General features: G+C 42.4%; 6 protein-coding genes across 8 annotated transcripts in view; 4 read left to right on the plus strand and 2 right to left on the minus strand.

Annotated features, from left to right (window-relative positions):
- The first annotated feature begins 26,194 nt into the window (after positions 1–26,194).
- SVEP1 (sushi, von Willebrand factor type A, EGF and pentraxin domain containing 1) lies at positions 26,195–146,663 on the plus strand. Its single transcript, XM_032205963.1, has 50 exons — positions 26,195–26,695; positions 45,310–45,565; positions 46,647–46,823; positions 69,229–69,387; positions 69,631–69,810; positions 73,827–74,006; positions 78,651–78,848; positions 81,276–81,394; positions 82,824–82,953; positions 83,636–83,743; positions 83,965–84,096; positions 85,836–86,030; positions 87,191–87,312; positions 89,500–89,608; positions 91,489–91,680; positions 91,955–92,188; positions 92,721–92,882; positions 93,601–93,762; positions 94,558–94,719; positions 95,294–95,388; positions 96,593–96,689; positions 97,412–97,525; positions 98,358–98,471; positions 99,333–99,534; positions 101,111–101,268; positions 102,418–102,619; positions 103,260–103,435; positions 104,556–104,680; positions 108,367–108,490; positions 109,025–109,195; positions 111,104–111,277; positions 113,696–113,815; positions 114,452–114,628; positions 115,395–115,479; positions 115,799–115,990; positions 116,936–117,103; positions 118,818–119,490; positions 120,595–123,374; positions 124,588–124,813; positions 125,625–125,780; positions 127,400–127,463; positions 128,541–128,714; positions 129,694–129,867; positions 131,197–131,370; positions 132,884–133,060; positions 134,578–134,748; positions 139,575–139,670; positions 141,846–141,941; positions 144,416–144,509; positions 146,529–146,663. The coding sequence occupies exons 1-50, from the start codon at positions 26,195–26,197 to the stop codon at positions 146,557–146,559; spliced, it is 11,058 nt and encodes a 3,685-aa protein (XP_032061854.1). The 3' UTR covers positions 146,560–146,663.
- A 13,881-nt stretch (positions 146,664–160,544) lies between these two features.
- On the plus strand, positions 160,545–167,821 carry LOC116501196 (thioredoxin). Its single transcript, XM_032206682.1, has 5 exons — positions 160,545–160,693; positions 164,588–164,692; positions 165,330–165,389; positions 166,133–166,198; positions 167,605–167,821. The coding sequence occupies exons 1-5, from the start codon at positions 160,670–160,672 to the stop codon at positions 167,665–167,667; spliced, it is 318 nt and encodes a 105-aa protein (XP_032062573.1). The 5' UTR covers positions 160,545–160,669; the 3' UTR covers positions 167,668–167,821.
- A 4,610-nt stretch (positions 167,822–172,431) lies between these two features.
- PTGR1 (prostaglandin reductase 1) lies at positions 172,432–182,848 on the minus strand. 2 transcript variants are annotated; one of them, XM_032205803.1, is made up of 10 exons: positions 182,762–182,848; positions 181,971–182,077; positions 179,709–179,754; positions 179,099–179,158; positions 177,749–177,916; positions 176,458–176,575; positions 176,154–176,309; positions 175,191–175,296; positions 174,017–174,135; positions 172,432–173,024 (listed from the first exon to the last, which is right to left on the minus strand). In XM_032205803.1, the coding sequence occupies exons 2-10, from the start codon at positions 182,074–182,076 to the stop codon at positions 172,914–172,916; spliced, it is 990 nt and encodes a 329-aa protein (XP_032061694.1). In that variant the 5' UTR covers position 182,077; positions 182,762–182,848; the 3' UTR covers positions 172,432–172,913. The 2 variants fall into 2 exon arrangements, with proteins under 2 accessions (XP_032061694.1, XP_032061695.1); XM_032205804.1 differs by lacking the exon at positions 182,762–182,848 and adding an exon at positions 182,488–182,507.
- A 10,107-nt stretch (positions 182,849–192,955) lies between these two features.
- Positions 192,956–218,828, plus strand: SMC2 (structural maintenance of chromosomes 2). The gene is made up of 25 exons (XM_032206449.1): positions 192,956–193,010; positions 193,207–193,441; positions 194,096–194,245; positions 194,925–195,047; positions 197,873–197,911; positions 198,098–198,208; positions 198,380–198,424; positions 198,945–199,178; positions 199,812–199,961; positions 200,619–200,852; positions 204,850–205,009; positions 205,572–205,689; positions 206,440–206,578; positions 206,834–206,953; positions 207,267–207,474; positions 208,017–208,152; positions 209,209–209,333; positions 210,087–210,280; positions 210,597–210,740; positions 211,018–211,212; positions 211,770–211,970; positions 212,825–212,941; positions 214,475–214,635; positions 217,176–217,323; positions 218,228–218,828. The coding sequence occupies exons 2-25, from the start codon at positions 193,274–193,276 to the stop codon at positions 218,375–218,377; spliced, it is 3,570 nt and encodes a 1,189-aa protein (XP_032062340.1). The 5' UTR covers positions 192,956–193,010; positions 193,207–193,273; the 3' UTR covers positions 218,378–218,828.
- A 2,765-nt stretch (positions 218,829–221,593) lies between these two features.
- Positions 221,594–281,030, minus strand: ECPAS (Ecm29 proteasome adaptor and scaffold). Of its 2 annotated transcripts, none has more exons than XM_032205495.1 (49): positions 280,998–281,030; positions 273,920–274,050; positions 268,589–268,705; positions 266,363–266,481; positions 265,562–265,714; positions 261,788–261,956; positions 261,100–261,239; positions 258,878–258,959; positions 258,502–258,621; positions 258,282–258,367; positions 257,921–257,999; positions 256,740–256,789; positions 256,115–256,181; positions 255,882–256,004; positions 254,572–254,675; positions 253,308–253,431; positions 251,233–251,313; positions 250,258–250,486; positions 249,627–249,718; positions 247,681–247,815; positions 246,193–246,358; positions 245,602–245,774; positions 244,985–245,086; positions 243,427–243,550; positions 242,310–242,455; positions 241,127–241,181; positions 240,238–240,352; positions 239,220–239,285; positions 238,863–238,980; positions 237,703–237,870; positions 236,784–236,863; positions 235,927–236,032; positions 234,813–234,860; positions 233,691–233,812; positions 232,616–232,766; positions 231,658–231,723; positions 229,838–229,927; positions 229,274–229,340; positions 229,049–229,140; positions 228,871–228,937; positions 228,143–228,334; positions 226,981–227,189; positions 226,360–226,403; positions 225,572–225,764; positions 225,093–225,237; positions 224,612–224,717; positions 224,347–224,435; positions 223,145–223,216; positions 221,594–222,576 (listed from the first exon to the last, which is right to left on the minus strand). In XM_032205495.1, the coding sequence occupies exons 1-49, from the start codon at positions 281,017–281,019 to the stop codon at positions 222,437–222,439; spliced, it is 5,535 nt and encodes a 1,844-aa protein (XP_032061386.1). In that variant the 5' UTR covers positions 281,020–281,030; the 3' UTR covers positions 221,594–222,436. The 2 variants fall into 2 exon arrangements, with proteins under 2 accessions (XP_032061386.1, XP_032061385.1); XM_032205494.1 differs by lacking the exon at positions 280,998–281,030 and adding an exon at positions 280,642–280,724.
- A 917-nt stretch (positions 281,031–281,947) lies between these two features.
- DNAJC25 (DnaJ heat shock protein family (Hsp40) member C25) overlaps positions 281,948–288,358 on the plus strand; it is a 7,282-nt gene continuing 871 nt past the window's right edge. Inside the window, exons 1-4 of the mRNA XM_032206337.1 lie at positions 281,948–282,244; positions 283,150–283,302; positions 285,116–285,586; positions 288,272–288,358. The exon at positions 288,272–288,358 is cut by the window's right edge and continues 871 nt beyond it. Of these exons, the coding sequence (XP_032062228.1) occupies positions 281,948–282,244; positions 283,150–283,302; positions 285,116–285,586; positions 288,272–288,358 (1,008 nt within the window). The remainder of the gene's footprint in view (positions 282,245–283,149; positions 283,303–285,115; positions 285,587–288,271) is intronic.

Below are 288,358 nucleotides of genomic sequence, written 5' to 3' on the forward strand. Positions count from 1 at the left end.
GCTGTCACCCACCTCCTGACCTGACCACCATCCTCGTGGCAAGCACGCGCAGGAGGGATTTCACCAGCGATGCTTTTGGTGGCTGCGAAGCTGAAGGAGTGACACCCTGCTTGCCACATGCCCCAGAGCTGAGCACGCTGCCCATGGAGACGATGCTGCTCAGCTGGGAATTGCTCCTCCATGTCGTCTCCACAGCAAAACCACCCCTGGGGGAGGCACAGCCCGTGCAGCTGAAGACACCGCTGCAGGGAAGCTTGAAGCAGAGACTCCTCTTTCCAGCTGGACAGTGACCATCTGGGCTCCTGGGGAGTGTCCACTCACTCCAGGAGCTCTGAGCTCTGCAAAAATTGCTATAGATATTGCAATTTTTATTCTATTCTTTCTATATTGTTTCTTATTTATTGTAATATATATTGTTGATTTGAACAAAAGCTTTGTCTGTGAGTGTCTGTACCACACTGGGTCAGGAAATGCCACAGCCCCGGGGAGCATTTAGCTGAGGAGTTCAGGAGATATCCCTGATGACTGGAAGGGGCCAATGTCACACTCATCTACAAATACAGGCAAAAAAAAAAAAAAATAAAAAAATAAAAAATAAAAAAAATAAAAAAAAGGACACAGGAAACTCTAGGCTCATTCATCTTATTTCAGTCCCTGAGAAAGTAATGGGCCAAGTACTAGAAACAACTACAAACCAAATGAGGCAGGTGACTGGAAGAAGGCAGCACAGATTTACCAAAGGTAAATCCTGACTGACTACCCATATCGCCTTCGATAACAAAGGACTATTTTCTATGAACATGAGGAGAGCAGTGGATAATGCTTAGCTGGACTTGAGCAAAGTGTTTGACACTTTTCCACAGCCATCTCCTGAACAGACTGACGTAATTCAGATTGGGTGGGTGGGTATTATGTGAGATGGGTAGGAGATTGGGTAATCGGCCACACTCAGAGGGTAGTGATCTATGTTGTTTTTTTTTCTCAGACTGGCAGCTTGTCACATTTGGGGTCCCTCAGAGATTGATACTGGGCTCCATGCTGTTCAACGTCTTTATAATTTATCTAGATGATGGGATTTAAGACACCCTGAACAAGTCTGCTGATGACACTAAGTCGGGTCATCACTAAGTGAGGTGGACACATCAGAAGAGAGAGTCACCTTACACAGAGACCTTGACAAGCTGGAAAAGTGGGCAAGCAAGAACTGCATGAGGTTTAACAGCCAAAGGCAAGGGTCTGCACCTGGGACAACATAACCAGAGAGCCAAGTACTGGCTAGGATCTAAGTGGCTGGGGAGCAACCTCACTGACAGGGACCTGGGGGTCCTTGTGGACAACAAGCTGAACATGAGTCAACAGCGTGCTCTGGACCTGAGAAGAAAATCAAAGGGTTGAAAAATCTGCCCTGTGAGGAAAGAGTGCACAAGGTAGGACTTCTCACCTTGGAGAAGAGAAGGCTTGGGGGGGGACCTCATCACAGTATTCCAATACCTAAAGGGTGGCTACAAAGAGAATGGAGGCTCTCCCTTTAGAAGGAGGCACATGCAGAAGACAGGGGAAGTGGGTAAAAGCTGCAAGGCAAGGGGTTTCATTTTGATAGACGAAATGTATTTTTTACAGTGAGAAGAACCCATTACCCAAACAACCTCTGCAGGAACATGGTTGAATCCCCATTACTGGAGGTTTTCAAGATGCTTTTGGACAGCATGCTAAATAATCTCAGCCATGCCTCCTTTTCCCACAAAAGGTTGGACCTGATGGTCTTTTGAGGTCCCTTCCAACCCAGGCGATTCTGTGGTTCTGTTGTTTTATGATCCTATTACAAGAGTTGGTGTGTTTGGACATTTGATATGCCTGTGTGACTGAACTGCAGTGCCTAGCCAAGTCCAAGCCCAGGAGCCTGCAGCTACTCACCATGGGGCACAGTGCAGCCATCACAGGTTGCAGCACTGCACAGACCTGGCCAGCCTCCATCACTGGCACCCCAGAAAAATGATATTTGAAACACATAATGCCAAAAAGTGCTCATCTAGGAACAGGCAGATATTTCTGAATCCTCTCTCTGCTTGAGACAGGAGGAAGCTAACTGTTGGTACTGATACTACTTAACTATGCTAGGGAGCTGGTCCAGGAGACACTGCAGTGCCTATATTTTAAAAATGCAATATGAAAATGCTTTTCTTTTCTTTGTCTGCAATACATTTTGAGCCCCCTGTGAACAACATGTTGGTTATCAGCTCAAAACTAGTATTGAACGGTGTATTCATTCCTGTTCATCCAAACGTACAGTAATTCCTTGTCTAAAGCCAAGCTACCCTTTGTGGATAGTTACAGAGGAGGACAGATTTGAGACTCAGGCTGTAATTTTCATCCAGGTCCCTGCCTTTTATGACACAGCTTATATTACCAATTTAGCAGACGTGGTGCAGGGACAAACAGCATGAACCCAAGTGGTTGTTCAGTGTGGTGTGACAGGGGAAGAGTTGTTGCTTGCACTTCAGTTTCCTGGAAATGCAATAAAAAAATAAATAAAAATAAAATAAATATCCAACCAACAACAAAAAAAATAACTTTTAATGGTCAGAAAGTAAAATATGCTTATTCAAGAGGAAAAGTCTGGAGAATGTACTTCTGGTCTTTCCTGATAATGTGTAGTGTGTATTTCTCTGTACACCAGCCTTTCCAAAGCTGTAAGGTGTGTTTTGCTCCAAGGAAGACCCATGCTGTAGACCTCAGAGACATCCGTGCGATGCCACGGATCACACCAGCCCTGCTGAATTTTAAGTATTTTGTGTTGGGTTTTCATCAGAGCACAAGAACTCTCAGGCTTGGAGAGAAGATGTGAGCAGCCCTGTGAGCAGCCCTCAGAGGACAGGGAGGTTTCTGTCAAAAACGTGTGAGACTTCGTTGTTTACAATCTGCATTTATAACGTGTCATAAAATCCACCTCAGCCCCTCCTCCTGGCCTTCCTCCATGTCTGGCTGAACGTTAATGGCATCCACACAGGAGAGGCCCTGGCAGGACATGCGGCCACCCACAGCAAAGGTGGCCATGTGTGGGCTACTTTGATCTGTATGACAGGCAGGTTTAGTGACAGAGGGAGCAAAAAAATGTCGAGCTTTTAGCTCTTGCCAGAAAGAAACCTTGTGGGCATCTGGTACTTTGCTGGGTGAGGAGGCTGACCTGCAAGTTTTGCTTCCCTCAAGTCTCTCAGGTGTTCTCCTCACCTCTGTAGTGTACCCTGCTGTCCTTCCCTAAGTGACCTCAAAGGCCTGTGAGGGAAGGGATCAAAATAAAAATGTGGTAAATTGTTGTTTCAACTTGTAAGGCCCTGACCTGACAAGGGGAAAATAAGAGCAGAAAATAGAAGATGCACACAGTTAGGACTGGGAGAAGTTCTCATCTACCTCAACCAGATTTTGCATCAGCCCTTCATAACTAGATTTTGTCCTCATGATTTTCAACATGTCTCTCTGTCCTTTCACCCAAAATGTTGTGACGCCAGCATTTCTGATCAGTGTCCCTGCCCGAGCATCTACCAGGGCCCCGACTGCAGGGCCACGTCCTGAGCTGTGGCCCTCATGGCTCAGTTGTGACAGAAATGATCACAGACACTGGAACCAGACAGACAGAAAGGAAAATGGAAAAAGAGATGGATGAAATATTGTGTTCCTGCCTTCTCAGATGACAAACTGGTTTTCCTGACATCCTGAGGCAGAGAGGAAAAGAGCTTCTGAAAAACAGTAATATTTGGTTGAAACAGAAACAAGATCTCAATGATCTGTAAACAGAAGCGTGTATTTATGGAGTCAGAGTCCGTGCAGATAAACATAAAGTATTTGAATAGAACAGTTTGAAATGTCTAATATCAGGCATTTCCAAGAAAGTTGCTCTAAGCCATCTATTTCCTTGTTGCAGTCTCAAAATAGACTATTCTTTCTAAAAAAGACTTCATCAAAAAACTGCCACTTCTCATTGCCTACTCATCAGCGCAGGGCTTTTCCTACGTCCCAAATGATAGCAAGAACTGAGACTATGCTTGCAGGCAGAAGTGACTGGCTGCTTGACTTATTGACTTCCCTCTTTTGTGTGTGTGTGTGCATTGCTTATTCCAAATAAATTCTGGGTAAAATGCACATTCTTTGAACACCTCCAGAACTTGTAGCTACTCAGTTTCTGATCGGTGTCTTCGGGCACTAGAGCATTTTCAAATGTAAGCACACCTAGAGTATGCAAATATTTGTAGTCTGCATAATTTTATCGCTGACTTTCTTTGATCCCCCTCCACACCTTGACTCCTGGATATGCAGAAAGATCAAACAACGTGTACAAAAGTTTGGAAAGTGCCCTTTTTTGCAGGTATATTGCAAGGCTCTGACTTACTCCTTAACCAATCTTCAGCACTAGTTTTATGCATGTTCAGTCGAGCCAGATGACTGCTGGCAATCACATAAGTTGGTCTTTCTTAGTCTGTGATCGTGTTTTGAGAGCCGCTGTATTTGTGACTCTCTCAGCTGCTTGTGAGCTGCATGCAGTTTCATCAGAGGATCACCAGAGGGTAGCAGGAAGCTTTTTGCAGTTGGTGCTCCTGGAGGTTGCAGCAGCTTTCATATAGATTGTCTTGCCCTGCATTTGATCCACAAGGGATATTAATTATCTGTCCTTATTCTTTTTTCTTTTGAAAGACAACGTGAGACTTAAAACCTGATCAGAAGACCATTAGAGCTTTCTCTTGTGTAGGAGCTGTGCAGCACAGCTCAGATTTAGATTTGGCAGGAAGACTGGACTCACTCTTCTCATCTAGCAATAGCAGTTACTGGCCTCCGATATTCCAGCTTCAAGAGCAAATCTGCTGAAATAGGAACCTGTCTTCTACACATTTCATTCTTGCTTTCATGGAAAGCAGTTACTGAAATGTTAATTTCCAGGATGCAGTTTGCCACTGCTTTGTATAGTTGCTGCTTGGACATGACTTCAATCAGGCCCCAAAGTGCATGCTTCTACGCATCAGTACAGACTTGTTTTCTTCTAGGCACTGATGATCTCTGGGGGCTTCCCCAAAGTACTTCTATGCAAGAGAGTAAGTAAGTGAGCAAAAGAGAGTCATATATGTCCCCCAGGTGCACTGAAAACACTTTCCACTCATTGGCACACTAATAAAGAATAGCAATGTTCATAGGTGCAGTGGCATGGGTTTCTTTGCTGCTGCCTTTGTGGGCTTAATTTGGGGGCGTTCTGGGAGCATCCTACAGAGAATCCCCTCTGTGTGAAAAGAAAGGGCTGTCCTGGGTTGAGATACACAGCTGGTTTAGCAGCTACTGCACTGGGCTGTGTCCAGCTTCTTAGTCCTGCTGTTCTTCCTCGGTAACCTTTGCTCGTGGGGGAAAAGGAGACGATAGTTTGTGCCCCATATAAAAATCAGTATGGATGTGAACTGGTGTTTGGCAGCTGGTTCACAGAACCATGAGATGAGTGTTTTTGGTAAATTTCCACTAGATGATGCTGTAACCATTTCAAGGAATAGAAGCTGTAGCTCTTACAAGGGGGAAAAATACTTCCTTAGTTTTAACTGCATATTTAACTGAAGCATTGTTTCTGGTCATCAATTCACACCCTAGCCCTACTGTTCAATCTTGTACTCAAGGTACTCTAAACAAGGTATTTTTCCATGTATGATCAGCCGAGATGGCCACCCAGCTACTTAATGCTGAGGGTAATTAAGCCTGGGTGGTAGCAGACTTCCAGAGCTAGTCTGTATTTCCAGCTCTCTTCTGTCTGTTTCCTCCTTTCTTCTGCAAGGGACATTATCTCGGGTATCCTAAGATCAGACCTTGGTGGTCTATTTCCAACACATGTCCGCAGCAGCCAAGCAGGGCAGGTGTCCAAAAACCCTGCTTCATTTAGCTGGAAGCAGAAATGACTTTTCTGGTAAATCTGTGATGTGATAGCAATGAGGATCGTAATTTTAGGAAAACAAACCCAAATTGTGACCATTTATTTTGCGGTGGTTCAGGAAAAAAAAAAAAAAAAAAAAAAAAAAAGAGAGAGAGAGAGAGAGAGAAAAGGGTGTGCACATCCTCTGTGGAGTGAATTTCTTAATGACACTGTAATTAAGAGTGGCTTCTGCCAAATGCTGTTTACTTTCTGCTGTCAGATCTGACTGAATTAATCAGAAGCAACTCAGCTTAGAAGTGAGACTTGTTCTCCTCTGCTTGCTGAGTGACACACAGACCAAGTGCAAGAAACAGCCTGCCAATGCCTCCATCAGGCAGCCCGCTTCAGTACAACTTCTGAAGACTAAACGGTACCTTGCCAAGACTCCATCTTATCCCATGATCTCTCCTACTGCCCTCCCATCGATTCAGTAACATGGCCGTGGCATGGAGAAAGTTTTGCTCTATAGACTTCCCATCTGTGGAGCAGATCTTGTGCTGGCAGCATGTTCAAGAGAGAAATAAGGCAAAAATCTTACTTCAGTCCACAATGGCCACACACCATTTAGGACTGAGGGAAATCGAGCCTGGATGGCAGTAGATATGAATATGTGGGGGACACATGAACCTAGACAGTATATTGATGGACTGGAAAAATATGAAGGAATGGTACACCAGATGAAATTAAATGTGCTCACTTCCGGCATCATGAAATGTGTTAGATTTTAATGCAGAGTGTTTATGGGCTAGCTGGGCTCTTGGAAAAGCAGTCCTTAGTCTCTCGACTTGTGATAACCTCCTTTTTATACAGCAATCTGATCAGTGTGTATTGGTAGTATTTTTTCTGTCTTGATTCACAGATGAATTAAGGAATACATGTAAATGATAACACACATACTTCACAAAATACAATTACCCTCTGAAAAACAGGCTTTTTTTTTTTTTTTTTTTTTTTTTTTTTTTTCTCAAGGCATCTGATATTAAGTGAGGATGTCTGATTTGTTCTTAGCCTCCCAGGGACTTCAGACGGAGCAGTCAGATCCATATTTGACCAAGTCTCATGTTCAGCACTGTAACCTTGAGGGGGGTGGTTGTTGAAGCAGTAGTGGTTACAACAGTGAATACTTTAGCTCATCATCCTTGGTAAAGTACAAACTCCTTCTGACTGTGACCAAAATAGGAGAATTCTTCATACTCCATTTCACACAGACGCAAAAATTGAAGAACTCAAGTGAAAGTGAAGTATCTTATTTGACCTAACCATTCCGGGATAAACTGTTGACAAATAGGAAGGAGAAATACTATTTTTAAACTGTAGATATAACAGGAAAAGTTTAGCATTGTTTAGGTGATCTCAGATGCCTCTGTGTGAGCAGCCAACGTGATGCACAGGAGGCCCTTGGCCTCCCCAGTAGGTTATGTATGCCCCAGACAACCACCATCCATTAGTTCACCCCATGCACTTTCTGGCAGACAGACGACTTTGGCTGGATGAATGACAGGAAACAAAAGTTTTGTTCCAACCTTTCTGCACTTGACCCCACAGGGAGAAACTACTGTCCATGTTCTGATGCTTCCCTGCCAGTCTGACTCCTTTCTCTAAGAGAAAGGAGCAAGGAAACTTCATAAACCAACATATCACAGGAGAAAAACCCCATGCCCTCTAGGAATTCCTACTAGTTAGAGCAAGCAGAAGGTAAATATCTACATGCATCTGTATGGAGTGAATTAAATCACACCCTTCGTGGCATTGCTTTTACATACTGGTGACCTGTGGCTCTGCTTAGCAGTACTGCCACAGTGCATATAATGAGCTGCTTCATGAGCCAAAGAACTACCACCCCATGCTCTGTAACTCCTGGAGGGATTCACCAGCACCCGAGAAATGCCCACTCCCAACACCATGTGCATTCAGCTGCTGAGGGTTCTTACTGTGCAATTTGGCTTCTCTGATGTCTCGTGAAGGGTAAGCTTGTAAATGCATCTTTTCTCATTAAGGTGTCTTTTCTCCCAGTGTCTGCTTGTTCCCAGGAAGCTTACAGTAACTCACTGTCTGCTAGTGCCATTGAGATTCTCTAAAGCTCAGGCATGAAGGGCTGAAGTTGTTCCTAAGGTTCAAAGTCTCCGTGGGATGCACACGTTGTGCATCCACCCGCACCTAGTTTCCTTATGCTGAAAAGGTGATAAACACAGTGCTAGAATTAATTATTGACCTGCTTATAACCAGAGTGCTCGCAGTTCAATTAGGCTCCAAAAGCCATTAAATGCTTTGTTTTATATGCATTACATGAAAACAACAAGCTGATCTGACTTCAAACCTGCTTCTGATAACACAAGCTTAGTCAGGAGAGCTGGCTGTAGCTATTGTAGCCTGAGGTGGGACATGGTAGCTACACAGGTACATGTGGAAAATGGAAATCACCTGAGTATTGGTGAATTTCTTTAACATAAGGCCCTGGTTTTAAGTTGGCACACCCACTACAACTGAAATTTCACCGTCTGAAGTTGATAAAAATATGTGTGATTCATGGAGAGGTTCACAACAGACTCTAGGTTGTTTTTACAGCCGAAGAAAGCAACAGGCCCATCAGCTGCCTCGCCTGGGTTGCAAATGAAGGGGGATGAACACACTGCAGCGTGGTAGCCCTTGGTTCTCATCTTGGGTATTAACTGTAACATGGCCTTAGAAATCTACAGGATTTTGCACAGCCGTCCTCTGCCTTAGCGCTGCTAATGCTTTCTCTGCAAAATCCTTGTCAGTTTGACAGAAAGAGCTAAATCTATGCAAAGATACTTTATGATTTAACTGACACTAGCATGGTGAAAATCTGTTTGTTCTCTGGCACCTCAAAATCTCTAAGTCGGGTCTCATGGCTGTGATCCAGCCAAGCATTTAGTATTAATGTGCACTCTAAGCATGTGCATTGTCTTATCAGATGCAAGCATTTGCATAATGAAGAGCTATCATAGCAGAAATAGTCTGCATTGCATATATAAGAATTCATCTCTTCAGAAAGGATGTTGAACATCCTCTTTGCATGTACTTTTCATTGTTGCTCATCTTTAATAGAAAGCTTCTCTAGGAATTTTTTTTCAAATCAATGACCTGGGAGCAAAGATCAAGAAATGCCCCTGCAAATACAAACAATGCCAGTTTCAGGTTACTGTGAACTTGTATACATGCTGCACAAACCTTTCATAAGTTTGCATAGTGGTGTTTGTTCTGCGTTATTTTTGGAAGCTGGGTGGGGTTCCTCTTCTGCCAGACATTTCCAAATTTCTTTTCCACTCTGTGCAGGGCTCTCAGGCTATCCCATCTCTTGGGTGGTATCTCTAGGCCTGTCTGCTGTTCCAAGGCTCTGACCTAACAATTGTTATGTTTAGACAACGCCTCTGGGAGTGAGTTTTCCTTCTCTGTCCATCTTTAAGATGGGTGGGAAGCAGACTTGCGGCTCTCAGATATGCACAGCGCTCTGTTCTTGCTGACTCTGTCCAGGTTAGCCTGATGCACAAACACACTCAAGAACACAACTCCCACAGTGACAAGCTAGATAGGGCTCACAGCAGAACATGTCCCGCTGAATTAGCAAGTGCCCTGTTCTTTGATAAACTGCAAAGCTGCTCTATCTCATGTTTGTAGTAGTTTGAGGCACCTGAAGGAAGCAAGATTTTCCATCCTGGCACTGCTGAACAGCCATTGTAAAAGTATTGACCTGCTGACAAGTGGGGGAAACATTCCAGTTATGTAAACAGATGGGAAATATTTTCTTTCTCCAGCATTCCTAGAATAAGCTGGCTTTAACTTAGTCCATAACTTAACTTCTGTGTGTGGTGTTCCCATTACTGCCTCCAAACACGCAAACTGATTCCTTTACAGTCACCAGCTGTCAGCCACTGTACCGGGGGGTTTCACTGCATTCTTGTAAAAGCCATCAAAATGCTTTGAGAAGACTTCCCATGACCAGTTTGAAAATGCATTTCAAAGGATGTAAAACTACCATGCTGGGTGCGGCCAAACACTGCTTTGAGCAGCAGCTCATTCCCAACACTGGCCACTACTGACAGCTTCAGAAAATGGTGCCGCTGGACAAGTTAAAATATCCTGTAAAATGTCTCAGCTTCCAGCATCCAACAGCACAAGAACTTTTTGTCATAGCCACTACTGAAATTTAACCTGAAGTACTGAGCTTAACAGGCTTTAATAGCCATACATAGCTCTCTCCGCTGGATCTGCTGAACCTATTTTAACCATTTATATATTGTCCTCTAAAATATCCCATGCTAGGTGAGTTCTGAAGTTTAACTTCTGCAGCGTGTGTAGTGAAGAAGATGTCAAAAAAGAAGAAAGAGCTTATTTCTTTTGGTTTAATCTGGCTGCCTAACATTTCATGCCTGGTGCCTTTAGCACTTGAAGTATTAACAACAGTAAATTCTCCATGCCCTGCACTCACGCTTTGTACAGTTGCATTCTAAGCCATCACTTTCCCTGAAGCAAGAGTCACTTCGCATATTTAATGATTTTTCTGTTCTTTTGTTTCGTTTGACTTTGAAATGAGACAGGAGGATGGACATCTGATAATAATGTTGTGGATACATGACAGGTTTACACAGGGAAATAATGCTTTTTATTCTGTTCTCTAAGAGGAAGCTGAAAGGATTTTAGTACTAGATTAAAGATTAGACTAGATGATCTTATGGGTATTTGCCAACCTGAATGATTCCATGAGTCCTTTTTAGTGATTTTTTTTTTTTCCAACATATGCAGGGACTTAAAATTCAAGAAGTGTAAGATAGCATGTAGTGTGCTCTGATATCTCTTCATTTAGACTGGATCTTCACCTGGACCACAACAGTGGAAGACAGGTGGAAATTACACTTGATATCAAGACACAGATTTGGTAGTTGCCTGGATTTTCATTTCTTGTACAGCTCAGGCTCAGTTCTTCACTCACCCATCCAGGAATGCTGCCTGCAATATAAGCTGCAACCAGTCCAAATCTAAACCCTACTAAACTGACTGCACCCTGCTAGCAAAGCTGTCACAGATTTGCTGGCTCATTAGCTTTTGAAACTCAGCTTTAATGAGTAACTGCTGGACCTCTGACCTGGATTGCACCTGCTTCACCTAGTCTTGGTTCTTTCAGATGCATTTCAGACAAAAGAGAGCAGAACAGACAACTTGATTCACCTATTTGCTAACTGGCATCAGCATGGTCCTTAAAGTAAGGCTGCTCCAGCATGCCAGAGATAGCGAAAGCCCCACATACATAAACAAACACCTCGGAGTAATAAACTGATCCACAGGATTTCCTGCATTGTCCCTTTGGAGTCAGTTGGCTCATGAGGCTCCTAAGTAAGCAGGAAAAAGACAACCATCTCAGAGAAAACCAGAGGTACTGCCATAAAACACACTCTGCAAGACCTACGTCAGCTGCAGTGGGTGTTACTTCACCTTTTCAACCTGTGATGAAAATTGAGAATACCAGAAAAAAACAGTGGTCCAGGAAGCTTGATGTATGTGGGTGTCAGACCGTACTCAGAAGTAGCAGTTCTACTTTGGCTCCAGTATTGGCATTTCTACTGTAAATAAATTGCAGGCAATATATTATGAAAATTTGCTTTTTTTGGTGTGCACCAGAGTTGCATTTGGCATGAACACACAGAAGCAAGGGCCATGCTCTCTGATGTTGGACTCTGTACTCTTTCTACTGCAGGCACAGAAAGCTGCACTGATGGGTGTATTCCTGTCCAAAATGTACACATCTTTTGAAGCTTATCTGAGTAGCACATAGCGTTATATATACAACTGTCTGCAGTAATTATTGAAAAATTAATTGATTTGTGGAATGGCAATGAGATGCTACCTCTGTTATGCCTCTTTTATTCCTGTTGGATTTTCTTTTCAAAACAGTAACATTGCAAAAAATGATGATCCCTTTCCTAATTTGGAGCTGAAATCTGATGGCTTTTTAAATCCATAGTAAACACTCACTTACTACAGTGGGTTTGGCATTTGACAGTAAACCTGATTCTCAGCCTGAGGTTGTCTTAAGGGATTCTGGACATCCACATGAAGCTGCATTTTCACAAAGAGAAGTTTATAAACAAGCTCAGAAGAGCAGCATGAAGGCAATAGTGCCGTAAGCTCCTTGATCCTGTTTCTATCAACAGATACACTAGATAAGTGTTTGCTGAACTACTAAGAATAGTTCTTGGTCCATTTAAAGCCTCCAGTAATACTTGGATGGAGTAGCTGGCCATGTGAGAGGTACAGGTTTTCATTTGGATTTGCATGGGCATGTGCACCTATGGAACCAAGCCAGCACACCTTATTCACGACACTGCTCCGCACTCAGTGAGAGCTGTTGTGTCTAAAGGGTCAACAGAGCCGTGTTATTTCCTAGCCACAGAGCTTTTGCAACCTGAACAGATCCCTCAAGCTTTTCAAGCACTCTTAAATATAGGATTAAGGTAGCAGACACAGACTGCATATTTCCCATGACTCCCTGGAAAAATGGTGTGCTAGACACAATATAAATTTAAAAATACTTGGAAGGCAAAAGTAGAGAAGCTTGCCAGAGGATGACTGTTTCACAACAGCCCTCAAGGTTTCAAAACTTGTTTTCGATGTGTGCTAGAGGAAAAGCAAAGCTCTTCCAATGCTTTCAGGAAGTGGAATCATGACCAAATGGCCCTCCCCAGACACAGAAGCCCAGGGTGGGCACTCCCCACCTCTCAGCAGAAAATTTGTCATATTTGGTTCTAGAATCCTCTTGAATTTTGTGAAAGACTTAATCAAAAAGTTATGTTTTCTTAAATGAGGATGGAATTTTTCTTTCTTTGAAAGCCCTTGGGTAAACCTCTCAGCTCTAATCCCAGTGTCAGCTTGCTGAACCACAGCAAGGTGGGGAATGCGCCATCACACAAGCCCTGACCCGAAGTCCAGGATGGCAATAACAACACTCATTATTAATTAAAGAAATATTTCCTTACGTTAAATGTCTAGCCGTACATTTATAGCCTGAATACAATTCTCCCTGCTCTCCTTGCCTGCCCAAAACAAACAAACAAACAAATCCTGTGCTGAGTACAGCATGTAGAAAACTCATGTCAGAAGAGCAGAGCCATAAACTTTACAGAAAGACACATGCTGTTTGTGCTGCCCTTATCTGTTGTTGAAGTGCAGGAGCGCAGTGCATTTTGCATGTTCTGCATGTTCATATGTTCTGTGCCAGAACCTCTGCTGGTGAAAATAAGTGCCTTGCCATTTAACCTTTTGCCACAACTATGCAGACTATTTAACAACCCAGGCCCAGGAAGTTGAATTTTCTAGGCATGTTTTTGCAGTGATTTTAGCATTTTTATGTGTAAGTGGTCAAATCCGTCCACGTTCAAAGCCCGGGAAAATAAATGCGCTTTCCCATTATGTTTTGTGTGACTGTTTAAGATTGTTTCATGAAACAATAACCAATATGATTTTCCAAGGTCATGTGCATGTTAGTGACAGAATTCAAATATAAAATGTCAGTGTACTCTTAATTAGGTCAAGATGTCTGAGCAAAATTCCTTCTGTCCAAAGCATCCTCTTTTTCCTGTGTAGGGTAATTAAAATAAATGATGCCCATGAGAAAAGCCATGCTCTATCACCAAAATACCATTTATCTAGATAAGCTTCAAATCCCTCCATCCCTTCTTGTTTTGTTCAGATAAAGTTCATCTGTCTTTATTTGCAATTGATCTGGCTTTGCTTAAGCATAGTGTAGTGCTTGCTTTTTTTTTTCTTTTTTTTTTTCCACCTCTGTAGCCTCCACAATTAGGTTTACATGGTTGAAAAAAAAGAATCCTTAGCCCTTTCTGTTTCCCAGCTCTCTTCAAGCTCTATCTTAACTGCTGTTGCTAAGCTTGGTGGCCTCATTAAGATCTGAAATCCAACGAGAAACCAACAGGTCCTTCTTCACACCAGATCAATAAGATGTATCAGTGGTTAGATGACAGGGAAACACCACACTTTTCTCCTATGTACAGCAGTGGACAGCACGTTTCACTCCAGTTGTGCAGGTGGAGTTGTGCCAAAGAGACAGGAAGAGGATGAACGTGATTTGAAATGCACCAGTATTTGTTTTTGTAACAGATACTTCAGTTCATTTTCTTCCTTCCCTGTATTTACATTAGAAAGTACCTCCTGCTGCTTTTTATAGGATGGTTCATGAGCAGTATTCATTATTTATATCTACACATAATTGTATATTCAACACCAAAGAGGACGGTTGACCCTAGCCTTTAAAACAAGAAAAGCAGCCTCCCTTCTTTCCTATCATCATGAGTAAACAAAACTAGCCTCTACCCTTACAGGGAGCTGTTTTCTTTACCTCTTCACAGCTTTCCAGGAGTTCATCGTCCTTGTTCTACTCTGTGTTGTTTTTTTCTGAGCTGCTCAATTTGGGGTTTTCACCCAAAATGTTATAACTCCAGAACCTTTATTGTAAATGTGTAAATGTGCTTGCAGGAGAAAGAAGAACAAATAAATAATAAAAGGGAAGGGATGGGTGAAAGAAGAAATTACATTTTCTTCTTTCTATTTAATGGAGAAAGAAAAGAACACTAATTCTAAATATGGACATTAACTACATTTGTTATTTTGAAAGCTCTTGCTTGCTGGTCTGTGACATATGCAGCTGGTAATAAATCCATAAATATTAGTATTTGAAATGAGAAAGTTTTATACCTCAAACTACTATTTTTGTGGAAAGGAACACTTTCGTAATCCTTCACCCTTTCATGAAGGACAAAAAGCAGTTTCCATCATTATCTCCCCTCTAGTTCTGCAAACTTTACTTACGGAGTTGGAACTTTCCACTCTTTTTCTAAATCCAACCTTTTATTGGCTTCAGTGAGAATTTGAGCTGTCACTGAACTTGGCTTTCATTCAAAAGAGCTTTTTTGTCATGCATGTCTTTCCTGACCAGGGTTACATATCTGAACTGGAGCGTTAAATGACTGTATGCATATCAATTCCTTCATTACTTTTGTCGGCATGTTGGCAGCTCCTTCAGCTGCCAACTCAAGATTGCATAGGACAGAACAAAGGAAAGAAGACAAACGGATAAATTTGGTATTCACAGATCTACAGAAGTTGAAGAAACATGTGCAGTACCATAACTCAATCATTTTTAAGGACATCACAGTAGTAAAATGCGCTTTTAGAGCTCATGGAGCAGTAGAATTTTCCTCTTCCCTCCTGTCTATATTTTTTTTTCTTCAGTATTTTAGAAGCTCAGACAATACTTTAAAAAGCATGAGAATGTACTTTGCACTTCTGTTTTTAACATTAAAAATTTCTCAAGCTGTAATAAACAATGTATATTTGTGATACACTGTATTCCCTTTTCTTGTATTTATCTAAACACAAGAGTGGTATACAGCTAATCTGGTTACATCTGCAAGTGGAACAGGAAAACCTGCAAAATTTCCTAGTCATGTAAATGGGAAAACTCCTAGAGGGAACAAAAGGTTTTGACTCTTTCTAGTTTTTGAAGGGCTTAACACCTCATGAGAAGGAATCTCTAGGGAAAGAAAGATTTTTTTTTTCTAGGACTGTGTAAGAGATCTGGAAATAGTTTGGCACTTAATTGTCATTTTCTTTGTTCCTGTCGTTTTAAGTAACTGGGATCTGTTCTGATTTTTTTGATCCACATCCCCATGTCTCATTCATCCTCATCAACAATATGGAAAGAAGGAAAGGAAGAGAGAGGGAAGGTAAACTGCTGCTAGCATGGCTCTGTCCCAGGGAAGCTGAGAAAAAAAGTGGATTTATCCTCAGCAAAAAGCACCATATTGTGGCTAAATCCTAGTGAACCTGGTGTGCTCAAAGGTAATTGGTTTACATACATGGCTAGGTGCTATGCATACAAAGTCAGTCAATTAGCTGTAAAGAGTTTACATATCCCATGTTGATTTGGAAGGGCAGGGACTGTCACTGATGGATATCTGCCCATTCTTGAAGGTAAAGACATTGAAAACTGTATATACCCATAGACTAAGGATTAAGTAATAGAATTGTTATTTCTGAAAATACTACTCTTTCCTGTTGAAACATTAGGATGTGATACACACTGTAAACACCTTAACCAGCTGTGTTGATCAAGAGTGGCTCATGGGCTTATGCACAAACAAAACAATGTAGGAAAAAAAAAATTAAAAAAGAAGCAATTCTTGGCCTTCTGGACTAGAGAATGTATCTCTCATGGAATAATTTTGAAATTACTTGCAATTAATTGTATAAAAATAGGCAAAGAGTGTAAGCAAGAAGTTTTTTGGTGTAAAAGATCAATTAAGTTGGGGTGAAAGGAGCTGCTCTTTTTGTTCATGAAGAGAGGTTACAAACCAATTATGTTCTCTTCTGACACTTCTGCTGATGTTGACGAAGATGTTTTAGGGACTGTATCTAACTAGGAATCCTACTATTACTTTGTTGTCTCCTTCTGTGAATCCTGGTGTATTAAAGAGATATCCAGAAAGTGTTCCCAGTTGTTTGGTGTAAATACAAGTGTAGCTTCGGGCCAATATGGGTAGAGACCTGTAGAGATGCCTCCTGGTGTCTGGGGATCTCAAAGAGTTCTTTGAAAGTACTGACTGAAATCTGGTTATTGAGTACTGATATCAGGGTATTACGCTGATACACTTAACAGGAAGGGCAAAATTAAGAGCATATGTTTTATGTGTACATACAAATGATGAGGATGGAAAATATAAACATTACATTGGGAAGGGAAATTGAAACCACAAACTAGTGGGAAAGAAAATAGCAAAAGAGAGCCAAAGTACCTCTTTCTACACAGTGCATGATCCAGGCCTTCTGTCCCTACCTCATGACTACTAATCAGCCCTGGCATTTCTCCCCCACAGTGTTTGAATGGGTATTTACAAACTATATTTATATCTTGCTGGATATAAAAAGCCTCTCCACACTGCACTGAGTGATTCCATCACATGTTTCTAGTAAAAGCAGGTGCTTAAACCTTCACTCTTATGATATTAAAGGGCTTGATCTCAGGTGACTTGAATCTGATAGGTTCTTTTAGAAGCCAGTGGGACTTTTATCAGGACCCACCATAAGTCATCTAGAAACTGGGGCTGAAACTGATGATGAAGATAACAAAGCTGCAAGCAGCAGTAGGTTCTCGCTTGGTCATGCAGCAGTATTTAGCACATAGACACCATAAAAGTTCAGTAATCTGGTATGGACAAGAATAAAAGACTGTTGAAGCAGAATGAAGGCTTTCTCTACTGGCTGCCGTCACCCAAAGCTCTTCCCTTTTCAAGCCTCTTTCCTTCTCCACAGTGCTTGGTACAGAGGCAACCTTTGTCTTCACAAATGACCACATCACAAGAAGAGTGGAAAACCGTACATGAAATCTATCCCAAAGCCTGGTGTCTAATGCAAAGCATAGCAGGGTCTGAAGTCACATAAATTTCAGTGAACAGAGGACTGAAGGCCACAATGAAATCACAATTTCTTAAAACCACAGTTTCAGTTCTCCAACAAGAACAGAACACCACATACACATAAGTAGAACACCTTTACAAAATGGAAGAGTACGAGCATTGAGTTGGTAGACATGACTCTCCAACATGACTTAATAGTTGCATGCCTTAAGTAATTTAAGGAAAATAATAATAATAATAATAATAATAATAATAATAATAATAATAATAATAATAATAATAATAATAATAATAATAATAATAATAATAATAATAATAATAATAAAGCTGATCTACTCCCAACAATAACAAAAACAGGTTTTATATAGGATACAATAGAGTATACCCACCATATTTATTTGATGACTTTTTCCCCAAGATTTGTCAATGAATATTTGTCAATAGCACTGTAATTACATTTTTTTCAAAGTAGTACCTCAGCTTTTAGTGCAAGTGGTCTATTGGCCAATGTTGCAATGCTTATCTTGTACCATATACTCTGTAAAAATGTACTTAACTGTTTGCTTTTTCCAGTCGTAATTAACCTAATTTCATTCCCTATAGCAAGAAAAGGTAAAGTCTAGGTTTTGGATTAGGAAAAGTTGGAGTCATGTAGAAAAAGAACACCTGGATGTCCCTTTATGAAAATTATGAGTAATGGAGGAGGCCTTTCCTTTTATCTATTTTTTTATGAAACTGTAAAAGTGGAACTCTTATTACAAATTAATTTCCAAATTATACAAGAGTTAAAGGAAAAGCAGTTGGTAATAAAATGTAAAGTATACATGGATTTTCAATAGAATAAAAACATACAAAAAAAAAAAAAAAAAAAAAGATCAGTTTCTTTGTCAGCTTTAGCTGAGGATCTTGCTTTTCCTCTTGAGAAAGTTCATCCAATAGCAAAAATCTAAAACAAAAGCAATGATAGCATGCATAAACTGAACTAGGTCTACCCAACTTCTGCCTCCTTTGTGGTCACACAATACTGATTTGCTCACAGAAGCTCAAGCAAATCTTTTTGACAAGTAGACAAAATACAAGACCACAGAAAAGGTAAACAGCAAGATATAGAGGGAGACATGATTACTTACAGAATCCAGACAAAGAGCGAGGCAGCATGCAAAGCATATGGTTAGTCATGGTGCAGATGCATCTTCATGCACCTTAGGGCCATCACATACATGGGCATGTCTGTGTGAGGACAGAAAGACAATTATTCACTCTACACAACAGAAAACAGCTGTGACATTTAGATGATTTCATTCAGATTCATATTTGAAATTCTGAAATGGTGTCAGCTGCCATGGTTTCGTTGGTTTCACTGATTTCACTGATTTCCAGAATAAATTCAAATTTGGGGGGTCTCTCTTTCTTACTTAGCGCTTACTCTGGCAAAATTCCCATCAGTAATGGATGGGAATTATGCCTGAATATGCATGGAAGGATTAAGTCCAGAACAATCAACCTCCGTTTGAATTTCCTGATGTTTGTTTCTTTTTTGCTGAAATTTTAATATTATTTAGCTTTTGTTAATCATACAGGAAAGGAGACAGACACTTTGGATGGTTAAAGTTAGAGGACATACGCTAAATGTCACTTCAACCAGAAACAAATTCACATGAGTCAAATGGGTCAGACTGCTAAAAGAAGTACTAAGCTTACTTCAAACACCTTTCTGGTTTAACTGCTGCAAATATCTTTAGTGTGATTTCAAGTGGGTGAGGGAGCCAAACCCAAAACACAGTGTGTCCTCCTTTCTGTTTGTCTGTGCTCCTGACAGGCTGCTGAAGTGGACGTGGCAGGGTTGTGTGTGTAAGTCCAAGAAAAGGTTTGCAGGCTCTGGAGGCACTGAGTACCTGCTGTCAGGACAGAAAGGATGCACCAGATATCATGAAGAGGAAGAGAAGGGAGCCTGATGCTCTCCCAGCTGTCCCAGTGTTGTGACATGACCGCTGGCTGGGATGTCCCAGTCCTGTCCCCAGTACCACAGAAAGGAAGACGTAGCTGGACCTTCTCACTGCTCTTGCCCTCACTTCAGTTCTTTCCTGTTCCCCTTCCAGCACACTGTGCTCAGTGTTGACTACTCCTGCTGTCCCTGAAGTCATGCGTTTTCCTGTAGGCACACGCTCTCTCTCCAGCCTTGTTTATTTTCCTCCCCTTGGTGCTGTGGTTTTGAGGGCTCTTTGTCCTAGATGTGTATCACAGTAATTCTGAAAATATTTCTACTTCTCATGTCTTCAGTCCTGGTCTGGCTTCATTTCAGAATAATATTTTGAGTAACATGCACACAAGCTCTCAGACTGAGGGAGAGTGATGTATGAACTCAATATGAGCCATGCCAGACTAGACTAAGGCTCTGTCTACATTTGAACCCTCTCTCCATCTGACACATTTTAGGGAACAGTTAAAATACAGACACGTTAATACTCTCTTAAAATCTGGGATATGTAACTCCAAGTTTTCAGAGGTGGAAGTTGATGCTTTTTCACATTTTTTAAGCTTTGGATTTATTTTTATTCCATGCATAAAATTTCAATTGCTTGAAAATGTATACCTTGAATTATTTCAATTGTATTTTTAAATAAATTAGATATATTTATTACTGTTTTTTCTACAACTAAAAATATGGTATCCATCGCATTATGTGAGTTGGACTTCAACGGCTTAGGTACACACTGTGGTGCAAAGCATCTCCTTCTAAAACACATCCTCAACCTGTTCACGTAATTCCTCTTAATCTTTGCACTGGAAGCAACAGTGGAGTCACTCCCTATTCATCACCTCTGTTTTTCTCAGGAGTTACTACCATCTGTCAAATTCTTTAGCCTATCAAATCTCTTTTCAGCTATCTCTTTTCCAGGCTAAAGATCTTTTCTTGTCTGAGAGGGGAATTTTCATGATTATCACAGTACCATAAACACATGTCTAACGTATTTGATCTTCATGGGTGATGATAAATATTGTGTGAATTTTAATTAGGAAGCTATAGCCCTGAAGACTGGACCTCTTTCTTATCCACACAAATTTATACTTCTCTGCTATTGAGCTTCAGTTTTGGTAGGGAAGACCTGCTCCACACACCCCAAATCTTTTCTCCTTGAATCTTTGGCACCTCTGGAAATGACAGAGCTTTAATCCCCCCTTCAGAAAACCACTTTCCAAACATGGACCATTTTCAAGACCATTTCTGAAGCTCTTTGGGCCCTTTTTGATAAAGCGAAGAAAGTTTGGAAATTTACTCTGATCCTTTTAGAGCAAAGTCTTGTTTTGTGGGGTTAGTGCAGAATACCCTGTGAGGTAGCTGAGCCAAAACTGCACACTGTAAGTAAGCAGAGTTAAAGACTGCCAGTGATTTTGTGTTTCAAGGTTATAATACACAGCAAGTTTTGAAATAATAACCTTTAAAAGTCTATCTACCAAAACTATTTTTAACAGTATTAAACTATTTAGGAAAAAAAAAAAAAAAAAGTCCTAAGCAACCATTGCCCTACAGACTTTACTTGTATCTTCTGTCCTTCCACACTAGAACTTTCAAAGACTCCAGTTTCCCTCTATTTGAACCTGCCTTTTATGATCAAAGAAGTCTTTCACAAGTTCCTTACATTTAATATCTGCCTAGACCTTTAGAAAAATCATGCACATATTTTGGGGTATAGAATATGCTAAAATTCAGTCACTTCAGACAAAGCATGTTTCACGAACTCCCGTGAGATTAGCTTAGAAGTGTACTCAACATCTGCTGCACAGACGAAGACCAGCAGATGTTTTGATTTTGCCTACCTTTTTTTTAAAAAAAAAAAAAAATCTTGGAAGCTCGCCATATGATATTCTTAGTGTGCACTGGGCTTGTCCACAAGTGAATATGAGATTCCTATGACTAAACTTTGTCGTTGTCTGAATACTGCAAAGCAATATGAATCTTGTTTTTCTTTTTTTGTAGCTTGAACTCATAACCCATAGCTTGGATCATTCAAACGCTTGTTTGCTCTGCTGAAGACTAAAACACCCATCTCCTTTACAGACCTCTGCCTGAAAGTAGAAACTTTTGGCAGACTGACTCTTCTCCTCCTACGTAATAATCTTTTTCCGAAGTCATGTGGACAGACACTTTGCCCTCATTTAAGGGCCATGTACTCTCTTCAGTCTGTGTCAGAACTCCCAGAGGTGTCAATGGGATTTGCATGCATAAATCAAAACTGACTACCCTCAATTTGTGTGTGTTTAAACAATTTATGTGGGAAGTCTGAACTCCAAGTTTCTAGTCCTGAACAATGTATCCTAAAATAATTTAAGCCAATGAATTTTTGCTGAAAGAATTCCAAAGTATCTATCCTAGCTTTTTAATGATAAGACAAGAGATAATTTAAAAGATGAATCTCTTTCCTCCTTTTACTTTTTTGAGGGCACTATTATTTTCACAGAAAATCGTTCATTTTCTCCATGCGTGTTTATTCATATTCTGTTTGAGCCAAAGACTGAGGCCTAAAATGTCAAAAAAATCACTCAGTTGTTATTTCCTAGCTTTCTTTTCAATACTGAATGTAAAATACATCCTGATCTCTCCTCCACACTCCCTTTAAGCACTACCACTAAAAAAATATCCGATGGTCAGGAAGTGCTGAGGCAGCATGTGCCAGCAACACATCCTACTGGAGGGAGCTAAAGGGCAGGCTCTGCTCTGCAAGACCACATTCCTGCCTGCTCTTTGTCATAGTTTGGGGACAGCAAATGAAAACCATAACTAGGGCTGTAGGTAGTAAGCCACTGGCAGCAGTGGTTCTGGGAGGGGAAGGTTTCAGGGGTGAGGAGAGAATTCACTTCTCTGCACTCAGGAGCTGGACCTGACCTCTCTTCCCTTCCTCCCAAAGGTACAAGAGGAAGGAGAAAGAAGCAACTTCCCAAGGCTCCTTCTTCCTCTTCCTCCACCTTTCCCAGAACAGCTCTGCTGCTCTCATCCACACCAGAAAGATGCTGGAGACCACCTACCAGCGACTGCCCACAGGGCACTTCTGTTACTGAGTTAACGGTGCCCCGGGAGGCAGATTTCAGAGGACATTTTCTAAGAACGCGAGTATTTCCCATTCTATAAGCACTGTTCCTTCTAGCTTTGCTCCTCCCACGCAGTCTTAAACACCTCCAAGTTGAAGCACTGCCTGGCATCTGCAAGGGAAGTGGACAGTACAGGGTAATCCCGTAACCCTGCCTGTGGCTGAAATGGAAGGGTGTCTGGCTCTGCTGGCTCCATACTGTGTGACGTTTCCCCAGATGGATGCTCTGGTGAGCACAAAGGGAGACTCAGAATAAGCTGAAGTAACATCAGGTTCTTATTTCTGTTCTAAAGCTGTCATTTTATCTCTAGCTTAGATAAAATGTAGAATGCTGCAAGTTCCCTGCAGAGGACTTAATGTTTCAGCTGTGGCTGTGTTTCCGCTGTGGCATGAAGTCACTCACTAACAGAACATCACTGCAGTAAAAACAAAAGTGACCTGCATTCCTCCAAAAATTGTAGGGTATGTGATACTGTGGCGTTGCCTCTGCAGGCACGAATTCTGTGTGGGTTGAACACAGGGATGTATTCCGTCCAGCTGTATTTGGGGGAACGCAAAGGGGGAGGAATATAATGCTTTCTTTCTCCATATTTGGAAAGATGCTTGGCCATGTTTCATTGAGTAATTCAACCAAAAAGCTATTTGGCTAAAGGACAGCAGTCCTCAGACTGTTTGTTTGCAGAAGGGCTTTTAACTGGGGGTTAAGACTTCCCTTTTGTTTAGTAAGCAGGGTGGTGTTAAATGACCATATGATCTTGTGGGGAGACAGCAAAGAATTACTGGAATTCGTGAAGTCTGTGGATTTTATTAAGACAATTAAAGAGATACAGGAATGTGATTGTAAAAAGTAGTTGAAGTTCAGCTCTTAAACTTGCCTTGTCCGGAACAGTCAGCCCTCCTTTGCCACATGGCAAGGGCACTTTAATAACAAGATCTAGCATTTTTCTCGTTACCTGCTGTTTTGTAATAGAACAGAATCACAGCCCAACACCGCCTTCTCGTGCACGTTGTCACCAGAAGCAACACGAAACCTGCGTTATCTGTTCAGGCAGAGAAGCCCAAAGCAGATATTCTGACCTTCAGGGACGCTCGAAGTGGGAAAAACTCCTTCTGCTCTCCACTTCCCCATCTGCTACAGATCAGCATGAACCAAAGCACAAATAATATGCATGAATACAACAGGGAAAAGACCATCAAAAGCAGAGAGCTTAAGCGTATCAACATGGAAAGGATTTGTAAAGAACTGGCAGGCAGGCTTGGAGAAAGCAATTTCATTACAACAGAGATTTCCACTGGAAATGGTGGCTTCAGAAAAGCTTAGTGAACATAAGAGTGAACAGAATTCTTGCTGCTTACACACATACACCCTCCTCCATCATCTGTAAGATGACCTTTTCTCTTACACGCACAACCCCTTGGACAAAATACTTTCCTGAGGATATCGGAGGTGGAATCCAAGCTTTGCAAAATTCAGTTTATTCCAGAAATCAGTCTCTTGTTCTCTCAGTTCAAATCACGATAGGAACGCGCTGGAATACTCTGGACGCTGCGTCCTCAGTCTTTCCCCCATACAGTTAGATCATGTTTATTACAGATGCTGGTGTTTCACAGTATCACATATTTATTCAGTGTCTGCTCTCTGCGTAACAGGGTTGAATCCCAATGATTTTAAAGGGAGTTACCTGTGCCATACACAAGGGAGAACACACGAGGAAAGTTTTTCACAGGTTACAGGTCAGTGATTCTTTTTGAAGTCTTTGGCAAGCGAATAATCCATGTATCTAAAGGAAATTTTCCTTTACCACTTCAATTTTCCTGGATTTTGCTTCATGTCAGTACCATGAGAGGGTTTGACACTTGCATCCCATCAGAGCTTAGCTTTTTTTCACCTGTTTACTCATTTTCTACTCTGAACTGACTGTGTGACAAATATGTTTACATCTTGAACTGATGACTTCACTTTGCTACTCTTATTTATAAGGGCATCTTATACAGCAAATACAGCTTTCAGGTGAACCAGTAAGAGCTTCTGTGCAGAGTGATTGCAGGACCCCCGCAACCAAGGAGAATATGCATTTTCACAAACTGTGTATCAAGGGCTGATTTATAATTGCCCTGTTATTTGGGGGAGGGAGGTGTCAGTTCCAATGAGACTGATGAGACTGAAATGAACTGCTGTGTTTTCACACTCGGTCATTCCCGACTGTGGTCTGTCCTGCTGGCAGTACAGGAGGTGCATATGAAAACTGACCATCAACATGAATCATTCTTCCTTTGCTAATCATGTCTCCAATTCATCCTCCTTTCCTTTGCTTCTGAGTCCCACAGCGCATTATAAATCTGAATCTGATTAGTGTTACAAAAACATGGGCAAAACAAGGGAACCGACAGTTACCTTGCCAACAAACTAAATTGGCCTAGAGAAAATTACTTGTTGATTATGACCTGAACACTCAGGACTAACAGGAACACGTGACAACTGCAATCATCCACTTTAGTTAGGAGCACCTTGTAGAAACCACACTTTCCCTCCACTTTCACCTCCTCTTCTTGGCTATACTTTTCCATCCTCCGTTCCAGGCTCCACAGAGACTGACACGGTCTCTAGCCCGGTATAATTTAGTTGAAGAGTGTTTTAAGGCATGCTGCTGGTGCTACTCAGACCACGCCGAATGCAACTGGGACGACATCTCTTTCATCCTCCAAAGAGCAACGGAGTAAAGCCATTTGCTGCGGGGTTTCGGTGGTCGTAGCGACTTCCATCCGCCCCCCTTGAAGACAGGAAGGTTGCCTGTTACAGCAGGGGCACGGCAGAGCAGCCCAGGCGTGATGCTGCAGCCTCGTTTCACTGTCAAAATAAATAAATAAGTAGGTAAGTAAGTAAGTAAGTAAATTTTACTGATCCACTCCATCACCTGCACACCCTTCGGGACCAAAACTCCTCTCCGCACGCCCCTCCAGCAGCGCCTGATTGCTGTCTCCTCTTCGAGCACTATGTGGCAAAAGCGCACCTCGGAAACCCGTCTTTTGCGAGGCACCCGGAGTGACCGCCCCGCACAACCAGCACCGTGCTGGACATCGATCGCATCGGTCGCATCGTTTCCCTCCCGAAACGCAGGGTGCCTCCTCTCGCGCGGCGCCTTGCCGTTTTGCAGGGGAATTTGGGCGCTGGGGGAAGCCAAAAGGAGCGATATTTGGGTGTTCCGTCGGCGGAAGAGAGGCGGAAAATTTCAATTAAGTTTAAAGGTGGGGGGGTTTGACTCGCAGACGTGCCGCTGCTCCTGCGGAACCCGCGACAGCGTTAAAGTGGCAAGAGAAGTTAAGCAAAAAAAGCAGAGGGAATGACAGGAAAGTGAGCAAGGGGAGGCAAAACACCGAGCAAGGAAAAACCCGGACAAGGACATTTCCCCACAAACCCCGAGCCCCCATCGTGGGCGGGGGGCCCCGGGGCTGTGCAGGGGGTGGGGGGGGTCTCCTAGTGAGCTGCACGCAGCGGGGACCCCCCTCAAACCCAAACCCAAACCCAAACACACCCACACCCACCGCCCCGTCCCGTGTCCCCCCCACCCCCGGCACCCATCGGGGCGGTCCGGGGCGGTCCGGGGAGGGAGGCCACGGGGGCGGGGGGGATTAAAGGGGCGCGGGTACCTGCTGGGGGCCGCCCTGCGAGGAGGTGTGGCGACGAGGGGGCGCCCGGCCGCCCTCCGCCCGAGCCGCCGGCGTTCGCCATGTGGCCGCTGCTGGCCCTGTGCTGCTTGGGGGGGCTGGCGCTGGCGCTGCCGCAGAGCCCCCGGGTGCCCACCTTCGCCTCGCCGGCTCTGGCTGCCCCTCCAGCAGTAGGAGCAGCAGCAGCGCTGCCCGACACGACGGGGAGCCGCGTGGAGCGCCTGGGCCGTGCCTTCAAGCGCCAGGTGCGGCGCCTGCGGGCGCGGAGCGGGCGTCTGGAGCTGGTGTTCCTGGTGGACGAGTCGTCGAGCGTGGGGCCGGCCAACTTCGCCAGCGAGCTGCGCTTCGTCAAGAAGCTGCTCTCCGACTTCCCCGTCGTGCCCGCCGCCACGCGTGTCGCCATCGTCACCTTCTCCTCGCGCAGCAACGTGGCGCCCCGCGTGGACTACATCTCCCGGCGCCGGCCCCAGCAGCACAAGTGCGCCCTGCTGGGGAGAGAGATCCCCGGCATCGCCTACCGCGGCGGCGGCACCTACACCAAGGGGGCTTTCCAGCAGGCGGCGGTGAGCGCCCGGGGGAGGATGCTGGTGGGGCTGGTGGGGAGCCGGGGTCTGGCCGTGCTGGGGGTCCGGAGTGGGGTTTTGCCCGTGGTGGGGCTTGGGTGTGGTGTGAGTGTGGTCCTGCGGGTGGTGGTGGTGCTCCGAAGTGTGGTCTTCCACGTGGTGGTGGTGTGGGATGTGATCCTCCCCGTGGTGGTACTGGCAGAGTGTGGTCCTTCCTGTGCTGGTGCTCTTGGGGGACTGTGGTCCTGCATGTGATGGTGGTGCTTTGAAGTGTGGTCTTCCCTATGGTGGTGGTGTTGGGTAGGGTCCTCCTTCTGGAGGTGGTGGTGTGGGGAGTGGTCCTGCATGTGGTGGTGGTGGAGTGGCGTGGGATCGTCCATGTGGCGGAGGTGTGGGATGTGATCTTCCCTGCACTGGTGGTGGTGGTGGTGGTGGACTGTTGTCCTAAATGTGGTGGTGTGGCGTAGGGTCCTCCTTCTGGTGGTGGTGGTGTTGGGAGTGGTCCTGCATGTGGAGTGGCATGGGGTCTTCTGTGTGGTGGAGGTGTGGGATGTGATCTTCCCTGCAGTGGTGGTGGTGGACTGTGGTCCTGCATGTGGTGGTGGTGTGGGATGTGACCATCCCCGTGGTGGTACTGGCAGAGCGTGGTCCTTCCTGTGCTTGTGTTCTTGGGGAAGTATGGTCCTGCATGTGGTGGTGGTGCTCCGAAGTATGGTGTTCCCTATGGTGGTGGTGTTGGGTAGGGTGCTCCTTTTGGTGGTGGTGGTGTGGGGAGTGCAGTCCTGCATGTGGTGGTGGTGGAGTGGTGTGGGGTCTTCTATGTGGTGGTGGAGTGGGACATGATCCTCCAAGTGCTGGTGGTGTGTGTCCTGCATGTGGTGCTGGTGATGCTGTGGGGTGCATTCTTACATGTGGTGGTGGTGGAGTGGTGTGGGGTCTTCTGTGTGGTGGTGGTGTGGGATGTGATCTTCCCTGCACTGGTGGTGGTGGAGCTCCTCCATGTGGTGGTGGCATGTGGTCCTGTGTATGGTGATGGTGGTGGTGTGGGGTACGATGCTCCATGTGGTGGTGGTGTGGAGTATGGTCCTCCCCGTAGTGGTGGTAGTGTGTGATCCCCCATGCTGTGGTGGCGTGTGGTCCTGCGTGTGGTGTGGTGTCGAGGTGTGCAGAGCTACGTGGTGGCGTGGGACATGGTGTAGTCTGGTCAGGGCAACTTGTCACCATTATTCCATGCTGCCTGCGCTTGCAGGTCCTCTGTTCTCGGTTGCAGTTGCAAATAAACGCATGAAATGCGCTCTTTGAAGGAGCATGGACGTGGTTTCAGAAGTGACAGAGATACATACGAGGCAAGTCTGGCATCTGCCTCCCTGCTTGGCAGTGGGACCCAGTTCCCCGATAGCTGTCAGCAGCCAGGGATGTCTACATACTGTCACCAGGTGACTGTTTCACTTGCTAATGACTGACATAGGTGCCCTCAGGCTGTGTGTCGCCTACCAATAAATAGAAGCATGCCCAGGAACGTTTCCAGGCGCTGGAATGGCACCGTCTGTGGTGTTAAGTTGTTACTCAGTCCCACGGCACAAGTGTGGTCAGGGCAGCTCCTGGGCATGTGCTGGCGCTTGAGCACGCTGGGGAGGATTCCCAGTAGACTCTGGTGGACAGCTAGTCTGCTCTGGAAGCTTTTTTATGAGGGTAAACTGTGCTGATCCTGGCCGTTTATCCTCTGTGTGCAAGAGTATTCCCAAGCAAGTCCTTTTTTTTTTTTTTTTTTGTATTTTTATGTGTAATTTCTGGTAGTGAGCTGTAGCCGATCATCAGTTGTATTTATCTTGAAACATCTTAGGCACTCATTTGTAGCTAGTGAGCGAGGCTGCAAGATGTCCATCAGCGCTGGGTTTATGAAGCTGGAAACGATTATTCTCTTCTTCAAATTTGGCAGCAGACAGGAAAACCATTTTCCAGTGTGCCCTGAGTTACACGTGGAAAACGTGCTTTAGGAAAAGACATTCCTGTGTTAGATCTTCCATTCTGGAGTCAAGATTTGATGCGTATCCATCTCAGGGATGCTGTGTGGAAAAAGTTAATTATAAAAGTTAAAAATGCTGCTACAAACAAAACATAAGGAAATGCTGCTTTCTTGGGCATGTGGTCCTGACTAATTACACCTTTGAAATGAAACAAACAAAAGTTCAGAAACCTACAATTTATTTTTATGAGCACAGCTAAGCCTTGCGGATACCACAGCGTCGCTGTCATTTTACACTGTGGTCCCAGGAGAACACGGGAAGAAGAACATTCACATGATGGCAGAGAGAATTGAGATAGAGTAACACGGTTAAATTTTGCACGGTTTGCTGACTTTTGGTTGAAGATGCTGTCCTGTGGTTTTGTTCAGTGTGTTGTCTTCATGTGAGACAAATTGCAGCTTCGGGGAATACTGTCCTTTCTAGGACTCTTCAGAGAACGGCTGTTCTATGTTTGAAATACCACTGCTGGAATAAATTTAGGGAAGTATTTTAAGTATTACAAAGTTGGTGTTCCCTATGGACTCTTATACTGCTGTCCTTTGTTTCTAACTGTCTTTTGTTAAAATTGATACTATTTTTTTTCTTTCACTTTCCTAAAATGTCACATTTTTATTCTTATACTTTAATGTGGGGTTTCTTCTGCTTCTAACCAGAATTCTCTGCTTGTTTTCCAAAACCAAAAGCATCTGCAAAGCATGGCAAACTCTAACAAATAGTTAAGTGTTGTAGTAACAGAAAACTAAGAAAATGCATCACTGCTATAATCCTGGCACTTACTCTCCATGGGTAGGTGTCAAAGTGAGTTGCTCAAGTCCGTGACAGTTTTATGGAAAAATGAGGCACAGAGAGGGATAAATGAATTCTGTAAGGTCATCAGGCCGATCAGTGGCAGACCTGGGAGTGGGATGTAGTAAATGAAGAGGAGCATGATATACTTAATATTTACTGTAACAGAACCCGTGGCAGCAACACTCTTCACTTAACATCCCCTGAATGCAGAGCTACTCGGTTTCACCAAATGTTGCACGTTCATTCAGTGTCCATCTTCTGCCAAAAAATAAGGGGGTTCTCCTTGGCTCTGCAGTTTGTATCCTCTTTAGAGGTGCTTTGCAATAAACTTCTCTGAAGAGCTTCTGCATTTTTTCAGAGCTGTCCATGCTTTTGTGTTGACCAAACTTCAACAAAATTCCTAGCCAGCAGATTAAATACAAATCGTATAAGGTACGTAGAAAATGCGTCTTCGTACCACAAAAGACAGCAGCTACTATCAGTGTTTAGTTTTGCGACCCTGTTCGGGATTTCGTGTCACACTTGAGCTAGCAAGCATTAGATACGTTTACTGATGTAAGAAAGCCTGATATTTGTGTTCCTTTGCTCAGTGATCAAGGTGTCAGAGTTTCTGTTGCCATGGTCTTTTTTCCAGAGCTCCAGAGACAGGATTTAATTGCAGGTTTGGGAAAAAAACAATCTATTTTGTCCTATCTTTAGTTCATCCAAGAGGTTAATCCATTGCAATTACGTGTACCACAGACATCTTACGTTAGCTTCAGATTGCAGGAATTTGATGGTATGTTTGTTGTGCTTGCTGGTTAAAGTTCCCCTGTGAAGGCAACTTCTTCAGGCTTGGATTCTGACTGGTTTAATAACATTTCAAGGTGAGTTTTACTTAGCCATTATCAGTGTTGTGTTCATCTGCACACACACTAAAATGTTTTCGAATATAATTTTATTCTTTAAATTTAGTTTTCTACGTCTGTAGGAAGCAATACTCTTACACCTTCCTACTAGCTCATAAAGTGCGGTGGCCTCCAGGCTAACCTTCCAGATACTGTATATTTTTCTTCTTTTTATCTGGCTACTGACCTCATATTTACAGATAAGAGGTTTGCAGTTTTAACATTGTTAGCATATACAGCAGGAGAAGAAGGAACAGTAGGAAGCTGGGTACTGAATCTGGACCTTTGGCAAGAATCAGTCAAAACCCCTGTATGCTGCTTCTAAAACTAAATGATGAGAGAGCATCTACTTTGATATAACACAGGGTCTGCTTCAAGCAGTTGGAGTAAATAACAGCTTTGTTGGAGGTACATTTTTCTACGTCTTGCATTCCCAAGATGTTAGCACTGACTGTGAAATTTAAGATGCTGCAGTCCTCACCTTATGGCTGAAAGCTGTAGCTTGTTGAAGACTGAAAATGTATTCAACATTATCATCTATGCAATCAAATAAATGTGGCTTGCCCTATGTATATGTCTTGTGTGATATCTAGAGTAGTTAATACGAAAACAGGGAAAGAGTTCTGGCATGAAGTCATTCAAAGTTCAGTTTTAAGATCAACAAAACTTCCTTCAAAGGGCATCAATACATGTGGCTTGAGACTCATTTTCTTATTTGTATAGACTGTGCATTTTTAAGAAGAACAAATGTTGAGTTATAAAACAGACTTAGCATAACAAAATATCTGTTAAAGCAGTTATTTAGAGGTATGAACTTAGAGGCACTCCTTCCTGTAATGTGTATGTAACCAGAAATAGTGTAAGGAAGGGGAAGAAACTAAACTCACTCATTCAAAACTCTTTTGGCTCCAGTTTTTCTCGTCGTGAGTTGATGGGACAGCACAAACCACTTGCAGCAGATGTTAAGCAGATTGCTTTCTGCATTCTGGAACGCTGCAGGGCTGTTGCGACAGTGAGGAAATAGCTGAAGCAGAAATGAAGCAAGTACAAGCAGGCAGGCTTGAGGAAGTGGTCGTGCTGCTGTTGAAGGGATAAATCTAAAGCCCAAAGAGCTCCCTTTAGTGTGAAGTGCTGAATTTCCCAGATGTAGGTACCCAACACTCCCTATTCCAAAATCTCAACACCCTGCATGATTACATTAAAGTGTTTCTTCCCAGGTCAATCATGAAATAGAAATGGGACCATCATACTGGAGCAGGAACTTAATAGTATGTCCCCAGTGCCCAAGAACCTAACCATAGTCACAGTTACATGCATACTAGCCGAAAAAAAAGGGCTCTGGCTTTATAGCTGGACAATTTATATGGCCTGAAGCTGCACTGGTTGTTATGGGCTAAAAAAGATTAAAATAAAAATGATTTAAACTACTCCATGTAGCAGCCTTTTGACAAAATAGTAATAGCTTATTCTAAGAAGACAGGACGTGTTCTGTCTTCTGATGTAAGTAAGATGGCAATTCTTCAAAACTGGACTTGGAAGTTGTAAGCTGCAGTGCCCTTAAGCTAAAGTCAGAGGTTATGTGCCCATAGCCATCCCTAAATAGACAAGTTAATTTTTCTAAGCTGCTGGGCAATAGTAGCTGAGAAAGGCTCTGGTTGTTGCTCTGTGTTGTGACAGTTGTTATGTTAAAAAGTTGGGCATTTTGCTTTTGTAGTTCAGTTATGCACCACTGAAGTCAGTAGTATATGTAAGTGGAAGGTCTGCCACAACACCTACAGACTCAAGTGACACGTTTTCTATTTCTGACTGCATCTGGTCTTTAAAAATAAAATCTGGCTTTTGTATCTAACGTGATCTCAAGGGAGCATGACAAACAGCCAACCAGTATCACAGATTTGGTGTTCTGTTATCATCCAATTAACAAACATGAAAAAAAATGACCCTCAAAAGAATGTAAGCACATATCAATTTAAGATAAACAAATTTAATGCTTATTTAATTCTTGTTTAAATATGTAATGGTTGGTTTGTTTCTTCTATATGTCAGAAGCACAAGAGCACAAGATGCAGCATTGTTATCCACTAAGAACAGTTGGCCTACAATTTCAATGCATTTTCAGGTTCAATATCTCATTTTGAAATTAAAAACGGTTGAATCAAGAGGAACTGGAAAAAAAAAAGTCTTACCTTGTAACTGGTATGTATATTTTTTTATGTGGAAAAAATATCATCTCATTGAGAAGACTTGCATTTAGAGTCATGTAAGTTGTCAGTTCACAAAAAATGTGCGTATGGGTTTTTATTCCAGTGACCTCTTCATAATCAGCAGCTGATAATGAGAGCAGGAGATGAGAGGGTGGCTTTGGTCAGATGGAGCTGACAAACTGTTTAACAGCAGTGGGCCTCTGTGAGTCCCAATACAGCCTTGGAGTTAAAGGTTACGGTAAAAAATACAGAAGTCAACCTGGTTTACCTCTGTGGCCACCTTTGAAATTGCTGAGCTGGTTGTTAACAATTACTGAGCAAACTGGGAGTGGAGTTCCTGTCAGCCAGCATTACGGTCAGCTCTAAATCACCACTTTTAATCGTTGTGGTGTTTGTGAAAAGTACTTGTCCTGCACACTGCAGTCTCGCGTAGGTTTTGCTCACAAGATTAATACAGTGGGGTCAGAGTCAGGACACACATCTGCACACTGTTCATTGTCTGTGGGCCTAGCCTGAATTGGGCCTACCTTAGAAATTTATGAAATAATTACATTTCTCTCTGCCTTACTGGCCAGGACTGGCAAAAAGTTCAACGTTTAACATCATTTATGAAGCTAAGTGGAATTACCTGGTGGAAACCTACTTGTCAGAAATTGGTCTGTTTCTGCTCCCAGAATTGAGTTTTGCTTCTGTGTAACCAGAAACATGTGGTTTGCAAGTCTGGTATTTAGCAGGCTAGACATTTATTATCTTCCCTTTAAGTGTAATTTGTTTTTAAAAGGTTAAAATAAAGTGTCTTGAAGAAGCACTGAAGGATACTACTACCTACGCTTTTGCCTCGTCAGTTCGACAAGGTGGAGTGAGTTGATTGGTGTGAGGCACAGAAGAGAGGCAGCCTGATTTACAGCACAGACTCAAGCCTGGGAGTCTGACATCCCGACAGAGGCATTTCAGAGAACGCAGGGTCATTCCCACCAGCAGCACCTCCATACAGCATTGCTGAAGCTCTTTTATTCCAGCATCTCCCTCTCCGTTGGGTATAGCTGCAGGTGTATAGATAGACCATGTAATTCCAGACTCTGAACTGATGTAAGCACCTGCTTCCTCTCCTTTATTCTCCATGATCTTCCCTCTCCACTATCCCTAAATGCAATAAACTTGTTAATTCTGACCCGCAGCAAAAAATACTAGTGATCATTCTTCTGTTCTTCACTGCTTTTCAAGGAATTGTATATCACAGCGTGCGAGTCACTTACCAGTTCTCTTTAATCCGTTGAACTGCATGCCCTTCCAAATCACAGTTTTTGTGGCTTTGAATATACTCCACCAATGCATGCAAGTATTGCAAGTTAATGAAAGTATTAGAGGGTAAGTAACAGCAGTGCAAAATGTTAGAAATACATAAATTGTTACCAGAACCTGGCCTGAAAGTGTGAAAGTTTCCATCTACCCTTACACTTCTGCACAGCTCTTGGCCTAGAAATTTGCTTACACAGCTTTCTCTGAGAATGGCACACCAGTCCACAAAAGAATTTGGAGTCCCCTTTTTCTTTGATTTTGAGATGCTCATTGTGGAATATTGTTTGGTTTTTGCTTGGTGCACTGCTACGAGTCTGGGCAGTGGTACTCAAAGATGTTTGTGGTTATAGACAGCACAAAGAAAAACTTTGAAGCCGAGTGATACTTAGTCTTAAGTCATAGGCTTCATGAAAATCCATGGAAAGCACATCAGTTTTTACTAGTTTCCAGTTGACTGTGTTTCCTGAGTGTCCTTCATAGAGTTTTAAGGCGGAAAAGACCCTTATGGGTATATCACTTCATCACTCCTTTAGCTGCATAGAGTGTTTTGTGACTTCCATTTCTGAAGTGTGCCTCTTGGTGGTGCTGCATAGGGTAGAGGTGAATGATGAGCTGATGCTTTATGACTTTCTCATCTGCTTTGAGTAGGGGATTACTTGCTCTTGGATCCTTTCTGAAGCAGAGAAACGGTTATGGTGTTTAAGAGAGGTCCCAGGGAACTGTGCAAATAACCAGTATGTTTTAATAATGATACAGATTTTGCTGAAGTGGTGCATATTATTCATCTGAAGTCTGCTTTTTGTTTCTGTGAGAGACCCTTTCATTTTTACCTATTCCACCACTGTTGTTTTATGCTAGTCTTGTTGATGCTCTTTAGTTATTATGTACTAAGCATAAAAAGACAAAGTCAAAAAAGTACCACTTTCCTTAAAAAAGTGGGCAACCGTAGGAGAATGTGCTCATTTCAGCACAAAGAAGGGTGTTCTGTCATGCTGCTGGGTCAGTACCACCAGGGAGTTTAGCACCACCAGAGCAGAAACCCACGTTACTAGGTATTTGTTTCTTGCCTTGTGATCATGGACCTGCTTCAGCTGGATTCCCTGCAGAAGCTGATCTAACTCCAAGCCTTACAATGTCTCGTGATCAGGACACATTTAACATTTGTCATAACTTCTAAGAATTGAGGTGGATGTCTCTGCCTGGAAGGACCTGCACTGCACAGTGTACAGCGGTTTTCCTGAACTGTGTTGTGTCAACCCTCTAGGTAAGTGAGGAGGAGAGGAGGTTTGGGAATGCAAAGAGAGGTGTGCCAACACCCACTGTGTTGCTTGTCTGCTAAGACAAGCCTCCCTTAAAAGGCAGACTCATTGTTTACAGCCTCTAGCCATTGCCTGGTGCAACAACATAAACAGGTGGAAGAAAGGTAGGACACATGAGATACTGCTGCAGGAATCGGCACAAATCTCATTAATACAACAGCGGAAGTAACAGGGCAATTAAATAAATCTTTGATTGCTATAGCATCTGGATTATCTTTTCATAAACGTTTCAAGAGTAGGTTACTTTTCCTGAGAAAAACATTTTCTGTCCTTTTCTCTCAGAGACTTTGCTGGAGTGGCCTGACACTCAGTACTCTCTGATCCACACTCCTTTAGAGTTAGCAGCTTCACAGAGAAATTAGTTTTACTATGTGCTTTTCTCCAGAGACACAGCCAAACCAGAAACATTACTAAGTGATTTGTTCCTAGGATAGGAAAAACATTATAATTTTGAAGAGGTCAAGGGGAAAAAAAGTTGTTTTATTTATAATACATTTCCCAGCCTTACAAGAGGTCTTTCTAGCAAAATACATCATTTGTAGCAGTACTTCCTGACATGAACCTCCGCGTTAATATTCTGTTTGTAATACATTTTGCATGTTTTGTGGCACACTTTTAGCCTCTCTCCTCTAGTTCCACTTGTTACTGGTATTTGGAAGTTAGATTTTACAAGCAGGACAGAAGAATGCTCATGGCTCGGAATTTTCTGACTGTCCTAGCTGCAGAAATTAAAAGCAGCGTTGCTCTTTAATAGCAACAGCAACCTTCTGCTCACATGAAGCATGTCCTTGAGAAAATCTGAAAGATGTTCTGTTAACAGAGAGATGAGGTTGGACATAATTACTATTTGCTGCTGTTATTGTCTTGTCTTCCTGCTTCCCCCGGGCTGTTTCGCTAGAAAGACCAGGGGTAAGACCCAGTACACCAAGACTGGAGTGCTCAAATTCTCAAGCGTAGGCTTTGTATGGGCCCTACTCAAGTTTTTGAGCTACTTCTCTATGAAGTGAACACAGTTCAAAAGAAAAGCTCATGTTAAAATTAGACTGTTTCCCAGTCTCACCTGGTAACTTCAACCGAGAGGATGAAGAACCTCCGTGAATCTGACGGGCAGCCTATAAAAAGCTTTAACATGCGGGTCTGTGCTGATTTGCTGAGCATGCACAGTATAAACAGTGAAGCAGGATGTCTAGCTGTCTGTCTTGTTTCTCTATCAAATACTCCCACACACCCCGTTGGGCTGAGACAGCTCTTACCAGTGATAACTGTGTGCATGTTGCTTGATTCCAGCAGTCCTGAAGCAAAAATTCAGAAGATAATTAAGCAGTGACAGCTGGCAGTAGATAGGATAGGTCATGAAATGTGTTTGTCCTCTTGGTATTAGTTATTCTGTTCAGCTTCTTTGCTGTATTTTTAGAGAAATTAATGTTTAAGACAAACTCAAAAAAGTATTTGGCAGATGCACCAGTCAATAGTGGTGTGAATACTTGTCTGAAAATACCCGAAGATTAATTATGTATTCAGTAAAATATTTTGGAGTCCCTTTTTTTAATTACCAGCAAAAGACTGGAGCATACCAGAGAAATCAAGTAACATCTTGGTTATATTAATGGTGACAATTGCTGAAAGACAAAGAGCATTAGGAAAATCTACATTTTTCAAATGAAACTCAGGTCTATTAGTTACTGTCTCCGGGAGAACAGGTGTATTGTGTTTGCTACAGTTTGGAGCTCAAAGCTGCAAGCCATCCAGATGTCCAGGTCATCAGACCTAACAGTCCCAGCACTTGCGTAGAGCTGAACCTAGGTCAAAAACTGCATGTGGTGGCTTCTGTGATTGCACAAGCAGTGGTGGTTTGTGGATTGTGGTTTTTGGTTTTGTTTGGATGGTAGGGGGAAGAAATAGTCTTTATACAAAGACGAAATCAGGTTACTCAGGACTGTGTCCATTTAGGTTTTGAATACATCCAAGGATGGAGAACTTAAAATGCTTCCGAGAAACCTGTGTGATCACCTTTAGAGTAAAAATACTGTTTTCCACTGTTCTAGTGAAATTTCCTGTATTTCATTTTGTGCCTGTTGCCTGTTGTTTGCACCTACTGCTACTTCTAAGAAGAACTGTTGTGAGACTTGCAGACTTCATACCCTGCCAGTTACTTAGAGATGCTGGGGAGTTAGGTACTGTGGGTAAGAAATACTAGATTTATTTTTTTTACAAAGATCTGTTTAAGATCACCACTTCCTTTGTTAAGATTCTTGCAGTGTGTTATTGACGAGAGATTACAAAATACATTCTCAGATACTCAAACAACACATTTAAGCTGGAGAAGTTTAAAGGATGAAGGAAAGATGACTGCATGCCATGAGAGTGACCCAGTGCGTAAAGAAAAGGTGAAAGTTGAAGACAGGGTGAAAAAGGATAGGAAAGACAAAAAATGCATGCATAGATTACACACATGATTTTGATGACCCATCAATTATGGCCTAAAAGAATCATGAGAAAATAATTGATAGCTCTAGTATATTGTTTCACTGAAGGAAAAAACATTGAAGTGCAAGACTAGACCAGCACAAAATCACTGCATTTAAATAACTTTTTTTTTTTTTAGTCTGTTTGTTTTCTTCATCAGCCTATTAGTTTTAACTCTATTTAAATATCCAGATTCACCGTATAGTTATGTATTTTCCCTAAACTCTGGATGCAGTTCCTGCTAGACAAATATTCCAGAAAACCTTTTCTGATAATTTCTTAAATGGAGGTAAAAGCTTATTCTCTAGAGCTTGTGTAGCAGTGCAGAAGAATGTGGCAAAATGTACAACTGGGAAGCAAAATCTCTAACTACAGATTTTTTTTAGTGCCTCTCCTGAAAGAAGTAACAAAAGCTAAAGGGAGGATAGGATTTGACTGAGCAGAGCAATGGAAGTAGCAGTGTCCAGTGACCTAAAGAGATGCTGGTGAAATGAGATGTTTGCTGTTTTAGAGAGGGGGCACAGGAGGTGTAGAGGAACAATATCTGTATCATGATTTAGGGGACAATGTTTATGTTGCCACCTAGGTCTGCATTACTCCTGTGACATGACCAACTTGGGATTCCTTAGGATTCCGTGATGAGATGCCTCAGCTCCATCAAAAACTAGGGTTGATCATGGTAGTGATTCTTTTTATACTTTCAGAATATTCATTTAGATAAAATTTCCTGCCGGGCTTGGACTTTCTTCTTGCAGGAAGAATGAAAGCAAAGGAAGCTTGAAACATGGTGAGATTCACAGAAGGATTTAGGTTTACCATGTCCCTTTGTGAATGATACACAGCTCCTTTTCTGAACCCATCCCTAAGAAATTAAGACATTTTTGTATTTGTAATTATAGGTCAAATCTGTACAGTTGTGTGTGGGTTTTTTTGTTGTTTATTTGTTTGTTTGTTTTTGTAGTAAAGAATACTTTTCTTATTTTAGTATACATTTAATGGTGATTACATTGTATTGTATATAGTTAGTAATATTTTTAAATGGGAATTTTTGTATTTTAGAGTAAATAAGTGATCCTTTGAGAAAAATAATCATCTAGTCCTACTGAACTCTCATCCCTTGGTTTGTGGCTTCTCTGTAATTCCTAGGGTGAAAACAAATACAATGTAAGTGGTCTATTGGTACAGCAGAGATAAATGGCTTTGTGATAAGGGGCTTTCTGCTTCACTTCTGAGGCACAGCGATGGTTCTTCCTGTCCGACAACAGATAACATTCCCTTTGTAGACCTGACGTAGGTTATTCCCTGCACGGTGTACAAGGAGCAGCGTAGTTTTTGTGATTAATCTTGGATAATGTGATTGTGAAAGCTAGGTTCCAACTTAAACCTTTTAAGGCAAGCTCCTCCTGGCAAGGATCCTGGGTCTGGCTGATGTTATCAGTTAGTAACGGCTTAGTTGTGTAAAGTGAGACAGATTAACCCATTTCAGTTTGTTTCCCTGTAGACAGATGTATTAACGGCAAATTCTGTATGGTTAAAATCCTCTTTAAAAGCCAAATACCGAATAAGGATGGGGATTAGGCCCAGGATCAAATGTTTATGGATTAGATGCAGAACGTGTAATTGAGGCGGTAACAAAGAACCTCAACACTGTCATTGCTGTGGCAGTTAGGTGGCTGAAGAAGTCTTTGGTTTTGATTTGCTTTTACAAACTTAATATTAGAAGCACAGAAACTGGAGGTTTAGAGGTGTTCGTGACTGTAGCTTTAGAGTTTCATTTTGCCTTGGAGTAGTGACTTTCTACAGCAGGATTTTGTACGATAACTTTTTATTGCACAAGACTTCGTTTTCTAATTCTAAGGGCTGTTATTGGCACAAAGGAAATGGTGTGTCTGCCAGATATTTGTACACACTAAGCACAGATTGAATACAATACAGATGGTAATAACTTTTTGCTAATGTGAAAAGAATGTTTTATTGAAGATCTGGAAGGACTGCTGAAACTGACTGATCTGTCCTCTGAAGGAGGTGTAGACAGGAAAATGGGTACTAAAACAATCAAAGAGAAGGTGTTTCTAGTGGCCCCATTTTGCAATCATCATGAATATTAATTGTTTTCTTTTGATTTTACTTATCCCTTAATGCTGATTTGTAGTAGTGATCAAAATTGGCCTTGTTCTCAATCATGAAGGTCATTCGGCACTTTATTTCCAGTTATGGCTGGTGATCAGTGTTGTTAAAATCAGAAGCAGATGTGGATCTTCATACCGAAGAAGCAGGTTTCCAGGATCCTTTTAACCTCCCAGTACTGTTCAGTGGGCTCTTAAGCTTTACTTATTGAAAAACCTGACAATGTATAAAAGGCCTGCAGAGCCTGGTCATGCAAGAAAAGCATCATTGCATTGATATGCTCCATGAAGTTGATGGGAACTGGCTAAATACGTGGAGCCACTGCATGCATGCTTGAAAGTTGAGGGGTTAAGTGAACAGAAATCTAAAAACAGATGAAATTTCTGTATAAAAAAAAAAATGTGTTTCAAAGGGACTTTCCGGAGAGGAAAGAGTAGAGGTGTTTTAGAATAGAGGAAGGTATTAAAGTCAGGGTTAAAGGAAGCAAAAATGTGGAGTGCCACACAGACATTGGAGAGAGGGGGCGAGTGATGCATCTTTGTAGTGACTGTGCATAATGCAAAGGCTTTTCAGAAGACGTGACAACAAACTTCTACTTGGATTGTTAGCTGCTCTGGATGGTGGCCTGTTCTTTATGCCACTGTACATTCTCAGGGAGAAACAAAACACCATCTGGGCCACCAGTCGTATACAAATGATGTAAAAAAAGACATCTCTTTTTTTTTTTTTCCTCAAATGTTGAATGCTTCTTTCTCTTGTTCTTTTCCTCTGTTGTTATGCAGCAGGGAATATGTATCTAGAGTTACAGCTGCAAGACTTGTGGGCCAAGCTATTCAGTGGCTTTGATTTGTTTTGATTTCTGGGGTCAATATGTAGCAACCCTGCCTGTCAGTTCCTGTGCTCAGTTCCTCTGCTCAAATCCGTTGGTGCCTGAATGCTTTAGTACCTCCAGTAGCATCAGCACAGCTTCATCGCTCCCTTACCCACCAGCTCTGCGTGTGACAGAAGTGCTGCCCCAGAGAAGAGGTTGCCCTTTCAGATGAGGGGGACAGAAGAGCTACTGGCTGCTTGCCATATCTCAGGCTCATACAGCTAAGGGACATTTGACCCGTAGTAAATGGTCTTTTCCTGACACTTCCCACTTACTGTAACCCACAACGTTCATTTTTAAAGAGGGCTTGATAAGCTATTGCTCATGGGACTTACAGCCCGTGAACCTTTGTGTACTCAGCACAGGATTTTCAGAGGATGGCTGTGTAGTTTTATGGAGCAGAGATCCTTGCTAATTTAGATAAGTAGTCATTTCTAAGATACCTGTTGCCCTGGCTGTAATACTGGGAGTCAAGCTAGCATGTTTATTACACACATACACATGTCCCTCAATTTGGGGAAAATACAGAGGTTTGGTTGCTACCTCTTAAGAGCAGGACTTGCCGAAAATGTGGTGCTGTGTATAATGCCATCTGCTACCTTCATATGCAGTTTGTGCAGCTTTGTGCTTTGCACAGAGGGAGACGGTGCTGAAATGATATTACTGAAATTAAAAGGCAGGTCCTGCCAAGACTGAGCTTAGTTCCCCCTTCTGTGCATGTTATGACATAATCGTGGGTTGAAATGATACTCTGCTAGACCAAGCTGCATGCAGGTGGGATCTTCCGAGAATTGCACTAGCAGCCTCCAGAATGTCTCTTAACCCTATGCAAGTTGTGGTTTCTTCCCCAGTTACACACATTTCACCACTTATACAAGCTTAGGGACATTTTTTTTTTTTTCCATGAGGGTGATAGAGGCCCTTCATTTTTATAAATGCAATTGGCAGATTGAAAATTCATGCTGTCTAGAGATGCTACTGTTGGGAAAAAAAAAAAAAAAAAAGTAAATATGGTTGGAACATATGTTTTTTCTCATCTTGTTTTCAGAAAAAAGAGACATTTTTACTGAAACAGCTTAAGACAAACATCCTGGGGGGGAAATTTCAGCCTGAATAGTTAAAAGGTTGATAGAAGTTTAAGTTGCTTATGTTCTACTATAAATTAGCAGTTTATACTCAACATGTTAATTGAAAGTGTTAATTATAAATATCACTGCATTATTCTCTGCTTGCAACACTGCTTGTTTTAGAGCAGCTCTTCCAGAACACATTGTGAAATGAGGCATTTGTATTTTTTCTTACTGGTGGTCTTCATATTGTCTTTTGCTTTGTCTTATCTTCCTGATTCTTTTCATTCTACTTTTCCACTTCATTCTTGTTTTTCACTTATGACACAGGAAAATGAAGAACAATGGGTTTGGTTTGCAGAGGATTGTATCTGCAAGAGAATTTGGTTTCACTCCCTTTGGGTTTTGCATACAGTTAGTAATAAAATCAAGCCCAACAGCAACATTTCACCTGGCAGTTTTTCAGACCGCAGTGCCAATGGTCTGTGCTTTGATTTACCATGCATGTGTTTGGTTTTGCTTTAAAAATCTACCTGAAATCAAGGACCTGCAAAATCAAATTGTTCTGAAATTTGGCCTGGCTTAGTGAGAAAGTTGTAAAATCTCTGCAAGTTCTTTGGACTGGCCTAATGTGTGAACTGGAATCTGGACAAGTTTCATTTTATAAGTCTTACTTTAAGATTTTGTAATAAAACATCATAAAATGGTAGAACTATAGAATGGTTTGGGTTGGAAGGGACTTTAAAGATCATTTAATTCCAATTTCCCTGCCATGGGCAGGGACACCTCCCACCAGACCAGGCTGCTGAAAGCCCCATCCAGCCTGGCCTTGAGCACTTCCAGTGTTGGGGTACACCTTCTCTGGGCAACCTGTGCCAGGGCCTCACCAACCTCAGAGTGAAAAATTTCCTCCTTTCCTCCTAACTTTCCTCCTTGTCCTATCATCTCAGTTCATCCCCGTTTTCGGAATGCGTGTTTGCAAGAGTGAGTTAAATACACTTACTGCTCATCATATGATGACGTGGGTTTTGGAACATGCTGTTGATATCGTTGGAAGGTTTACCATACAGGGTATGTTTTATCAATCATAGCATGGTAGAATGTTATTGAAATGAACTGGCAACTTGCATGCTACCAATTTGAAAATCACTTATCCCTACTTTTACCTAAGTTCACAGAGAAAGGAGAGAATACACCTTCAGAATCACCTGCTTTAGGGCCTCAGACAGCCACCGGGAGAAACTAATGGTGGTCCCATATCTACTTACTCTCTGACAGTCTGTGGCTGAGTACGAGACTGGTAACTCTATTGGGTGGTTTCTGGTCCGTGACACATTAGCACAGCATTTTTGGAGATGCTCTGCCTGTTGCCCAAGAACAAGCATAGGGTGGGTAGAAATTACCATTTGTGCACAGTCAAACTGGAAGGGTGAAGTGGGCAGGAGCCTGCGGGGCATGTTTTCACTCAGGCACTTTTGAGTATTGTTGTGAGTGCTTTGTATGAAGTATTAGGGAGTGATCCTTCAATCTGTGGATTGCAGCACAGTGAGAGGGGCTGTGGGCAGTTTTTAAGGCTGTGAGAGATGAGCTAATGTGTTATTGGCAAACCAGTAAGAGAGAAAAGGGCAACTCAACAGGGACAAACATAGCGTGTTACACTAGAGTGGAAATAACCAGCAGTCCGAATGCTTGTTAGGGAAAGGCTAGCAATAAATCAGAAGTGGGCATTACAATTTTGTGGATCATAACATAATAAGATGGCATTAAAATATGTCAAATCATATTTGTAACCTCACACTTGAAAGCAAAGCAAAAATGACCACCAACAGGAAAGCAGTTACCATTGCGGGAGGTACATGTGGAAGGGTTTTGATCCTTTAGGAGCAAGCAGCGTGCACAAAATTAAGAATACTGGTGTAGTTTTTGTTTGCTTTTGTTTGTTGTTTTTTGTTTGTTTGTTTTAAGCCACATAGCTGTTTGTTGTCTTTGACTTGGCATTCAACTCCTAAATGTATGGCAGTATAGTGATTATTGTCACTTCTGGGCTTTTGCTTTCCGTTGATAAAATCACAGTTTCAAGGACTGCTTATTTCTCCAGGTTTAAGTTTGCTGGTGTAGTTGTGCTGGTAGTGAGGATTCTGTACCCGACTGCAGGGGCACACTGACGGTGCATTTAGAAAAGCAAGCCACCTGTGTATGTTCACTCTTTTGAAACTTTTTTAACAGCAGTTGTACCCATATTCTTTCATTTTTATTTGTTAATTACTAGCTTGTCAATGACTAAGAACTTGTTTCTGACCAGTCCCAGGTTTTTGTCTGTATCTGGAACTCTCCTCCGTAGAGGGAGACTTACGAAGCCTCATTAGCTATAGATGTATTTTTGCATTGCACATGAGGTATCCAAAATACTTTGTTTTCAAGACTATTGTTTCTGACAGTATCTCTTTGGTTTCGCTATCTTTTCTTTCATACCCATACCTGTGTATGTACATGCTCTGTGGTGTGTTCTCCGTTGATGTGTACACTGTTAAATTGCTTTTGGGCTTATTGGGGAAATCAGTCTTTCTCATCTGCCTTAGGTAGGAAGAAAACAACATAGCCACTGTTTTGCTTTCCAGACACTCAGTGGATTTCACTTTTTAGACAATGAAATGGTAGAGGAAGGGCGGAAGGGAATGTGTGGGAAGACAAAATTTCCAGTGGAAGCTTTAACCTTTCATAGGTTATTCATGTGAAAATTTGCTGTTGTATGTGAGAGCTCTTTTCAAGATTTATATCTGGTTTTGGCCAAGTCTTCAACTTTCATTGATATGCTTATCCTTACAAGATTTCTAGTAGACCCACTGGGGGAGGAGGGGGGGGCATGTTTTGAGCAAAATAACACTTAGTAAAATATTTGTTTTTCTTAGTTATCCCTTACAAACTGCAGAAGATTTCTCCATATATCACATACTGAAAGTCATGATAATGAGGGTGGGTGTGCCGTGGTATGCAGGACATTTTCAAGGTGTGGCTTGGTGAGAGATTCGTGTCTCTGTCAAAATAAGCAAGTTGGGAACCAAGTGGCATTCATATGCTGAACAGAAAGATAACACTGACCACACTGCCAGCTGGTATGTGTCTACATCACTTCCATGGTGCTGAGACAGCTGGTAGCGTCTGAACTTCTGTTCTTGGACTTGGTCTTGGACTAGATTTTCATCGTGTTATCTATTCAAACTGCAGTCTGAACAAAGTTGCTGAAACACTGATCAGTATCGTTGCTGTCTAACACATGGATGACTTTTATCAGCCAGTGTGAAAGTGTCTCATTTCAGATCATGTCATGATTTCACAGCTGTTATTGGGAAGACACTGACCATCTGAAGTGTGAGTCAGTGTTTGGTGTTGTCTAACCACAGCCTCTGCTTGCAGGTGGTTGTTCTTTGCAATGGTGAGTAGTCTTGCAAAGACTTAATCCAGCTGTGTAACCAACTAAAAGGAGCTGAATCAGGGAGGAAAGTAGATTAACTGCTGCTAACACTTTGCTGAGGTGTGCCATTTCGTTTTCTCTTCCAGCAAATACTGCGGCATGCACGTGGCAATTCCACAAAGGTGATATTTCTCATTACTGACGGATATTCCAACGGTGGAGACCCAAGACCCATTGCAGCATCCTTGCGTGAATTTGGAGTGGAGATCTTCACCTTCGGGATATGGCAGGGGAATACCCGAGAACTGAATGACATGGCTTCCCATCCAAAAGAAGATCACTGTTACCTTCTTCACAGTTTTACTGAGTTTGAAGCACTGGCACGCAGGGCTCTTCACGAAGGTATTAACCTACAAAGTCCTACAGACAGCACAGGGCTGAATATAAAGTACTGCCTTGTAACTGCGTTGCATGTAGTGCAGATTCCTTTTTTTTTTTTGATATTTCCTCTTTCTAGCAGAGGTCTCCATTCCTCAGGTAAAAGAATAAACTATTAGTTAGACTAACCATCAGCAAAATGTAACATAAATTCTCTTCCCTGGTATATCCATACTTCAATTCTACTCTACATTTTGTCCAAGGAGAACATAATATGGTCTTGGCACAGTGCAACTTTTCTTTGAATAGATGAACCTTGTTGTCTGAAAGAGGCCCCCAATACGCATCTTAGGACTAGCCTTACTACCTAGTGTGTATTTTACACACCAACAAAAGCTAGCCTATTCAGAAATAATTCAGATCCCTGTTTATAAAGGTAAAGACAGTTTATTTTAACAGCCTTACGTATTCAATAACACTGAAACAAGCAAGGGGTGGAAAGAGAGTTTGAACTCTGCTTTTATCCTTTTTCAGTCTACTTTATTGTAAAGTAGAATGAAGGTTCTACTCATGAAGAGCAGAAGAAATTTAGCAAGTGAGAACAAATGAGTAGACCTTCATATGTAAGCCAGTCCTGCTTGAATGAGACATAACACATGCGTCAGACTACCAACTAGCATTTATTTGCAGTATTTAATTTTTAAAAGCATGCTACTTTTACATAAGTAGTACACTTTACTGCTGTTCTGTTTATTCCAGTTAAGGTTTAACTTTTTGTGTAAATGCATGAAAGGAAAGACTGCAGGGGAGGAGGCTGCCTTCTGGCTCTGTTAGAATCAAGCAAAAATTTGGGATCTTTGCATCACTGGTTTCAGCGAGCATTTTTGCAGAATAAGAACACCATTTAATTTTATTATTATTTTTTTTTTTTTTTACATTTTATGTCAATAAATGTTCTTCATGCTGCCATCACTACAGTTTAGAACTGGACATGGAACCTTTTTTTTTCTTTGTTTGTTTTTTAAATATTACACTAATGACATAATGTGACACTGGGGGGGTAATTGGGGTTGGATTTTTTGTTAATAAATTGATATAATTTCAGACCTGCCCTCTGGCAGTTATATCCAAGAAGATATATCACATTGTTCGTATCTCTGTGAGGCAAATGAAAACTGCTGTGACATCATGGCAAGCTGTAAATGTGGCACTCATACTGGCCAGTTTGAGTGCATCTGTGAAAAAGGATACTATGGGAAAGGACTACAGCATGAATGCACAGGTGAGTCTCATGTCTCAGTGCTTGTGTTTCTTCTCTGTGTGCCCTGGATATGTAGCTAATTCAGTCTAGGGAGGCCAGCTCTTTGGGGGATTATGATTATCAACCTGAATCAGAATGGGTTTCTGGCTTTTGGAAGACTTTCTGGCTAAAGGTGTATAAGAGTTGTAGCAGTCAAACTCCCCTCCAGCAGCAGCCAAAAGAGATATCCAGGAAAGGTAAGAGTAGGTCAAATGTTCGGACACATTAAAACATACCTAAAATGGTAATCACCAAAATGTTTTGACTGCAGATTTACTGAGTTTGAAGTAGTATCTTCTGCATTTAAGAGCTCCTGGTGACTTTTTCCATCATGAATTTTACTGATCACATTTTGAAATTCCATAAACTTTCCTGTTTGGAGAGGTGCTGTCTATGTGCATCTGTGCAGGATAAATACTTGGTGAATACTACAGTCAATTAAATGTCCTTTAATTCTCTCATGTTGTCTTTCAGTAACTAAGGAGGAAGAAGGCATTTCAGTCACTGAACAGAAAATTGTCATCAAATTTCGCTAAGATTGTTCTTGTTACTGCTTTTGGAACAGTCTTCTTAATAATATTCATTTACAGTGTACAGTTGAAAAAACAACATCTTACAGCTCTTTATTGCATGCCAGGATAAAAACATGGAGGCAAAATTCTGGCTCTCTGAGTTCCCTGAAAAGTTGTTCATAGGAAAGGTGAAAGCAAGGCTATATTACTAGGCAGATGACTTCAAGCTAATTTATTTATTTTATTAATAGATAGGATTTCCTAGGGAAGTAGCAGAGAAAGTTGAGCCACTGGTCTTCAGTGGAGTTGTGTTTCAGCTCTGGGGGATACCAGATGCCTTTGTTTAATAAGAATACAGATAAACAGATAAATATCAGGTTTCAGTATAAAGTTTCTTTTTACAGACATTTATGAGTTCAGTTGAAAGCCTTCATGTAGTCAAGATAATCTGATGAAATAGTTGTTCACATACTGCAGTGATTATAAGAAGTGAAGGGAAGCTGTGCTCGTAGGAAAAGATAAGCAGGTTTTGTCCAACTCCATTGATGCATATGGGACAAAAAAAAATGCCAAAACTGTCAGCATATCTGAACTCTGTTATATTTGTTTTGTGAGCTGGATAAAAGGAGTACGTATAATCAAATATTTCTCATCTACAAACAAAATACAGTGTTTACATTGATTTTACATCCTCATATTCTCACTTAACGCGCTTCATGCATAATCACATAATCTATGGATCATGGTTGTATGGCTGTGTTTGAGTGCTGTGCGACTTACGTTGAATGTGATTTTCATCACATGCAGAGGGCTTCTTCATGTAACTTGTAAGAGCTGATAGCTCTGCTCAGACAATAGACACAGGCAGGTTTGTGACTAGAAGCTGAGGAATGCCTTCAAGGAACATTTCAATGGAAGCTGTGATGGCTGTATTCCTGCGCTAGGAGTAGTAACGAATACACTGGGGGAATCAAGATTACACCTAAGCATACAATGAGGAAAAGGTATTGCCAGCCACCAGTGCAAGAAAGGACTGAGATGTTACAATGTTTGTGTTGGGAAGTTTTATCGGTTTTATTTTGCTCCTTATGGACTATCACAAGGTAACTGTTAATTTTCCTTGTGCCTCTGGTCATCTTTACCATTTTCTGATTAAAAATGAAGTACGTAAGTATTCAGGAATTGGTAGGGTTTTGATTGCAAGATGAGCGGAGGAATTTAGCAGAGTCACTGGCACATTGGATCAGAATCTTGCTTTATGTAAGTGATAGAGTTTACTAGTGAGTTCACTTAACTCCGAACAAAGATAAGCTATTACATTCTGCTTATTTTCAGAGCTAATTCTATTTTTTTATAAAGTCAAATTTTCATTTTAAGTTTCTTCTGGAATTCCAGTCCATTTTGTTCACCTTAGCTGAATGTCCTAGTAACCTACTGAACAAAATAAACTCAGCATTTCTGCTTCTGCCAATAGCCTGTGTCATTAAATACTGTTCTGAGCTATTCCTGAAGACAGAGGGACTATCATTTTAGAGTTAATGTTATCCTTTGTATACAAAAGGAACTTCTGATGGGGTAAGCTTACCTTTTGAGTGCCATTAGAAATGGTAAAAGTATGACTTATGTTTATGGATATTTGACAACTGCAGAAGAAAAGTTTCATTTTATTACAATCAACAGGTTTTTTTAAATTAAGTTTTTAAAGGTGATTGGTATTAGATACACTGAAATAAAACTATGATTGCAGCCATTTGCGTTCTGTGTGAAGATAAAAGGTGCGTATGTGTATTTTGTGGAGAATTTGACCAGAGTAGTTCAAGCTTGTTCTTTTAAATATGTCTGATCAATTCAACTATTGTATTCTTCCTCAAGACAGACAGAAACAAAAGGCAACATGTGTTCTTTAAATAAAAAAGACATTCTGAAATCTTCTTTTCTGAAAAGGATTCCAAACCATTTTTTTAACATTTCCCAGCTGAGGATAGCTGTGGATTTGTAAAGGACAAGGAATCTTAAGAATGCCTCTTAACTTTTCTGCAGTGTATAATGAGCAGGAGGACTTCTGGCAAGTTTACATTGACAGAACTTACTTTTGATTGGTTAAACATGCAGATACCATACTAGCCCATGTTTACTTAATGAAGTAAAATATTTTTAAATGATTTTTCATTAAAGTGGGAAATTGTTCTTCTTCTGTAGTATATCTGTTTCTTTTGCTATATTAGTTATTTTCTGTCATCATTTTCTGTATGGCCTTGTGCTTTTGCGTTATGCCACTTTATTGATGTTTATGGTTTTAAATGTGAAGCACCAAAATAGCTATGTACAAATCATAACAGGACTTTAATTTCCTCATTACCTGAAAAAAAACACCCTAGAAAGCTTCCATAAAATAAAATAGGAGCCACGTGCTTTGTGCTGGAGAGCAGAAATTGGCTTCAGTGACCACCTCCTGTTCTTTGCAATATTGTTGATGATGTGCCACAGAAAGAAGAACAGAGTGACTGTTCTCTGCTTTAGAAAACAAACCAAACAAAAACCTCTTGGCCCATATTATGAGCCTTATGCAGCCAGGGACATCTATGACAATTATCAGAAAAGGAGAAAGAGGAAGAACAGAGACCGTATCATAATCAATCACAATTATTGTATAGTACATAAACACCTTTTCTTCAATGCCCTCACTTCTTTTTTTCCTTCCTTTCTTTGCTTACAAATGTTACGTTTCAAACTAAATGCAACCAAACAAAAATACAGATGTCAGCAAAAATATATGTGACCTTCATGGTCTTCCATGCCATCAATAAAAAGATGAGCTATTAAAGGTAACTGCTTGGTCCATGGAAAGCTAAAATGTCCAGATGTATCTTCTGTCCATTTGTATCTTCTCTGTCTTAGGAAGCTAGGTAATATGTCTTTTACACAGCCTTTTTCCACATTTTTCAGTGATACTCTCCAGAGAACGAGGTTCTTTTCTGGCAAGTGGTCTGATGGATCTAATGACCTTATAGATTCATGATGGGGAAACTAAAGGATGACAACCACAGGTATCAGGGAGGGCAGGGAACTGCCAGTCATTTCCTTTATTGAACACATGGACCACATAGTTTATAGCACAATGTGTTCATGAAGATGACTTAGAGTTGGCAGGGCAGAATTAGTAAATGCAGTACTTACATGGTATGCTAGTTATTCCTTATTTTCTTTAATTTTGGTCCACTACATGTCTATAATTACTGAAATGTAGAATTTCGTCATATATATAAATATTCAGTAGCTTACCTGGCCTCTGCAGTTTTTATGAGTATATAGTATTGTTGGTTATCATCTGAATAGCCACCAGGCCAGCAGTTTTGCTTACAAAACAGGACATCAGTTAGATCTGTAAAAAACTTTTCCAGGGAAATGTGAAATCATGTGAACTGTGACCTTTTTCTTCTCTCTCTCTCTCTTTTTTTTTTTCCAAATTTTAACTCAGAACACATTCACTTAAAAGACTGAGAAGAATTTCAAAAAAATGCAGGAGGTCCAGCAAGGCAGGGGGTCTACATTTTGCATTTTATGATTTCTTGGATTTTGGACCCTATTTTCATGTGAGCTTTTTTTTTTTTTTTTTTTTTTTTTTTTTTCATGAGATTTCCAGAATGTTCCTTTTGAGAATGCAAAGCAAAACCTGATGTTCATGAGTTGGACAGCTCTCCAGTTAGGAAAAAAAATAAAAAAGAAAGAAAGAAAGAAAAGAACACAAGTTGTGCATAATATATTACTAGCGGTTGTTTTTTTTAGTGAGATAGGAAGAACTGTAATTCCAGTAGTGATTGGAATGGTCCATTCAAAGAAAGCAAAACATCTGTTCTGCCATTATGTGTTTTTCTTACCTCCCTTCTGTTAGGAGCTTCTCCCTGCCTGGAAGTCGCGTCACCCTTTCTCCTCTTTCATTTTGTTGAAGTGTTTCATTAGCTATCCTGCAGGTGTTCTGGCTTAATGAATCTTTGTAAGCCATCTTGCATTTGTCGTACTCTGTGTGGAAATTCTCTTTAGAAGTTGACAGAGCTGCAGATTTTCTGCATCTTAGAACTTAGTTTCTTGCTCTCTCACACAGCAGTGCCATTTCATTCTGTCATCCATTGAATCTGTGTCTTAAAACAGATAGGATGTTGTTCTGGTTCCTTTACTCTCCTTTGTTTTTAAATTCTGAATCAGAAAAATACTCTTCTAGCATAGCTTACACTGAAAGTTTCTGCTGAGGCCCAATGAAAACTGACAAATTGAAGGAGTATCTCATCAAGGGAAATGTCATATGGCTGCTGTTGTGCTTCCTTGTGCCATATAAACCTGTAAATCTGCATAAGTAAAAAGAAGCAAACATTTTAAACTAGATGAGCTGAAGGAACTGAGATTACAGCTGGGTAAAGAAGTTGAGATATACATGCTTAATAAAGCATTCATTAATGTTTACAAAACCTGGACAGTTTGGAGAGACTTGGAGTTAGACTCATCTACTGTAGAGACAGAACAGCTGGTCTGGAGAATCCTTTCTCCAAGTGTAACGGCTGTCAGGGATATGCTCCTGTAATTATTACCTTACAATCACAATCCCCTTTCTGTCACCTATGGGGGATGGGATACCTTCGTGTATGTTACTCTGTAACTTGTAATTTATTCTTTAAAAAATACTTCTCCCAGGTGGAGCCTTTTGTTGCAGCCTCTTTTGCCTTGGATAATACGCAGAGTTTCCGCTGTGAGTATATTGTGTTAAAATCACTGGCTGTCATGAAAGGAGAAAACAAGAAAGCAGGGATCTAAAACAAGGGAAAGTTGCAAAATACCAATGACTAAGCGACAGTGAATTGATGTTTAATTAATACTGGCAAAACTATTCCTCGCTGGCATTCTGTATATTTTTTCTTTTTGTTATGAACCTTTTTTGGCTCTTTATGGGTAACAATTTGAGCATAACAACACGATGGATAAATACAGAAGAAAAGTAAATGAGCTTGTTTTTCTGTTGAAGGTATCATAACATCGTGATGGGTAACTACAAGAGAAATGTAAATGGATCTGTTCTTCACATCTGCTGAAAGACAAGTGGAAGAGAAGGGTGGATTTAGGAAACAACAAGTACTATAGGCAATGATATGAAAGTTTAAGAAGTTAATTTTCTTTAAAAAATATTTAAGACCAGAATATAATGTAAAAACATTCATCGTTATTATTTACATAAAGACTAAAAGAAATGGCTTTTATAGATAATTTATTTGGAAGATAAATCTGGAAGCATGCAGTCATGCTCTTTAGAATTTTTAACATTAACATCTTCTTTCTCAATTTTTTTGCCCCTGAAGTCCAATATTTCCTGCTTTGCTTTTGGAAATTCAAATGCAGATTCTCCTGCTTGGTATGGTACAAAGCAAAGCAAAGGCTGAGGATGAAAGGATTGAAATCTTCTAAGATTTCTCAGAATGGAGCACACAATGGAGATACAGTACTTTGGTTAGGTAATTTAAAAGCATTACAGCAGTAAATTCTTGTCAGGAGGGGCTTCTTTTGTAGGAGTGACTCCAACAAAGATGAATAGTGTCTTGCATGATGGTAGAGTAGGTTTGCATTTTACGTGGATTCCAGCACCAAACTAGTTTATTTCTGACCTGTACAACGTGCTTCATGAATGTAGGGCAGTGGAAGCTTCTTTTATTGAATTCAGTCCTTCTGCAGAGATACAGTAAAGGTTCATAAAACACAGTAGGTATGAAGTGATAACAGGTTTTGTCAATTATAAAGTCAATTATTATTGTCAATTATTTAATTCTTATAGTAGTAAAAAACCTTTGATCTGCTTTCCCCATGTCTTTGAAGGCAAACAGTAGCAAAAATTTGGAATTTTAACCCAGATTCAGTCCACCAGAAAAACTCTTTAACACTTAAGTTAGACAGTGAGCTTTCCAACCCACTGTAGAAATGGGAAAATTTTAACATCTAACCAATGACTGTGTAAAAAGGGCGCTTTCCTCGATCAATTTGATACAAGGTTTTTGAGTGAAACAAGTAACCTGTGCAGCTACGGGTGCATTTTATCCATGTTCAGTTTTAATAAACTTATTGAAATTAATTAGGATTATTTCCAGTAATGTTAATGAGTTTGGGACTGAGTCCTTAGAAGTGGGTGACTTATTTTTTTCTTCATCCCTAGGTCTTAGGTACCGACTTATATAAATCTTGTTTTGCAAAAGTAAAAATTTTAAGTAACACGATAGCTAGTGTGGATAATGGTGATTAATTGGTACATAATTTTTCTAATTCTGCACCACGTAGCTTGTTTCCTTTGCACTTCCAACTGAACAGTAGGAAAGAAACACAACCCTAAAACTAAGCAAAACCCACCAACTTTAAAGTGTTCTTTGTTTCTGAGGGAATTCTTTAAATGTGAAGTTTTAGGGTAAAGGTGAAACCCCCAATTGAATTTTGGCTTGTACAGATGAGAAAAACAGAGGTAATTTCTAAGTCTTCATACAACATTAAAAATGTATCAACCTTTCCAACTAGTTGTCATCTGAGGCATTAGAAAAAAAAGTTTCAAATTCAAAACAGACTCTTTTGTATTGAGTATGGAGATATTTCTGAAATACATGTGGCAGAAAATTGGGAAGCAATGCACAATTTTCCCTTATTTTTCTTACCTTGGAAGTGGCTTGTCCTGGTCACCTCAGAATGTCATGCAAATAAAATCTCTGGCCAAAGTTTTACATGCAATTAGAGGAGAAAAAGCTGCCATATGTAGGGCTTGGGAAGAGCAGAAGCCATGCTCTGAATAGACACGATATAGAAATAGACTCCAGCTTTCTGTGCTGCCCCAGCTTAGGCTGCTTCTGGAGTGCCTGAGCTGTCCTCTCATCACAGTATAACCAATACAGGTGGCTGTCACAATGAAGGCTCCAAAGTGTAAATACTGCACAGGTAGCTTTATCCTTTAGTTAAAAGACTGTAAAAGCTTTAGTGTTAAGCCTAGGCATGGCCATGAGTCCCTAGACAGTATAAAAAGCAGGCTGTCTTACCTCCACTCTGATTTTACACTGTTCACTGTTGGAGATTTTATGGTGGGAAAAAATCCTAGGTTAAATGGGCTCCGAAGCATCAACTTTTAAGTACTTGGAACATTACCAGGACTTAATTGTGCTACAAGTTACTCATGAGATCTAGCCTTAGTTTTTGTACCTGTGAGGTTGTGACAAGGTGTCAGGATTCCTAGCATCTTTAAGTTGCTCTGGAAAAGCCTTACCAAAACTGATTCACTTAACCAGACTAGAACATAGAACTGTTACTGTGACAAAATCGGGCAGTCTCTGTGTCTCCGGATCTGAAGTTGGTTGAATTGCATATGGTGTGTTTGTTACTTGGTCAAATGAATTTGACATTTAGCTCTCAGAATGAGTTTCCAATAGAACATGGAGTGTGGGAATATTTTCATTTTATTTTTAAATCCTTGTCTTGACTTGCACTGTGATTGATGTTCACCGTACCTAGGCCAGTGAATATTGAAAAGTATTCTGTAACAACAAGCACTATTCCTTGTAGCATTTTAAGCAATATTTTCTACTTCTCTTGCAGTATTAAGCTCATATATTGTCTAAAACGTAGTTCAAATCATTGTGCAAGTATTCAGAAATGGTCTTCTGATAATTGCTCTGCAGTTACCCAGTTGCAGCTAACAGGAAAAAGAAAATATAAAAGCAAAGCTGCACAAAGCTCATCAAGTGATAACACACAGCTAAATAAATCACTTTTTTGCAGATTTTGACATAAACAAAGTCTTTCGGGGGATATTTACCCAAAAAGTGGTAGAGACATTCCTCCCACTGTCTTCTCTGCATCTGAGTACCACCATCATAAGAGAAGAAAGTTAGTGGAAAGAAGAGATGGGATGGCTTTTCTGTTGCCTCTCCTGTTCAGGCCTGCCCCAATGGCTCTGTGTCTCTGTGGAAAGTTATCTGGCAGGTTCCTCAACTCATTTCACAACCACTTCCAGGGAAGAAATCCTCTGTCTATGTCTTCCACAGCTGTGCTTCTGCCTTCTTCCCATTGCGCACATTGTCTGTTCCTTCAGCCATGCTCTGGTTCCACTCCAACAAAGGCAGCTGGCAGCAAGAAGAGTGTGCTGCAAAAAACTCTAGGATAAAAAGCGGTAAAAACCCACTTAACTTGGAGCAGAATTAGGGCAAATAGGTTGCAGACACTTCATAGGCTTAATTGGTCTGTCAGAAAATCAGCAGCCAATAACGGATGGGAAGTTTGGTCTGCTGTCTTGTAAGCTGCTTTGTTTTCTTCCGTCACCCCAAAACCCGCTGCAGATGACCCAACCTTCCCACCCAGAAGCAGTGCTGACTGCATGCAGGAGTGTGACAGGGCCTCTGGGGAACGCGAAAGCAGCAACACAGACCAGTTTCATCAAACAGGAAACTGGTTTCTCCTGGTTTTGTTGGTGTTTTGATGAAAACAAAGATCAGGACTCTCCACAGAAGTGGGAACCTCTTCAGGCCAAAACCCTTGGGTTTAATTTGTTACCTTGCAAAACAAAGCCAGACCAGCAGCTCACACTTCCAATGCAGATGTTTTAGTAGGGACCACATCTGAAGGTAGTTTGAACACTTGATTTTTTTTCCTCCAGTCTGAATTTTTTTAAATTAGGAAGCATTTTCCTCTCTTACTCACCTTCATAAGAATGAGAAGAATGAAGTTATTTTTTAGTGTATATGGGGTGTGAAGTTGAGCAAGATTATTTTTATAGAAGTTTAGTTAACTATGTAATCTGATTGTAGTTACGTGATTTATGTAGAGTCTGAAACTGACGAGTTTGAAGAAAAAAATCATCAAGCACTACATTACAGTTACTCATTAGTGTCAAGTGTATAAGACTGACAAAATCTCCATCTGTGTAGGTGTGTGCAGCTGCACTGATTCTGTGCAAAGCTTCACCCCTTGTAATAACGAAGATCTGTCTCCTTCTCCTGGCCATGAGGAAAATCTACCATTGTTTTTTTTGTGTGTTTTTTTTTTTCCTTCTTTTTTCTTTTTTTTTTTTTTTTTTTCCATGACAGCAAAAGAAACATTATGAGGACAGCTAAAAAATAAGTGGATATTAGGCCCATGAAGTTCAAACAAAGGATGTTCCCTTGTAAATGCCATAGTAAACACCCATGCAAAGCTTCCATCTCCTTGTGGGTTACAGTTTGTTACTCAAACAAGAATACCAGAAGATAAAGTATGAGAACTTTCCTACACTGTGGCTGTTAATTCCACATGTTCTTTTTTTTCACAGCAATTATTGCTATTAGTTCCAGTCTGTGTGCTGGTTGAGTGCTTCACAGAACAGTGCACAGTGTAATGTTCCCAATCCTGAATTCAGGCTTCCCTTCAGCTACGTTTTTCCTGGTTTTATGGCAAAAGAGTGCTTATGACATTCTTACTGTGCTCTCCCAGAAAAACTCTTATCTGGAAATGCGCACAGGTGGTATTAAAAACTATCTAGGGAGAGATAGGAAACATCAGCATTCAACTGGAACATGGAAACATCTACACCTTTGTGGACTGGGAACACCTTATGTCACATTAATTTAAAGACGTGTATTTATATTCTGAGTTTAATGTCTGCATAAAAACCCTTGGAGCTCTGTATGAAAGTGTTGGCCTCTTACTATGTTTTATCTTCCTGACCCTCATTTCATGCCGTGCCCATCTGCTGCCTGCAGAACATCCTGTGAAGCCTGCATAGGCCTGTGAACTTTGGTCTGCTGCAGTACTTTAACACCATAGAAGACAAGCCCAGAGCATGAGGTGCTTCAGAAATTGCTCTTTCAAGTAACTCAGCTCACAGGATTGGATTTTTTTAAGTACAAGGAGTGTGGTAGGCTGGATAGCCTTATTCTGTCTTGGTGTCAACACAGAACCTAAGGAAAATTTCCTATACCTCATGGATGTACATCAGAAGAGCTACGTATAGTTGAGCTGGTGTTCCTTTTGGTCTTCCGTTCTTATCACATGGAGTCACTGACTTTTACACCTCTGACAACATCCCTTTAATGAAACTGAAGTATATTAGGTAGCTGGGGGTTACTTCTATTCCTGTCTCTTCTAGTACATGTCAGGGATGCTCCTTTCCATACTTGTGCACTGTAATGGCAGTCCTAGCCATGGTGACCAAAGGGTTTGTGTAGAACCCCTTACTGTCTTCTTGTCCCCCTACTTCTCTTTACTACCTGTCCCTCAAGATGTAGGTGATGGATTACAGCAGTTACTTGTCTGTTTTTTTCCCCTGAGACTGAAATACAGGCAAGTATTAAAGGTAACACGTCCAAAATCTGTAATGTGATACTTCATTCACAAAACTGTCTGTAAGGTCTTAAAATTCACCTCCAGTGATGTTAGGAATTGATTTATTCTCATTACTTTTAGGGTCTCTTTAGGGAAGCTTCCCATGTTGAAATAGAAGGTGTAGTGCTTTATGCATCCCTAGGCCAGAGAAGAAGTTTGCTGTCTGTCACTTAGATCCCTCAGTCGTTCATGTGCAGCAGAAGTGCAAGACGTTAGTGCAGAACACTTGGCTTCAACTCATAAAAAACAACAGGATATTTTTAGATAGCATTGATTATTATGTGAACTTGTCTAATTAAAATCAAATGCTGTTTAGAAGTAGATCTTGCGGCTTACAGTCAGTGGTGTAATAATCATAAGTCGATTAGGTCCAGTAAGCAGCAAAGTAATCATGCTTATGCCTTTTTTTTTCTCTTTTTGCTTCAGATTGCAGTTAAGAATTCTTGTTCACCAATGTGCAGATAGCCTTGTTTGTGGCAAAAGTTATCAAAAAAGAGCATGCAATTAGTAAGGAAGGTATGACCAGAAGCATGGCAGACCTTTTTCCTCCCAGAATGTACATTGGACCTTGCTGTCCTTTAGAAAGGGAACCAGTGATTCTACTTCCTCAAGGTGGTAAAAACACTCTTGAAACAGTGAAGAGGCTGGAGAAGTAGGATACAGAGCACAGTTTCACTTTCAGGCACAGACAGACTGAGTACCAGGCAGTTCTTGAAAGAATCTCATTGTTGGCTGCTCCTCTTCTGGCAGCAGCCACAGGCTGTGTCAGGCTCTTTTAAACAACTGCACTTCAGCAAAGCCTCCAGATGTTACAGGTTGCTGCTTCAGCACGTGTTTGGTTAGCTCTGATGGCAAGAAGGGATCTTACAAACACATAAACTCACTATCCAGGGATTTCTGCTTTATGGGAGAACTCCTCAATTGCAGAGGGTTACATTTTTCTGGAGGGGCTAAAGGACAGAGACCAGGCAAGTGCTGGTTAGGGAGGAAAAGCAAAGTTGGTGGTCAGAAGTGGCTTTGTGAAGGTTCTTGACAGAACAGAGCTTTGTTAAGATTGATTGCTGAGGCTGTGTATGTGGTTGTGCAACACACTGCAACAATATTTTTTTTTGCCATAGCTTTTGTGGTAGTAAAGTGTAGTTGGTTGGTGGGGCACGCGACCAAGTGCTTAAAACACAATTCTTCAGTTCAAATGCTTCAGCAAGGGTCAGATCCATCCTTAAGGAAGAACTTCCTTCCTATCTCATATAGAAATAAGAGTGGAGAGGGACAAGGAAAAATAGGCAAAATGGGATGAAAAGACTTCTTTTTTCTCTGAATATCTTCTGAGGAAGCAGCAGTTAATACAAAGTTATGTAGTTGTTCTCTTAGCACTGTCATGTTCCATAAACAAGACTCTGTTTTGATCTACATAGTTCAGATCATTTTGAAAGAATTCAGGGGGTCCATAAGAGTTTTGCACGAAAATTGGTCAATGGAATTTATAGTATTTTTCACAGTAAATCACGGGTACCGGTAATAATTCCAGGAATTAAGTAGAAACTCTAACATTAGGGGTACGGCACTTTGCTGAACTCTACACAGGGATAGCTGGGTTTGTTTCACAATATGTGGAAAAAAAAATTGGCAAAAACATCACTTTTTATTGTCTGATTATTGGCCTGAGCCATTGCATGTGCTTCAGTTCTCTTGAGTTAACCAAAAGCTGTCTGACTCTCACCCTGGGCTGCTAAGTAAATAAACATGGAAATAGTGACATATGTTCTCCATCTGCACAGTCACGTGCTGTATCTTCTCTGCTCAGAAATGTTACTTAATAGGAGTATAATCGCTTTTGTTGAAAAGTGTATTTAAATGATAAAAATAAGGGATGTAGAAAACAAGCCAAATTTGGCACCTAATGTAGTAGTGACACTTTATTGAAGGTCTGGGCAGAAATGGCTTCACTTTCCTGTTTATAATTTTTACTTGCTACATTCCCCATCTGTGATTCAGCAGCTGGAGCTACTCTGATCTTCAGACAAAGGAGACAGAAATAGGTGTCTTTTTTTTTTTTTCCTTGATGATCACATGCAGCAACAACTGCTGGGAGTGGTTTTGGAGACAACAGCAACAGGGGAGCATTTCACACTGGATGAGTAAAACAACCCAGGACTACACAGGATTCTGTTAATATATTTTACTGTGAAGCAAATTTGTGATTTCTGCCTGTATGAGGAGAAAAGCTGAGGACTTGGTGTCTCTGGCTCCTCTTGGGTTCCTTATGCAGCTTGCAGCTCTCAGGAAAGCCAGTTGGCTTGTTCAGTTTGAGCAGTCATATTTTAATCATCCTCTTAAGTCTGAAGAATAACTGAACACAAAACTGTCAGGAGGTGAACACGGTGGAAATGGATCTTTAACCACGAGGGGTGTTCTTCACTACAGAAAGACACCGGCTCTGGGAAGCCCGGGGTGCATGTTTTGTCAGCGTCTAAATCCCAAGCCCTTATTTTAGTTAAAATTACCTTTCAGAAATCCCGGGAGAAGGTGATCTGTTGGTTTAGCCCTGTAACGTGTAACATGAGACTCTTGCTCTCTGCTTCTGGAAGAAAGCGTAGGCTGTGCTGAGCAAGTGCTGGCTGAGCTGCGATGATTTCAGCATGTCCCACGAGCCGCAGGCACTGGAGTGGATGCTTGGTTCAGCTTCTTCTGGGTATAGCACATCAGGAGTTGTTAAGGAAACATTTTTTTTTCCACAGCCCCAGGTCAGGCTTCTCCGTTTCCAAGTGCTCCCTCTTCCCAGTTGTGCATAAAGGAAGACTATTTCGTGCTTTCCAGCGTGTTTCTCATGCAGAAGTTAACGGAGCAGAATGTAACGCATCCCAGGCAGAGCTTTTTCACTGCTCTGATATTTCCACTATCACTCGGGGTTTGGTCTAAGCCTAATTTTGGTCCTTTGGGCACCTAATACCTGTTTATTAATCCTTATTAGGGAAGTGATAGATTGATAAATTTATTGGTACAATGACAAGGAAAGGTAACAAAAATATAGAGTGACTTTTCTCCCTGCATCTGATTTTAATCCCCATCTGCAAGTGTATCTTGATCATCCCTTTTTGCCTTCTGGCCCAAAACCCTTTCTGTCAAAAAAGTGAAGAGAGGATTTATTTGATATATTGTCTAATGGGTAGACCAAGCCTAGGAAGAACTGGGCTTCCAGTGCCTTCAAACCAGACATTTATTACATCTCTGAAACAGTTATTTGCTCACCTGTTTGTAGCAGAAATTAAATAAAATGTGGGGTTCTTTGTTTGTTTGTTTGTTTGTTTGTGTGTGTGTTTTTATTGGTGGTGGTGATTTTTTTGTTGTTGTTGCTTGTTTGTTTTTTTCTTCTTCTTCCTTTAACAGAACCTGCTTTACTTCAGCTGGTTTGTACTTCTTTACAGCTTGGAAAAGCAAAGGTACAACTTCATAGCACATGCGTCAAAATGGCAAATAAGTGCACCCAGGACAGGAGGATAATGTTCCTTTTCAATGTTTATTAATTTAAATAGTAGGAAGCTATCCAGAGACCAGGGCACTTAGAACAGGCACTTACAGTAGCCTGTGCTCTCACATCAGCAGTGATAAAGTTTTACTGAGGAATGTGTGTCTGTGATTATGTGAAGACCATGTCCAGAGAGGCCTCTGTTCTGAGTGAATCATTTTCAGACCTGCTATTATCTCCCTTTTTAAGTTTGATTGTGTGCAGAGTTTTGGACACAAAATTATCACTTGCACAGAAATGATTTCATAAATAATTCACATGGTAAACTTTACACAATCAACTGATTCAGTTTGCCAGCAACTTTTTAGTACTTCTGGGGTTTGTTGTTCGCTTTTATCATGATACGTGTTAGAAATGTGCAGGGCATGAGGACATAGATCAGTGTCCACGTTCTGTAAGTCAGAAGCTGGCATGGTCTGATACCCATACCTCATAGGTACATTCATACTTGGCTTTGTGTGTGCTCTCCAAATGCATCACCAAGACTACTTCTTTGATGTCTATACAAATGGCAAACTTGTGACAACTGTCTAAAATGCCACTCAGATCTCGACCAAAAGAGCTTTATTTTAGCACATGAATGCCATTTCTGTTTGTAGTTAACCAGCAAAGTTCCTAAGCTTCACCATTAACTTTACCTTACCTCTGTAAGCTTAGGCTCACAGTTCTGCTTCTGTAGATTGTTTTGGTTTGGCCCTTCACTAAATGCAGGCTGTCTTCTACCACAGCTAAAGCAGAGCTGCCTCAGTACAGGTTATGTCACATGCTGATTAGTGACTGTTAATGCACCCTGCATTGCTGAACGGGTTTGTAGAAACCACAGCAGTGTGTCTATGCACTAGTGTTCTAGTGTTTCCCAAAAAGATTAAATGGACTTTTCTGTTGTGAAAGTGTGTGAAATGGAATTTCTTGCAAAATTACATAGATTGCACAAGTTGTCTCATATATCTGGAGAACTTGTAGCTTGAATGAAGCACAAGTAGGCTTCTTTTTGAAGATAAGTTGCAAGGCAGAATCAAGATTTTCTTTTGTATTCCTGGCTAAGCCACATGCTTTGAGACAACTAAGTTACTGTTACTGTATATATGGCAGTCTTTATTTTTAACTTTGGAGGGAATCAGTTTTATTTTTATGATCGTAAAATGTTTTAAAACACTTTTAATAGCTGTGTCCTTGCAATGCACATGTATTCTTCAAATATGAATTTACTTTGCTTTTGACTTACGATAATTGTTCTGATCTAAAAATGTCTTTAAACTGGATGAGAATGGATTTTCTAGATGTTCTCGGTACTACTGCTATTACAGTAGGATATCTTGCAGTTAGAAACATTGCTTTGAGGTAATCCTATCTAAATACGCTCACCCTGAGCCTATGCAGGGATGCTCAGCACTGTTGTGGCCCAGGGCCAGACTTCCCTGTGGAAGTAGATCCTTGTAAGCATCATAACTTTTACAAGGTGCTATCGCTCTTGAGCTTTCATTCTTCAGTAGGGAGATTATTCCCCCATGCTCTGTATGGTCAGGGTGCTGAGATGGGATGCTAGCCCAAGGGACTGCATTTTCTTTCAGGCGCCTTTCCAGTTCTCTTGCCCTATGGGAGAGGATCCAAGACTCTCATTTTTATTGTGAACAAGTTACTTCTGATGAAACTTTGTTAGGGCTGTTTGAAGTGCTTGAAGATCTAGAGCTAGATCATCACAAAGTTTCATTCCAGATGCTGCAGCCTACTTGGTAGTGCAGTATTGCATTTCTGATGTCTCTTAAACTCAATTAAAAGGTTTGGGTGAACTTGTCTGCTCCCTGTGTATGATGTGTAAAAGTAGCTGAACTTTGGACTTGATTCAGCCTGCTTCCCTCAATGAGAGGAAATTTGTAAATCTTATAAAGAGATGGAGCAAAATACATCAAATGAGAACAGAGAAGACATCTAGCTTGTTAAATTGCTAATCACATTGCTATGAGAAGAGATGTGTAAGGAATACTGACAAAGAGCAGATGGATGAGCAGGTTCAGAGCTGTCTGAAATTAATGCAGAGCACATGCTGAGGATAACAGGAGGTATTAGAGCTGGAGAACACACTGAGACTTAGTAGAAATCCTTTTCTGATCCCTACACTTAAAGGTAAGCACAAGGTTTTCTTTTGCAGTCTTTGTACAAGTCATACATGTCAAATGTTTAACTAAAGCCACTTCCTTGCATATTTCTTGTAATACTAGCATGCTACTGGCTCTTTTTTTTTTTTTTTTTCCTTTTTTTGACATCATACGTGTTGCAAAATGCAGAAGAGTGGATTACAATATCTGCCAAAGGTTTCAATTTTTTATTACTCATTAGCTTTCCAAATGCACTTCGTGGGCACAAAGTGCCTGATCTGACATACCTTTCTTACGGAAGATATTAAAAAAGAAAAAAGGAAAAAACAAACAAACAAACAAACAAAAGCTGCAACTTCTAGGACCAGTCTCCAAGACAGGGATGCAGGGTATGGTAAGTCTTTGAGAAGCAAGCTTAAAGATCGTAGTATACAGGTTCAGAGAGGTACATTTCAATGTCCAGAGAAGTCTGTTTTTATAGTAGCCCAACCAAACATTTTTGAATACAAGGAAAGAAATCCACAACCCTAGTTTATTGTTTGGTTTAGTAGAACGGACCTGAAAATGACAACATCTCTGGCCATTGGTGCCCTGAGTTTGCAGAATACTTTGGTTACAAGAGCAGGCAAGAAAGATTACTGCAAAACATATGGAAAAGGCAGGGGACTGGGGAGTTCTGTGCCGTCAAGGCTCCCATCATATGCCTCCCTTGTTATGCATGTTCTCCCTTTGCAGGAGCCACTCAAAAATGCAGCAGCAGCAGAATGGTTTTTGGAGGACGGATGGAGGGCCAGGTAGCACTACGTGTTGGTCCAGTGAGACATCCCACACCTGATCTGCTGCAGCAGCAGGTGGTGGGAAAGCATCAGGAATTCTGTTTGGTGTGAAACAGGGATCTCCATTCACTCCACGCAGGTTGAATTGCAGCCCTAGGCACCTCCTTCCTTCGTTGTCTGCCTTAAGCTGACGCCATGCGTTTCCTAGTAAAGCATATTTTATTTGGCAGGCCATTGTCAAGGGACATACAGCCCTTCGTTCCCATTGTTTCTTCTAATGGAGGTTGTGCCTGGGTCAGACAGTACTTAGTCGTGATGAGAGATGAAGATACCAGTGTGGAAAGATTCAGCACATGATGATACACTGTGAATTCTTTATACTTGCTTCTTCATGAAAGTTTTGACTTTTATTTAGTAAAATAACTAAGCTTTATAGTGAGGCCTTATCATGCTACCCAAGTTTAAAAAAGAAATGATGTCAAATATTGCTACCACAGTACTTATTTCATAAGTGAAAGTCAAGGTGACAACTTTTTTAATTTTCATGTTCATTTTGATATCACCAGGGCACAAGAATCTTAGATTAGGTAAAGCAGTGAGGGGTGGCCCACATGCTCAGGCTGAAGTTCTTCTCCTCCAAAGGCGTAAACATGAGTTAATTTGAGTTTTACGTTGTCCTGGTGTTGTGGACTGTAATTAAAAGTAATTCTAGGCACACAGTGGATTTTCCCTATAGCTTCCAAAAAATGAATAAAAATGCAAGACGTTGTGTGCCAGGTCAAAGGCCCACATAACCAAAAATCTCCTGTCTATGTTCAGTAACAAAAATGGAGGAAACAGGAAAAAAATCGTATAAACATCCAGCGATCACTGTTGAGAGATCCTGTGACATATGATTGCATTACTTTTATTAGACAGCAGCAGAACAAAATCAAAATAGATGTTCATGGTATACTCTGACTCTGGGGCTGATTCCGCACTTCATTACGCTTCATACTTATCCGTATAAACAGTGTCATAAAAGTAATTACAGTGGCATACAACCAATGGAACTGGAAAACTAGGTTTGCTTTCTTCACTTAGGAAGTTCGGGGATTAAGCTAAAGTCATTTTTGTGTTTGTGATTTGCATCGGAGTATCATTTCATTTAAGCTTTACATATGCAGGGAAAAATGAGAACTACAACTACAGTCAGTACAGTATATAGAAAATAGAGCAATAGTGTATACAAATAGAGCTCAGGTTGATGTGGGAGAGAGCAGGATATAGCCTGGCTGATTCCTGCCGTATCCTGCTGAAGATAAATCCTTAATCGGATCCTTCATTAGCATGAAGGGTGGAAAAAACAGCTCAAGCCAGAGATTACTTACTAAATGTAGTTAGTGGAAGAAATTATGCATTGAGAAAAATATGAAATCCCTCAAATTAATCTTTCAAATACCTGGAGTTTGACTCTCCTCTCTCTTACACTGGGATAAATCAAGAATAATTCCATTTCAGTGACTTAGACATACTAGCATAATTGGAGAATAAATTGAGCTTGCCTGCTCTCCCAGGATTTTAAAAGATTTACATTTTTAAGGCAAAATTATTTGCACTTCAAATTTTTACTCATACATTCAGAGGAAGAATCATGACCCCATGTCACAGACTGTGACCCTTTAATATATGATCTCTACCTGCTTAAACCCTGGCTGGAGTCTTCTTGCCACTCTGTGGGTTCAATATCAGTGGGCTTAAGTTTGTCTCTGGTTTTAGTATTCACTGCTTAAAAAAAGCCAAACTAGATCTTCATGTTAAGTGATCAGTGAAGCTCTGAAATGTACCTCGTTCTATGTAGTCACTTTTACAGTGTTAAATTCCTGCTTGAAGATTAAAATATCAAACTAGTCATTATTGTATACAGGCAGAGCAGAGTTCCTACTGAATTTGAAAATCTGTCTTTTGATTTTTTGAGGATTTCCCAAACCTTCCACATCCATTGTTCAGCTTCACACAATGCCTTCACATATCTTTGTACTGTCCGTGCACCTCCATTGACTGAAATGTTTTTATGCCTGCCCTGTAGGTTTTTGTTTCTAGCAAGCCTATGTCATAGTTGCTTTCTACTGATTCTCTTCTACATGCAACTGAATATATTTTTTGATATATAAAGAGATAAAGTGTGTTGCATTGGTAGCCTAAGTCATCGTGCCGTATAATATTCCAAAACAGAACAGAACAGAACAGTACCGGATTTTCTTATTTTTTTTTTCAGTTAGTTGTATAACTCAGGAGAGCATAACTGAGGAGGATAATGCAGGAGGCATGCTACAGTAAGCATTTATTATTTTGTTCTCATTTCCTATGAGAAGATGAATGCGCTGACATTACCACAATAGAAAATGCATATAGTTGGCAAATGTCCACCATATTCTGAAAGCAGGTTGTTGTTGATGGCAACTTCAATGTGAGCCGTCTTTGTGTGCTTGGGAAGTGTAAGATGTGTGCCTGTTTGAGTTATCACACTAATCCCTGCTACCAGATAGCCTTTCATTCCTGTAACAAAAACGTAATCCTCTGCTGTTACTCGGTACTCATTGTTCTGGTCTGAAGAGGGAATTAGATTAAACAGAAGGCAATTTCTTGTTCCTCCCCTTGCTTCTGGACAAAGAACAACATGGTTCCCATGTAGGCAGTACTTAAATCTTTTGTTGAGAATATCGTGCATGTGCATGTGCACATTTGCACATTTCATGAGTGTCCTCTCCCTTTAATGGCTGATACAGTTAAAATTGTTTCCACATTTCTAAAATTCCTGCCTTTTTTGTCATTCTTGAAGGTGCCAGATCAATGTTTGTTTACACTGGGGAACGTCCACACACTGTTTTGAACCTTTTTCCACCATCGTATTGTTGGCAAGGGAAAGCAACCTTTAATAAAAAATGTAATTGTTTTTACAGATTAGCACTGGAGAAAGGTGATCTTCAGGCAGTTTTTGTGGGTATAGAGGGTACGTTGGTGAGTGCGGACTGGTAACTAGAATTCTGTGACAATTTGGCACTACTCAACCCCAGAGAGGTGCATGTGCGATCGATCAGTCACAAATGGGACCACTTGTATTCTTCAGATGAGGTTCCCTGACAAGTTCTTTCTCTTGCTGATAAACGCATCATTGTATGCAAGGAGAAGATGCCTGCACCAAAGAGAGGAGAGTAGTAACTGTCCAAGAGGAATGTCTTTGAGGGGAAGAACAGGTGAACTGTATGAAGGGGATTTTTTTGCAAATGCCTTACTGAAAGTCCCAGAAGAAAATTTAAGAATTCCCAGCTCTAATTCTGCTTGGATACTTTTCCCTTTTTTCTCCTGAAAAGCTGTCACTTCTATTTATACCCTTTACTTTTGGGGCATTTTTGTACTTTTTTTAAAAGTGTATTTAAAATACATATCTGTAACATTGAAGCCAATTTATAATGCTCATGGTCACCCCTTAACTTGTAACCACTATGACTGCTTTCTTCAAAATAAAACTGCAAATTTTTCTGAAAGTGAAATAAAAATATTATCTCTGGAAGCCATGCAAAACACCATGCTTTTCTTGGAAAGAAGTGCTAACTGTTCATACAGGTTGTTCTTTACGACATCATTCAGAAAATTTGATTTATTATGGTTGAATCTCCCTTGATGGGTTGAGGAAAAGGAGGCTAGAGTTTCTGTTGGTTTTGGGGGGCTGTTTTTTGTTGTTGTTGGTTTTGTTGTTTTTTTCCTTTTCAGTTGCCAAGAAAGCAGAATGCTGTTTTCATTACTAAGACAAATGTCAGAGTATTTTAGCATATAGTTACATAGTTTACAAAACAAACATAGCTGGTCCAATATCTACCAAAATACAAGACTGATAATGCCATAATCTTTGAAATCTGGGAAATGTAGTTCAACAGGAGAAACTAACTTTAGAGACAGATTACATCTTACCACATAACGGAGAAGACACTTGAAGGCATTTATGGTCAGGCTCAGTCACCTGATGGCTGTGGAGCTGTCCATTGCCAGTTGTCTGTACCATGCAGAGGTTCCTCAGACGGTGAAAAGTGTCTGCACTTAGGGCAGGAAATGAGAGACTGACTTACCTGCAGTCTGCAAGTGAACGTATGCCCATTAGAAAAATTTATAGACAATGAAATTAATGAAGTGAGAGGTTCACTAGTAAGTAACCTCAAAATATTTGCTGAACTTTACATCGGGAGATATGTTTTTCAGCTCAAGTACCTTTGAGTTCTGTGTCAAATGGCAATCTAACCAGTCAGCACTTCACTTTATTAGCACCTGGTAAATAGTCACTCTCCTGTTCTCACATCAGTTTTGTAAAATAAATAAAGATAATTATTGTAATTTCCTGAATAATGGAATTCAGAACAAAGAGAGACTTATCCCACCCATCTGAAATTCTCATGTGAGAGGTCACTTTTCTGTATGCATTTTCCCTGTCTCTGAAGATATCTGTAAATCTCTTTAAGGCTTGTGCATTGGAGTAACACAGAGTTACAAATGTTAAATGGGATATAAATGTATAGAAAAGCATCTGGGAGCAGTTACTTTGATTAATTGGTTCATTGTTTGTGGTTCATACATTACTGAAAGCAGTGTGTAGATCATCTATAAATCATAATGTGTAAATCAAGGGCAGGCATATTTGTGAGCTTCTTTGGCTAGTTTGGTGCTAAGAATTTGTGTGCATTAAATTTTGGTGTAGTTCTTCTGTAGGCTAGGATTTTGTCCGAGGTAACTTTGTACAGCTGTAAATCAGGAGTGTCTTCATGAGGTCAGTGCAGGTTTTATCGGTGGAAATCTGGTGTCTTCTGGGACTGTGCATCTGTTGAAGAGGATAATTCATGGACTTAACCTCAGTCCTCAATCAGACATTAAAGAGACCTTCAACAGGTTCAGTGGGCTTTAGTTCATCTCCGTACAACTCTACAGGCTTTAAGCTGAGAACATTCCTTCCCTAAGTGACTGGCTCTATGAGGAAGGATGGAGGAATGTAAAAAATGTAAAGCAACACATTGGAGAGGTAATACAAGCTGTGAAATGTGGTATCCTGAACTTCTTTTCTTCTTGTTTTATTTTGCTCAACAGCTTGTCCCCCAGGAACATACAAGCCTGAAGGTTCACCAGGTGGAATCAGTACTTGCATCTCCTGTCCCGACGAGAATCATACTTCTCCACCAGGAAGCACCTCCATTGAGGACTGTACATGCCGGGAGGGATATCGTGTCATAGGACAAACCTGTGAAGGTAAGTGTTTCTAGCCAGAAACTGAATGGTCCTGTAATCCATGATGCAGTTCTGGGACAGCTTCATTATTTGTCTTTGAAAGACAAGTCAAATTGCATGCAAGATTTTGTGTGTCTCTCCAAAACAGCAGAAGTACCAAGGTGCAACTAGAATTGGAAATGGAAAAAAAAAAATGTTTTCCTTCAGTAGCCTGCTACATTCCAGCTGGTGTGATAACTCTGTTGTGGTTGTTTAATTATTTAGTTGTTCACTGCCCTGAACTGAAGCCCCCTGAAAATGGTTACTTTGTCCAGAATGTCTGCAACAATTACTTTAATGCGGCCTGTGGGATCCGGTGCAAAGCAGGATTTGATCTCGTGGGAAGCAGCATCAGGCTTTGTCAGCCAAATGGCCAGTGGTCTGGATCAGAGGCTACTTGCAGAGGTATGGATGTGTGCTTGAAAAGTCATTTTCTTTTGGGATCGTTTGTTCTTAATAGTGATTTACTCTGATTGATCCCTGGTTAGGTGTGCAGGTCTGACACTCTTAGATGAAAGAGTCACCTCAGTCATTCTGTTTCCCTCCTTCCTAAAATGATAAGAGGATGTCTACAAAAGAGAACGTAGAGCATTATTTACTAGGTAGTTAGTCAAACATATAGCAAGACCTTGCCACACAAGTGTCTTACAATGGCCATCAGTCTTCTCACATAGCCAGGCATTGGCTTACAGTTCCTTCTTATGAAGAATTAAAGTAGGAAGGCCTTGAGTGTAGTCCTCTGAAGATTTTTGAGTGGAGTTTCACAGGGGAACGACTGACAGTATCCTAGGAGTTTGCTGTAAAGGAGCATCTGCTGGAAAAGTAATAAACAGAAAGATTGAAAGGGAGAAGACATGGGAAAGAACATGCTTAAAAGCATTCTTTATTTGTAGAGCTCTTACAAGTACGTAGGAAGACAGTTTGTTTTTTTTCATCACTTGCTTTTGCCTGAGGTTCTTGGTTGTTTAGAAGAAGGTGCATCCTCATGCTGTCCTGCCTGGTATTTCCCCCAAGGAGGGCCTGAAAAAGCAAGTAGCAGCCTTCATCTCCTCAACAACCACAGTTCATAGTTTAACATGTTTAACTCAAGTTGCATACACTTGATATTGGTCTGCACACCAGAACCTAGTAAATGAGAAGCAATCACCTCCTACAACTCTTGTCCTGGCCATGAATTTTGGGGAAGAAGTGGAGTAGGTTCTTGGAGGCTTTAGCACTTTATGCTACTACCAACACTGCAGCCCTTAAGGAAACAGCAACTGATGATTCTGAAAGTAGGGATCTGAGGTGCAGTTCCTTGGGACGTTCTTAGAGCAGTTCACTTCTACTTACATTGAAGGGCTGTTCTTCAGATAATCTGGGAAAACTGTCTTCTTATATAGCTTCCAGTAACAGAAGACAGAAAGGATAAGCTTAAAATAAAAAATAAGCTGCTGTCCTGTACCTCTAGGGTGCCTTAAGAAGGCAAAAACAAAGAGATCAAAACACAGGTTGAAGATTCATACCACTTTAGGTAGACTTGGGTACTGGAGAATAGCTCCTGCCTGTCAAAGCTTTTGTTGCACAGTAGTGTAGAAAAGCGGAGAAAGCTGCAGTCAATGACAAATAAAGGATCCTTTATCTTCACTGTCTTTACTCAGGTGGAACTCTCTAGTACTTGGGAAAGCTTCTAGAGCAACTAAAAATATACACCTGCTGGGTGTAGGTGCATGATCTTCCTTTAGCTGGGGTTTTGTTTGGAAAAGTAAGGGAAAAAACTGCTTCGAGGTATTGTCTTGATGTTGAGTCAATTTCATTTGAAACATTGAAAGGATATATTTTTGCCTTTCTCGTGCCCCTCCATCATCCTGAAGACTTCCAATTAAAAATATATATATATTAAAAAATCCTACCTTTACATGTGCTGGATCTGCTACTCTCTATTCATTTGAACTATGGAAGGGAGCAAGATCAAAGACACGGTTTATAGCTGTCTTGTTAATCCCAGGGGTATTTTATCACATAAATTAGGACGGGACCTTAAAGGAAAATCCCTTCTCACTGCTTTGGATTTTGACATTAAACACTCCTCAATTGCTCTGCTAACTAAAATCTGCTGTGCTATTGGAAAGCAATTTATGCAGTTATGTCTTGCAATTAACTGTGACCCATGATAAAAAGCCCTATGAAGTGTGTATGTAATCCTGATAAATGTATTAGGAGAAAACACAGCACAAGCAGAATATACCTTTGTTGTTGTTTTCCCTGACTTTAAGGAAATTTTTACTGGTCATGGAAAGTGCCTAATTGACAAGAGGATGGATTTGTGTTTTAAGACATGAAAACATAACCAGGATAATGTGGGCTCAATTCCCAGTTTCCAGCAGAGCCATACTGAAACTCTGAAAGAAAGTGAACACATAAACACTGCGGAGGCAGGAGCACTGGGGAGTACAGCTAGCGTGGTCAGAAGAGGTGACTAGGCTTACCGAGTGGTGGAAGCACTCTCCATAGACATTACATTGCTGAGGTGCTCCTCCTCAGTGCTCATAATTCATTCAGCCTTCCTCAATAATAACCACAGGGCTTCATGGCTTGGTAGTATTTGCTTCCTTGTACCACAAGTTGGTTACTAAATGCTTCCATAGAAACAATGAAAGAGAAAGCCTATTCTCTTCTGCATGAAGCATATGTGATTCAGCTGCAAAATGTCATTCCTATTCACTGCACTGCAGTTAAGGTGCAGCTTATTAGAAAGCTGCTCAGAAGTGTTGAGTGTCACTAGCAAGATGGAAATTTCAAGGTCTTTTTTATACTCTTTCATGCACTCTCTAGTGACTGCCTGTCTGTATGTGTGCATGAGAGGAATAGTATTTTTAAAGAGTGAAGATGAGACAGTGGTAATACGAAGATGTATCAGATGCATCTGAGTGCCTTTTTTTTCTTTCTTTTATATCCAATATACCTAGGTATTCCTGCAGATTTTTTTTTTCACTCAGATTTCCTATAGCTATGTTCACATACAACATTATTTAATGAAAATTTTTTTTTTTTCAGCTTTGAGGGGCTTGTGGTTATAGCCATTTGTGTACACATGATTTCATTTGAAGGAGAGGTCAGCATATTTCCCCTTTTATTCGTTTTAGGGAGTATCGTGCTCAGTTCAGTCCACATGTCCAGCTGCCGGCATGTCTTGTCTCATCAGTATGCACAGTAAACAACTACTGGGAAGACGAGAGAAAGTTGCCAAGTTGGCTTACTTTCAAGTGTCTTTGGAGAGGAGCTTGTGGTCTGCCTCCTACCAAGCAGCAGCTAGGATGGTTTACTTGGTAAAATTGGCATTCCTACCGCAGCAGAGAAGCCATCCACAGCTCTGAAGCCATACATTGTGAGAGCTTGCCCCCTGCCTGCAAGGTCAACAGAAGCTGTAGAAATAGTCCTGAGAAAAGAATAGTTTAGGGAGCTGCAGCCTGTTTGATTACATTTTTGATCAGCCACACTGTTTGCCTTTATGTATGCTTTTCTCCCACTAATAACTTTTGAACCAGTACCCTCCAGCCTTGCCTGAAGATGGTTTTCAATGATACAAGTTTTCCATAGCTTTGGAAAATCAGCAGCTAGTTAGAGAAGAGAGGCATTGTTGAGGGGAAAGGTACGGTAGAACCTCAGCAGGCATCTATCTACTCATTTCGGCTTGCTGTCACCCTGTCATGTATATATATTATCATCATCATCGTATAATTATGTCCAGTCAATGGGTGTGTATGGCTCAGCTGTTCAACGCAGGTGACCCCAAAGGTGTGTATGTACAGAGGGTAGCAAGGGGATGAAAGGAGAGAGCCAGGTACTGGCTGAAGAGGAGAAGGGGAGATAAAGAAAATAAATCGAGGCCTTACCAGTGCCTGCATCAATAAATTAAGGAGTGCCTAAGGATGTTCCCAAGCACTGGGACACAGCCATCTGCTCTGTTAAGCTCTTAGCTTCTTCCCTGGCATGCCCTCAGCCCATACCAGACTGGCAGTTTGGAATTTCCCAAACTGTCAGGCACAGCTGGGGAATTAGAAACATAAGAAAGATCCAAAATTTTCCATAGGATTGCATTTGCATGCAATCCTGGAGGCTGATAGACTTTACTAGCATAGGTTACCTGGTGCCAAATGTCTCCAAAGGTTGGGAACTTTCCTGGGGATAACGAATTTGCTATCTTACATCAGAATTTAGGATGGTGTAGAATTGTGTTCCTAACCTCATACGTGTTACATAAGACACTCTCTCAAGAAAAGGAAGGCATCAATCGTTCCAGCCCTAATCCCTAACTCTGTTCCAACTTCTGTAACTAGTGTACAAAACAGTACCTTCCCTATCCCTGAAAACCTTAGGACTAGAGTTACTCCCTGGGTTCTCAGTGTTGCAGAGTGAACTTTTTTTTTCCCCCTTTGCAGTTCGGACATGTCCCAAACTTCGGGCTCCTGAAAATGGTCAAATTAATTGTTCAACAGCTGACGTCTCCTATAAGACAGTATGTTTACTGACCTGCAATGAAGGCTATGAAATAGAAGGAAATGCCAAACTCACCTGCCTGGGAACCTCACAGTGGGATTCAAAGGAGCCAAAGTGTGTGGGTAGGTATCTGGTTGCACTCTGTTCATGTCAGAGCAAAGCCTTTCCTGATGTGCTGTCATAAGTGAGAAACTCTAACAATTTCAATAGCTGATGAAGCCAAGGTGAGAGTGAGAATTTGTTTATGGGTGTTTCATACAGATTTTAAAGTTTGGGAGGGGTGAAACCATTTGTAAATGGAATAACCAGGAAGATTAACATTCAGATCTAGCACAGACAACCAATAGCCAAAAGGTTGTTGAATCTGGCGAGTCACTGTGATGTGATAAGTTGTAAGAAACACACATCTTGTAGACTTACACCACAGATTAACTGTGAACAAAGAGGTTTGAGTTACCCTCTTAAAGCTAAAGGCTCAGGTGTGTCAGACAGGCATTGTGAGTGCCAAACAGAGCTGTGGCTGTTGTTTGTGATGAACTCACAGCAGGAAATAAGTTGAGAAATATTAGGAACCAAAACACTAAGGCAGAATTCAGAGGTCACACCAAATGTGCAGCAGTAGGTAGGCATATATTGCTGTTCAGACACTTTCAGTTACACAGAGAAATAAAGGATGGTAGATTTCTGACGTACCCAGTCGAGACTACTGACAGGTACTGAATTCACTTAGAAGCTTAAGAGGAAGAAATAGCAGCTAAAACACTTCTGAGGTTAGACTGCAAGAAAAAGAGCACAAGCTTAAAAGTCCAACATTTCAAAAGCTGATCTGGTGCCGACTAAAGCTTGAGTTAAGTACATGCCACCTGGCTCCAGTTAGGGTAATGCTGGCGGGGTAATTTGGGTTGAACCTGTGACTATTTTTGAACTACAGTCCTAAAGATGTGGACTTTGCTTGAGACAAGAATAAATTTCTAACTGTAGATATGTGTTCTAAAATCAAAAAGTATTAATTTATCAGGAGAGTTCATTAAGAGATCCTAATCTCTCTTCTGTTGAAGTCAGTGTAAAAACTTCAATTAACTTCAAAAGGAAGGGACCCTGAAATCCTGTTGGAAGATTATAATTGGAAGATTAACTATATTCATCAGTTGAACTCATCCTTCCTAGCTTAGCATTTTGATTATTAAAATCCATCTCTTCCCTGTATCAGATTTCTTCACACCATGCAATTTTCCTTCCGTGCCCGGATTACCCTTGGCAATGGCTTATTTTTGCTGAATCTGAAAATCCAGTATAAAAGTAAGCTTTGGTTGTCCCAGAGGGAAACATGTGAGCTAGAAACAGCCTCTGCCATCAGGCTTCCTGAGATTCCTTCTCAGTACTGGTGTGTGGAGTTTCATTCAGAGAAAGATATAAACGAGGAGACTCTTAAGAGCATGTCCCCTTCAAAACGTATCCTTCGTACTCATTTTCAGAACGTTCATCATTATCATAGAAGTGTTCCCTATTTATTTTTAATCCAAGCAGTTTCTAACTACTATTTGTCATCTGCTGGATGAAAGAAACCAAAAATCCTTGTGTATTTATGCATATGTAGTTAATAACTTATCTATTTCCAACCCTTCTGTTGACAAAATGAAGTGGGATTAGGGTCAGTCTCCTGCCTTGGAACAGATCTCTTGGATCGCAGGGTACACTTGTAGCTGTTTTTCTGAGTGCTTTCCAGTTTGAGTGGACATCAATGCAAAGTTTACCAGATTTAAAAGTTAGCTCTGTAAGACTGTACTACAACCATCTGTAAACATAATTGCCACAGTGTCATCACATAATCTGGATTGTTTACAGGCACTTCTGTGAGGTCTGTTTCATATACGTTTTTTTCCAAGAGAGTGGAAGTTAATGTTTATTTGCTATTTGCATGTATTTTTAAGTCTTTTTTTTTTTTTCATGGTGTTTGCAATTAGTTAGCTTTGCGTAGGTTGCATTACATTACAGACTGCTTAAAAACGAAATACTTGCTAAAAGGAAAGGCTTTATCTTCTGTCCAAATTGAAAAAAATATATTTCCTCAGTCATGTTCTTGTGTTTCTTCACCCTGTGATGAAGGCCTAATATTAAGCACATTAAAATTAATGAACTTTGCAGGATACCGTTCCCCTTGCTTTGTTCAAGTGTTCATGAAGAAAGATAAAATCCGGATGCCATCCAGGGTGTTGATGCCATCTAGTGTTAAAAAAATTAGTACTCCACAATTCTAATAGCAGTTGACCGATAACTTTCCCTGAAATGTCTTTGTAAAGGGGTTGAAGGAAGGAAGCGTGATTTGCTTGGTAATCTATTTGTTAGTTACTGTATTGAATCATCTTGGTCTCTTAGAATCATAGACCAGCCCAGGTTGGAAGTGACCCTGAAAGATACCATCACTGTTCCTCAGAGTCCGGACTTCCTGGTCAGCTTTATCAGACCATGTAACTGAGCACAATTAAAAAAGCCAAACAACAATAATACAGCTTATTTGTTTGTTTGTTTGTTTGTTTCTGGTAAAAACCTGTCCCACTTTAAACAGATTCCCTGTGGCTAGATATGCCAAAGGTTATCCTGAAACTTTGTCTGATATTTCAGGATTGTGCTCTGCTAGGGTCTTGCTAGTATACTTGGAAACATCTTTATCAGGACTGTTACCACTTAGCCAAGAGCTGTAGTTTTCTTTTTCCTACACTGTGCCTTTTACAGCCTTTCTTCTACTTATTCCCTGAGTACCATTCATCTTAATGCTTTTAGCTTGTCCTTTCAGACATTGTTTTTTTCCAGTTCGTGATCTTTCTTCTATTTGTCAGTATCCTTCCATGGTGACCAACCAAAGGTTAGATTTTATTTTTTTTCTGATGGAGCTGTTCTGCATTTCACAGCCAAAAGCATCTACCTGCAGTGAATGTGTTAACATTTACAATCTTTGCAGCCTGTTGAAATATCTGTTCTGAAGCTGCAGCCTGTTGCAGTTATTAATTGCTTAGACTTAGACACATTTTCAGTATTGCGAGTTTAGAGGACAGGAAATACTTAAAATGCTTAGAGTATTTAAGATTTGTTTCATGCAGAAGAACCAGTTTTCAGTGACTGCTGCATATTTGGGGAGAATATATACCCCTTCTTTGGGAAAGAAAAGGGATATGTACTGTTTTGAATGTGAATCACTTCTGTGTCATTAAACCATCGCTAAGAGATGAACAGAGCTTTGCCTTCTGTAGCTGTGTTGTTTTGTTCTGTGTGTGTGCCTTTGTGTAGAAACTTTCCTGCTTTCTTCACCAAATAGCTAAAGAGTTACAGTTCTTCTCATTTGCTATAGTCAATGAAGCATTTTTCTTGTGTCTTTGTTCATTACCTGTTGGAAGAATCACTCCTGAAATTCTGCTTATCGGAATTAATGTGATAAACATTTTTGTCCTGTTTGTTAATGACTGCATGTTTGAAGTAAAAATAATACTCCTTGTCTCACATGGTAAAAACAACAGCTCAAAACTGAACAAGGCTGTGAGAATTGGACATGTTTACATACATTGCATTGTTTGGAAGTTTACACTTCAGTGCAAATATTCTTCAGATTTTGTATTGAATTCTAGTTACAAAACAGTTCAAAACCTCAATTCTAAGCCTCAAAGCAATCATCATCCCTTCTTAACATTGGAGGGATGTTAAGCTACCTTTTATTGTTACCCTCAATCTTTGCATCTGGGTCTGAACACAGTCAAGACCAATCCTAGTTTCACTCAGTTTGAAGTACAGTAGGCAAAATCACATGCCATATCTCTGATCTCAGGTCAGCTCATGGCATGGTGTCCTTTTCTGTCTCTCATCCTTATTTACATTATTTCATTTAATGTAAAAGCTGTACAAGAAGGCAACAAATGCAAGACCATTGCTCGAAAGAGCTGATTTCCATAGAAAGCAAGGGAATGCAACTTCAAAGTAATCATGAAAGATCAAGTTGTTTAAAAAAAAAAGGTGGCTGGGGGCGAGGGAGAGCGAAATATAGTGGAGCCACATGAAGAATATCTTTGTGTCTCACTGAAAAGCATAAGCAGGAAAATCATAGAAACACAGAATCATAGCATGGTTTGGGTTGGAAAGAACCCTAAACCTCACCTCATCCAACCCTCCTGCCATGGGCAGGGACATTTCTAGATCAGGGTGCCCAAGGCCCCATCCAGCCTGGCCTTGAACACTTCCAGGGATGGGGCATCCACAGCTTCTCAGGGCAGCCTGTCCAAGTGTCTTATCACCTTTATCGTGAAGCATTCCTTCCTTATTTCTAATCTAAATCTACTCTCTTTTAGTTGAAAGCCATTCCCTCTTGTCCTGCACCTATACCCCCTGACAAAGAGTCCCTCCCCAGCTCTACTGTAGGCCCCCTTTAGGCACTGGAAGGCCTCTCTAAGGCCTCCTCAGAGCTTTCTCTTCTCCAGGCTGGATCCCAACTCCCTCAGCCTGTCCAGTTCCAGCCCTCTGATTGTCTTCGTGGTCCTCCTCTGGACCTGCTCTAACAGGACCTGGCGTCCTGGATGCTGTTTACTTCAGTCAGCACTGGAATACAGAATTTGAGTAGTTTCTACTGTTTTATACACTCACAGTGCATGCAGACTCATGAATTAAAGGTCTGTATGTTTTGTGTTCCCTCTGAGTTGCCATATGACTTAATTTGCAGATTTGTTGGAATGTACTTTTTTACATATGTCAGTTAAAAGATATGTCTTAATGGTCTCTTGTAGAAATGCGTTGCCCCACCTTCCAGAAACCAGCAGGAATAACAGTTTTCCCTCCAAGATGTGGGCTGGAACCAGCTGTTTCTGGGACTGTGTGCCAACTGAGCTGTCCCCAAGGATTCCTCTTGTCTGGAGCTAGAGAAGAACTAAGGTGCATTTCATTTGGGAGATGGAGTGCAAACATCCAGGAGGCTCATTGTAAAGGTAGAGACCAGCACAAAATACTTCTGTGTACACATGCGCAGAATTGAAGGGAAACAGGAATAGCTGAGAAAAGACAGATTTGAACTGGGGAAAGCATGATTTAAGCAGTATGTAAGAAGTGTTGTCCATACCATTATAGCTTGGTTCTCAAATTTACTTGAGTTAGTAATACTAATGTGAAATACAAAGTTTGCTTAAGTGCATTCTTAAAAGCGTTCATTGTTGGCTGTCACTCCTTGGATGAGAAGTACAAGAAGGATGAGGTGTGGGGACACTGCCCACTAAAAGGCCTGATGTGAAGATAAATTTGAAATTTCAAAGTAAAAGTGAAAGATCTTAGCTTAAACATAGTCAGAGTGGAACCCACACTCCTATTAAAACAGCAGTAACAGTAATGCTTCCAGTGATTTAGCACAGACTTATGTAAGCACTGTAGTCTGAGCAGACCTGTACTGACTGTGCAAGTCCTGGCTGATACACAGGGTATGGAAGGATGCTTCTTTTCAGTTGGCTCTGACCTGACTACAGCTGTAGACGTGTCCTCAGTAATAATAGCACACAAGAGTCAGTGCCAAAACTGACGGAAAGAAGTGCACAGAGTCTATAGAGGAGCAGGAAATCGTTGCATGCATTTGAAGGGTCCTGCCGTGTTTGCCTAATTCTAGCATTGTGAGGTTATTTATTCTCTTACATGCATGCACACTGAGTTGGAAGGAGTTTGGCTTTGGATTACAGGAGGACACAAGTGAAAGTGTAATTTGTCTGGAAATAGGCTATTCACGTCTTTGTGAACCACTGTGCTCCTAGAGCTAATGCTTCCACCCCAAACAGGGGCCTTCACCAGCCACTGCATGAAAGAACAGGACAGAAAACAGTTATGGCAGTCGTCTTGCCAAGTCACTACAGAAACTGAGGTGGGAACTTTTTCCTCTGCAGTGGCCAAGGAGATTTTATCCTTCCCTTTAAACATATCATTTCCCACTCTGTGATGTACCACATTGTTTTTCTGACTCTCTGTGTAAACCTGTGCCAAACCACAGTTTTTAATATTTGATGGGATCCCAGCACAGGGCTACGAGCTGAAGCATTTGGATCAAGATAAAGCAGCATGGCTTGGGTTCAAGCTTTTAGATATTACCAGTGCATAAAACCCTAAAGTAAGAGGCACCAAGAATCTCTGAAAGTTATTCTTCTCTAGTAAAAATGAGCAGTGGCCTCTCGGTTGCTTTCAGTCTTATTATTGTCTCTCTCTATTTTGCTGCCAAAATATTTTCCCAGTTCAAAACAGCCATTTTCCTTCTGACTTATTTATTAGCCTTTCTACAAAATTTCACTTTTAAATGGAATTTGCTCCAGCCTGAAGGCTGTGGTCAGGGGAGTGTGAATTATAACTGGTAGTTATTAAAAGAGTTCACTTCTACTAAAATTTTCATCAGAATGAGTTCAGAGGAAGGCAAAACCACTTGTATTTATTGCTTTGCACTCTTAATTACAGGGGTTTAATTGTCTGACTTATGTCTTTACTGGAACTATGTAGTAATAAAAATGTAAGTGGTATCAGTCCTGAGTTGTTTTAAAGCCTCCTGGGCATGGATGAGTTCAGAGCTGAATGCTGTCCTTGTCTCATGAGTCTTGAGACCATTTATCAAACAATACTACAGCAATAAAATAACTTGACCACAAATGTTTTGAGAGGCCCTGTGCCAGGGAGATGAAGAAATACTTTGTCGGAGAAACTTTGAAGCTTAAATGTTGGTGGTGATGTTACCCATATCGTACCACCAGTACTTTGAAATCATTCCACATTGTCACATATGTCACAATAAGAGCTCATTAGTCCTAGTCAGTACCTTGTAGAAAGCATTTATTAAACAACATTTCCAGTAACTGTTGACAGAAATCTTGTTAGTGCTTCTTTCAAGTCAGTTCCACACTATGTTACGGGGCATTTGAGAGTGACTACTGGCTTGCTCATGGTACATATCCTGTCAGGAATAATTTTCTTTATGTCACTGATGATCAGAAACAAGTGTTTACATCTGTATGTGTCATGTGTGTGGGCAGTGAAAGGATAGAGAAGCCATTCCTTCTTAATGAGTAGATGTGTGTAATGAATAGATGAATAATGAAACAATTAATTCTGTCTTATTTATGCTTTGTTTTATGGTTGTATGCAGAAACCAGAATCTCATTGTGTTAGATGATGTTCAAAAATAAAACAAAACAGTCACTTCTCATGTAGAATTTACTGTTTATATAAGAGCCAGTAAGCAAGAATTAAAAAGAGGCAGAGACAGTACCTTTGCAAAAACGTGTATATATTCCAGGCAACACAAAAAAGCAGTAGTTATAACAACTTGAAGTCTAACAATTACATAGATTTTATTTCTATAATACCACATATAAAATATTTGTCTTCTGGATCAGATATTGAAGCTCCTTGGATCCGCTGTCCAGAAAACATTGAGACTGAGACCCTGGAACATCAGAACTCTGCTAATATCAGCTGGCAGATCCCAATAGCTGAGGATAACTCTGGAGATGAGGCAAGTTAAAACCTTTACATTTGTCTGGGTGCATTCTTTTTTAGCTAGTTATTTCCAATTAATTTTCTGAACCACTGGAATTTCTTTCTTGTGACAAGCAGGAGTAGAAGACAAATCTGCTGAAAACCTTGTATATTGAGAATTCAGCATTTTCTGTCCCGTTTAGGATTATGTAGTCACAGGACACTCTGCATGGTTGATTTATGTGGTCAAAAGGAGGAATGTGCCCTTGTTTATAAAATGGAGACAGCTGCTTTAAAATTAGCTCTTAGAATGTGAAGGAGTTTAATAAATGCTTCTCAAAAGGAAGTAAACCAGTTCATTAATCTAAAAGGCTAACAAGAGCACACTGTGATAAGTAAAAACGCATTTCAGCTTCCCGAATGAGAAAGAAAAATCCCATTTTCTTATCCTATGCAAGGTTCAGACATGGGCCTTTGGCTACTATGGGTATCAGAGGTCTAGGAATGGAGTTTAGGAAAATTTGCTCCAGAGCTATTTCATAAAGAGTAACATTCCCTACAGGCTCAGACATGATCAAGTTACAGCAACTGTGAATGAATTATCATGAGTCAGCAGAGGAAGAGTGGCTGTATGTATGTATGCCCTGAATTTGCTGCAAACGCAGGAGATTCTTGCGTTTGGAAACTGTGAGCAATCCCAGGAAAAGAGGTTTAAGTTCCCACAGGTTTTGGAGCAGCACAGCCATAGTCAGATACTGTAGCTCTGCTGACCCAGAGTCATTCACTGAGCTGTAGAATTGAAGTGCCTTCACCTACAGTTGTAGCTGGTTTGTCAAAGCCACAGTGGCTCAGATGAAGCCAGTTCTCTTCAAGAGAGGTTCCTTAATGCAGTTCAAACCCGTATGAAAGAGCTGTAGTCAGCAAGTAGGTGCTATTACTCCAAAAGCAGGGTTCTTCTGCGGTACTGGAATGTATTGAAGCATCTGTGGGCTATTAACTCATACAAATACGTAAATTAAAGCTGCATCTGCAAGTACTCACGGCACACAACCGTCTGCCCCACACATCTCCCAGGTCTGCTGCCCTTGCTGCTGGAAACGTGAACTGCAGACAAAGCAGGTTCTGAGCTGACACAGTTTGTGTGCAGCGTAAGGAGGCAGACAGGAGCCTGTCTCAGACTGTCTTACTGCACAGTGCTGCAAACTTCAGCAGATCAGGGTCCAAATCCTGACTGAGTAAAGTTGCTATAAGGAAGGTAGTCTTGGGAAGGGAAGAAAGGCACTCTCTTGCAAAGTCCACTCTCATTACTTGAAGAGGCTATTAGCATTATGCAAGAGCAGGGTCAACATTAAAGGATACCATTTTATGCCCATTTCTTGTAACATATGAGTGTTATGAATACCGGCCTGTTTTGTTTGTTGTTGTTGTTGTGTTTTTTTTAAGTAACAAGTGTCTTCCTATAAAAGGTGTCAGTGCACGTTACCCCAGCTTTCATACCACCGTATCTCCTCCCGATTGGCGAAGTTGCCATTACTTACACAGCAGTTGATAAGTCAGGCAATGAGGCAAGCTGTACATTCAGTGTCAAGGTTATTGGTAAGTGCTGTTAAAAACTGTTGGGGAAGAGTCTGTCATGGTTGAAACCTTCTCATTCTGTGCAGAAAAAGATGGTGGATCACCACGGCCTTTCTGTGTACCTGGATAAATCCAGAAATAATGCCATCTCCATAAATGCATTGCTGATCTTGGGCCACAGTTCACATAGCATGCAGTCATTGCTCCCACACGTTCAGTTTGGGTTGTTTTTTGTTCTGTTGTTCGTGTGAATGTTAAGATTATTCCTTATACTGATATATGAAATGCTTTTTTTGTGCTGCTGCTTACTGCCTTTATCATATATGTCTTTTTTTTTCTTCTTCTTGAAAGACTCTAAGAATTTCCATGGTTCCTGCACACTGCTGATGCAAATCATAGTTCAAGTATTTTTGCCAGACAGTTTTGTTATTCCACAGTCCTGTTAAACAAAGTTTGCTATGTAGAAAGCAAACAGAATGCAGAAACCATGACTTCAGCCAAAGAAATTGTATTGTATTACTGCTGTGCCATTCCCTTAGTGTCTATGAGATGTAGCAGTTACTCACAGGTTCACACCTAACTTTATTGTGTCTTCTGATGCAAACTTAAAACTGCTTTTTACATGACTTCTGATTATACATTTCACTTGAGTGTGGCTGCAGTTCAGTGAGCTAATGTCATGCTGTCCCTTCAAATTCTGTAGATGCAGAACCTCCTGTAATTGACAGATGCAGATCTCCACCACCCATACAGGCAGTAGAGAAGGAGTACCCAGCAACATGGGAAGAACCACAATTTTCAGACAATTCAGGTGAGATAGTGCACCCAAAAAACGCACACAACTGTAAAATTGTAGAGAGTTTCAATCTGCTCACTCTTGGAGTTTGTGATTTTATTATTATTATTTATTTTTAAGAGCACATCATTTGGAAGAGAAGACCTGCTACCATTTCTTTTTCCATTTGTTGAGGTTGAGTGTGAGCAACCATGTTTAGCTCACCGATATTCTAAGTTGTCTTTTAACTCTTCTAGGTGCTCCACTGACTATTGCTAGGAGTCACGCACCTGGAGATCTCTTTCCAATAGGAGAGACAACAGTTCAGTACACAGCCGTGGATTCCTCTGGCAATAACAGGACATGTGAGATTCACATTGTCATCAAAGGTTTGTTGTCTTCTGCCTGCTGGCACAGTTCAATAACGCATTAGTCATGATGTGGTACTACAGCTTGGTATTCTCAGACCAGCAAAAGTGTATGGCTTTGTTGTAACTGAATATCATAAACAATGCAAGTCAACTCCAACCTTCATTCAGTCTCCAGTTTTCTTTTGGGTATTCCTAGTTTCTGTGGGAGTAACTTGAAAGCAGTTAGGATATCAGTTAGTACCTGTGAATAAATTACCTAAGCAGCAAGCAGTGAATTTAGCCCTATAAGTTCAAATTAGGTGTAAAAGCGATGAAATTAGTATTAATTAAAGCAGTAAAACTTCTGGCAATGGATCCAGAAGTGACAAATACAGTGTGAAATGAATTAATATGTGTTACTGAAGCCTAACTTGAAATCCGTACTTAAAAAGGAAAAAGATTGGAAATATTTTTCTAATCACCTACAAATACTGTAGCAGACACTAGAACATGCTTTAGGTTTTAGAAACTTCCTTTATCTATATATATACTTACATGTTTGTGTTGCTTGCACAGACAGCTTTTCCCCACAGTTTACGTTCTTCTCTAGAACACATCAGTAATTTGGCAGATAAAGAATGAAAACTGGACTCTCTCTCTGCCCTCTGGTGCTTATGTTTCAGTTGAACATCTGTATAAACAAATGGTATTGAAGAGAGTGTCTAAAATCATGTAGACTGGACTTTTGGTTATAGCTTTACAAAAGGTAAATTGCAAATGGTTGTGCTACTTGCAGATTTGCTTTTGTAACTCTTAGCAAGGACAAGCCAGTTTGTAGAACTGGTGTTATTTCAAGTCTGCACCACACCAGACTTTTTGTGGTCTCTGTGCTCCTAAGATGTTTTGCGATGTTCACAATCTCATTCAAATTTGGACTGAACATAGGTTAGAACTGAGATTTGATTTGGTTTAACCCAGCGGGCAGCTAAATGCCACTCAGCCACTTGCTCGCTCTCCCCAGGTGGGATGGAGGAAAGTATTGGAAAAGTACAAGTGCAGGAAGTATCCTGGCTGTGTCCCTTCCCAGCTCCTTGTGCACCCCCAGCCTCCTCCTGGTGGTACAACACAAGGAGCTCGAAAGGCCTTGGGCAAAGCTCTGTAAGCACTGCTCTGCAACAACTAAACATCAGTGTGCTATCACCAGTATTTTCATCAAATATCCAAACCACAATATCATGTGAACCTTTATGAAGAAAATAACTCTGTCCCAGCCAAAACCATGACAGGTTTTGTAGTCAGTCAATCCTGAGATGATTTTGATAAGTCTGCGTGTTGTTGCAACAGTGGAGAATGGACAGTGCTCAGTTTTAGAATTCAGGGTGCAATACAGTTTACTATAATTCATTATATGACAGTTCATGTACAAATTTAGATTTTTTTTTTTATTACTTCAGTGGGTATGTACTTGAGTGTGCAAATTTGAAGTACAGGTGATTTTGAGTCTTGCATTATGGAGTTGTTTTTTTTAATTTCTCATATGTATCACAATATTTTTTTTCTTTTTTAATTTTTCAAGTTTCTGGTTTCAAATTCAAAGGCAGATTTTGAGAATAATTTAGTAGTAGTCTGATTCGGGTTTTTTTGGAAGTAATGAATACCACAGGCTTCAACTGCAACTTTTTGGAAATGCTGTTTTTCCATGTGTTTATTTAATTCACCAAATTCATCAATAAGCATCTTCGTATTTTTTTTATTTGTTTTCTTTTTACTGTTCATAGGTTCTCCCTGTGAAATTCCTTTTGAGCCCACAAATGGAGATTTTACATGCACATCAGATGAAAAAGGTGTTAATTGCACCTTGCGCTGTGCAGAGGGTTACAGCTTTTCAGAAGGATCAAATGAAAACTACTACTGTGCATATGAGGATGGTGTCTGGAAGCCACCTTATTCTCCAGAGTGGCCTGACTGCTCTTGTAAGTCTAACTGTTGTTATTTTTAGCCTGTGTTTTGTGAAATGAATCTGCATCTTATCAAGCAATGTGTTTAATGCTGAAGTAAATGAAAATATTTTAGAAATTACAACTGTAAAATGATATAATGATATGTATAATGATAATGATAAAGCTGCATAATGATAACTAATCTTCTCTGCTTCCAAATTGTTACAAGCATTGAAAATGAATGCATGGAAGTCCCTAAACGTATTATTACTTCAGAAGATTTCTAACATACAAAAATAGTCGATTTGTATCCTGGAAAGCACAAGATAACAAAGATGGCAAAGCAGACAAGGCTTATCAATAGTTTGTCTGTGAACACTAACAGTGCCTTTTCAACAGGAATTTCAACAGTATTTGCAAATTAGCAGTGCAAATGTATTTGTAAAATCAGTGCATGCTGTAATTACATGCATACTTACCACAAATCAGAAGCTTGTATGTCTATCCTTTGAGAGGAACACATACAAAACTTTAGTTATGAACTGTCTCAGCTTCAGTGACATTCTAAAAATAAGTATATGAGATCTAGATATGAAGTTAGACTTGGCATCACATTGCATCCACTTCAATCAGAACGGATTCTTTGGTTCCAGCAAATAGCAGTATTTCAGCTGTGAGCAAATGGAAGTTATGTTTCATAGCTATTTATCAACTGAGATGCATAACGTGGACACTTAGGAGCTTTGCTCCTTTCTTCATATTTAGCCTTGCAGCATTAGTAATAGTTCTTTCAATATTTTTTTTTTCTCTCTCTCTATAGAAATAAGAGTGCAGTTTAGGATTTTGACAGCTCACAAGTTTTTCCATTAAGAAAATGCTGGAAAATTAAATTTAAGAAAATTTCCATTAAGAAAAAGCATGCCATTTTCCTTTAATATCTTACAGCTTTCCCATTAAGCCATTGTGGAAATTTGATGTCTGTCAAGGGGTAATTAGTGTATTTTCATATTTGTCTGCATTGGCTGAGATGTGTATGATATTTTAGGGAAACAGTCATGTTTTCATGTATATATACTGTGAATTTGAGTTGCTGATTTGAAGATAATGCTTCTTAGCTTAGTATATTCCAGTTTTAGCCAGTCCTCTGAAACTATTATGCTGACCAATAAAAAATCTGCTGCAACGTTTTTCAGTAAATCGTTTTGCAAATCATGGGTTCAAATCCTTTGAGATGCTCTACAAAGCAACACGATGTGATGACAACAGTCTTCTAAATGGCTTTTCTGATGCCTTCCAGAGTGCACTTGGTAAAATGGTAGGTTAGTAAATACTACTTCCTTTTACATACTTTTATTAAAAAATACAATTTCTTGTTGCTTTTCCCAGCTAACTAATTTCAAACATGGAAAATATAGTGGCAACTTGGAAATGAAATCTGTGCTTTTTCAGAAGATGACGAGTCTCCTTTAAAAATAAAGAGGATGCACTGCCATTTTAATGTAACTCAGTTTAGTCTTCAATGTGAAGTTATTTAGGACAGAATTTATAGAAGTGTCTGTGTAGCCTATGGACCTCATACACAACAGATTTTCAGCTGGATTCTAAAGAGAACATGTGCATTTTGAAAAACCCACTAAACTGTCCCCTAACCTCAGTGTTGTTTGTGAAAGTGATGATAAAATATCCTCATTTTGTACATAATATGTATAGCATATATTTAGATAATACAAATGGATATAAATGTATAGAGATAGATAGAATCCACATTTTGTGCCCAGGTCTGGGCACTTAAGTGTTAGTGACTTAAATCATTTTCTCAGGTTTACTTTAGTTTCTGAATTCTAACTCTTATTAGTAAGAACTACGTAGTGATGAATTTGAAGGGGTAGCATGTTTCTTCTCTGCAGTGTCTCTTGCTTTCCACTTCAACGTTACAATTCTCCCTCTGCAAAGCAGAAGCAGCAGGCCTTTGAGCTATGGTCTAAGGAGCTGATGTCTGGGCCTAGCATGATAGCATTGTTCCAGAAAACAACACTGGACAGTTACAGTTTTTTTGCAGGCCAAGGCCCGTATGCTAAAAGCTTCGATACTAACTAAAAAGCATTATTAGCACATCCAGCTAATGGGCAGCCTCCTGCAACTTTAGAATTCCTGGCAGTAACCCTGGTCAAAAGGCTCAAAACTTAAATGAAACTTCCAATAATCTTATGCACTTCGACCTGAATATTTGTTACTTTCTTGCCTTACCTCAGGTTTGTTCTCTTCCAGTAGAAAAATTTGCTAAGTTTTAAAAGGGGGGAAAAATTAGCAGGAGCCATCTTTCCAATGGAAAACAATATACAGAAGAAAAAAGAAAAAAAAAAGCAATCCCAGAACACATACTAGAGCCCAGCTTGCTTGAAATCATTCTGGAAAAAGCAAGAAAGAGAGATTTTATCAAGAACAATGTATTCATCTGTTCTTATTTTATGTCCATTGCCTTTGTGGAGAGAGGAAGCTCTACAGAAACCTCTCCAGTATTGTGAATTTTCTGTGCTGTGGTTTCCAGCTATATCACAGTGAAAACTCAGCAATTAGAAAGAGTAGGCCTTAATTACTGCAACTTCCCACCAGCAGAACTCTTCAACACTGTGATGGGCAGCCGTATTTCTCACCACTGAATGGTTTGCTTAACCAGAAATGCTTCTTCACTTTATAGTATGTTTCAGGATGAGCTTTTCCAAGGTTTTGAAATCATTTTTGAGTTATGGCCTTCAGTTTGTGGTGCAGTATGCAACTACTGGTTTCCCAGACCAGGAAGAAAGAAAAGGAAATTAAGTAAATCACATGCAGGCATCCAGAGCTTACATCAGTTTTCCTGAGCAACTACTTTTATATCCTATTTGAAGGACTGTCCTCCACAGATGATTTTCTCTGTCTTCTGAGATCTCTTGGAGATATACATTGAGTACCTTCCCACAGGCAAGGAGAGATGGGTATGAAGAAATAAGGTTTGAAAGCTAGAAGCAAAGTGATGGCATTATTGCAAACCTGACAGAATTACAGATTACATTAGCTGGAAAACCTGTAGGTGTTTTCAAACCTGTGAGCACATGCCATTTTTGAGAAGAAGAAACACGCCTGAACTTTCTGCTGGATTTTGGGGTTACCTATGCAAGAGTGGTTAACACCATGGACATAGACAATCATAGAATCATAGAGTATCTCATGTTGGAAGGGACCCACAAGGATCATCAGCTCCAACAATTTCACTTATAGAATAGACCTTTTACCAAAAAGAAAAAAAAAATGTATGCCTCCAGTTTACATTTTAATTCCTGGTTGTATAAATAGAACATACTTGTTTCAGCAGACCTTGCCAGTATTGTAAGAGACATGAAAGGAGATGTGTAGTGTCAGAGAAAGGGCAAGACCAGTGCTTTATATTGTAACAAAGTTTCTTTAAGTTGGGGATGAGCTATGTGATTTTATTTTTTAACATTATTATTCTTTATGTTGGAAGGTCCCATCGTTCTGTAATGATGTTGATGATGTTGACTGCAGATTGGAAGAGCAGACACAGAAACATTGCTTGGAATACAATTACGATTACGAAAATGGATTTGCCATTGGTAATTACCCATTGCATAGGTTGTTAGCCATCCAGGCTTCATGCAGTATAATTTATTTTGTTCTGAAATACTGCAGTGTGTTGTGTGGAATATCTAATGAAAATAATTGTAGCATTCAAAATATTAAGCGATTAAGCAATAGACTTTCTTATGGAATTATGTGCTCTCTGTTTGCAGTACTGCTTTCTATTCTTTCTTTACTTTTTTTTCTGGGAAGGAAAAGTTTAATGAGATGCCTCATGGTAGGAAGAAAAGCATGTACATACATGCACATGCGGAATGCCACAACCTTGCTTGGTTAGCCTGGAAGAAAGCAACTGTTTAAAATATACAGCAGTTTCAAACCAAGAAAAAAAAAAAAAAACACAACAGGGATTCTAGGGATTGTTAAGAGAATGAGGACCCTTTTCATCCTTCATGCTGGTTCCAATCAACACAGAGCCCTCAGAGTGTACAGTCAAAGCATAAATTTGCAAGTTAGCTGTGAAATAACTTCCCATAAGCAAGGGTAGCTTTTTGCAGGATGACTGTAGGTATGCTGGTGTGAAAGCCGTAGCAGCCTTACTCCTTGCTCCCACTTTACTTTTCGCCAAGTAAGTTGTCATTTTCATTCCAATCCCAGACAGGTTAGCATCCGTGTTTCACTTGGCTTTTCTGAGTCCCTTGGGACTACTTAGAGCATAAAGGCTAAAAGCTGATAGTGAGCTAACGTCATCTTAGCATGAGGCGTTTTGGCAGATCAACGTCAGAATACAGTCTTTTACAGGACTGTGGCTTTTTTGTAAATTCATAGTGGGATTACTCTGGTACAGCTTCCTGCTTACTCTCACCTTTTAGACATGCTTCACTCAGTTTGAGAGGACATTTGTTTGTAATCAGATGCAGGGAACTCAGGGCTCAATTTGCAGTTGTCATCAGGGAAAAAGCTGTCGACAGCTAGAACTAATTTGTAAAGTCACTTGGTGGAAACAGTATTATGGAAATGAGGTATAGGCTCCTATTCTCTTCTGGTCAAGTCAGTCTCTTTTCAGAATAACTTTGATACTGTTTTTCTGATGTTTCTCATGATTCTACACTGGGGAAGCTGGGGAGCAGAGCTCTCCTCCAGTCAAGAGACAACAGTTTAGAAGATCTGTTATTGAGTAATCACATAGAATTAACTTGCCTTAGTTTTCACTGTATATTAAGCATAATCTAGATGATTTACCTGGTAATTGGCAAAATGTTTTTATACCTTTGTGTGTTTTCAGAAAGAGCTAGATTAATGAAATAGACTATGTACCTCTAATTCTAGTCATGAATAGGCAAATTACTTACAGATCAAGATAGTTGAAATCATGTTCTAGATGAAGAACATTATGCAGAGGGTGAACTTAAACCACTGTGTGTAACAGGAAATGTCTGTCTTGGGTGACAGAACACATAGGGTGATGCTATCAGCCTTTTCTGAGAAGGCAGACAATGGTACAACTTTTTTAGGAGTTGTGAGAAAGAGATGTAATGGAGACATCCTGATAAGGGCATGCTAGCTGTAATTGAGCAGTAAGAGAGAGAGAGCAATGAAGAATGCTTTAAGATGTGGCTGGCAGGTGAGGAGACTGAGAGGAAGAGAATTGCTGTTTTTATCAGTAATTTCTTTTGTAACTTTTGTAGCAGAATTTCTGTAAGGCTCTGACTAAATACATGGATTTCAGGATCTCTATGGTATCAAGAGTGAAACTTTTTCTTTAGTCGGAATCATGGTACAGTAGGCACTTGTGGAGAGGCAAAGATAGCATACATTGTCTAGAGATTCAGACAGGCCCCATTCTATTGGGGATGTACTTTAGAAATGCATATAAATATGACAGGCACTTATTTTCCACATTTTCTCCTGGCAGGAGCTGCTGGCTGGGGAGCAGCAAACCAGCTGGGTTATTCCTATGATGATTTCATTGACACGGTACAGGAAGAAGACCTATCCAAGCATCTCTCTGCTTCTGCAAAGGCAGCACCTACTCGAGTCAAAAGACATAAGAAACTGAATGTTCCAATGACTGACCACAAAATCAAGTTAATATTTAACATCACAGGTAAGAGAAGTAAAATATATTCCTTCTCTTGTAAATTCTTTTTCAAAATTCTTGTTTCTGACACTTACAGAGAAACTTCAACTTCAGTTCACAAAGCCTGCTGGAGATGCAGATGACTTTTTTCCAGAGACATTCAGAGCCCCATTTTGTACATGCCTGCTTTCCGCTTTGAACTGGCAAGCTTGAATGCTGCACTCTTAGTACACTTCAGAGTACAATGGAAGTGCTGACTGTAAAGTGTGTGTGCTTGTTGTGTTCTCTGTTTAAATCCCAGCTAGCGTGCCACTGCCTGATGAAAGGAATGATACACTGGAACTGGAAAACCAGCAACGGCTTCTTAAAACTCTGGAGACCATAACAAACAGGCTGAACAGGACCCTCAATAAGGAACCCATGTATTCCTTTCAGTTTGCATCCGAGCTCATTGTAGCTGACAGCAACTCGCTGGAGACGGAGAAGGCCTTCCTCTTCTGCAGGCCTGGTTCTGTACTGAAGGGGAGAATGTGTGGTAAGACAGAGGACTTGCTCTTTATACGTGTTTAGAGTCCTTTTGAAAAGCAAGGTTTTAGAGGATACTTGAGAAGGTAATGGTTTGACACAGTCCAATGCTTGTGATCTCCCAGAACAATAAACTGCAAAGATGCTTTGTGCAGTTTGACTTCCAGGGGATGTTTATGTTTCTAACCAAGACTTGTGGAAAAAGAATGCTTTTGTACCCAGGATTCCACTCCCATGGGGAAATCAGGCATATCCACACAGTTGGTGATACTCAGGAAAATAGTGCTTGATATGCAGTCTTTTAAACCTACTTGTTAGTCTTGTTGATGAGGAGATAGGGAATTGGATGCTGTTTCTGTTCTTCACTGTTACACAGTGAAGTCTTCACGATGCTCCAGACAGACACCACATGCAAGCCTATTTATTGAGGAACAGAGTCACATTTCATATAAACAGGATTTGATTAAATGGGAGCTCCAGGAGCAAGACGAGTATGTATAATTGCGCATTCTGAGGGAAACCTTGTGTTTACAACATTACAGTCAACTGCCCTTTGGGTACCTATTACTCCCTGGAGCATCACGCCTGTGAAAGCTGCTGGACTGGATCCTATCAAGATGAGGAAGGGCAGCTGGAATGCAAAAGTTGTCCATCTGGTAGCTATACTGAGTATCTACACTCCAGGAGCATCTCAGAATGCAAAGGTGAGAACTTTGTCTTCTTCAGAAAGCCACTTCTGAGTGCCTGGTCCTCATTACAGGAATGCTGGGATTAAATTAAACTGTGAAATGAAAAGCAGTCCTAATAGCCCACTGATGCATGTGTAATGAAAAAAAGCATATGTAGTATGCAGAATGCCCTGGCAGATGTTTTAAGTGTAGGAAGAGCTGGCCTCTAAGGTTTTGTTTCATTTTTTTCTCTCTTCTGTGAAATTATGAGCCCATTTTGCATGGACTAGTATACTTAAGATGATGCCATTCTTGTTTTTACCAACCCCCCTCATGCTATGGTGATGGAAGATTAAATTTTTGCATCCCACACTACAGTGCTCTGGCATTAAGCATCTCGGCACCCCTAACTCTTTGCAACCAATTTGTTCTGAAAAATAAGTTATGAGTTTTGTCACCTGATTATTGTTTTGTCATTAATTTTGCTCATTAAAAATGAGTAACTGAGTTGTATTAAATCATGTGTGAAGGCGGTTAGTTAGTATTTCACAAATACACTAACAGTAACTTACTGAAATTTCTGTTTGTTTGTTTTCTCTTTGTAACCATGAAGCCCTTCAGAGTAGAGGAAACTCTAGAAATAACAAGTATAAAAAGTCTGTGATATGTACTGTGATTTCAATATCATTTCCAGAGGTTAGGAGCCATGTTCCCTGTTGGACATCACTTAGTCTTTATGAATTCTACTTTACAGCTCAGTGCAAGCAGGGCACATATTCATCTAATGGTCTTGAGACCTGTGAAACATGTCCACTTGGCACATATCAGCCAGCATTTGGATCCAGGAACTGCATCTCTTGCCCAGAAGATACAACAACAGTAAAAAGAGGCGCAGTAGATGTCTCAGCTTGTGGAGGTGTGTAACTAATGGGGCTGTAAAATTTCTAAAACAAAATTAAAAAAAAAAATGCTGTTTGAACATCAGCTAATGTAATCCAACTCATCAGCCTGAGATATAAGTCAGCTTTTGTTTAAATGTGGATCAGCAGCATTTCCCAGCAAAATCTCAGGCTGTTTCCTGATACTCTGTTTGTTTGAATTGCCCTCCTTCTAATTCCCAAGATGGATTCTTATCTAAAGATGAATAAAGTGAATTCACTGAAAGATAATTATATGAAAATAAATAAAAACTTTTTCCTTACAGAAGAGAAAGGGAATGACAGGATATATGTCACTGTTACTTCAGGAATAGTTTCCACAGTTTCTGTACAAAATCTCCATATTTTGACACAGTTTGTGTCATTTACTTTTTGAAGAAATTGTCCACAACTGTCTTTGGAAAGCTTTTTTTTCAGAAAGAGCCACAGAAGCAATAGTCTGCATGGATTAATGATACAAAAAAGGCTTGTCTTGTCCTTATTCCTTCTTCAAGAAAAATAAAACAAACAAGGTGTGAGAGAGAAAAGGAAGTCGCTTTTGAAAGTTGTCTCCACAGCAGCATAAAAAATAAAAAGAAATACTTTCCAGATATTTTTGTAGTCCTTTGAGAACCACATTTCACCTAATAGCACAGTTAAGTCAGCTTCTTTTAGGGTTGTTAATTACCAGTAGGTTTCACCCTACTATTTGAAGTCTATAAAGGAATAGTGAGGGAAGAAAAGAAAATATGGGAGAAGCGATCACTCTGAAAAATGTCCTCTTTCTCTTGCAGTACCGTGTCCTGCAGGAGAGTTTTCTCGCACAGGTTTGACACCTTGCTACCCTTGTCCCAGAGACTACTATCAGCCAGACCCAGGAAAGTCCTACTGCTTGTCTTGCCCCTTTTATGGAACAACAACCATCATCGGTGCCAGATCCATCACGGATTGTTCAAGTAAGCTAAACTATCTCTCCTGAAGGAAGTTAATAAAGGGAACCTCTAAAGGGTGGCCAGCACTAAACTTAACAGAAAACGTCCTGTTCACTCTCAGAACAAATGCAGAACTCTCTTTTCAAGCAGTGACATTCCCTTTTATTTTTGCTAACTGGTGTTGTCTCTATGCTAAATGGAAGGAGTAACTCTGATATGTACCAATGCTTATTAACAGTGTATAAATATAGAGAGTATGTTGTGTGTATGTACATATATATACCCTTGTATACATGTGTGTACATGAATGTATATATATACACACAACGTATGTATGTGTACAGAGTGTATATGTATACACAAAAAAGTATGTATGTGTCTGTGTATGCATGTATAAATACACATAAAATATGGGTACAAACACATATATATTTAAAATCCTATGTGGTTACTGTAAATCCTGGGTTTTATTCCCATAAATCCACTTTTTTCAGCATCTCTTTAGATGAGTTGTTAAAATGTGATTGTGATGCCCTCATAGAATAGGGACCTCACCATACAGAATTATTGACAACATTTTCATATTTTTCCTCTTTAGGTTTTGGCTCTACTTTCTCAGCTGCTGAAGAAAGTGTGATGATGATACCAGCTTCTCCAGAAAATATCAGCAAGCAGTACAAAGTTAGCAGTCAGGCAAGGACAAGATATATTTACTAACATTACCTCTAATGAAAGAAAATGAGTGCCTTATGCCAGCAGTAAATGACTAAGGTTTTTTAAAATGTACTTGTAATGCTGACTGTACTTCCTGAACAAATGACAGTGATAGTCATGAGGAGAACCCTCAAACTCTCTTCATGATCATAGATGTTCAGCTGAGTAACAGTGGCTGCATCAGCTATTGACAATCTTAAATTGTGGGCTTGAAGTCTTCACCTGATGCATGAAATATTTGTCATAATTATAAAAGACATACAAACTCTATGGAGGAGGCTCACGCAATCCATAAAAAGCAGGTTGACTGTGATCAGTCGTTTGATGGCTTCCATTTGGTGGATTCCAGAAGATGCCAGCAGGCATCCAACTTCCAGTTGTAAAATCATTGTTTTGCTTATTACAATATAGATACACTTGACAAGAGGCGAGCAGAGTTTTCTTCTGCTCTGGGTACCCACTCTGGAGTATGGGCAAGTCCTCACATGATAGAAACTTCCTCTAGTAACAGTATTTGCCATAGATGCTGCCTCATTGGTACCATCTCCCCCCACCCAGTCTGTAACTGACACAAGGCTTCTTTGTATGAATATGAAGTTAAGATATTGTGTTACTGGAGCAAAGTTGATGATAAGTTTGACCTGAACCATTATTTAACATATGGACAGGTGACAGACTGATCTCCCATGACTGTAGTTGACTATTTACTCAAGGACTTCACTTAATTCGGATTTGCTACCTGAGAAAGCATAATGCCATACAGTGAAGTCCCCCACCAGTTCATCTAATGACCAGTAGCAGGAAGTGGTTAGCCTGTGTAAAAGGATGCAAAGCAGAGAATTCTAATATAAAACAATATAAAAAATATAAAACACAGCATAGCATAAAACATGACCTCTCAATCATAGCTCAGAAAGCTCTAGGGGAAGAGCTGCAATGATCATATGCTGGTAATTAAAAGGTCATTTAAAAATAGTCATTCATACTGCTGCTGTTCTTCACTAGAAATAAGAATGATTGGCATGCAGAGGAGACAAAGAGGAAGCCCTAAAAGTTAATGCCAGTCATGTTTTTGTTCCCAGTCTTCCAAAGTGACTATAGAGTGTGCAGTTTAAAATGAGAGTATTTTGTTCCACGGGTATTTCTACATTTACTGTAATTGTGTTATTCTTGCTTGTGGCAGGTGTTTCATGAGTGTTTCCTGGAACCGTGCCGCAACAATGGGACATGTAAACAGTTGGGAACTGGATATATTTGCATATGCCCTCTTGGATATACAGGTAAAAAGTCTGAAAAGCAGGTGGAGAAGTTAACATGGCTTTAATGCCTTTAAAGGCTCTATGCCTTTAACATGGTCAAACATAAAGGAGCAGAACATTTCTGTGCAAGAGTATAGCCTAACTAATTGGAATATCCATCACAGATTTCCCATACATAACCATTAAAAAAAAAAAAAAAGAAATAACTCCTTGTGTTCTTGATGAATTATACAGTTTTTGACAAAAAAGAATTTTGAGTGGGGTTTTATTTAGCAGTGATTACGTTAAGTTCCAAGGACTTGAGCAAGAATGCATTGGGCAACATTTTGTGGATTTCAAATCTTTTTCTTGGTCATATTTATGATTAGCAAAAAACGGAAATTTGCACTTTAAACAGCTAATTCCACCAGATATTCCTTTACTCTTCTCTGTCAGCTTCATAGCTGCTCCAAAACAAGCAGACAACTTATTATCAAAAAGTCGCTGGTCTGTGTTATTTGAAACAGAATATTAAGTGCTACCATCTGGAACTGATCAGACTGTTGTCTGATACACTTCATACCTTTTTAACAGCATTTAGTTTCAGGTCTGTGTTAAAACACTACTAGACATCCCGGTTTTCTTTAGGTTTCATACTCAATTGATCAGTCATGTTTTGCTACATTAAGTAGTCATGACTTCTGTGTTTCTGAACAATTCCATGTTTTGTTTCCGTGTTCTCTGCCCTTTATTTTTCATTCTAGGCTTGAAATGTGAAACAGAAATGGATGAATGTAAATCATCTCCTTGTCAGAACAATGGATTGTGTAAAGATGGCGTTGGGACCTTTGTTTGCCATTGCAAACCAGGCTATTCTGGTAATTTAATTGTTTCTTCTTCAGAAAGGCATTGTTTCTGTGCTACGTAGATAAAACACAAGGGCTGTGCTACTTATTTCACTGAAATTCATGGAATTTTAACAGGAAAGCCATCTGATCTACAGGCCAGAGGGAAGTTCCACTGTATGTGAATAGTTTTTTAAATAAAAAGACAGTCTCTGTGAGTATGTGTACGCGTGTGCTTCTGTTCTGTGATATTACTTTTCTGGAAAAAAAGGGAATGAAGATTAGGGAACTAGTAAATACTCACAGGAAAAATGCTTATGATACTGAATATGACCTGATCAGACAGAGCATTTATGGAGTTGCTTTACTGCATCCCTATGAGTTAGAGAATACTTTCTTCGCTTACTTTTTTCAGTAGTCTTTTTAACTGTCACATGCATGCATGTTGTAGATGTTGAAATATATGGGTAACTGACATGCTTAAGTACTTTGCCAAAACAGTACCATATTTCTGAATGTTGTAAACTGTTGAGGACATCCTTTTGTGAGCAGCTTTTTTAAAAAGGCCTGATGTTTTCCATCAGAAATTGACTCCATTATGTTTTTTTCTACACATTTATTGACACTTGTTGATTGTTTTTAAAACTTCATAAAGACAAACCACGGACTTACCACATTTCACATTCTAGCAGCTATATAATGCAGATGATCTCTGTGTATGTTTGAAGCAGTGCAGTCAAACATGGAGTTTATCACCCAATCTCAGCAAGAGTTACAGTGCAGCTCTGCCTTTCATACTCAGTCACCACACCATGCAGACCTTGACTGCGTGTTGATCATGCCTTTTCACTCTTGCTGTTTGAAGGTCTCCTGTGTGAGGAAGACATAAATGAATGTAGCTCTAGTCCATGCTTGAATGGAGCCCGCTGTGTTGATGACAAGAACGGTTACCACTGCACTTGTGCAAAAGGGTTCACAGGTACACCATTTTTTGTGAAAGCCAGATTTCACTCTTTCTGACCCCCAGAAATATCTTCCTATCCTGGCCAAAGTATTTCAACCTTGTTGCTGTATGTTATGTATACGGTTTGTTGATTTGGGTGTATTAGCTTCTCTAGGTCCATGTAATCTCTTAATGTCCTTGCAGTGCAACTCTGTGGTTTCAGTAGATCTGCCAGGTGATTGGTCTTCTTTGCCATTAACTTACTGTATGGTGTTGAGGAAACAATAATGCAATTTACATGGGTTGCATGAACTGTTAAAAGTATATGAACTGTTAATTTTAATTTCATTTTCAAAAACTTTCATTTTATTGTTACAATGGACTAAATGGTCTATATTAAAACTACTTCCAGTCCCTATGTTCTACTGCTTTCATAGATGTCTCTAGCAACCAGATTTATCAGTTGATTGTCATGTTGCCAAAGAACTCCACTATAAAATCACATGCAGTTTCTTCTTTCTCATGTGCTTGCAACATGGAGCTCTCTCATGAGAGCTGTGGTTCCAGCTTAATGTTTTTTGTAGTAGCTTTTCATTAGTTGATCAGAATAATTACTATGATGATTTCCTTATTCAGCACAAATTACTCACACAGTGAGCAATATCCATTTAGATTCCCAACATTAATGTTAATGTCTACGAATGCAAAGATGCTTCCTGTAACCCTTCTTTGCCTGCTTTACCTCAGTTAATGGAGTAAAACCCAATCCTGCTTAGCTCCCGTGGTGTCTGCTGTTTCCCAGAAAACAGGCAGCAGTCCTTAGAAACCAGGGAGGGGCCAGTGATCTTTTTCAGGTTAAATCAAACTGGAGCTGTTACTTTATTCTTTTCTTCTCAGGTGCTCACTGTGAACATGAGGTCAATGAATGCCTTTCAAACCCGTGTCTTAATAGAGCTATTTGCGAAGATCGAGTTGGCAGTTTCTACTGCAAGTGCCTCCCAGGTTTTACTGGTGTCTTGTGTGAAAGAAACATCGATGAGTGTCTCAGCAGACCCTGTAGGAATGGGGCTACGTGCAGAGATGGTCTCAACAGCTTCAGGTGAAAAATATATGATTGATATGATTGTCAGTGTGGAAAGTCAGATCTGTCATGGTGTTTTGGACTCGTTAGATTTCAGCAAGGGATTTGGCAGTTTGGTCAACTAAAAGGAGATTTTAAAAGGGAAAAAAATAAATCCTAGTGTCCCTACCCTTTAATTCCAAGGAAGGCAGCAAAGAAAATAGGCAGTTTGATGTATAAGCATGCTGGGATCATAATATGGTAGAGTGTGAAAGCTTCATTGTGGTTTAACCCTGAGCAGCAGCTAAGCCCACTGTAACTGCTTGCTCACTTCCCCTCAGTGGGGTAGAGAAGAAAGTAAGAAAGGAAGAAGTGCAAAAACCCATGGCTTAAGATAAAGACAATTTGATAGGTAAAGCAAAAGCTGCAAGAGCAAACAAAGCAATATACGGAGTCCATTCACTGCTTCCCGTTGGCAGGCAGATGTTCAGCCAGTTCCACGAAAGCAGGGCTTCATCCCACATGAAGGTTTCTTGAGAAGACAAAAAACATAACTGTCAACATCCTGTGCTTCCTCCTTCTTTCCCCACAGTTTTATTGTCCCACATGATGCCACATGCTGAGGGACATCCCTGGGGCCAGCTGTCCTGGATGTGTGCCCTCCAGGCTCCTTGTGCACCCCCAGCCTCCTCACTGGTGGGACAGCACGAGAAGCTGGAAAGCTTGGCCCTGTAGTTACACTGTAGTTAGGTACACTGCTCTGCATCTACTAAACCTCACTGTGCTGTGGGATGGTTCTCATCCTAAATCTGAAACACAGCACAATACCAGCTACTAGGAAGAAAATTAACTCTATTTCAGCCAAAACCAGAACAGGTGTGAATATTGTTATTCCCCCAAAAAATCCACTTTCCCAAACCTCAAGCACTTGTCTTTCTTTCCACTAGAATAGGTACCTATATTATCTGGTAAGACTACTTCTCTGGAGCCTGAATAACAGGGAGAGATATACATGCTAGGAATAAAGAGGGAAAATACTAACACATTAACACTGATAGAATCTTCCAAATACTTCTGTATGCTTTAGGGTATCTGAGCTTAGATCAGAAGTTATGAATACCAATAAGAAAGTCATATCCTGGATCACTGTAGAGACAGCTCTTGTTGTCTGGGTTTAACAAGCCTTTCCCTCCCTGAAGTCCCAGAAGTTTTGGTGCCTTTCAGATATCTTGGTTTTCCATCAGTGTAAGCAGTTCTGTGCCTGCAAAGTCAAATGCCTCTTATCTATAATTCTACAGACTCTAGAAGGCATGTTTCACTCATAGGAATTCAATGACTGCATCCCCCAATTTCATATGAAGAAATGCAGACACTGTATTTAAATATTGTATTGTCCCTGTTAAGAGCTAAATTGGTGCAGTCTAATCTGCTTGTAGCATACTAGCATATTTAAAAGGAACAACCAAAACAAAACTCTGTTAATTCTGCAATATCTCTTCTGCTGATTTTTCAGTATATGCCATTCCCATTGGCAGACCTGGCCTCATGGCCATTTTTTTTTTTTTTTGTAATTACAGCAGGAACATTTGAAGTGTGCTTTTCTTGTCTTCCACAGGTGTCTGTGTGTGACAGGGTACACAGGACCAAACTGTGAAGTGAACATCAATGACTGTGACTCCAGTCCCTGCTTAAACCAAGCCACCTGTGTGGATGCCTTGAACTCGTACGTTTGTAAATGTCCCCCTGGCTTTACAGGCAGCAGGTGTGAAACAGGTACACAGGACCAAGTGTCAGAAAAAGGTGGCTTGACTAAGTGGGCAAGATTTGCACTGACTGAACTGATTTCATACAGCTTTCCCAGAAAGCAGATAGGGTGGTGGGACTCTGAAAGGCTGAGTGGAACCTGTGACTGCAGGTTACAATAAATGTAATTGCACACAAGTAACACCATGTGTGCTAAGTCATATCTATATGAATTTCTCTTTTCTAAGGCCCAAGTCTACCATTTTGCAATCTAGATGGTCTGTCAAATGTAATTTGTGTTTGCTCTGTGTGTTTTAGTTAACTAGCTCTTTGTGTTTCTTGTATTTTATGTAAGACTTTGCATCACAGAGCTAGAGATGAGGGTCTGGTAGGCTCAGTTTTAGAAGTTCCCTACAGTCAGCCAAAATGGATAACACCTGGTGCAATTTCCACCTGGTTATTGGTGGATTTACACTACACAACCACAAGGCTCAACTCCATTTGTCTTTGAGTTGAACAATTAAAATTGTACTGTTACACTAGTTGGTGACTCTTTAAACAGAAGTTGAGGGACTGTGTTGGTTTTACAGAGACAGTAGAGGACAATACAGGTCTTTCAGACAACATCCTATGTTCGAGTTTAAATAGCACCCAGACTTCAGGAGAGCTCCAGTTGGTATATTTTCATGTAATATTCTGATAATACATGCCACTCCGCATTGACTGTGAGCAGCACAGAATTGTCCTAAATCAGTGTTTCAGTTCAGAACAACAGAAATCTTTATATATATATATATAGAGAGAGAGAGAGACTCCTGTAGGTGAAGTGGCACCAGCTGATCACCCCTTTGGGTTGCTGGGTGGCAGATGAATATGTCAGTTCATTGGCAGATGGCTGAAAAGCATATCCAGTGCTGTGCAGGGTTCATGTTTGTTCTTTTTTAGATTATCAGCTTCATTTTCAGTTGTGTTTCTTCAAATCCTTTCCTCTTTTTAGCCTTGGAAAGCTCAGTATTCTGGCTGATGCTAAACTGCTGTACATTCTTTCTAGTTCTGACCAATTTTAAGGGAATAATTTTTGTAGATGTGTTCATTTTATTACATTTGGTTAGAATCAATTCAATACTGTCTCTGTGTTTTCAGGAATGGAACTCTGAAAGCTGTTTGTCTTTGTTGCAGAACAGTCCTCTGGTTTCAATCTTGATTTTGAAGTCTCTGGTATCTACGGGTATGTCATTCTTGATGGTGTTTTCCCGTCACTTGGTGACATCACCTGTACATTCTGGATGAAATCCACTGACACCACCAACTATGGGACTCCCATTTCTTATGCAGTGGAGAACGGAAGTGATAATGCATTTCTTCTGACTGACTACAATGGGTAAATCACAATTCTGCTTTTCTGTGGCTTACAAATGTCTTGGAACTGATTTAAAAAAAAAAAAAAGAAAAGAAAAGAAACACGGGCCAAAAGTCTGAATATCAGCTTTGCCTGTCTTGGAATAGGAAAACCTGCATCCAAAATCTGGATGTAACTGGAGTTTCCCTATTGTTTTGATTTCTCCTTGCTTTGTTGCCAAGTAGAAGAGTAATTGCAAGAAATCAGTGAAGTTTAAGAAGCAGAATATTTTTGTCTGGACTACATTTACATCATATTTAAATGACACGTTGAAATGATGATTGGATAGAATTGAAGCTTAGCACTCAGGGTACTTGCAGTGTGATGCCAAAAGCAGAGATTGACTCAAGAGACAACTTTAGGAATCCACTACGCAGGCATGACTTGAATCTTCACATTTTGGAACAGGAACACATTACTTTATTTCATTTTATTTTGCATGTGATAGTGGTAAATTCCAAGTTCTCTCAGAAAGTACAATTATTTCAAGAGAGATTTCTTGTGAGATGAAGACAAAGTTGCCTTGTTTAGCAAATAATATTTCTTTGAGTTATGCGGGACTAGCCATGCTCTTCAATTTGCTTCATGCAATTGAGTCTGCTTTCAACTTGCTTCCACGCAGCTGGGTTCTTTACGTAAATGGGAAAGAGAAGATCACAGACTGTCCTGCAGTGAATGATGGTAACTGGCATCACATTGCGGTCACATGGACATGCACAGATGGGGCATGGAGAGTGTACATTGATGGAAAGCTGTCTGATGGAGGCACTGGGCTCTCTGTCGGCTCAAAAATTCCTGGTATGATTTATTCATAATGCACCAAATCTGTTGCTTTTACTCTGTTTTTATTGCAGAATTTTATGTACCCACAAATAAATGTTTATTCTTGTGTTTTTAGGATGTTTTCAACATTTAGGCAGGGATCTTGTTTGCTGTTCTTGCTCATGAGGACAGTTCCCTCAGCCTTTCTGAGGGCCAAGTACAGATTTCTAGAGTTAAGTAGTAGGTAGCTTGTTTTGGGGTTTTAGGAGTTTAGTCCACAAAGGAGCCTGTGTTGAACTGTTTTCGGAATGGCTTTGTGAGAATGTTTCTCACACAAGAAGGTTAACTGACATTTCTCTTAAAAATGTGTTCTCAGAGTTGATCAGATTAACCTTTTCCCATTACTCTTGGACATCTTTTTAAAGTTATGTTTGTACGTCTTTCTAACAGGATGGTTTTTGCTATTTCATTGTTTTCATTGTGGTCAGCAGTCTTCCCAGTAATATCAGAACACATGAAAAGGAATACCTTCAGGATCAAACAGCTGTGAAAGGCCTGATGTTAGACTGTTTTCAACAGTGTTTTCATACCACCACATTCAAAACTTAGAGTTTTTTAAAACTCCCTTATAAAAAAAAAAAAAAAGACATTTTAGTCTGTGCCCATTGTGCTTGTCCCTATACTTGCCAATCACATTGGAGTTATCGTGGAGACATAACCCAACAAAGCATGCAGGCTCAATTATATTTTGCTCTCCTGTGGCTTATGTAATACACATCCACATAATCTGTGGTGTTGGTCAAGGAGAGAAAAATTTAATTTGTGTGGATGTCAGAATGCTGACTGTAATCAGCTGTGTGCTTCTGAAGGTTTGGAATCAAATTTGTTCTGCCTGACTTCCTAAGGTTTCTTTAAAGCAGGAAGTTCAAACTAGCACTGTGAAACATGCCCCACCTGCTCAAAATTGCATTTTCTGTTGCCCTGTAATACTCCTTACAGTGAATGCTGAGCTAGAAGCAATCTCTTAGACCAATACTGTAAAAGTCTTACTAACATAGGGCAACAAAAGTTTTGTTTGGTTGTTTCATCTTCCTGTGGGGATTGCAGCCATAAGGTGGTGTTTCCTAACACTGTTACAATTCTCTCTTGATTCTAGGTGGTGGTGCACTTGTACTGGGACAAGAGCAAGATCAGAAAGGAGAAGGATTCAACCCAGCTGAATCTTTTGTGGGTTCTATCAGCCAGCTCAACATTTGGGACCATGTCCTGTCTCCACAGCAGGTAAGTCCCTACCTCAGTGTTTGAGCAGAGGAATCTAAGCATAGGATGGACATTTGAAAAGGCAGTCAGAGTTAGCTTACTGGACAGACCCCTGTCCCCACTGAATTCAGAGGCGACCAGATGAAGCTCTCTCTTAGTATAATGTGCTTAGCGTAATGAGTAACTTCAAGAGTATGTATGGTAAAATCAACACTGAAGTAACCTACTATTTTGACTGAGCCTTTCTGTGTTAAGGGGCTTTGAAAGAGAAATACACAAAAGACATACACAAAAACTCGTAATCTTATTAGGAAAGGGAGAGACCTGATGAAAAGAGCTCAGGGCCTGTTTTACTGGTTTCAGTTCCCTCATCCTGCCGTGTGGAAAGGCACTGTAAATATTCAGAGAGGAAGCATCAGGATTTCAGTCAACACGTTAGACAACATGAAAAACCTGTTAGCTGTATAGTCCCAGGAAAAGTCCAAATATCAGTAGAACTGCATATTAGACTGCTTCTACTCAGGTACCAAAAAAACAGGTTTGGAACTAAACTTACACAGAATTAAAAAAACTGTGGAACAAAGGGTGTCGTCAAGGACAGTGATCCCACAACCTTTTTGACAAGTCTTAGTGCTCAATCATCCACAGAGTGAATATTATGTCTTTAAATCCAGCTGGGATATCACTCTTCAATTTATGACTACTATTTCACTCTCCCAACCTAAATGATTCTATGATTCTATGATTCTGTCTCCTTGCTTACCTCCCCATACCTCTCCAGGAGCTGCTGTTAGGTACCCCAAAACCTTCTCTGTCCCCGGCTGACCCAGCCCTCATCACACAGCCTCTTCTCACAGGTCAAATGTTCCAGCTTATCACGCTCTTGATGCCCTCCCCTGAACTTGCACCAGCTTGTCAATGTCTTCCTTGTACTGAGGAGCCCAAAATGTGATTCAGTATTCCAGATCTTGTCTAATAAGTGCTGAGGAGAGGGAATAATCCCTCCTTTGGCTTCCTGGCTGTGATCGTGTTCACATAGCCAACTATGCTGTTGGTTCTCATTATTGCCAGGACACACAGCTGCTCCATGCTTAGCTCACTGCCTACCACAATGTCTAGGGCCTTTTCCACAGAGGTGCTCCCTGTCCAGGCTTTTCCCAACATGTATCATTCAGAGGGGTCTTTGTCCTTCCCATTTGTTCTTGTTCAATTTCACAAGGTACACGTTGGCCCACACCTCTAACCTGTAGAGGTCCCTGTGGATTCACCTCTGCCCTTGAGCATACTGACTACTATCTCCCATTTGATTTTTGCAAACTTGATGAGAGTGTGCTCCATCACCTCTTCCTGGTCATTAGTGTTTCTGTCCTGAAGGTAAGAAATTATGTATCTGTTGGTAACAGTTGAATATCAAAGACCAAGTTCAAAGTCAGGGGCATTTCATGGGGGAAGGGGCTCAATAATAAATAATGAAAAGAGCAGGAAGTAGAAAAGAAGCAAAGCAAAATCTTTGTTTACAGCATCCAAATGTCTTCTCTGTTTCTTTATGTTGTCTTCTTTTGTCTTTCTTTTTCTCTTGTCTTCTCTGTTTCTTTCCTTTTATTTACTACCTTGTCTTTCTGCTAGGTTCATAACTGCCCAGCAATCAACTACTACTACTCTTAGTCTTTGATGTCATCATGTGTTGCATTGCCAAACCAAATCTTTAGGGATTTTTGCACCAGCAGTTATGAAGATAATGAACCTACATATGATTTTACAGGATACACTTATGAAGAGTTTAAGTGGGGTTTTCTGAGTCTTTCTTGGTGTTCACCTCTGTTTAATGCTATTGACAGGCTAGGTAAAATTCCCATTTGCTTCAAAATGCAGTACAGCTATGGTGAGGAAGAAAATCCTGCCTGTCATTTGTGGTATTTGTGTTTATCTGAAAAGACAGGTGTGTGAGCTGACAGGGAACTGAGCCAAGTAAGCTTGCAGCAAGGTTTTTACCTCATTCATTTTAAAGCTTGGGATAGTAAATCACTATAATTATCTCTGCTATTATCAGTTTTGTACTAGCCAGCTAGAACTACTCATTAAGTCTTACCTTCCTGTTCTTGGCCATAAAGGAAAGTAGGAAGACAGAATATGCTGTACAGTGAATAACAGGAAGGCTAAGTCCACTCTTTGAGATCTTTGTATACTTTAGTTTCTCACCCACTTGCCCATTTATTTTCTACAGCTAAATCAACAGATTGGTTGTTTCATTGGTGAGTAGACAGCAGTAAAAATATGAATTGTCTTTAATCATGGAAACGTAGAATAAAATCATAGAATCATTAGGTTGGAAAAGACCTTCAAGATCATCTGGTCCAACCATCCCCCTACCACCGATATCACCCACTAAACCATGTCCCTAAGCACCACGTCCAACCTTTCCTAAAACACCCCCAGGGACGGTGACTCCACCACCTCCCTGGGCAAGCCATCCCAATGCCTGACTGCTCTTTCTGAGAAGAAATTTCTCCTCATTTCCAAACTGAACCTCCCCTGGCGCAACTTGAGGTGATTCCCTCTTGTCTTAATGAACTGTGAGGTCCCTTCCTGTTCTACATTCTCTTCTACACAGCTTTGAAGGGACAGTTTCCTTACCTGCCTGACCCATGCTGGAAAATTTTCCCTGCAGATTCCTCACAGATTGTTTGCAGCTCCTGGTTGTAACTGTTTCTATCACCACGGACAGTTGAAGTGAGATCTTTGAAATAGCCTCTGTATAAACAGAGCATATCACTCCCTTCTTCAGCTAAGTTGTCTTTAAACCCTGATCAGCCTGACTGGAGTTCAGGAGAGGAGTGATGTGAGAATAACTCAGTCTGAGGTTCATGGTACACCTTACCTTCTGACAAAGGCAGTATAGTACACTGCTTTTGGTAGTTCATTTCATCCAACAGAGACTGGACAGAAGCCAATTAAGGCTGCTGGGAAAGGCAGTTTCCCAGTTGTTCACCAGGAGCCAGGCACACGAGGGTTTTAACCAGCTAGCTGTGCTCTGAAGCTGCACTACATGTATTCATGGATAAGCTCTAGTGAGATGCACCCAGGCCACTGAGTTGTTCCTCTTTGCTCTTCCTTTTTTTCATGGTGTTGAAGAAAATATTCCTTTCTCACTAATCCACCTTAATCCTGGTTACCCTCTGGGACTGTGCTTCCTTTTTACCCCTGGAGTTACAATGAGCAAAGGTAATGCAGTGAATTCAAAACCCTGGACTTTCATAAGAAGTTTTAAAATGCTTTTACATAGCAGAAGCCTCTCTGAACATAAAAGTAGATGGCCTCCTTTTTAACAATTGTTAGAACATCAAGCTTCCTCTTCAGGTTGCATCCTTATATGTACCTTTTTCTGTGACATAAATACATTTCTTTTTTTTCACACTAACAATCTTAGTTGTATTTCAAGAATCATGTTTTATACTTGGCTTGTATGACCAGTATTCCATTAGTTATTACTTCCATACATTCCTGTCCCCATCTAGCTGGCTTATAAGTAGAGAATTACAATTAGTGCAGTCAAAGCAGTCAAAGGCCTCTTGTGCTAGGAGGGAAGAACATCACTCATTCAACAATTTGTTCTCATGTTGCATGCAGACATGGAAGGTATTTCTTTTTAATATTCTTTTCCTACACATTCTTTAATCAGCGCTTAACCATCTGTTTTAAATCCATAGGTAAAATCTCTGGCTACATCCTGTCCAGAAGATCTCCAGAAAGGAAATGTACTAGCCTGGCCAGATTTCCTTCCAGGAGTTGTTGGAAGAGTGAAGATAGATTACAAGAGTATATTTTGTGCTGGTTAGAACTTTATTTACTAGAACCCATTTCATCTGAACAATCTTGTAAGACTATTTCTTGAAGTTAAATATGCTAGCTTGCAGCCTTTGCCCTACTAACCTTGAATAAATTATTTTGATAACTTAACAGTTGGAACATTCAGTCCTTCATTCCTCAAATTCCAGGGTTTTGTAACAAAAGTTCATTGGAATCTCTGACAAAGATTTATTACTTCCTGAATTGAGATAGGGAAGAGTGAAGATGGTGTTTGGTCAGAAGGAAGTTTTTCTTGTCTATTCTTATAAAAATAATTGGACAGTATTAAAGTACCTGCTGCCTGCTCACCTTTTTTCCTACCGATTCCTTTCCTGATGTTGCATTTTGATGGCTCCAAAACCTTTTGAAAGGTTACATCTAAGTAGGATGTAGCTTAGCATAACACTTCCCCAAACGTCCTCCTGGATAAACTTATACAAGATCAACAATCAATTAACAAATGTGTTCCTTTCAGCACATAGCTGCATCTCTTACTGTATGCCTGTATTTTGTCCACAGACTGTCCATCTTTGCAAGGATCCATACCACATCTGCGTGCCTCTTCATCTGATTTAAAGCCAGGGTCAAAAGTGAGCCTTTCCTGTGACCCAGGCTTCCAGATAGTGGGAAACTCTGTTCAGCACTGCCTTAACATGGGACAGTGGACACGGCCTTTTCCACGCTGTGAAAGTGAGTTGTTTCAGTGGGCTGGCAGGGTTAGGAAACATGAATTTCTGTTTGGACCTTATGACTGTTCATGGCTTGTTTATCCCTTCAGCTGTGATATGGTTGAAACCACCCGTGTTACAGATGATATCTGTTTGATATCGTATGTATGATACAATATGTATGGTATGATATCATCAAACATGCTTAAAGCTAAACTGAATTTTTACTGAGCCTACTGCCATCTGATTCTGCCAACTTTTTTGTCAGCTTCTAATGCTTGTGGCAGAAATGAGTCCATTTGGATCAGCAAACTAATTATCTGTGCTTGCCTCCCCTGTGGCACCAGGAATGTGGAAGAAGCACAGGAAATGCTAGAGTATCTGAACTTTAAGTATCACTGAGAATGTCTGGTTTGAAATAAAAGCTCTTGCATTAGTGTGTTATAGAGCAGTTTCTTAAAAGGTGACAGGTATTTCTGCCAGCACTTAGAGGTACTCCAGCACTTGCAAGATTTCTGCTAATACATTCTGCTAAGACTTCTGCTGCATACATGTAGGTTGCCAAGTTTCTTTGTTTCCTGCTTTCCTAGTCCTGTCGCCTCCTTTCTGTGTTCTCCTCTTCTATGACTGTACATGTGACTGTAGTTGCATACGGTGGAGCTGACTGTATTTCTCATTACAGCAGAACCATAAGTTAACTGCAGAAGTAGGTATTGCAGATATACCTAAAACAAGCCCTTTTCACTAGAGCATAACTTCTCTGGCAGAGACAGCTATGCTTTTTCTTGGTGTGTTACCAATGACAAGGCACCAGAACCCTGTTAGTGTTGTCATCCCGGCTCTGTATTGGGCCAGGCAGTTTTCCCCATTGAGCACGGAGCTTAGAACAGACCTGCCACAAGAATGGTGAGTAAATGAGGGCCCGGCTCACCTTTCTCAGCCTGCTCCCCGAGTACCTGATTAATGAAAGCAGGATGAAGATAGCTATTTCTTGCAGAAAGAACCACAAAATATAGTGGACAGTGTGGTACAGGCCTGGTCAGAAAAGATTCTTCTACTGATTGTAGCCAGCTCCCTGTAATCATTGCCTTCACCCACCAGGATCCTGTTCCTCCTTCTGCTACCACACACCCCCAAATCCACAGATCCACATCCCCTGACAGCCTGGCTTTGTTACAGGCTCTGTTCTATCCCTCTGCATCAAGTACTTGGCGTCCAATACCATGGGCTCTGTACACTCACACTGTCTTGCTGTGTGATCCTTACAAATGCCCAGGGAGCAAGGAATTGCTACAGTTCGTGTGGTTACAGCGATGGGCTGTGTAACCTCTGGGATAAGTACACGTTGTCTTGGTTGAAATGGAGATACAAGCAGCTCTGCTAGAATAAGTAGCAGCCTCCGGCAGCCAAGTACAGTGACACCTTCTGCTGGCACAGCTGGGATCAGCAAGGATCATTTATTGTAGTCAAAGGCAGAGTGATGCAAGGGTTGTGAGGTCAGTTCCCATCTCTCCATCATGGCTAGTTTTGCAATGGTCAAACACAGTAACACTCAGATTGTTTTCCAGTGAAGGGAGACACTAGGAACCTCCATGCAAACTTAGTTTTTCTTTCTCGTTAAAATTCACTAGGATCATAGATTATCAGGGGAAGTGTCTTGGGACTGAAAGGTGTCTGCTCAGATGTTAGTCACAGATGGCTTTTCCAGAACTTGCAGAGCAGCAGGAGCTGAAGAGTCCTGCTCAGTCTCTGTCAGAGAAAAAATGAAGGCCCTCCACTCAACCAGGAATCAATTAGCTACCTCAGAAAAATTTGGGGCCTGCTTGTGGATGTGCTTCCACAGTTGTTGGATAGAAAATCTCTCTGGTGGTGGCTCTGGTGTGGAATTATTCTGAAATTGACCTGTGCCCTTTTTTCACTCACATTGCAGGAATCAGCTGTGGAGTGCCTCCACCTTTAGAAAATGGGGGTTATGCAGCTGAGGACTTCTTTGCTGGCAGTACCATTACCTATCAGTGCAATAATGGCTACTATTTGTTGGGCGACTTCGAGATGTTCTGCAAGGACAACGGGAGCTGGAGCAGCATTTCACCATCTTGCCTTGGTGAGACATGCCATCCATATGGCTGCATGGGCTGGCAATCTTGCACTTCTGTGTCCTTGGGTTTGGGTGGGATTTCACTCTGAAATTGTGAAAGCTAGCCAGAATCTCAGAAATTACTCCCCAAAATACTCACATTCCTGAAATCCTGTGCTCAGCACTGTGTCAAAACAGGACTCCAGTCTGGCACCTTTCTCTCTCAGTCCCCTTGTAAGACCCAAATCCTGTGCTTCCTACCTAATAAGCCTGCAATGCACTCCCAGCCTCTCTCCTTACAGGTTCATTTAGCCCTGGAGCCCTTGCATTTAGCCCTGGAGTCCAACTTGTGCATTTCCCTGCACTTCAGTACACCTGTCAGCAAGCAGCTGCAGCCTTGAGAAGGCTGGGAGTGCAGTTACGGGCACAGTTCACATAATTTACCATAATTTTACCATAACTTACCTCCTGGTCAGCTGGATCTGATGTACCAGATGCAGCCACAGGAAGGGAAAGGTGAGACTAGCATGGTACTGCATACAGAGGGCTGGTGGTAGGGCCATGTCTCCAGCAGATCCCTGCTGGAATCCCCTAGCTAGCTGTACTCAGGTTACTTCTCTCTTGGTCATGCTTAACGGGTGAATTGCGTGAATAACCTGGCAAGGCATTTATGTTTGATGTGACTGGTTGTTTTTTCCTAAATATATAGGTACAGAACATTTATTTTTTTTCAGTCAAGATGAGCAAAAGCAAAATGAAAAGCCTCTTAGTTCTGCCAAAATTCACTTTGGAGTAGGATCCATCTTGTTTTGTATGATCTTGTCCATCAAGACTCCTCCAGAACCTCCAAGCAGACCATCCAGACTGTTGTTCCTCTCTTTGCTGTTCACCTTTGCACTTTATACAAAGGTCTAAACATGAGCAGGCACAAAACAAATGCTGCAAGGCTGTCCGTGTAGTTCAGCATCTGTGCAGTATAGAGAGTAATTTGGGAAGGAAGTGCCCTGTGCCCCGCCTTCTAGCTTGTCTTCTCTCTGATAAAGCAGAATAGACACGGAAAATGGAAAAAAAAAAAATAAAAAGAAAAAAATAAATAAACAAAATGAAAACCCTGGCCCATACTTTACCTTTTTTATTCACACTTCAGACAGGTGCTAACAAAGCATGATACAACTCTAGGGCATTCCTTTTGCTGTTACAAATCTGATTCATAGTGTCCTTCCACTCTGCCTTGCCTTCCCTTTACAAGACATTACTGAGGAACAGTCATTCCATTTCTGCTGTGGTAGCACTTTGCATTCTCTTGATACTTGCATAATTGGCAACTGTTTTGATTTAAAAGAGCCATTTTTATCCTGCGTGTCAGAGAGAAACTCCCTTTCTTTTCAGAGCGTTCTCAGGTTCTTTCATGCTGGCCAGACTCATTCAGCAGTGAGGAATGAGCACACCAATTCAGAAGATCTCGTTGCTTTTTTAATTCAGTTGCTTTTTTTTTTTTCTTTTTTTTTTTTTTTTGCCTGGAAGTAGGCAAAGAACTCCAGCTATGTGTTTGTATACTGTACCTAGTTCAACAGCTGTCCTGTAGCTGGGCTTAGAAATGAAGAATTGTTCTCTCTCTTAACGGTCTGATTTATATGGGGAATAATCCCTGATGCCAGCATTTTTCAATGAGATACTTTGAAATTGATCCTTGCAATTTATTACTCATTGTTTACATACCACGAACACTTCTGCTCAGTCAGGATTTGAAAGCTGATATGAAATAATCTGGAGCCAGCAATATTTTTAGCTGTACAGTACCAAGTGACTTGGAGCATAAATCATTGGTTGACATTTCTAGGCATTGTTATCATATAAATAGATAATTATTATAATAACTGATATGCTTTGAACTAATCTTAACTTTTTTTTTCTGGCAACTGCGGGTTCTTCTCTTTCCTAATCTAGTGTAATTCTCTGTAGCAAAGATGGGGCTTTTCTTGTATTTTATGTTCAAAATGTTTCCTATATGGGCTAAGCAGTTGGGAAGTTTGAGGTGTAGAGGATTTTCCAAGTAAGTATTTAATGCAAAGTCATTAAATTAGTATCTGTCAAAAACTGCCTATTAGTGTCTGTCAAAACTGGTAAACAATAACACATGAGTTAAAATGTCTTCGCATGAGTTCCCTACCTGGAAATAAGGTACTTTGTGTGGAAGTATTGACTGATGGTTAATGGGGATTTGTCTCCTGTTTTCTCACTTTTATAATATTTTATAGTTAATTAACTGGAAATGTAAACACTAATTTAACGATTAAATGTTATTACTAGTACATCAAAACTGTGACTGAGTGATTTTTCATTATACTATTTAAACTGATTCCTGTTAGTGAGACAGATGTTTGAAGCAGATGCATATCACAATTACCACCCTAGAGACATCTTTATTATGTTTCTTTTTTGTAGATGTTGATGAATGTGCTGTTGGATCAGACTGTGACGAGCACGCATCTTGTCTTAACACAAATGGATCCTATGTTTGCACTTGCATCCCTCCTTACAAAGGAGATGGTAAAAAATGTACAGGTATGAGAAATAAAAACATCAGGCTAGCCTTCCAGGAGTCTATATGGGCTAGTATCCTGTCTTCTGTTGTGAAGAAGACTGACTTCAATTATTTCAATAACTGAATAATTTATAATTATTCAAATTACTGTTGCCAATAATTAAAAGGAGGGAGGTACAAGAGCAAGCTTGTTCTCATATCCAAATCAATTTAGCCTGAATCAGGCTGGAAATATTAAGCAAGGTGGCTTTGTGTCAGCACTGCAAGATGTTGGCATAGGTTGGCATAAAAGGTGTCTGAGCTGATTTCAAGTTGAGGGCTGGGCATGCTGGGCTGGGCTTTCTCTCGCAGGGGGAAAAATGGCTGCAAGATGTATTTGTTTCTGACAGTGAATGCAAGCAGCCACAGTGCTCATACTGTGAATGCAAACTCGGTTATAGAGGGCTGTATCAAGATTAGCTTACTTGCAAGAGTCTTCAGTTTCTGTCACTTACATACATGACAGAGAAAAGCTGGCAAGCCTGTAAATTACTTGTGGGTATTTTCCACGTTTGTCTTTCCTACTTTCAGAAGATTCCCAAGGATATCTCCTGCAACTTGTTCATGAAACCTGGTACTTAGTGATGTTATTAAGAGTTTTCTCTCTTCTTTCTCAGAGCCGGTGAAGTGCCGTAATCCAGGAAATCCAGCGAATGGACGTTTGTACGGGGACATTTACAGTGTTGGCAGTGAAGTAACGTTTTCCTGTGAAGAAGGGTTTCAGCTGACAGGAGTGACTAAACTTACGTGCATGGAGTCTGGACAGTGGAGCCACCCAATACCATATTGTGAAGGTGTAGTTGCTGGGGAGAATGCTGATTGTAACATGCATTGTGGTAGAGTTGGAAGGGGAAGAGACCAGAGAGTTGAGAGACTTCAAAGACCTTGACAGCTAATGCAACCTTGTCCCAACAGTCTTGGGCCACAAGGCTGAAGTCTCTTTTGTCTTTAAAGATATAAGCACCAGCTGAAGCTTTTCTGACAGTTGTCGTGTTCATGGTGGCACTCTTACACAGATTCTCCGAAGTGACAAAGGTCATGTCTTTCTCTTAATGTAAACTTTAAAACTGTCTTCTCCAAGCAGCCTCTTGTTTTCAAGGAGCTTGTGGAAACTTAATGTCTTAAAGATCATTAACAGTATTTCAGTGGATAAAAAGCATCCAGGGAGGACAGGCTACAGCACATACATATACATGGCATAATTGTGGAAATAGTTTTAGAGAAACAGAGCTAATGAGGTGAAACAATAGGGTAAAAGGAAGAGGTTACAAAGAACAAATGAAAAGGATTTTTTCCATAGGAAGAGATGGAGTCCTCTTGATGCTAAAGTGTGTGGGTTTTGGAACATTTCCAACTGCCAGTTTCCAGTTAGTCAAATTTCTCCACAAGGTGAAGACAAATAAAGAGCCCTACATGTCAGTTATAGCTTAGCCAAGAACCCACTGTTTTCAAGAGCTTTAGATCTCTTCAAGCCTACTTAGTAAAAACAAAGAAAATCCTGACGTTGTTATTTTTGATTTGTGTTGTATCAACCTCTCCTGTGATCCTGTCTTTTTACAGCTATATCCTGTGGAGGCCCAGTTATTCCAGAGAACGGTGTCATTTGGGGCTCAAATTTTACATACCGCAGTAAGGTGATATACAGGTACGAATTCCGTATATTATTTATTAATGACTGAGCTTTATTAATGACTGAGCATCCAGCAACAAATGAGAGTTAATCTAAATTCAGAGAGAGGTTGAAATAAACGGGGAGGAGGAAGATGGGATTGAAGTAATGGAAAGACATTTATTTATAGTTGTGGCTGTTCACTAGCAAAGCTGAATGTTTACTGTGCTAATTCTCTGCCCTACAGAGAAAACTATCATCTGAGGGTGTGGATAAAAGGGTGTGAAAGGGGTGGCCAATGAGGTTGTGCATAAAAGGCTCTGTATTTGATAACACTTACTTTCTTCTCACACAGATGCAATGATGGGTACCGCTTAGTGGGTGAAAAGGAAATTGTCTGCCTTGCTAGTGGCGTTTGGAATCTTCCTCCCCCCTCCTGTGAAATGGTGACATGTCCTAGCCCACAGAACATCAGCAATGGAAAATACACACTTAATGGCACAACCTACCTTTCTTCTGTGTCATACACCTGTGACAATGGATACAGGTAAATGCAGAAACATTCCTGAGTCAAATGCAGACAGCATGCTTCTGCATTTAAAAAAAATTCTGAAAGATCTAACTTACATGTGAAAAAGACAAGGCTGGGATGATTGCTCAGAAAGATAGAATACTAAAAGAAAAATTTTTAAAACTTCTTTATATCTTGTAAGTAATTCCTGTTTTCCATACTAAATTGGAGCAATTCAGGAAGGCCATTCAATATCTTCCATGCATGTATATATATATATATATATATATGTATAAAAAACATTTTCATTTTTACCATTAAACTCTTAACACATATTTTGAATATTTGTAAATCAGTTCTCATTATTTTTGAAGCTCTCATTCGTCCTTAAAGATTATCATTCACCTAATTAGCTTTGGAGCATATGCAGTATTATTTTTAGTATTGTTTTACAATGCCTTTGGTGAAAGAATCTTCTGGAATTTCCCCATTTACTCCTTGACATCTCTGCAGTAGTTACTTGTTTTAGGCTTTTATTCTGTTTTACATTTGTAAGCAAATATATCAGAAACACATTTTTATTAGGCTGCAGTTGAGTGTTTAAGTCCATGAGTGAATCAGGTCTCAGACTTAAGCCTGATTGCAACCCTCAAGATAGGAATGGTGTTGGTGGTGAATTTTTAAGCTTTTGTATCTCAAAAATGGACAAAGCTACAGCAGAAGTAAATGTGTGTGTCTGCACAGTGCATTGAGGCCCCACAAGAATTCCACCAGCTTTCTCCTCAAAATATCTGAAAAACAGCTTTTTTGAGAGCATCAACAGTGTGTTTTCATGCATTGGAGATTCTGGCCTTTGCTGAAGTCAGACTCGCTTTGGCTTCACTGAGGCCAGGAAATCAGTGGGGAGCAAAGCACCTCTTGCTCTCTCTGTTTCTCACACAGCCTGAAACAGCAGTCTTAATAATGATCTTTGTGTCTCAGCCTTCAGGGACCCTCTGTACTTGTCTGTGCATCTTCAGGGAACTGGAACAGCACACCGCCAGCTTGCAGCATTGTCTCTTGTGGGTCCCCTCCTGCCATCAAAGATGCGATCATAAATGGAAATAACTTTACGTTCGGAAGCACGGTCTCTTACACATGTAAGGAAGGGTATGTATATTCTTGCTACTGGATTAATACATGGGACAAGTAAAACTGGTGCAGTCCACCCAGGCTTACTGGCAAAGCTGTGTGCTCTGTTTCCTCATGACTTCGTAACTGCTCATGAATTCATTTTCACTTCTCCTGTCTTGACTATCTGGAAATTAAAAGTGAAGGAGACGTTTTGGGGGCTGGCAGGTTAGTATGGGACACCAAGGTATTTCCTAAGGTGGTCAGCTCCACATCAGCTGAATACTCCCTAGAAAAGAAGAATGGAGAGGAGTCAGAGGGCATGATAGATCAGTCTCTTGGACTAGTCCAGACCCAATTTTATCAAAGATATGGCTCCCCTTTGATGGTCTAGCATGAGTGTAACACTGGCCTCTGATCCTGGAAGAACCTTTGCACGTGTATCTTTACAGCCTGTAAGCAGTTGCATTGAATTTCTTGAAACTGTTCTGTCCAAAAGCCAGAGTACATAGGAAAAGCTTTTGCAAGGTCAGGCTGTAAGTGACTGGAGGATTTTGTGCTTCTTGATGAAAAAGATAGATTAGGCAACAGCATTTTTTTCTTGTAAACTAGTTTTGCAATATTATTTGAAACATCATTGAAATAAATTCTCCTTAGTCTGTTTTCTTGACCGTATTAAGATTCAAAAAGCTGTTTCTTTTTCCTGTGCAAGTATTTTAAATAGGATAGGGTATCAACATTTAAAGAGGGTCACTGCTGTCTGTGTGACAATTGATAGAGTGGATAATATTAAGGATTGACACATAATTTCTCTGGAATCCAGTCACAAGGCTCTGAAAACGTATCCTGCAGACAAGACAAAACACTTTTACAGAAGTTGCCGTCAAAATCCGAACAACCAGTTCCCAGCCAGAAGCTGGAGTTACTGGGACCTTTGGAATAGATATTGTTTCTTTGCTTTTGGTAAGAGACACTACAGAAAATTTAAAACTGAACAAAAGATGGTCAAAAATAACAAATTGCATGTTCAATCTGCAGGAATTTAAATTAGTTGATAAGCAGCAGGGAATAATGCCTGTCACTGCATCCCAGAGACAGAGTAAATAAATGTAACTGCATTTAGAGTAATCACACAGTGGAACTTCATTGTAAAATATTATATGTTTTTTTAAATCAGGACTAAAAATATTTGCTTTTATATCAGTTTCTACAGTGTTTTTTTAGGAAGTTGTTACAAAATTGCTATGTGCATTATTAGCAACAGCATTTCTAGGATTCTCACCGAGGAGCTTCTTATCGTTTGCAAGTGTGAAAATAGATCAATACAGCTGACAACAGGAATCCAAAAGACTTTTACGGGCTTTTCGTCTCTTCTTCCTCCCGTCAGTTCTGCTAGAGGGGAATACTTTCTGAGTGGGATAGGTTCTTTGAGAGTTGGACAGACTATCGCAGCACAATACTAGGTTTGTTGTAATAGCGAAATCAAAAGGGAAGTTCAGAAATGGTAATCAGATGGACAGACCAGAGAAGAGCATTATGCTCAAGGCCTTCTGAGTTCTCCCTCGTGAGATTCTCCATACCTCACCTGTGGACACGTTGGCTTTGGGATTTTATGTCTGAAATCGCTGTTGTAAAGAATCCTATTTGTTTATCTTCTAGGGTGCTAGCAAACTTGTTCTGCAGGGGCATCAGGAAACTGTACATTTGACAGTGCTTGCTTTTTTGACTCCCTGTGTGGTTTCCTTATCCACAGTTACACGTTAGATGGCCCTGCAACCATAGAGTGCTTAGCCAGTGGTGAGTGGAGCGTGAACCACCAGCAGTGCCTGGCAGTATCCTGTGATGAACCACCCCATGTGGAAAATGCATCGCCGCAGAGAGCCCACCGCCTCTTTGGTGATACCGCTTATTACTTCTGCTCAGACGGCTACAGCCTGGCCGATAACTCTCAGCTGCTTTGCAACGCAGAAGGGAAGTGGGTGCCTCCCGAGGGCAAGACGATGCCCCACTGCATAGCTGATTTCTGTGAAAAGCCGTCCACTGTCTCATACAGCATCCTGGAGTCCGTCAGCAAAGCCAGGTTCGCAGCGGGCTCCATCGTGAGCTTCAAGTGCATGGAAGGCTTCGTCCTGAACACTTCAGCCAAAATTGAGTGCCTTCGAGGGGGTCTCTGGAATCCTTCTCCATTGAGCATCCAGTGCATCCCAGTTCGCTGTGGAGAACCTCCCCACATTGCCAATGGCTATGCCAGTGGGGCCAACTACAGCTTCGGAGCAGTGGTGGCTTACAGCTGCAACAAGGGCTTTTACATCAAGGGGGAGAAGAAGCGGACCTGTGAGGCCACCGGCAACTGGAGTGGCAATTTGCCCACATGCCACCCAGTGTCCTGTGGAGAACCACCCCAGCTTGAGAATGGCTTTATTAAGGTATAAAATGAGTTCTCTCATCTGCCTGGTAGCATAGCACAGTGAATGTCTTCATAATTGATACTGTGTTGTATTTTTTTTCCTCTTCTATTTTGCTTTGCTGTTAAAGTTGTGGAAAGATGTGACTGGATGGAACAAATAAGCAGAGGGAAAAATGGGTGGATTTGTAGAAGAATCATGTTTAAAAAACACAGACACTTCTATGGTATTTCCTCTCGTAAAATGGGTTTTCAGTTAGGAAACTCAGGGCATAGTATTACAATCAATTGATTTCCTTGATACCTCACTCTTCACTTGTTCCCTTCTTGGGTGGCTTTCCAAGAGCCATCTGGAGATGTATGAAGTACTATTGCCAGTTCACAGGCCTTGCTCTTTCTACTGCTGTGAAAAATATTCAAATTTGAAATAGGTACATCACTTTGGGATAATTTCTCTGCTTTGGATGCAAGAACATTTATTTACTGAGGTCAGAACTTGTCCTTTTTTCTGTCAAATTGCATTGCAACAATGCCTAAAATTAAAGATCTCCTTGTGGCAGCCCAAAGCTGTAAAACTACTCAATCTGTGTTAAGTAACCAGTTGCAGAGCTCATCCTGCAACTTCGAGGAGCTTCTCAGCTGACTGCTCAGGACCCTCCAACTGCACACGTGGCACTTATAAAAGCCTCCTAGCAGTAGTACACCTGAAGGCTCCAGCCTTGAATACACCTGTAAACTAAGGAACCTGAGCGGCAAGAGGGTAATAGTTTCCTGGCAGCTCCTCCCAATATGTTTATTTTCTGTCTTCCTGTCTGCATAACTTTTAACCTTACAGGTCAGGGAGGGAGAAAGCAGGAGGAAATACTTTCTAGATTTGCCTTTTAAGCCTTGAATTTTCTCTTTTCTTTTGATGTTGTGGTCAGATTCCCTGACAACAGAGTGCAGTATTTGAGGCAAGATGTGCTGTGCCTGTTACTTACGCTTGTTTCTTTGCAGACAGCCTTGACCGCTGCCTGGGATCCAGCTATAACCTAGAGTGAGAAAACAAAAGTAATGCTATCATTCTCCCTGTGTGCCAGTCATGCATCTTCATTTCAGATATGTCTGTGTCTCATCTGTTTTACAGGAAACAACTGGGCGCTTCTTTGAGAACCAGGCCAATTATCAGTGCAAGTCTGGCTACCACCTGGTTGGGAGCTCGCTCTTTATCTGCCAAGCCAATCGGCAGTGGTACAGTGAATCACCTCCTCGCTGCGTTCCCCTCAGCTGTGGAAAGCCACCACCCATCCAGCATGGCTACTCCAAAGGAGAAACCTTTGATTTGGGCTCCAAAGTCGAGTTTTTCTGTGATGAAGGCTACGAGCTGATTGGAGATGTGTCTTGGACATGTCAGAAGTCTGGGAAATGGAACAAAAAGCAAAGCCCGAAGTGTGTGCCAACAAAATGTCCAGAACCACCCTTGGCAGAAAACCAGCTAGTCTTGAGGGAGGTGACTAACCAAGTTGGTGTCGTGCAGTTCTCCTGCAAAGAGGGTTATGTTTTGCATGGTTCCCCTGTGCTGAAATGCTTGCCCTCTCAACAGTGGAATGATTCCTTTCCCTTCTGCAAGGTCGTACAGTGTCCTGCACCTCCGTACATCCCCTTCAGCGACCCCTTGACTTCATCCCTTCTTTTTGGTAGCACTGTGAAGTACATCTGTGTGGATGGGTTTTTACTGAAGGGTGAATCTACTATCAGATGCCAGGCTGATGGCTCGTGGAGCTTGCCTTTGCCAGAATGTATTCCTGTGGAGTGCCCCCAGCCAGAAGAAATTCAAAATGGCATCGTTGATGTGCAGGGCCTCACCTTCCTCAGCACAGCTCTCTATACTTGTAAACCGGGCTTTGAACTGATGGGGAACACAACTATCCTCTGTGGAGAAGATGGGCAGTGGCTTGGAGGAAGGCCAGCTTGCAAACCCATTGAATGCCCAAGGCCTAAGAAGATCCTCAATGGCAAATACTCATTCACGAACTTCCACTATGGGCAGACTGTTAGGTATTCTTGTGACAGAGGTTTCCAGCTCCAAGGGGAGGAAACGCTGAGCTGCCTGGAGACAGGAGAGTGGAGCACAGATGTTCCCTCCTGCAAAGCCATAAGTTGCCAGCCCCCTCAGCCTATCGAGAATGGCTTTGTGGAGGGTGCAGATTACAGCTACGGGGCCATGGTCATTTACAGCTGCGTGCCTGGCTTCCAGCTCTCTGGCCTCGCCATGCAGACGTGTGAAGAATCAGGCTGGTCTAGCTCCACTCCATCTTGCCTCCCCACCGACTGTGGCCTACCTCCTCACATTGATTTTGGGGAGTACATGCAGGTGAGGCACGGGGAAAGACGCTCAGACCAGGAGGGCATTACAGAGAGTCCCTCCCTTTCACACATGCTGCTGGCTGGCCATATGAAGGACTTCAAAAGCTCTTCGAAGGAGAACGGTGCAATGCAGCTGACCACTTTCTTGTTTGGAACTATCATTTTATACTCGTGTTACTCTGGCTATGAGCTCTTGGGAAACCCCATTCTAGCTTGCCAAGAAGATGGGGTCTGGAATGGCACTGCCCCCTCCTGTGTTTCCATAGAGTGCACAATGCCATCACCTCCGGAGAATGGAGTTTTATATTTCACGGAGAACACGCTGGGTAGCGTGGTGCAGTACACCTGTAAGCCAGGGTTTACACTTGTTGGCTCGGACACGCGGCTGTGCTTGCCAAATCGGCAGTGGAGCAACAGTGCTCCGTACTGCAAAGCAGTAACATGCAGCTCACCCGCCCAGCTGATGAACGGGAGCATAAGGGGGGAAAACTACACGTATGGGAGCGTTGTCTACTATGAGTGCGATCCTGGCTACCAGTTAAATGGCCCCGCAGAGAGGAGGTGCCAAGAGAACCAGAAATGGGATGGCAGTGAACCGATTTGCATCCCCGTTTCCTGCAGCCCACCGCCAGTTTTGGAGAACGGTCAAGTGTCTGGGGAGGAGTACACATTCCAGAGGCACACCGAGTATAGCTGCAATGAAGGTTTCCTGTTAGATGGGGACAGGAGTAGAGTCTGCCTTGCAAATGGGAGCTGGAGTGGAATTGCTCCAGTTTGCAAAGCTGTGACCTGCCCCGTGCCTCTGCCTCTTGCCAATGGGAGAATTATTGGCTCAGATTTTGGCTTTAGGAAGGAAGTGCAGTATCACTGCAATGAGGGATATAAACTGCAAGGAACATCCACGCTTACCTGTCAGAGTGATGGTACCTGGGATTCAGAAGCTCCACGCTGTGAGCCAGTCATCTGTGGGCCTCCTGAAGACATCTCCCACGGCTTTCTGAACGGCTCAGACTTCACCTACGGGGAATTTGCCCAGTATGTGTGCTTTCCTGGCTATAAGCTGCATGGTAATCCTTCACGGCAATGTTTGTCCAATGGTTCCTGGAGTGGAAGCCTTCCATCCTGCCTCCCCTGTGAGTGTCCTGCACCACAGATCCAGAACGGGGTTGTCCTTGGTGAAGATTTCAGCTGTGGGAAAAGCGCCCAGTTTCAATGCCTGGAGGGCTTTAAACTGCTAGGGCCTTCCGAAATCACCTGTGAGGCAGCTGGCAGGTGGAGCTCTGGGTTTCCTCGGTGTGGGCAGATTTCCTGCGGCTCCCCACCCGTCATCCCCAACACGTTTATCAATGGGAGCAGCTCTGCAGATGAGAACACCATCGTATACACCTGCTTGACAGGTTTTGTCATGCGGGGGAGCCCAGAGCTGACTTGTGTGGAGACAGGTGTCTGGAAGAAGCCATACCCAAGCTGTGAGCTGCTAAGCTGTGGCCCACCACCTTCTGTCCCCAACGCAGAGGTTCTCGGGAACACTCATACCTATGGGAGCAAGGTCCAGTACAGGTAGGAACACTGCTGCCATTCTGTTTCCGTAGAGTCTCGTAAGCAATGAAGATGGGAAGTTTATACACCCTTTTTAGAAGACCTGGAAGAAAAGTTATGCCTTATCATATGCGTAGAGAGACAAAGCCCACATTCCCATGCCCATAAAAAATTTTATTTGGACCACTGATAAAACTCCAGCAAGGTATTTCAGCATGTTGGGCCGCACTCCTCCACCACCTTAGTTTCCTTTTCTTCTTTGCTTTCCTCCTCTCCACCTCTGACACTCTGCTCTGTAGGGCATTTTTATTTTTTTTATCCCTTTTGGCATGCCATTTACCTCTCCTTCCTGCTTCAGCTACCAAATGTAACACAGAAGGACTGGTCTCCTGAAGTCCCATTTTCTGTACTGCAGCATTGCACTGTCGACAGGTGCTGTTGATGCAGTTACTCCTTTGTCATAAACAAGAAAAATGGGTTTCTGCTGGTTTCTTGGAGGGTGCACACTGCAGATCCTTTTCTCCAAGGTGAGGACTTCCTTGGCAGAAGGGGAGATTTTGGGCCATAAAAACAATAAACAGTAGGGGGCAGAACTGTGAGATTGCATGTGGATGGGTTTAACAGAATCAGACATTGCTGTGCATCTTTAACAAGATGAAGGGGGTCTGCCAACCTACAACTAAACCCACTGCTGGCCAGACCCTGCAAGCCAGCTGAGTTGATCTTGGTGAAGCACTGCATGGCACAGAGTAAATCAGCCTGAAACTTCTAAGCAAGCAATCTGTGGTCAGCCTAAGGCTTGGTTTACTCTTGGAAGAAAATGAGATTGTCTTTAGAACTGTTGGCTGCAAATGGGATATCCAGCAATCGGGAATCAAGAAGCTGCAGTAGCATTTGGCACTCACAGTTTACTTAACCAAAAGCCCTCCTCACAAAGGGAATGGCAGGGACTGCACCAAGGCATTTGGTATTGTCTAAGCACTAAAGCTACCAACTCACTTTCATCAGTGGTGCTTCAGCAACATGAAGCAGCTGGAGATGAAGTCTGAAACTTCCAACTCTTGCAACAGAATAAACTCAGTCAAGGCATGCTTCTTGAAAGGTTCCTTTGAAATAAAAGAAAAGTCACTAGGTGTGCTTAAGAACAAATAATGTTGAAAAATGTCTTTGTAACTTGTGGATCAGTTTGTCCCTAGCTGTTTCCCTGTGCTCAGGTGTTAATACTCTGTTGCAGATGCCTGGAAGGTTACACAATGGTGACAGAGGTGGATGTATGCACTTGTCAGGAAGATGGACAGTGGTCTCCTCAAAGTATTTCCTGTTGCCCCAGAAAGTGTCCACTCCCAGGAAACATCACCCATGTAATAGTACTTGGGGACAACTTCACTGTGAATGCAAACATCACTTTGTCATGTGTAGAAGGCTATACTCTGGTGGGAGCGAGCACATCTACATGCAAGGTATAGTATTATCTGCACTGTTTTATTTTGCAGGCTCTGTTGAATTCAAGAGTCATCCTCTTACACTCATTAGCTTTTGGCTCTTTATTGCACACAACAAAAAAAATGCAAAGCATGTCCTGCAAAATATAATATATATGCCTTCTTGTTCACCAGTAAACATATAATAGACTTTCAGAACTGGAAATTAATAACTTCTTCTGTCAATAACTAATGCTGTCCTTCAGAAAAGCATTCCTTTTGTCACATTTAGGAGAGTAAATCATGAATCATTTTTACTGGATTAGTACTTTTTGTAAGCAAAGGATCTCCTCTTCGCTCTTACAAAGATTTGTTGAAGTAAGAGCAATTGTGTTTGATGCTTGTCTGTTCAGGTATTAGACCTCCTTTAGGACCTGGGCAGGCAGCTGAAGCACTTAGTCATAGTATGAGACTTTCAGCCAAGAGAAAAGTACAGAAAACATGGAACTGAGCACCTGCAGTTTCATTCCACTCCTGATGGGTTCCTGAACTATTAGATGACCTTGTATAAGTGAACTTGCTTTTCAGGTTTCTATTTCCCCTTTTATATTTTGTTCCTTCTGTCTTTCAATGCTGGGCATTCCTTTCATAGCTGAGCTCCAGTTTTTGTTGGCGTCTACTTATATTACTGAGTTTCTTTAAAGATTTCACAGATAGTATTACATTAACTACATCAGTATGCCCACAGCTATTGGATGTTTCTGCTACAATTTTCCTAACTTTTTCATTTAGATACGAATTTAGCATATGGACTGATGCATTCACACTTTTTATCCTGCTTATTTTTCAGGAGAGTGGTGTTTGGGTGCCAGTGTTTTCTGATGACATCTGTGTTCCTGTGTCATGTGGGACCCCAGAATCTCCAGAGCACGGATTTGTGGTTGGCACCAAATTCAATTATAAAGACGTGGTTCTTTATAAATGCGATCCTGGCTATGAATTACAAGTAAGCAAGCTCAATCTCTAGCACTCCAGAGCTTTAGTTGTCCGTTCTTCCCTGTTCTGACATAATGACTGTGAGAATGTATTATGCCTGCTCCATATTGATATATTTCCTTAGCTGCTATAGAAGTTCAATATCTGCTTTTGTTGTTGTCTATAGAATGCTCATGGTATGTCTGAGGTATTACCTGAATTAGTTAACAGTACAGCTGAAGCAAATATATGCATCCTCTTCAAAGGCACGTATTCAGCAAATACCTTTCAGTGTTGTTGTTTTTTATAGCTGAAGTTTATTTCAATCCTCAAAGTACAGCTTTTTTTTCTGTGCATAATTATACATACTTGTGACCATAAATCATGGAAGAGTAAATTTCTCGCATGTGCTCTCTTGAGCTCGCTCTCTGTTCTCAGTTAGATCATCTTCTTCCCTTTTCCAGTCCCATAATATTCCAAGCTCTATGTCTTCTGCATTCTGCCTTCAAAACTCAAAGCTCCTGATAAATGGCACTGCCCTCAGTTCTGTGATATTGCTAGATGATGTAGAAGTGTTTTGTCTTCTTTGATAAAACACAGAGATTGCAGTTTGTTTAATGGCAGCTTTATTCCGTGGTGTAGATGTGAACAAAGTCCTTTCCTGTCTATTGTTTTTACTATGAGCATTGGGCTATTGTTCCTTGCTTAGCTCTGGAGCACTACTGATACCCAGTTATCGGGACTCATGCTAGCCAATTCATAGCAGCCTCATTTTCAAAATCACAGTGAGTTCAGAACTGAAAATTCATTGCTGAGGTACAGCATGGCCTTCACCATCCCCAGGTGATGGCAGGATGTGGGATAATCCTGTCCAGATGTATGAGGTAGCAGTGACAGGTGCTGTCTCTTAACTCTGCACTTCATGAGTACCAAACAAAATGCAGTATCGTGCTTCCTTCGTGCAGTGGTGACTGATAATAAATACAAACTTCATACACCCAGACAGGATTGCATTCACTTGGTCTCTCAGTATATATAAAAAGAAGAGTTTAGAGAATTCACGGGTAACAATAAATCTAATTTCCAGACAGAAACAGAGACAGAGGACAGATATGTAGAATTGCTGTATTTTTGGTGGTAATAAATCAGTGCTTTTGTATAGTGAAAAAGGTCGATCTGTGTGCTTTGTAGGCCAGCTTCGCCACCTAGTGTCAGTGTGTTTCCCTCTTGTTAGAGGTCCTGTGTTTTTCTCTCCAGAAAGAAAATACATTGGCTGTAATGCCTGGTGAAAAGAACACAAGTTAGATTTTCATTAAGTGAGTACTGGAAGGAGAAAACGTGCTATCATGACAATTTCTGGGAACAAGAATGGCAAAACTGACAAAAACAGTGATACTCCAGGGAGAAGGACAAGGAAACTGACTGACCCACTAGCATTTGGTTTGTAAACAGTACCCTGCAGTTTGCAGGAAGGAGTTCTAGCCTAAACTCTCCTCATCAGCTTGGGCTACAAGCATTTAATTCTGTCTTTATGTGGGTATATGTACCCGTTGGGAAGACATGCTGGCCTTGCTGTATACCAGAGCTGTTGGGAAAAAAAAAGGATTGCTAAGTGAAGCTGTTCTTTGAGCAATGTCTCTTGTTTTGTAGGGTGATACGGAACGGACCTGCCAAGAAGACAAGCTTTGGAGTGGCACAGTGCCAGCATGCAGAAGTATGTTCCATCTGAGTTTGTCACTTGATGAATTTGGTCGAGGGTGCTTTTAGCCTGAAGACACTTGTGGTCATTTTGCCCAATTTATAACTCATACTGTCTTCATATGTCTAAAAATTGTCAGTAAGTACCACTGATAGCACACTGGGAGACGTGCAGAATTGCTGGTGTGCACAGGTACCTGTGTTAAGGAAATCACTACAACTTTCCACTACTGTGCCCCTGTACCTCTAAGAAAGCTGGGCAAGCAGGTAGCAAAGGGGTTGTTGTTCAATCCTTCCGTTTACGTATACTTTACTTCAGACATAGGGCTGCATGCTTAGAGGAGCCTTTGACACATTCCTTCTGTTGTTTCAGCTTTTTGCATCTTTAGATAAGTTTAATGGAAATTGTTAATGATGTTAAGAAGTTTAAACATTTTCTATTAACTGCGTGGTTAAATAAGATGAGGTACAGGGGGTTCAGAGAAACAGCAGAGTTTCTCTGAAACTACACAAAAAAAGAGTAGCAATGACAACCTGAAGAGCTGTTGTCTTGTATCAGGTTATTGATACAAGAGATTACGGTCATATTACTTTAACAGATTATTGTCCATCTTGGAAGAGTAATATCCGAAATTTAAACAATGCTGCCATTTGAGGTCATGGTTTCTCAGGTTGCTAAGAACCTTTGCTAAGAACCTAAGAACCACAGTTGCCCAGAGCTGTGGATACTCAACATCCTGAACTGTAGCTCTATGGATGCTCATTTTCAAAGGTACTTCAGCTCTGTGCGATGTCTGATTCCCTTTGCCTGCAGTGCCAAAACAGAAGCTGTCAACAGAAATACTTACATGGAGTTCAGCTGTTGGCTTCAAGGCCTCCTGCCAATAAAGTCACAATGGATTTTGTCTTTGAGCAGTATCTGAGAGCACCAAATATTATTCTGCTGCTGTTCTGCTACTCAGGAGCAAAAAAGCTGGGAATGCCCATATAAACACAGTGTTCTTTCCCTGTTTGTCAGGGTAAAAATCATGGAGGAGCTAGGAGCAGGACAGGCTGTATGCACTGGGTCTGGAGTATATTTCCTATGTTACAGTGGTATCATGTGGGCCCCCAGAGGAGATAGAAAATGGATCTGTTCAGGGAGAGGAGTTCTTGTTTGGCAGTGAGGTTTTTTACAGCTGCGACCCAGGTTTTGAACTACAGGGACCAAGCCAAAGGATTTGCCACGTTGACAAAAAGTGGAGCCCCTCTGTTCCTTTATGCAGGAGTAAGTAGCAAGCACAGCGACACGGTGGCAGTTTCCCAGGAGGGTCAGGAAACTAACTGGCATCGTACTTTTGCTGTCTTCCACCTGATCTCCTGCTCCATTTGGGGGTGTAACAGGAGGAGCCAGCAGAAAAGCCAGCTGAGAGGTTCTCACCAGCAGCTCCTCTCCCATCTGAAGGGAGCTCCTCTTGACATGAGAAAATGAACAACCATAGAGCTGTGCTCAGGTTACTAGAGGAGTGCGTCCTGCTCTATTTCATTTGCTTTGCACTGTGGGTTGCAGGGCCTTGAACACCATGCACTGAGGTGATTTGTCTCTGTAATGTCAAGGCTAATATGTGTTGGTCCCTGGTATGTCTGGAGATCGAGACTCTGCTCCTTAGGATCAAATCTTGGTCCTGTGAAGCAGAAGGTGATTGATTGCAGGAGCAGGATCTATGACTTATTTCATACAAGTTATAAATAAAATCCCCAAATTTTGCAATTTCTACCAATAAATTATTTTCCATCTTTTCATGGTGATGTCATAGTCCTACTGCCTGTATTCCTTTCTCTTAGCTTTGACCAATTTGCATGGTCTGTGCCATAAGGACAGGACAGGGGACAAGATCTTCCTTAACTTCTGTCATTTTTCTTGGGGACATCCTGAGATCGTCTTTCACTGTACAGGGAGCAGAGAAGTCTGGAGATGCATCCTCTGGGTTAGTCAGAAGAAATATTCTGGGTCGCTGGATCACTGATCACTTACAACACTGTCAGATACACCAGGGCAGAGTCTCTCTCAGGTGTCTGCAGCCTGAACCCCAGGAGAGAGGGCGAGCAAGGCATTACATAACCTTTCTCATGTAGTACTTCACAGATTCTTTCTTCCCATCTTTCCTTTAATTCAGTCTGTGAGTAGAACTGCAGACAGTGTATGCCAGCCAGACAGAATGGGCTTTGTTGTTTGTATAAAACCAAAATTTTTTCTTCTCTTATAGGAATTACTTGTGGGCTGCATCCTTCAGTAGAAAAAGCAGAGGCCATTTCTACAGGAAGCACGTACAGAAGCAACGTAACCTTTGTGTGCAGCGCTGGGTATCACCTTGTTGGACCCCAGAATATCACATGTCTTACCAATGGGAGCTGGAGTAAACCTTTACCATCGTGTGAAGGTAAACATTTGGTGTCGTGGCCTGGCACATTCTGATCTGGGATAAGCAGTACCTCCCCCCACATGCATGTATATCACATAATCCAGGGAGTAAGCTGCTTTCTGGAAGCAATTCTGTAATGTGTGTTAAAAATTGTGCATGATAAATGAAACATCTCAAAAGGAACAGTGCCTATTACCAAACCATAAGGAGGTTTAGACATCATCTTTCTTTAGGTCTTCATCTGCAGTTTTACAATCTTAGTGAGAGATGACACTGCTTATCATCTGAGAAAATCGAACCATTAACTAAAGTTGATGGACTGTGAGGACATGAAATTTCTCCCAGCAGCCTTCTGAAGTCAGTTGCTACTTTGATATTCTTCCTCTGAATTTTGGGCCCCAAACCCAGCAACAGGATTGTCTCAAGGACAATATCAGCAGCTCTGCCTTTATCTCCACTCTCCTCACTTGAATAAATGCTGTGAGTGAACGATGTACCATTTTGCACTTTAGTGCTTTCAGATGCTCCCTCGGTAGGTCCTGTAGCTTATGCCAAGCAGAGTAAGTGTCGAGCAAAAACTGTCTGTGTCATACAGAGTGTCATACAGAGTTGGTGGAAGCAAGGCTGTCAACATAAAAATGGAACAAAAACTTAAGGTCCCAAACATGAACAGGTAGCCACTGTTGTTGGATGACTCTGTTCAACGTATAAAGTGTATAGAAGCATAGTAAATTCCAGTATCATTAAGTATGAGTGTTCTCCTTTCCTGGCCTTTTAGCCATGAAAAGGCAAAGTCTGGGCTTCACGCTATTCCTTTCCTTTCAGAAGTACATTTGTCCATTTTTTGCTCATCTCACTTCCTTGGGCTGTCTGCCTGCTGGCTTCAGAAACACAGCAGAGAATCTTGAGGGGAGCAATTAGAAATTTAAGTGTCAGCACCTTCCATCAAACCCATCCTGCATCTCATCTGGTATTTCTTGTCTGTCAAAAAAGGAGGTTGCAAAGGGCTGCAAGTTTCTGAGGTCTCTCTTAGCAGTGAGAAGGAACCATCTCCATGTTCTGCCCTACAAAACCCCAGTACGAGGCCATAAATGTGTCCTTCCCTCTCTCTGCCCAATGTTGCTGACCTGATAAACGTGTGGCTGTGGCTTTTCTCTATCACTGGGAGGAGCTCCTTCCCGGACTTGACTGCGGTGCCTTACTGGGGCTACTGAACTGTCCCTCAATGCTCTTCATGGTTTATTAGTCTGTGGCTGCTACTTTAAACATACTGTGTGAGTAACTCAGGAACTGTTGGAAGTCCAGGTCTGATATCAAGCTGAGTTAATGAGAGCTCTTCCTTTGCAGAGACCAGATGCAAAGTTCCACTTTCCTTGCTGAATGGGAAGGCGATTTATGAAAACAATACAGTTGGCAGTACTATAGCATATTTCTGCAAGAGAGGATACAGCTTGGAAGGAGAACCTGCAGCAGAGTGCACAAGGGATGGAAGATGGAGCAATCCCTTGCCTCTCTGTAAACGTGTGTGTTTGCTTTGTAATGAAAAAGAGGTCTCAACTTTTAAGCATTAAAGGCTAGGTTGCTCTTCATTTAAGCCGACAGTAATTGAGAGCAACTTCTGCAGATATTTGTGGAGATGCACTGTAATTTTCTTCTGGAGTGGCCATGAGCAGAATTTGTCACTCATAGTTTAAAAAATTGGTTTGACCCGCATTAGGAGATACATTGGTGTGCATCCTGTTTTTACAAAGGAACAAAGGAAGCAGTTGCTGAGAGATGTTAAAGCATTATCTTGTCTGAGCGTATTTTTCTGACAGTAAAATAACAAGCTGTGTTCTGCATAACTCCCTTTGGTTGGAAAGCTGACATTAAATGGAGTCGATTGGATTCAGCCATTTGATATATGAGGAGCAGGTGAGAGAAAGGCATTTGTTCAGCCTTTGGAAGAGAAGGCAAGGACTGACCTTATCGTTGTCTGCAAATGACTACTGGCAGGGTGTAAATAAAAAAGAAATAGACTTCTTTCAGAGGGGCACAGTGGTAGGGTGTGAAGGAGTGGACCCAAGCTGCAACAAAGGAAGGTCCCAATAAGTGTTTGAGGAAACTTTTCACTATGATAGCAGTCAAATTCTGGAACAGGGTTCCTGCAGAGGATGAGAAATGTGCATCCTCAGACATACTCAGATGTCAGCTGTACAAGGCCTAGAGCAGCCTGACTTAGTTGGTCCTGCTTTGAAAAGAAGGTTGGACTAAATGTCTATATAAATTATCCTGTGATTCTATGAAGCAGCATCTTATACACGTGTATACCGTGCATGCACAGCCACAGTAGCCATCATTGTTGCTGTATCTGTTTGTAACTACTTCTAAGATCTACTCTTGTCTCAAGGTAGTAATTGAGACATTTTAGCTTTTGTACAACAAAGGACTCAGAGGATTTTAGTTTGAGGAATGTGGCATTAATCTGTGCTGCAGGTAAGGTCCAGCCTTTTCCACATTCATGGTGAGAGCAGTAAACCATGCAATAAGACCTCAGCAAGCTTGCAGGCAGTAATAAATAAGGTTATCAGAGAAATTCAGAACTCTAATGTCTCTACGCAAACACCTGGATTTTATGCTGTTTTCTATTGATCCAGGCCCTCAGAACAAGGAGTGGAATAAGTTTGACTCTTTTTAAAAGTGGAGTAGGTCTCACTTTTTTATATAAAGGCTATGATAACCAGGAAGGACAGGAGAGAATGGTGTGATTGTAACATATGATACTCCCCACTTAAGTCCTTAGTATATCTTCCACTGACTTCAACAGAGTATGTAGAAAGTCATGTGACAGCAGAGAATCAAATCTTTTAACATTATTTTATAACCCAAATCTCGTAACTTTTCATTAAATTACAAATAGGACTTGTGAGTAGCATCCATTTCTATTGCTCTTCATATGATCTGATTTTGAAATTTGCAGAAATAAAGTTCTCTCTTTCTTCCTTCCTTTCCTCTCTTTTTCCTTCCTCTTCCCTCGCACCTTTTCTTTGAACAGCAAACCCTTGCCCTGTGCCTTTCATAATCCCAGAGAACGCCCTTCTCTCCGAGGTGGATTTTTATGTTGGGCAGAATGTCTCCATCAGGTGCAGGGAAGGCTACCAGCTGAAAGGGCAGGCTGTGATCACCTGCAATGCTGATGAGACTTGGACTCCAACAACGGCTAAGTGCGAAAGTAAGTACAGGTGTTGGGGTTCTGCCAGGACACGGTCTGCCTCTGTAGGGCTGGTGGCACGTCTGTGTCACACAGGAGGGTAACAGCACAGACGTATTGGCAGAGCTCTCTAGCTGCCTGGCAGAGAAGGACCTGGGAATATTGGTTGGTAGTCGGCTGAATATGAGCCAGCAGTGTGCTCAGGTGGCTAAGAAGGCCAACAGCATCCTGGCTTGTATCAGAAACAGTGTGACCAGCAGGGCTAGGGAGGTGATCGTCCCCCTGTACTCAGCTCTGGTGAGGCCGCACCTCGAGTACTGTGTTCAGTTTTGGGCCCCTCGCTACAAGAAGGACATCGAGGTGCTTGAGCGAGTCCAGAGAAGGGCGACGAAGCTGGTGAGGGGCCTGGAGAACAAGTCCTACGAGGAACGGCTGAGGGAGCTGGGCTTGTTCAGCCTGGAGAAAAGGAGGCTCAGGGGCAACCTTATCGCTCTCTACAGGTAAAGGAGGCTGTAGCGAGGTGGGGGTTGGCCTGTTCTCCCATGTGCCTGGTGACAGGACAAGGGGGAACGGGCTAAAGTTGTGCCAGGTGAGGTTTAGGTTGGATGTTAGGAAGAACTTCTTTACCGAAAGGGTTGTTAGATATTGGAATGGGCTGCCCAGGGAAGTGGTGGAGTCACCATCCCTGGAAGTCTTTAAAAGACGTTTAGATGTAGAGCTTAGGGATATGGTTTAGTGGAGGACTGTTAGCATTGGGTCAGAGGTTGGACTCGGTAATCTTGGAGGTCTCTTCCAACCTAGATGATTCTGTGAATCTGTGATAAAGAACAGAGTTTTTATCTACAATTGTCCTATGGAGAGCTGGGTTGCTTCTAGAGACCCTGGCTCTTAAAAGCTGTGTAAAAGAGCTATATCTCCTTTCTAAGAGAGTTATTTCAGGAAGAAGATCCAGAATATGTCTACAAATTGATGCCCTAGATGCACTCATGCTACTGGCCTTTAGGTTCTGCTGTAATTTTCTTTTCCATTTACCTTTTGCAAGCAATGCAGCTGGGCTTGATTATTGCATACCCGGAATGATTCCAGTGAGATTATGTTGAGACAAGGGCTGTAGGGAGAGGTGTTCCTTCATTGTATTCATTGACACTGATACAAGGCATGAAGTCATTTTTCAGGCTTTTTGGCTTCTTAGAAGCGGTATTGATTAGTTGCATCACTTCCCCCTGCAAACCCAGTCTCATGTATTTCCTAGGACCATCTGAAAGTTTCTGCGCTGTCTGGTAGATATAGTCATTGTTGCATTACTTAAAATTGCTGTTGCTGGTCTTCTCCATGCTTTGGTCTTCTCCATGCTTGCTGGCACGCACGTGGGAGTACATACAGTTTCACCCTGTGGGTACCTGCACTGTGGAGAAGCCCTGCATTTTCATCAGAGGTGTCTTAGCATCTCCTGAGTCCTGTGGGCAAAGCACGGAGTTGGAAAACATGTCATGCAGGCATTGTAGCTCACCAGCCTCTGGGTGATTTCTTTTGTTTAGAGATATCTTGCGGGCCCCCAGCTCACATAGAGAATGCTCTCATCCATGGTAGCTTCTATCAGTATGGAGACGTGATCACCTATTCCTGCTACAGTGGCTACATGCTGGAGGGGCCCCTGCGAAGCATTTGCCTAGAAAATGGAACATGGACAACACCACCTACCTGCAAAGGTAAGTAGTTTTTTGAAGTAAAGTATTTCTTAACTAGCCATAAGCATGGAGGTGTCATCCTAGCTGCAGCAGAAACAAAAGCCAAATTCTTGCTGGTTTCAATGCAGCTGTGATTTCGCCCCAGGCATTTTAAGTGCAGGGTGTCACTTTTTATTTCCGGGTTAAAAAGAGGACTTCCTGAATTTTTCTCTCTAGTCCTTGCTAACCCTATGGTTTCTCTTCCTACAGTGTTGTATCCCACACTTTAGATTCTCTTTGCCACATCTTTTGTAAGAAGGATACAGAACTAACTAGTCATCTTGTTGACATGCTAGGCTGTTTCAAATAAAGCACTCCTGGTCATTTTTTCAAGCACTGCATAAAAGACAAGTAGGAGATCAAATGGGTGCCTTACCTTTCCATCCTTGACTTCTATAAATTACAGAATTAACTCTTTCACACTGAAGATTCATATAAAGTATCAATTTAAGCAGAAAATGGGGGAAACCATAGACAAACTATACAGTTAAAAACAGAGATAAGAATATTCGAGCCCTAACTGAAAACAAAGGGTGAGGCATAGCAAAAGTGTCCGAAGGTCACACAGTTGTCATGGAGGAGACCTTGACATCTGCCATTTCCCCACCAGGAACTTGACTAGCCCTCCTGCTGCCGGCTCACTATGTAGCTGTGTGAGTTAGCTACAGCCTGAAATCTTACCTCAGATAGTGTTACAGCCATTACAATATGAACTGAGCCTGAGGTGTTCTGTTCAGAAACATGAGCATTAGAAGTCACATTCCCAAAGCTCAAGAATTCCTGCAGAAGAGAAGAGGTGCCAGAACATTGATCTGGGAACATCAGAGTCGCAATCGAAGTTGTCAGGTCTGCCTCTGCTCTTGCAAGTGTCTCAGCATCCCATGTCTAAAATTGAAGCAGAAATACTTCCTTCCTCCATCGCCATCTTTCTGTTTGGATCAGAAACCCCTTGGTGCTGGAGGTTTCTATACAGTGCTTAGCCTGAGTAACCAGGGTCCCTTTGGTAGTGTTTTTTTGTTGTTGAATTCTGCCAACAAAACATGAATGTCAAGACCCAGATAATTTGAGTTGCCCTCCTGTGTGAAAGCAGGCACTCTGTTAAAATGCCAAATGCAATAGCTAAAATTTCCTTGCCTAAAAAATCACAGATTGGCAGGTTGTTTTGAGAAGGCACATTGCCTTCTGAAGTGGAATTGTAACTCCTGAGCATTACAGGAATAGAGAGGCTGCTTCTGAAAACCATCTTTTTCCTAGTAATGTGCTCATGGTTTGGCATTGCCCCAAAGTGTAGGCTGTTGAGCAGCCAAGTAGAGGAGATTTATGGTAAAAGCACCTGAGTTATTTCAGATGCCTGGAGTTATCCAAAAGTCCTTTTGGAAACTAACCCTCACAAACAATCAAGTCCTTTCTGAAAAGCTTACCAAGTACTTTACTATTTCTTTCTAAACTGTGGTGGCTACAGAATTCAAGGGATCTCTGCACAATAGCTACTCTATCTGAGCTAGGTATTTATTAGCAATTTATCTTTTTTATGTTATCTCCAGACTATAACACTGTGCATTCTTCATCTGCCTCCTTAATATCATCAGTTTTACTTTTTATTCTTATTTACTAGTTTTTAGTTACACAGAATTTAGTTACCTTATGCCAAGGGCTGTAGTCTTCTGCTAAAAGAGGTTCTTGACATTGTTGGCTAACAAACCGAAAGGGATGATATGCAAAAAAACTGTCAAACATCCTGTTTCCAATACCACTGAATTCATGGGACAATTCAAAGGAATAAGTGTTGGGATTAATTATTTTGAAATGCAAAGTGATGAGGTGGACAGATGATCAGGGTAGTGCAAGTAAACGAAGTGGAAAAACCTGTCTTGTGGTATATTAAGGGAGAAAAATAACAATTCCCCCCTCCCCCCTTTCACCTAAAAGGGAAACTAAAAAGGACCAAAGATGCTTCTGAGGGGACTGATGTGTTTTCATGACACATTTCAAAATAATCTTTCAGAACTGCTTTATAATTCATTTGGGGGATTTGCCTAACAAAAGGGCCTACAGGACCCAAGCCTTTGTGGTGCACATCAGAAGCAACATGAAAGCACTCTTTGCAATGATTCATCCTGCATTTCTTCTCTTTGGCTCTGCGAGCTGATTATTAGTATGTCCTAAGCCTGCTTGAAACATACTGACCCGGTTGAACAGGTTAGTTAACGTAAATATTGTAATTAAAAAGCAGACTCTGTTGGCTTCTGTGGGAGAGCTGTAACCACAGCTGCACTTGGCTATTGCAGGCCAGATTCTGATCTGAGTTTCAGGGGTGAGAAGTATTAGGCTGGATCTGACAAATGTAAACACCTGTGGGACTCATCAGCCTTCACAGATTCACACAGCTTGTCAAACTAACTCCTCTCTCTCCTCTCTGAAATGCTCTAAAATCTGTGTCAGGAATTTGCTTTCTGCCTGCATCTTGTTGGCTGGGAGAGATCTTCTGGCATGGTGCAGCTAACCAAAAAGTTGGTACCCAGCTAGCAGGCGAGCATTCTGAGGGGCAGCAGAGGCATCAGGAAACTGTTCACAGAAAATCTTTTTGGCAGAACAGAAATCTTTTTTTTTTTTTTTTTTTTTTTACCTTTTCTTACCCAAATTTGTCTTGCAGCAGTGCAATGCTTGGAAATAACTATCAGCATGGATTTATAAAGGGTGGAATCTCAAAGATTAAGATTGATACTATGGATGTGAGTTGTGCTACCAGAACCTGCAGTTAATGATTGCCGTTTTCTCTCTAGTAGATCAGGATTGCACTTCTCCTGCTTGCTTTCACAGAAGCAGAAAAAGAGAATGAGATCCAAGCTTAACTTCTCACTCCAAGCTTTTCTCTACTTTTGTCTGCTGAGTGAATAATAATCCCTACAGCTACAGACACATAGAGCCTCTCTCTGTGTAAACTGGTGTATAACAAGAGCACACCTAGGCATGGTACTTACTAATTCAGAGTTTCACAACGAGGGGTCCTTGGCAGAAATCCAATAGAAGCATACCTCGGATTGAGATCCTGAATCCAAAGCAACTTCTGTAACTCATGAAATGTCCACATCTTCTCCATCAACAGTGTGAGAGAGAATAAATTCCAGAAACCATGTAGGGGGCAGCCTTGAATTTAACTTGGCTTTTAATTTATATACCAGACCTTTACTTACCATCCCATTATACTTTCATTGAATATCTTTTCAGTGTTCTGGATCACAGACGCCTTCAAAACTTCAAATGCTTTTTGATTCAACTTTCATAATTTTTCATTGCACGGAAGAAATCTGTTTGGCGCACTACTCCACTTCAGTCAACACCTAGAGATGAGCTGTCTGTATATTCTTAGATATCTTTACAACAAAGATCATTCCAAATACCTCTGAAAATACTGCAACTTCTGTGAACCTGTCAGGGCATAAGGTCTCTTCCCAATCTCGTTACCAGATGACATTTGATGGGAAAGTTCTTGAGTTTTTAAGAAAGCTAAAGCTTCAGCTAAGGCTTTCAATGGACTCCAAGCTGTAACTTGCAGCTTGGCATGGTTTAGTTGCAAGAGTGACTCAAGCTCTGCTCTGTCAGTGCAAGATTTGCATTCTTTCCAGTGTGGAAGTCAGGTCTGAACCAGTGTGCTAAACCACTGCTTGTAGTTAATACTAACATTGAAAAAGATCTGAAATACTTTCAAAGCCTAAACACATTATTTTGCTCAGCTAGTAACTAATTAAAGATAGGATGCAATTAACAGTTCAGACTGAGTTTCCTGAGGTTACTCTGTGTTCATAACTACCACTAATTAGAAGTTTGTCTGATTACTTATTTGTTCTGTAGTACCATCTAGAAGCCACATTTTTTGATCTTATGTATATGGCATGTACATCAACATGAGAGGGATTGTACTTGCTCCAATGATCTTTAATATGTTTGTACTTAGCTTGCCACCCAGTTTTTTAAAGTAGTCCTGGTTTTCCTGGAAATACTAGCCAAGACACAGCACAATGTTGTACAAAAGATGATGATAGAGTCCAAAGCCTGTTGAGTTCAGGCAACTTATTGAGGTGGTGTGTTAGAGCCCGCTTCAAATTCATCCCTTGTGTGATCAAGTATTTATTAGCAGGTATGTGAGCCATGGAGCAACAGTCAGCATGAATGCTGAATGAGGCTTATAATCATACTTTTGGCTCCACAGGTAAACACTTTGCTGTGCCACTGTTGCACCCAGTGTAGGGCACTCCTCATTACTCTGGATGATACTGCAATAAAAATTCCATGTGCAACCACAGTGTTTTATCTCGCTTTTGACAAACCCTGTGTTATGCCAGACAGCATTATCTTGGTGCTTCATACCAAGGTTAGAAGAAAGCTTGATTTTATCAAGAGGAGGAAAAAAGTGGGTAATAGTTTTTGTGGGGGGAGAAAAAACAAGTAAAGCACAGTGTTAGCCTTGAAGCGTTGTCCAGATAATTTACCAGACCATCCTAAAAACATTATTTTTCATTCTTGTCATTGTTCAAGGACATTTTTAGGTTGTTTTAATGGTAAATAAAGAGGAAAGTATTATGTATTGTATGCTTCCCTCCGTACTCTTGCTCACCGTACCTAGTCACATGCACACAGCTAGGAAACGATGTCGCCCTTGAAATCAAAAACAAGTTAAACTTCTGAACTTTACTGTGTTTGTTTGTCCTATGTGAAAACTTACAACTGCAAAAATCTGTCTAAGATTCTGAATTATTGATTTTCTAATTAACCTTCTTGAGGTGGTCATGAAATTGTTCTGTTTTCAGCTGTCTGTCGGTTCCCGTGTCAGAATGGTGGGGTCTGTGAGCGACCAAATGCCTGCTCGTGTCCGGATGGCTGGATGGGTCGTCTCTGTGAAGAGCGTATGTATCATCCATTAAGTGTAATTTTTAAGGATGTTGTAGGTAGGACAAATGAATTTACTGCCAAGTGAGAAAATTACAGGCCTAAGAGCCAAAAACATAAAAAGCATAATTTTGTTCTGCTTGACAAATTAGACTAGAAATGACTAAGCAATTGCTTGTTTCTAGACAAATGGCCATCCTCTAACACCCATAAAAAGATAATACAGCTGTGATAATAATAGCTGCTCAGGTAATATGGCTGGGGCACCTTTTCCATCCTGTCCTTCCTGACCTGTGTTCCACTGCCCCACAAACGCTGGGCCGGCTTTTCCTGGCCTGGGCCATTGTGTAACTAGAGAACTGGATCTGTTCTGGTTGGGAACAGCCAAATCTGACGTCTGGGCATGTCAGAAATTCTATGGGCAGCATTGGAGATGCCAGGTTTTGCCATATTTCCCATTTCCTTGGCAGTGCTCTTTACAGAAAGGATTGGTGAGGTCCACAGCCAAGCGTGCGGACTCGGCCCTGTATGTTGGGCATTTTCAGCAGGAGAGGGGTTGAGCCCGGTGCCTGGCAGCATTGTGTTGGGAATGCCACAACCGATTTCCTTACCTTAACGTTAGCAACGATACCTAGTGCATTCGTCAGAACCAGAAGACATGCCCCTAGACATTTTGATCTGTCATCCCAGTTCTGACCCTGTTTTCCTTTATGGGGAAAATGAACAGACAGCTGACTGGTTAGATTACAGTTCAGGCAGACACAGGCAATAGCCCTTTTTTTTTTTTTTTTTTCTTTGACAGAGGTAGCGAGGAGGAGAGGCTTCCCACAATTGGTTAATGCCACCTTGATTCTGCGTTATTGCTTGTCAAGCAAGGTACAGCGGTGAACAGAAAAGTTAGGTTTAGTCTTTGGTGCTGATGGCCTGTTCTGGAAGTCAGAGGGCTTTTTGAGTGCTAGCACTGAGCACTGATCTGTCAGGGCCAGGCCCCAGGTGAGGCCACAGGATTTGGAAAGAATTCATTCGCTTCCTACCTCACGGTACATTTCACAGATAATAAGAGAGGTACATCTTCCTGAGAAGGGCCTGACTACCTTGAAAAAATGTGCAGAGCACTACTCATTTAGTGATACAGACAAGAGTAAATCTTGGTGATATAGATTAGCCCCGTGAACTCCCATAATTTCATTATTCCTTTCTTACCCAAGCTGACTGTGCCTGCTCAGCTTGATCTCTGCTATGCAGCAGAAGAAGAATAAACTGTGTCCATCAGTCCTCTGCAGCCCCCATTCATCCTCCCAGAATAAAACTCCCCTGCAAGTGCCTCACATGGGTCCAAATTTGAGGCCCAGCTCAACTCTTGCTCCTGTGAGAGCATGTTCACACAGGTACTCCATTCAGTTAGGGTAGTAGAGATGGTAATTTTATGAAGGTCCTTAAATCACAGAAATCACAGAATGGCTTGGGTTGGAAGGGACCTCAAAGATCACCCCGTTCCAACCCCCCTAACATAGGCAGGGATGCCACCCACTAGATCAGGTTGCCCAAGGCCCCATCCAGCCTGGCCTTGAGCACCTCCAGGGATGGGGCATCCACAGCTTCTCTGGGCAGCCTGTGCCAGGGCCTCACCACCCTATGAGGGTAGAATTTCCTCCTAACCTCTCATCTAAATCTCCCCTCTTTTAGTTTAAAACCATTTTCCCTCGTTCTGTCATTATCTGATTGAGCAAAGAGTTGCTCCCCATCTTTTTTATAAGTCCCCTTCAAGTACTGAAAGGTACTTAAATCCTTTATGTACATAAACCTTTATGTACAAAAGTAGATAAATCACAAGCAGTTTGCATGTTGCAACATTTTGTAGATCTCATTGGCACAGCATGGGTTGGTTGGTCATGGGCCATCAACTACTTGGTATAACGCAGCAGTTCTCTGGTGCTTTTGTTCCCCAAAGCTTGCAGCCACAGTCAGCCCGTTGCACCCAAAATGCCTTGTACTGCTGGAGACTGGGAGGCTTGTGGTGTCACCTGTCCCAGCATGTTTTCCCTGGCCCAGACCAGGGCTTTCCTACGAGCAGCGTGTAGTTCCCTTGTTTTGGATGTTACACTGTGGGACCTTAGGTTCTTTTCTTACACACCCTCCTCTTCACTTGCCAGAGGTTATTATTCTTACTGGTTCTCTTCCCTTCTCCTCAGCAATATGCATTCTGCCATGTCTCAACGGAGGTCGCTGTGTGGCTCCTTACCAGTGTGACTGCCCTGCTGGATGGACTGGAGCACGATGCCATACGGGTAAAACGCCTCTTACCTACATTTTTCTCCACACTTTTTGTGACTCCTCTGTCAATGTTTAGCACAGTTTACTAAGGACTCTGTAGCAACTACCAGGCTTCTCTCAGGAAAACCCAGCCCTACAATAATATTCCCTGAGCGTTGCTGTCCTCAGCTGCAAACTATTTTCAGAGTAGTCCATGATGCGTCTTAACAATCCTCAGAGAAATTTAGTCCCAGAAAGGACAAACAGCATTCAGAAGAGGGCTGTCTGCAAAAAGTAGTACAGTGGAGAGAAGATAGTATATGAGCTTCTCAAAAAGAGCCTGTACATTGTTTTATGTACTCACTCATCATTGTACAGATTTCACCACTGGACTCAGAAGCAAGTTGCAAGTTTTGCTGAGGCTTCTCAACACATAGCTGTATGGTGTGGGGGCAGGTGAAGCTGATTTGCAATGAGGGGTAACATTTTGAACCAAGGTTTGGCATACTTGCCTCCACAACAACTCTGAATAAAAGGCAGCTTCCTAAAGGCTTATCCCTATGGAAGTAGCCAACAAAACTCATAGTGACAGAGTGATCACTGAAATGTCTTTCAATCATTACTGAATCTCAATCATTAGTAGATGTTAACTACTTTATTATTATTATTATTATTATTATAGAGTTTGCTCACTGTATTTTTGTTGTTCAGGTGCACCTTAACTGAGGCTAACAGGGCCTTGACATGAAAGCTGGGCGCTGCTTTCCTGTAGGTCTTTCGAGTGGTTAATTGGGTGAACTCCAGGAAGAATGCATGCTATTGTTAATGAATGTTCATGTTCAGAATTTCAGAGTAACCAATTTAACTCAGAACTGCTGTTTTTTGAAGGGACACTAGCCTAGCACGTAATGCTGTATTTCCTCAAGTATTTCAGAAAGTTTGCAGCTGTAACAACATAAGTACTTGAGGAGAACAGATGGCTTTTTTAGTTCTGGGCCAGCAATTCAAATCTGTTCAGGATGACTTGCTTTTCAGTAGCTCAAGAAAAAAATCTAGTGGACAACTCTATCTGTGCCAAAATCCATTCAACAAAGTACACAAGCACCGTTTATGAAGTTACTACACCAACTCTCGTTTCACTTCCTGGTTGTGACACTGTACCATAACAGAGCAAAGTGAAATGGGAAATATTTGGATTACCTGCTGGTCTCACGGGAATAATTAGATACATGAGGTGAGAGGTGAAGATGTTTCATTCATATTCTTCATTCCAGAATCTGAAGTCATTTTCAATATGAGAAACCCGGCACACTTAATTGCACAGGGATGGTCCCTCTTTATAACCTCCTGCCATTGTTTGCTTGTGTTTTGGCCCAGAGGAAACGAGTAGAGTATTTCCATCTCCTTTACACATTCCTGGGATTACTCATTTCCATTTCCTGTAATTCTATTCTAATCAGTGTTTCTAGTGATGCATATTACTGGCAGAAGTAACACCCAAAGTTTGTCTTCCCTGGTGTCTTTAAGTCTATCCTCTTAATATGGTGTTATCTGCTTAAAAGACTTCATGCTTTTCAGCAACCTGGTGTTAGAAATGTTTGTGTAGGAAGGAGCTCATTAAGAGAGTCTCTGAATCTGTTGTGTAAATTGTGTGGTGCTTTTATCTCCTCGTCTCAAAACTGATAGGAAGACTCGAAGCTTTCACTTTCTCTGTGTGGCTGCCTGATACCTTGGGTTTGGCTGTCACACAGGAGCAGATGCAGCAGTTTCCCAGCTGACCCAGCACCGTCATATGAGGAAGGCTAGCGCTTGCTCTCCAGTTCAAATGCCCCGTACCACCTAGTCACACGTCTTAGGGATATCCAGTGCCTGTCAGGAACTTGCTGTCACACTCTGCTTACTTTCCCTGTCTCCATAGAGGTGTCACTGTGTGAATGAACTCTTACTCCTTGCCTGCTGTTGATGTGTAAATGGCTTTTTGACCTTTAGCTCCCTGTTTGTTCTACCTCTTTCTGGACTTTTTACCACATCTGGTTTCTGCTTCTCCTGGCTGCTGCTCAGCCATCACATTCCTGTCAAATAAACATCTACATTTTCTTCCTAGAAATGAGGCCTATTTTTCTGTTGATTTTATGACTTTTCTCTTCTAATCCCTCCTCCTGCTCCCACTTGCATTCCTTTTCTGCCTCAATCTGGGGCAAAAAGAACAGAATTTTTAAAGGCAAGATAAAAACGTGTACTGGCTCTTCCATGCAGCTCATACAGTGCAACAGACCGCAGAAGCAGCAGAGAGGTTTGAATCACATTCAGCAGAAGTGAGCCTCTAACACTGCCCTTCCCAGAGCAAACCATCTTTTACAAGAAACCCAAAGCTGACATTTACTGCTGTAGCTTTGAGAGCAGTCTGTTTGTAACAAAACAATGCAGGCTGGATTTCCAGCGTGCTGTTCCTTAACAGCTTGGAGTTGGTGTTCTCATTAACACAGTCTGTGTGTGCATTTGTACGCAGCTGTTTGCCAGTCGCCTTGTTTAAACGGTGGGAAGTGCATACGGCCAAATCGATGTTATTGCCCTTCATCATGGACTGGACATGATTGCTCTAGGTAAGTGTTGCTGAGCGCTCTCCCATGGCTATGCTGTTTGGCTCTTACTGAGCAGTAATTTTCAAGAACTGCAATTAATTTTGCAGCAGAGCATCTCTAGATCCTGTAAATCTGTGGTAACTGGACAACTTGCTGTTTATGGGCAGTCTGGAAAGACCTTAGAGACTGCTCTGCCAAGTGGTTGCCAAACATACAGAAATCACAGGCAATGGTGCATTTATGTGTGAGCAAGCAGGCAAACCTGCAAGGTTTAGCCTTATTGTAATGCTGTAAATGGAGGTGTTTGCTGTGATGTAATACAGGATGTTCTTCAGGAAAGTCGGGTTGCCTGCTCTCTGCAAGCATTCAGTCTGAACTCTGTATGCCTCAGCTTGAAGCCTAGGGTCATGCAACCGGCCTTACAAATGATAATTCTTCTTACACTCAGTGTTGGGTGGTATCATTGTGTGGAGCAAAACGCAGTGCCTCTGAGTCAAGTCCCAGCTCAGACTGCCTGGCAGTGCCATCCCTGTGCCAGGAGCCACAAGGACTGGGCGTAGATCTTGTTCATGTATGCTGCCTTTTGCAGAATTTTACCCGTGCTTGTGCTTTGGTTTGCTGATTCATGTCTAACAGGGCCAGCAGTGGAGGTCTTCAAACCAGGAGTTGCCATCACAATGCAGGGCAGCATTTAAAAGTCTTAATTGCAGCTTTGTTTTTTAAAGATGATTTGTGAAGTTTGGGCATTTGGCTTCCAGGGGAGTCTGAGCAGGACCCAGCTTACCTTTGGGAAGCTGTTTTGTTCCACACTGCCATTAAGAGCCATTTACAGCCCTGGAGACAGAAGGCAGGAGGAATTGTAAGGGTATTGTTATGGTCAGGAATCAGATATAATAACACAACATGCAGCACGAGGTCTCTGCTCCCCACATGGAAGATTATTGAGGGCCATGAAACACATACTGGCAAAAATATCTGTACCTCAACTCCTCTCCAGCCATGCCTGCCTGTCTCACTGATCTGCCATTCATCTTAAGGCTCTGGATGAGGTACCTGCTTCAGCAATTGTGTTGTCCAAAATGAATAGCTTTCCTTTGTGCTTATATATATATATATATATATAAGCGAAGCAGCTTAAATTTACTGCCAACAAGCAGTATTTGGCTTTAGGCTGAAAGTTACAGATACAAAGTCTGATAATATTTCCATTTAGTATAAGAGGCAGGTGAGCCCAAATTCACTGGATTTATCTGCCAAAAATTCTAGAGTTTAACACTGAGAATAACTCTCTGAGAGTTTCAGGCTGTTACCAAACTGGACTTCTCTTGTTATTATTTTGTGTGTGTGTGTGTTGTTTGGTTGGTTTTGATTTGTTTTTTGTTGTTGTTGTTGTCTGATTGTTTTTGTGTGGTGTGGTTGGTTGTTGTTTTTTTTTTGGTTTGGTTTTTGTTGTTTGTTTTTTTTTGTGCAGGTCCACAGCTACCAGCAGCATTGTGAAACCCAAGAGAAGGTGGACCATTGGCCCTGTAGGCTTGTGGTCCAATAGCTCACCCCTTCAAGGGTTGTTTGAGAGGAGACTTCCCACACAGAACCGGAGGGGATGAGGGAAGATGGCAGAAACAGGCAGTCGTATCTGTTCTGTGTTTTGTTAAACATTGGCCTCGCTCCCTGTGGCTCTTTACAGCGTAGGATACTGTGCTGAGGACTCAGAAACTATACAGGCAGAACAGGAGTAAGTGCCACGATAGCAAAGATTCACTGTTGCTGGTTAACTAGGTGTGATTTACAAGGGGAAGTTGAAAGGGCCAAAAGCTTTTATCAGCATCCAGGAGTAGACGAGCTCCAAACCAGTCCATGATGAGTCACGGTTTACATTAGACATCATCTCCCTCCCTTTCCCTCTCTATGTAGTGCCTTGAGCTACAGCCCTCTAATCCTTGGTGCAGTTTCAGACACCTTCACCACATGCCTCGCTGTTGATCTTCCTCTGCATGCTCACCGCAGCACTGATATTATTTTGTTTGTTTTGTTTTGACACAGGAAACGGAAGGCTGGATTCTATCCCTTTTAACAGCAGAGCAGCAGTTTTACACTCAGAAACCTTTCTTCAACCTAGGTACCAGGGCTTGGAATCTAATGCAGTGTAAATCACATCCATCGCTTCCCTTCCCCCCAGCTCCCTTGTTTTGTATTTTTTTTTTGTGATATATTTTTTCTATACACTCCATTTTAAAAGAAATCCTCTGTATTTTCCATTTACAAAAGTATTATCAAATATATGCTGCTACACACACACCATACACACATGCACATACCAAGGCAAAGATTCCTCCTGTCCGCTGAGGAAGGAGTTGTGTATGGCGAATGGTCCCTCCCATTTCTTACACACAGTAAGCTAATTAAAACGTACTATACTGCCAACCATGATTAAACAGAATAATGTGGCAATCATCTGCTTATCACCTGCCACGGCACATTGAAGTCCAGCAATCCAATAGTAAGGAGTAGTTACGTAAGGCTAACCAGGCAGCTAAACGTCGCATCGGGCCTGTTTCTGAACTCAACGCTGATGTAAATTAGAGGTACATCTGATAAAGCCCATATTGTAACCAGAGTTTCTGGTAGGCATAAGAACATGCTGTAATGTTCATTATGTGACGCTAACGTCCTTGGAAAGTGACTTAATGGAAGGCGTTGACGTGGATTTTACCTGATTTTACTTGTCGGTAAAACAGTCAAAAGTGTAAAAGAGATGAGAGAACATCATTTCATCTGGAGAAAGGCAGGCAATGTCTAGGCAACAACAGCCTCTGAGGCTTTTTGATTTACGGGCAGCTCAGGTTTCACTCTAGGGCTGGATAATCCAGGGTGCAGCAGTGGGCAGCGGTCAGACCGCCGAAACCGCTGCGTCCCACTTGGAAGGGGACTCACCACCCCCTGCCTGCAACCAGCACCCCTTTCCTGAGTAAACTACGCAGCACATGTCTAGCAGCTGCCTGAAGTTTGGCTAGCCCTGGAGGAGGGAGAGAAGGCACAGTAGTGTTTACAGGCGAAACTTTGCAATGTGCTTACAGAAGGGTGGTACTTGCGTCATGCAGAACTCTCAGAGAACTGGAAAAGGCCTCTCTTGAACACACACACATGGGCAGGAATGCCCGGCTAGGGAAAAGAAATACTGAGAGCTCACATGCTGTCAGATTTCTCTTTTGCACACTGCCGATCCCATTGCATGTGAGAGCAGCGCGTACTTGAGCGCCGTCATTAAGTCGTGCTCTAATGAACCGAGGTGCCCAGGCTTACCCACGGTTAAGCGGTGTGGTGAAATTGTAAGGTGGAAATCACACACATGTGTTGAGGTCAAATGTTTGCTGATTGTCATCAGATAGCTGCAAGTCTGACCTGTGAAGGAAGGTGTTAGAGTGAGAACCTGAGAACCATTTGTCAGAAGCTCAGTTTTTCCCCAGTAATAATAACAAAGCATGACTGGCAGCCAACACCACAAAAGAAGGAGTAAGAATATAAAAGAAAATAAATTTTGTTCTCTGCAGCATTACTGCTTAGTTACCCTCTGGATTATGAGTGTGCACACCCTGCCCCACCCTTTCCCCCTTTATGAATTTACCTTCCTTTTATGAATGCATGAGAGAAATGTGATATGACACAAAAATGAGCTAATAGTTACGGGAGTAGGCCACTAGAAAATACTGACACATAACTGATGGCTGTTACGACCAAACAAGACCAAGACCGAAACAAGTGAACGTGAAAACCCCAGAGGAAACAAGTCAAGCTGTGAGCCAGGAACAGCTTTCAGCCAGCTGGAAGAAAAGCAAATAGGTAAGGAAAAGGAGTTGTTAAGGGGACGAGCCAAATTTTTCTGCAGGTTCCTTCCCGGTGGGAGCTGCAGCCAGCTGAAGAGTCGTTCCAGCTCCTGCAAGCTTCTTTTTTCTCATGGATAACACGTAGCCACAATCTTCTGGCTCCCAGCTCGACAGCCATCAGCGTTTACAACTCTGGTTCAAGGTGGTGTTTAATAAATGATACCCACGCTTCATCACATAGTCGCCACCACGTGTCGGCACTTACTTTCCTTGACCTTCTTGCTGCTGTGAACAGTGGATGAACGGGCGCCGCAGTGAGCAACGTGGGATACGTCAAGGGAAAGAGTGCCTCGGCCAGAAAAGCAGATCTTTATTTATGTCACTCTCACGTTTTTAAAAAGTCGGTGGTCCCGTTTTCAGTGTGCTTCTCTGGTACGTGCCCTCACTGCCCTGGTGATCTCCAGAGCAAGACAGCTGTGGTTAGGAAGGTGCTCGGAGCTGGCAGGACATCGCTGGAGACTTTGGGGGCTGAGGGTTGGCTTTTAGCACTGCAGCTTCACACTAGTGACTAGTACATGGAGTTTGGGGATATACTCAGTCAATACGTTTCATAAGCTGATGTGGTGGTAGGACAGAGTAGCTGAAACTATAGGCTGTTATATTAGTGCTGTTGATGATGCTTTGATACTCGCTGGAACATTTTCCCTTCCCCGTTCTGTGCTGTATTGTCATTTATGTCACTGCTTGTGTGTGTTAAACGACTTCTGTGTGATGCACTTTACACTGTAAATAAAGTTGCACCCTGTTTAGTACCCATATAGAAGCAACATTGCTTTTTTATTTTCATAGCACCTAGCAACAAAAATGTGTAGCTACCCTTTTGAACCTGCTGGAAGATCACGAGCACTGTGGAAACAGAGCTCCGCTCAGGGGAAAAGATGAAATAATTGCCAGTAATCTTAGATACGTGTGCTGGATTATCCCAGATCCTGAGATTAAAATGCAGTTAGCAGGTGATTTTTCAGATCCCCTCTGCTGTTAGAGTGCATTCCGAAACCCGTAGGGGCTGAGCGTATCCTTGGCACCAACAGATGCTATAAAACCTGCTCCACTCACTGCTGACTCCAGATGGAGATTCAGCTCACATCGTTCTGCACTGGCAGTGGAATTTTTAAAGCCACGGAGACTGAGAGGCGATTGAGGTAGAAAGTGTGCAATAACAGAAAGGAAACTGTGACTCCCACACCACACCTCCACACAATTATACGACATCGCAGTGAAAAGATTAAGGGTGTGGGTTCTGTGTTTTTTTTTTTTTCAGGTAAATTAGTAAGCCTTTCCATGCTTTGATAGATGGGTGTAGTAAGAGGAGATTTCGGAGTGCCCAAAGCAGAGTTTCAAAGCCTTCCCGTAACCCGCCAGCCCAGACGGAGACATGAGGTTACGGAGAGCGCTGCGAATGAGGCCCTAAAATCTGATGTGCATCTGATAGGAAAGAGACAAATCTACAAACAACATTAATCCCCCAAATACTGCTGATAATCCTGAGTGGGAACAGCAGTGGGCTGCCCTCGCGCGTGGGCTCTCAAGCCGTAGAAGCAGAGATCACAGCCCTAGGTAAAAGGAGGAGCAGTGAGAGCAGGGCTCTCGCCCTGCCCTGAAAGTCAAACAGGCTGAAAAGCTGGAGGGAGCTGCTGACACTTGTACCTCTCTACAAAAGATGCTGCTCCTCACAGGGTGATGGATGTGGATCTGGGGTGCAGGATAGGCTGGGGATGGACCGGGGTAACCCCCTCGCCCTGCACGTGTGGCCTGGTGGAGAGGACACCCGGTTCTTCCCTGCGAGCACTGGGCTGTCACTTCATCTTCCCCTTTCATGGGAAAAACGACCCTTTTTTTCTCCACCAAAGCCCTGCTGATGAAAGCAGGTGAGATTTAAGCACGATTATCGTCATTACTCAGGGCAGGCCTCCCTGCAGAGCCCCGAGGGGAGCCTAAATACCTTCAGACAGGGAGTGTTTTCCCATGGGGGAGCCCAGGGGCTCAGCTCCGGACTTGAGATCGCTTTTTTGGGGGCTGGATGAAAGCACGGGCAGGAACACGGCCTTGCCACCCCAGCAGCTCACCTCAGGAGTCTGGTTGGATTTTATTAAATAGCTGGGGTAACGATCTGGGGTTAGGGATAGACAGCTCATTAATTAATCCTGCTGGTAATGAGCAGGGAGGTGCTGCGAGCAGCTGCGGGAACAAATTACATAAAGGGAGGATGATCGTATTAAGGGGGAAATGACGTGAAATTAAAGTTGGGAATGACAAGTCGGTGCTTCCTGAGAAAAAAATAAAAAAATAAAAAAATAAATGAAATAAAACGAATGTGCCCCAGGCGTGAGGGCAGGCCTCTGCTTTGAAGAAGCTGCTGCTGCTCTCTGGATCCTTGCAGGGTATTCACAGAAAGAGGAGAAGGGGCGAAGGGGAGGGATGTGGACAGCCTGCCCGGGGATGCCCTAGCACTGAGTGATCTGCCCTGATGTGGTGTGGAGACGGGGACATCCAGCCTGTGCTGGGGCTTCACAGCACCAACTGGTCTCTCGGGCTGTAGGGGGCTGGCTCCCAAGCTCGCTGTGCCCCTTTTGTGAGCCAGGGCAGGCTCTCGGCTGCTGGATCTTTGTGGAGCCACGAGGAAAGGGGCAGGATCTCGGGCTCCCTCCAGCAGCACTGCCCATGGGACTGGCACAGTCTCATGGCACATCCCCAACAGATGGGGAAGGATGGCAAATGTGCATCTGCTGCCAAAGAAGACCCCTAATGGAACAGGGGTGGAAAGAAATAAAAATAAATAAATAAAAAGTCAAAAAAGCCTTCAAAGGGAGCCAAAACCACTCTTCCACTGCCCGCCTGATTATTTTGCATGGAGGGGGTGATGGTAGGCTCGGGGCATGCCACTGTGGCTGAGCACCCCCCAGGCACCTGGGACAGGAGAGGTGATGGCTTTTTCACACCCTATGTAGGTGCTTTTCCCTTTTTTTTCTGCTTGCAAGGAGGGACTGGGGCTCCCCAGCTATGCTGCCAGGGCAGTAATGGATGGTTTGCACAAGGTGTTCACGCTTGCCCCTTTTCAGCCCGATCCCTTTTGTTTTTCAGATGGCTTTTCCAGTCTGCCCAGCTCGCTGTCAGCCCTGCTCCTGCGCTCCAGGGCAGTGCCTCCCAGCTCAGCACCGCCTGCTGAGGTCCCGTCCCCATCCTGCAGAGCCTTGCCTCGAGGACAAGGGAGCTCCTGGCCGGCAGTGCTGCGGGGACAGGGTGCTGCAAGGCGCTCTCCCAAAAAGCTGCTGTTTGAGGAGAGGCCCCAGCCCCACGCAGGAATGCCCTGCCGGTGCATCCGGGCTGCATCTGCGCAGGGCCGGCCGCATTTCTGAAGGGCTTTTGCCCCTCCTGCAAGGGGAAAAAGCTTGCCGGCACTCCCTGCGAGCAGCAGTAGCATGTCAGGGCACGAGGAAATCTGCGGGCTGCAGAGCAGCTCCGCGTGCCGCCCGGCGGGGCTCCTCCTTGGAGCCAAGGTGCCTGAGAAATAACCCGGCGCCTCCTTGGAACAGCCTCTGTCCCCCAGCCGAGCCACTTATCCTCAGGAGGAAATGGTTTTGAATGGTTTTGAGAATGGTTTTTCCCCAGAAACTCATCCCCTTTGCCGGAGAAGGGCTTTGCTCGGGAGCGCGCACAGAAGGAGCACACGCACTTCTCCAAAAACCCATTCAGCTCTAAAACAAGAGGCTCAGAACTTGTTTTTCCTCATGCAAAGGCACTGCCTTGTTGTCTTGTGCTCGTACAAGCAGGGTAAGGTGACCCAGGCTTACAAAGGAATTTGCCACTGAGGGATGAAGAGGTATTACTGCACCGGCCAGAAATATTCAGATAACTGCAGAAAAATACAGTGGTGATGCGGCTGTGGGTGACGGTGCCCTGTCTTGCACGATCAAGTTGCTTTAGAGTTAGAAGAAAACAAACCTTGTACAAAAGAGGAAGGGGCTGGCCTTTTCTTTAAATTGCTTTCTTGGTAGTGAAACAGCAAGAAATAGAGGAGAATATGGACAACAGGAGGCAGGTGAGAAACATTCATCATCGGGGCTGTAACTTGGGGACCCAAGTGGAGTCTCCTGTCCCTGTCTGCAGGCACTCCTGGCTACTGCTGGCATCAAGGCAGCGAGATCTCTGAGCCTCTTTGCTAGCCCAGCCTGGCCATTTCAGTGCCCAGGCCTTGGGTACAGCGCTGCCACCAGCCTCACACCGCTCCTACAGCTTCCTTTTGAAACCTCTCCCTGTTTTCCAGCACCTTTCCAGGAGCTCCCAGAGATGGAGGAGCCAGAAACAGCTTTCTAGCAAGCTCACCTGCTCCCTATCCCTTTTTTAACATCCCTAGTGGAATGGAAAATCCCTGCTGGAGAACACGTCGAAGAGCCAACACCAAGCAAAAACACTGCCCTTCTCTGAGTCAGTCAGCAGCTCCTCCGTTCTTCATCTCCTTTCACTTGTTAACTTCCCCGTTTTGGGGTGGCTGTGCTTCAAGAGTCCTCCTCTGGGTCCCCATCCTGCTCGCCCACACTCGAGCAGGATCTGGGGAAACAAAAAGCAAAAATAAGTTTAAAGCAAAAAAATAAAAAATAAATAAAAATAACAAAAAAAAAAAAAGCAAAAATAAAAAATAAGCAGGATTTGGGGAAACAAAAGGGATTATTTTCTGCAAAGAGGCTGACCTCTGTACTTGGTGAGGACTCAAAGGGGGAAATGAGCCTAACCCTGTGCATTATGCATTCTGGATTTTGCCTTGGAGACACCTAAACCTCAGACGGGCAGAAGGGAAGAAAAGCATTTTGTTAATGCCCAGGTACACGAGGCTGGCTTCCTGGGCTGCAAGCAAAGGAGTCTTCGGTGGTTTTGAAGTAACCAAAACGAGGATGTGGGAAAGAAAAAGGCAGCCTTATCTCCCGACAGGCCTGTGCTCTCCAGTGGGGGCTGCAGGCTCCTGGTGTATCTCACCATGCCACATTCACTGGCCGTGACCTCCTCGCTGGGTGGAGCATGGCACAGAAAGCCCTGAATAATTTAATATTGACCCAGCAGGGGAGGAAGCAAATAACTCACAGATTGTGATCGAGGCGGCTTTAGAGGAAAAGGAGACACCTCACTGCAGAGGAAAAATGTTGTCTGAGGCCGTGACTGCTGAGAAAACTGGACTTTGCTGCATGGTGTTGCTCCTGGATAAGGTTTCCAGAGCGTGTGCATGGAGCTTTGTACCATGGCTTCTCATTAAAGAGAAAAAGTCCTCAGGAAATTGGCTAAAGAGGAAGAAAACATAACACTGGACTTGTTTTGCTGAGTCAGAATGATGCAAGGGTGCTCGGAAGGAACAAACACTGGCTTTGAGTCACCCGATAAAATCGTGTACCTTGACTATCTCTCCAGTCTGCTGACAGAGAATAGCTTCAATGAGCAAAATCCTCGGTAGCCTCGCTGATCTTTCCTCGTAATGCACTTTGTTTGCACGTCCCCTGCTTTGTCCTGTGCCCTGCGCAGCACGCGGGCCCGGGATGGAGTCCTGCACAGCTCACCATGTGCAGGACTTCTCTAACAAAGACAACTGATGTTGAGGAAGAATAAATCACAGATCACAGGACCACAGAACGGCTGGAAGGCACCTCTGGAGATCGCCTGCTCCAACACCTGCTCAGGCAGGGACGCCCAGAGAGGAAACGTCCCTCTGGGTTCAACTGCAAGCTGTGTTTGTGCTTAAAGAGCAAAGGATGTAAAAAGGGCTTTTAAATTTGGTGAAATTTAAAGGGGGTAGACCTGGGGCAGAACATCCCATCCATACACACCCCCTGCCTCCAACACATCCCCACTGAGCCTGCAGGGCTGCGGAGGTCACCAGGCACGGTGCTCACCAGAGTGCTGACAAGTGCTGGCTTATTGCTGGCGGCTGTGGGAAGCCCATTTATGCCATTTACTCCAGGAGGAGACTAGGAGATGCGGTGGCCTGCAACCCCAAAGTCAGTTTGGCAGTGGTTAAGTGGAGGAAAACAGCGGCTGAGTCATCTTTACTTATGACGTTGGACAAAATCAGGTCTCAAACATCAAAACAAAAAATCTCTGCCCCCCCTACAGACTGTAGGAATGTGAAATGTCACCAGCTCTCCCAAGTAAAGCAGCCCCATCAGCTGCAAGAGGCTGGCATGTCCAGAGCCAGGCCAACAGGCAAACTCATTTCTACATAAGAGGGGGCTCTCAGTGTGCGCCTCTAACATTTTTGCCAGTCGTTTTCCCCGTCACTGAGTGGTAACAGGGCGTAGAGAGACTAAGCAGGCAATACTAACACACCAGCTATAACACACCTGCTTTCCCCTTCATTTTCTCAGCAGCCTTTGCCTCCTGCCCCGTTCATACTGGTGGCCAGAAAGTGTGGATGAAGGCCAGAGGTCTTGCTGGAGCCACCAGCTTTGTGGTGATGCTGGGGTGACAGCCCAGAGCCGGGTGCCTTCAGCACCTTGATTTCTCCATTTTGTCTCCTTTGCCAAATTTCCCCAGAACCCCTCAGCCAGCTGCCCACCGGCCTCACTGTTAACAGGAGCAAGCCTCCGGGTCCAGGGATCACAAAACACAACAGCAACAAGTGAAGTGAATCTGCAAAGGCATGCAAGCACTGATGATTTGCCGAAATGTGCCCCAAAATCAACGTCCCAACCACTGCCCATGCACCACTGGGTGTCTCAGCAGCCACTCTGGAAGAGACCAGCACGTGGTCCTGTGATGCTGGAAATGGGTTTTGCTGGGAGATGGGGAGCAAAGCTGGGGAGCAACCAGAGAAGGGGGCCAGGCTCTCCAGTGAGGAGTTCCTCACGGTCCCATGCCGTTCCTTCCCTTTTCCAGAAATAACCCACCCTGCCACACAATAAGCATGCTTGCTGTCTGAGAATGCTGATGGCGACTGGGCCTTTATTCCAGCTCTGAAAGGAGCAGTGAGTCAGGAGAGCCCTTAACTTCGTTAAGAGCTTGAAGGACTCCAGAACTAATTTGCCTGTCTAGACCAGCGCAGTGTCTGGGTGCTGCCTCTCCTCTGTTGTTGCAGCATCTCTCGCAAATGTCGAAATTAGAGCATGGTTTTTCAAACTCAGAATTTCCTTTCTCTGTGTTGCTTCACCAGCTCTCATTATTTCCTTTCTGCAGCTTTTTCTTCTCTCTTTTTTTTTGCACTGTCCAAACACTTCTTGAGCTCTGGCAGCTCGGTGCTGTGCCCACTGCCCTGGGCAGCCTGTCCCAGTGCCCGACAACCTCTGGGTGCAGAACCTTTCCCTAGGTCTCTTCTTAGGTCTCAGAAAAGCTGCTCACCAGTCCAAGGCATCACTCAGGTGAAGCCCTGCAGGAACCCTGACACCATCCCAGGACACAAGACCTTGGAGAAGGTCACCTAAACCCCAGTGTCAGTGCCCAGCCCTCTCGCCCTCAGCCAGAAGCATCTTGCGTCAAGCTGGGATGCCCAGGGCCTGTTAATAAATGTCACATTTCTCAGAAAGCCCTCAGAAGTCATTGAGGTGTTGCCCGGAGAAGAATTGTGCTGCTATAAACCCGGATTGTTTGGCTCCTCTTAATTAGCCACAAAGTCAGTAAACATTAACTACGCAGGCGGGTCATGTGATGCACGTAGATGGTTAGGTGCCAGATGAAGGCTTTAATTTATCTATATATTTATTTATTTTGGGGGGCCCTGTTCTTGGAGGTGGGCTCTCTGGTGTCTGCAGAAAACAAAGGCAAGGCCCCCTGCCTTTCCCTGCACACGCAGCACAAGCACCATGGTCAACTTGAAAGCCTCCCCCCAAAACCTCAGGCAGAGGTCGAGGTTCAGCCCAGCTTCACAGGGAGGCTGGAAAGAGACCCAGTGCTTCTCTCTCCTTCGGGCGCTGCCACAGCTCTGAAGAACCATGGCTCGGGCCACAGAGGTCCAGACTTGGTGGGGAAAGCCAAAGTTTTGTTTCCTTCTCGTGCTCGAGGTACACGATGGATGAGGCAGGTTGAAGGGGAGCCTCTCCGTCCCGGGGGTCTGGCTGTGTGCCTCCTCCAGCCTTCTCCTCATTGCATGAATCACAGCCACCTCTGAGCACGTGAAGAGGCAAGTGAGTAGGTGCATGTCTCATGAGGCCGGTAGTGGTGTTTCTTCCTGTCTGCTTTAGGGCATCCCAGCCGAAGACGAGTCCTCAGCTTGTTTTGATCTGGCTAGTGATTTTGGTTGCCCTGGTTTTCAAACGCTTTATTACAGGCACCTTCAGGGAGCCTAGGGTTTTTCAGGATGTGGGAATGTGGTGGCCATCCTCCCACCCTGCTCCTCGCTCTAAAATTGGTTGTGTGAGACTTCTGCAGGTTGACGCTGCGTAATTTGCACATCCAAAAATGCAATTGCTTTGAAACCTGTCAGCTGGAGCGCTTCCGCAGTGTAAACACAGGCTCTCCAGCACCGCCTGCTCAGACACAGAAATGCAACTGCATGTGTAATTTTGGGGGACTGGAGCTTCTGCACGTCCCTTCAGTGAGGATTACATTTCTGTCCCTGAACCTCCATGATATCACAGGCTCTGTGTTTTTTAAGCTTAGCTGCGTGCCCGCACACAAACACCTCTTAACCCGAGTCAGCTTCCACTGCATCAGGAGGTGCAGCACACTTGTCTCTGGGTACAGAATTGAGATGCTCCAGGGGAACATGCGGTACTGGAAGGACAGGGTGATACGGGAATATCACACCCTCCTTTTAGGGCCCTGGACAACTCTACAGCCTCAGCGTGCAAACCACATCAAGCAGTACTAAATCATCCATGGTGGGTGCATTGCTGCTGAAGGCCCAAGTCCTCCAATAGCTCTGTACCTTGTGCAGAAGAAAAGCTGGGAGGTGCCAGCATCTCTCCCTGCAGAAAGGAGAGAGACAAAAGAGTTAAAAAAGATGAAAACAAAAGCTACAGGAGAGGTCAAGAATGAAGTGAAAAGCAACACAGGGAAAAGGCTAAAGAGAGAGAAAGGGAGACAAAGCAAACCAGCCATGTGAAAAGAGGAGGGTGTCAAGTCCTTGGAAGCAAAGTTTGTAAAGTACACCAGTTAGTAATATGGATAGGATGTGGAGTGAAATTAAGAGCTGAAGCTCCATTACCTACCCACTGCTTCTCAGATGCAGCTTCCCGCAAAAGGCATTAGGCAAGTAAGTGTCTACCCTGGAGACTGGATTTGACATTAGGACACCTGAATGGCAGTAGCCAGAGAGAGCACAAGGTGAAACTACATAAGCCTGTCTCCAGCATGCATGGATTATTTGCTTTCTGTTACTGAGCTTTTAAAAAGCAGTTAAGGGAAATTACGGCTTGAAATTCTCTGTGTCACTTTGCAAAGCATCCAGGCGTGACAGGGATCCTGCATGCTGCGTTTGGCCCAGATGCAGGTGCCACTTCATCGATAACATGCTTAGGAAAGCTGAGTGGTCACTGAGCCCAGGACACTTCACTCACAGGAGGTGCACTTGGGATACAGGGTGCTGAGGGGGCCTGGCAGGTGGTGGTGGGGCTGAGCAGGACCCACCAGTCCCGGGACAAGCTCTGCCAGTTCCCTGGAAGAGCAGGGCTGATCCTGGGAAGCAGAGTGTGTGCCAGCCTGCTTTCCTTCTCCTCCTCCCTTTTTTTTTTTTTTTTTTTTCTCTCAGTGTCTCATCTCATCTTTCAACCAGACATGCTGTGCCAAGTGTTTAAAAGACTCCGGGTAATTGCGCTGCCGGTGTGTTATCCTAGGAGAGAGAAGCGTGCTCACTCTGTGAGTTAGGCTGGCACAACAGGCAGCACACCTATCTAATTATTAAATATTTATTGCGCCTTTAATGGGTCAGTTACAAAAGCAGTATCTTCCCGAAGAGCAGGCTGGAAGGAAAGGGAAAGTGCAATTAAAGGCTCCTGTTTCATTGCAGTGTCAGGGCCAGATGAAACACTCCTACTTTCCATTGAAAGGGGCTGGCCTTCCTATGATAAATGTGATGTGGCTAATTCTTGTAAGCACTGCCTCCTGCAGATTCCTCCATTCCACCATTGCTTAATGCTGGATGTGCCTGGCCACCTGAGACAAGGCCAAAATCATGTTTTCCATTAAATTGTCCCTTCTACTGCTTCACACGCTTGAGGATATCGGCAGATATCATGGTGTTTTGGGGAGACTCTTGTGTCCTGGGTATGCTCAGGGGAGTGTGAGACTTGTGAGAAGTTAGCACAAGCTGCTGGATCTCACTTCAGTGCCTGGCAAAGCAACAGAGAAGATTACTCAGAGGGGTATTGAAAATCACTTGAAAGGCAATCCAGTCATCGGGCGAAGCCAACGTGGGTTCAGGAAGGGGGATTCATGGCTATCTAACTTCATGTCCTTTCACAACCAGGTTACCTGCCCGATGGATGAAGTGGTCCTGTGGCCTGCAGGTGCTGCTGACACCTTTTGAGGTCTTTTGGCCCCAGCACCAAATTTTTACTGAATCCCCACCTGGATGCTAGTACAGGCCAAGGGATGCCTGAGTCCTGCCTACTCCTAGGTGGTGCTGATTAATCTACTTTGAGGGCACCTAAATTCAGACCCGACAACTCTCTCCCACAGCCTTCCTGTGCATCAGAAAGCCACAACTCACCCTTATTGGAGCAGGTTTTCCTGCAAAAACAATACAAAAAGGCTGGATTTCTGAGGCCTCTGTGGCCTGCCTGCTCTGCCCTCTGCCAGGGGGGCAGAGGGAGGAAAAGGCAACGCTGCCAAGCCACAGACACGAACCGTGCGGGGCTGGCTCTGGGGCCGCGGAGGGTGTTCACAGCCCGTGAGGATGTGTTTTGGGCAGCCTGTGAGGATGTGTTTCCAAAACACGGGGCAGGCACCGGGAAGCACAGGAGGCAATAAATGCAGATTGAAGCGCTTCCGCGGCGGGGCCCCTCCGGCTGTTTCCACGTGGGCAATCGCTGGGCTCCTGCCAAGGGGGGAACCGCGGAGGATGCCGGAGTCGTCAAAATGGGGTTTTGAGGAGGATAAAGAGTAAAAAATAAAAAAAAAATGTTTGTTGCTGGGCACACGCAGGGTGGGAGGGGTGCTTGGTGCTGCACCCTGTGCTTGTGGCGGTGGGAGACTCGGTGGAACATGGAATGGAATGGAATGGAATGGAATGGAATGGAATGGGAATGAAATGGGAATAATGAAATAGAAATGAAATGGGAATAAAATGGGAATTAAAATTAAATGAAATTATAAAATGAAATAAAAATAAATTTTAAAAATGAAAAAACGAACGCTGAAGTAAAAAAAAAAATATGAAAAAATGGACGCTGAAGTAAAAAAAAAAGAAAATTGAAATGAAACAAATTGAAACAATGAGATAAAATGAAATTTCAAAAGTGAAATAAAAATGGAAACTAAAATGGAAATTAAAATGGACACTAAAAAATGGAAATTAAAATATGAAAAGTAAAATGAAATAAAGGTAAAATGAAATAAGGCGAAATAAAATGAAATTTAGAAAATCAAATGACGGGAGATAGTGAAATTTTTATTTTGGAAAATGAAGTAATGGGAAATGGGATTAGAAAAGGAAAAATAAATGAAGAAAAGTAAAATGAAATTAAGTAAAATAAAAGGAAATAACGTAAAAAGAAATAAAGTAAAATAAAAGGAAATAAAGCGAAATAAAAGGAAATAAAGCGAAATAAAACGAAATTTACAAAAAAAAAAAAAAAAGAAAGGAAAAACGAAATAACAAATGAAATGAAACGAAGTAAAACGAAACGAAACGAGGTAAAATGAAATAAAATAAAAATGGAACAAAACACGGTGAAATTAAACGAAGTAAAATGATATAAAGCGAAGTGTGAGGGACTGACACGGCGGGGCCGTGCCCGCCGGGCCCTGAGGCGCGGCACTTCCTGCCCGCCATTACGCAGCACTTTTCTGCCGCCGCCACATGCGCCCCCCCTTCCCCCCCTCCCCCTCCACGCAGTGGTTTCGCCCGTCCCTCTCCCTTCCTCCCCCCCCCCTCCAGGGAGGCGTAGTGGTCTCTCCCCCCGCCCTCCTCCCGGCGCCCCTGATGCCATCCTCGCCCGCGGGCAGCCGAGCGGCGCCCTCCGCGCCTGCGCGGCGGCGCGCGCGGCGGCGGCGGCTATATAAGGGCGGGCGGGCGGGCAGCGGCGGCAGAGCGCTGAGGCGGGCGGGCGGCGGCGGGCGGGTGGCAGGCACGGAGCAGCGCAGCCGGGACGCGCGTGTGCACGCGGCGATCTTGGCCCTCGGGCTCCTTTCTTGCCGCCGGGGAAGCCGCCGTGAGCCGTCGCCATGGTGAAGAGCGTGGGCAGCTTGGTGAGCCGCTGCGCGCGCGGCGGCCGTTGGGGCCGTTGGGCGGCCGTTGGGTGGCCGTTGGGCGCCGCCTGAGGGGAGCCACGCGGTGGGGGTGGGGGGGCGTGTCGTGAGCGGCAAGGGAGAGCCGGGCGCTGAGGTTTTAAGGGGCGGTGAGGGGGCGCGGAGCTCGGCCAGCGTCCTCCGAGCGAGGTCTTTTTTGGGACAGGAGGGGTCCTGTGGGGCTGGCCGCGTGCTGCCAGCCCGGGATGCGGCTGTGGGGGGGTGCTGCCCCCCGCGCCTGCTGGGCAGCGCCCTGCTGCAGTACAGTGGGAAGCGCCGCGCTCCTCCCGTGGCGAACCTCGGAGGTGTTGACGTCTGACAGCTCTCGTGGCCGAATATACCTCAAACACCTGCGGAGGCAGAGAGCTTAAAGCCAATAAACTGCCGTATTTTCCCCAAAATGGGTTATTATAGAAATTCAGCCTCTTTTTTGTTTGCAGCCTTCTCCCCCCCCCCCCCCCCCCCCCATTTTGCCCTACGGAGCTGCAGAAGAGCTTTGAGTAAGATTTGAGGGTTTTGGTATAGTCTTGGAATGCTTAAAAATGGAGTCAGCAGACCTGGTTTCGCAAGGGGAGTGTGCTGTAGTGTAAAGGGTAATGCGGGCTTCCCTCCCCTGCTGTCTGTGCGCATTGATTTAAGCACGGAGCTGGACTCAGAGCACAGCTGTGTTGCTTGTCCACCGAGGGCACGGACTTGGGTCATGCTGACAACAAGGTCTTAATGTGGGTAAAACATTGTGCAGTGCAGCTGAGCTTTACAGATTAATTCTGAATTGCAGCGAGGCAAACCTGCATTCTGTTCAGAAGCTGTTCTGTTCAAACCCCTTTTTGTACGGCTTGCAAAATTTAATTGTTCTGTATGTGATTTTTAAAGCAGCATGAGCATGACACCTACCTAGATACGGTCTGTGACCTAAAAATGTCTTCAAAACCTGACCAGCTCCCGAGGAGTGGCTGCCTGCAGCACACTCCGCTAGTCCGCCTCAGGTTCCCAGTAGTGCACCCATGACTTAAGTATGTCACCCTGAGATGGATGACTTGTGGAAACTAACAGGCTTGGATGACGGGGCCGCAGTGCCTTTTAAAGCAGAAGCTAACAGGATGTAATAACCTGTTTAAAAAGCTGGCGTTGCTGAAGCCTTCCTCTTCATGCCAGCTGCTACCTGAGACACAGCAAGTCTTGGCGACTCGCGGTTTGGGTGATAGGGCAGTTTAGTCTTTGGTCTGTTTATGCTAGTTCTTTTTTTTTTTTTTAAAAAAAAAGCACTAAATTATGTAGTAGCCATTGGCAGTCAGCTGATGATGGAGTTAATCCAAGTTCAAGGGTGACTTGATAAGTGTTGGAAGTGTTTATGACTGTGGTGCTGTGTTAAAGCTGTCTCGTGCTGCTGGGGGCAGTAGACTTCTCACAGCATTCTCCGTGGTCAGTAGCCTCCATTTTGAGGTATTTGCTGGTCCTGGGAATCCCTGCTGCACTGGGGCCTCTCATCGCCACCTGTTTTCTCTGACCTGGTCCTTGGAAACTGAGACTCATTAGCAGAGAATGCAGCATGCATAATTCTGCTGGAGGAGGCTGCAAGCAAAATGAGGCCCTCCATGTGCTCAGGGAGGAGGTTGTAGCTGAATATTCAAAAAACTGGTCAGAGGTTTTCCCCACAGTGAGGTGAAAGTATTGCTAAGGAAGTTGTAAAGATCCTCTTGACAGTGTGACCAAGTAGGAGGTGTCCTGCCTGTTAACAAAGCTTTTCATATGAAAGCTTGTCAATTCACACAGTTAACACAGAATGCAGGTCAGAAAGGTCAAGTAGTTTTCTGTCGCTGCTGTCTTCAGGGTCTTTAGGCTCTCTGGGGAAAGAATCAACACTTTCTCCCAGTTTGGTATCTCTTGGCTCACGAGAGCCAGCACCTTTGCACCCTGTGTCTCTCCTTGGGCTCCCCACAGCGGCTTCATCTGATAGTGGAGGTGCCTCATAGGGTAACCCCTGACTGCAGACCAGACAGGAGGAATCCTGTCCTCCCACTCCGTCCTTGTTCCGCACGATAGCGACCCGGGATGTGCGGCTGTGTGACCACTGCATCCCTGGGCTGGACCTCCCATTGTAGAACACAACAATTATGGAACTGGATAGAAGAACCAGAAATGAGGAAGGTGGTCTGATTGGCAGGTGCAGGAGCTAGAATTAGCGAAGAGCTGGTGATGATAATGCAGAGGTGTGGGAAGCCATACCAAAAAATCTAGCTGTATGGCTTGGATGTGTGAGGAGCGAGGCGTGGCTGAGGAACTTGAGGCTCAAGTAGCTGCAGGGAGCAGATCGCATGGACTGTGACATGCATGACCGTGGAGGTAATAACATGGAGGTGGGAACAGGGTGTTTCTGAGGTTGGGCTGCAGGAGCTCATTCCGTGGTAGAACAGCAGTGTGGAGAGACAGGAAAACTGACTGCTCTCATCTCTCAGGCCGAGAGCGGGCGTCAGGGAGCGTTAGCTGCTGATCTTACAGCAGGGTAGGCTCTGAGCAGCCAAGGTGCAAGGGTGGAAGAGCTCGGCGTGTGGAGGCTGCGTGTCTGAAGATAGCTGCACTGGGAGGCTGCGAGAGCTTCAGTGGGAAGCTGTGATGCCTGATGTATTTGGATTTGCAGCAAGTTAGGAAAACTTCCATATGCTTACGAATACTGGTGGGGGTTCCTCTCCTTGTTTGTTAAAACTCTGACTAATTAGGCTGCTTGTGCTCTGGGCTTCTTGCCTGCACGGCATTCTTTAAGTGGGGAGATGTTTTACTAAGCTCCAGTCTCAAGTTAGCTGACGTTGGTAGGACCAAACACGGCAGGCATGGCAGCACGCATGTTGCTTTTAGTCAGCCTCTGCTGACAGCATGCCAGTGTGCTGCCCTGTGGGGTTGAGGAGAGTGAAGCAGCAACTCTTTGGGTACAATACCTAAAACGAAGCCCACCTCAGCAGCTCTCCTGAAGGCTGCGTTGCTGTGAGAGCAGAGTTCAGCAATACTGGAGTGGCTCGTCCTTTTTCTAGAAAGAAGCTGTCAGGAAGTAGCTGATGAGCATCAGCATTTTCTGCTTCTGCCTGAGATACTTGTTTGCCCTCTGCTAGCATGCAAATAGTTATTGCTTTTAATGTCTTGCATTTCTGGTAAAACATTCAGTCTTTGAAAATACAGTTAATGGCACATAAGGAGCCCTAAATTGCACAGAACATAATCCAGAAATGACTGGTGTGACCAAGTGCAACAGACTTGTTAGTTACTTGTGTAGTCCACATGTGTAGCATTGGCTTGGCTACTGAAGTTACGCTTCGGTTCACTTGGCAAAGCAAGCTACTTATCCTGCGAAGCTGTTGCTCTAGAAAATACACTGTAGAGTAAACCACACAACATCAACTTGGTACTTTCTGTTGGCTGGAAGAGGTATCAAACTGGATGAGCGTGCAAAAGCTTGCCCTCAAATTCTGCAGAGGAAGGTGTTCCAGGAGAAAATGAAGTCTTTTCATCAAGCCACAAATGAAAAAAATTGAAATCTTCAAGATCATGAGGATCACATTAAGAGCGTAGCACTACTCAGTATGAGCTGAGGATTATAGGCCAGATTAATTTCTAGGCTAATTTCAGTAGTTCACTGAGTTGTGGTGACTGGGCGTTGTGGTATGTCCTACATGAGTCAGACACCGGTGGATGCTAGTCCTGATGAAAGCAACTCACACAGAAGCATGTGCATGATGATACAAATAGCTTAGTTTAAGGGAAATCAGTGTGTGAAGGCTGAGGGAAAGCTAGCTTTGGGTTTAGACTTTTTCCTTTCGCACACAAGATAATGTCCTTAACATGTTCAATTCTTTCTTTTTATAGTCTGAGTTTGAGACAGAACTGAAGTCTGCTGGTGACAAGCTTGTAGTAGTTGACTTCTCGGCCACATGGTGTGGACCATGCAAAATGATCAAGCCATTTTTCCATGTAAGTACCATTGTTAAGACCTGTTTTTGTCAGTGGCTGTGCTGAAGAATATATCAATATTTTGTGCTGCTTGTCAGTAATATGGAGGGAACTTCCTTTGTCCGCATAATTTGCATTATTTTCTGGAAGGGAGAGAAATTGCAGAAGTATCTACTCTGTTACTATTTAGTAAAATATACTGGTCTTTGATACAGCTGAGGGCTGACACTGAGCTGCTGCTCTCCTAAGTCTTATACACATCTGCCTATGGGGTGTAATAGTTGCATTGTTTCAAGAATAGTGGAGTTGAAACAATGTTTCTCTTTGTGTATATACTGGCTGTAATTTCTTCCAAATGCATGGAAATAAGCTGCAGCACCTTTCTGTGATCAGCTGAAGGTTGTAAGAGAAGTAGAGACATTTCTCCTGTGTTTATTTAAGGCTTCTCTATAAGGAATGGGTTTCAACAAGTTTCATCAGTCTTACGGATATTGGAGCAGAAAATTATTTCTGCTTTGGTCAGTAACATAGCTGCTTTAAGACGTTGTGGCAACTTGCACTGGGGGAGGGAGCAGCAGGGTTGCAATTTCTGTGAACATGTCTCTCACAAGCTAGCTTTCCTGGAGCACTAACTACATAATTTCTTCTTTCATTCTAGAGTTTGTGTGAGAAATTTGGGGATGTGGTGTTCATCGAAATCGACGTGGATGACGCCCAGGTATGGTCAGGGAGGGTATGCTGAGAGAGGGTTGCTGATGAGATCCACGCATGTGACAGTGAAGAATGTCTTTTAAATGCCCTTGGAGATGCTAAAACAAAATGAGATAGGGGCTTAGCAACTATACTGAAAAGAATGTTCTTCTCAGGTGTCCTTTAAGAATTCAGGCTGCTTTGTCTGCATAGTCTAACCCCCATGGCATGCATTAGATAGCTTGCAAACACTGGTGCTCTGTGCTTTGGGAGGGAGTGTTAGTCTCAAAGGCCTTAATCTGTTTTGATGCAATCTTTCCTAAAACTAATGGCTCACAACTGCAAGAGTGTCTGGTCTTTACACTGCCATTGGCACTGTTTCCCCTTTTATGTCTTGAATTAAGAGCAACAAAATGTCTGCTCTATAGCAATTCAAGCAACACTCAATAAGTACTTGAACAACGTCAGGTTGAAACAGGAGAGTTGCTGTAGAGCTCTAGAGCCTTACAAATAGTGTTTTGATGCAGAGGCCTTTAAAAAAAAAAAAAATAGTCCAGGTATAGTGAACATGTTCTTGCTAAACTATGAATTAGATGCTGAGAAGAGGATCTGATAGGTTTGCTTCAGGGAGATGTTAATATCAGATGCTTTTGCTTCTTTTTGAACAGTAATGGCTTTGCCCTATTTCCCTAATCAGAAGGAGACTAGTGGGTTCTAAATTGAACATCCTTCAGATGTGCACAACTGAAAATTGCTTTCTGTCTCTTCCAGGATGTTGCTACACACTGTGAGGTGAAGTGCATGCCAACATTCCAGTTCTACAAGAACGGAAAGATGGTAGGCTAAACTCCTGGAGTTCATTTTCCTGGAAGGGGCAGGCCTCTTTCAAACACTTAACAGAGAGGATTGGGAGTATTAGATCACGTGGTGTGCTTTCTCTTTATAATGTATCTGGGGCACAGCTGGCATTGGGACAGTCAGGAGAGCAGTTGGTTTATCTTAGTGTTGCAGCAAATGGTAGCGTGGGCCACCAGCTAACTGATGAAGCAAGCCCTGTTGAGCAGGGTAGTGAGCTGAGTGTCACAGGTTGTACAGGTGGATCTTCAGGAGATACCACGTTAAGTGTCCTAGACTGTCTCAGTGCCCTGCTTTTACTGATCTTGGTTAGCATTTGTTATCTGGATGGAAATCATGCTGAAGCAGAGACATGACTGGATTCCATGAATTTATGCAGCCCTAACAGAAGCCTAGCTTGTGCTGGATGTACACCCAGCTGAAACAGCTGCTTGGTGCTTTCACATAGACTGTACAACCTGTGGAGGGGAGGTCATCCCTCTGCCAGAGCCCCTCTGCATCCTCTGCCAAGGTGGACAGGTGGGATGCAAGGTAGTGACAGCACAGGGTGCTGGTTATCCACCTGGAGTAAAGACACTGTGAGATAAATGTGTAATCTGGGGCTATAGTTTGAGGAAGCTGAAGATAAGCTTTTCTAATACTAAAAAATGCCTGATATAAGATCATGGCTGAAGGCAATGGAATTGCTCCTTGAAAAGCAGGCATTAAATGTTCAGCGAGTTTCCATTCAGATAAATATGGGGCCAAATGGTGAGTCATAATGAACCTTTGGTCTTCTCAGGATAAACTTCCACTGCTTCAAACAAAAAAATGGAAAAATCAATGTGTTCTCTGGACACGAGTATCAAGCAAGCTGTCTTATGGCCTGTTGTGTAATGCCATACATATATTGCACCCCAGCAGGCAGTGGAAGGAGCCAGTGTTTTTGAGACATGAATGTAGCATGTCTTTGCTGTCTACGTTGCAACAGAGACAGTTTTCATGGAAGTCAGGCTCTGGGGCAGGTCATTCTGAGCAGTCCTTCCAGAACACAATAGGAAAGGGTCTGGAGCGATCCAAGGTAACTTTAAGATGCATCTGCTGAGAGGTGACACCCAGAGTTCCTTCAAGCCTGTATTTTTTTTAGTTTTTATGCAGCACTGGTTCAGGATCAACTGTTTTTTCCTTTCACATGTCAAAGCCTCCCAACCGTGGTAGTCTGAAAGTGATTCTTAATAGAGTGCACCAGTTTTTGTGAGCTGAGTGGGAGGTGAATAGCGTAGCCCATGCAAAATGCTCCCTGTTTTGGGCATAAGGAAATCTTAGTGGTAGCAGGGCTGAATAGACCTATGTTTCTGTCTGTTACGCAACTAGATGTTATGCACTTCTAAAAATTGCTTTCTTTACAGGTGCAGGAATTCTCTGGGGCCAATAAAGAAAAACTGGAAGAGACCATTAAAAGTCTAGTCTAATCTCCAGCCATGGGGACACTGGAGCATGCCTGCTTCGGCTAAATTATAGCCTGTAACTTTTCTACTTAAAAAGAAATCCAGTCAAGCTATCTAGGTTAAATGGTGGAAACTTCTTGATCTATGTAAATGAATACAATAAAGTGTAAATTCTACACTTTTGCTTATTGCCTCGTGCTTGGGTGAAGATGTGAGCAAGTTCTTAATGTCACTGAGGTGCCAGTTTTGCTGTGCTAAAGGAATACTGTCTGGGTGTAAAGGCTCTTGACAAGCAACAATCCAATACGGGGTTACTGCTGAGCATGGGAAGTGGGTGTTGAAAGGTATCACTGATGGTTCTTTAGGAGAAGGCTGCTGGCACATCACCCAGGTGGTAGCTGCCACCCTCTGTCTGAAGGGTCGCTGTCTGGCTTGCAGGTACAGAAAGGTCAGCTTGGGAGTTGTAGAAAAGTGGGTATCACCGATACGGATGGCTTCTTTTTAGTTAAAGGTTCATTTCTCAAGCCTTATTTTAGGCTTAGAAGATAAGGTTATGTGTGTATTAAGCATGGTACAAGTACCTGAACATGCTACAAATTCTGCCAGGGAAGTAAGGTAGGATTTGGGGCTGCTGCCTTCCTGCCATTGCAATTTTGCCTTGCCACTGGGGTATGATCTGGTTCTGTTGGCAGTGGTGTGCATATAGCCTCTGGGCTGGGCCACTTGCTTGTTCCAGATTACTGCCTAGGCGAAGGACTAATGAGGCAAAACTCATCATGTCTTAAACCTGAGATATTTTAAATCTGTATGTTCTTGTCTTCACTTAACTGATCTACTGCATTCTCACACTGCACTGGATACACCCTGTGCTAGACTGTGAACTGGACTCGGCAGTCCTCCAGACCTGTCAGTTGTCTAGATTAATTAATTAACATGACAGCCTGTGTGTACTGTTTAACCGCTGTTTCCAGAGTTACTGAGGACTGCCTTGTCCCCTCCATATCAAAACATCTTTCTTGCTGGCCTGGGTGTTGTCTCCTGGGTAAGGCTCAGTAAACAAGGAAGCAGGGCTGTAGCTAGCAGCTACACCTAACGCAGCGGTTTGGGGAGCTGTGTTGCTCACAGGCTGTCACGGATGAAAACGCAGGCCTTCCTGCTACATCTGTCCACAAATGTGGAATGAGTGAGCCTCTTTGTGGTGAGCAGTGACTCAGATCACACTCACATCACAGGCACGCATGAATTTCCTGCTGCTCAGGAGGGCTGTTTGCTGCCTCTGCTCCCTGCTCAAAGGATTTTTCCATTCCCAAGAAGTGACCGCACCCTCTGGCTGAGGATGAGCCATCAAGAATTGTGGATGTAAGCTCTGGGTTGTGCTGATACAATGAGGAGCAGAATACTTTCCCTGCTGCTCTGGTTGTTTTACTGACAAATGCCTGTTAAGAGCAGGCAAAAGAACTGTTATTCAGAAATCATGATCAGGTTAAATTTGAGGTAATGCTGTGTTTAACAGGATGCAGCTCTGAAATATTTAGGTAATACAGAAGTGATGGCAAATTCAGTTGGGAATGGGGCAGGATCAGGAAGGTCCTGTGAGTATGTCATGTGCTCAGAAGGCTGCAAAGTAGCTCTTGCAAGGACAGCAAATCTTCAGCTTCCTCTGCTGCAGTATTTTCAGTTTCTACAGGCAGGAGCATGGGCTTCAGCCTGCTGAGAATGTGTATGTTGCCCTAGTGTCATAATTTGTGCTAGAATAGTTGATTTTATTCCAAGTAGCTGGTGTGGCGCTGTGTTTCCTCTCTAGGATGAGAACAATGCTGACAGCACACCGATGTTTAGTTGTTGCAGAGCAGCGCTCACAGGGAGCCAAGGCCTGCCCAGCTCCTTGTGCTGCCCCAGCAGGAGCAGGCTGGGGGTGCGCAGGCAGCGGGGAGGGGACACAGCCAGGACAGCATGGGGTGTCATGTGGGACAAACACGGGGGGATGCTGCTGAGGGGGGCTGGGATTGGTGCTGTGGGTGGTGAGCAATTGCTTCGTGCTCTTACTCTTGCTTTTATTGCTCTATTCTTGCTTTTGTATGCTCTTCTTGCTTTTATTCTCTTGTCATTGTTTTCCCTTTCTGTCCTATTAAGTGGTCTTTATCTCAGCCCACAAATTTTACCTTTTTTTTCTTGGTTCTCTTTTCCGTCCTACAGAGAGGGAATAAAGGGTGAGGGGAATGTGGTTTGGGAACAGCTGTGCTGCATGTAGCTGCCTGCTGGGTTAAACCACACCACCCAAATGCAGTGCTTCCAAGGAACCTCGCTGAAAACTTGGGGCATATACCCAAACACTGGCCTCAATGTGCTCAGTGAGAACTCAATGAGCGTGGTTTTTGCTGGCTAAACGGAGCTCTGTCCTTCATTTGAAGGAACGAGACCAGTATTACCATATTTCAGAACATACAGCAGCTGGGTTAGTCTCCTTGAAATCATTTAGCTCTGGTGAGAAGCAGGGATGTGACCTGCTTTCATCCTGTGATCTGAGAAAATGCCTTTAAGGGGGAGACAGTAGATGACCAACTGACTTGAATGCACACCACATTTCTTACATATTTGGTGCAAAAAAAAAAAAAATAAAACAACATATAAAGGCTACTTCTGGGAGCAAGGGTTCCTTCAGGGAAGGAGTTATCCTCCCCTCAGGCAATGACTGCAGTCTCGTTTTATTTGGCCATTAAGTGGCTGAGATCTGTGCCTTGCTGTCAAACCAGTAGGGCAAGAAGCTTTTCTCCTTGCGCCTGTTCTGTAGCTTCCAGCCTCAGAGTGGACTGGCCGACAGGAAGAAAAATACTTCCTCATGCACAGAAATTGTACATGTGGCTGGGATGAGTAGGCTTTACCGGGGAACTGTGAAAGGAAAACCAAGACAAAGGGGTTACAGGGAGTGGACAAGGGAAAAATGCAGGGTTAGACTGCGGTGAAATAGCTGTGCTCCTTAATTCCAGCCATGCTCCGAGCCCCCTGCGATATGCACTTGAGAAATAATTCTTGAGCACCAGCACATCACTGCCATGTCTCTTGCAGTACTCAGCCTAACTTCAGCTCCAGCTGACCATTACCTTTTCCTTCTTTCCCAGACCTGGATTACGTTAGGCTTGGATTTGATAGAATAGCATTTGAAATAGTTCTGATTTCTTGGTGTTCGTTCATCATAGCTAACGGGCTGTAGCAGGGACAAAAAACAGCTTCTAATACCTTATCAAGCTACATGGTGTTCAATACTTGCCTAATGCCAACCTCATAGCAGACAACTTCCCAACAACTTTGTTGTCCTTTAGTCCTGCAGATTTGGTAAGGATCACGCAGAAGAGCTGGGGGAACTTTGAAAAAGTTGTGTGGTGACACTGGGGAAATGCAAGTGGTGTTTCTCCTCCTCTCTGGAGGTGGTCCAGGCTGGTAAACAGAGAGGATGCAGCAGTGTGAGAGCTGCATGAGGACTTGCTCCCACTTGCAGCTGGCTGAGAAAACAAGTTTGTACCATGCAAGTCTCCACAAGGTGGCAGTGACTGTTTCTGTACTTTTTTTTTTTTTTTTATACACGCACTCTGGGAATGCCCTGTGCCTTTTCCTTTGTGTGCTGGGGTGCTGGTAGCTCTAGGTAATGGGCTGGAGGAGAGCAGAGGGCGTTCTAGAACTTCTAGAAACTCTTGAACTCCTCTTCCTTTCCCGGGAAGCTTCTATCTTCAGTTTCAGAATGTTAATGTTAGACAAAGAGTGACAGCAAACAGTGTCTGCCGGCCCACAGTCCTTGTGCAATTGGATGGAAGACAGGCTGGACAGCAGTGATACTGCTAACACTCTGCCTAAAAGCACACAACTCATTTATTGGCAGACAGGACCTATCCCAGCACTGCACAGCTGTACCTTTGCTCTCCAGGGGACCCTGGCACCTTGTTAAAGGGCAGAAAAATACAAAGTTTTTGTGAACTTCAACCTGTGAAGTTCAGAGGTGGAGCAGGGTTGTTGTTGTTGTTGTTTTACACATAACACTGTTTTTGTATTAGAGCTACCTTGCAAAATCAACTGCAGCTCATGAAGTGTAAGATCTGTACACTGAGCTGTATCTTTCCCTCGTGGTCAGCGTTTTATTACAAAGCAGGCTGAAGACAGAATTCTTCTGACAAATCATTTTACAAGGGACAGGAACCCCCTGTGGCTGTTTTTAGTTTGCTACAACTCTCAGCTTTACTTGAAACAAAAGATCACAAAATTAGTGACCTTAAAACAATTCAGTAATTTGGGACTTGCAAGTCTTCTGAAAATTTCTCAGTAAAGAACGGTGGAACAGAAGCAGGCTTCTTAGATGGAAGATTTGAAACCTCCTGGCAACAAACTCCCTTTTTTTTTTTTTTTTAAGTTGTTCCACACTGTGCAGTGGTATTAATTTTCTCAGAGGCCAATTGAAAGCCACAGCATTGGAGCTAATACACACTGGTGCTCTTTTCCCTTCAGAAACCCCTATAAAGCAACAAGCACCTCTCCTCTAGTAGTTGTTCTAAATCTTAAATGATCTCTTCCTGTTGACAGATAGATCATCTAACTCTGCCCTTGTAAAGGCTCCAGGGCCTTTTACAGTCTGTCTTCAGAGACCAATAACAAGAAAACAAAAATCAACCACAAATTCCATATCTGTGTTTATTCTTCACCTGGAAAGAGAACTGTAACACAAGCGAAGTTTCCATTAATAGGTTTATTATTTCTTTCTTTCCATAGGCCCAGAATAACTAAGATGCCTATATTTCCTACTTTTTTTTTTTTTTTTTAATTGCCAGCCTTGTGAGGAAACTGGGAACAACTGCACACTGTTAGCCTGATCGTTGCTCCCTAATATTGTTTACAAAATTATATTCCCTCTTGCTGAGTTCTGGACCCAATCAATAGGTAAACATTAGCAATCAGATATGCTATCAGCTGAGAAACCTTTCAGAATGGCCTTTTTCTTCCTATTACCCATCTTAGATTTGCTCAAACTACTATTAAATCAGTTACAATTCTGATAAGGTTGAACAGTTTTAAGGCTTTTTTGTGTAGCTTTGGGAAGCAAGTCTCAAGTTCTTCGAGAGCAAAGCCACTGGCACACACACAGTTATCTGACCAATTACTAAGAGGTTATCTTCACCACCGTCCACCAAAAATATTGAAATATGCCTTTTGAACAGCGAGTTAAAAGCACTTATCTGAACAGAATCACATTCTCCTTTGCCTGCCTTCCCAGGAATATGTGACCTTCAGACTTTTACAACAGCTTTTCCAAGATTTTCTCCCCTTAGCATTCCAATGAAAGCTGCTGGCATGTTCTCAAATCCTTCAGTGACTTGTTCGTGGAACTTCACTTTTCCCTGTCAGAAGGAAGAAAGGAAACTGCTGAATGTTCACTCATCAGCTGCTTAGTTTTCGCGATCTTCATGAGTCTATATTGCCACCAACAAATTTTCTCCAGCTTGCATGCTCCATCTGAAACATGCAAGCTGGTGCACACCAGGGTAGCTTTGCAAAGCTGGGTTTGGATATAGCGATTCCATACAAGAATCTGCTGTTGTAGCAAGATTTCTCCCTCCCCCAGCTTGGAGTCAGAAGAGGGAGCAAAAGTCACTGCTGAAAAAAAACACCAGGACAGATTTAGTGCTTCTCAGTCCCCAAACAATGGACAAGGAGATTGTTTCCTCAAAGCCAGGCCTGTTTCTGTCTGTAGTGAAGTGTGGAATTACAAATCAAAATGTCAGATCAAAACAGCGAGCCTCCCCAAATCGTCAATTTGTAAAAGATAAAAAGCCTTTTAGCCTTCCATGTTCACACACACATATTTTTCACAGCCACGAATCAAGTTTTAAACTCAGCCTCCATTTAGAAAAATAAAATTAAAGAAAAAAAAAAATCCTGGGAACTCCCTTTAGAGCCCAGCTCCCGGTTCCATAAGGGCACTGATTTTTGCCAGTAATTCAAGCACATGAGTACAATGGAAATGCTTGCTTATACTAGAAATGAAAGGAGTTTTCTGAAGGAGAAATAGAGGAAATACTCTAAATAAGAAACTCTTAATTGCCAGAAAATTGTTTAGAATGGTTCTGGAAGGATCCTCTTCCAAAGCTTATATTTTTTCTGGGATTCTAAGTTAAGACCAGAGGCTAGTATCGCAAGTCTCAGTGAAGTGGAAGGCATCAGGCATATTCAGTATGGTTTGAGTGTCCTCAAAAGGCTCAAAGATCACGTCAGATAGAAGAAAATCATACCAGGACCTCACTTCACCAGCTACAACAAGAGACCCACCCTTGCAAAGAGGTAAGCCATGGTGCAAGTACACAGTAAAGAAAATTACCCCTTCCCTTCTTACCTCCAGGACCCATTTCAGCAGTGCCTTCTGACCTTCCTCCCGGCGGTTATTCCAGCTACTGACAATAAACCCTTCCATACGAAGCTCCTTGAAGATCATTGGAATCTGAACATACGGTCCTGTAGGAGAAAGGAACCAACCCCCAAGCTGCCTGTGATGCCAGTCTCATTTAAAATGAGACCCAATGCATAAAGAGAGCTTTTAGCCAGTGAAGGACACTGAATCACATTGTTCCAGCCAGAGGTAGCCTCAATTCTTTCCAAAAAGAATTTCCAGAATAATAAGATCATGGGTTCAGGGACACGGCCACCCAGGAAAACAAAGTCCTGAGCTGTTAAAGCTGTGTGAGGCCGAACACCCAGCACTTGTGAAAAGTTTCATTCAGAAGTAAAAATCCCATTTGCTGAGGGGCTTCAGCTTAATCCTCAAAGTACTGTTTTAACTGATTATTAGATAGCCTGCTGAGCTCTGGTGCTCTTGGCTAAAGCTCAGAAAAAGTTCTCTCAGTAATAGAAATGTGTGATAATCTCCCCATTGAAAAAGCCCGTCCCATTTTTAAAGTGATTTGGGAGTCTAAAGTCATAGAGAATGCAGTTGCTGAGAACACTCATTTCTTCTAGAATGCAAATCTGGAAAATTTAATGCTGTTGAATATTAATTTCAGACATATTTCCCAACACTTTCACCAGTACATGAAACATTAGCACTGATGAGATGGGAGAAGAAAGAAACAAACAAGCACTCATACACACAGATTAAAACTGAGCTGTCGCATCTAAAGAAAAACCTGGGGGAAATCCATTTTCTCATCTGAAAGTATGCATTGTGCACATGCCATTGTTCCACCACACCTGCTGCCTTCCACTGATCTGTATCTGCTCAGAGCCCAGGGGATTCTTATTTCACATAGTTCAGCCTCTCCTTCATTTCTAATCAGCTGATGTTCTCCATCTGATAGGAGAGTGTACTAAGGAGTGTGACTGCGTGTACATGTAAGTGTGGTCACACAACAGCTGCCCTGGAGCAGTGGTTTGTTATCTGAATACACACACACACACAGAAACTCAACTAGCATGCTGAAACAACCAGCAAAATACCAAGAATCTCCCACTATGTCCCACTCTGCCATCACCAAATAGTAACTAAACTTAGAGGCGTGGAAGTAGGCACACACCTTTCTGGGGCACGGAGTCATTGTACTGAGAGATGGCTCCACAGACTGCAATCCTCCCGTGCTTCTTCATGTGGTTGATGGCAATGCTGGAAAATTCTCCGCCCACCTACACAAACCAGAGGATGTGCAGCATTAGAGAAAATCCCCTCTTTGGCATTGTTTGCCAAAAACTTGCCAGCATTGAGATGTTGTGCTGAAAAGAACGGGTTCAATCAAAGGTGGAAAGTTGACCTCCATTCCTCCAGACTGTGGCTGCAGCAACCCTTACTCTTAGCTAACACCTACGAGGACTACATCATCTTTCTAAAAATTATTTATGAACAGAGGGAGCCAGTTTTAACTCTGTATCTGCTTCACAAAGCTCGGTATAATACATACAACAGGTATACTAGGAAATTAAAAAAAAGTGGGCTCGTTCTCTGGCTTGAGGGTGAACTGACATGGTTTGACTGCATCCGAACTTTTAAACTCTCCCAGCCCATAGAACACGATGTCCACATTCAAACAGCCCACTGAGACCAGTCCACATAGCCTGTTAACACCTGTTCTAACAGCGAGAGGTGAGAAACCATAGACAGACTACTCTAGGAATTTTTACAAGCTTGCCTTGCAACTGCTTTGTTTACTGGTACCCTTGTAGCCTCTTGGACCACATAACCACATTCATCCTCTCTCCTTTTCCAGAAACAGCAGAGGACTGCGTGTTCCAAGGTGGGGCCAGGAGTAGACCTGTTCCTCTCTGCTCAGCCTCAATTAGCACTAACAATCCAGCTTTGCCTTTCAATGTTTGTTCTGTCTGTTACCACCCCAAGGCAGCTGCAGAAAAATCTGGGAAGGGAACATGGAGGCAGTAAGCTTTTACAGAACCTATGTGTGACTTAGATGAAACTCCATACCGAGTTTCTGCTATAGTCTAAGGAAAATAATAGTCTGCTCAGGGCCAGGCCCTCTGTCTGAACTCACATTGTCAAAGAAACAGTCGTAGCCATCAGGAGAGGCTTTACTCAGTGCTTCATCCAAAGATGTAACAGTCTTGTAATTAAAGGCTTCATCAAAGCCTATTTTTTTCAGATAAGCAACCTTGTCATCTGAGCCAGCACAGCCAACCACTTTGCAACCCTGCAAGGAAAGAAAGAGAAACATTTCTAAAGGCCCTCACAACACAGGATGCTTGCCCTCCTGATCATTCATGGCCTTGATCATTCATGGTCTCAGAAGGCCAGGTCAGCCTTCTGAGGTGAAAGGACAAGCAGTCCATGCCACTCACCCCAATTTTAGCAAGCTGCCCAACCACAGAGCCCACAGCGCCCGCTGCAGCATTAACCAGCACTGTCTCTCCTGGCTTCATCTTGCAGACCTCAAACAGACCAAAATATGCAGTAAGGCTGTGAAGAAAAAGAAAGATGCTCAACAAGCAATAAAAGAAAACAGACACAGAGGTCTGAATTGACCACGATAAATCAAAATATCATCACAACCAGAGCAAGATTCAATTTTCCTCATTCCTTAAAAAATACTATTAAAAAAAAAAAAAAAAAAAAAGTGCAACTTTTTAAATTGGCTTGTAAGCACATTCACTTCTGTTATAAGGCTACAGACACTCCAGAAAAATAAGCCACACTAGTGGGAAGCTGGATGGTGTGGTAGAAGTTTGCCTTATGTGAAAACAGCTTTCCTTGGGCTCACAAGTTGAAGGAGTAAGAAGTAATGAGATCAACTGGCCCAGAATCCCAAGAAGTTTCTCTTTAATTTTTTCTAACTTCAGGTATAGAGCTTCCCACTTGTTCCTAACTGAAAGGGTGAATTGCTGCTGTCTAGAAAAAGATGCATCTAGAGTGATGTTAAAATGAAATCTCAGGAGTTCTGCATCGCTCAGAATACTACTACAATTTTTAAAGCCTCCTGTGTCAGCAAGACTAAAGGAGTCCTGAGCTCCTGTAAAAACTACGCAGAAGGAGACAAGAAATATGAGCAGGATTCTGAGAGAAAGCAATAGTGTGATTATTGCTTCTCCTGCATCATAGCTCTGTCTTCATCAGTGTGATTTAAAGGACTGCTATTTTCCTCCACCTTACACAGCTGTCTCTTGCCATCTTGACAACAATTCTGGAAATACATTGATAGCAGAAAAGCACAATAGGCAGAAGAATGGCCAATAAACCACTGAAATTTGATCCGCTCAGTTAATTAAATAATAGTTAATTATGAATTAATTAATTTCAAATATATTAAATAAATAATAATCCACTCTGGTTAATCCAGACTGGACTTGATTCTTTCCAGCCCCTCCTGGATCCTCTTCCTGCCTTATCACAAATCCTCAAGGACAGGCACCCTAATCCAAGGCAAATTTCTGATCAAAAGAACTTCAGACCCTCTGTAGGGTGAGGGCGTCCTGACACAAACATGTTTTTTGTGTTTTTTTTTTTTTTCCCTTTCCTTTTTTAAAGCAGAGTGACCAGACTGCATAGTAGTAGAAAAAGATGATGGAAAAAAGATCAGAAACACCCTGCAGAGCAAAATCCAGAGGACAGCTTCCTTTGGATCATAATACTCACCCTGGCATGCCAACTGTCCCAAGAGCCAGAGATTTGGGGAGTGATTCTGGCCAGCTTGAAGGAAGGAGATGGAGGCCCTTCCCGTCAGAGATGAAATGACTTCTCCAGCCACTATTAGCCACAACAAAGGCCCCAACCGCAAAAGCTGGATTCTTGCTTTCTACAATCCTGTTCAAGCAAAGAAAAAAGGTTTGAAAAAAAAATAAAAAGAATATCCTGTGAGAGAGAAAATCCTAACTGTCTCTCTCCTCTTTTATTCCTGTTGCCCTTTGATGCAGAAGAAAATAAATACTTCGTGTCAGGACATTTAGTCCATACCCTACTGATGCTGTAGGCTTCTGATGCCTTCCCTGAAACAGCTACTGTCTCTTATCAGCATAGGAAAGTTGGACATGAGGATTCTAAACTCAGCCTGACCCGTGACAAACGACTAGCATCAGTCTGGAATGAATTCAGACTGGGCTCCTATCAGCAGAAAGGTAGGAAAGAGGATGCTGGGATTAAAGGATGGAAAAGCAAGAAGCTGAATCACAAACAGGCTACAACAAGCAGTTCCCTTTTCAGAACACCTGCACCTCATTTAAAAGTTGAAGATCCTGAAGAGGGAACCTCTTGTGGTAACAAAAGGCTGCTTAGGAACAGATGGAAGGCAGCATCTAATAACAGAAGTTCACACTTAGGATATCTCCATGTAAAACAGAAATTCCACTTTCTCATCCCAACAGGAAGATTAGCTTGGGAAGGAGTAGGTAAGCACCCTTGAAATACTGAAAATATCCCAGCCCTCAGTGTTCCTGCAGAGAACCACAAGAGTCAGAGGCTACAGATGTTCTCAGACGGCTACTTAGAGGCAGTGCAGCAGGAACAAGCAGACAAAGGGAACCATCTGTATAGCTAAATCATTACCACAAGATTAGAAAAGGATAGATTTAAGATCAGATAGCCTTTTGGCTACATCTAGAGTTGCATCTTAAGTGACACTGAGATAGTCACAGCTGGAATTGTAAGCATGCATGGTTTGGGGCTTGCAATTTCTGCACATCAGATTTTAAAACATGAAGTTGACCCTTCACATCATGCACAAAGGTTGGCACTTTGTGCCTCTCTTTGTAATTTTGACTCCAGAAATAACATATAGTTTGCAGAGGCACAGATGTTCTCCAAGAAGGCAAAAGAGGTTCTTTCAGAAAAAAATATATTCCATTCCAATGTAGATAAGGAATACAGTTTAAGCAGTATGTAGACTCATGTCAGAAAAAAACAACATGACATAGGCTGCAACGTCCCAAATGTCAGTACATTTCTTTGACATCTGCCACATGGATGGAAAACAAGAACTGAACATCTTACCTGGCAACCTGTGTGCCTATCATTACGTCTCCTTCCTTCATGTCCCTTTGACTGTAAGGTCTGTAACACAGGCAGAGACACAGCTTATTGTAAGCAACTTCAATGATCTTCCAAGTGTACTGTGAAGTAGTAGCTACTGCCTGACCAAGAAACAGCATAAGAAGTAAAGCCAAACAGACCACAAAGATCTTCTCATGGTAACAAGGTAATTGGACGTTTTCCATGGACAGCTACTCAAGCATCCCATCCTGACTGCACACTGAGCTAAAGTGTCCAGGACTGGATAGTGTTAATCTTCCCTGCATGGTCCACCACTATGAAAAGTTTGGGACTCCAAAAAATTATTTCTGAGACTAGAGTCTACCAGACTTCCTCATAGCTCTGCGTAAATTTTCCCAGTCTCTTCCTTGAATTACTGGCTATTAACACAGGCATATCAGCAATTGACTATTTAGAATATGTATCCTTAAGAACAAGCTTGCTGAAATTATTGGGACTCGGGTAATGTGGCACACTCCCAGTACATGTTCTTTTAAGGTTCAGTTGTGAGCTCAAGTGAGTTAACTTAGCCAAAAAGAGGGGAAGAAAAAAGGGGGGGAAGACGACATACCTCATGTACGGATCAACACTAAGGAACACTGATTCAAGCAGCAACTCTGAAACAAAAGACAAAGCAAATTACTGGGCATCAGCGGTACAATAAAGCATAGGTCCCACAAGCCAGTCTTTTAACAAAACCTCAGGATTCCCAAAAGTTCAAAAACCCCATATATCAGCATAAAAAAATACCCAGAAGCAGCTATGGCATTCAGTAGCTTTGTCTGGATTACCACTGTGCTCTTACAAGACACTCTCAGAAGTGTCTCTCTAGAAAGTTGGCTTCTCTTCTGTCCTGTTTTTCTTTATCTGCCTCCTCTCTCTGCAGAAGACTCAGTAGGCCAGAACCCCTGAGCAGAACACTAACTTTTTTGACCTTTATATATAAAAAGCCTTTTCAGGATTCATCCAGCAGAGGGTGGTAAGAGATCTTGGCACGTCATATATAACCACCACTTTGCTCCCTTGCACAGAAAGCACACATTTTCTAGGTAGCTTAACATGCATTAGCTGTTCACCTCCATCTAACAATGCTCTTCATTGCCCATGCTGCAGCAGCCAAGTTCACATAAGCTAGAAATATATTTGGGCATAAATATTCCTCCACAGCCAGCTCAGAGTGAGCAGGAAGAAAACTGTGTGACATAGGAAAGGCTGCCTCTTCAAAATGACTCCGTGTCATTTAAATACCTGCATGCATCATTCTTTTTGCTTAACTGTGTATGAACTCTGTAGAACTACACGTTATAAAATTGCTGAAAAGTACCTATAAGAGAGATCATATTTCAAACTTCAACTTGTAAACCTAAACAGTACTATCAGCAGTTTAATGAGTTTTCTTTGACACACCTGATAAACTGGAGTAAACTTTGTAAAGGACAGTGGAGTGATGAGCAGCATGGTGTGCATGTGAAGCCAAAAATCAAGGTTGATTCTTTTATCAACATCTCCAGCGTTAAACAAGTTACTAAAGTCTCCACCCTTTTCCAAACATAAACACATAAGTAAAACCTGTGTATTTTTTCTCTCTTTTTATTCACATTCTCATGCTGTTACAATGGTCAACAATCATAGATAAGCATTGTTAAAAAGTAGATTTTGAATGCAGGCAGAATCTTCCCAGAAGACTTCCCTTGTTACTTCTTTAAATGAAAGACCAGCCCCAATTGAATCCAGCCTTACCTACTCCCAGTTGTGGCCCCACTCTCACTGCAGTGGGAGGCCCCCATGACTATCCCTCAATACAAAAAAAGTTCCAGGTTAAACTCTCCTATGAATTCTCCTTCATTCTCCCAGGAAGAAAGACCAAGAGTGCTGGGGATGTTCAGCCTGGAGAAGAGAAGGCTCCAGGGAGACCTCATTGTGGCCTTTTAATACTTAGTGGGTTTTATAAAAGGGATGGAGAGGGACCCTTTACTCGGGTAGATAATGACAGGACGGAGGGGAATGGTTTTCAACTAAAAGAGGACAGATTTAGATCAGACATTAGGGAAAAAACCTTCATTGTAAGGGCAGTGAGGCCCTGGCACAGGCTGCCCAGAGAAGCTGTGGATGCCCCATCCCTGGAGGTGCTCAAGGCCAGGTTGGATGGGGCTTTGGGCAGCCTGGGCTGGTGGGAGGTGTCCCTGCCCATGGCAGGGGGCTGGAACTGGCTGATCTTTAAGGTCCCTTCCAACCCAAACCGTTCTGTGATTCTATTAAAAGATTCTTTAAAAACCCACTGCCAGAGGTTACCGTCTTCCCCAGCTTCCTGCAAAGGATTTTGCAAGGTAAAGCAGATGACAATTTTACAGCAGTAAAGCATCTTTGTGTATTACTAGAGTTACATCACTTGCTGTGGCCAAGGTTCACTTCTCTTTTTCCTTCTAAATTAAACGAATTCTACTTCCTTGCAACGGTTGGTTTTGAGGGTGTATCACTTCAGCAATTTTCTCCAGCAAAGTTTATTTGCAAACAGAGTCGAAAACCTTTGCCATGAGGCACCACGTGTGACTAAGTGCTATGGGACTTTGAAAGGCATGCCAGAGCCACCACATGCTGGGGCTAAAGTTCAGCCTCCTAATTCCATGTGTATAATCGGATGCCAGCACGTCTGAAAATGCACTAAACCCATCAGCACACATGTCCCTGAGCAATTGCTCGGCTCTGCCGAGGCACATGGTTTGCCACAAGCCGTGCCAAGCCTTTTTTGTGAAAATCTGAGCTCGAGAAACACGTGGACAGTTCTACAAATGCACAACATCCTCCAGGCAACAGCTGATGGCGCTCCACTTACCTCCATGCTGTAGGCTTGGCAGCTCGATCTTTTTCAGGTCAAAGTCGCTGGGCTTGGGGAACCCCTGAAAATGCTTCTTCAGCACCCACACCTTGGCAGTCACCATTCTGGAAAGCAAGCAGCACAGTCGGTGAGCGCCTGCCAAAGAGACACCGAACAGTGGCAAGCCGCTAGCTGGGGCTGCTTGTGATTTCAGGGAGCACAGAAGCCCAAGCTTGACTGCCTGCTGTCACACCAGGAGGCTTCTGCCTGCACACCACAGCAGCAGCAGCATCTGCCCCAGCACATCTCTGCAAAGCATGCTCACTGCCAAGCAGCCTGGCTGGCAGCAAGCCAGGCGTGGGAGGTCAGCCCCAGCGGGAGGCACAGCTCCCGCGCTAAAGAAAATCCACTGATTTAAAGAAAACAAACAAACAAACAAAAAAAAAAAAAAGAGAGAGAAGGAAAAAAATAAAAAAACAAACTGCTGAACTTGCTATTTTGCCCTGGTCACATGAGATAAGTGGTGAATCTGGACCTGTACAAGCTTGAAACGAATTCCTGCAAGCCAGGAATATGAAGGCAAGAAAGCACTCCTTCATACTAAGCCTGCCGCTGACGCCCCACGTGTCTAAATCAACAGCTTCTGCGGCTGCCAAGCTCAGGGCTTGGAGCTGGGAGCACATCCTCACCAGCATTTTCTGTGCAACGTGGAAACAAACACATGGCTTGCGTTTGTTTTACCCTCTCGTTCCCTTTCTCCTGCCTGTAAGCGAGCACATGCACAAAGCCAGAGGAAGAGGGGCTCGTACTTGGAAGAGGCGGCTGGAAAATTGTCTTCTGCTGCCAAGCCCAGGTCCTAGGCTTCTGTAGCTGGTGCTGCCGGGGTCTGGGCTCCTCGACAGGCGTCCTGGAAGGCAAGACAGTGTTTCTCGTGGCTTTTATCAGCAGAGGGAGCACCGCCCTCCGTCCACTCACCCCGGGCCCAGAGCCAACCTTGTGTAGCCTGGTGCACCCACCGTGATTCACCCTCCTCCTGCATGGATCCCCAGCGACCCCGAAAACAGAAAACAAAACACACATCGTGCCCCAGTTTGCAGCAATGCTTTTGTCCCAGAGCTCCACTGCCTCCCGCTCCTCGCTTCCCCGTGCAAATAACCCTGCACAATGCAAAGGGTGCCGGGGCCCCGTGCCAAAGCTCTCCGTGCTAAGGAGCGAGGCCGAAAGCAGCGCCCAGACCCTGCGTGCAGCGCAAAGGTCAGAGGAAATTTATCAGCAGCTGCTGCATTTGGCCTACATTCTTTGATTATTGTTATTGGGAGTGCAGGCAGCACTCCCTGCCCTTTCCATCCACTGCTGCTCTTGACTGTGGTGCCTGCTGTGCTCACCTGTGCCCCCCGAAATCATGCTGCAACGCCGCAGCAACAACGCAGCGAGCCCAGTAACAGGGCTCACAGGGGGAAAAGCTGAGTCTGCATTAACACAAAGCTGATTTCTGATTTCACTCCCATGTTCACGAGCACCGAGGCGTGTTTTTCCTAGCAGCGTGTCCTGCACCCAGGCACACATCCCATGGCACTCCAGCCAGGGACTCTCCGTGTCAGTGGTGCTGGCTCAGCCAGCAGCCACACGTGCATAGGAACCTTGCAGCCGTCCTGTCCCACCCTCCTGAGTCATTAACGACTTGCTCTCTGCTTTTTGTCTCTCCTTTGTGTGCCTCAAGGCTCCAGCCCTGTTCTTCACCTTCCCACCATTATCTCTTGATAGCTTGATTCTTCTGTGCTTAGACATGAATTGATAAGGAGGAAGTTGCCCAACTCTGATTAAAGGACTCTAAAGGATAAATGGACCCATTTTGTAGTGGTTCAGTAAAGCCTTTAGTGAACTGAACTTGTCATAGCCACTGTCTCAGCTTTAAGACCAGCAACCACTGTACTGTGAATCGACTTTGTTGTCTTTGTTGTCAGTCCCTATGGGTTTCAATAATATGTTTACTTTGTGCGCTCTCTGTATAACAAGCTGCATAAACGACTATAATCACTTCTCTAAAGAACCAGCCATAATAAAAATCTGAAAAGGGAGAGTCCATGAGACCTACAAAAAGACTAAACTCATTCCTAACAAGTTCCATAAATAAATAAATAAATAAATTTGCCTGATAGTCTTGAAAAAGAAGCATCAAAGCTTTTAGTGAAATTGCAATCCAAGATGACATTTATAATGATGTCCTTCAAATCCTCCTTATCCTCTGGTCTAGCCCATCAAGTTATGGGAGAGTAAAGCTTTACATTAAACTCCCTCAGCTTTTTCCATAAAACCAAGCAGCTGGTAGAGAAAGAATGAGTTAGGGAATCTCAGCCTTGTGTACTAACCACATACGTAAGAAAGCCAAGATCCAGCCTGTGTGCAGATCCTGCACCTCTGGGGAGGGAATCACACCTCAGTCCCCAGAATCAGAATGGGGAAGGAGATTCACCACTCGATGGAAAATGGGAGAAGAAAATAAGGAGAGGTGGAAACTGGAATCCCACTGTAGATGCTAGCAACTGGAAAAGAGGTCAGGAATAAAAAAGAGGACAGACAAGTTTGAGAAAATCATGTTATACCAAAGGCTGAAGAGCTGGTGGTGATTCCTGACCTTGACCTGAAAACCTTCACATTAAAGTTCAGGAACAGTAAACTCCAGGGAGCACAAGTTACACTAGTAAAGCTACAGTAAAAACATCAAATTTCCCTAAATAACCTCAAACATTTGTGTCTTTAGGGTATGGTTTCCTAGCCTGTGCTTGACAGCTTAGTATAAAATTGTCTTAGAAGCCTGTCAGTAGCAAGCAAGTCCAATGCAAATTTGGGGTTAGGCTAATAGTTCATCTTGCTGCCAGCCACAATTAATATGCAGATATGGCTGTGGTAGTTATTTCCTTTATTTCCACTTAGAGCAGGAACATCTAAACATCTGCACTGAACGACAGGGGTATGCCTAAAAGCCAAGAGGGACAGTTCGTAGATCGGTGACACCAACCACCCTGACAACAAAGCTGTTCAGGAAGCCAGCATCTGATCCACTCCCCTCTTACGGATCCACCTCAGGCAGTTTTCTACAGCATTTCAAAGGAATCTGCCAGGCATCAGCATAAGGAACTTCCTAAATACTTAAATATGCACTTTCCTTCAAAAGGACTTCTTGGCAGTAAATTCCTGGCTGTATAGCCTGTCAAGGCAGTCATAACTCAGAAGTTGCTTTGGGATTCCCTGTATATTACAGGACTCCCAATTACCTGGGAGTGAATACAGCCTCTAACTGTAAATGCCAATAAGTCTTAGCAAAAATCACCTGTTCATCCTCTCAGGCTTAGCTATTAAAATTATTTGTCCAATTTTTTTTTTCCCCTGTAGTAAAAAAAAAAATAAATGAGGTAAAGGCAAACCACTCCCATGCTAGGTTTGGCAGGCACTATGCTGCAAACATCTGAGCAAGCATGACGCTGCATTGTGAAAGAAAGCTGCAACTTCACTCCTTTGTGCAAAGCTGTCGAGCCCTAGAAGGAGGGCAAAGACCAAAGGTGAGAAGTCATTGCACAGGAAAAAGACTATGCCACGGTGCACCCTGCTGTGAGGCTGTCACCCTGAGAGGTTCAGCTGCTCTGCTGAATTAGCTTGCGCAGGGAAAGTGAAACTAAGACCCAGCAGGGGTCTTTCCAGTGCTGGAAGCAGGCAAGACCTCATCCATTTCTCATCTTTCCCTTTCTCACCCATTGTTTTGTCTCGGTTACAGGGGCAACTTGCACTGCTCCAGTCCCTTTCCCTGACCCAAACGCAGGGCCCATCATGGGGACTGGAACGACCGCAGGGCAGTAGCAAAGTGCCCAAGGCCCGTATCAGCCCTTACCCCAAAACCACAGACACAAATCCCACAAAATGTGTTTATTGCTCATCCCGTGGAGGCTTTGCTTTTCCAGCAACACCTGCCACGGAGGCCCGCCCGTGGGCCCACCACCGCCTCCAGAACGCCCTAATCCTCTGACTGCGGTTGCGACCTGCGGAGAGGGGGAGCACACGTAAGGGGGGCACAGCCTGCCCCCCGCACACAAAGCCTGGCTCTGGGGGGTGCACCCAGGCTCCAAGGGGCAGGATCTCACCAGAGGAAGGCTTCTTCTGTGCTGCTGGCACCTCCCGCAGCCTGCAAAAACAACAGCCCTCAGCAATGTGCCCCCCCCAACTCTTGCATGGCCTCACGCAGTGCTTCAGGCTCCTTCAACCCCTCTCCTGGCTGAATGGCCCCACTCACTCACTCACTCACTCACTCACCTGTCACCTTTCCTGTGGCAGACCAACTTTGTCTGCTGCATGGTGCTGGTCAGCAGGGCATCCTGGTTGCTGCTGAGGTGCTCTGCACGGGTTTGCTCGGGGATGACCTGGCCAAGGAAACCAAAGCGGGGCACAAGTTTAGGGCCTGCTAGGACCAGTCCTTGCTGGCCAGAGGTCCTCCCCCCCCCAGTGTCAGACCTCACCTCTGGGGTGCTGGCAGCCGGCGAGGTCTTGTCAATTTCTGCAGATGATGATTCTCGGTCCGTGGGCAGGACAATGCCAGCTCTCATGTCCTCCTCTTCTATTTCTGACGTAGAGGAGGCCCCCTCCGTAGGCATGGCCCCCTCGGCGGGTGTGTTGAGGAGAGGAGGCGCCCTGGGCGCGTGGAGCACGCCTGCCAGCATGGCCCAGCAGAGGAAGAGGCCCTGAGCACCGGGGCCAGGGCACAGCTGAAGAAATACCCTGTGGCCCGTGTGGAAACAGAGCTGCAGGCGCTCCTCGGAGAGCTCCTGCACGGCCAGATTTACGCACCGCAGCGGAAGCAGCCTGGAGGAAAATCGAGTTACTGGGGTGCTCCCCCCCAGTGCCAAGGGGACACGGCACAGCAGCAGACACAGCCCCTCTGGGGCTGCCCCACATCAGAGCAGGGAGGGCAGGGAAGGTTGGTTATGGGGCCAGGCGGTACCTGGTGAGCTCCAGTCCCTCAGCTGGAGGGGCCACAGGGGCAGCCAGGAGCAAGGTGTCGGGCATCGCTGCGCTGGGAGCAGTGCAGGCCACCCCCATGGTGATGAGGTGGACACGGTTTGTTACTGGAAGCATCTCCCCTCGCGGGCCAACCTGCGTGGGTGCAATTTGGTAGCACGGGAGCCTGCTTTCAGAGGCAGGATGTCTAACCTCTGCCCGGCCCTACCTGGAAGAAGTTGCTCTCAAACAACGGCGCGTTGCGCAGGAGGCCAAATTCCCCTGCCCGCAGCAGGCGTTTCAGGGGGCCTGGGGACATGGCTCTCTCAGCACACTGCGCCTCTGAGAAGCACGTGTGGGTTTCTGCTGGCCTCGCCGGGTGGATCGCTGCTCCGTCACAACACTCCTGGGGTTCAGCCTTCACCTTTTGTACCCACAGAGCTGCCACCCTGCTTGGGACTGATGCCTCAGTGCTGCAAAGCAGCGTTTCATGTCGGTGAGAGCATCAGCGATCTCTGTGACATCAGTGCTCTGCCACATCCAAGAGGGGTGGCACTCATGGGCTGAGATAAAGACAGTGTAACGATGGGAAATGACAGAAAATGAAGGGAAAACAAGGATAACAGAATAAAAAAAGCAAGTGATGCACAACGCAATTACTCACCGCCCGCCAAACAATGCTCGGCCAGTCCCTGAGCAGCAGCAGCCCCCCTGCCAACCCCCTTAGTTTTACTGCCCCACACAACACCTCGTGGCATGGGACACCCCTTTGACCATTTGAGGTCAGCTGTTCCCTCCCTGGCAGGGCAGCACGCAAAGCTGGAAAGTCCTTGGCTCCACAACCAAGATGAAAATATTAAACACAATACCCGATAGGAAAGAATAACTTAGAAGCCCACAGGTAAGAGCGAAGCGAGAATACTGCAGGTGACCTGGATGGACAAACAGTGCCAAAGGTCCTCAGTCGTGACTTCCTGGGGACCAAAGGCTTCTTTATAGAGCTTTCTCTACTGTCCCTTGATACAGTCCAAACACATGCTGCACCATCACGAATTGCAAAACTTCATCAGAACTATTGAGACATACCACGGCACAAGTCTATCAGCAGTTCAGCTTCCTTCATTTGCAGGGACATGCCTGCATGAGAAATGTTTCCTTTGCTTTATTTTACAGCTGCCAAAGCTAACTTTTTTTTTTTTTTTTTTTTTTTTTAAAGTTACATTCACCTTAGATTTCAACACTTAATTGAAACTCTAAACTTGACTACCTCAAACAAGGAATTCTGTTTCAGAGGAGAAGGATAGAGGCTTGTATTTGATGTTGTAAAGTCATGGCAGAACTTCAAGGCTAACTAAACCCAACAGGTGAGGGTTCCCTCCCTCATTTCTGCTGTTCATTACTTACCTCTACAAAGATTAAGCACCCCAGACCCTTGTAGTGCCCTAATGAGACAACTCTGGCCCTCTCTGCTGTACTGCTTTGAGTACACATCAGGGAATTTACACATATACTTACCTGTGCCTGCAACTCCTCTGAGGCCATGTTCTGAATTTCTGTAACATTACAAGTGCAGATTCATCTTTGAATGAGCTCCTGCTCATGATACACGTAACCAGCTTCAAGAAGGAAACTCACTGCTTCAGCCTACCTGAGACACATCTGTTATCTGCAGGTCTGCATGCTAGAAAAATTCATTACCATCGCAGTGTATCTGTATTAAGGAGACTGAAACAGATACATGGAACAGATTAAAGGATAAGAGAACAGGAGCATCCTTGGATAACGCCGTCCTAGGCCTCCCAGATGCCACAAAAGACAAGCCATCCCCCTGGTGATGCTTGCTGCTGACAGATTTGTCTCTAACAGCTGATAGTGTCAAAGTTTACTGAAGTAGTCAGTGACATTTCCTATGATCTGTAGACAATCTGTGTATCTTCCTGTCCTGCTTTCCTTCCTTCCTCCTTCTCTCCCTCTATACTCTTGCTTTCTCACCCAGATGTTCCCAGTGTCTCATAAGGCACATATCTTCAGCCACCGTGGCGCTTCCAGGGTTTCTTCTTCCATCTTTTTTACTGTTTCAAAGTTCATCACCTACAGAAAATATTAATTGAAAATGAAATGCATACATATGAAGCTTGCACAGTGTAAGCCCTCCTTCCCTGTGGAACCAAGGTAAAATGCAGTCCCTGTTTCAAGTTTACATGCAGTCTACCACAAACAAACTTGGGAGAGTGATAACAAGAATTACGTTTTCCACTGGCGTTTAAAACATTGATCTGTAGGCCTGAATTAAAAAGAAAATAATGATCCCTCCACCACCACCTCCCTTCCTCCCTTCTTAGCCTGCCTACCTCCCTTTGTCTAGTTCAGCCCCTTTGCTTTGTGAAGAGCTGGGCCTCTCCAAATCTTCACGGGAGCGTTGTCATGGTGATTCCCTGAGGCTGCTTTACTAATCTTTTACACAAGTGGAGACCTGGAAAGCAATATCTCTTCAAGCTTGTTGCTCTGGCAAAGGAGTTTGCCATTAGAAAACTCACTGTGCAATATCCTATTTCCTGAGGTGGATTGCAGACTATTTTGGGTCTCGCTCTCTACTTCAGGATCCTTGTTCTCAAAGGATTCTTCATGAGAACATCAGCTTAAGCAGATACACACTTTCCACCTCAGAAAAAGACTGTAGTACTAACATAGGGAGAAAAAACAAAACAATATAAGAAAAAACACCACCACAAGAAACACCAAAACCCTAATAAGAACCAACCTTTATTCTAGACTAGAAATACACTTTGGTCTCAGTTATCTGGCAGAAGGAATACCAGAATTTCTAAATTGCCGGCCTAATATTTGATCTGGTGTTAAACCTTTGTTCTTGCTTCCCTTCCCAAACTGTAAGATTTATGAATTTCAATGTGCTGATCAAACTTTGAGTAACAGAGTGGATTTACCAGTTAACGTGTGGTCCAAAAAGTCCAAGGAAACTGAACCACAACGAACTCTAGTGGATCTCAGATGCTATTGCTCGGGGCAAGGAAATTTGTATTTGCTTTAGACTGAGAAACTTTTGTTTTCATTAATAACATTTAAGCAAGTCATCCTACATAAAGACAGCCAAGAATCAGTGATAAACTGATCATTGATGCAATCTCCTACAGTACAGAAATAGCCAGATGGTGAGACAAAACGGTGCACAAATGCATAATAAAGTAGAGAACTGGCCGGGCTGATGGACCTGAAGAATTGTGCTCAGTGGTACAAAGTCCTTAGGGATCATGTCAGGAGCAATAATGACCGGGACAGTGGGTAGAGTACACCATTAGGAGGTCCGTGTGCTGTAACACATTGGGAGGAACAGTCAACATGCCTCAGAGCAGGCATGCTACTGCAAGAAGCTCAGCAGGCTGCAGAAATGGATTAACTAGAACCCTGACAAGTTCAACAGCTACTGCAAAGTCTACATCCAGGACGGAGTAAAACCCCAGGGCAAGACAAGCGAAGCATGGGCTGGCTGGAGCACAGCTTAACAGCCAACAACCAGGAGGTCCTGGTGCACAAAAAGATCATGGGGGTGAGCAGCATGTCCTTGCTGCAAAGAAGGCTTACCGCGTCCTGGGATGTGTGTAGAGGTGTGCAGCCAGCAGGCTCAAGGGGATGACCCATCCCCACCACGCTGAACTTGAACTCAGCTGCACCTGGAGTGTAGCTGATCTGCTTTGCTTGGTCTGGCTTTGACCATGTGCTCAGACCAAAAGACTCTCAGAAGTTCCTACCAAACTAAATTATTCTATGAATACATAATGGCAACTTGCACTCACAACTCATAATTAGCTTCCTGTACAACAAGGAGTGTTTACTTGGTATAAACAACCACAGGCATTAACACCCAATGAACTAAAACTAATATAAAATTGTAACTTTCCTTGCCCCTAATATTTATTTTGCTTGTTTCTGCTTATTATTTAGCACAGGTTTCCACACGACACTCTTCAAAACAGCTGAAGAAACAGAAAAATTTCATGGGAGATTTACTCTGGTTGAACACACCCTAATGTCTTTCACCAGAACGGAGCCCTCAGAAAGAAAAACAAACAATTATCTCCTCCCAACTATCAATAGCATCATAGCTTGATTTGCAAAGAAATCCCAAACCCTTACAATTATAATATTTGTCCACACAAAAGACTTAGTGCTTCATCTCATGAAATAAAAAAACAGTGCTGTATTTTATGTATCTACTGTAACGTGCTTTCAATCTTTAGATTCATCAACTGCCAGCACACTAGTGATTTAAAAAACAAAACAAAACATCTACTTTCTGAGCTGGTTGTATCATTAACTTGTGTTTTACTACCATGTACTTAATAAAATCAACCCCCTTCCTAATTCCTAAAATAATCCTGTTCTAAAGAAACGAAGCTATACTGTTTGTTTGCCTTCCCAGAATATTCAGTTAAGACTTCGGAGTTAGGAAAGGTATCTGCCATATGTTAGGTATAATACACAATCACATAATAGAATTGAAATTTCTCAAAAATAAACAGCTGCTATAAACATACTTTCCTTCCTCAGTAAACATGCTATATCCACAGCGACAAGATAACTGCATATCAAATAGCTGCATTTTTTTCCTTAAAATTTAATATTGGCCTTAAAACATTTTACCATGACACCAAATAAAGTACTCAACTTTTAGGGTTTACTTTTACACTTCAGAAAGGATAAAGCTGTCTCTCCTGCACATGTCACCTGCAAACAGAGAACATACGTGGTTATCTTTACAGTTGGAAGCTTCTCGTACCAGAAGCAGTTCCTCCTTATTTCCCGTTTCTTACTCAGGTTTCAGGAGGAGAAAGAACTGCTGGAGCAGCTACACCAAGGGGTCACAGCCCCCAGCATGAGTCACCACCGCTCAACAACCACTCTGGCCCTTTGATGAGCAAGCAGCTGCTTCTCACAGAAACCAATCTGGATCTGGTCTTCAGGCAACAAACACTCAAGCATGCTTGACACAGATTTTTTTATTTTTTTATTTTTTGGCCTTATATATAAATGATTTGAAAATAAAACTGGTATATAGTGTGACTGCACAGTCACATTGGCTCAGAGTGGTTCTTCCCAGTACTTCAAAATACTTCTGGACAGTAAGGCCCAGCTGACATGGTAATACAGAATCACCTAGGTTGGAAGAGACCTCAAGATCACCCAGTCCAACCTCTGACCTAACGCTAGCAGTCCCCACTAAACCATATCCCTAAGCTCTACATCTAAACGTCTTTTGAAGACTTCCAGGGATGGTGACTCCACCACTTCCCTGGGCAGCCTGTTCCAACGCCTAACAAGTCCCTCTGCAACACACAGCTGTTTTTATACAGCAACACCACCTTCAGGAAAGAATAAACGTGCTCAGACGATTTAACTATTATCTATGTCAACCACTGCAACACCAGGCACCCAGTGCTCTCGCAAGGAAACACATTTGCGGGCTTTGAATCTGGTCTTTATTATGCATAAGTGGAATCAACTCTGTAAACCGCAGCAGGTGAACAGCCACAGAAATGTTGTTTTTGCAGTTATTTTGTTTGTTTAGATGTTTAGAAAGGGACGAGTTTCTGCCATGCGCACACACTGCACTGCACTGCCCTGCCCTGCCCTGGCCCCCCCCAACCTCCCTCCCTCCCTCCCTCAGGGCCGCCCGCCCCCGCCCGCCTCAGCCCGCCTCAGCCCCCAGGGCCCCTCCCTGTGAGGGGCCCTCCGGCGGCAGCGCCCGCCCTGCGCGATCGCCTGACCCGAGCGCGCCGCCGCCCGCCCCACCCGGGGCCCTTTTCTTTTTATTTCGTTTATTTCCAACCAGCAGCGGCTCCCTCCCGCCTCTCCCTCCCTCCCCAGAAAGGAGGAACGGTGCGAAGCGCGCCACCGGAGACAGGCAGCGCGGCGGACAGCCACGGCCAGGGTGCTGCCTTGCTACGGCCGCGGGCGCCAAAATTGAAGCGTCGGTTAGTGGCGGTTGGTGCTGCCCGTGAGGAGCGGGGCCCGACGGGGCGCTGGGGTCTGTTTCCAGTTATTTCTTCGCCTGAGGTATTAATAATTAGCCTTTATTTTCCTTGGTCCGAGGTCCGAAGTAGGCTTCTGTGTAAAAAATTCGCTTTGTTTGCTTTCCCACAGCCGTGTTCTCCTCCCGTTTCCGTTGGCGTTCAGCTGTGCCTGACAAAAAACGCGAATTTTTAAATTCTTTTTTAAAATTTATTGTATTTTTTTTTTTCTCTCAAAACAGGTATTTACAACCAAGAGTCGTTTCTCCGTATCCCTGGGAGGAGTACCCGGCCCGGTCGCTTGGGAAGATGCACATCAAGTCGATCATACTCGACGGGTTCAAGTCCTACGCGCAGAGGACGGAGATCGATGGCTTCGACCCGCTGTTCAACGCCATCACCGGCCTGAACGGCAGCGGCAAGTCGAACATCTTGGACTCCATCTGCTTCGTGCTGGGCATCACCAACCTGACGCAGGTAAGGAGGATTGAACAGGCCTCTCTTCCGTCAGCAGCGTTTCGTTATCGCCTTTTGGGTGGTCTCTGGTGGAAGATGCGAAGTGGTGCCTCTGTCCGAAAAGATACCACTTTGGAGGCAGCAGCCTGAGGCTGACTAAAGGCAAAACTTGCTTATTTGCATTAAATCTCTGCGCTTCTCGATCACATTCCCAAAATTTGACCAGCTGTTTCATCAGAAGAAGCAAAAAGCCGTTTTCTCACAGTGGTTGCCATTTAAAAGAAAATACGTATGTTTGTATTAAACACATATTACGTAAACATTGTGTGTGCTGAGATCAAACTGAGTCTTTGTTCTCATGTGATGTTGTTTTCCCCTCTGTAATTCTAGGCCAATTGAATAGACCTCCAAGGAACACTTTCTGTTTCACTTTCTTCTGAACTGTGTAGGGAATAAATATTTTTAAAATACAGACACTACTGATGAACTAGTCATCTAGCTTTTTATTCTTCTAAACAGACATCCTGTTTTCGTCAGGAAACTCATGCAGAAACAGCTAGGTAACTCACTATAATTTGAATGCTCTGCCTGTGGTTTTACACGTTATGAAATTCTTCACATTTAAACACTTTGAAGCTCATTCAAATTTTTTAAAAAATTATTCCACGTGTTTAGGTGCGAGCTGCCAACTTGCAGGATCTTGTTTATAAAAATGGGCAAGCAGGAATTAGTAAAGCAACTGTGTCCATTATCTTTGACAATACTGACAAGAAACGGAGCCCACTGGGATTTGAAAGCTGTGATGAGATCACCATCACCAGGCAGGTGAGTTCGTAATGTATGTATTTGTGTAGGAATCTGCATACATTTTTACCATACTCAATAGAGTGACTCTTAAAGGGGAAAAAAAAAATAAATTTTAAACTTCTTGAGCTTTTGTAAATGAGGCAATGTTTCCACAGTGTGATTAGTAACAGACTGTAGAAGCGGAACCAGTGTACTAGATTAAAATTTTAAATTACTTGGGAAATAAGTTTAGTGTAATTAAATAAAGTGTATCAATAATGTTTTCTATATAATTAAATGTAGTATATCAATAATGTTTTCTACAGAGTTGCACAGAAACGTAATAGCAGTGGTATTATGCTCCTAAAACAAGTTCTGATTTTCTATTTTATGGCTTTCTTCTTAATTTCTGACTTGTGGGTTGAATTTTGTCTCCAAGAGCACAGGAACCTTCATAAGAAAACCTGCAGAGTTTGGAAGTTGTCTTGTAAACCCAGAACAAAAATGTTGCCCTCTGTGACTGATTATTTTATGTTAGCACTAAAAAGACATCTGAAATACCGATCAGATCTGTTTTGATGTTCCATATGTGTATGCAAGGCTATATAATATGGGACTTACTCAGATTTTTGATCCCTTTAAGTCATTAGCTTGTATTCCCACAATCAAGCTGCTTTTAAATCATATGAAGTTTCTTCTGCTCCTCTTTCTTGCCCAGGTTGTCATTGGAGGTAAAAATAAGTATCTCATCAATGGCTTGAATGCTACCAACACTCGTGTACAGGACCTCTTCTGTTCTGTTGGACTCAATGTCAATAACCCTCACTTTCTCATCATGCAGGTATTGTGTGCATCTTTCTAAAATTCAGAAAGTATAGAAGTGTCATTAAATTTGTGGCAGGACAGGTAGTGGCAGCTGGCAGCTAAATACCACGCAGCTGTTCGCTCACCCTCCCCCCTCCCTCTCTGGGACGGGGGAGAGAAATGGAAAGTGCAGCCCGTGAGTTGAGATAAAGACAGTTTAATAAGACAGGAAAATAATACTAACAAAATAATAATAACAATAATAATAATGATACAATGGTGATAATAGGAAAATAATAATAATATGTACAAACAAGTGATGTACAATGCAATTGCTCACCACCCGCTGACCGATGCCCAGCTTAACCCCGAGCAGTCCGGCCCCCTCCCCCCAGCTAGCCACCCCTATATATTGTTTAGCATGACGTCAGATGGTATGGAATACCCCTTTGGCTAGTTTGGGTCACCTGTCCTGGGTCTGTCCCCTCCCAGCTCTTACTGCACCCCCCAGCCTGCCTGTTGGCAGGACAGAGCAAAAGGCTGAGGTGTCCTTGGCTTGGTATAAGCACTGCTCTGCAACAATTAAAACATCGGGGTGTTATCAGCACTCTTCTCATCCTAAGCCAAAACACAGCATTCCACCAGCTACTAGGAAGAAAATTAATTCTGTTCTAACTGAAACCAGGACAAGCTTAAACAAGTCAAATATCTATTATGTAGCTAAGGTTTCCAGCAGAAACATAACTTTCAGCTCTTACTCTTTCTTCTCATATGCCTTATTGCAGGGTTTTTGTAAAAACATATACCAATTTTGTGTTCCTTTTTATCTCTTTATCTGATAAGTTTTTCCCTTAGTATTGCATTTAAAAAAAAAACGCTTTTTTTCCTGTTTGGTAAATTCTATGTTAATCAATATTTTGTATGAAGTTGATATACCAGTTGAGAAAAGAAAAGTTGATCAAGTGAAAAGACCCTTACAAATTTTAATACAAGGACTAAATAAACCTTTGAAATATTTGCACAGAATAATAAAACATAATAGGCTTTACTGTTTCAAATTGTTATAAATGAAGATACAACTCAATCTGAATTTAGTAACATTTATAAAAGGCAAGTAAACAGCGCTGAGTGCTCAGGGAGTCTACACTCTACCAACACGCACACACAAACATTGAACTTTCTAACTATACAGAACATTGCTTTTACATACTAAACCCAAGTACACCTACACGGATGCACAATCAGAAAAAGTATCAATTGAAACATAAATATGGCAAAGCTTTAAAAGGCAAGTGTTTAACAAACAATCCTTGAAGGCTATTACTATTAATGTCTATGACTGGGGAAGCATAGTTGGAGTTGGTAATCCTGGTCGAAGTGCTCCCACATCTTCCATGACTTCATTCATTTTTCTCAGATCATATAACAATCTCCATTTTCCATTCCTTTCTTGATTACACACACCGGGGAATTCCAGGGCTAGTCGTGGGAACAATATATCTCGCTTTAAGTTGTTCATCAACTGGGCCTTCGGGCTTTATGTATCCTCTTCAAAGGGAAAGATTTCAGTCTCCTTTTCAAGGCCAATAGGGCCTGGGTCAAAAGGCACGTCCAGGTCACCAGGGGGCTTAACAGCAAAGGCCTTCGAAGGCTGTAGCAGTGGAGGGGCCGATGGTGTAGCAGGAATACTGGTGAACAAACCTGCAGTTCCCTCACTATCTGGCAAACCACACGTTTCTGATTTGTGGCCCTACATGACTCTTTAGGGCCTCAGAGACTGTTCACCAGGTGCCAAGCAATCTCACTGCAACCTTGTCATTTTTTGTAGCAGAGTCTCACACCCTGACCTCAATTTGGTCCCACGTTTCAGGATCATAAACTGATTGTTAATAAAGGGAATAAGCTGTAAGGTTACCAGGACAGTCTTTGTTCCTAAGGATGTATGATTCACCATAATGCGCAACTGCTGACCAGTGCGGGTCCGCTTCTCAGCTGGAGCTTCTTCCCAGCTCTGGTGCGCCCATTTCCAGCAACTTTCTGTACGAGCTTCTTCGGGCTGTTTGCTGAGTTTGGCTGAACCCATCTTCATGAGGGTGATCAATGTGCCTGTTCCAGTCCTGGTCCTTGTTCTGCTAGCCTGTCCCTATTCATTTATTTTTTCTACTGATTTATTGATGACGTAACTTCATTGTATCATGTTGTCTTTTTTGTTTTTCTTTATCTTGAGGACAGGCTCCCTTCTTATACCCTTCACCCCACAGCAGTCCTTTTCAAACAACTTGTCATTGGTCAAACAACTTTGCACAGCAGCCAGCAACCCCCCAGCAATTTCCATGCCTTAAGGGCGAGAGAACAAGCAACCTGAGACTGGCATGGCATGGCGTGTCTCCTGAATCACCCTTCTTTATTCCCTCTAAACTCTACATTCCCAATGGCCTCATTGTTAAGATGTTATCACCAACCACAGGGCTTTCGAACCCCATGGCCACACTCCCCCATCTCCCCCTTCTTTATTAACATCAACCATCTTCTTGACATGAATTTTTATTCCACGTATCACAAAATAGAATTGTCCCAATTTCCTGTTTACTTAATTATTCATTTATTTTTAAAAAGTCAGTATCGCACCCATTCTACTCCCCCTTGTCAGATACGAGCTAAGCGACCAAACAGCCAACCTACAATTAAGAAGTTATTTAAGATTTGCAAAGTGATTGTATAAAACTAGATTATCCTTACAGGGAAAAAAAAAGTGTTTAAGCTTGCAGTATAGCATATAAAATGAATGTGTGACTTTTAATTTTATTTTTTAGTATAGCATGGTAAATAGTCATCATTTTTGATTTATCTTTCTTTAACCAGGGACGAATTACCAAAGTGCTAAATATGAAGCCACCAGAGGTAAGAAAACTGTGGGATTTTTTTTTTCTGGAATTTTACTGGTTTATTTTGAATGACAAGAATCAGTATTTTGGGTGGAAAATAACAACAACAACAAAAAGTAGGGATATATGATGTTCAACTCAGTTCTGAGTCGTTTGACGTTATACAAAGAAGTAATGTCAGAATTTTGATGTTTTATTTTAGATTTTGTCAATGGTTGAAGAAGCAGCTGGTACTAGGATGTATGAATGCAAGAAAATGGCTGTCCAGAAAACCATAGAGAAGAAGGAAGCCAAACTGAAAGAAATTCAAACGGTACTATATGTTGGAAAGTGTACTTTCTTTTAGTTGTTCTAGATACTGAGTAACTAGTGCAGCGTGTTTTTTTTTTTAACTTGTACAATATTTCATTTCTGTGTGTGGAACTAGCCATTAACACTCAGAGTTTTAAAAATCCAAATACAGATGTTCTGGTTTGTGTTTCAGGTCTTAAATGAAGAGATCACTCCAAGTTTAGAGAAACTGAAAGAGGTAAGTAATAATTAGAAGAGTGGGAGAAAAAAGGGGGGAGCCTTTAAAGTACTGAATACTTTCAGCAGCTCTGACCTAGTGTGTGGTAGCTAAGACTTAACATGTTTTCAGGCTTTGTAGAATCTTTTAGGAGATATAAAATTTATCTTCTGTCCAAATGCAGACAATGTTATGTGCAGTACTTGCAAGACATCCTGAAGAGAAATGTAAGGAGAAAGAACTAAACAAGAGAAGTAATAAAAATAGCAGTTAAATTTCTATTTTTAGTTGTTAAAAATCCTGTGTCAAGTGGAGTTCCTGCTATGGAATCAGCTACAAGTGTATTTTTATCTAGGATTTTCTTAAGCAGATTTGCAACGTACAATACCGAATATTTCTTAACATGGAGGATCCTTCCTCTTATCAACATATATTAGTAATGTTAGAAATACTTAGAAGTTTTCTATAACAGTCCTACTTAATAATATTTTTCCACTAAATTTTAGTGTTTTTTCTTCTAATTGGTATCTTTTCTTTTCAGCAACGAATGTTCTATCTAGAGTACCAAAACGTAGTGCGAGAAATAGAGCATTTCAGCCGCCTCTGCATAGCCTATCAGTATGTTCTGGCTGAAGAGACAAAAGTACGCACTGTTGATACATTAAAGGAAGCAGAGACAAAGATAGGAAAGATTCAAGAATCATTGGCTGAGAATGAGAAGAAGGCAAAGGAACTTCAGAAAGAAATAGCAGAGTTGGAAGAGGAAAGGAATAAGGTGAGATGTGCTTGTCTGAAAGTATTAATAGAAGGAATTATATGAGCAGGAAATTATTTTTCTAGATAATATACCCTTTGATTTTTATCTTCCTGTGGCACTTTGTTTAGCTCATACACTGCTCATTATCATTCACAGCCACTGTCTAAATGATGTCCATTTAAGATTTTCATGTCTGAAAGGCTTCATTACCAATTGCTGTAAATTAGTAACTGAAAAAGATAAGGTTTTCCGCTTGTTTCCATTGTGCATTCAATGGTAAACTTTGCCAGGATTTTTTTTTTCCACTTTTTGTTAGCATCTCAAAAGAAACACATTTCAAACAGGAAACACGTTCAAGTCACTAGTGACCTCAGTTATGGGGGCAGCAAAATTGGTTAGATCCAGGGTAGAGCCCACAGGGTGTTTGGATGCCTAAATGCAGCTTTTGTACAGGGGCAGTATCCCATCATAACTAGTGTTGCGCTCTAGTGGCTTCAAATCAGTTTGTATTTCTGAGGGAATAGAGGTTCTAGCCTGTTTGCATTGGAGTATGTCTGCTTCATTCATCTTCTATGCATGCATATCTGTGAACAGGTGAAATATTACAGATACTGTATCATTACATTACATTTCTGTTGTTTCTGATTGTAGGAAATTGGTGATGCATTCCAGTCACTGGAAGCTACTCTTTCAGAACTTCAAAGACTTGATGCTAAAGCAAGAAGTGCTCTTGATCTCCTGAACGAGAACTTAAAAAGTGAAGAGAGTAAGCACAAAGAACTGGTAAAATGCATGCAGGAGGTAAGACCTTATACATAATTTTATTTTTAAGTGCTAGAGTAGTTCAGATTGAGAGGACAGCACTATTTTCTTACCTCTCCAAAGCTGATTGGCAAGAATGTCACCAGGAAGGCAGAAACAAGTAAAGGCATTATTTGATTTACATGGCACAGGTAGTAGGCTCCTATTAAAAACAGATGTGATGATGAAGAAAGTGAAGCTCTCTATTGTTGGCAACTTTCTTTTAATCTCAGGAGGGTATTCAAATTCTTTCAAAAAATATTCTCCACTCTGGAGGCCTGGTATTCTTAAAATTAAAGGAAAAAAAAATGTTTCATATTCTTGACATTTAATTCTATTTTCATGAAAGAGGAACACTCAAAGAATAAATACTTTAGGGATGGCTATTTTTTTTTTTTCCTAGTTCTTGTGCAGTTGTCATCAGTTCCTGACTTTAATCTTTCTGTAGATTTTCAGTGCACTCATAGGGCAACTACACATTTGAAATATGCAAAGATGGATTGCAAAACCAGAAAACCTGACAAAAGGTTACAGAAATTTAGTTGGTGAAAGTACTTGTAGCTATGCATCTGAACAACATGTAAATGTGTATTTGAAGTTAATGGAACTTAAGTTCTCTGTTCCTTTTTTTTGTTTGTTTCTTTTTGTTTGCTAAAGGATTCTAAAGCATTCATGTCAAAGCAGAAAGAATTAAAGAAGATACAGGAAGAGCTAAATGCTTTACAGAAAGAAAGTAAAAAAGACACGGATGCTTTAGCTGCAGCCCAACAGAATTTCAATGCTGTGCATGCTGGCATGTCTAAGAATGGTGACGGTGAAGAAGCTACTCTTGCAGACCAGATGATGACTTGCAAAAATGAAATTAGCAAAGCTGTAACAGAGGCTAAACAGGTAAGAGTCAAATCTCTGCTAACACACTCTTGGAACATCTATGAAAAAGATTTGTAGAATATCTGTGCAAGATATTTTGTAGGTTGGCGTAAGCATTAAGGTAACTTTGATTTAAACAGGTTATTTAGAAAGTAATAATCTTGTGCTGATTTAGGGAAAAGCTACAACATGGCCATGAGGAAGTACAGAAACTGGCATTTGAGACATAAAGCAGGACTCAGATGACTAATAGTATTGAATAGGAAGAAATTAAGACAGCTACCTATGATATATGCTTACACTGTAGGAATTAAATTATTTCTATATTAAAACTAGTAGAATCAAAATAAATGACTAAGTGGATAGTTCAGAAACAACTCCTCAGTTTTCACCTTAGTTATATTGTGTGCCAGCAACACAGCTGAAACAGATGCCACATCTTTTGTCTTAAGATAGCAAACTTCTGCTGTTGTGGTTCTTATGAGGGATATAAATTTTCTGAGTTAAATGTGCACCTTCCTTGTCTCATTTAAGAAAAAATTCTTTCAGGAAAAAATAATACGGGTGTCTTTCCGCCACATAATTTTACCTTTTTTCTTCCCTTTCTTGAACACTCTTCATGTGCTAATATATATTACTGTATCCAAATACTTGGAATAGAATAACTCAGTCGGGAGGAACCTTGGGAGATCATATAGTCCAACTACCCTGACCACTTCAGGGCTACCAAAAGTTAAAGCATGTTACTGAGGACAATGTCCCAGTGCCTCTGTGGTGGTTTTACTCAGCTCCAGAGGCTGAGAACCTGTGTCCCTCTCCCAGTTTGTCAATTACCATTTCTCTAGAGAGGGATCCAAACTGCTTGGCTTCATTGCCTTCTAATTGTTGAGTATTGGCTCTGGCATTGAAGCAGCCAGGTGAGGATGTGTTCACCTGGGTGTTGACCGTAATCCTTTCGTATTTCTCACAATTCACTCAGGGATCAGGATCGAGTGGTTTCTGACTCCTTTATGATTTTCATCTCTTCTTCCTGCTGTTTTTGTGATGGCTCTGCTTTAGAGGTGCCTGCCTTTTCTCCTTCTCCCTCCTTCCCTTACTAAACGAGCTGACTTCTGTTTCCATTGTTTTGACTTGACTATGGGGGCAACTGATACCATAGTTGGTTGGCCCTCTGGGTCAGCCACAGCATGTGTTACTTGGTCATCAGACTCAGAGACTTCTTCCCTCTCTTCAAGCTGCTGGATGATATTAAACAGTGTTTGATAGGAGTAAGCCAGGACCCAGCACAATGCTGCAAGCTGTTGTTCTCCAGCATTATCAGGTCCAGGACATATGACTCTCAAACATTCTGTCAGGTTTTTAGGATTTAGCACTTGCTCAGGGGTGAAGTTCAAAACTATTGGAGGAGACACCCATGACAGGTACCTGCCTATATCCTCCCACACACCTTGCCATTTGCCACAAGACTGTTTCGAGACAGATTCCCGGGTAAGCTTCCTAAACAATCGACTAACCTTAGAGAGAAGAGGAAACCTATTATTCAGAATTTGAAATAGCAATACATGGGTTACACAAAGATATTCAAAATACTTCCAAACTGTTGTAATTAGCCCACTGTGAAAGAAGGAGGAGGTACCATTCCTGACATTATTCATAAACTGATATCCAGATGAGGAAAGGAAGGCAGTGTAGTTCTGAATATTCTCTAAAAGTTAGTTTCCATAAGACCCAAATGAGAACAGTGCAGAGCCTGAATTAAACTCAAGGCCAATGCTTGGCAGCGCAGCGAATTCAAAAAAATAATGAGCACAGATTGTAGCACGTCCTCGGATCGGATATAGAGGAGAAAGGAGAACATGGCACGGATGGCATGACATATGATCAAACAAGCCACTAATAGGACACTGAACATGGTGACTAGCAAATAAGTGTGTTAGTTGTAAGCGTTTTAATCAATTCTGTTGTTATCTCAACCCTTTGAGCCCCACGTTGGGAACCAAAAAGGACTGCAGTGGTTTTACTGTGCTAGGCAGCTAAACACCACAACCGCTCTCTCACTCCCCCTCCTTAGGTGAGGAGGGGAAGAAGTAAAGTAAAGAACAACTCACAGGTTGAGATAAGGATAATTTAATTAAAGGGAAAAAATAATTATTATTATCATTATTATTTTTATTATTAAGGAAAGATTATTATTAACTAAACAATTTAAAGGGAAAAAAAAGGAAAGGGGGAAAGGAAAAAAAGAAAAACAAACAAAACAAATGAAGGCTATGTGGAAGTGCAGAGGAAAGAAATTACTCTCTGCTTCCCAGAAATGAGCGATGATTGACCACGTCCTTGCAGCAGGGCCTCAATGCACGTAGCTTGGTGTTCGGGAGGAGGACCGAAGTTTTTTCAACGAGAGCCCACCCCTCCCCTCTTCTTCCTGTTTCCACCTTTTATTGCTGAGTGTGACACCACATGGTATGGAATATCCCTTTGATTGGTTTAGGTCAGCTGCCCTAGTGATGTTTCTCTCCTCACTTTTTTGCCCACCCCCTAGGAGGGTTAGAGAGAGTCCCGATGCTGTGCCACTGCTGCTCAGCAGCTGGCACAACACTGGTGTAATACCACTGCTGTTCCAGCTACAAGTGCAGAGCACAGCACTGTATGGGCTGCTGCAGGGAAAGCTAACATCCCAGCCAGACAGCCTCTTAAACACTGACAGGCTTGGGGCACCAACCACCTCTAGGAAAGCGTGTTCCAGTGTCTGACCACCCTCATGGTAAAAGAAATTTCTGCTAATATCTCATCAGAACCTCCCCTGGTGCAGCTTTGTGCTGGTCCTATGCATACTGTCATCAGTTAGCAAGGAGGAAAGACCAGGACCTCCCCTCCTAAAAAAGCTGCAGTTGCACTGTGGCCAAGAGAGCCACTGTGGCCTAACATCACCTGTCCCACAAGGCACTCACTATTCTAAAACAATGGAGCTAGGAGGGCACCTTTCCTATTTGGCTCACTCTGTAGTTGTGACAGGAAGTTATCTTCAATATGTTTTAGGAATTGCTGAGGCTTGCTTGTCATGTCAGTATGCTATTTCCAGTTTATGTTAGGGAAGTTGAAATTGCCCATAAGGACAAGGACCTCCATCTTGCCTGCCCTGCCTGTCCCTCCTGAACAGCCAGTTGCCCTCCACCCCCACCACTCCAGTTGTGGGCTTTCCTAATGTTTTCTATAAGTCTCACTAATGCCAATGGTATCACAGCTCTGGGAGACGACTGAAGCTTCCAGTTTGTCCTGTTTGTTCCTCACACTGCATGCATTGCTATTTGGGCATTCCAGGTGTCCTCCTGAACCCACAGAGCTCCGTGGAGCAGCACAGATTCTCACATTATCCCTGCCACCCTCAAGACAGTGCCACACCATCCCTTGGCATAACGTCAGTGTTCCTAACAGTATCTCTCTCCCCAGCTGACGATGCTTTAAAGAGGTCTTTTCCAACCTAGAGGATTCTGTGAATTTAAGCGATGTCGTTGGCTGGGGAGGCTGACAGGGCAGCTGGTGAGCAGAGCAGGCAGGCCGAGCAGGCCGCCTGCTGGCTTGAGTGCATTCCCCTTCCTGCATGAACTGCAACATAGACTTTTTTGTCCCTGTTTGCAGTCCTACTTGTCCGTGGTGCTCCCCAGGAATGGGTTTATATACATATTCATGCTGTTTTAAACTGGCCATGGGGTTGGCTAGCAGCACTAACTCTTGCCTTGCCCTCTCATGACGCCGGTTGCCAGCTGGCCAGTGTCTTCATACACATGGCTTAAGAGGGTCACAGCCCAAAAACCCACTCAGATACATGATTTGTGCTTTTATTTACAAATCACCAGGACCCTTAATAGCAGCCGGGGCTGCTATTTGCCATTGTTACAAACAGTGGGATTTTTTTAAGGAAATTAAGGGAGGACTGAGATAGTACTAATGTCCTAAATGCGTACTCAAAGATTCTCCTTAGAGATCTGTTGGTTCCATACTTTCTTATTCCTTGTAGGCCCAAATGAAGTTAAAATATACACAGCAGGAATTAAAGACAAAACAAGCGGAAGTTAAAAAGATGGATGGGAGCTACAAAAAAGACCAAGAAGCCTTTGAAGCTGTCAAAAAAGCAAAAGAAAAACTAGAGAATCAAATGGAAAAACTAAGCTACGAAGGTTTGTATAGACTTGTGGTGAATTATTTGGGGGGAATCTGGGAAGACATATAGAAGGAACAGAAAAAAATAGGTATATTGCTTTCATGTGCAACGCAACTTGTCTGGTCAAAGCTCAACAGCTCTTGCCTTCCACAGAAAGTAGTTTGAATTAACTTAATTTGATATACTGTAAGACAACACTTTTAAAGCTTGAGCTTTAAGCTTGAATTTAGAAGGAAAAAAATGACCCATCTCCCTGTTTCTTTCCATTTTTTTCCTACATAAAATTTGTCTTATTGTTTCTTATTCCAGATAACAATTGTCATGAAAGATATGCAAAAGTATAAATTGATATTGCTGAATCAATTTCAATTCACGTTCACAGAAGGACATGGAACTTTTTGCTCTTTGCATGTTTAATCTTGTTAAAGTGCTAATTTGTTTAAGATGGAAATTTAAAAATAATTGTAGAGGTTATCTGTTCTCTACTTATATAAATACCTGTATAAGCAGTGCAGCATACCGATTTTTAAGCTACTCGATTTCTGTGCTCTGAATGTGTCTTGTGTTCAACTCTTCAGATGCAAAGCAAGGAGACCTTTTAGAAAAAAAGAAGCAATTGACTCAAGACATTGCTCAGCTGAGACAGTTATATGACAGCTTAGTAGCAAAGTTTCCTCACCTACATTTTGAATACAAGTAAGATCTCAGTGTTATCCAGAAACACATTTGAAAGTGGGTTTTGGTGCATTTTATGTATGGTCTTAAGAGAATTATCAATTCCTTAACTGTTGTCTTTCTTTTACTGTCAGTGAATTATGATTATCTTATCTGATACAAATGGAGGGATGAGTAAAGTCAGGAAATGTTAGCTGAATTAACGAGCAACAGGGGAAGGGATGCAGTCATTCTTAAAATACAGGCTTATCAAAATCATTTAAATGTAAAAGTTTAGTGACATGGTGTTTGTAAGCTGGAAGTCAAGGTCCGTAGCTGAAACTACAGTATCCAACAGTCTGTACAATTAATTACCATTAATTTTTAGAGTTCCCTTTGAGGACTGTGAATAAACTTGCTCTGTGGAAGTCAATGTTGTGTCTGTCTCCACCAATCAAATATAATTATCCCCACATTTATTTGCTTATGTAAAAATCACTCAGAACATATTCCTATAGCTGTGCTAATAATAATAGGACCCAGAGTAAAATCTACAAATCATACCAAAATCAGGAAGGACATTCTTCTATTGCCTTTGTAACTGACTTGTTGTTGGGAAGTCTCTCGCTGTGAAGTAGTTAGTTTAACCTTTTGCTGCTTATTTTCTATGATTTTTCATTCTTACTAAACAGCGCAAACTATGGTGTGAGAAATAGTTTTTAATATAGTTTTTAAAGATATGGGGGAGAAAACAGAACATGTGGTTATCGTAACTGTTTGTTTGTTTTTAAGACATCCAGAAAAGAATTGGGATCCAAGCCTTGTGAAGGGCCTTGTTGTAACTCTTTTCACCCTGAAAGATGCAGCCACAGCAAAAGCCCTAGAAGTGGTGGGTGGAGGGAAACTCTATCACATTGTTGTGGATACAGAGGTACGTGTATTACTTTAATACAAAGCTCTGAATACTGAGATTAGGTCATGGGATTCAAGGTTAGCAAGCATGGGCATAATGACTGTATGCTTAAGAGGTGGTTTGGACCCATGTACATGTTCAGATTAATTCAAAAGGGTAATGCGTAGTTACTGTCAACAATGTAATCGAAATGCAATGCCATACTATCTTAATTTTCAAATCACTTAGATATTTAGGTATGTTCTGACATGTAACTCTTCTCATTCATTCTAGGCTACTGGCCAGAAGCTTTTAGAAAAGGGTCAGCTAAAGCATCGATACACCATCATTCCACTAAACAAAATTTCAGCCAAGTGTATTGCACAAGAAATTGTCAATCTGGCCAAAAGCTTGGTATGTAAATAAATAAACTTGTGTGCTGCCTTTTTTTTTTTTTTTTTTTTAATTTCTTGCTAAAAATATAAGCCTTGTAATAGCCATACTAAAAAGAATTTCTACAGGGTTTGAGGGTATCTTATTTTTTTTTTTTTCCTTTTGTATAGTTTGAGCTATGCAGTGTTTAAACTGGTTTTAATTGTCTTTTAATTGAAATCATGTTTTAAAATGTAATGATGTTTTGGAAAGTATTTTTATCAAGAGAAGACAAATGGAATTTGAAAATTCTTATATCTTAAGGCATGCTAATTACATTTCATTTTATTTCTAGGTCAAACATTTTGATGATGTGCATTTAGCCATTTCTTTGATCGGGTATGATTGTGAACTACAGAAGGCAATGGAATATGTCTTTGGAACAACGCTGGTCTGTAAAGGCTTGGATAATGCTAAGAAAGTGACTTTTGACAAAAGGATATTGAAAAGAAGTGTTACGCTTGAAGGAGATGTATTTGATCCCCAGGGCACCCTTAGTGGAGGCAATTACCGTTTTTTCCATATAATATTGCATTCTTATTGATTTCTTTATTGCTCTGCATAAGTTTTTGCAAAAATGAATAGAGATGTTTTTTGTTTTAGGCTCCTGCTGGTAATAATGCTTTTTGAGCAAAGATTTGGTGGTCATACACTTAAGTAAAAGTATTAAACTAGGAAAAAAATGGCAAACTATTTGTATAACTTGCTTTTTATTTTAAATACTATATATTATAAATCTGTTTTTAGCTATTGAAATCTCTTGGAAGAAAGTTAAAGAAATGCTATGAATTCAAGCACTTTTTGAGGTAATTCATAATTAATTTGAGGTGATTTCATAAATGACATTTAAAGTTGCTTGATTTCACAAAATTCGTTTGCAGTCTCTCCCTGTTGAGAGCTGTTGTAATTTCAGTCCACCTGTTTTTCTGTTCTGTAACGAGAACAAAGCATAACCCAGCATAATAGTCACCATCTAGAATTCACCACTTGCCAGGGCTGAATCTAATTCCAATTAGATTAACTTTGTGTTTTCTTCACCGAATAGGTGCAGGTACACAGACTGTACCAATATTGTCAAAAGTTCAAGAAAAGAGAGAAGCTGAAGTCAGTCTCAAAGAAAAGACGTCTGAACTTGCCGCTATAGAGAAAGAGCTGGCGAGCTTACATAATGTTTCTGAAAAGTAAGGTTTGCCCTATAAAATGGTCTGTTATTTGTCTTATGTGGCTATGAATAAATCTTAAAAAAAAAAAAAAATGTTTTTTGGAGGGGATAGGGCCTGTTGCGAATTTAATACGCAGAAAAGAATGATTCCCACCCCCTTTCCCTGCATAATTTAATTTGTAAGTATAGCAGTCAAAAGGCAAATGTAGTTTTGGAGAACTCTTTCAAGAAAACATTATTTGGTGTAATGCAGAAGAAAAAGAAAACATAACAATTTGGCATACAATAGTATTTATTTGAGATCACCTGAAATTTTATGGAGTTGTCCTGAAATGCACTCAAGAATGGTTTCAGTCGTATTTTGTAACACACATCTAGAATTGCAGTTTGTGATAGTTCTTAGTGTTCTCCAAAGGAAGTATAGAGGTACTAAAGGGAAATGATTCTTTGAGTTATACTGCTATAAGGATTTAAGTTAAATAATTTTAACTATATTTGAATTTTGAGCTACTTAATTACTGGAGATGTTTTTAAAAGATGGAGTATAAAAATACATATTTAGTCAGTTCTATAAAAATCCCATAAGAAAGTAGTGTTATGCAATATGCTATCTACCAGCTCGATTTATTTTTCAGGTTGTTTTAAGTCATAACAGGTTCTGGAAATATGACCAAAATAAGGAATGAGTTTTGCATTTAGATACTTTTTTTTTCTTTGCTGATTCTATGTAGCACCTGTGATACAACTGGCTGGAAAAACATGAGCTCTGAATTGTTTCCAAACTCCATGTGTTGCATTTGTTTGTTTTTAATGTACCTTATCAGGGCTACACAACAATGAATGACATGTATAATAATTTACCTACAAACTTCAAAATTACTTAAAAAGATATTTATACTTACATGTTTGTTTATCTTTATAAAGATATACTGGTCTTCTGTAAATGTAATTTTATTTGTATTATAGTCATTGTACCTCTCATTGGAATGGGAAGTACAGAAGTATTTATTTCAACTTCAAAGCTGAAGTGCTGGGTACCCCTCCTTTTAGCAGCATATCATGTCTGTCTTCAAAGGTACCAGCAACTGAAGCAGGAGTGGGAGATGAAGTCTGAAGAAGCAGAGCTACTGAAAATGAAGCTTCAGCAAAATGCTTATCACAAGCAAGAGGAAGAGCTGCTTGCTCTGAAAAAAACCATTGGTGAGACAAATATGTTTTTAATCTTGTAACTGAGAACTAATTGCAGAGAATGAGATGGTTTGGCTGCTTAAGTAGCAGAATCTTTGCTTAAGGGAAAAAAACAGCTTTGAAAATTAGCTTTATACTTTTGGAGTATACAGAGATACAGAATCACAGCTGAGAAGCATAGGTGGGATTGGGACAAGGTTTCTTCAGATAAGCTTTGTTGTAGAGCTTGCATCCTTATTAGGGGTTTTATATTCTTTAAAATAGAAAGAAAAATGACTTTGCAGAGACATTTTTAATGGATTTGATTCCATAGCTGAGTAATTTTGTGGCTTTTTTTTCCAAACCCTCTGTTTCCATACACATTTAAGGTTAGCAAAATAAACAGTTTGAATGACAGGAAAGCAGTGGAAAGAAGTACTGTTGATATTTCTAAGGAAAAATGTAAAAGGAATCAAGTAAAGACAAAAATGGACAGAAATGATAACGTGGACATAGTACACTATGGATGAGGTAACTTGTTGAGTAGCTGTTTAATAACTTGCTTTTACAACAGATTTGGCATAGATTTGCCCCTGTTTTCTTTAACAAATGGTTTTCTGTTTGGTGTCTTAAAGGAATCACTGAAATAGCTGACTTCAGTAACTAGCAAATGTACGACTTTTTTTTCTAGTAGAGGCAAAGATAAACTTATTTCTATTGGAGGCTAGGGTTTAAGCTTAACGATAAGAACACTGTTCAGTCTTAGTGCTACATTTCTTGATTCAGTGGAGTGTGAAGAGACATTAAGGAAAACTGAAGAGAGTCAAAAGAAAGCAGAAGAAAAATACAGGGTATTGGAGAATAAAATGAAAAATGCAGAAGCAGAACGTGAAAAAGAACTAAAGAATGTCCAGCAGAAGTTAGATGACAGCAAGAAGAAGGCTGATGATTCAAGCAAAAAAACAAAAGAAAAGCAGCAGGTAAAACTTACTTTTGTTATCATAAAATCATTTATGGTGAAAGAGTTGTTGGCAGCCCAAAGGTTGTTGGTAATTTTCTCAATATCAGAAGAGGTTCCAGTACTCAGAAACTTTGATTCTTCTAAAATTTTAATCCTGCCAGCCTCAAAACTCTGTAGTCACTAACATGTAGAAATTGCTGATGCTTCTTTTGCAACATTGTTCCCTTGCTGAAGAGCAATTGTTCTATTATCTTCTACCTCATTGAATACATCAAACTGAATGTTAATTCCTTCCACTTAAGTAGACCTTAATACATCTGAAAACATCTGTCTAGGAAGTTGATGCATTACTTCTGGAACTTGAAGAGCTAAAACGTGAAGAGGCCAACTTTAAGCAACAAATTGAGGCTGCAGAGAAAACAATCAAATCCTACCAGGAGAAAGTTACCGCGATGGAAGCTGAGGCATCCAAGTCCAAGGTAAAAGTGAATACTGAATCTCATTATCAGTTTTCAAGTTACTGGAGATATGATCCCCTAAAGCTTAAATTGTATGGTGTATTTTTTTGTTGTTTTGATTTTCTTGCTCATTTATGTTTAATAAACTCATTTATGTTTAGCCTACGTAGTTATTTTTTTGGCTCTATGGCCATGTGTTAATTTTTTCCTCTCCTTTGCTGTGTCCTTCTTTTCTAACAACTGTTTAACATCTCCTTTTGTAAGAAGTTAGTAAATAGCTGTCTGAATTTCTTTTCAGGAATCTGTAGAGAAAGCCCAGAAGGAGCTGGCCAAGCAGAAAGAAGTCATTGCAGTACAGAATAAAAAGATTGAAGCCAAATCTGCAGAGGCAGTAAAATACAGAGAACAAACTAATGAATTGCAGCTTAATGTTAAAACGTTAGAGCACAACATGAGCAAGTACCAACAAGAGGCTGCTGATGCCACTACCAAGGTAAGGTATTTCAGAACCATACTTTTCCTTGCATCTAGTGACCAAGAGTGGTTATTTTCCTTGCCACATGAAAAGGAAATAGCCTTTCTTCATGACGAGCCTTGTAGTATTTTCAGCTCTTAATGTGAAAAGTTTTGTCGCAAGGAGGAGAAGAAACTAAAAATTGTAGCATAGCTTATCAGTATGGATTCATAGAAACTAGATCACAGAGAAGGTGGCCAATGAAAAGACTATTCTGATCTTAGGAACAAATTGTGTAACCAGTTAAAGAAATTGATCCAAATACTCAGTGACTATGGCTTAGTCCAGATACAGAAAATAAAACATGTTCCAAGTGACATATGAAGAGCATATGTGAAAGCACCTCAAAAATCTTGGTTTGTCTTAGAAATTACATGAGGCATGGTAAAGCTATCCTATGTTGTGTTGGGTAGAACAATTGATGTTTTGGAGTAATTTTAGACTGGTGGTGGTTTTTCTTGTTTGTTTGTTTTGTTTTTGTTTTAATTCAGAATTAAAAAAAAAAAAAAAGCCTCAACACGGTATCTTGTCTACAGGTAAACAAAATGTTGAAGGAGTATGAGTGGATAGCTTCCGAGAAACATCTTTTTGGTCAGCCAAACACATACTATGACTTTAAAGCCAACAATCCTAAAGATGTAAGTCAGAAGGTGCAGAGACTCCAGGCAAAAAAACAGCAGCTGGAGAAGAACGTGAACATGTCATATATGAACTTGCTTTCTGATGCAGAAGAAAAGGTAAGCATTCTGTGTATTAACCTTTAAAGATTGTGCAGGTGGGTATATATATTTATATACATTTTTATATATTTATATATAAATATATTTTTAATAATATATATTTATATTTATTTATATGAAGCTTTATATTTTCATATACTATATTTCTGAATACACCAAAAATAAAGCTAGGTTTCATGAGTTAGCAGGAAACCTTAGTTAGATCTTTGATACACACTATATTTTTGAACTATTTGATAGTGCACCAGTAAGCCAGGTCATGGATTATCTTGATTCAGAATAGTCAAAAGAATAATTCCTCCACAACAGTCCATTCTAAGTTGCCATTAGGCAAGCTTGGGTGGTATCTCTTACAGCATCTGAGAAATCCATACTTCATCAAAGTCTGCAGATCAAAAACCTGCTCATCTTAAAGAAGATAGCTGAAAGATGTTCCAGAGTTGTCTTAAATTCACCTGTATCTTGAGGTTATTACAGTTTTGTCTCAAAACCATCCATTGACTCACTCACTGAACTTCTAATACTGTTTCTTGATTAGAATAGGTTTGTTTTTCCTATCTGCATACTTTTGCCTAGAAAGGCAAATGAATCATGATTAACTTGAAAACAAGGTGCAAATTTTTGACTAACATTGGTTTTCCCCTTTGCTGACTGTTGAAAATTGAAATGCTTTAATTTGTAAATAATATCCTAAAACGTAAGTCCCACATACAGCTAAATAAATGCTTTGGATTTCAATCTTGTGGATAATTGCCGTTTCACAGTTACAGTTTTACTTTTTTTTTTTGTGTGCTCAAATTCATTTTGTGCTAAAGTTCATTGAAATCAATCTTCTCTTCTCGTTGCATAAGTACAATGACTTGATGAAGAGAAAAAGAATTGTAGAGAATGACAAGAAAAAAATTATTGCTACTATTGAAGAGCTTGACCAGAAGAAAAATGAAGCTTTACAGATTGCTTGGCGAAAGGTATGTCACTTGAAAAGCAGTCTTCACATTTTAGCATGTATTTTTTCTTCAGAATCAGATTCATCTTATTGTTTTTATTGTGTTTCTCTTGTGTGTTTCCTTGAAAAAAATCTTTCCAGAACTTATCTCCGTTGCCTAGTATTTAACTTACAAAGCAGCCACTTCCATTTCTCCTGCTTCATCTCACTTTTGAGGATAAAATAGGAATTCTCTGAAAATTGTGGAGATACACTCAAAACTGCAAACTATTTACCATTCTCTTTTGGTGCTCACAAAAATAAAATGAAAGTTAAGCTACTTGCATCCTGAAGTCATTGCCTTTTACATAGACTGTATCTCTGAAATCTCTGAAATGGTTTGGGTTGGAAGGGACCTTAAAAATCATCCAGCTCCAACCCCCCTGCCATGGGCAGGGACCCCTCCCACCAGACCAGGTTGTTCAGGCACCTCCAGAGATGGGGCACCCACAGTTTAAAACCATTTCCCTGTGTCTTGTCACTACATTCTCTGATATAGAGTCCCTCTCCAGCTTTCTTGCAGTACCCCTTTAGGTACTGAAAGGAATCACTCTTTAGGTGTTTGACCAGAATTAAAATAATTCTGGCTCTGTGGAACAGCCCCATACAAAGTGGTGCTGTGGACCCTGACTGGAAGGTAGAAACAGTTGATTTAGGTTTCTGTTGTGTAAGTACTCTGCTTTCTTGCTAGTCCTATCATGTTATGAACTATTAAAAAAAAAAAAAAAAGTGTAAATGTGTAAATTTTTCCTTTTCCTTTAGTACCTGTAAAACTATTGACACTTTTTTTTTTTTTTTTTTTTTTTTGCTGTACCTGGAGAATTTGTACTTCTTGGCCTTTCAGAAAATTGGTTATACCTACTCAAATAACTTCATATGCTCACAAATTAACTATTGGCTTTAATTATTACTGCCCATGCTCAAGATACCACTGTACTTTTTTGTTGCAAAATCTTGTTTGACAAAAGGATGTGAATTTTATGTTTAAAAGCATCATGGGTAGTGGAACAAGTGTTTTCTCAGATGCTTTCCTTGCCCTGAGAGCTTTTTATTCTAGGCTTACAGTTGCATCCTACTCAATATGTGGACGTTTTTTAAGTAGTCCTGGAGGAAGTAGAGTGGTGAGGATGCCCACTTGTGCCTCTTATGAGGTGCTTACACTTTTAATAGTCTTTTAATCAGGATTTTAATTGACCCTTGATAAATCTGGTGTAAAAAAAAAAAAAAAAAAAAGAAAAAAAGTAAATCTGAGGCAGGGCATAACCATTTTCCTGGCTGACAGCACAAAAGTCCTCCAGTATATTTATTTGATGTTTATAAAATGCTCGGTCTAAGGTGTCCTACATACCTTCCTAGGTCTTGCTTCATTTTCAGTATAGCAGAAATAAAAGATGCTGTACTAATATTTTTTCACCATATCTTCTAAACTTAAGGCATGAGAATTCACTGCTAAGTTTTTGTAGCAGCTTGTGCTTTTGATTCAAAGCTTGTTCATACATCTTTCATGGTCTTCTAGGTGAACAAAGACTTTGATTCAATTTTCTCAATGCTTCTACCAGGAGCCAAAGCAATGTTAGCAGTCCATAAAACTGGAAAAGTCTTCAATGGTATGGAGTTCAAAGTTGCCTTAGGAAATACGTGGAAGGAAAACTTGGTAGAACTTAGTGGAGGCCAAAGGTTAGTAAATTTTGTGGGTGTTTTGAAATTTGTTTTATTCCATTGTAGTTGCGTATATAGTTGATATGTCTAGCCAATTAGAGTTTAGAACTAACATAAGAAATTAATCTTTTCCCTGGTCAAGTCAAGGGCTCTGTCTTTTTCCATCCTGGCTTCATATTCAAAATACTTTTAATTCAATTTAGTTCAAGAAGGAACCTGACTTAGAAGCATGCAGTGCTTGGCATGTAATAGCAACATTTTACTCCATGGAGAATTGGACAAAACAACAAAAATGAAAATGAGTAATGGAAAAACTGCGGTAACTAGGTAATAGTGAGGTACAGTTGACACTAAGTACTCCAGTCTTTGAGTTGTAACCTCAAAAATCAGCATAGACAAGTTCTGCCCTGGATTCAAAGCGGTGTCATGGTGACCAAGTTTTCTTCTCCAGTGATCTGCTGGTGTGTAGGGCATGTGCTTCTTTGCAACTTCTGAGGAAAAACTGACGTAGTTAAAAAACAGAAACAGAATTTAGGGAGAGGTGAAATAGAGGCACTTCTTGAAAGGTAGAGAAAAAGCCAGAGCTTTTCAAGAACTGCAAGTTGAAAAACAGCACTGCAAGGCTCAGAATTGAGAATAGGTGAAGCAACAGCATGATCTTAAAAAAAAAAAGGGACCCACAAAAATCATCAAGCCTAACTGCCTTACCACTTCATGCTAACCAAACCAAAAGTCTGTTATTGAGGGCATTGTCCAACTGCCTCTTGAACACTGCCAGTCTTGGGGCATTTACCACCTCTTTTGGAAGCTTGCTACAGCATCTGAGCACCCACAGGGTTGTTGTGGTTTAACCCTGGGCAGCTGATGAGCACCACACAGCATCTCACTCATTCTCCTCAGCTGGGATAGGGGAGAGAATCAGAAAGGTAAAAGCAGGAGAGCTTACTAGGTGAGACAAAGGCAGGTCGATGGGTAAAGCATCATATGAGCCTCGGTGAAGTAAATGTCAATGCCAGACATGTCAAAGGGCAATAAAAATGGTTTTTATAATTACAACAGTGAAAAAAGGAAGACTAGGGAAAATGTGGGCCCTCTCCACCAGGAAACTAGTCCTGGTTACCTGGGTTATGGAGACAGGTACTCAAAGACTGTTTTTGCCTCAGTCCACCAGCAAGTGCTCTAGCCACACTGCCCAAGTCGCAGAAGGAAAAGGCAGAGACTGGGAGAGAAGAACTGCTGGCTGTAGAAATCAGGTCTGAGCCATCTGAGGAACATGACCGTGCACAGATCCATGGGACCCGATGAGATAGGTGATAAGCCACTGTCCATCATATCTGAGAAGCTGTGCCAGTCCAGGGACGTTCCCACTGACTGGCAGAAGGGAAACATAACATGTTTAAAAAGGGAGAAAAGGGAGACCCAAGGAACTGCAGGCCAGTCAGTCTCACCTCTGTGCCTGGCAGGATCACAGAGCAGATCCTCCTGGAACCTGGCAGGTGGAAAATAAGGAGGTGACTGGGGACAACCAGCACGGCCTCACTAAGGGCAGATAGGGCAAATCTGGTGGCATTCCACGCTGGGGTTACAGCATTGGTGGGTAGGGGAGGAGCAGCTGATGGCATCTGCCTGGGCTGTGCGAAACACTTGACACTGTCCCCCCTGATGTCCTTGCCTCTGAATTGGAGAGACATGGATGTGGTGGACGGAGCACTCGGTGGTAAGGAATTGTCAGAATTGTTGCGATCCAAGCACTGTGGTCAAGGGCTCTGTGTCCAGGTGGAGATCAGTGCCCAGTGGTGTTCCTCTGGGGTCGGTACTGGCACCAGAGCCGTTTAACATCTTTGCCTGTGACACAGAGACTGGCATCGAGGGCTGCTGCAGTGAGTTTGCTGATGACAGCGAGCCGTGTGGTGCGGCCAGCACGCAGCGGGGAAGGGCTGCCCTCCAGAGGGACCTGGGCAGGCCTGAGGTGGGGCTGTGCGAACCTCATGGAGTTCAACAAGGCCACCTGCAAGGTCCTGCAGCTGGGCCAGGGCAATCCCGAGCACAGAGACACTAAATGACCTTTAAGGTGTCTTCCAACTCAACTCACCTGCACACTTAGCATGCATTCAAGTCCTCATCCGGCTGATCTACAGGAACATTGAAGAGAGCTGGCCACAGACTGGAGCTCTGGGGAAACCCAGCTGTGAGGGGCTGCCCGCCTGGCGCAGCCCCATTTACAGAACCCTTTGAAAAGGCTGTAGCAGCTGCTAACTCCTCCAGCGCTGCAGGGTGAATCCCATCAAGCCCTGCGGACGTGGGGACATCGAGCCAATACAGCTGTGCCCTTTGGATTTTGGGGACCGCAGATGGAAAGTCGCTGCTTGCCCAGTCACAGTCCTCACAGTCAGGGGGCCAGGCAGGAGTTGTGGCAGAAACTGCTACTCTCTCTCCAGAACTTAAAGCATGAATCTGCTTCTGAGAGAGCATTTCATTACTACCAAACAATGGCTTCAATAAGTGAACGTCGTCTCTCCAATGGGCATAAAACATTTCTTTCTTGTTCTCTGTGTTAGATCCCTGGTGGCCTTGTCCTTCATCTTAGCCATGCTTCTTTTCAAACCTGCCCCAATTTACATCTTGGATGAAGTGGATGCAGCACTTGATCTCTCTCACACCCAGAATATTGGACAGATGCTCAGTGCTCATTTCCGTCACTCTCAGGTATGACCGTGAAACTAGTTCATTCACTTTCTTATTTTCAGAAGCAGTCTGCTCCTACAAATTCTCAACTTTTTTTTTTTTTTTTTTTTTTTATTCCAGTGTTGTTTTTTTAATCACTAAGTCATTTTAGCTGGACGTGACCCTTACGATGTGGCAACTGAAACTTCTAAGCGTTACCTCTTCTAAGCATTACCTTCTAACATAAGCAATGGTTGTAGTGGCTAAAAAAAAGCAGGCAGTAGTAGGGAGGAGTATCTGCGATATGATCAGTTTGAGGCATGACCCGTGTTGTTTTTTTTTTTTTTTTTTTTGCTAGAGTTTTTTAACCTGAACTTAAATTATTTCATTTTTGGCCCTGTTAAAATAAGCCAGGCACTGGAAAGACTCTTTGGATCACTGTGGTCTACACTTGTAAAAATCACCTGTAGAATTGAAGAGATCCCTCAGACTGAGAAGTGGTATCTCTGTTTGGTGGTGGATACGACCTTTCTAAATTAGATAAAGAGGGGAGCATTTGTTACCAGTACTGTAAAATAATTTGAGTTATATCTTTAGCTTACAAAGGATCCTGCATTTTTACATGGCAACATTTTTCCGATGGTCACTGCACCAAGAAAGGTCGTGTTGCAGTGTGCTGGTACTGACTCCACGGGCTGAAGAGACCAAGCACTGGGATTGACCACAGCCACAGCTCGTAGCTACAGTGTCTGACCTGTGGGTGTTTGTTAACGGGCCTTGCACATTCCGCTGGGCTTCAGTTATATCTAGATTTACTTTCTTAAGAATTAGTACTAAGACATTATCCAAGTAAAGTAAAATATATATTTTTGGATGCATTTTCTAATCTTTTTTAACTCTTTATTTGGATAGGAGTATTTATTTTAAGCTTTCTGTTTTGTTTTAGTTTATTGTGGTGTCCTTGAAGGATGGAATGTTTAACAACGCCAATGTCCTCTACAAGACCAAGTTTATTGATGGTGCATCCACAGTTGCAAGATACAGCCAGCTGCAGAACAAAAATAATGTATCTAACAACAAAGCCAATAGGACTTAGAAAAAACAGAAGGTGAAGGAGGAAACTGAGTGACACATCAGCTGCAGTAATGGCTGCTCAGGTGTTGTGTGTCCCTGGTCTGCGGAAAGACCTAAAACAACTGCTTTCAACTTGCTAATTTCAACATTTTTAACCTTGGTACTCTAAAAAATGTATATTTTCAGCTTATAAGAATTTTAATCTATAGGACAACCACTGCCTGCACTCTTAGCTAAGCTGCTTCTAATTCTTCTGCTATCCCATTGACAATTCTAGTCCTCACTCTTCAAGCATGTACAAATAAATGCATGTAAGTAGGAGCTTGCTTTGTGAGCTGATGAGTGTTATAAATTAGACCACACAATTTACTGGTCTATTGAAATTATTTTATTAATCAAGTAATGCTACCATAATGGCTTTTAAGAAGCAAGGTCAGGAACAATTTTAACTGCCAAGCTGTTTTTATGATCTGCTGAACTGATTTATCATTAAATATTTTCAAATTGCATACTTGTTCAGTTCTTGCATTTTTCTCTCAACACAGAGCAAACTTAGAATTAAACTCTCTAATATGGTACTTTTCATCCTCGGTGGTACACCAGCAGTGCTTTGTTTTACGCAGAGACTTAAAACTCTCATTATTTGGATAAACTTGTTACCTGCCTGCATCTTGAGCAGTCCCGTATTCGGTTGTATTTATGAAAATGAACTACCACGTTACTGCCTTTTGTTTATTTTCCCTAAACTTCTGTTTCATTTTTGCTCCTCATGCATTGGTCATTATTCTCTGGACTTTGCAAAGGCCCCGTTTCATCCCAAAATCTGATGCAAGGAGGGAACACCACAAACTGCTTCCCAAAGTGGTTAGGGGGTGGTGTCACCACAGGCTGCCTGTTAACTCTCCTCTAGTCAAATGAAACTCAACAGCTGGGCCCCAACATGCAAAGGGGAATAGCTACAGCTGGAGAAGGAGCCTAAGGCACTCCCGCTCCAGGTATGGCTCATAAATCCTAAATTCACTCCTTTGGCAGACATTGTCTCATTTCACGTGGCTCCCGTGGAACCGTGGGGGAAGCCTGGCTGCGACACTGGCCTCACCCGCTATCCCCACAGGGTTGGAGGCCAAGCTGCTGCCTCACAGACCAGCTGTTTCCCGCTCCTCTCCCCCCTGCTGCGCAGCTGCAGCTTGGATGGCCCCAACCCCGCCAGGCAGGTCAGCTCCGACCAGGACGCACGGGGTCGCTTTGAACTTGGAGCAAGAGAACAGCGCCAAGTACTCGCGGGGTGTGGGGTGGAAATTACCAGTTACTTCCGAGATGAGGTCATGCATTTTTTATTTAATTTTTACCTTTTTGGTAAGCAACAGGGTTTTCTTTCGGTCAGTCCATTTACATACTCCGACAGTACAGATTGCAGTGAATTTGATGGAGATCTTGCAACATTAGAAAACTTTTCTCAATATACATCCATTTAAGCAACAGCTTGTAGGTCAGAACGAGTGCTAGTGTCCAATCTGCGCACTGCACTCCTGGTATACAAAGCAGCATTGCAGCAGCACAAGAAATGCCCACACTGGGCAAAGTACAGTGTGTTTTACATAGTGCAATCACTTTTAGAGGAAAAACTCTAGGAAAGGCCACATCTATTTATTTATTTATTTTTCAATCCTGTCAAGTTTACAAATGAGGGGGGTAGAAATCAAACCTCTGACTGAATTAACTGTTGTACAGGTAGGTTTTGTGTATAGGCACGTGCTTTAGAGAGGAGCTCTGAATCTGTTCCGGAATCACAAGAAAGACATATTGCTTTGTGACTCAGAAAGCATTTATGCCATCTCTAACTTTCCTAACACTCTTGGCCAGAGTTGTTAATCCAGCTGTTTTTAGAGTTCCTAGAATATGCTCTTCCCTCTAGTGTAAATCCCCAATAAAGAAATTCAGGTTGCAATAAAGAAATTCAGGTTGTCAACGATTACAGTTCTTCTACTTACAGTCTTTCGACCACGTGAGGCGTTGCCTCTGAATACTCCAGTCCACAGTGAAAAATCAGATTACCAGAGACTTGGAGACTCTTTGCTTTTCTGTAACTGTCACTCCAACCAATACGAAAAAACCCAAGTCAGACAATGAACTGCTACAGCAAAGCATCACTGGTAATATTCATCTAATACAAAAAAAGAAAAAAAAAAAAAAAAAAAAAAAAAGAGCACTCATGACACTACCTGTCATGGTAAGCAAGTTTTGAAAGATATCGTAAAGTGATTTGCCCAGTAAAATTTTAAAATATACACTGTGCTCCATAAGTTCAAACTACACGTAAACAAAGAGCAGCTCCCTGCAACAAGGTGTAAATCAAAACGTTATAGCACCAGCTCCCAGCACCAAGAAGTTGCCCGCTGACCAGTTCCAAGCATACAATGCATTAGTGCTCGCTGAGGTTTCTGCTACACAAGAGCCACAGTGGGACAGCTCTGCCCATTTCTGCAGACGTTTTCTCACCGGGCGGGGAGGAATTTAATGCCTCCCTTCCCATGGATAAAGTCAGACAACTGGATTGTTACAGTACCAGAAAACACTGAATGGGAAATGGCACCTGAGGGAAAAGTAGGTACTGTACACCTGATCCTGAATAAATGGGCGTGGAGGAAAGGTGACGTTATCTGAACAACTTCTCTCCCTGGCAGATGGCATCTGAAAGGAGCTGCAGGCCACACGAAACGAAACGACCGTCCCCGTGCTGAAAGCCATGGACACGATATTGCCCACACTAATGATTTTATTTCACCATCAGCAGAGCATTTATCCCCAAAAAACTGTACGCTTGCTCCTGGTCAGGTTATGGTGCAGTGCTAACTTTACGCGATGAAAAGTCTGTTGCTATAGTGGTCAGGTTTGTCTTTTATCTGAGAAGGGCAACAAGGGGACAGGCAGCATGGCCACATCATCAAATAGCAATTTAACTCCACGTTAATGCAGATATAATCTTTCTTCTTAAGTGCAAATTAAAAAGTATCTGCTAGAAACCAGCATGACTTGGGCTGCTGAGAAATGACATACGATTCAGTTTCTTACAAATATCGACAATTCTAAATCATTACAGGTTTCCAAAGCAAGAACAGGGTTACGGACATGAAGGGGGAAAAAACATTACCACTATTAAAAAAAAAAAAAGTATCATTGCAAACTTCGAACACTCTTCAAAAACATATCTAGAAAAGATTGTTTTCTTTTTTTTTTTCCTTTTTTATTTTTTTTTCCTGCAGCTGAGGAGTGTCCATGCAAAACAATTTTGAGAAGAGCAGTGTTCCATCTGGGCACCAACTGGGCCCTATTTTATCCCACACAGCTCAGTAAAGTGCTCTCTTGTGCATCCTTTGAGGAAAAAAGTTCTCATTTAAAGTTTGGGAGGCCGAGGTTACTAGCTGGGGAAGGCATAGTCTCGGTCAATCCATTCTGAGGTCAGAGAAGAAGGAAGGATAGAAGTTAACAGTACTCTGCCTTTCGTAACTCACAGACAACAGGCTGCAAAGGAGGAGCAAACAGGAGAAGCAGAGGTGGATGTCAGATGAAACCCTGCCCCTGGGAAGCCTCAGAAGTCTAACGCAGACTTCATCAGAGGCAGCATTTCACTCGTTGCAGGTCACACACGCTAGTTCTACTGCAGAGTCCCAGACACCAGGTAACAGATCTCCACACAGTATCGGTGAAAATCAAATACGCTTTTCACTTCCTGTGCTGGTGGTTTTTCATTAATTGCTTTGAAGGACAAAAGGGATCTGAGTAACATTCTTTTGCCGATTTAAAGAAAAAAGAAAAAGCATCTTGCCCTCGACATTTTCTATAATGCACACTTATAAACATTCTAGGGCAGATCATTAGAGGTATTTACTGACAAAACAGTAACTAATCATCAGCTTAAAAGAGTAAAAGTAACATTAATGGGGAACAGAATTTAAGGCATTTTATTTTGGCCAGGAATGATGCATGCTACAGAGTAATCTTCATTTTCCCATTTGGTTTTCAGACCACTGCACTTTTTTTTGTTGTTTTACATGGCACTTCATAGTTTGTGTTTTACAACTTAGTTAAGATTTTCAAGTGTTTTCTTCAATATAAATGCTTTTTCCTGTAGCTCGGGTCTGCTATCTGATACCATTGTAGATAACGAATGAATGAGGTGCTCTCTGCTTTCTGCTGTCAGGCTTTCCCATTGTTTAGCTTCTGTGAAGACAAACAGACAGACACCACGGTAAATACCAGTCTGTCAAAAACAAACCAATCAACCAACAGCCTCCATCCCTGGACAGGCTGAAAGCGACCACCTCGCATCTCGCTGCTCTTCCAGGAGAAGAGCTGCTGAGGAGGACAATTCAGCTGGACGCTTGGTGCACGTGCTGCCTGCTGCACAGGTAGCCCTGCTGATTCAGACCAGGCTGAACTTGATTGTCTCAGCCTGCACTATGGGACTACAAGGGCCTGAAGAACCACTTCAAAACTGCTGCATGTAACGCAAGGAGGATGCATTACACAGTCCTTGCTCCCTCCCTGCTGGACATTTTACCAAGGAGCACCCAACTGCACTTTAGACCCAGACTTCATCCACAACTGCTTCCACCCCCTCCAAGTTTTCTCAGTCACCAAGCACAAAAATCCAAGTCCCAAGCCACCCCGAAAGCACCCAGTGCTGCAAACAGAAGGTAAAGGCATCTCTCCACCTTCCCTGGCTGCACGGCCACCTGCCTTCTACACCGAACAGCAACTCTCCCATGTGGCAAGGAAAAAGACTCACCTTGCAGTTTGGTGAAGAGCAGCTGTATTACAGACAAAGCTTCTGTTCTTATGGACGTGTAGCTTTTGTTTTCTAGGGGATGTGAAAACAGCAACAACAACAGAACAGATTCAGAACCGAAGGCACACTAACTGTACAAACAGCAGTCACCACTGGTCTGCAGACTGCTCTTCGCACAGTGAAATGAGATAATTTATGCTGCCAGTCTGCAATGTGACCCAATTATACACATCAGAATGGCAGAAAGTGACCAAATAGCAGCTAACATATCCACTAAGCCTTGTGCATCACCTTCCCTTTTCCTGCAGTACTGTTCCTCACGCATGATGAGTTGGAATAAAGTCCACATGACGGCAGCGTGATCACAAACAACTTCTGTGCATCATGGACTTTTATTTTTCCAAGTTATAATGCCTATAAAATCATCCAGGTTTTAAAGGGCAGCATTAAGTACAGGTACAACAAACCCTATGCTGTCAAGCAGAAGCTTGTCACATGAAAATATTTGTTCTCCTGAACTAAAATCTCCTTAAAGCCTCACTCCATTGAAATTTAACAGTTAAAAAACCAGACTGTACTAACTTCTCTAAAGTAGGCGCTGCCTTTGAGCACACCAGAAACACGAGCTGCATGTGGCTGCAAGGGGACTGGGCACTGTTACAGCCACAGGGCAAGTGGCAACACCACCCAAGTAATAGCCACCCCTGGACTGCCTGACGTGCATGGGTATTGTTTTTATCTCTGTGGCTGCCTGCCTGAGGGAGAGGGCAAACTGCCTCGAAGCCTTGGAGCCTCATGCACTGGCTGCCTCAGCAAATTCTGGGCACCTCCAACAGGACTGATCTGGGGAAGGAGAAAAACTTGTGTTTCATCAGATCATGAACAAACTGACTGGGCAGGGTCCATCTTCTGCACAGAGAAAACTTGTAAGTCTTTGAGTTGTGCTCTGGAGAGGCAGCACAGGAGCCCTCTCTCCTCCTGTACTTCCCCTTTCAAAGCTCTCTCGCACCTGAGGGATTTACTGTTCTGAGCACAGCACCCTGCACAATCCTGTGCTGAACAGCTGCTGCAGTGCAAGGCAGGATGAGCCCTATCTGACAGCCTGTGCTTGTTCTGCATTCTCATAACCAGCCAACACCTGAAGAGGAAATGTATTAACAAACATTTCATTATCAACTACAAACCGGAAAACATCCATTTACCTAAAGAGTGGGTGATAGACGAGCAGGTTTCCAACAGTATTTCTCTCAAAGCCCCGGGGTCTGAGTGTTCCTCCTCAAACAGCACTAACCTGTCAAAAGCAAACACAGACACCCTGTGTCACTGGGACAGAAGCCGGCTCAGCTGCCCCTGAAAATCCAATAAACACCTCTGCCGTATCACCACATGTCTCCCACGGTTTCATTAAACAGTTAGAAGCAACAAAGAGAAGAAACATCAAAGGAGGATGGCAGAAAGGAGAATTACCCTTGAAAGTACGCGTTCATGGCTTGTAGCACTCCAAGCTGCACTTTCCACGTGCTGAGTTTCAGACGGTCGCACATTAACTTACAAAACTCTTGTCGATAGCAACCTACGGAAAGCGAAGGGATTGAGTTACCCTTGGGTCACCACAGGGAAAGGCAGAAGGAAACGCTGCCTGTCCTGCCCCTCAAATGCTCCTCGCGCTGTGCTCCAAGTGACACCGAGCTAGACTCATGGCATGCAACCAAATCAGCATCCTGTGTGAATGGCACCAAAACTCTTTACCAATCAAGGCAGGACAAGGCTCATTAAGAACTGCTGAAAGATAAAAAGCTACTCTGTACATTCTGGCGGGCTAATGAAGACATCCTGTTTTTCCCAACATATCCGTGGACCTCCCCGTAAGCCTTCCCATACCCAGCGTGGTCTCTAGGTCCCTCCCTCCTCCCCCTGTTCGTTTGATTTTTGCTGTGAGATGACTTACGCTGTGTCTCCGGGCTCCTCGGCCACGCTTTGCCCAGGGTCTCAAAGGCACAGATCAGGGACTCCATCTGCACCTCCTTCTCCCTCATGTCCTCGTCCTCTTCGTCGTGCTTTGGTAAACCCGCGCCCGTGCTCTCGAGGGAGTTCTGCAGAGGCCAGGTGGGGAAGGCGTGATCAGCAGGGGATGAGGGCAGACTAGACACACGCTTAGACACACATTCAGTGCCCCCCTGCAGTTTTTGTTCACACCAGTGCTCGTGCCCAGCCAGCACAGGTGAGCACGGCCCACCCTGGCCTTGCACCCTGCCAGCTCTCTGAGGTGCAGAGCTGCAAAGCGCTGCTGGTACTCGATACAAGCGCTCTACGCAGCTTCCTAGGAGCCTCCTGCTGCCTGTAGAGCAGCCAGGACTCAACTTCTAACTGGGGTGACGCTGGGCACGCCACAGGAAAGAGGGAAAACCCGAGACACCGAGCCGTCACCTTCTTTATCATGGGGAAGACGATATCTGCCAGCTCCTGGAAGCGGTCCTCCCTCGTTGCCTGCAGCACGCCGGCGGCGCAGCGCAGCGCCACCACCTTGTACCTCGGGTTCTCCTTCCGACACTCCTTCAGGACGGCCTGCACAACGTCGCCCACGCTCGGCTGGCCAGGCACGGCCTCCCGCAGCTCCGCACTGCAACGTGAGGCAGACGGAGACTGATCAGGCCCGCAGCTGAAAGAGCTCGCCCCACAGATCACAAGCAATGCCCATGTTCAGGCACGGGACTGCCTACCCACGCTGCAATTGCGTCTGCACTCGGGTGCTGCTTCACTCCTGCCTTGTCTGTTCTCCGTGAATTTCTTCACAGCCTTTCCTCATGCCGTTTCAATGCGCTTCTCCTCCCTCACTCTTTTTCTTCCTCTTTCTCTCTTCTCCCCTTCAAGGTGTTGATCCTTCCCCTTAATCTGCTCTTTCTTATTGGCAATTCTGGCCTTTCAACATCCTCCTCCTTGCCCTAAACCAACCGCTTAGCTCTGAGCATCCCTCTGAGGCATCATCTGTCCCTCCCAGCCCTCAGCGGTGACCCACACACTGACATAAGGATTAGATAGGGACTCCTCACAACCTGATGGGAGATCAAAATGGCATTCAGGACTTTCCACCTCTTCTTGCAGAAAAGCAGGAGCAGGTAGAGTCTCCCATTCACCAGCCAGGCAACAACCCGGTGCAACAACCTCCTTTTTGATGTCCCAGGCCCTGAGGGTGCCACCTTTTTCAAGACCCTTACCTGCACGCAGAGACGACACTGGCAATGGCCTTTAACAGCTCCTCCTGCAACGAGTAAGACAGATACCACTGAAATATGCTCCACAGCCAAACGGCAGGGTCCTGCTGCACCAGGGAGTCCTCTGCACTCCAACGACAGAGGTATGGGGGAAATAAAGGCCGAGGGAAGGGATTGTCCCGCTCTGCTCTGCACTGGGAGGCCGCACCTCAAGCACTGTGTGCAGTTCGGGGTGCCACGATATAGGAAGGACATAAAACTATACGAGAGCATCCAAAGGAGGGCTACAAAGATGGTGAAGGCCTAGAGGGGACAATGCCTGAGGGGGGTGTTCCGTGTGGAGCCAGGGGTTGGACCCAAGGATTTGTGTGGGACCCTTCCACATGAGGATGTTGGACGATCACGTAATTCTAGTCTACGGGGGAACCCAGCTCCTAAAGCAATCTTATGCCACCTCTGTTCATCTTCCCTGGCACTTATGTATCACAGGCGCAGGGGAAACATCAAGCTCCCCAAGCAATGCACATGGTCCTCTGCCACAAAGAGCATCACATTTCCTGCCTCGAGGGACACATGCTGGACAAACGCTCACCACAATCCGTGGGGTACTGGTTCCATTTTTACCTTCCCAGTCCACGTTCTCCCTGGCAGACCCTGCAGCAGCGCAGAGAGCACTATTCCCAGGTGTGGAGGTACAAGGGAGCCGGTCTGTTTGGCAATTGATGCCATGGCAGCTGCTCCCTGGGCTTTCATCTTCCAGGACTGCGACTGCAAGGCCTTCTGTGTAATGGCTATCAACTCCTGCATGTACAGCCTGATGCCACCCTGAGTACCTGCAGAGGAAACACAGGAAAGCTGTAATTTTGCCACAAAGAGAACAAATGTCTGATCTTACTAGAAAGAGAAAAAAAAGGAAGGGGGCAATTACAGATTTCTGGATTTTTACAAGATTTCAGGCAAAACAACAAGGAATTCTTCCCAGGCTGACTGAAGATGGGTTCTGTTTTCCAAGTGCTTCCAAATAACCTCTTTAGATATATTTTTTTTTAATCTAGAGACAGAGCTCATCTCAGTCTTCCCACATGGCAGACACTACACACTGTCAGCCAGTTTCTAGGAAATGCCTTTTTTTTTTTTTTTTTAAGTTAAAAAAAAAAAAAAAAAAAAAAGAACAGGTCACTGGAAAACCCTTTTGCAGTCCCTTTTCCAAACTCCAGAAATGTATTCTAGTGACTGAGGGATCTGATCTGAAATCAGGTCAGAGAAGGAACCAGCAAAACGACTTCACCATGCATCCAGATCTTCCTTTACAGACAGTAAGCATAACAGAATATTGTAGATTAATTTATTGAAGTTAAAACCACTGGCACCACTAGAGAAACAGATGTGATCTCCAGCCCCAGACAGGGGCCGAAGTTCCCTTTAAGTTCAGGGCATGCAGCAGCTCCTAAACATGGCACTGAGATTTCCGAAGACGTTCAGCTACCTGTGGCACAATAAGGATGGCATTACAGTGGCATTAAGTGCCTCACAACCATAAACTGTTCCTCCTGACTGAGTTTGTGTGTCCTCAGCTATTGACAGCTCTGTAATTATTTCCAATAGGCTCAGAGAAGCTAACCTGCTCAAACTCTTACAGGACATCTTTAGCAAGGAAGAAAACGAAAAAAGCTTCCCACATCTCTTGGTACGAGACCTCAATATTTCCAAAGTGGATTTCCAGAAAACATTACATTTCATGGCCCATGCACCCCATAAAGCTTTCACCACTCTTAATGCAACTTACCAGGTACATTTTCCTGCCAGACTTCAGCCCACAGAGTAGAATCCTCTTTCTCTCCTTTCTCTTCATCGGGAACCTCGTGCATACCAAGAAAAGCCAATGGCAACACCTGTTTGGCATGGTTCTTCACTACATCTGGGCTGTAGCGTCCCATCGCATGTACAGTTAAAGCACAGCCTGTCCTGTACACTGGCTCTGAAGGAGCAAAACAATCACATTACAGCTGTGAGGTAGGTTTTTAGCTTGGACAGCTTTTGGTCTGCCTCTTGGGAAACAGAGGAATGCCATTATATGATGGTGCATGGGAATTACCCAGCTAGTGAAGGTGTTACGGTTTTATCTGGGATGAGTTAATTTTTTTCCTAGCGGTTTGTACGATGCTGCATTTTGGATTTTTGATGAAAATAGTGGTGATAACACACCAATTATTTTAGAAAGCAGCAGCTGAATTCCTCATTTTGCTGTGCTGTGTGCACAGCTTTTGCATTACCTAGCAAACTGTTTTTATCTCAACCCATTGGTTCTCACACTTTTACCTTTCTAATTCTCATCCCCATCCCACCTGGGGAGAGTGAGTGAGCAGCTGGGTGGTGCTTAGCTGCCTGACAGGATTAAACCACAACAGCAGGCAAGTATCACAGTACAGAAATCTTTCTTTACCAGCTTCTGCCAGCATCAAGAACCCTTTTATGCACTATATTCTGTGATGGAATATCCAAGAAGCAACATACCTTCCTTTTCCATGTACCAACTGCTGAGTTTGTGCAGCAGCTTCTCAGTGCTACTGTCCCGAGAAGTCTGTAACAGAGAAGAGACTCAGACCACTCAAACACTTGAAAAAAACACAAACCAAAACAAACCAACACACAAACAAACAAGAGGATAAAACCATCTCAAACCTCTACTCACCCGGACTAGATGGCCCATAGCAAAGGCAAAAGACTTCTGTACCACGCTGTTGCGATCAGTCAGGCCACTAAGTAATGCACTCATAAGTTTGCCTGTTGGAAGAAAATAAAAAAAAAATAAAAATAATTCCTGTGATAAAAAAATCAACGGTGAATAGGAAAGAAATGACACCTACAGAGCAGCAACAAAAAAAAATTAAAATTTGGCACTAGAAACAAACCCTACCTGAATAAGGTGTTAGGTCTTGGGGACACTGTGTGGTTAACGAGACAATTACACTGGCACAGCCTCCCTGGAAGATTGCAAGAGAAAAAAAGGTAATATTAAAAAAAAAAAAAATAGCCTCTGGTTATTGCTGTTAATACTTGCTGTGGTGCTGTATAATATGACCTAGGCTCACTAAGCCTCTGCTCCATCAGCTGGGAGCCAACGAACAGAAACAGTTTGTAGCAAATAAACGACAAGAACTGAATTAGGAAGAAAGTTACCAGGACCCACACTCAGGATGGATGGGCCTGGAAGATTTACAGGTATCAAAGACCACATTTTGCACTAAGTTGTCACAGAATACAACAACCACGCAGTCCAGGGGAGGTTAATGCAGCACACATGCAAAAAATCAGAAGTAGTGTAGGTAGATTTGAGACTCAGATATAAAACAATTATGGTATGAACAAACCCAAGCTGTCACTTCAAAAGAAAAAGCCAAAAAAAACCCACATATTTAAATTGACACTTCACTGTGCTCCCTTCTCCATTTCCAAATGATCTATTGAAACACAGGCATACCTTTGTGCCAAGGCCTACTCCGCTTTTGATCAGCTCACAGAGACGAGGAACCAGCTCACCCAGGATGGACACATCCAAGTACTGCAAGCTCTAGAGAAAGGCAAGGGACCAAATAAATAAATTAATTAATAAGCATGACAGACTTCAGCTGATTTGCTTCCACAGAGGCCTGCCACAGTTCTCCACGCTGGTCTTTTGCTGAACTGTGTGAGTTTGATGCATGGAGAGAAAAGGGCACCACGACATATCTTATACCACATGCATATTATCTTGTCCCTGTTCTGTGGTGAGGTGACCCTGCTGAAATCACCAGTTGCTAGAATCCATGAATTCCTGCACGCCAGTTTCTTAGAAAGCTTTAACTAACGCACTAGCAAGAATTCCTCATGCAGAGGGAAAGAAGAGATGAAAAGCAGTGCCTATTTTGGGACAAAACCCAACATTCTTCTGATTTGTTCTGGTTTGCTCACAAACCAGAACATCTTCATGCTACTCCAGGGAAACCATGTGAATCTCACCCCTTCTGTAAGAAATCTCAAGTGCTGATGGGGACCAGCACAACTGTCTCCACTCCTGGCTGGAAGGGGGAGAGGCATGGCCAGGAGGAGGGACAGCAGCAGCTGCTCCAGCCTGCAGGGTGCCAGTGAGTACAGTTTTTCATGGAGCCTTTTATCCCCATACACTTTACACGCTATAAATGGAGAGCACTCCACATGACCCCAAAACACAGCTCCCTCTGTGCTGGAGCCAGCAGCTCCAAATGCTGTTAGGTACAGGAGTGCTTGTGAGGAGCAAACTGTGACCGCAGGATGATACAAGTCAGTATGTAAAAGAGAAGGTGGACAGACATTCACATGCAGATAATAAAAAATGAAGCCAAAATTCCCTAAAGCTCCCAGTTTGATTCCTACTTTTCTCCTACAACATACCTTAAGCTGGAACCCTTCTGAATCAAGTATCACAGAATCACAGAATCACAGAATTTCTAGGTTGGAAGAGACCTCAAGATCATCGAGTCCAACCTCTGACCTAACGCTAGCAGTCCCCACTAAACCATATCCCTAAGCTCTACATCTAAACGTCTTTTAAAGACTTCCAGGGATGGTGACTCCACCACTTCCCTGGGCAGCCTGTTCCAGTGCCTCACAACCCTTTCAGTGAAGAAGTTCTTCCTAACATCTAACCTAAAACTCCCCTGGCTCAACTTAAGCCCATTCCCCCTCGTCCTGTCACCAGGCACGTGGGAGAACAGACCAACCCCCACCTCGCCACAGCCTCCTTTAAGGTATCTGTAGAGAGCGATAAGGTCGCCCCTGAGCCTCCTCTTCTCCAGGCTGAACAAGCCCAGCTCCCTCAGCCGCTCCTCGTAGGACTTGTTCTCCAGGCCCCTCACCAGCTTCGTTGCCCTTCTCTGCACCCGCTCAAGCACCTCCATGTCCTTCTTGTAGCGAGGGGCCCAAAACTGAACACAGTACTCGAGGTGCGGCCTCACCAGAGCTGAGTACAGGGGGACGATCACCTCCCTAGCCCTGCTGGTCACACTGTTCCTGATACAAGCCAGGATGCCGTTGGCCTTCTTGGCCACCTGAGCACACTGCTGGCTCATATTCAGCTGACTATCCACCATCACTCCCAGGTCCTTCTCTGCCTGGCAGCTCTCCAACCATTCCTCTCCCAGCCTGTAGCTCTGCTTGGGGTTGTTGTGCCCCAGGTGCAGGACCCGGCACTTGGCCTTGTTGAACTTCATGCAGTTGACCTCAGCCCATCGGTGCAGCCTATCCAGATCCTCCTGCAATCCAGGTCCTCCTGCAAGTACTTACCATGTTAATAGTTTCCATCATGGGAGATGACTTGACAGCACTAAGCCTGGCACTATCCATTGCAGTCTAAAGAAATAAGAGGTGGGAAAAAAAAAGAAAACATCAATTCAACCCGAAAACAGAGGAAAAGCCAGTATCAACAGTAACTCTACCTCACAAACAGAAACCAAAATCTATTTCAGATACATCGAGGCAAGAAATAGTAACATCTTCAGCCTGTGAATGCTCCTCTTTCAGAGGCAGAGGCAGCTGGATGTTCTAGGTGGAGTACAGGAGCTACACAATACACTTCTGACATGATGAAATAAAGACAGAAAAGAACAAAAAAACAAAACAAGACCTACTGTGACCTATTCTTTACTCCCTTCTTGTTGGCAAAGGACAGAGTTTGCTCCCTTTTCCTCCCCACAATGAAATTTGCTCAATTTGCTCTGGAACAATAGGGTTTAATTTACTTTCCCACAACTGCTAATTAATATGGTTCTTTGAGAGAGATTGAAGCACACAGTACTGACAGCACCCAGCTCTTGCCCATATTGCTGCGGCATACCTTCTAATTTATGTCAGAAGAAGTAGTATCCTTGTAGTTAACCCCCTAAGAAAAATACTGCCAATGTTTGGCAGTACAGGTGCATTCCAGATAGCTATCACTGACTTTCTCTTTGCCTGTTTCACTCTTGTGCATGGAGTGACATATAGTGACACAGCTCTTACTAAGGTTCTTAACTTTCTGAAATATGTGGAAGTCTAGTGAATGACATAAAAAATCCCCACACTTACACCTCCCCCTCCGAAAAAAACAAAAAAAAGTCCATCCATATTCCAGTAGGTACATTTATTTTAGTAACTCTTTAGCTGTTCCACTTCTTCATCTCTCAACCAAATCTTCTATTTTTCTGTTCACTAACAGCACAAATGAAGCTTGTATCTTCCAAATTTCTGCTCTGTTGATACTTACTTTCTCCTGATCTGTTGCACAAAGACTCAAATAATTGAGGACCTGAGGCTCCAGCACACTCAAGGACTCCAGCAGGGCTGGGATAAGTTTTGGTGCATGAGGTTTCAGCATAGATCCAGCACTTTTACTGATCTTCACAAGAGTGTTAATGCTGGAAAAAGATCAAAGGGAAGGTCAACACAGCGACAAAGACTTAATTGAAAAATCTCTGGTCCACTCTCATTCAGTACCAACAAAAAGGCCATTCCAAGTCTCAGGTATGCCAGTATAAATCTACCCGCAAACAGTAATCTGTATATTGTTCTGATTAGGCAGGACCAGACCCTAGCTACGAGCCGCCAACTGAGGCTATGCTTTGCACAAAGATTGCTTAGATTGGCCAGGGTATCATAAAGGGAACTGGCAAACAGACAGTACTACAGACAGATGCAGGAAGAAGTAACACATCGCCATGTTTCAGAGAAAGCTCTGGGCAAAGTCAGCCCAGAGAAATCAATCGTCTCTGCCCAAGAAAAACAAATTGCAAAGATTTGTTCGAATCCCATTTGTCAGTTTTAGACTGACCAGATTTCTCTGGCTGCATTGTGTCAGAGGGTTTTTAACACTTCAAAAAGGATGAAAAATTTAAGAAATATTCACTACAATCTGTTCGGAGCTTTCTAACCTTCCTGGATAATTATGTTCAATAAAAGAAAATTGTTTCTGGGAAGATCAACTACACTCCAGGTCTGAATTTTCCTGTTTTTCTGTGCACAAAATAAATGAAAGAATAAAGTTACAGAGTGACAAGCATGTGAATTCCCTATGTTTTAATAGACATTGAACCATTAAACAGTATAAAATATATTTGAACAATGTGATCAAAAGCAGACACCTTGGTCGCTTGTTTAAACAGGAGGTCCCCAAAAGATACATGCAGTTCCCAGTTTGAATTCAGTGAGAGAAGGGTTCAGAATGAAGGCTGATTTGGGGAGAAACTTGTGCCTTCAAATACAAAGAACATTCTGCAATTCAGGTGATTAAGCTGGGTCTCTGTGCCCTCACCCCCAGTGAACGTACGTGATGCAAAACTAACCTGAGAGATCGGACTTCAGCAACTGTGCTTACTATTCCTTTGTCTAGGAGGCAAGGAAGCAATACAGCTACTGTCTTCTGACCTGCAGCTCCTTTAGAGGGATCACACATTTTCACACAAACCTGGGAATGGATGAGAATTGGTGGTGCAAGCTCACAAAAACCTCCTGCTTATATTTCATTAAAACACCTTTTTGGTCAGACAGAAGAAGCCAACTGCAACTACAGCTGCTTAAAAACAAGCCCAGGCTCTATTACACATTCTTTCTTCTCTCCAGGAAGCACTTAAGATCCTAAGCCACGTTTCTAAAGAAGTTCCAGCTACAGTCACTTTCCAGAAAAGGCAAATTCAGAGCTAACACCCAAGATCCATGTGTGGATGAAGAGACGAACCAAAAGACCTCTCAGCTCAGGGACAGCCTGTCTCAGTTACACGGATTCAACTGTCCCACAAGGCAGAGCACCAAGTCCCAGATCAGAACAGATTCTGGGATGGTAACAATGTGTTGGGACCAGGTCACCATGCTTTTGCCATTGCAATTTCATGCTGCATGCATTGTGAAAGTTATGATTTCAAACGTGGCTCTTATGATCTGTTCCCATTTCCACAGATCTAACCTTTTAGAGGAGTATCAAAGAAAACATTAAGTGATGTTGTGTGTTACGCCCAAGGTATCTTGTGTCAGCAACAGCACCAAACAGTAAAGTTCACACTGGGTTACTTTATTTCATGCCAGATTCCATTGGGCTTGGTCAGCTACAACCTACTGCAGTTACAAAACATTTCCTTAAATCTCATCCCCAAGTGGGGAAAAAAAAAAAAAGGTAAAGAAAAAAAATCAGTATCTCCCTCCTGTGGCTGTTCAGAACTTAACACTGCATTAGCCTCAAGCACCACAACTCCACCAATGTTAATGGAAGTACAGAAGGGTATGTAGCCAAAATTATTAAGATTGCCTTTCAGGTGGCTGTTCTGTTCATCATTGTATCAGATACTAGACATCTTTTCAAGATAACAGACTATAGCAAAAAGGACACTCCTGGAGAGATGAAAATTAATGATTATCTTAAATCAAAAAAAGAAAAACATGTCCATGAGCAAACAACAAGATTAGATTTTTACCTTGCTTAAAGTTTTTAGGGCTAGTTCTGCTGCCTTTCGCACAGATTCCTAAAAAGTAGAACAACAACATTTTTACTATTTTTAAAACTTATATATAATGACTCATATTCATTGATAAGTATATCACTAACACCGTCAAGGCTATATTCATTGCTGATAATTTTCAAATAAATTTGTCTAGGGCTATAGGAAGATGGACTAAAAGCAAACAGTAAAATCAGCATGGCTCTGATAGCACCAGACACCATTACCAAGTAGACTAACTTTACCTGCATTGATGAATTAACAAGTTTTGAGCAATATACTCCTGGGTAATGAAACACAATCACATACATGGAGTTGGACTCAATGATCCTTATGGATCCCTTCCAATTGGGATATTCTGTGATTCTATACCCTGATAAATTCCCTGAATATTCTCAGAAGAATTATGGCCAGTCACAAGCAGACTTTCCCAAGCTATTTCCAAGTAAAATTCAGGAATTAGTGTGCCCCATGGACCCTTCATGAAGAGCAGCTTGCAGGCAAGGCAGCTGCAATTTTTTGGAGGCTAACATTATTAGCACAAAAGCAGAACATTCTGTGCCAGTTGGTTTGAATGCCCATGAACATTTCTGAACACACTGAATTTACTAGCATGAAAGCAGTTTCCTGGTAGATGGCAGAGTCTGGGAAACAGCCCAGCCCTGCTTCAGCAGGAAAACCTGGATCCAGAGAAAACATGGCACAAACCTGGAAGAACATGAGGACTCTGACTACATATCTGCAAGGCCTTTAATTTAAGCACACAAGCATTCCAAAATAAACTTTTCTATACTTAAGAATTAAGCATATACTTAGGAATTCTTTTATATCCAGGAGAAGTGCTGAACCTTCAAGAATAATCACAGCAGGAATAAAAACTAACCCTTAAAAACAAGAGTAAAAATACACAGCAAATTTACAAGAGCATGGAAATTTTAATTGTAAAGGGCCTGAACTTGTAGTAGTGTGCTTAACACAGAAATCCCATTAGCTTCAACTCAATCTCTCAAAGAATCTCTTCTTAAACACCTCAGAGTCTGATCACTGTACTTTTCGTGAAAGATTCCTGTTCAGACATCAGTTCCATTACCTTAATGTCATCTTGCACTCTAAATAGGATTTCCCAGATCTCTGGAAGCTTGTCTATAATGTCATCCAAAGGCCTTCCTCTTAATAAGTCATTCAGTGCTAGACAGCTGCAAACAAGGAATTTCATTTTGATCACACGGTATATTTATTTGATACGGATGTAACTAAATAAGTGGCTTAATGAAAAAATAAAGAACTCTTTTACTTTCCTCATTTTCTCAAAACCCTTAATCTACTCTGTTGCAAGAAAATGTCTCTTAACAGAAGGAAAAAAAACATTCAGCTGGACAGGTGAAATCTAAAACAGGTGACAGCATGCAAGAAAGGCTGCTGTGGTGAAAACTGCTATTACAAACATTCCAATTGGGATATCGTTTCTGATTTCTTTTATCCCAGTACAGGATAAGGAAAAAAAAAACTACAATGGTCTTATGTCTGTAACTGAAATTAAAAAGGAAGTTTTCAGTACAGCATAACCACAAACCAATGTAAGTAACAGTTTATTAAAAATGCCATACCAAATGGCACCTTCCTGCCAAGCCCATATATAGCCAGACTGTCAGTATTTTCTAACATAATGCAATACTTCAGGCCCAAGGTTAGCCAGTAACTTTGTGATGAGAAAGCTTCTCTCCTTTGGAGAACATTTTTTAGTATCATGTCAAGACGAATGCAATACAAATTTTCAGGCTCAATGAACCAAATAGCTTTAAGACCGTATCACTTCAAGTGCAGACTCCAAGGTTTGAGTCTATCCTGTTGAAAAGACAGCTTCCTCTCCACTTACTTCTTTTGGTTAACATGTTTATGGTGAAGAAGAGAGTTCAAAATAAAATCTGTTACTTTTCCTAGCAATACCTGGATTCCCTGATTCTCCAGAGACTGCTGGTTAGGTTACTGATCAAATCCTCAAGAATTTCCTTCATGTACTTATCAACCTATAATTAAAAAGAAAAGAGCATACATGAAACAAACAAGGCGCATGCATCCATCCTGCCCGCTGAAAACAAGATCTTTTTGGACAATAAAACCTGCTTTTAGCCACAGCAGATAAACTAATGCTCGCCAGAGCTGACTCTGCAAGCTTATTTTGACTTTGCTTTAGAAGTGCCTTTCTCTGCACTGCTTCAGGGCTTAGCACTGTGACAGTCCTTTACCAACAGAACTGTTTAGATGCAGCACCAAACACGTATTTACAGGAGAAGCAGTTGCCCTTTGTTGAAGGATCAGAGTTCACAAAGATCAGCCTTGCTGGGAAAAAGCATTTGCAAACCCAGTTTCAGGCCTTTTGGATATAAAGTATGGGCACATCATGAAAGTCACTTATTCCTGAGACTTGCCAAAGCAGAATTACTCTCAAACTGATGGAACATTGTCGCCGAATGAGTTTCTTCCTGTTTCAGAACTGAGGAACCATATCTAGATGCTGTTGCTTTAGAAATGCATCTTCAGCTACAAGGATTTCTGAAAAGCTTCTCATAAGCAATATCAAAGCCGTATCACAGAGAGGAAAGACCACACTTTAAGTGTCAAGTCAGTCAAACTTTAAGATTGGCCACACAAACAAAGTCTGCAATATCCTTTCACACATAAGAGGCAGCTACAAAAGCTCTGTGCATTTTCCACCTCATCCACAGATTTAACAAACTGTTTCTTGAGAACAACATCTCACCTCTTCCTGCACAGCGTTTCACAAGATACAGCTTTTCCAAGAGGATCTTTGAGATGCTCCTGGGTTAGCAGCAACCCACCACTCTGTATTTTGCAGCTCACTTACCATTGACTTGTCAGTGACCAAGGCATTCCAAATGCTGGTCATTGCCTGTCGAATGCCCAGGTTGGGGTCAAACTGGTAGCGGTAGAGCCGGGGAAGAAGCTGGGGCAAAAATGGAGCCAGCTGCTCTCCAGCCTTGGCAGCTATCACATTGAAACCAAAAGCTGCTCCCTGAAAAGGTAACAAAAGAATATTTGATGAAGGAAAGCCCAAAGAGAAGCTACTCAGTAAAGGCAACCTCAAGTAGCTGATTAGATTTTCTTTGACTTATACTGACTGGTGAAATTCCACAAGGATGATGAATCTAGCTATGTTCCTGTGCCTCCTGGAATCCCAGGACAGATAGAGAGCTAATGTTGGAGCTTGTTTTTTTGCACTAAGTCACCAGAGACTTGAAACCTCAGGTAAGGAGCACAAAAGAGCGTGGAAGGTGCACTACAGAAGATGATGCCTACTTATTATTATTATTTTTTTGCATAAAAGACTCTGTGCTCCAAGGGACAAAACAAGTTCTTCCATGTGTAGGTAAAACCAGTGAAGCAGTTGCCAAGTTAGGGCTTGGTAAAGTTTATTTTGCTATGCTTTTTTTTTTTTTCCCCAGGAAATGTATCCATCAGTCTTCTGACTTTTCTAAGGGTCCCAGTAGCTTTAAAATACAAAGGTTTTAGCACTAGGTAAGTTAAAAAAAAAAAAAAGAAAAAGGACACTACTTTGGCAACAGTGGTTAAACCAGTGCATTTTCAACCTGGTTTCTAGCATCTTGTTGCTGAATACTTTTTTTCTGTGATTTGTTATGTAACAAGGCTCATTATCTCTGGCAGGTGAAAGCTCATCCAGTTTTGAAAATGTTAACTCACTGCCTGAACACATCAAGACCTGACCCCTAAATGCTCTCAAAAATTAAAGAAAAGGATCACAGCTGATTCAGAGTGGAATGCAAGATGACATAAACCATGTGATACCAACATTTTGCTCTAAGAAGTAATCCTAAATTTGCTTCTCTGGCTGCCGAATTTGCATTGAACCTGACACTAAAGCACCAACACGTGGCTCCCACAAGTGGTTATGGATCCACATGGATCATATAACCGAGCTAGAGAAATGCAGTTACTGTTTCCAGAGCTCACAGAGGGAATGAAAGCGGTATGAAAGCAGTAAATTACCTTCCGAGAATTCCACATGGCATGATGGTTGGCCAGATTCATGAATTTGTATACCAGGTCTGGCTGATTGAGATCACTAGCCAGTGAACAAAGCTCCTTGTAGGTAGAAAGACCTTGACTTTGGAAAGCAGAAGGGAAATCAGTTATTTTTAGGGGAATTACTATTTTTAGCTACAGAAATACCACAATAGTCAAAGCACAGAGAGTAGTGAATACCCTATCAGCACTACATTACAGTAGTTACAGTAACTTAAAGAACAAGAAGGAATGAAAAACACAGGAAGCAGATTTACAGGCAAGTGAATACCATTTCAGCACTGATTGCATGTCTTCCATTATGACTGTCATTAAACTTACCCATCCGGGGTTTTGCTCAGGCCACCCTGAAACACCACAGTTTCTCCTGTCATCTCATGTTTGGCTCTGGTGGAAAAGAGGTCCAGTGTTAACTTTACCAAATTCTATTGGACTGCACGCTACAGAACAAGTGAGTTTGTTTTGCTCTGTTACTCAGTACTTTCCCAGTTCCAGTCCCACAAGAAAACAACAACAATAAAAACACAGGGTACAGATGCACAAAGGTAAACACACTACAGGTAATCTGATTAACCTTTGTCACATGTAATGTTAATGAGAAGCTTCAGAACGTTAGGATTTCGCTGTGTAGTCAGAAGCTAAGAGTCAAAACACCGAATGATGGCTTTTTATTTCAGACCAGACACAACCCACACCCTGAAGAGCACATGACTACTTCAGAATGAAAAAAAGCCACTTTCCATTCATCTTCCTGTTCATCACCTCTGGATCCCCCAGACTACAAGACTGTACTTTTGTCATTCATGGTGGCCACACTCACACCAGGTTAGGCAGGATTAGGCTGTTAAAGAGCATTTCTAGCACTGATTCAACATGATTGTCAGCCAGGAGTCCTGTAGGACTGTCAGTTTTTGCACTAGAGCACAGAAGTGACCGTGAATAATCCTCCTCAACAAAAAGTGTGTTTCAGACACAGCCAAGTCTCTGTTTCTGCAACATTTACATTGTTCAGACTTGCTGCAGGAGGTCATTGTCCTTTGCAATTACACAATGCAGCAAGTAGGAAATCTAACCAAACGCAAACTGATTTGAACTGCCTGAATCAGGACTGAATCATTATTTGGAAGCTTTGTTAAATTCAGAATGGAACAAAACTGGAACAACTTCACTCAAAATAAACTCTAAGCTGAACTAAGAAATGTCCTGGTTTGACTCCCCTGCAGTATGAGGATAACTGCTTCCCCTTGGCCACAAAGCATCTCTCCACCCAAAAGAAAGGCACGTTTTTGTTCCCATCAGACACACAGCTCAGAGTACTCTCTCACTTTGCACACTGTACCTTTTCCCAGTCATAAGGGTATCAACAAGCGTGGTGACTAGCTCTTGCTGGTCCTGTTCACTTCCTAGTTCATATATCAGCCCAAGACCTTTTGAAGCAACATCTTGACTAAGCTCTGCAAGAGATTTTACATAGTAAAATTAAAGATAAGCATGTCATTAGTAATAAACAAATTTCAATAGCCAGATCCAACCAAAATCACAATTAAGGAACAGAAACTCTGTGCTGTAGATCACAGCTCTCCATTTCACAGCAGAGCTCATCTGGCACGACACAAGTTTTGGATTCTGAAGCAGCAGTTCAAAGGCAAACCCCCCAGTAAACTGACATCCTCTTGTTAATATTGCCACTAGTGGTTTTGAAATAGCTGAGAGCATTCTAAGAGCTGCCAGTATTCTTACATGCTGCTGGCCCCTGCCCTCAAGTTCAGCAAAGGTACTAGCAACACTTTCTTCTTTAACTTCAGTGAGCTCTGGTTAGGTCACTGGATGCCATCCTTCCCACTAGCTGCCACGGGTGGACATACAAGCCAAAATACTGTTAGTTTGAAGAGGTCTCAGAGTTGCTGTCCATGCAGAACTCTGTGATACTTATTTTTCTGCTCAGAGCATGGCAGACCAAACAGTTTCTGTTATTACAGTCTGCAGGAGAAAATGCAGAAGATTTGTGCTTCATTAGCAAAGCACAGAAGAAAACTATGTTTATTTCTGCATGTGACACCTAGGAAAGATCACAAAATCACTTGTACTACTTCAGAAATGTATGTTTCTAGAGTCATCATTTAATTTTGGCTGACAAAGAGGGTGTAGGTGACTTTCTGCCTTTTATAAAGATTCCCTCCATCTGTTAAGACCCCGCTACAAGATAAAACTGTTGTGATAGTACTTACCATCACTATCTGACAGAATTGAAACAAATGCACTTTGGATATCCTTGAGATGAGACTGAAAGATGAGAAAGGAGGACATTATTTTTATTTCAGGTTTAGTATCCTTTCTCTGAAAAGGAAGCCCCTAACAGGTAAACAGAGGTTACCGTATCAATAGAGTTGTCTATCTGAGCTACAACTGTGACAAAAACTGCTGTCTTTTCAGACTGGTAAGCAACAGCCTGATTGATATTCACAGAACATAACAGTAATTTGACCAGAACTTTTTTTTTTTTTTTATAGTTACCATGTCATTAGTAAACCATATACTTTATTTTCCTTGTTTAATGCACAGCAGTAGCGTGTCATAACTCTGACTTGCAGCCAGACAGGACTGTCCCCTATGCAAGGGACAGCCTTCCTTCATCCCCAAACTAGAGGATTTTGCCACCTCCCACAAGATTTCACTGTTAGGTGAGTATAATACATGGCAAGGTTTTAAAAGTAGCAGCTTAAATTAGCAAAGCATCTTGTCTTCCAAAGCTCTTTATCAATTGCCTGCAGAGCACAAAGTGGTAACCTGGTCTCATCACAGCCTATAGTATCTCTGTGTGAAGAGAGGATATTTCTGTTGGGAATGCTTTAAGTCTTTCTTTGCATAGGATCTTTCACATTTTGGGACTGCCATAACAGACAAACCCACTAAATACAAGGTTTTCAAAGCACACCACAAATATTAAGTATATTAAGCGTATAACTTCTGCTAGGTAACAAAGTTGTGGTGAACTCTGTGAAACAAACAAGCCCAGGAATTCCATCTAGGTTTCCAATTTCTTCCCCTCGCATACCTCCTTTTAATATTTTCCAAAGAGAAATCCTAAAAACTCTAAAAGACGCCCACGTATTCTTTCTAATGGAAGATGCGCTGGCACTTTATCTTATGAAAGATATTTGCATCATGCTCACTTTGACCTGAGCACAAGTCAGATGCTTGCAAAGGTCCACACAGCCTCGTTCAGCTGCCATCTAGTATGCTCCCGTACTAACAACAGACAAGCCTTGACTTAAAAAGACCTCAGTAATGACTGAAGCAGCACTGGGAAGGAAGAGGCAATGGAAGTGAAGGGTAAGGAAAGGACAGAAGGAGGCGAGCAGCAAAAATACGGACAAGGAGCAAGTGCTAGGAAAAGGGCATAGTCCTTACCTTAATTGCTTTGTGCGTGCTCAGCTTCTTCACCATTGATAGAAGCCAGATGCAAGCTGCTTGCCTAACATGTGGGTTGGGGCTGATAATGTGCTTGTTCAAAATGAGGTCTAGGACCCAGGGAACCACATCATTCACCTTCAAATCTGGTGGAGAAAAAGAAAGGTGGAGGGGAAGGAGGGAGATTTCAGAATCTGCCACACTTGTTTTTAATTTCCATGTAACACGCAGCAGCAATGGAACACCTGTCAGCCTATGAGTACTTAGGTGACACACTAATCTCTACTTACTCAGAAAAAACTTCAGTGTAGTCTCTGGGAAAGTATTTCTTGTAAAAGAAACACTGAACAGAGTTATCCTAACCCTTCATGAAAGTGTTTCAGAGCCTGTGGCTGAGGAGATGTACCACTCATACTGCATATGATTCAGTGCACTACTTTTGCATGAGTTCATGCATGCACGCATGTTATGACTCCAAAATCCTGGAGCAAAGGCACAGTTTGGTTTCTACATACTCAGCTTTGTGTACACTTGAGGTCTAAGACCACTCTCCCAACATTAATACCCTGTTTGCAGGTCTGAGGCTGATATGTACTGCTGTCTGTTTCAGAGCTAGCATTTTGTCAAGTTCATATTTCAACTGACACAGAATCTCAGTCCTTAAACTGCTCCATCTACCATATCTGTCACTTAATCCAAGCGCTGGTCCAAGTCGTTGGAAAAGAACTTGCAATTTAATCTTATAATCCTATTTTCCAATGCGGTCTTCAAAATGCTATTTTTAAAGATTTGTGTATGTTAAACCTGAAGATAACTTAACATGGGAAACCAAAATAAAAAAAATAAATGCAGTGTCAAGTAACAATTAATTAGATTTCATCAAGAAGCTATTTAAAAAGTATGTGAAATAAAGTCTTCCACCCTTTGTAGATGGGCAGAAATGACTTGTTTATAACTCAGCACTGCACAACACAGAACACTATGCGAAGTGCAGGGGAAAATGTCTCTTTACTTCTTACCATTATAAATGAAACATCACAGAGACAAAGCCAGTGTTAGGCCAGAACTGTGAGATTTCATGTTTCTCAACCCAGCCCCCCGTGTTAGGAAGGCCTACCTGGAGGGGGTATATATTCCTCCTCTGTTACTGTCCATGCATCACGTGCAGCCACTGAGCTGGTTCCTACAGCAGCACTGGTAATAGCTTCACCAACAGTGAACTGCAGTTCTATTTGTTTAGCCTGAAAAACACAACAGAGCCTCGCTGACTACCAATTAAACAAACACCAAAAAAATCCGTGGCATTTGTTCTACAAAACCACAGCCTTTTCCCCAACTTCAATTCTCAGCACCAATTTACAATAAGACCACACTTCTGTTGAACTTCTAAGACCAGCTGGTGACTCAGACACCTCGAAGCTGATGTAAACTGTGCCAGTGTAGAAGTCTCCAAAACAAATGGTAAGAACTAAGATTATCACACCTGGATCTCCACACTTATTTTTACTACACGCCTCCTGTAACGCACTCAACGGTCTCTGCACAAGCTTAAATCAGTGAACAGAAAATTGGAGACATAAGTTTGAAATAACACTATGTTAGAACAAGATCATCAGACATTAACGAAAATTACTGTGACTCTAAAAGAGGAACAAATTTGTCTTTCACATGAAAAACAGCCGTTATTTTGCTTTGCTTTGTCCTCTTTCCACTATTTTCCTAAGATCTCAGGAACAGAATGTGCAGAACTCTGCCAATTTTTTGTCACTATTTATGATGAATTTTTTGCTCTAAGAACTTTTTTCCAAACCTGCTGTGTACCTTCTAGATTGCTTGCCTTACTCTCTGGAAGCCCAAAATGCTCATGCATTTGGAGAAATAGGTCCTTAGCAGTCTCATTTTTTTTTTTTTTTTTTCTGAAGCACACATTTTATAAAGGAAGTTGTAATGTCTCCAAGCAGTTCCAGGAGATAAACACAGCACTCAAAACCATAATTTGGTAGATGTGTACACAATGTTCTTACTATTCTTGCTTGTTTGATCACATCAGACTGGAGCACTCAGCAAAGCCAGCCTGTTTCGTACTCAATAGATGCTTCTACAGCTCCTACGTGAGCACGAACAAGGAAGGAAGATAAAAACAAGCTATAAAGAGCACACTTCCTATTTAATTTTGCTGTCTGGCACATTGCAGAATGTATAGCAGCTCTGCAGTACCATGAAAAAATACACTGCACTAAAAACCATGTGGATTAGACTGACAAAAGACCTTATTATAAAGAAAGCTGCTAATTCAAGGCAATAACAGCAGCTGACATACTTCTGATGAAAAGGAATGTGAAAGGAACTTTTAGGGTGTATTTGAAAGCCAAAACACAGACCTGTGGCTTCATTGCTGCAAACACTGAATATTTTATGCATATTGGTAGCCCTCATCTCAGAGACTGGGGCAGAAACCTCAACTGCAAGTTTTTAAACTGTGGCATAGAACATTTTATCATTTTACAATCCACAAACCCACCTCTGCTCCCTATTTCAAACCAGCTTCAAAACAGTAAGAGACAGTATGATGAGAAGACAGCTGCCTTTGTAAACCTTGCACCAGAGTATACTGAAAGCATTCAAATGGAAAAACTCATTGCAGTATAAAGAATAATACATTGCTAGTCTCTCACCTCCACAGAATCCATTAAACCTTGCAGCAGTAATTTCTGGTGAGGAAAATCTTCATCTCCCACAGGAAAGTAACCTAATGTTTGTATTGCTCGTTCCTTCATCTTAAATACAAACAAAACAAGAATAACAATCACATTATTTTCCTGTAAGTCCAGAAGATAGTCTTTCCTTCTCCTTCTCATCGTCATTCTGAAGCTTCACTTACGGTCTCTCATAATAGACTTGCAAGAGACTTACTAGGTCAATTGCTCCTCTCTTCCAAAACACAGCTTTTCCATACAACACAGACCAAAACAAATCTCATATTACCTTTGAGTATTACTCTCCAGAAGATATTCTCATTTTTCTAGAATTAAAATCATCCCCTTTCACAATTCTCACCCCATTAGCTCCTACTTACAGATATGGAAAGCACATTCAGTCAACTGCTAGGCAGTGCTGGATTTTCTGAAAACCCTTACTCTAAGTCTGACTCACTAAAGCCAACACTTGGTCTAACAAGGTTCAGTAGGCACTTCTTTAAAATTCAAGGCTGAGCTTGGCATTAATATACATGTAAACTTGAGGATGGAGCATTCCAGAAATGAAAAAGAATCATAACATTACAAAATCTTACCTTATTTGTTTCCTTGCTGGAAGGGATTCGGGCCAATAAGCTTTCAACAAGCTGCAGCTTTGTAAACCCTGTGCCTTCGCTGGGGATTGGCAAGGGGCCATTCCTGCCAATCTCCCCAAGAGCCGTGCAGGCAGCCACCACAAGGAAGGGAGAGGTGCTGTCCAGAAAAGAACCTACACAAAAAAAAAAAAAAAAAAAGTAAACAGGATGGCTTTGATCTTGTTCTATTATTTAGCAGTGGGCAGGCAGGCACTTATGTTTTACTCAGGCAAGGTGTTTATCTCCTCTACAGCTGGTAGGAAGCATTATGCAAGAACTTATCAAAGTGAGAGGAGAAACCAGGAGGAGCCTAGGCAGTGGCACTGCTCCTAATTGTGCTATGTTGGTCAATGAGCAAAGAGTCCACCTATTTCTTGCTGGAAAGGGTTATGCCCATACATCTCATCATACAGTAAATTTACAGGCTGTCAATTTTGGAACACAAAATGAACTCAAGGTAATAGCATGACCTGAGTATCTTAGAAAAATCCTCAGCCTGGGGTGGCTCAAAAACAACTGTTGCATGCAGCAAAGTCCTAGGAGGGAAGTTACCTATTGTCTCTGTCGTCAACTTTATGAGCTCTTCTTGCTCCGGCATGACTGCAGTGTTTGGTTGTTCTATGTCATGTAGCTCCATTGCTCTGATTTTCCCTTTGGCCAAGTACCTTCCTACTGTAAATCCCAAAGCCAACAAGGATCCATGTTGGACCTCCGGGCTCTACAGACAACAACAATGCAGAAAATCTCATTTTCAAAGCAAGTAACACTTTGCACACAGCACTGATTTAAAAACGCATATGGACAAGCCAGCTGGGGAGCACCCTGAAGAATGTGGAGTTCTAACATACAGTGCAACAACGGAGTGCTTAATACCGCTCATGTTCTCTGATGGAGTCCTTTAGGACAAATTAACAGAACTCAGAAGAGATTTAGGAGGACAGATTCAGAATTTATCACCGGAACTCACATTCCTAAACCCTTGGTGGTCAGGGAAAAAAAAAAAAAAAAAAAAAAGTAACAACTCATGATTTTTAAGTACAGACGCAGCCAGGTGAATTTAGATAATGCTATACTCTCTACTTGAAAACAGGACATGCAAAGATTATGAACACAAAATGTATTTTTTTTTTGGTAATAAAGGGGAATTACTTTAGATTTGCATTGCTGACACAGAGAGTATACTTGGCCTACTAATATTGATGACAGCACCCCTACACAGTTTGGTAGGCAACAAACTGTGATAACTAATTATTACATTTAAATGTCAAGCACATTAATTTTTCCAGTTCTGATTTGGTGCTGAGACTATCTAATGGCAGTGTCTTCTCCCACAGGTGAATTCTTATAAAAGGATTTTTTTTTTTTTTCAGAAATAGGCTGTGAGACTTAATTGCTACCTTAATTAAGAAAAAGAGGGGAAAAAAAAAAAAGAAGGAGAGGTGAGGGCTTAACTCTGCAGCGAGGTCAGGATCCTCAAAACCCAGCTTTTAGTCCCCTTGGGGGCTGAAAGCTGCCAAGCCTCACTCAGTCAAGGACACTGAGCAGGGCAAGCCTTGCAGCAGTGGGATGCTCTCAGGTGATGTGATGCCACAGGGCGCTACGGCTTAGCTAGGGGGGGACATACGTAACAAAATAGGCATTTTCTTAGTTCTGTGGGTGCCTTTAACCACCCACAAATACAGAATCAGGACTGTGGAGGACGTAAGTAGTATGATCTATTACCTTTCAAAAATACAATGAATATCTGGGGGGCTAAAACTGGTGAATACATTGACTGCACTGGCTTTGCTTACAAGTAGTGTCTTCAAGAAACCCTCTTACTAACATGAACGGCAGCTTCAGGGATTAATTTATTTAAAGATCCGTTCCCCTCACCTACATCAAAAATCCCTTCCAACCACCCAACTAGAAACCAGACAGTTAATTTTACACTCAGATTAAGGCTAATACATCCTGGAAACACTGAGAGAGGTTCAGATTTCCCACCAGCTACATGACACTAAAAAGCCCAGCAGGAAGCAGACAAAGGAAGGTAGTTACATGATTGTCTTTTGTCATCTTGATCAGCTGCTCCACAGAGGCCCTAAGCTCATTTCCAGACATTGTAGACAGCACTACAGAATAAAACAGGGCAGCAAGCTCACGCATTTCTTCTTTGTTCGTGTTCATCAGGCTCTGTGGGAGTTGTTAATAAGAAACAATAACTTCTCAAACAGTCTGTTCATACAGAGGTCCAAACTTACAGCCACAATCATCATGCAGCAGCACAAATAGTATTTCATTCTTTAAACTGAGAGTACTATCACCTAGTAAGAACCAAAGCATTAAATTGAGCAAAGCATTCATTACATGCTTAACTTTTAGCAAGAAGATTACCGCTAGCCACAGGAGGGCTAATCACCAGCTCTCAGTTAAACATGTTGACAGAACGCTTTGCTGAATTTTGTTTTCAAAGAAAAGCTTCCACATTTCACATCTATGTGGAGCTTAGAAACCCTGTGGAACTGCGAAGATGCCATTTTTTCCCAAGCTACCATAAGCTTCCATTTCCTTTCTATTAATCAAAGGGGAAAAAAAAAAAAAAAAAGAAGCCTGTAGAGGTTAAACCACTTAAATGCAATGACAACCGAAAAGAAAAAACAAGTGTTCAGGAAATCACAGCCCTCAGTACAAATCTACCCATTTCATACTGGAGATATTTTATTATTTAAATTGCCAGAAAGTTGAATTTTGGAAGCCTCAGGCCATTTGTTAAGATATAATCTTACCTCTGCCATTAATTTGAGGTATAATGCAACACACTCACGTCCAGAATTCATACACTAAGCTTTAAATTACTTGGGTTATCAGAAATAATACAAAAATGAGCCAAGTGAAAAAGCAAAATAGGAGACCTGTCAAGCTCTTGAAATACAACTCTAATTTCAACTCTAAACTTGTATCAGATCATGTTACTGACTTCTAACAAGCCCTTGGAACCATTCCTTCCACTTGGCAAAGTGAAATCACACAAAAGATGATTTATAACTGGAAACTAGGTAGTATCAATTACCATCCCTAGAAGCTTGCTAATGGATATAAGACCAAAGAAAATGAAGGGTTTCCTGCAAATGAGGAGCGATACTGGAAAAGATTTTTTTTAATTTTTATTTTTTGGTTTTGGTTTGTTTTTAAGTCTTAAGCTCTTCTCTGAAGCTCATGCTTGCACTTGAAAAGAGACGCATTAAATTGCGGGTATCAGCAGGAGAAATTATTATGATACATTCTAATTTTATTTTGTATTTTTTTTTTTTTTAGGTTGACCAAGTACTTTTTGCTGACAGATTCCCCAAATAGAAGCAAAGGCAATCCGTAAGAGTGTAGTAAAGCCTGATTAAACTGAATAATTAAAAGAAAAGTTCCAAAGAAACTTTCCAAGAACAGAGTCTAAACAAAGATGAATTCCCTTTGGTTTATTGCCCACCAGGCTCCTGTTTATCAGCTTTTTGTATGGGGCTAATAAAAAAGAACAACAAAAAAATTCCTTAAGAAGTGCTCTGATACAATAAGGAACCTAATTCATCTCATTTTCTGAGAGGACTGTCACAGCTTCCAACTGGAATATACCTATTTATAACCCATTTCTTCAAAAATTTCCAGATTTTTTTTTTCCAGTTTTCTTTTGCTGTTTTAACAGATCTTCCAGTCAAGACAAAAATTGACTATTCCAAGAGGATTAATGACATAGATTACCTGGAACACATAGGTCGATGAACAAAATCACTAACATCAAAGAAGCTAAAAAATACTTCTTTCCACCCTGTGCCATGTAACACCTCATCAGGTGTTGACTGTACATAGAAACACCAGATTTTGAATTAAGTGCATACTTCACATCATAGGAAAATGCCAAATTTTGCTCATGCTAAGCCTCCTCTACCCCCAACCCCAAAACATAAAGGAGAGAGGGAAAAGAAAAAAAGTTAAGAAAAAGGTTTTCAACATACCTTTATCCAATCCATTTTGTCTACAAATCTGGTGGCTAGCTTTTCTGGATACACTGAAACAACTTCCAGAAGACAATACATGACTGGCAAACCTGAACAGTTATTAAAAAAAACAGGTTATTAAGACTAGCAGTATTTAAGACCATCAAACAATCAGTAATAAAAAGAAATAAGAAATACCAGCCATTTCAATGTATCCATATGCAATTTGCCAGGGATACCAAATAATACATAAAAGTAGGTTATTCTATTTCTTTGAGATATTAGGTAAACTCACAGCAGCAAGCAATTTGGGTAACAATTTTTTCTAAAGGTTTTCAAGCACTTCAAGACTACACTTATCACAGGTATGTGGTTATGAGCATGACAAAGACAACATTCACTGTTGAGGAAACCGCTGTAGACAATGGCTTCACAATTTTAACAAACTATGTCAACTGATGCTGCAATTTTACTGTCCCACTTCCTCTAACCTATGCAGCAGCATAGAAGAGAACAAGTTTACGCTGAAGACTATACTGTCTGTGTTGCAACTGTGTGATTGCTGAAGCCAAGTTCAAAGTACTGGGGGTGTGGCAACTCATTTCTAATAAATGACTTCGTAAAGATGCTGTTCCACACAGTTTCTTACCTCCAACACCAGCTAACAGCTGCTGAAGAAGGCCAATATATATCTGTACAGGGTTGGTTTCTACACTTTTTGAAGAAGAGGAGGAAGAGAAAGATATGTGGTTGCCAGACATGAGGTTTCTAATGTAACGCCCAATGGCTGGGGCATGATCTTGCATATCTGCCAAGCTCTGTGAGGTTGGTACCACGCCTGCACTGTGAGCAAGACACATCCGCAGGTAAAGAACAATCTAAGAAGAGAAGAGAAAAACATAGGATTCTTGTGAATATAACAGCACTTGGGACACCATAGAGGAGAAAGAAATACAATGTATTCCTTGCTCTTTTTAACATAATCAAAACAAGACAGTTCCTTCTTCAATCAACTCAAGACAGAAAAGTCAGCAGCAACAAAGTGCAAGAAAATTTAAGATCAGTTCCTGCAACATGCTTGTGTAAGCAGACAATCCTACAGTGCCTGAATCACATTCAAAAGATTAAATCTTAAACACCGTTTTGGTTTATCATAAGCTGATGCAATCTGCTTGCAGGCTGTTCAGCCTGTACTCTATACCAATCTGGCATGCATCCAATGCAACTCAATGCATTACCAACACAGATCTTGCATCACATCTGAATTTCTGTCTCCAGCTCAATGAAGCCAGGGCATCTGCTATGAAAAGAACAGCCTCAAGGAGAATAATGGAGCTTATGTAGAAGATTGCCAGTTCCTTCCTTTAAGAAGGTTTTACATTAGGTCTGCTTCAGAAAGCAGTGGAGCAGCCCTACTAGTATCACCCCTCCTAAACCTTTGTGCAAATTCTCTTCAGACCTCTTTTTAAGGACAGAGGAATAATGTGAGGAGAGTTAATCCCAGTATCTGTTTATACAAGGAATTCTGGAATGTGCTGTGACTTACCATAACTGTTAGCTTCTTACATTGTCCTTTAAATAAATAATGGTAAACACATCGAAGGAAGTGAATACAGACAATTACCTCTCCAAATGTGGCAGGATTGAAAGGCAAGGCTGCAGTCCCAGTCATATATTTAGCTGGAGTTTTCATTCGGTGAGAGGCCTAAACAACAGAGTATATTAAGAGCAGGACGTTCAGATCCATGAACAGCAGAGATGTTGGAAAGGTCAGTGAAATTTTGCTGTGTTTATCCTCCACTTAGCAACTGAAAATGTGCAGCAGAATAAAAAAGGCACAGTGCATTTGATAAGGAGTCCTAAAGCATATTTTGGGTCCGTCAGCTTGTCCTCCCTCTCTGAAATCAGAAAGTGGAAATTCTGAATTCATGATAGAGAGCTGCAGGGCAGGCTGGTGGAGGGACAACATTCTTCCCCTCCCTGAGGCAAAATAGAAAGTGCTTTAGAATTCAAAACCAAAATACCTCAAACTTCCAAACTCAGAGGCTCCCAAACTGCCAGGCAGCCAGGAGCCGTGAAGACTGCAGCTCTAGCTGGGGTGGCTTCAGAGAAACTAGGCTTCCCCAGTACTGGGAAGTGAGCACCTTGTGCAGCACCAACCAGGACCAGAAGGTCTTTAAGACCCTGCTACCTGCTTAGTAGAAGGCTGGTGCAGCAAGCAAGCAACTCATTTCCATGAAAATGTTCGCTTTGACAAGGAAGAATATTCCAGCAGAAAAACACCCAAAACCAGAAGGTTTCCAGCAATACCTACTACCAATGCTCCAGAAAGGCATGTCAGTATGTTCTAGTCAATATGCACTTCGGTGGAAGGGCTGGATTCAGTAAGGAAGCTTTGCACATGAGTTAGTCATATTTAAGTCAACAGATCCTCATCTCTTAATGTGCTCATATCTTTTGTTGCACTGGAACCTCAGTGACATCCAGAGCCACCAGTGAAAGCATGCCTTAGTGAACCAGAAGATGACTTCCTTGAGGAGTGGGTTCCTTTCCATGCTCAGCAGATCATGCCCTACTCTTTAAAATAAACTTTCTTATAAAGGAAGAGAAGGATGGTAACTCATGCAGGAAAGCCATTTTGTGCCTTGGCCTGTTGTGCCAAGCTATGCATACTCACTGAGTGCCATTACAAAACTCAAACAAATTTAAAAATATTACCTACGTAGTGACAGGCATTTGTTAGTAGTAAAACTCAGCCTTGGTTTCTTAATTTTTTATGTCTATATGAACAACCAGTAGCATGGATAAAAACAAGTTTTTCCTAAAGCTTCACATACTTCAAACACCAGCAAAGTATAGCATTTCACAAGAAATATCTCATCTGTAGGAGTTTTGCAGTCACAGATCTCTTGCAAAACCAGACAAACTGATACTATACTTCTTAGATTTGTAAAAAAGACAACAAATCAAAGGAAAAAGGAAGTGACACTTCATATCATCTTTATAGCTTGCAAGTCTGATATAGCTACTATACACAGAAGTGTGTAATGCAGACTAGATTTTTAACTCTTCTCCAGGAAAACTCAGTGTAAATAGGATAAACTCACTGGTATTGGTTTTGTTACATCATTCCACTAGACTCATGAAAGGTCATGAAAGGTTACTTACATGGCCATTATTTTTACTGATTGCAAAGAAGATGAATAACCAAGCCTCTAAGGGAACAAACCAGACTTCTTCGTTTGTTCCAGTATCTTCCTTTCTCATCCCAGAACCCTTTTTCTATTTTATGCACAGTATTATTTTTCTCTGGCCTAACCAGAGAGTAACCTTCTTATCCCTGCCAAGATCGTTTGTCAAACATACTGGATTGTCAGCCCTGAACACTGGCTTCCCTGTGTCACACATCTTCTGCACAAACAGCATCACTGCAAAATAATCCCTTTTTTAAAGGATAAACTCTAGTGATCCATGTCACTTAACACTTAGATCTCTTGTGATTATTGCCAGCAGAAATTTAACTGTAAGTGCTAACCTTGGCAGTGTGGTTCTTCTGATATTATGTATGGTCTTCCCTCTGGTCTTAGCTAACTCTGCTCCTTAAAGGAGGTGAAAGAAATGGAGACTGAGATGGGAAGACCACCCTTACTACACACGTAAGCATCAGTGTTGTCATTTACTGGGACAGAAGCACTGTACCTTGTCTTGAATATAATGGACCATTTCAGGAAAGGAAGGCATCTGCTTCCCAGAACTCTCCTTTTCATTTTTACCAGGAAATGTTCTCAGCACCCGCTGTGCTTCTCCGTGTACCTCCTCCCGCCTTGAAGGAGAAAAGACAAGAAAGACATTATTTGCACAGAACAAATAGTCTCTAATGAGCAATGAGATCTTAGGAAACTGGCTAAGAGCAAACTGTTTTAAAATGAGAAGTGGCTTTCTGTAAGGAAGAAAAAAAGTCAAACACTTATTGGGACTTCCAATGATTTGTTTATTATACAGAGGCAGGAAGAAAAGGGTAGTGATGAGTGGGCCCAACAAAGCAGTCTGGACCAGCCCATTTCTGCTCATTTTATATCCTGGTAGAGTTCACTACCACTTTCTGGTTTCCACATCCTTTTTTCCAATTCACCTCATCACTTCCTACCTACAAGCTTCAGCTAACACCTACCAGGTTTATTGCTCCCTACCTACCTGAACATCAACTCCTAAAACAATGCTGACACTGCTATGACAAAGCAGTCTGTCTGTTTAACCTTCCTTTGTTATACAACAGCTATGCACATCAAAAACTGAGCAATTAAATAAGTTGGGAAAAAAAAAACTCACAAGTGGCAAGAACAGATAACTGTGAATGAAATGATTACTCAAATTTAATGAGTCACCTGCTTCTCAGCAGCAAACGGCAACTTTCACACAGGCACAGTCCTGACTCTTTGCAAGCCAAGCTAAAAACAGACTGCAACAGTTTGCCAGGAGAAAAGAATTTCTAGCCACTGTAAAGGTGGCCAAATTCACTGCAATGCATTTTACTTTGCAATTGGTCATTAGCACAGAATTGCAGAATGGTTTGGGTTGGAAAGGACCTTAAAGCCCATCTAATTCCAACCCCCTGCAGTGGGCAGGGACACCTCCCACTAGACCAGGTTGCTCAATATCCCATCCAGCCCGGCCTTAAACAATGCAGTTCAGTGGAAACTAGAAAAAGAATCCAAGCCAAAAGTGGTGTAAGACATATTAACAGCTGTCCACAGGTCTACCAACATTGCTAATACGGAAGGGCCAACTTCCAAATTACTATACTTGATTTTCATTTATTTTTTTAGGGATATACATCTGTGTGCATCTATATGCACAAATACGTATTCCATCCAAACATATATTGGATCTTGTAAATACATATTTGGGTTTATATATATTTGGATGAAAATAATTTAAAGGGAAAAAAAACAACAAAACTTACGGGTCTCCTGCAGCTAACAGCAGTAAGTATCTGGAAGGGATATGATCTGGAGGAAATACTGTGCTAGCGAATTTCACAGCCACTTGACGTACTTGAACTTCAGGCTTAAAGAAAACAGACACAAACATACAGCTGAGTTTTACATGAACATTCTAGTAACCTTCACTCATCAGTCATCTGTTTTGTCCTTCTGTACCAGCATAACTCATAGAGTTTGTACATTTTGAGACACTGTTTTTGCTAACTCTTCAAAGGGCAGGAAATGGTGAAAAGAAAAGGTAGCTTCTCATATATACCCAACTGGAGAATTAAATGCTAAATTAAATACATGCACAATCTGGAGAATTAGAAATTGGAGTTATCACTAATTCTTACACATCTGAACTGTCCCACTAAAGCAGCTTTGAAATTAAGAATGACATACATGAAACAAAACTGTGCTTAGGAGCAGCACAACCAGAAATATTAACTCAGGGAGGTCATTCTCTCTGGCGGCTTCAGTTAGTCTTAAAATGGTATTGCCTGGAGTCCTAGATCACTAGAGCACACAGGCAGGAGTCATCACCATGAAAATAGTCTCTTACACAGCTATTAGTGCAGCCACCAGAAATACCAGTACCTCTGCAGTAACCCTAAGTACCCATGCAAACATGTAGAACACAAAAGCCTCCCATTCTGAAAACCAAGGCCCAGACCTCTGGGGAATCCTGAACAAAAGTGAGATACTCAGTAAATCCTGGTTTCTTCTGGATTAGTGTCCCAAGGCTGAGCTCCTGGGCAGGCTCTCAGGTGCCTTATTTATTGTAGAAATACCACTGGTATCGCTACTTCTCAGTTAGTGATCCTTTCTACCAAATTACTGCTTTCTTAAAGCACCTCAGATGGGGCTGTACCTGAAGTACCTACTTCTCAAGTTTCCTTAGGATAAGACTACAGGAGATACACAGCACAACTGTAGAAAAATTGTTTCTTTGTGAAATAAAACACAAACAAAAAAACTGCATTATCATCTTTTCTCCAGTCACTGCACCATATTAAAAATATTTCATCTGAGTACACATCCCCTTCTCCCAGGTAATGTCTAACAGCAGTAAGAGAGAGACATGGTCCAAAAGAATACAATATTAAGTGCCAAGGAAGAGAAGATTGAAGAGCTCTTGGAATCATAGAATATCCCAAGTTGCAAGGGACCCATAAGGAACGAGTCCAACTCCTGGCACCACACACACTCCCCAAAAACTCACACCATATGACTAAGAGCACAGTCCATCTTCTTTTAAGATACCTAATTTTGACTTCAGTGAAAATACCTTTATCAGATAAGAAGCTACAAGAGCTTCCATCAGAGTACGCTGGGCTCCTTCCAAGTTACTGTATGCTCCAACCATCATAGACAAAGCCTCCTGAATGGCAAGCCTTGTATCAGCATCTTCCTGTTGTACAAAAGTAAGAGTTTTCTGTCACTTTAAAGTGCACAGTGACAAGTACTAAGCAAAGCCAGTGCAAAATATTAATGATTTCCCAAAACCCCATCAGCACCCACCTTACATAAAGCTTCAAAAAACTGCTGTACCAACGCTATATCCTTGGTAAAGAGCTGAGGCATTCGGCTGAAACAAGATAGTTTTGTTCATGAACATTTTTTTATTTTTTTTTTTTTAATTGTGATGTTTCACTTTTCATTGGTTTTCCCCTCACCTCACATTTTAACTGTCAAACAAAAAGAGCCAACACAAAGTCTGCTCTATCTTATCTGTTTCCACCACATAGCAGAACACCCCTCAACACAGTTTGGAGACTAAGATATTCTCAGGACAAGAAATTAGATCACCAGCAAACCACTGAACATACCACTTGTCTAGGTACGTGCCCCCTAACCTTTACTGAACATCTCTTAAATTTATGCTTCTGGCAATCCACAAAGTGGAACCATTTTTTAAATTTTATGCATAATTCAAGACCTGTCATTAATCACTGCTAGCAAAGCTATTAGCCAAATGAATAGTTCATTTTACATCCCCAGAGATGTTACAAGAATGCTTATCTCTGCACTGTACACCCCATTGCAAAACTTGCAGGAGATGCAAGGTTTGCTGCTGATAAAAGCAAATAGATTACTCTGGAAAAAACTATTCAATGACCCGTTACTTAAATGGCGTTTCTGTTACCTGGAGAGTTTTCCAACTGCTGAATAAGCCATTGACAGCAATTTTGAATCCTTAAATGATAAAACAAATATAATTCAGCAAAAACAGGACTATATAAAAACTTATCTATCTGTTATAATTAAACATTCATTTTACATCTTGTCTCCAAAGTGCTCAAATAGGCTTTCATGGACAAAGAATCCTGGAACATAACCATACCCAAGAATAAAAGCATCAGATAGGAACAGAGGGTGCATGCTTTTCCAAAAAAATCAGAAAATTACAAGCAGTGACAAAATGTAAGTCTCCCTTCTGGTCTCAATTAAATTATATGTTATTTACAGGGGAGCAGCTAAGAAGATTTGGCAAATGTAAAAAGCAGTAGCTAAGTGAGACAGAGACATTTCACTGACCCTGAGTACCACCTTTATAAAAAGGAAGCTGTTTGTGCAATGGATCTGGCAAATGACCAATGACACATCTGAATATGGACTGACTCCCTCCTGAACACTTCTTTTTCATGCCTTTCACAATACCAGAGGAGGCTCACACCTCCAAGCTCCAGCTCGGGCCAGAAGGTCACATCTAGTGGTTCAAATGTACCAGCAAAAGGACCAAAGATGCACAAGAGAAGGTCTGCAAAATCAGCTCTGCGTAAGATATGCGAGGGAATATCTTGGGGAATCCGCCTTCTGAAATTGCACTGGAAGGATCAAATACTCTCTGGGCCAGACTGGCATTTGCAATTCTGTTTGTAACACCCTTTCCATAGCAATACTGTCACTGGATAACAGGAAGGAACATGTTACCAGCAGTTCAATGTTGTATGTGTCTAGCACAAAGGGGTGCATGCATGGAGCTGAGGCCTCTGTGCACTCCAAAGTAATGAGGAATAGCAGGCGGATGCTACTCTTGCTTCATTCTTTAGGTTACCAGTGGTATTATTTCCTGAGACTTTGCAGCTACTGACCAAGCACTTAACCAGACCTGTTATACACACAGAATATATTTTGTGTAACAGCCTTTTAAAACACTGTTTTCTTCTCTTCCAAAAAAAAAAAATCTTAGAAAATATCCTTGGACAGTCACCTCAGCAAACTGCAGGTAAAGAGATTTATCAGTTCCCATCATAAACACATTTGTCTTTTCCTTGTTTTATGTGAAAAATTACAGTTCTTTATGCAAAGAACCTTTCAGCTTACCTCTTTGTATTCATTGATCAGCTTTGTAAGTCCATTCAGTAGCATTGGGCCTAACGGCTTTATTTTACTTTCTGGGCAACTGGAATTAGAAACACCAACAAAGAGCACTTAATGCTTCCATCCCTTAAAAATATACTCCGTCAGTATCACTTCTCTTTTCATCTTTGCTAAACTGAGAAACTACAGCTTAACACGTGCAAGTACAAGCACAACCCCCCTCCCCAGTTGTTTTCAAGATTAAGGGAGAAAAACTACCTTCTGGCAGTTATAGTAGTATTTTTTGTCCTTAGTTCACTTAGATACTGAGTAAATAAGGTGGCTTGTATCCACTAAAACACTGTGCTCACTCTTGATTACTTACATGATACAAATATGATGCACAAACTGCAAGGACAGACTTCTCAGTTTTGCATTTGTGTTTGCACCAAAGAGTCCATCGTAAACCACCTGGCAAAACAGAATGAAGAGCAGATCAGAGAGTGTCTGGCCTCACATTCAGAGGTTCTCTAACTCCCCTCCTTTTTCAAGCACCATCGTGACCAAACTCATTAGGAAGTGCAGTTTAGGAATGTATGTGTTACCTGAATGTTAGCTGGGAATGTTTCTGCAGCTTGCCTGGATCGCAGAAGATGAGGAACAATCTTTAATTTAACACGGGTGCTGACTGACTCTCGTTTCATTTCTGGTTTCAGAACAGATCCCTGTCAGAAAGAGAGTTAAGACAATGCAGTGCATCTTTGCATAGCAGTACTAACTTTACTAAATTACGTTTTGCAAAACAGAATGCACTGGGACAGAGAGAAAAAATACTCAATGGCAAAAGTGTTCACTGAAAGCAGAGATCAAAGGAAGTGATAGATTTAAGAAATATATTTGCCTAGATCAACAAACAGATAAGGCAACTCAAAATACAGTTTCAAAAATTACACATGTATGCAAGTCAGAAAGTAATCTTACCTCCTTGGTTTTCAACGGTATATCCCCAAGATACACTTTATACATTTTGTTGATGATAGCAGGATTGTTCCAGTCAATTAAGCTAAAGAAAAACACACACTGATCACCAACCCATTATGATTCTGACCTTTGGTTACTTTTTGAAACATACATATTTTACAGCATTTTGCATCTTATTCATATTCTTACTTAAGTATTATTAGATCTGATTTGACTTCTAATCACTACTCCCACAACCACATGTTATCAGGAGGAATGTGCAGTGATTACAGATCTCACCTACACATTGCAACAATTTTATTCCAAATAACTCATGAGAAATCTACACACTCACTGCTCTCGCACCAAAACAAGACAAACTATCGCAGACTGCTGACTGAAAACAGAATGGCTGTTTTTGAACAAATGTCTCCATATTCTTCAACTGCAGTGCTTTGGTATTTCACTGGAGAATAGGGTATTTATACTTCTAGGACTATTTCATTTTGGTCTCTCAGACAAACCTGTTTACACACAATAGCCACTGCCATAGAATCACAGAATGGTTTGGGTTGGAAAGGACCTCAAAGCCCACCCCGTTCCAACCCCCTGCCACGGGCAGGGACACCTCCCACTGGACCAGATTGCCCAAAGCCCCATCCAGCCTGGCCTTGAGCACTTCCAGGGATGGGGCATCCACAGCTTCTCTGGGCAGCCTGTGCCAGGGCCTCACCTCCCTCTGAGTGAAGAATTTCTTCCCTGTATCAAATCTAAACCTACGCTCTTTCAGTTTAAAGCCATTGACCATTTTCCTATCACTAAGTTCCCTCTCTATCTTTCCTGTAGGCACCACTAAAGTACTGAAAGTCTGCAATGACATCTCCCTGGTGCCTCCTCTCTCCCTTGAGGGAGAATCACCTGCCTTGAACTGCTGGCCATGCTTCTTTTCCTGCAGCCCAGGACACCACAGGCTTTCTGGGCTGCAAGCATGCACTGCTAGCTCACGTTCAGTTTTTCATCCACCACGAATCTACCAGTGGAAGTCTATTTCGGGACAAAAATTGATTAAGACTAAATCCATTGTACATGCAGAACAAAACAGCTAGCAATTCAGAACACTGTCCTTTCAAACCTCATGGTGTCTGAATCTCAGGATTGAGACTTTTCACTGAATGTCTCAAATTATTTGATGCCAACTATTGGAGAGACTGTTTTGAACACACATACATACAAAAAACGTGGAATACAAAAATGTAAGCATGCATGTTTCAAAGAACTGGGGGGATACAGAACCATCTCATTCTTTCATTAAAGAAACTGATTTCACAAAAGTGACCTTTTAAGTACAATGTATTTCTTATAAAAGACATTTAACATTTTGCATTAACGTGCATTTTGTCCAAACATGTATTTTGCTCTCCAAGTCCAGAACACCAAAACAAAGGGAAAGATGAGACCAGCAGTAAAGGACAGACTGCCTTCCTTCACCAGACTGTGCTCACTTGGTAGAACCACCCCTTCCGCCACAATTGAGACACGTGAAGAGACTTGAATGGAGAAGGTTTCACATTACATATCCGACTCCAAGTTAAGTAGCCCTGGACTTCTAGTAATACAGAAGCCACCCACATATTCCACGGACAGGCCTATCTCCTAATCTTCTAACGTGAGCCAACAAACTTCACGTGGTCAATGACTCAGCAAACAGTACTAACAGCAATTACTCTGGCTTCATAAAGAGTTAAAGAGAGAATATTATCGTTAGATCATGAAAGCTGGGCTGCAGACAAGCAAAGAGCTTTTATAATGCAGACACCAGCAGCTGCCAAGCTTTCTAGACTACGGTCCGCCTCACAATTACGCTGCCTTTACTTCCTAGCTAAATTAAATGAAAGTATGTATTTTCAATTCTGTGATTGTATGATTCTGAGTTGCCTGCTGTGAATCACACAGCAAGGCTTTATATATCCACGCCGGACAATGTGGAAATTGAAAAGCAACAAAATGGCTCAAAAGCAATAGCAAAGATGACTGCAAACGGTTACAATTTCAGCTCCAGAGCCTCGTGATTTTTCCAGCTGTGAGGCTACAAGCACTGTTCCAAAACCCAGCCCCGTGGCAGATACGTGAGGGGCTGTATCAGGCTTCCCTTCACAGCACAGTCTCTCTGGAGCACTACGCGAGCAGCAGTGAGCATCGTTAGAAACACTAGCATCATCTTTTCTCAAAACCCAAATTTGTACCTTTGTTTGCTCTTCAGTTCAAGGTCAGCTGCAGTGGCAACACTGTGCCTTGTGTCACTGGAGGCTACAACCAGGTGCACAACAGCTTCAAGTTCTGGCACCTGCTCCGCTTCGATGAACTTCACTATCCCCAGCTTGCACTATTCAACAATGTGGAAAGTAAAGGCAGTATTACTGACAAGAAAGCGTGTGTTAAAATAACCACAGCAGCTCAACTGTCTGAAACACTGGCTTTTGCTTGCTAAGCTGAAGCTCGTATGTTCTCCCCACCTCTTTACCAGTCTCCTCTTGTCTCCTTTTGAAGCAGCCACTTGCAGCAGAGTACTGGCATACCGATCAGGAATACTCTGCTGCTTCTTGGCTGCAAGGGGCAGTTTCACCAACACTGGATAGTTTTGCAGCCTTGCTATCTCCTGGAGGAAGATGCAAGAGGTGGCTGTGGATGTGTCTGCTTCCTACCCAGCTCAGAGAGCTGCCAGCAGGGTGAGGGAGGCACCTCTCACCCCCACCTCACTGTCGGGAATTTCTTTGAGGCATCGTGCCCAAGTCCTCCAAGGCATTCCCTCAGGCAGCTAAAGTCCTGGCCAGAATGAGCTGCACATTTTCCCTCTAGCCTTCCCTCCCTCTGTTTGCAGCCATCCTTGCTACCACCCCCAGTCCCCTGAGATCAGCCCATCAGTGCAAATACCTGCTCCAACAGCTCTGGTGTCCATGGGCTATCCCCAATTACCCTCTTGGCTGCATAAAAGCTCATCCCCGGAGGCGGCTGAGGGATTCCTGGACCTCCCACGGTACTTGATGAAGAGCCCTGTGCTGTGGGCATGTTTTGCCGACTCTGAGATTCATTCAGTACGTACCTAAACAGATGGAAATTGAGTTTCATTAGAGGCTTTACCACTCCACACTGCCAGTTGGACTGTATGTTGTAATACACAAAACCTGTATACTTCAATTAATCCCATGACTCTGACATAAGACAGAATTTTATTCATTTGAGACTCAGCTACCAGTTACCCCAGCATATTCCACAAGAGCTGTAGCTGTCTCACTGTAGCTATTTGGAAAAAAAAAAAAAAGCAACTGCAAAACCCCTTGGTTAAGAAAAGGAAGGATCCACTGGTGTTTCTGAAAAGAGTTATCTCACGTTACAAACCAAAAAGACTGTTCTCTGCTATATTAGAACTCAATACATAGCTAACACTAGACGTGACAAGGTTATATTAAAAGCTTTAGCAACATTTGTATGATTTCTATGAAAGACTTCAAGCCTAATAAGGGAAATAGTGAACCATATTCAACACAAAGCGTCAGGAAGCAATCCCTGATGTCAAAAAATAAACAAAAACAAAAATATCTTGAAAACAGCAGTTTCAGTGCTGGTCAGGGAAAGAAAACAAAACCATAAAGATTAAATTTACAGTCTTTTTGTAGGCTGGCAAGTCTAGCCACCCTGAGTGTACATATGTACCCTCCAAAAGCTACTATACCTCGCCCTGTATGTTTGGAAGCTCACTCAATGCAACAAGGGATCATAATTTTAGAAGAGACAAACCTACCTAGACTTCTGTAAGGCCTTTGACACTGTCTTGTATGACATCCTGATCTCCAAATTGGAGGGATATGGACTTGAAGGGTGAAGCATTCAACGAATAAAGAATTGGAAGGATGGCCGCACCCAGAGAGCGGTGGTGAATGGCTCTGTCTTGTGGCTGGTGACAAGCAGTGTCCCTCAGGGGTCTGTCTTGGGACCAGTACTGTTTAGTATCTTTTTACTCTTTAATACCTTTTGTGGGAGACAGAGGGATTTGGCCAACCTCTTTTCAGTGGTTTGTGGGGACAGAACAAGGGGCAATGGCCACAAGATGGAGCCCAGGCAGTTCCGCACCAGCATGCCAAAGAACCTCTTCACGGGGAGGGTGACGGAGCACTGGGACAGGCTGCCCAGGGAGTTGTGGAGTCTCCTTCTCTGGAGATATTCAAGGCCCATCTGGACGCCTCCCTGGGCAGCCTGCTCTGAGGAACCTGCTTTGGCAGGGGGTTGGACCTGATGATCTCTCCAGGTCCCTTCCAACCCCTACAGTTCTGTGATCTTTATAAACAACATAGACAGAAGAATCGGGTGCACCCTCAGCAAGTTTGCAGGTGACACCAGAAGGAAGGGATGCCATCCAGAGGGACCTGGACAGGCTGGAGAAGTGGGCCCACGTGAACCTAATGAGGTCCAACAAGTCCCAGTGCCAGGGGCTGCACCTGGGCCGGGGCAATGCCAGCCATGAGCACAGGCTGGGAGAAGAGCTCCTGGAGAGCAGCCCTGCAGGGAAGGGCTTGGGGGCTCTGGTGGACAAAAGGCTCGACACGAGCCAGCAGTGGGTGCCTGCAGCCAGAAGGCCGACTGCGTCCTGGGCTGCACCAACAGAGGGGTGGGCAGCAGGGGAAGGAGGGAGGGGATTGTGCCCCTCTGCTCTGCCCTGGGGAGGCCCCACCTGGAGTGCTGCGTCCTCCTCTGGGGCCCCCAGCACCAGAAGGGTGTGGGGCTGTTGGGGCAGGCCCAGAGGAGGGACACAAGGATAATCAGAGGGCTGGAGCTCCTCGTCTGCGAAGAAAGGCTGAGAGAGCTGGGGGTGTTCAGCCTGGGAAAGAGAAGGCTCTGGGGTGTCCTCATTGCAGCCTTTCAATACCTAAAGGGAGATTATCCAAAGAGATGGAGACCAGCTTCTTGCTTGGGCAGGTAACAAATGGAAAACAGGGTTTAAACTAAGAGAAAGGAGACTTGGATTAGATGTTAGGAGGAAATTCTTCAGTCAGAGGATGCTGAGGCACTGCAAAGGGTGCCCAGAGAAGCTGTGGATGCCCCATCCCTGGAGGTGCTCAAGGTCAGCCTGGATGGGGTCCTGAGAAAACTGATCTGGTGCGTGGCATCCCTGCCTATGGCAGGGGTTGGAACTGGGTGATCTGTTAGGCTGATTCCAGCCCTGAGCCATTCTATGATTCTCTGAAGAACTGTTTTGCTCCAGCCAGCCATTCTCTGTTCCGCATTCAGCACACAGAGAACAAAAGGAAGTAAGCAGTCTCAACAATGAGAATAGCTGTTCATCCCACGTCTCCAAGATTAATGCTTGATTAGCCAAAACTTTAAACACTTACTTGATTTTGAGCTTTAAGCCCTAAAGTTAGGCTTTCTGGTTGTTTTACTGCATGCAGACTGGCAAGGCTCATTCACAACCAGGCAATGACTGAGCAAGATCTACCAGGCATAACTTCGCTATCAACAGCAATAAAGTCTCACCCCAGGGAGCAAGACTTGAAGAGAGAGTCAACCAGTGCCACAGGTGAGATGAAAACACACTCTGTGCACCTTCTGGAAAGAAAACAAAGCTAAAAAAGTACAGACCACTACTCATTTCCCCCTGCCCTCTGGTATTTCAAAACTAGTTGTCATGCTCTGCCAGTGTACAAAAGCACATAAGGAACTGGAGTCTCATTGAAATGCCAGAGGACTTCACCTCCTGAAGCTACAGCCACAGTAGCGTTGGGGTGAAGCTAGCAGCATTCACCTAGGCAGGTAATAAAATGCAACCGACAGATATGAGCTGTGAACACAGGGGTAGGTTGGGTGTTTTAAACCATAAACCACAACACCCAAATGGTAAGGACACGGCCCCCAAAACATCTGACAGGAGCACGGCTTCCAACAGAACTATGTAGAGAAACACCTGGTGCTCATTATTTTAAAAGTAATTGTTTTTCAGGTTAATCCACTTGAGTGAGGTGCTCAAAAAATCCTACTGCAATCAATGAACTATTAGAGGAAGAAATATATTCTAGTGATAAAATTATTTCTACTTTTCCTTCAAGTTTCCCAAGAAGACATTAAAAAAAATGTATAGAAAATAGATTCAGAGAAAGAACTGCTTTTAGACACCAGAAGATTCCTAACAAGCAATGATCAGTAAATTCAAGTTGCTCCGTAAATCATTCTTGCTTTCAGAAACAGTGCTCACACCAAGACAACGCCATCACAGTTAAAATACTCTTCATCCAAAGACAGATGCAAGAGAAAGGTTTGACAACTGAGAAGTACAAATATTCAGAGATTATGCTTACTTATGGCATTGGAGGGTCAAGCCTAAAATTCAACCGCACAAGTATAAGCACACATTTTGATTTGCTTTCTGTTTTACATGTTGGGTTGCTTAAAAGATAGCCCACATGTCTCATATCTCAGAAGAGGTCAAGGAGAGGATAACATTAACACCTGATTAAGTAGAAAATAGATGTTTTGTTAAAGAATGGATTGATCCCATTCGTACAATTAGGACCCTACTATAACATGTAACTGACTGCATTTGAGGTAGGAAATAACAGCATACTTTGAATGAGCTTCCATGGGTGTGGTTTGTGATGTTTCACACATCAAGAACACAGGATTACCAGATAAGACTGGTATTTAACTTGTACTTACCCATAAGGCATAAGAAGAACATCCAACATAAAGTCCAAAAGCAGCTGTACAGTCTTTGGTTTTTCAGCAAGATTAAATGGAGAAGCTGCTGCTTTCAGTGGTTCAGCAGGGTATTTCATGTGAAAAAGGGTTGGTATTAGAAGATGCATTAGGCTGAAAAACAATTACATTTACTGCAACCATTAAAAAAACACATCTGTTTGTTCTTAACATTAAAGAGAGAAATCTTTACAAACATACCTGGTCCTTAACAGCAAAAAGTACTTAACAGAACTTTCAATGATTCACAATCCAGCAGCCTCTATTTGAGACCCAATGTACTTAGCAATGGAAGACAGAAGATAAAGCACCTACACAGACAATGTGTTTATTATACACCACTACAGACAATTTTTCCAAGAGCCTCTTTGCCTATGTACTTGATTTTTGGATAGGGAAAAACCGTGTTCCCAAAGAAAACATTTTTTTACACTGATCTCAAGAACAGAAGCAAGATTTTACTGCAAGACCTTTCTGTACAATAAGATCATTTTAAAAATACCTCTATACTGTCACAGTGCTGTAGAAAAAATGAAGACATGATTTTAATGACAATTTCCAGCAACATCCTGATGGAAACATCTCAGCGTAGGTAAGCTGCAGGATCATAATTAATATTTTTCTACAAGTGCTTAGTATACAGCAGCTCACCACTCCTGTGGTGATGTTATCACCACAGGAAAAAAAATAAATCAGGAAATGATTCAAATGATTTTACTAAATGACACAAATAGAATATACTCCAAAAATGCGTATTCATACCTATCTTGCTGTGGTTGAGGTTTCCCTTCCATTGCAGTGAGAAGAGTTGGAGCCAATTCACATTGTCTTTCCACAGGCAAACGGGGGTATCCCATCTTAACATAAATTATGGTAAAATTCTAAGGAGTAGAAAAAGCACACAGTATCAGAATAGAACGAATGAAATATACATGCTTTAAATTCTTCTTGTATGCTGTTATATAAATGGCTGTTGGAAACAAACTACGTTTTGTAAGACCAATTTTTTTTAATTCCAAGGCTCACTGGATTGACAGCTTTTAAAGGGGAAGTTCAGCAAGACTTGCTGACAAAGGGTTGAAGAATAACAACGCAAAAATCCCTCTCTAGCTTCTCCTACTCACTGTCTGTTTCACCAAAAGCAGCTTTACCCAAGCCATAGCTTCAAGGAAATAAAATGCAATGTTTTCACTTACTTACATATAATAAAAAAGTAGGCGTTATTAAATAAATAGAGTCACCAACATAGCAAGTTTTCTCTTGAAACGTGTAATAAAAATAAAATATTTTATATATAAAAATTAAAAATATGTTGTAATAAAAATATCACCATATTTAAAAACTGTGAATGCAATCCAAATAGAGTCTTATGACAGGACAGCAGAGCAGTACTGAGTATTAGGCTATCTTTAATTGCTAGCACATTGATTCAAATACAGCTCAGAACTGCAGAGATTATGTATTCAAATGACCTGGTTGAAATAAGTATGCAAATTTAGTAAAAAAAAAAAAAAGATACTTTTTTTTTTAAGTACTACTAAGAGGTTAAAAGCTATTGAAGATGAAGAACTGAAGACAAAAGGGACTTTTCTAGTCTTTAGTTCATTCTGATAGTTCCTCTGAACAAAGATTAATTGAGAAAAAACACATTAACAAAAGATAATTACAGCATGGTGCTGGTGATTGTGCAAGTTCTTTTTCTCTGGCTTGCCCTGACAAAATGTGAGCCCTAGTTATGATCCAGACATCATCTGCTGATCACAAGTACCACTCTGTGATCAAAATGAATACTGAGTTCAGCTTGTTAAAAGGTGGAGTAAGGAGGAGGAGGCTGGGGACGTGGACATGCAGGGAGCAGGCTGGCAGCCACAGTACACCACCACAGTCCAAAGTAGTGCAGGCCTCAGCTGTGCGCCTCCCTTGGTGGCAGTTATTTGGCAACCAAGTACAAGCTGCAATTCACAGCAGGAAAAGCTTCAGACAACGAAACAGACCTACACGGTGTTGAAGGTGGAACAATTACGCTTCTCTGTAGATGGGACTTAGTAAAATTTTATGAAGCCCACTAATTCACTGCATAGAACAATATGTATCGCGCAGATACATCAGTGAACACAGATTTTTCATGTGTGCTGCCAAAAAGCACAGTTTATGTCACACTTGTCTTGAAACAAGATGGTTCTTCTACTCCTCTACAGAACATAGGCAGACTAGAAGCCCTCAGTCACTCCCAAAAGGAGAACTCTGGATAATCCTACTTGCTTACAGACAATCTCAGAGTACTTCTACATGACTGCAGTTTAAAAGTTGCAATATTTTTCCTTCTGTTTCTGAGGCATCACATTTTCCTTTTATACTGCATATGAATTGGTAACCAAATAAGATGGACAAAAAGTTTCCCTCTGATTTTATTGCTTTTTCATGGTGAGAATTTGCAACAGATCTACCACAACTGAAATGAAAGTTATCTTCATTAGTACAACAAAACATTTTAAAGCTATTTTTGCTTTACCTAATCAGGTGTCATTGAACGACACCTAATCTATAAAATATTTTCATCTTCTCTTGCTCAGCTAATGTCCTGACCCTAAAAACACACAAAAATGTGTTCTCGTGTTCAGAGAAATGCAGATACTTTAATCAAGATGCTGATCCTGCACATGTCAAGAAGGATTGGCAGTGGCTTGCAAAATAAGGCCTCAACAATAGGCCTTCTGTAACACAAGCAGTGACATGTCATGGATTCATGAAAGATCAAGAGTGATTACCAGTATTTTAACAAAGTCAACAGAGTAGCTGTTTTATGAACATAATTTTCACCCACACCAGACTATAAAGTTTAGTTTAAAAGAATTGCTTAAAAAACATCAACCTCATTACAGAAAGACACCTGTTAAGAGAACTGACAGAAATAAAACAGGAGTTTTAAAGAATATTCTGCTTGTTACAAGTAAATTAGCAACCATTCTGATAAGAACAAATACTTACAGTGACAAAAGACACTGCAGAAGGATCTTGATATTGAACCAGCAACGTCTCTACTGGAAGCTGGATTTTTGGGCGACTTTTGATTCGCTTATTCAGATGAACGAGCAACTCCATGACCTGAGAGGAAGAAAACAAGAAATCTTGTAAGAACCACCAGTGATTTTACTACACTGGACTCCACACGTCCCCAGTGCACTAGGAAGGTATATTGCACACAAGTTGGGATGGAGCTTCCTGATTATTTAGTCTCTGAGAAAATGGTGTGCACTATTGACTGTGCTACCTTGAAGCCACCCTGACATGTCTCAAGTCACTATCAAACACATCAAACAGCTCAAACCATGCCACAGCCAACATGACGAAGTAGAAAGGTGAATAGGAAGTGATCACTGTAAACGACCAGTTCTTTCTACACATTTAGCTGCTATCCCTCAAAATTGAGCCAGGCTTGGAAATTTGCATCGCTGCTGTCTGAGATCTATCTTTTGGCTGCAGAGTAACACCAACTCACAACACAGAACAAAAAGCAAAAACAAACACACAAAACCCATCCATATGAGTTATCAATTAACTGTATGCAAACTAACGTTTGGTGCTGAGTAAGACAGGACTGTAATTCTTCAGTCAGGAGGAGCAGTGTCCTTTGTAAATCTTCTAAATTGGATGCTGTAACTGAATGGAGGAACTTAAGAAACTACAGTAATCTCCAGTATCTGGAGCAATGGGTTCAGAGAAATCACACAGAGCACCTGCACCTACCACATTAACCCTACCAGACTCTCATGCAAGGTGGTCCAAAAATATCAGTGGCACAAAACGGAGTCAGCTCAGCTTCAGTAAAACCAGACAGCCAGTTCCAGAAAGTCACAGATGCATGGTGACTGAAGCAATTCAGGTCAAGGAGCCAGGGGCACGCTGTCCTGAGCTGTTGATGGCTCATTACCTTAGTAAAGGCATGGTGAAAAAAGCAGCTAAATAGCTGTCACTGAAGCTGGTGATGGAAACATCAGATTGATATGCATTCTGACCTGCCTGTCATCTAAAACACCATCTTTGCACCCACTTCACAACTAGATACCAAACAAAATAATGTCCAGATATAATCCAGAGGAACTGCATGGCTGACCACAAGCAATGGGAATGAGGCCAGAGATAAGCTGACAAAGTAAAGCTGAAAGCTATCAACCTTTGATATTGATAAAAATTCCCTTTAATTTAGAGGGGAATAAAACTGTCTGCACACACTGAGAAGAAAAGAAGCATGCACATGACATTGTAAGTTTGAGGAAACTGTTCATATTGCCCTTGACAGTTGTTAGAAATAATGGGTTGGATTTGGTTATGTGTGAAGGTTTAGCTCATGCCCTGCTTCTCTAATCATTAACATCGAATCAGTGCACTGATGATCTCAACCAGCAGTACTTATCTGAGCTGAATCAAATACCTGCACTTCTGAGCACGAGTGCTTTGTATGTTTTTACATTGGCATCATGCAGCATGCAGAGAGATACTATCCAAAATGGCACAAATATTGCCAGTGCACCAGAACTTCTTGGAGCCGAGTGAACTTGCACTGGATTAGCTGTGCGTGTGAGAGACGCTGGGTAGGCAACTGCTTCAGCAAAAGACATCCTAGAGCTGAACTTAAGTCACCTGTCAAACTGTGGCTTGAAGAGGGATTAGATTACCTTTTCAGATCAAATTGGTTAGGAGGACACATGCATTGCGAGCTTATTCGCATACCTAGACTATATCCTAGACCTGAAAATGGACGAGAAAAAGGAGTTCAAATTATTAAATAACACAAATAGTATCGCTATGACATTCACAAAATTAAGGACGGGGTAAAACCAAACAGAGCAATCAATGTATTAAGGCAGCAGGCGGGAAAGGAAATTTTATTTTTCCCCTTCCATTCTAACAGCGTAAGGTTGAGGAGAAAGTCAGCCTGGAGGTTCAGAGTAAACCTACAGTCTAATCAATCCATCTGCTGTATTGAACCTGACTGGGTTTGCATGGCAAGGGTTTGGCAGCAGGGGGGCTGCAGGGGTGGTCCCTGTGAGCAGAGCCCAGCAGCTGCCCCATGTCAGAGCAGAGCCAGCTGCACCCTGTGGGAAGGATGCATGCTCGAGCTGTTCCTGAACAGCAGCAGAGAAAATGTTATGGATTGACCACAACCCCTACTGCTCACCCACCTGCGTCGCCGGGGGCAGGAGTTAGATGCATTGAAACAGAAGCTGAGCCTGGGAAGAAGGTGGTGGGAGGAAAGGTGTTTTTACTTTGCTTTTAGTTCTCACTATCCTGCTCTGTTATTAACTGAAAATAAACTAATAAATAATAAATTAAATTAAGGAAAGCCGGTAGATGTTGGATTTCAGCAAAGCTTTCAGTACTACCTCGCACAGCATCCTTCTGGACAAAATGTCCAGCACAGAGCTAGACAAGAACATAATGCAACGGGGGAACAATTGGCCGACAGATGGGGCTCAGAGGGATGTAGTAAATGGGGTTACATCAAGCTGGAGACCAGCTACCAGGGGGGCTCTGCAAGCCCCATTTTAGGGAGTTCTCTTTTATGTTTTCATAAATGACTTGGATGCAGGACTCACATGCATACTAAATAAATGTGCAGGCAACACTACATAAGGAGGAACCGATGCCTCCCTTAAGGGTAGCGAGGACTTGCAGCGAGACCTTGACAAACTAGAGAGCTGGGCATCACCAACTGCATGGCATCTAGCAAGAGCAAGTGCTGGATTCTGCACCTGGGGCAGGGCAACACTTGATACACATACGGACTTGCCCTGGCAGCCCAGAGTGGCTACGATTCTGTTGTGCATCATGCTAGGACTCTTTGATAATAGCAATACGTAATATTAATGCTACAAAAGTTGCAAGAGATACCTGACAGGAGACAGCAGAGTTTTGTCACTTTGCCTACAGTCAGTCACTGGGTGAACAAATTTTGTGCTTCTCTTTTCTCTACCCCATCTACTTTTTTGCCTTTCTTTTCCAATGTAAGGAGTGTTCACGTAAAAAGCCGTATTTGCCTTCCTTCCATTGCCTTAACATGATTTTGAGGCCAGGGTTGAGTAATGGGCACATTCTTTGCTGTCCACCAGGCACGATTAGAAAACTAGGTATTAGTGTTTAGAAGCCATGAGCATTTGAAAATACACCAGACTTCTTAGACACTTTCCGCCAGCTTAGTAGAAAAATAAGAAAAAGTACCAAATTGAAAAGCTTAGCTCTGACATAAGTAGCAGAAGAAGACAAGGTGCAGATTAAACAGATTTATCTGCATGTTACTCAGTGTTAGTGCTCATTAGAATTAAAAACTAAAAGTGTTTTCCCCTTCTCTCCGTATCACTGATGAAATATTTTGATGTCTATGTACAGAATCAAACAAAAAAATCAAAAACAAATACAATTTATTGTTATACTTTGAATTTATATCAGAAACAGAATACCGAGAGTCAACTTCCCTTCTCTGATAATGCTAAGAACAGAATCCAGGGTCATTGACTGGATTTGAGAAATACCAGAAAGCACTCATGTTCTTATGATACCATCATCATGTCATACAGATAATAATCTATAGCTTAAGTATATAAAAGGGGGAAGAGGAAACAAGTTTTATTTCATTATTCTTTCTAACACAAAAACTACCCTACATCATAAGAATGACGCGTGACTTTGAGAGACCTCTCAAAATCTAATTTTCAAAGGAGTAGTCCTCCCTCTTTCCTGAATCTCACATCGTTCCAGAGAAAAGACAATGCTTTCCAGATTATAAATGGAAAAAATAGTATCTCTATCCATGACAATGAAGTTAAAGCTAGAAGACACAAACCATTCTGTGATTCTATGAAAAATATCATTTAAAAATACCCTAAGGAATATCACTAGTTAGTTGGGTGCCTCTCTTCACAGCTTTAAGAGCACGAAAGCATGTATTCAGAAAAACCTTCCTTCTGAGTCTGAAGATTTGTCCTTCAGCACCGTGGAATGGTTTTTATGTCTATGGATCCACTTTCATGTGATCATGGCTGGGACCACGTTTTGTGTAAAACCTGTGCTCCAGCTATTGGCAGGTTCTGATTTACTGCAGAGTTCAAGTGAAGGTACAACCATTTCCCTATTTCTTCAAGACAAAGAGGGGAATCTGGGTCACAACCCAAGGGACCCCCATATCCTTCCTCCTCTCCAGCAGCTGACCAAGAAATCCCCTGATCGCTCTGAGAGCCAGCTTCTCCAGTGGTCTCATCCCTAGAGACTACGGTCTCTCTGACTGCTGACACCATGATACCTTCCTCCTGCCCCCAACACTGAGTCCCTTGCCCCGAAAAAGAGCTGGAAATGGAATTTAACAAGATGACAGGACAGACTGTGCTGACCAGGTGCAGGACAAGGACAGGCAAGCATACCAACCCGTGAGTTGCTTACATGCCACTGGCCCTTTTTATCCATTCTTTCCCCTACTCTACCACAATTGCTTCTCCCTAAGTCACCTCGATCCACCCCTTTCACCACCTTTGGTTCCTCTAACCATCACATAGTAAGGCTTGTGCAATCCCAAAGTGCTCTTCTGCTGCACCTCACTGCATCCACTACCCCTAGGCAGCACCCCCTCAGTTCAAACAGTGCTTTGATGTTGGCTCATGTAACCTAACGCAGGGAAACAAATTCCTCAGGAACATACTGAGTTCTGCCTCCAAATTGGTTTGTTCCTTAGTCCTATTCCTGCAACTAGACAAGCCCCAAACCATTCATCAGGTGTTATTTAACGTGCACCTGAATAAACTCTGCAATAAAGCTGCCATCTGTAGCAGGGAGCCAAACTCTTTCAGACAAATTAAACTGCATCTTAAAAACTATTTGGTCCTCACTCCTAGTTCTGTTACCAGGTTAGTGAACGAGACCCATACGCAACTCTTCACAGTCTTTCGCACACAGAAGCAGTGTTGTGTGTCCAGACATGTGATACAAAAGAGCCCTCACCTGGAAGTCATGCCAGTTGCCTCTGTGGCAGTAAGTCTCTGTCCCAGGCTAACTCATAGTTAGCTGGCTTCACGTGGAAACAAATACAGCCTCCACACGTCTGCAAAAGCCACACATCTGCCAACAGTCTCTGCTTATACAGGCAATGAGTGTCTTCTCTAAGCCCTGAGAGCTGTAATAAACCCATTCTTCTTATCACGCTCATGACAATGTTTCCTGAGAGAGTAAATTTCTTCACAGAGAACATCCAAGAGCCGTAAAGCACCATTCAAAAATACCTACTTGTGCATGATGAAGACAACATACCACCACAGTGAACCGCACCCTTACCTTTTTACGCACTCCTTCCTGTGTGCTGGACAGCTTGAGGAGAACAGGGGGTAGGAATTTGGAAATAATATTCTGTAACTGCTCATCTGTCTCCGCATGGCCAAGACGCAAGAACACACGTTCAAGTTGATCTGCAGAGGAAAAGAGAGAGAAACCTGTTGAAACTCAAAATTTCTGTAAGAAGGACTTTTTCTGGAAATACCCTTATGGGCCTCTAAGAGATGCCACACGCAGTTCTCAAAGTAATTCTGTCTCAATGCAGAATTCAATACAATACTCAGCACAGATCCACCTTCTACTTTTAACACTAGCTGACCAAACTGTTACGTATCTTTTTTTAAACCAAAGGTATAAATACCTAAAGTAGAGGAGGTAAATGGACAGAGCCAGGCACTTTTCAGTGGCGTGCAGCCATCGGACAAGGAGCAATGACCAAAAACAGGCCAATACTGAGCAAACCAGCCCAATGGCTTCCAGTACGAGCCTCCACAATCACGTACAGACCACTCCTATCAAAGGCAAAAGCAACTCATACCTCCCTGACATTGTCGTGCTGTGTTTCAAATAAAATCCGGAACATATCCAAAGGTGGTAAGAAAGGTTAGCATCTCTAAGTCACTCCTTGCCCTTTCTGCTTTGACAGCAAAGTTGTGCAGCTGGAGAGCTGCAAACTTTTAAAAGTGCGCTTGCTGTGACCTGCATTCAGACCATGGCGTTCAATATCTCTGCTAGATAATTAGAGGGCAAAAAGATTTGTCCATTTCCTGTTGGTATTCTTGCTAAACTTAGGGTTCTGGTCATCCACAGGGATCCCACTGCAGATGTTAAGTAAACAAAACAAAATGTTAACCCTGTAAAACAGGACTCGAGACATAATACAGCTCAAAAAAAAAGTCTAGGCAAAGCACCAGGTAAAAGCTTGGGACAAGCCACATCATCACAGCTGTGAATGAGTTAGCAGGCTGTGTACCTGAAAGCAGAAGAAACAAGCTGTGAAGTGAAATAGTTGTTAAAGAGCTTGAGACTCCTGCTCAAGAGTGACACCGAAGGGAGAATTCATAGGGCATACTGACACAGGTTCACTCGTTCTGCCTGTGGCCGTACGTTGAGCCACACAGGTCTACAAAATCTGGATCAATCAGCTTTACGAACCTGTACAAATACTGCCTGAATCAGTTAGTGGTCTGTAAAAAATTGTTAACCTTTTTTTTCCCCTCATCAGACAGCATCATCATGATCATCAGAACAAGATCACAAGCGTGAAACACAGGAGATGTTGCTGAAACTTAAAACACAAAGTTCCCAAAAATCACTCTGTGAAGCTGCTGGGGTGTTGTAACAAACTCATTTTCCTCCGGGGAGGAGACCTGCTGCTAGAACAAGGAAAGAAAACGACAGACTTGGACAAAGAGGTAGAATTTGCAACTTCTGCAAGATCCAGAGGGGACAATAATCGCAAGAAGCATTTTCTCAGCGAGCTGGGAGAAGATCCCTTCAAGGAAACAGATGAGACCGAAGCCTGCTGTCAGCAGCTCAGGCACAAGGCCTGAGGGCCATCTGTCTTCGCACGGAGAACGGGGGAGTCCCTATTTTAAGCACTGGCACGCAGCTGCCCTGACAGCTACGCCAGAAGCCAAGCAAAGCCTGCCCGGCGCTCCCGATGCGTGCAGCCACGTCCACAGGCAGCAAGGGGACCCAGCCGGCGCTTCCAAAGGGACCGCAGGTCTCGAGACATCCTCCAAGGAGGAAACCATCCGCCCAAAGGACTGATCTGATCTGCTACAAGCCCGGATTAAAGGGTGACCCAGGAGAACTCTCCTTCAGCAGAGCACGGAGCCGAAACCCTCCCCGTCCCGTTTCATGGCCCCCACCGGGGATGGTGAAACCGCAGGGCTGCGATTTCAGCAGGGGGCCACCAGGATTTATTACGATAAAAACGCATTGAAGCGAGAGGTCTAACTTGCTTTGCTACATACCACAGGGGGAGGAAAAAAAAAAAAAAAAAAAAGAAAAAAAAGATGGCACGAGAGCACTTTGAATAAACACTGGCAACTAAAATTAACTGCTAGGGCAATCTTACGGCAAGGCGCCTTTGCCAGTCTAGGGTTAGCCATTGCTAACCCAAACTGAACCTGAAATGCAACAAAAAAATCCAACAAAACACTCCTGCACCGTCTCCTTTCACAAGCTGATTGATACAAGGATAACCTGTGAAGTTTTCAGAAGAACTGCAAGAAATAAGGGGAGATGATGTTTCATGAAACAGAGCTATATTCCCATCTTAAAAGCTGCTGTTTAAGAAAAAGGATTGTGCAAAGGCTTCTCCTTCCTAAATCTCACGTTACACTCTCACCTAAAATTTAGGACTGCAATACTGCCTTGCTAAGCTCCAGCACCCTCTGTATTAGCTAATTGTAATGTTTATAAAATTACTGCATAGTCCATCTACTGCAAGTCAGCTGAACACGCGGATGGGGAAGACTGTCAGAGACCGAGGGCCGCCTTTTAATACAGTCCAGAGGACTCCAGAGAAACATCTGGTGAGAAAGCTGAAATGAAAGGGAGAAAGGAGGAAAGGAAGCAGGCTTCGCTGGAACAACAACTGGAAAACGCAGTGCCCAGACATGCCAGGCTCTAAATAACTCACTCCAGGATCAAACTTGCACCTTCAGACCAACGGAGAAGAGCAGGGCACGCCTGGACCACTCTGAGCTTCGGGGTTCACTCCGCAACGGGGAGCCCCTTGCTCCACGAGCAAGCTTTGGAAGGAGCAGCCCAAGTAAGATTACTCACTACTGTCATTCAGCACATCACTGATTGCATTATTTTTATCAAAAAGTTTCCCTTTATAAGGAAAGGTGAAAGCTAGCAGCCATTTCTTTAAAGAGAGATGACCGCTACACCACCCAGAACCTGGTTACGAGGTATGTGACAACCACAGTCCCAAGTCAAACTTACCCACTACATCAGCCAGCACACCAGAAATCATGTCTGGGTTAATACCTACTCCTAGAAATATGATGTGTGCCACAGCTACCATGATGACCTTTTGCTGGGGATTAAAATAAACAGCCAAGAATGAACTGCATGAGTAAAAGAATGAATACCAGATGGTTTTATTTTTAAAACCCATGCAATTAAGTCCATGCAAAGTTTGTAGTAGACATTCATGCATTTTGGCATAAACGCAACCTCTTTCCTAGCTGCTGTGTTGCATTTTCATACAACATTTCATTTTTACTAGTGTTTTCTTGAAAAACAACGCAACACACATCTACAAAAGGATGAACACAAACAAGGAGAATTTAACAACATGCACCGTATGTGGAGAGACCTTCCATTTCCCTGTATGTGGAAGAACAAAGTGGCAAGAAAACAAGATAAATCTTTGTATCCCCGCTTCCAGCAGCAGTGTCCAATTTGTGTCTACAGACATGGTGTATTTGGAATCTGAAATCCTCGAGTTACCATGGCAATGCAGTTACTGATTTGTGAGAAAATGCATGTTTCACTTCTGGCTCTCTCCAGTCTCCATTTAAAATTACGGGAGGAAATATAGGGTTCAGTACTCAAGACCACACCTCTTGCAGAAAGCGAAGGAATAGATTTCAAAACACAGATAACACACAGCATACAAGTTTTACAAGAACGTCACGCTAACAGCAAGGCTCTGACTCGTGCTTCGTAGGCTTCCAAACCCTGTGACACGGGCCCTAGCAGAGTCAGAGCTATTTCTCAGCCTCCCTGCTTCAGAGCTGACCCTGCAGTCACTCCAGCCAAGAGCAAACCTCCAGCCTGCTACTGAAACAACACGCCCCCTCTGCCAGTTTTGCTATGTGGTAGCTTGCCAAAGGGAACAGCAGAAAGACACAGAAAGGATACAGTAAATAAATAAACAGCCTAACATTTTCCACCCTTTTACAAGGGCGTTTCCCTACCTACTTCCTTTTATTTTACTTTTTTTTTCCTAGTTAAAATCACATACTTCGAATGCTTGGCCTTCCTAAGGTAGCCAGCCCACTGCTTATCCATCTCTTTATCGAAGAAGTCCCCTCTGGTTTCAGCTGAGCTCAGTTCCACTTCGTGTGTCCAGGTTCTCCTCCCCGTCCTCATGCAAGATACAGAATTAGCTCCCTCTGGCACTTACTGCTATCATATGCAGCACGTCGGCCATTCTGCACACACCTCTCAGCAGCATATATTGGTGTAATTGCACGTCAAGCACCAGGAACACCCTTCTTTTTACGAAAAAGAGACTCAAGGAACTACTGAGACCAGGTCACGTCCAGGTAATTATACTTAATAATTTAACTACCCTCGTAGCCCCAAAGAGAGTCTTGAGTCCTCCGCAAAACACAGTAGAAAAGCAAAGCTCCGTGCATAAAGCTGGAATTTGTCTTCGCTTCCCTGAAAAAAATACAGTCTATTAGACAAATTACTGGGACTGCCACACTGAAGTATTTCCAGAAGCGTGTTTCACTGCAGCAAACAAACAAACAAAAAAACCTCAATCACTGAGCTCTGTCGAACCACTACGCTGCGCTCAGCATCCCCCAGCCCTCTCTCCAAAAGGCCCTACAGCATGTAAAGGCTACTGGACACAGCTGGGTTTCGACTTCCCTGCTTCGACAGCGGGCAGTTTTCGGTACCACTACCTGCTGCAAGCAAGAGCTGTTTGTTTCCGTGCTATTCTGCATGCAGGCAGGGAACCAAACCGGCTCCCGTCCACTGTGCCGCTACTAGAATAGAAGTCAAATTCCTGTTCGGATGGTATTAGACTCTGGGAGAAAATATATCTGGCATGATTATAGTAGCAAACAGTGAGTCAGGATTTGCTGGTGCTATTCCTGGCTCTACCAGTAACCCATTACGTGCCTACAGGCAAATCACTTAAGGGAGCGTTTGCAGAGCCGGGCTCATCGCTGCATTATTTTACAAGCTCTGACTGGAAAAGGGTGGGAAGGCCTGGGGGTGAGGGAATGTTTTCTCTTTTGTCCATCCTGTTCTTCCATTTCATAGAAAATCTTTTATAAACGGTTTGACTGACGTGCCAAAATCCAAATATTTTTAACGTGCCAGGTTTAGGATCTCCATTCAACTGGCTGTCTCCTCTTCCTCAAAGTGAACTGTTCCTTCCCTTGCGCCTGAACTCTTAAAGCTTCAGGACCCGTTTAATGACTTTGCATTGATTTTTAACCTGCATTATCTTCACTCTTATGCTGCCTTCAAGTAACTAGTCCTCTAGGAGGGTAAGTACCTTCATACACAACCTAAGCAAACAGCAAGAGGTCTTGTGTTTGCCTGGTGCTGTAGATCGAAGTTTCCTATAGCTATACATATGTAAAGCAAGGAATATTGATTTTCCAGTGTGAAACTAGTAATAATTATGCTTGTTATTTTGGGACTTATCGTCATCCTAAAAAGGAACAGGTTTCTTTCCAAATACCCTGAAATTCGACTATTTAAACACACCAAAAGACGGAAAGCCCACGCGGAGGTTGTTTGGTTTCCTGCTCATTCACCTTAAAAATAAAAGCTAATGGAAAAAGAGAGATTCAAGTAAGACTGCAGTACTTCCTATTCAGCGACAGATGAGGAACTGGGGAAGAAGAAACAAGCCAACACTCTTTCCTTCCCCGCTGGGCCAAGGAAGGTTTCCGACCACCCCATACAACCCCTATACAACCGCTGCGGGATGCAGCGGCCCAGCACCCCGAATTACGTCACGTAACCACCGGCACGAAGCTCCTCTCACAGGGATTAATTAACACAAGGGGCCGTTTAGCACCTGATACGTGGCTGAGGACTAATTTTTTTTTTTTTTTGCAGGGTCAGCATCTGGAGGCAAGGAGCCGCAGGCTGGCCGGTGACAGGAGAGGCTGTGGGATGGCAGCGGCAGGCGGGTCTGCCCCTGCCGCAATTTATCCCGGTTGCCAATGGAATAAATAGCCTGGCATTTGTGCCCTCTGCCTCAAGGGCCGGCGTAACCTGAAGATCCTTCTCGCTCCGGCGCAGGGTCCTGGGCTGTGTGGTTACATAAAGGACATCCCCACTGCCGCTGCCACCCAGCAGCGTCTAACAAAGAGGCGAAACAAAGGCATCAGCCCCGCGGAGACACGCAGAGACCAACGCAGGCAAAAAAAATAAATAAATAAATTAATTAAAAAAAAACACAAAATAAAATAAATAAAACAGAACAGAGGGAGGCCTCAGACCTGAAACCCAGCCGCAGAAACACAGCCCTGAGCCTTGCTGCTGCCCTTCATCCCGCACAGCCCAACGCTGAGTCATACGCGAGCTGCTCATTGCCCCTCACGCCAAAAGCAGCGCCTTGGCACGGCAGGGAGCGCAGAAAACATATATAAATATATATATATATAAATTATTATTATTATTTTTTTTAAAGTTCCGTGGGCGAACGAACAGCAGGCCGGCCCCTGGAGCACAGGTCGTGCCCAGAGAGGGGGGGCAGGGACCCAACACGGACCCCCCCCCCCCCAGCCCCGGGGGACATCCCAAAATCGGGCACCCCTCGCCCTGCCGGGGGGGCTCCGCACCCAGCCCGGGGTCGCCCCCCGAGGGCACCCCCCGGGACTACACCTCCCAGCCGGCCCCGTCCCCAGCCGCTCCCCCGGCCGCCCAAGGGGCTGCCCCGGGCCGGGGGGGCTGCGGGCGGCTGCCCCCCATCCCTGTCCCCCTGCCCGAGCCCCGGCGGCGCTTACTGAGCTCGTCCTGGGCGGCCGCGGCGGCCGCGGCCATGTTGTGCTGCGCAGGGAGGGAGGGAGGGAGGGAGGGAGGGAGGGCGGTGAGAGGCGAGGCGAGGCGAGCCGCCCGAGCCCCGGCCCGCCTCCTTCTCCTCCTCCTCCTCCTCCTCCTTCTCTTCTTCTTCTTCCTCCTCCTCCTCCTCCTCCTCCTCCCCACGGCTCTCCCCACGAGGGGCAGGCGGCCCCCGCCCTCCCGCTTTATATTTAGAAAGAGCTGAGCCATCGCCCCCCCCCCCCCCCCCCCCGCCTTTCCCTTCCTCCTCCTCCTCCTCCTCCTCCTCCTCCTCCTCCCCTCTCCCCGCCGCCGCACTGACCCGAGTCCATGCTGACCTCCATGCCGGCGCGGGCACACGGCTGGCGAGGAGGAGGAGGAGGAGGAAGAGGAGGAGGAGGAGGAGGAGGGACGGCAGAGCCTCGCCTCCCCCTAGCTGCAGCCGCTGCTGCACGGCCGGGGGCTGGGCTGTGTCGTGTCCCCCCCCCCCCGGCTCCGCCCAGGGCCGGGCTGCCCCCGCCGGCTGGGATTTCTGGGGTAAAATCCAGGGATTTCTGCCCGGTGGGTTCATCCCAAGTGGAGCCGGGAGAGCTCCGAGGTCATCGCCCTGCCGGCGGTGGCACCCGCCCCGGTGTCGTGTGGTGTCGCGAAGCAGCGCTGTGTCGCGATAGGGGCACCTCCCCGACAGGAGAGGCGATCTCCTGGCTGGGGTTTGGAAGGGCAAGCGGTGAGAGATGAGCTGGCAGACAAAGAATCACGGAATCGCAGGATTTCTGGGTTGGGAGAGACCTCCAAGATCACCAGGTCCAACCTCTGACCTAACACTAACAGTCCCCGCTAACCATATCCCTAAGCTCTACATCTAAAGGGATAACGCGGTGCGATACCACCTCGCTAGGTTTTTTTTTTTTTTTTTTTTTTTTTTTTGAGGAGAGAAACGATACAACAATAAAAAAAAAAAAAAGTGACAAAGTGACAAAAAAAAAAAAAAAGTGATTTCTGCTCTTTGTGATTTGGCACGGGGTCGTTAATCTGTGGGGGTGCGAGGCTGAAACCCGCCCCGCGGAGCTGCCCCATCCCTGAACCACCCGGGGCTTCGCCAGGGGAGCGTGGGGGTGGGGTGGGGGGGGCGTAATTATCTAGTAATTAACACTCGATAATTAATTAGGGGTGGCAATGATCCCAGCGCCCCGCCCTGCCGCCCGGAGAGCGCAGGCGCGGCCCCGGCCCCGCTCCCGGCCCCGGCTGTGGCGGCGGCTGAGGCGCTGCGAGATGGCGGCGGCGGGCGGCGGGCGGCGCTGGCTGCTCTGCCTCTGGCTGTCGGCGGCGCTGCTGCCCAGGGCGGCCCGGGGGCTGACGGAGGGGCTGTACTGCGGCCGCAGGGTGTGCTACGAGGTGCTGGGCGTCAGCCGGCAAGCCAGCAAGGCCGAGATCGCCCGAGCATACCGGCAGCTGGCCCGCAAGTACCACCCCGACCGCTACCGGGGCGAGCAGGGAGGGGAAGGGGGTGGCCCGCAGGCGGCCCACGAGAAGTTCCTGCTGATCGCCACCGCCTACGAGACCCTCAAGGTGAGAGGGGAGAGGGGTGGGGGGCGTTCAGGCTCGGGTGCGAGCCCCCCCGCTGGGCTCCGAGCCCTCTGTGGAAAGGGGAAGAGGGTCCCGGGGTGCCGCACGCCCCGCGTGAGGGTTTGGTGCTTTGGGGTGAAAATGAAGGGGCTGGGGGCGTGTGGGGCGAGCACGCCTTCAAAAGTCATCTTAATCGGTGAGCTGGGGCTGTAAGGAGAGCAAGAAGTGTGTGGTGTGGGCGAGAACGCCGCCAAGGAGTGGAGGAGAGAAAGCTGGATGTGCTTCGGGTTGAATGGGAGAGAAAAAAAGGAAAAAAAAAAAAAACCACACCTGGAACTCTTCACTCGTTTTGGGTAGAAAAGGGGTGCAGTGGAGACTGACAAAGTTACATCTCTCGTCTCTTTCTAGCCTGGGTGGAAATGAGAAAGGCAATCAAGAAGATGAGAACAATGAGGTTTTTGCAGTGGCCTCCCCTTGGGTAGAGTTCACGGCCCCGTAGGCTGATTTTAAAAGGTCTCAGAAACAGTGGTCGTAGTGGTTTGTTCATCTGTAAGCTGCTTCCTGAGCAATACCCATCAGCTCTAGTCCACCTGGACTTCCGATTCCAAAATTAACTCATTTCAGTTGCCTGTCTTTATTTCAGTATTAAATCAAGTCTTCAAGCGTGTTATTTATTTATTTAAGACTATGCACGTCAGGTGTGTGGGGGGGGTGGTGAGTGTGAGAACAGATCAATTTAGTGTATGAGAGTAGGACCAAAGATTTTCCTCTTTGCTTCATAGTTGGTCGGGTTACTGCAAGTTTTTTTTAACAGCATGGTCATTCATGAGCTGTAAAACACAAATGCAACGGGGTAAGTGAAAACAGGCTTCTGAACGCTTGCATATTTTTCATCCCTCATCCAACAGGATGAAGAAACACGTAAAGATTATGACTACATGTTGGATCATCCTGAGGAGTATTACAGGCACTATTATCACTACTACAGCAGGAGGTTGGCCCCTAAAGTGGATGTCAGAATCGTGATTCTGGTTACGGTGTGCGCCATCTCTGTGTTTCAGGTAAAATTTCATGCTTATTTGACAATGCTCAATGAATTTCTGAATCGCAGGAGAAGTATCTGCAGGTCTTGCAACATGCCCGGCTTTAAACAGCCTCAGCGAGGAGGTCTTTTTTTAATCTGCTGTGGTAAATTGCTGCGTGGTGCCCATAGCAAATTTGAAGTCGGGATGTACTGAGCAGATTTTGACTGCTCTTGGTACCTTGGATGAAAGCACAGATGGTGTGATTAGTGATCAGTTTCCTGTAACAGAGTATTTCATGCAGGCAAGCGCAGCTCTCCCAAAGAAGTTACTTGGTTCTTCGTGGCAGACTGAGAACAGCCTGTTCCTGAGCACAGACTGGAGCAGTGCTCTAGATAAGCATGCGTCAGTTTTTCAAGGTTCCCAAGTATTTTTTTTATTTTTTTAAAGAAGCCAAACTACTTGCAAACAAAATGTAAGAAGCTCAGAGAGCAGTACTAAACAGCAGGAGTGCAGTTTGATAACATGCATATCTTACATTGTAGTTGATCTTAAAAAGCAGTTGAGCGAAGTTGGCTTCACTGAAGGTGGTAGTTCCAAGTTCAAGAAAACAGTCTCTGGTTTAGATGAGAATACTTGTGCTCTTGCTGACAATTACTTCCTGGAAGGAGGTATATAACTTTTTGCTTTAGCATCCATTAGATTATTAGTTCAAAAATTCCTTTAAAAACACACACACACACAAAACCAAAAAAGGTGATATCTAGGAGGTAAAAGTACAGCTTAGTCTGTGGTACAGATGACTCTTTTTAGTTGGATATTACAAGGTAAAACAAAAAAATGTTGATCAGGATTTGAGAGCTTGGAATAATAAATTCCAGTGGCATACAGAGCCAAATACTTAATTTCTCATCAGTCTTGCTTGTAAATGCGGCGTTCCATTTCAGCTGTTATTTTGGCTGTAAGTGGAGGCACTCACTTTGCCTGCAGTCCAGCTTCCAGATGATTAAATACAAATTTACAGAGAATTAGCAAACTGATTTATCTTTCTCTTGCTTTCTGGTGTTTCCATTTCTTTGCCTTTGATACAATTATATAGTGTGTACCTGGGTGCCCCTTTGTCTTCACAAGTGGGTGTGCTGCCTGTGTAAAAATTCAGCAGAACATGTCACACTCACTCCAGCCACTGTTCTTTCTTTTTTTTTTTTTTTTTTTTCCCAATTGAAATTCAGAGGGTAACTGGAGATTAGAGTAGGATATTGTATCCTGTAAAGTCAATCCTGTCAGACTAATGAGATTGTGGCGTACTTAAGCCACATTTAATTAACTATGTAAAGTGGGTAATAATTTTATAATGAAATGTGCGTATACCAGCTACTTTGTTTATAAAGCTGAGGGGACTTCTGAGAATGGACATCAAAGCCTCACTTCAGAAGCCTCACTTAAGGCAATGTGAGATAACCATCTTCTCATGAAGAAACACAAATCGAACAGTGCCTTTACCCTCTGCTTGTCCTTCTTCATCGCTGTGTGTTGCTGTGTATACTGCTCGCACAGAAATATGTAAAAATATACTGCTGTTTCCCAGGCGCCTTATCATATTTGGATGAGTAATTGCAGCTTCTTTAATATTGCAGAAGTTGTGCTGTTACTTTCAGTTTTTATCCTTCCTGTAATAAAATAATAGTTAAAGGTATATGACAGCATTATTTTGTTTTTCCTGGCAAAACTCTAAGTAGAAATGTGTATAAAAACATGTTTGTTTGTTTGTTTTTTATTATTTGTTTGTTTGGCTTTTTGTTTGGTTTGGTTCTGGTTTTATTCTTTAACTTTTACTGTTGTTAAATTACAGTTCTTCAGCTGGTGGAGTAGTTACAACGAAGCTATCAACTACCTAGCTACAGTGCCGAAATACCGCATACAAGCTACTGAGATTGCCAGGCAACAAGGTTTACTCAATAAGACTAGAGAAAAAGGCAAGAACAGGCGGTCTAAAGAAGAAATCCGTGAAGAAGAGGAAGAAATCATCAAATACATAATCAAAAATAAAATAGATATAAAAGGCGGTTACCAGAAGCCCAAGATATATGATATCCTTCTATTTCAGATCCTTCTTGCTCCCTTTTACTTGTGCAAATACATAATTTGGTACTGTTGGTGGATTTACTGTTTCACTATTAAAGGGCAAGAATACGGTGTGGAAGAGAAGCTGTATATCATACGAAGATACATGAAAATGTCTCAGTCTCAGTTTGACAGCCTGGAAGACCATCAAAAAGAGACCTTCCTTGAACGGCAGCTGTGGATACGAGAAAACTATGAGGTGGGTAGCTGTGGTGGAGAAGCTCGTGTTGGTTATCCAGAGCTCATGGAGGGAGAGCAGGTGTTTTGTGGAGGTGTTTGGCACAGTGGTGTGAGGAGCAGTGCTTCAACTCTAGCTTTTGCTGCCTGAATTGAAAACTGTTAGAGAATCACTTGGTGTGCTTTCTTCATCTTCTCGTGCTTCTGTGCTGATGGGCAGCATCTCCTGAGCAGGCCCATGGATGGAAGAAGGGATTTCTTGGTCAGGGGTCATCTACCTGTGATTGTTGAGGAATCTGTGGATACAAAAAGTAACTGTATCTGATGACAAGCTGTCCTGTGAAAACGTAGTGTAACAGAATTCTTACAGTAGGTTGAAGACCATGCGTTCTCCGAACAATGGTAATTTTGTAATGAGGATTACCTGGATGACCCGAAACTCCTATTTTATTAGTCTCCTTAGCCATTAATTTGTGGCTTGTTGTAGCTGATAGAAGCTGACAGCTGTTAACTGTCCCTTGATGGTTCTTTTGCCTTCAGCGAGTCTGGGGCTGTTCTTTTTACTGTGTGTCCTGCTCGACTGAAAATGGGCTATTAAATACCGGCACAACTGCTACTCTTGCCAGGGATAGCCAGTTACTAAACAGCCAGTGTGTAATTTTTCTCAAATTTCCTGTGAGAGTAGGGAAAGAACATGAGCCGCAGGATGCAGTACTGACGTCTTGGGATGCCAGGAGGTGGGAGAACTGACAAAATGCTGGTATGGTATCAAAGATCATCTGTGGGCCATCTGGGTGGGAGGTTTCCAGGAGAGGAATGGAGAAGAGGAACTGGGCCTGCTTAAAACAGGGTGATGCTGCAGCTCTGCTTGTTCTGGGAAAAGACGGCAGAGCTGCCTTTGCTGCTGCTGGTGGTGCACGTCAAAGATAAGAGAATACTTCCCTAAAAACAGTCAGAGTTGGATCAATTTAGAAACTTGAAGGGGAAAGTACCTTAACTTCAATTTTAGTAAGGAAAGGATTAGCCGACAGGTTAGCCATACACGTTGAATTAAGGTGGGTTTGCTTGAAAACAATCTGGAAGTCCAAAGAGGTGGTAATGTTAGTAGTCAGAGCAGATGGCATAAGTAAAATGCACGACAGGATGGATATTCCATGGCAGAAAAACCATGCACGCTGCTTCTAACTAGTATTGTTCTATTTGCTGAACATTAAAAAAAAAAAAAAAGCTGTATTTGTCAGGGGTGAAGTCTGCTTAGCCCAAAGTCATCTGTGGTGGCCAGCAGCTGATAATTGGTGAAGAATACAAGAAAGCTACGCTGACATAGCAATATTTATTCAGTGCAATAAGCGGTCTGGGAGCATCCTGAACAGGAAATGGTGTCTTTGTTTGTAGTAACTTTAATTATTTTTTTTTTAATAAACACGTCTAGCCACTTCTTGAATGTATTAATACCGTCAGTGACTACAGAACCATCTGGTTGTGAGTTCAGCAGGAAGTGCAGAGGATGGCTCCTGTTTGTTTTTTTTTTTTTTTTTTAAGTCACGCAGACACCTACTGATTGTTATTTTATTGGAAATGGAGATTAATCGTGCCTTGTTCCCTTTTCTCATAGTAGCTATGCTCCTCTGTACCACTACTATATCCTTACTTGAAACTCAATCGTGCCTTTTCTAAGCTGAAAAACATGCTTTCCTGTTTCTCACAAAAAGAAACACTGAAGTATCTACTACTTTGATCGCTGAGGTTGCCTATCTGCATATTGTGTAGTTTTTCCAGTGTCCTTCTAAGACTGACTGAGGATTCAATATATTGGCACAGCATGGAGCTAAATAAAAATGTTTTACTTCCTATGTTACTTTCCTAGTAATTTTTGAAGCTTGTATGATCACTGAACCTTGAGAGGGGGTATATCTATAAACCGATCTAGAATATTTTTTTAAATCTTTCGGATGCTTGTTCGGAACCTTAAATTTAATTTCCTTACAGGAAGAATTCAGATGACATAAACCTGGATGGTGTTGAGATATACACTGTCTATCTACATGAAGAGCCTTCCAGAATAAAAGTGTTGATACTGTTGCTTTTCTTAGATACGTGACTTTTATTGAAATCAGTGATGATACCATTTCTTGCCACGTTGTAATTACTTGCCATTTGGCACTACCTCTACTTACTGTAGGTATATTGACCTAGTTGAAAATTAAACGAGGAATAAAAAGATCCACTGCTGTGTAGCTGAAGGTGATCAGTCCTCTGTCTATAGAATAACTTCCAAATATGAAAACAACAGAAGTCAGAAGCTAAACTGCATTGAATGGTATGTGTGCTGAACAGGGACTCAAAATTTAGATTTTTGAGTAGATCTCTACTTTTATTCCATTGACTGCACGAGCAAAGAAGTATAGTTCCTTGCAGCACACCATCTTTCAGTGATGTAGTTTTGCTGTCAGCAAAAATTCAGAGCATTTCAACTACAGCTCGAAGGCTCCTTGGCTGAAGGCTCTTACTCTGTGTGTTAGTCAAGGTCTTCTGCTACGTTGCAATTTGGGTACCTTCACAATCAGTAACGTGACAGGTGGTTGAATTGCTAACACATACAAAAACACCCCCCCCCCCCCCCCCCCCCCCCCCCCTTACCCCCTGCTTTGGATTCACTTCAGCTGTTTCTTCAGCCTTATTAAAAACTTTTCTTTTTGTCCATCAGGTCTATAAACAAGAACAAGAGGAGGAGTTAAAGAAGAAGATGGCCTTGGATCCCCGATGGAAGAGGTATCGGAGGTGGATGAGGAAT

Source organism: Aythya fuligula, chromosome Z (genome assembly GCF_009819795.1).
Source record: "Aythya fuligula isolate bAytFul2 chromosome Z, bAytFul2.pri, whole genome shotgun sequence".
Taxonomy (NCBI): Eukaryota; Metazoa; Chordata; class Aves; order Anseriformes; family Anatidae; genus Aythya; species Aythya fuligula.

Excerpts from the sequence above, each read along its gene's own strand:
- LOC116501196 (XM_032206682.1), top strand. The coding sequence starts at position 160,670 with ATGGTGAAGAGCGTGGGCAGCTTG. Across the intron at positions 165,390-166,132 it reads TCGACGTGGATGACGCCCAG|GATGTTGCTACACACTGTGA; the intron begins GTATGGTCAGGG and ends TGTCTCTTCCAG. Across the intron at positions 166,199-167,604 it reads TCTACAAGAACGGAAAGATG|GTGCAGGAATTCTCTGGGGC; the intron begins GTAGGCTAAACT and ends CTTTCTTTACAG.
- ECPAS (XM_032205494.1), bottom strand. The coding sequence starts at position 280,678 with ATGGCCGCGGCCGCCGCGGCCGCCCAGGACGAGCTCA. Across the intron at positions 261,957-265,561 it reads GTTCTTCTTATGCCTTATGG|GTACGTACTGAATGAATCTC; the intron begins GTAAGTACAAGT and ends CCATCTGTTTAG. Across the intron at positions 229,141-229,273 it reads AGACCTAACACCTTATTCAG|GCAAACTTATGAGTGCATTA; the intron begins GTAGGGTTTGTT and ends TTCTTCCAACAG.
- PTGR1 (XM_032205803.1), bottom strand. The coding sequence starts at position 182,076 with ATGGTGACTGCCAAGGTGTGGGTGCTGAAGAAGCATTTTCAGGGGTTC. Across the intron at positions 179,755-181,970 it reads GCCAAGCCTACAGCATGGAG|AGTTGCTGCTTGAATCAGTG; the intron begins GTAAGTGGAGCG and ends CTTTTGTTTCAG. Across the intron at positions 173,025-174,016 it reads TGCTGAAATGGGTCCTGGAG|GGAAAAGTGAAGTTCCACGA; the intron begins GTAAGAAGGGAA and ends TCCTTCTGACAG.
- SMC2 (XM_032206449.1), top strand. The coding sequence starts at position 193,274 with ATGCACATCAAGTCGATCATACTCGACGGGTTCAAGTCCTACGCGCAG. Across the intron at positions 205,010-205,571 it reads GGAAAAACTAAGCTACGAAG|ATGCAAAGCAAGGAGACCTT; the intron begins GTTTGTATAGAC and ends TCAACTCTTCAG. Across the intron at positions 211,213-211,769 it reads CTGCTGATGCCACTACCAAG|GTAAACAAAATGTTGAAGGA; the intron begins GTAAGGTATTTC and ends TCTTGTCTACAG.
- SVEP1 (XM_032205963.1), top strand. The coding sequence starts at position 26,195 with ATGTGGCCGCTGCTGGCCCTGTGCTGCTTGGGGGGGCTGGCGCTGGCG. Across the intron at positions 117,104-118,817 it reads TCTTACACATGTAAGGAAGG|TTACACGTTAGATGGCCCTG; the intron begins GTATGTATATTC and ends CCTTATCCACAG. Across the intron at positions 141,942-144,415 it reads TGGAGCACGATGCCATACGG|CTGTTTGCCAGTCGCCTTGT; the intron begins GTAAAACGCCTC and ends ATTTGTACGCAG.